The 240,762-nt window shown below is 40.7% G+C and overlaps 20 protein-coding genes across 33 annotated transcripts; 7 read left to right on the forward strand and 13 right to left on the reverse strand.

Moving 5' to 3' along the window:
• Positions 1-1,308: 1,308 nt before the first annotated feature.
• LOC111223515 (zinc finger protein 648-like) lies at positions 1,309-4,311 on the reverse strand. Its single transcript, XM_022747699.1, has 5 exons — positions 4,291-4,311; positions 3,684-3,818; positions 3,417-3,532; positions 2,631-2,774; positions 1,309-2,500 (listed from the first exon to the last, which is right to left on the reverse strand). Exons 2-5 carry the CDS (start codon positions 3,781-3,783, stop codon positions 1,814-1,816), a joined length of 1,047 nt encoding a protein of 348 aa, XP_022603420.1. The 5' UTR covers positions 3,784-3,818; positions 4,291-4,311; the 3' UTR covers positions 1,309-1,813.
• A 537-nt stretch (positions 4,312-4,848) lies between these two features.
• Positions 4,849-10,106, reverse strand: LOC111223237 (NADH dehydrogenase [ubiquinone] flavoprotein 1, mitochondrial). The gene is made up of 11 exons (XM_022747304.1): positions 10,007-10,106; positions 8,695-8,804; positions 8,517-8,599; positions 8,121-8,291; positions 7,623-7,806; positions 6,895-7,084; positions 6,538-6,750; positions 6,020-6,186; positions 5,847-5,928; positions 5,544-5,689; positions 4,849-5,101 (listed from the first exon to the last, which is right to left on the reverse strand). The coding sequence occupies exons 2-11, from the start codon at positions 8,797-8,799 to the stop codon at positions 5,024-5,026; spliced, it is 1,419 nt and encodes a 472-aa protein (XP_022603025.1). The 5' UTR covers positions 8,800-8,804; positions 10,007-10,106; the 3' UTR covers positions 4,849-5,023.
• A 964-nt stretch (positions 10,107-11,070) lies between these two features.
• Positions 11,071-19,914, reverse strand: LOC111223105 (potassium/sodium hyperpolarization-activated cyclic nucleotide-gated channel 2-like). Its single transcript, XM_022747134.1, has 7 exons — positions 18,987-19,914; positions 15,505-15,934; positions 15,241-15,402; positions 14,061-14,279; positions 13,363-13,509; positions 12,556-12,796; positions 11,071-12,037 (listed from the first exon to the last, which is right to left on the reverse strand). Exons 1-7 carry the CDS (start codon positions 19,442-19,444, stop codon positions 11,835-11,837), a joined length of 1,860 nt encoding a protein of 619 aa, XP_022602855.1. The 5' UTR covers positions 19,445-19,914; the 3' UTR covers positions 11,071-11,834.
• A 28,783-nt stretch (positions 19,915-48,697) lies between these two features.
• On the forward strand, positions 48,698-50,957 carry LOC111223408 (extracellular matrix protein 1-like). Its single transcript, XM_022747534.1, has 3 exons — positions 48,698-48,833; positions 48,937-49,193; positions 50,052-50,957. The coding sequence occupies exons 1-3, from the start codon at positions 48,761-48,763 to the stop codon at positions 50,253-50,255; spliced, it is 534 nt and encodes a 177-aa protein (XP_022603255.1). The 5' UTR covers positions 48,698-48,760; the 3' UTR covers positions 50,256-50,957.
• Positions 50,958-51,846: 889 nt separating this feature from the next.
• On the forward strand, positions 51,847-61,109 carry LOC111223078 (phosphatidylinositol 4-phosphate 5-kinase type-1 alpha-like). 3 transcript variants are annotated; one of them, XR_002665159.1, is made up of 17 exons: positions 51,847-51,977; positions 52,316-52,471; positions 53,855-53,889; positions 54,079-54,165; positions 54,747-54,877; positions 55,030-55,147; positions 55,426-55,578; positions 56,302-56,601; positions 56,785-56,993; positions 57,124-57,207; positions 57,770-57,818; positions 57,901-57,985; positions 58,081-58,248; positions 58,411-58,630; positions 59,444-59,531; positions 59,629-59,732; positions 59,883-61,109. XR_002665159.1 is itself a non-coding variant. In XM_022747097.1 (16 exons), the coding sequence occupies exons 2-16, from the start codon at positions 52,423-52,425 to the stop codon at positions 59,632-59,634; spliced, it is 1,782 nt and encodes a 593-aa protein (XP_022602818.1). In that variant the 5' UTR covers positions 51,847-51,977; positions 52,316-52,422; the 3' UTR covers positions 59,635-61,109. The 3 variants fall into 3 exon arrangements, 2 of the variants coding, with proteins under 2 accessions (XP_022602818.1, XP_022602819.1); XM_022747097.1 differs by having other exon boundaries at positions 59,629-61,109; XM_022747098.1 differs by lacking the exon at positions 51,847-51,977 and adding an exon at positions 52,142-52,226 and having other exon boundaries at positions 59,629-61,109.
• Positions 61,110-64,458: 3,349 nt separating this feature from the next.
• Positions 64,459-69,221, forward strand: LOC111223275 (26S proteasome non-ATPase regulatory subunit 4). The gene is made up of 10 exons (XM_022747363.1): positions 64,459-64,484; positions 65,082-65,222; positions 65,749-65,863; positions 65,983-66,069; positions 66,237-66,305; positions 66,483-66,698; positions 67,059-67,167; positions 67,284-67,415; positions 67,539-67,591; positions 68,612-69,221. Exons 1-10 carry the CDS (start codon positions 64,459-64,461, stop codon positions 68,780-68,782), a joined length of 1,119 nt encoding a protein of 372 aa, XP_022603084.1. The 3' UTR covers positions 68,783-69,221.
• Positions 69,222-69,533: 312 nt separating this feature from the next.
• Positions 69,534-77,936, forward strand: LOC111223542 (zinc finger protein 687b-like). 3 transcript variants are annotated; one of them, XM_022747733.1, is made up of 10 exons: positions 69,534-69,561; positions 70,271-72,625; positions 73,400-73,695; positions 73,791-73,975; positions 74,562-74,738; positions 74,891-75,053; positions 75,412-75,762; positions 76,069-76,169; positions 76,623-76,710; positions 77,180-77,936. In XM_022747733.1, the coding sequence occupies exons 2-10, from the start codon at positions 70,285-70,287 to the stop codon at positions 77,786-77,788; spliced, it is 4,311 nt and encodes a 1,436-aa protein (XP_022603454.1). In that variant the 5' UTR covers positions 69,534-69,561; positions 70,271-70,284; the 3' UTR covers positions 77,789-77,936. The 3 variants fall into 3 exon arrangements, with proteins under 3 accessions (XP_022603454.1, XP_022603456.1, XP_022603455.1); XM_022747735.1 differs by having other exon boundaries at positions 73,433-73,695; XM_022747734.1 differs by lacking the exon at positions 69,534-69,561 and adding an exon at positions 69,834-69,857.
• Positions 77,937-78,080: 144 nt separating this feature from the next.
• LOC111223544 (aquaporin-3-like) lies at positions 78,081-83,397 on the reverse strand. Its single transcript, XM_022747737.1, has 6 exons — positions 83,225-83,397; positions 82,223-82,349; positions 81,126-81,263; positions 80,486-80,604; positions 79,997-80,214; positions 78,081-79,888 (listed from the first exon to the last, which is right to left on the reverse strand). Exons 1-6 carry the CDS (start codon positions 83,309-83,311, stop codon positions 79,720-79,722), a joined length of 858 nt encoding a protein of 285 aa, XP_022603458.1. The 5' UTR covers positions 83,312-83,397; the 3' UTR covers positions 78,081-79,719.
• Positions 83,398-86,271: 2,874 nt separating this feature from the next.
• On the reverse strand, positions 86,272-89,327 carry hax1 (HCLS1 associated protein X-1). Its single transcript, XM_022747736.1, has 7 exons — positions 89,152-89,327; positions 88,597-88,847; positions 88,156-88,328; positions 88,000-88,063; positions 87,773-87,906; positions 86,927-87,047; positions 86,272-86,706 (listed from the first exon to the last, which is right to left on the reverse strand). The coding sequence occupies exons 1-7, from the start codon at positions 89,214-89,216 to the stop codon at positions 86,633-86,635; spliced, it is 882 nt and encodes a 293-aa protein (XP_022603457.1). The 5' UTR covers positions 89,217-89,327; the 3' UTR covers positions 86,272-86,632.
• Positions 89,328-91,260: 1,933 nt separating this feature from the next.
• On the reverse strand, positions 91,261-116,171 carry ubap2l (ubiquitin associated protein 2 like). Of its 6 annotated transcripts, none has more exons than XM_022747229.1 (30): positions 116,069-116,171; positions 114,712-114,849; positions 113,542-113,619; positions 113,170-113,280; positions 112,135-112,309; positions 110,096-110,197; positions 109,883-109,928; positions 107,023-107,067; positions 106,128-106,234; positions 105,719-105,778; positions 105,564-105,616; positions 105,277-105,362; positions 104,432-104,612; positions 103,976-104,174; positions 103,434-103,774; positions 102,891-103,063; positions 102,455-102,545; positions 101,954-102,029; positions 101,665-101,863; positions 101,454-101,520; positions 100,801-101,134; positions 99,364-99,452; positions 99,177-99,230; positions 99,004-99,085; positions 97,836-98,053; positions 97,281-97,386; positions 95,808-95,933; positions 93,691-93,758; positions 93,289-93,483; positions 91,261-92,480 (listed from the first exon to the last, which is right to left on the reverse strand). In XM_022747229.1, exons 2-30 carry the CDS (start codon positions 114,805-114,807, stop codon positions 92,385-92,387), a joined length of 3,654 nt encoding a protein of 1,217 aa, XP_022602950.1. In that variant the 5' UTR covers positions 114,808-114,849; positions 116,069-116,171; the 3' UTR covers positions 91,261-92,384. The 6 variants fall into 6 exon arrangements, with proteins under 6 accessions (XP_022602950.1, XP_022602951.1, XP_022602949.1 ...); XM_022747230.1 differs by having other exon boundaries at positions 101,954-101,993; positions 102,455-102,575; XM_022747228.1 differs by having other exon boundaries at positions 102,455-102,575.
• Positions 116,172-117,181: 1,010 nt separating this feature from the next.
• cunh1orf43 (chromosome unknown C1orf43 homolog) lies at positions 117,182-120,519 on the forward strand. The gene is made up of 7 exons (XM_022747313.1): positions 117,182-117,544; positions 117,646-117,747; positions 117,874-117,982; positions 118,100-118,153; positions 118,484-118,650; positions 119,096-119,154; positions 119,738-120,519. The coding sequence occupies exons 1-7, from the start codon at positions 117,482-117,484 to the stop codon at positions 119,943-119,945; spliced, it is 762 nt and encodes a 253-aa protein (XP_022603034.1). The 5' UTR covers positions 117,182-117,481; the 3' UTR covers positions 119,946-120,519.
• A 144-nt stretch (positions 120,520-120,663) lies between these two features.
• LOC111223168 (tuftelin-like) lies at positions 120,664-139,110 on the reverse strand. Of its 3 annotated transcripts, XM_022747205.1 has the most exons (13): positions 138,885-139,110; positions 138,008-138,064; positions 127,431-127,508; positions 127,223-127,321; positions 127,028-127,102; positions 126,773-126,838; positions 125,591-125,680; positions 124,636-124,746; positions 123,129-123,352; positions 122,672-122,777; positions 122,239-122,322; positions 121,967-122,061; positions 120,664-121,803 (listed from the first exon to the last, which is right to left on the reverse strand). In XM_022747205.1, exons 1-13 carry the CDS (start codon positions 138,993-138,995, stop codon positions 121,731-121,733), a joined length of 1,269 nt encoding a protein of 422 aa, XP_022602926.1. In that variant the 5' UTR covers positions 138,996-139,110; the 3' UTR covers positions 120,664-121,730. The 3 variants fall into 3 exon arrangements, with proteins under 3 accessions (XP_022602926.1, XP_022602927.1, XP_022602928.1); XM_022747206.1 differs by lacking the exon at positions 125,591-125,680; XM_022747207.1 differs by lacking the exons at positions 138,008-138,064; positions 138,885-139,110 and adding an exon at positions 134,543-134,622.
• Positions 139,111-142,376: 3,266 nt separating this feature from the next.
• On the reverse strand, positions 142,377-159,655 carry LOC111223167 (cingulin-like). Its single transcript, XM_022747204.1, has 20 exons — positions 158,519-159,655; positions 158,301-158,395; positions 158,128-158,194; positions 154,818-154,915; positions 154,442-154,574; positions 154,127-154,339; positions 151,923-152,071; positions 151,179-151,205; positions 150,454-150,568; positions 149,118-149,330; positions 148,795-148,884; positions 147,860-148,117; positions 147,512-147,682; positions 146,485-146,646; positions 146,175-146,264; positions 145,975-146,058; positions 145,716-145,834; positions 145,277-145,385; positions 144,098-144,261; positions 142,377-143,815 (listed from the first exon to the last, which is right to left on the reverse strand). Exons 1-20 carry the CDS (start codon positions 159,653-159,655, stop codon positions 143,683-143,685), a joined length of 3,627 nt encoding a protein of 1,208 aa, XP_022602925.1. The 3' UTR covers positions 142,377-143,682.
• A 5,009-nt stretch (positions 159,656-164,664) lies between these two features.
• pygo2 (pygopus family PHD finger 2) lies at positions 164,665-169,844 on the reverse strand. Its single transcript, XM_022747682.1, has 3 exons — positions 168,843-169,844; positions 168,174-168,226; positions 164,665-168,031 (listed from the first exon to the last, which is right to left on the reverse strand). The coding sequence occupies exons 1-3, from the start codon at positions 168,892-168,894 to the stop codon at positions 166,352-166,354; spliced, it is 1,785 nt and encodes a 594-aa protein (XP_022603403.1). The 5' UTR covers positions 168,895-169,844; the 3' UTR covers positions 164,665-166,351.
• Positions 169,845-170,538: 694 nt separating this feature from the next.
• she (Src homology 2 domain containing E) lies at positions 170,539-179,612 on the forward strand. Its single transcript, XM_022747307.1, has 6 exons — positions 170,539-171,637; positions 174,033-174,159; positions 175,641-175,877; positions 176,393-176,633; positions 177,015-177,134; positions 177,836-179,612. Exons 1-6 carry the CDS (start codon positions 171,125-171,127, stop codon positions 178,017-178,019), a joined length of 1,422 nt encoding a protein of 473 aa, XP_022603028.1. The 5' UTR covers positions 170,539-171,124; the 3' UTR covers positions 178,020-179,612.
• A 4,781-nt stretch (positions 179,613-184,393) lies between these two features.
• On the reverse strand, positions 184,394-185,468 carry LOC111223128 (protein S100-A1-like). Its single transcript, XM_022747155.1, has 3 exons — positions 185,455-185,468; positions 184,896-185,049; positions 184,394-184,591 (listed from the first exon to the last, which is right to left on the reverse strand). Exons 1-3 carry the CDS (start codon positions 185,466-185,468, stop codon positions 184,394-184,396), a joined length of 366 nt encoding a protein of 121 aa, XP_022602876.1.
• Positions 185,469-190,055: 4,587 nt separating this feature from the next.
• Positions 190,056-195,258, reverse strand: LOC111223287 (major latex allergen Hev b 5-like). The gene is made up of 3 exons (XM_022747376.1): positions 195,008-195,258; positions 192,189-192,319; positions 190,056-191,853 (listed from the first exon to the last, which is right to left on the reverse strand). Exons 2-3 carry the CDS (start codon positions 192,306-192,308, stop codon positions 191,299-191,301), a joined length of 675 nt encoding a protein of 224 aa, XP_022603097.1. The 5' UTR covers positions 192,309-192,319; positions 195,008-195,258; the 3' UTR covers positions 190,056-191,298.
• A 1,328-nt stretch (positions 195,259-196,586) lies between these two features.
• LOC111223229 (protein S100-A13-like) lies at positions 196,587-198,559 on the reverse strand. Its single transcript, XM_022747294.1, has 3 exons — positions 198,282-198,559; positions 198,037-198,177; positions 196,587-196,928 (listed from the first exon to the last, which is right to left on the reverse strand). The coding sequence occupies exons 1-3, from the start codon at positions 198,396-198,398 to the stop codon at positions 196,794-196,796; spliced, it is 393 nt and encodes a 130-aa protein (XP_022603015.1). The 5' UTR covers positions 198,399-198,559; the 3' UTR covers positions 196,587-196,793.
• An 836-nt stretch (positions 198,560-199,395) lies between these two features.
• On the reverse strand, positions 199,396-209,654 carry LOC111223231 (pre-B-cell leukemia transcription factor-interacting protein 1-like). 3 transcript variants are annotated; one of them, XM_022747295.1, is made up of 12 exons: positions 209,555-209,654; positions 208,634-208,761; positions 207,804-207,887; positions 207,634-207,718; positions 207,420-207,487; positions 206,029-206,650; positions 204,292-204,525; positions 203,880-203,903; positions 203,393-203,436; positions 203,106-203,201; positions 202,789-202,969; positions 199,396-202,639 (listed from the first exon to the last, which is right to left on the reverse strand). In XM_022747295.1, exons 2-12 carry the CDS (start codon positions 208,703-208,705, stop codon positions 201,591-201,593), a joined length of 2,559 nt encoding a protein of 852 aa, XP_022603016.1. In that variant the 5' UTR covers positions 208,706-208,761; positions 209,555-209,654; the 3' UTR covers positions 199,396-201,590. The 3 variants fall into 3 exon arrangements, with proteins under 3 accessions (XP_022603016.1, XP_022603018.1, XP_022603017.1); XM_022747297.1 differs by lacking the exon at positions 207,804-207,887; XM_022747296.1 differs by lacking the exon at positions 203,880-203,903.
• A 1,918-nt stretch (positions 209,655-211,572) lies between these two features.
• LOC111223192 (cyclin-dependent kinases regulatory subunit 1) lies at positions 211,573-215,612 on the forward strand. Its single transcript, XM_022747243.1, has 4 exons — positions 211,573-211,678; positions 211,920-211,987; positions 212,172-212,299; positions 213,513-215,612. Exons 2-4 carry the CDS (start codon positions 211,929-211,931, stop codon positions 213,560-213,562), a joined length of 237 nt encoding a protein of 78 aa, XP_022602964.1. The 5' UTR covers positions 211,573-211,678; positions 211,920-211,928; the 3' UTR covers positions 213,563-215,612.
• Positions 215,613-240,762: the final 25,150 nt, after the last annotated feature.

The following is a 240,762-nucleotide window of genomic DNA, read 5'->3' on the forward strand; positions in this document are numbered from 1 at the left end:
ACCTCCTCACTGTTGCTGGAGTCGAACCCCGCATCTTTCTGGCGCCTGTGCTTCTCCGCCACACCGAGAAGGCGCAGCAGGGACGGATCCTCGCTCAACGCGAGCCCGATGTTTACGGGCCTCGGCCCTCCGGCAGCCAGCTCCCCGTTGTCCGAGCCCAACCTTCCGCGTCTGGTACGTTTCTCCGACCGCAGCCTGCTGCGAGCCGTGCACGGCCGGCCCGGGAAGCGAGCCCGGGCCGGCGCTTGGGTGCTCAAGCCCGCGACGGTGGCGGGAGATGATAATCCGCCTCCCGATGCCGCCATTATTTACTACAACAACACGGACGGCGCGCTGGCGGAGGGAGACTGCAGCGATATGGGAGGCAAGATGGACCGCTCTGAGGCAAAGGCGCGAGATAGAAAGGAACCACAGAGGAATCATGGGAAAACGAACTTCGCCGGCCGAGGGCGACCCCAGTTCAACACACTGGGCGACTTCGCTTGTGTAGAGCAGCTTTCCAGACCTCCAGGAGCCCCAAAACCCTCATTTTTGATTAATTACTAATTTGTTAGAAACTTGCACCGTTACAATACAATGTCAGCAATGTCCTTTATTATCCATCTGTGGCTCATTTATAGTATATTTTGCTCATTTGTTGTTTTGTTGTTTTATCAAACTGATTTCTGTCTGTTAAGTGACACACAGAAATCCGATGAAGTTGCAACCAACAATAATTTTCATCAATATGGCCAATAATTATTTTTGCAATAAGTGACTGAATGATCAGTGTATAAAATGTTAGAAAATTGTGCAAAATGTCCATCATTGTTCCCTGAAGCCCAAGTTAACATATTCTGATTGCTTCTTTCTTTCTCTGAGCAGCAGCCAAAAATGTAAAAATAAGAGTTTACATTTAGTTTGGATAGTATAGGCAAAAATCATTGATAATCATTGCTGTGAATAATAATGAATAATAATAATGAAAATGTGTAGCTTAATACATAGTAGGTATTGAGATCAGTGACAGACAACTAGTTATGCCCTTTCTCAAATTAAAAGAGAATTTAAAAAAAATGAATTTTATAGTTTTAGTCAGATATTTTTCTTCTGAGTCATATGTATGACATGCTAAGTAGTACTCTAAATACAGTATATTCAGTGGTAGCAGTGTTAGTATATCTACAGTATACTGCTTTAAAAAATGACATAAGCATCTTATAACCCATTCACACACACGGACACTCACACAAAGTGACAGACAAAAACACCACAGAAATGTAAGTATTGTTTAATGCAACAATTATTTACTTTTCGGAAGAAAAATAAGACCCAGAGATTACATCAAGTCTCATAGTACAGAATCCTATACACTGGCCCATTTATCAGATTTTGGATTTCATTATGTTTAGGACTGACTGTACATTCTCCGTATAATTGTCACCTTAGACTTAAGACTTTTTCTGAAAATAAAATAATACAGTTAAATACAAAACACTCCCACACTTGAGGGAGAATTAGCTAGTTTCTCTACAGTGAATATAAAACATTTCAGGTACAACAGAGGTAATATGGGCAGCAAAAAGGGCCTTGTGATGACGATTTGACATAAATCCAAATTATGTACAGAGATTTATTTACAAGAGTAGGTTGTCCTTCTAACAGCAATTAAAAACAACACTCCAGAAACAACCTTCTTAATCCAACTGTGTTGCATAACCTTGTTTCAAAAGCTCTCACCCTAAAATATCTTCTTCCGACACTCAACAGAATATGGTAAGAAATACTCTGACAATCATTTGGGAGGGTGAAGTTGCAGTCTTTTCCCCATATATTATCTTTTTTCTGCTACATTCTCTCCCTCAGTGTGGGTGTTCTGGTGGACCTTTAGGACACTCTCTCGAGCAAAGCTCTTTCCACAGGTGGGGCAGGTGTATCCAGAGCGGTGAGCCCTGGCCATGTGTGCTCTGAGCTGATCAGGCCGAGCATAGCTCTCATTACAATCTGTGCAGGCATGAACCTTGCGAGGGGGAAGCCCATGTGCCTCCTTCTTGTGTGCCCGCAGGGCTGCAACAGAAGGGAATATGAGGTCACAATTTGCTTCGGGACAAGGGATCTTAAGCTCTGGTTGCAGCTCATTGGAGGGGCATCCCTCTGTCAGAGAGTCATCATATCCTTTGCATCCCCCTGCTTCCGCTTCATGTTTGATCTTCTTGCAGTCAACGATCCCTCCTTGAGCTTCATACTTGGGTTTTCTGCCGCGTTTTTTCCCTTGCAGCTTAATTTCACAGTTTATATCACTAGCGAATCTCTCCTGGTGCTGCAGGAGCTCTTCTTCTGTCTGGAAACCACTACCACATTTGCAGCATTGGTAGGTGTTGATGTCATCAGCCACTACAGGCCGCTGGGGGTGCACTGCAATGCGATGGCTGCGAAGTCGTGAAGGACTGGGGAACAAGGCGCCACAGTCCCTACAGGGACACCGTCGTTCTATGCATTCATGTCGTCTGTGTTTGTTCAGCTGCATTGAGACATTAAACACTCATCAAAGACAACAAACAATTGTTTTATCATTTTTAAAGCAAACTAAACTATAAACTATACAAGACAGCACAAAAAATAGGCTCACGTGTAGCCTGCTGTGCCCTCACCTCAGTGAAGGTAAAGAAGCTTTTCCGACAGTAAGGGCAGCGGAAGGGCTTCTCCTCTGTGCTGTGGGAGGCCTGGTGCTCGCTGAGGTCCTCAGAGGCAGAGAAGCACTTGTCACACTTGTAACAAGTAAAGACTGTATCAGTCTGCAAAATAATGAGCAGAAACTTTGTTCAAAATAGTGAAATACAGACTCAAGACATGATTCACTGTTTTGTGTGTGTTTTTTAAGAAGGACGAAAGGTAATTTTCTTTTTACTTTACATCTCCATTCTCATACAGAATGATGTTATGTACAAAAATCATTATCATCATCAACCATGGTTGGGCTCTAATCCTTATAGCATCACACTTCATAGTTAACTTGCAGTTCACCGAAAAGTCATCACAAGAGCTGAAACAATTAGTTGATTAACTGATCCGTAGTCCACAGAAAATGAACCAGTAACATTATGCATAATGGATAAATCACTCGTCATTTCTCAAGCAAAAATGTCTAACTTTTGTTTTCAGTGGTACTAAATTACATGTATTTGCGTTTTGGACTGTTGGATGGGACAAACTAATGAAAACATTAATTTACTCTATGAAAATTTGTGTTCCCCATGTTTTAAAAACCAAATGATTGATCAACAAAACATTCACATTCTTCACATTAATCTATAAAGAAAATAATCACCAATAGCAGCCCTAATAATCAGTATTATTATGAATTTCATTTCATATGAATTGCTGAGTTTGTTTACTAGCAGCCTGACCTGGCATTTTTTTTGTCTGCTTTGCCCTACCTGTTGCAGCTGCTTTTTGTACTGGTCTCTATGACTCTTCCTCATGTGTCTCTCCTTGGCTTTGGTGTCAGAGAAGGTGATGAAGCACTGAAAACATTGTAGACTCTCATGCTGATCTGGATGACAGGGAGATGACAAGTTGCTAAAAGATTCATTCAAACGAAACAGTGGGAATAGACTGCATAACTGCAGAGCATCAATGCATGCCTACTCTGAGCAGTCAGAATTCATAAATGAATCATGCATATACAGTAAATGTTAGCTTACAGGCCTGCAGAGGGGTGACCACAGGCTCAGACTTGATCTCCGCTGAGGTGGATCTCATCTCACTCCCAACAATGACTTGCTCTATCTTCAACATTTCCATGCTGATGCTTTCCCACACTACCCAGCCACATGGAGCTGTAACATAAGCACACATTGCTGTAGTATACACACTGCACATGCATCATAGGTGTATGCAAAGCTGAACCGACAAAAGCAGAGCACAGCAGTAACAGACCAGGCTAACGTCAAGTTAACCAGTTTACAAAGAAACTGGATGTTTGGGCTAAATAATTAAAGTTAAATAGAAGAGGGTGGTGTTTTATATACGTCAGGCAGACTAGCAATGAAATAAAAAAGAAAACAGCTGACGTTAGGCCTGAGGTCGCTGACAGAAGGATGGACGGAAGAGACGCTAGTCGACATGCACAGCTACAACTAGAAGCGAAATGATTGTGCTCATATATTTTTTTAATATTCTAGTTTGCATTTCCTTGTGCTTCCTTTGGTGTTACGCCTGTGTGTTTTAACGCTGCATCTGTGTGAGGAATTACGATTAAATTTGATTTAAGTTTTTGTAAACAATTCAAAGGAGGGAACCATTTCTTACCGTTCGACTCGTCCGCTAAACCGAAGCCGCCGAGAATGGCATGCCCACATCACGTGACGTGGGCAGGCGGCGGCGTTATCGCGAGATTATTAGAATAGCGCTTTGTCTGGAATGCGCCAGTGTTGGTTTACAATGAACCAAACAATCCTTCAGCTTCAGTCAAAACATTTTTGCAGAAATACAAGTTTTAAAAGGTGAAACCTTGATTTATATAATTTTGAAACAATAAAGACTTTTATGTTAAGAATATCTCCTCATGATAAAACAAGAGCATATTTTATAAACGTTTTATATGAATTTTATTTATGTCCATAATATGTGCTAATCCCTGACTGTTTTGAACTCTACCAATTAATGTTTACTACTTTTGTTATGCTGCTGAATGTTGAATGATAGTCTTTCACTGCATAAACCTTGGGAGCTCAAATGATTCAAATTAATTTTTAACAACTACCAGTTTCAAAACTGACAAAACAAAATATGAATGTTAGTTATGATTTTCCCCTTTTCTCTACACATAAAAACACAACAAAAAGACTACAAATAAAAAAAAGCTAATTTAAGGTTCATAGAACTTTATTGGTAAATCAGACAAGGCAGACACATCAATGTAAAACTTGATGATGAGGTGATAAGACGGCACATATCTTTTTAAATAATTTGTCAGTGACACAGGCATGAGGTTAAGGGCATATGAGGCAAAAGAAGGAGTTCAAGGAGTTCAAGGAGCCATTTAAGCCCTGGCCTGCTGCTGCTGCTGGTATTCAGCAATTCGGCTTTCCATCACAGGCCTGAAGTGCCTGATCAATCCCTGGGGACACAGAAAAGAGAACACAAAGGCAAATTAATCTAGATTTAATTAAAGCAGAATAACAACAGTTGTTTTTTTTCCCTAACAAAAAAAAAAAAATCAGTGAAAGCATTAATTCCTGAAGAGAATATTTAGGGTAAAAATGAATGACACAGGGCATAAAGGACCTCAAGTACATTTTTTGGAGGTTATGGTTTGCGGTTGTGTGTTTACTCTTCATAGTTACACTGAGCTAAATCTAATGCAGTCCAATACAACAACCCAGCAATAAACCTTTCCTTCATGAAGCTTATTATATTCAGTTTGTGTCACTTGGCTGGGGGTGTCAAATTCTGTGCTAATCTGTGCTAAAGGCGGTATCCTTTAGCACAGGCGGTTCCTTATTAATTCTTTAAATTATCCTAAAAATATGCAAATGCATTATGAGAGTATATGGGGTTACCTGCACTGGCCATGCCGCACCATCTCCCAGGGCACAGATAGTGTGTCCCTCAATTTGCTTACTGAGCTCCCAAATCATGTCGATCTCTGCTGGCCGTGCGTCACCACGCACAAAACGCCACATCATGTTGTTCATCCAGTCCACCCCTACAGAAAGAGAAGGACAAGAGAAAAAAAAAAAAAAAGAATTTTGAAATTTGTTAGAGACATTGCGAGACATTGAAAGACCCTGACTGAGACCCAGTGTGTGAAGCATTAAGGTTAGAATGATCTTTGCATAAAGTGATACTCAAGCAGCCTTTACCTTCTCTGCATGGTGTGCACTGGCCACAGCTCTCATGTTTGTAGAACTCAATCAGGCGTGCAATGGCTCTGATAATGTCAGTCTGCAAAAACAATACGTACACAAATGTGACCAATGATGTTTGCTATTTTCTTTATGCATGATAAATTACGCTGCAAGGGGGGCAAACTTACCGATTTGTCCATAACGATAAGAGCAGCTGTGCCCAGTCCAGTCTGAGCTTGAATGAGGCCGTCAAAGTCCATCAGCACCTCTTCACACACACTCTTAGGAATGAGGGGTGTTGAGGAGCCACCGGGGATTACAGCCAGCAGGTTGTCCCACCCACCACGAACTCCACCTACAGGACAGATGTTTGTTTCAATTAAGTAAAAAAAAAACAAAAAAAAACATTCACTTAGGCTGTGCATATGTTAAGCTATCTTAATTTTTTCAGTCCATGACCTCCCTCCTCCGCAGGGAAACACATGCAGACAGACAAATAATGTGTGTAGGTGTCCCTTTACCCCAGATTCACTTTGTTAATTCACAAGAAAATTTTTTGCAATCACAAAATCCCATAACATGATAAAAACATCACAAACATCTCACTCTATCCCCCAGTTTGAAACCCAAGTTGTTATTATTAACTCCAAAAGGTTGTCTCAATTAATGAGTCAAGTAGGCTCATTACAATATTGGTGTCATGTACCTGCATGCCTCTCGATGAGGTCTTTCAGAGGGATAGACATCTCCTCCTCCACAGTGCAGGGGTGGTTAACATGGCCAGAGATATTGAAGAGCTTTGTGCCAGAGTTCCTCTCTCTGCCAAATCCCAGAAACCATGAGCCTCCACGGCGACAGATGGTGGGTGCCACGGATACCGTCTCCACATTGGCAACAGTTGTCGGGCAACCAAACACACCTGTAAAATAGTAGGAAAAGTGGAATAGACTGTAATTACTGGTAGGTTGAAGAAAATGTTGCAAGTGTGAAAATGCAGTAGGGGATACAAGCAAAGGACGAATAAGATCAGTACTCCCCCCCCCAATCTCCTCTTTCCACTCACCAACGTCAGCAGGAAATGGGGGCTTCAGGCGGGGCTTCCCTTGCTTTCCCTCCAGGGACTCAATAAGAGCGGTCTCCTCTCCACAGATGTATGCTCCAGCTCCACGCATCACAAACACATCAAAGTCATAACCAGAGCCACAGGCGTCCTTTCCAATCAGGCCAGCAGCGTAGGCCTCATTGATAGCAACCTAAGGACAGATATTGAAAATATAACACTTCAACAGGATGAATTATATTTTACTGTGCAATCATACCTTGTGTTGGAAATAAACTGTCTTACGCCTGCACTGTGTTGAAATTAAGCCATTGCCATGATGTATATAGAATCTTTAGTTTATCTGAATCTGAATAAGGTCATAGTTATATTACGTGTAACAGAATTAAGGTATGCAGATTTGAGCATTGATGGTCCTTTGCATTATACGAAGAGGTGTGTCTGTTACTTAACCTAGCTTAACCTGTAAATGTAAAAAAGAATAAAGATCCAATATTGAATTATTATCTTCCAATTCTTGCCATTCTGGAAAAGACTGAGCCCTTAGACTTGTACTTACAAAATTCAATAGAGTGTATTTAGAAATATTGAATAGTGTAAAGCAAAATGGTATTTTTTTTATCTTCTTTCTCCAAAAGTTGATTTGGAATTTCCTTGAGAAATGTTCAGTAAAATTATTTAATCTCTGTAATTAAAAGGTTTTTAAATCTTAGGATTCACTCCATTTTTACCTGCAGGTTGGATGATTCATTGTAAAACTCTCCTCTGATATAGATATAAGCAGCACGCGCCCCCATGGCCTTCCCAGCCACCAGACAGCCCTCCACCAGCTTGTGAGGGTCGTTCCTCATGATCTCCCTGTCCTTACAGGTGCCAGGCTCACCCTCATCTGCATTCACCACCAGATACTTTGGCCTACAGTAAAGAAGAAAATTAGAAGTGAGTTAAATAGGGTCATTTTTTTCCAAAATCAGCCGCTGTATTTGATAAGTCCAAAGTCTAAACTTTTTATCTGTTTGGCCAAGATTTCACTGTTGGCTTGTTTTAAAGCTGCACTTGTAAATTTTCTTCTTTCATGCTCTTTCAAGAAATTGGGATTGTAAGATACAATTTGAATTAATGTAATAATAATTGCATACTCAGACCTCAGTGGTTCCTCAAATGACATGACAACATCAAGCAAAAAAAACGAAGGAAATGTGCGTGCATCTATCACTCTTCTCACTGACCTGCCATCGCTAGGCTTGTTCATGAAGCTCCACTTCATGCCAGTAGGGAAACCAGCTCCGCCCCTCCCACGCAGCCCAGATACCTTGATCTCATTGAGGATCCAGTCAACTCCCTTTAGAAGGATCTCCTTAGTTTTGTACCAGTCACCACGCTTCAAAGCCCCCTTCAGCCTGAAACACAAATATGTGTAGGTGAGGACAGTGTTCTGTGCTACAAACATTGTTGATAAAGTTTGAACCTTCAAAAGATTCTTGTCAGGTTAAGAACCTGCATAACTGGAATTATTCTTTTGCTTTTACTGCTCTGTTGCATTGTATAAGAGAATCAAAAAAATCCACGTGTACAATATGTTTTAGATTGTACAGAGGACATGAGAATAACATCAGTGGTGTTACCTCCAGTCGTGACGACCATAAAGGTTTGTGAAAATTCTGTCCTCATCTGCCAGCGGTCCATACGTTGTTTTCTTGGGAGCACTCTGGAAAAATGAAGCAAAGGCATCGGGTGTGAATGATAATTAAAGCTACCATGTAATTAATTTATTTTAGTTTCAAATGAATAAAGGCCAGGTACCTGCGCTGTGCTGTTAAATCGAGTAATAGCAGTCACTCCGCCTTGACTGACAGCAGCTGGGGCTCGTGCCACCCCGCACACTACAGCACGAGACAGGGACAGCATCTTTCCTGCAGAGAGGACAGACGGTATTGTCAAATGACAAAATGAGGCCCACGCAAGTTAGTTAAGGTTACATACAGTTTCCCCTTGTAATCCCTAAAGCTTAGGCAAGAAAGATTGCGGTTGCACACATACACAAAGCCATTATTTCTCAATTTAAGTCAAGATTTTGCCAGTTTTAGAATGCATTATGTTCAGGAAAAATGTTTTCTGTGGCTTCTTGTGTTAAGAAAACAAGTCTTGCACAATTTGAGAAAAAGGTTTTGTAGTAAAACATTCATATTTCCAAATTAGAGCTGAGGAGCTAAGAACTAAAACTTAGGTGTGGTATCAGCACTTTAATATCACCCAAATATTTAAGCAAGAAAATGAAAGTATTGGTCTGGTTTGCCAGTAGCCCAGTGGACTCAACGAGAGCAACAACCAATCAATTTGGTTGAGTGATATTCCATAACCACACATATGGATTAGTGTTATATGTATTTTAATGATTCTATCACTTGCCTACAGTACATATTAGTTTGATACGAGACTCGTGCTGTAATTTCATGTAATAACAACCATTATTCGTTAATCCCAAACAGCTTTTCATCATGTCATCTTATCAAACTTGATCAAAACAAAAACAGTAGGTTGAAAACTGATCGACACAGATTCAGTTTCAGCAGTTTCGCGTTTTTTTTTTTTTTTTTACAACACGACAAAACACAATAAAGGTAACTAACGCTATATTAACTGTCACTTTTTGGTGGCGACCCAAGATGGATAAAATCTGTCTTTTAGGAGTGGAAAAGATTCGACAGCGATCTTGTGTAACTACAGATGTGATGTTGTTATGTCAGAGGTTTTCAGTTAGCTAACAAAGTTGAGTGAATCAATCCCAGTACTCCAGCTGTGATGTTCTAGGTCAATACACTTATAAATAAACTGAGTAACTATGGCTATATTTGAGCTCCTTTGCCTCGCTTAAGTGTAATGAGAAGAGTACACACTGACCTCCATGCTCAGTTAGCTACTGCTAGCCTGGCTTAGCCGAGTTAGCTAACGGTTAACCTTGTAATGTCAAAATAAAAGCAGCGGATTCAAAGCGCAGCATGCAGATCTCACAGTGACAACATACAAATTAACTGGCGTATATCAGCTCTTGCATTCAAAGCAATGACACCGCAAAAGTTTTAATGTAAGTGAACAAACGATCGGTTCTCGTTACCTTTTCTACGTCCCGAGTTTATGAAATAGCGACAGGAAGTAGACGCGCACACGGCCCGGACACAGTCATCGACAACACCGCTGCCGCGACGTGGAGGATTATTTAAAAGATCTGGTTGCACAACATGACTGTGAACCGCCCTCTCCGCAAGAAACAATTCTTTCATAACTAAAGGTCAGTCTGTGTCTGTGTGTCCAGTACTATACTTAAGCGCTATTCTATTTAATGCCACTATATACTTCTACACTGCTGCTTTCTGAGGCAAATTTTGTACTTTTACTCCACTGCATTTATTTGACAACTGTGGTGACATGTTACTTAAAAAAATTAAGAGTTTACATACAAAACATATGAGATTAAAATATGATGCATTGTCATAAACTAAATTACCAAACAATAGGTAATTCGTTTTTAGTAAGGAAAAAAAAGATACAATTTTATGACAGTGAGAATTAATTTATGCTCAAGGCCTGTGTGCTCAAAAGCTTGAATAAATAACACCTGTGAAACCAGCTGCATAGGCAAAACTAACATTTTTTATATTTATGTTTAGAAACAGTTATATTAACATGACAGTATGAGGATCATTAATCATAAAGTTTAATTGATGAAAAGGGATATCAGCATTTGGTTAAAATTGGACAATTCACTTGTTAATTAGTTCTTACTGTAAATTACTGTAAACCACAGGCTTTTTTTTTTCCTCTGCATCAAATTTACCTATAAAAATACACTCAGTCAATATAGTTATAGCAGCACACATATAATACAATTATCAATCAATATTAATATCTGTTCTTACTGTTAAATGATTACAACCTCAGTCACCTGTATTTATCTTTCTGGGTTGTTTTCCAATAGTTAGCCAATAAACATTTCAAATGAATCATTCAATATTGCTTGCAGAAATCAGATTGTAGATTATAAATCAGCATTTGAAAAAAGTGTGTTTAAAAATGAACTCTTTGCAGAAATGAAAACAGATTAATCAGCATTTTAAAGGGAAAGTGAGTAACTTTAAATTTATGTGTGTGTGTGTGTGGGGGGGGGTGGGGGGGGGGAGGGGGGGTTTACATCTAACAATACTGGATACTTCAATATTATAAAATAAACAACTCCTAATGTGTGTACCCTGAAATGTAGTAATTTATACAGTGATGTATAACTGTCTCTGTACAGTTAGAGCTATTACATCACAGCAGCTTATCCACAGTGAACATTGACATTAACCCTCACTTGATGCAACCTGCAGACTCGTGGAATCATTTGAATCAGAGCTACATAAAGCTGTGTGATGTATTGCCCAGCTGGTGCTCCTGTGTGCTTCCAATATGCTGTATGACTGATGTGATGGATAATGAAACTGCAGTCTCAGAAAGCACACCGGAAACTAAAAAATGATTCTGAAAGCAGTATTTACATTCAGAAAAGCCAGTTGCTCTAGGTAAAAAGCACATGTATCACCAAAAAAATAGAGATTCTTTTCTTATCGATGTTCAAAGAGTTTGTAAATAATACAGATGATATAACATGAAAAGTGTAAAAATATCTAATGCAAAATTCTCATGTGGATTAAGTAGATTCCAGTAACAAAATTAAATTAACTGAAGGTACAATATGTTCAACCAAGTGTAGAAATAATGTGTTAATAAATAAAATTGAAGGTCTCCATCTGGTTGTCCTTCGCTGAGTATTAAAGTCAAGAGCAATCAGTAAAGATTTACACTGAAGGTTTCTTTGATTCTTTCTTTGTTGTTCTTTGTGGTCAAGTTCAGTCAAAGTGTGACAAATGTTCTCCACGCGTCTGTCTCTGTTGGTACTGAAGAAGTCACTCTGTTGGGGGAGGCTGATAACTGGGTCTGCGAGCAACCCGTCCCAGCCGGTCCACAGCTACGCTCTCAAACGCCCTCCTCATCAGAGGATGTTCCTCCAGGACCTCGTTGAAACTGTCCACACTCAGGGAGTAAAGACGACAGTAGGTGTCAGCCCTGACAGTGGCTGTGCGTCGGCCCTGGGTTAGCAGGCAGATCTCTGAAACCAGGCAGAGGGAGTCAGTTTCACCATGAAAGCGATAGTTTGATGTATATATCTCTCTCAGTAATCCAAAAGTAATCCTTAACTCTTTGGATGATTGTTTAATCGTTTAATTGTCATCTCTAAAGAAAAAATGTACTGGTTCCAGCTTATCAAATCTGAATATTTACTGTTTTTTTTAGTCTTCCAAGAACGTAGACTAAATATCTGTTTTTCAGTATTTTCTGACATTTCTAGGCCGTCAATTAACTGATTAACTGAAAAAAATTACAGTCAGATTAATTAGTAGTGGAAGTAATCAAAATTTACAGCCTTACATATAATGCAGAATGCATAATAAAATAAGTTGCAGATAAGTAATAAATTTGGGACACTAACAGCTGCAGTGAAGTGAAAAGGGGGTCAGTGGCAGCTTTAACAGGAGAGCGGCAACATAGAGGAAGCAGAACCACAGAGCCTCTTATAGATTTGATGGGGAACTGTCTGAAGGTTGAAGTCAGTGACATATGATTTACCCCCAAAATACGCTCCATCGCTGAGCTTAATCTCCTTACTGCCGCGTGGGATGACAGTGACGGTGCCGTGCTGGATGAAGTACATTTTCCGACCCAGAGTTCCTTCTCGGATGATCAAGTCTGCGGGTTGGAAGACTTCGAAACGCAGCTTGGTCAGGATCACTGTCACAAAATGAGGGTCAGTGTTGGCGAACAGTGGCATGTTGGCAACCAGCCCACGGCAGTTATAGCTGACTATCTCCTGCATGGTGGGGAGACAGAGAAGAGAGAAAACATTTAGTAATGGTCAAAGGGGCGATGAGATATCTACTGCTACTACTACTACTTTCCGACTACTGGGTTTTGATTATTTTTGTTATCATTTAATGTGCTGGTTATTTTTTCAATTTATCGTTTAGACTGTGAAGAAAATTGTGAAAAAATGGCAATCACAACTGCCCAGCGCCCAAGGTGACATTATGAAATGTCTAGTTTTGTTTGACCAGCAGTCCAAAACCCAAAGATTCAGCTTCTAATCGAATATGACCAAGAGAAGCAGCAAATCTTCACATTTGAGAAGCTGAAACTTATGAAAAATGTGGAATTTTTGCTTGAAAAATGGAAAAAAAATTATGAAGTGACTATAAAAATATTTGCAATTTTCTGTTAGTCAGCTTTAAAATATTGTTGTTTTTTTTTGCAAACCTGTATGTATTTTAACCTTATTGTCCAGACCTATATTTGCATCTGAGTAGGCATGAGTAAATAAAAGAAAGAAAGAGAGAAAGGAAGAAACACCAAGTGAAATCGAGGGTTCAAATAACACACCTCCTTGAGCGGATCACTGAGCTCTCCAAGGATGCTGTCCTCGTCAAACATCTTGCCTTGGAACCGCTGCTCGTAATAATCATGGATCCTCTGTCTTACATCTGCTGGCAGTTTATGGAACGACATGTACTGCTCCACTTGCTTATACTGAGAACATTTGTACAAAACACATGGTGATTTGACTTTCATAAGGATACAATTGAAATTAAACTACTTATGTCAGATGTAACATTTAGTCATATTTTCTACCATGTGTTTGCTGAATTACTCCTACGCACAATAATTATGCATTCATTCTATTTGTTTCGCCAGCTTTTTCCCAGTTTTAAGTGGATTACAAACTCATTTGTAATGGGCATTAGCAAACAGTGATCCAAAACAAAGGTGCCGCCACTGGTCTATCATCCGCTCTGCTTTATCTTGTGAAAATCCCCTGGAAAGGGTCAGACTAAGGCCACAAAATCCATTAGATAATACACATATTCTCTAGGCATTTGGCACGATTTCCACGAATAAAATACAAGCAAGTAAGCAAGCCTGTGATATAAAACATGGCTGTGATATTAAACCTTGAAGCCAGAATCACATTAGCATCCACGTGAGGATGCTGAGACATATTGCTCACAAAAGAATTGAATCTGTAGGTCAAAAGAATTTTAGTTTGTTAAACTTTTCAGAGGCAGATCAGCGCTCTTTACCTTCTCTTGATACTGGCGATGTGATGCATCCAAGGACTGCACCAGGTTAGTTGCATGGCCGAGGAACATGGCGTAGCAGGTCGCCCCCACAACCATACTGATCATGGTGAGCCAAACGTCGGTCAAGCCCTCTGGAGGGTGGGCACCGTATCCTATACACAACATGTGACTCATGGCCATAAACAGGGCGTATGAGTACTGTATGTGCCATGTAGCATTCTGAGAGGTAAAAGCGATGGGAGATGAGACAGGACAAGACAATGTTATCATGAGAGAACATATTTTACATGGCTTCAGATAATAATTTCCGTCAAGTGTGGAGTTTGGGATTCATATAATTTCTTATTTCTTATCAGAAAGAAAGTAAACAAAGTCTTAAGTTGGTGCAGTTGCAATTAATGGAGTGGTTTGACATTTTTGGAATTTAATTTAATTTTTTTGCTGAGAGTTAGATGAGAAGATTGATACCACTCTCATGTCACTATGGTAAATATACCATTAGCAACAGCCGTTTAGCTTAGCTCAAAGATAAGAAACATGGGGAAACAGCTAGCCTGGCTATGTCCAAAGAAGACTGCATGAAGTTACTGCACGTATGACATGTAACCCCCTGCAAAACCACAAAATGTCATTTTTACAATTCAGTTTTTTTACAAACTAACAAACGAGATATAATATTCCCATAAGTGAGCTTTACAGGTGCTGGTGGGTGGATTCCACTACTTTCCAGTATTTATGCTAAGCTGAGCTGTTACTTACAATATATTTACTGTAATGACATAGTATCATTATTCTCATTTACGTCTCAGCAAGAAAGCAAACAGGTGTATTTCCCTGTATGAATTGCCAAAGCCAGAGTCTTTTAGTCAGTGTGTATACAGAAAGCAGGTCATATGCTGGGCTATTTCTTTGGTCAGGAAGCGACTTACAGACTAAACAGACAAGCTACAACATGTTAACTAGTGATAGAAGTGTTTGTAGGCAGACTTCCTCTAAACAAACTGTTTCCTGCTTTTTCAAGTCTTTATGCTAAGCTGTTACTTGAAGCAGACAGATGTGAGAGTTGTATTTTCTCATTTAACTCTCTGCAAGAAACAAGCATACTTCCCAAAATATTGAACTACTCTTTTAATTATAACATGTTAGTATTTAACTTCATTTTTGATGAACCTGAACTCACCACCATATTATTTTTGGATACCCAGCAGTCTGGAGGAAAGTCCTGCAGCATCGGCACCATAAAGGTCAAGCAGCCATCCCAGTGACACAACAGCAGCATCATGCCAATCAAGTTGACTATACGCACCACTGCACTGGCCAGGTCATAGGTCATATGGAAAATCTGACAGCGAGAAAGTTGGGTGGAGGAAAAGAAAAACAACAACATATACGTTATATATGTTTCCAGGCACATGTTTCCGTGCTTTCCCTCCTTTTTCTTTACCTCTTCCCACTGATGAATGTAGCGGATGAGGCGAGACAGTCGGAGAAGACGCAGCAGACTGAGGATCTTTGTGAAGCGCACAATGCGGAGAGCACGGGCGGTGCGGTACACATCAGATGACTCGTGCCGGGACTCCAGGTCAGCAATGAGGAAAAAATAGTCAACAGGGATGGAGGAGATGAAGTCCACCGCGAACCACGTGCGGAGGTAATGCATGCGGATCTCTTTGGGGTCCAAGATGATGTGGCTGTCTTCCCCCAGGATGCCGGTGCGGAAGTTGAAAACCAGGTCCATGAGGAAGAGCGTGTCAGACAGGACGTTAAAGGTGATCCAGGGCATGGTGTTCTGGTCCTCAAAGAAGGTGATTCCCCAGGGTAAAATCACCAGATTACTCATCATCAACAGGAGCATCACGATGTCCCAGTAAAACCTGGACAGAACAGTGAAAGAGTGGTGGAAGGTTATGCAGATGTAAAGCTGAGCATTTCATTTTCAGCCAAATCTTTTCCACTAGTGCTACAACTGTATATTTGGATATCTAGTGTCCAGAATCTTTCGGTGCTCACTGGATAGGATATAACACATAGTTGATTAGCTGAGGTCTCCACTCCACAGATCACTTTTTTTTGTCACAGTAATGGTCCTGTTCACACATGACCTTACAAATTAAGGTTATTGCTCTGTATTTTAGTGCTTAAAGCAGTCAGTTCATACTGTGCTCTGGTCAAGTGTTCTCAACTTTGATGAAGAGTAATGGAAACATTTTCGCGTGTTGTGTAGCATGTTTGAATGAATGCTTCAACTCGTTCTGAAGCAAAAAACTACTCATTATCAAAAACCAAATGTGAGCTAGATCATCTACCAGATGTGGTCTGGTTAATCCGATCACATTCTGATCACAATCTGTTCTGTGTGGATTTATACCTGGCATTAACATGCATTTATTCCTTATCCACATACAGACTTCATGTTAATTCCATGGGATCTGACAGTTACAGAATTTTAACTTAGAGAAGTAAAGTCGAGTAAAGTCATCCAATCATGTGGACGGCGTGCCGTCCCCATTTCAGAGGTGACCCTTACTGTCATAACAGCTTCTGTCACAGGAGGAACCCCTCTCGTTAAAAATGCATGGTGTTTACCTCACCAGGCTCAGTGCGCTATCAAAAAGACAATGTAGAAAAGAAAAGGTCACTACCGCCGGACATGTCTGGCCTGTGATGTGTGGTTTGATGCTTCAGACATCAGAGTGTTGAAGCCCAGATGTCTGTGCCATACATCACTGCGCTCGTCATTCGTCTGCTTCAAGTCATGCAAGTCCCATTTTATTTAGGTCTCCAGTGTCTTGTTATACATCATGAGGACACGGTTTGGGTTTCCTTACAGCTTGTTTCCATTAAGTGTCAATCACTTTGCGTCTCTCCCTTGCTCTCAGTCTCTCTTTCATTACAAAGGCACAGTAACAGAATATGAACCAGACTATTTTTGATTACTGTCACAGCTCGGCGATCGTGCTATGAACCCTGTGAGAAAACAACCTCCGTCTTTAGCCAGTCAGAGGGGAGATACAGGAACCGATAGATTAGTTCCTCGTTCTCATTCACGTTTATCCCTCCATCAATCTCTTGTGTCCCTGTCCTCTGTGTCTCCACGCTGGTTTACATGACTACTTATCATCGCCTCTCATGTTGCAACAGATTAGTGGTTGCTTACTGCTAATAACTCCAGCAGAGACTCTGGACGACAGTACAGCTGTTTACTGGAAGTGAGTGCATACTGTATATGTGTGAGAGTGTGTGTGAGAGAAACAGAAGTAATCTGCTGTATCAAAAGCTTTTAGGAAGGCTATTATAACAGTGGGAGTGGAACAGGAATAGAATTATGGGTGTTTGATAGCGTTTTATGTTGAATCTGCTTATCAACTAAGTTTAGCTTTTACTTTATTAAAGCAGCAGAAGTTATGAATAACGAGGAACTAACATTCAAACAACTAAAATTTAAGCTTTGCCAGTTTTGTTACATATTAGCTGTTAAGATAAACGACTACCTGATGCCTTTCTGTCGTCAGCCAAGCTAGTGATGGGGCTCCTGCATGGCGCCACCACCACTTTGGTCTAGACTGAAATATCTCAACTACCATCGATTGTCATGGTAACGATTGTCATGAAGTTTTCGTACAGACGTTCATGGTCCTCAGAAGATCAATGCTAATGCTTTTGGTGATGCCCTTGTTTGTGGTTTTGAGCAAATGTCTCAACAACTATTGGATAGATTGATACACCATCGACAGCTCTGGAACAAACGAGTGAGAGGACTGTAGGTTATTTCTAATTATTACGTTGACAATCTGAATGTTTTGTACATTGATCATCGCTAAAAACAAAGGAGATAAAGATTTGACAAGAGGGGTGCTGTGGTTGCCCAGCAATTAAAACACACATCATATGCTGTCATTGCATATCATGCATGTTATTCCCCCTCTCTATCTCCACTTATTTGCTGTCACTTACATATTCTGTATATAAAGATTTGATAAGAAGATCATTAGCCTATCAGATTAAGAAATTTGGTTATTTTACCAACTTTAAACTGCATTCAAAATGCAAAAGGCAGCTAGATATCTGACCTTAACCTTTACACATGAAAGTTGAGCACCACAAACGTGCTGTTCCAACTCATTCATTTCAAAGGGGAAGTTGGAGCATAAGGTTTAAGGATAGCAGGCCTTCAGTAATCCCCCCTCAGATGTCTGTGTATTATTGCATAATAGAGCAAGATTGGAATTATAGGGATTCTTATGGGCAATAATCCCTCTGCATGGATTTATCCTCCCTGTCTGGCATAGGCCGGATGTTTAAGAATTGTTTAAATTACATGGCGGCTATTATCAGTGACCACATAGACGGACAGCTTGAGCGTCACTGCTAAGATGTTGTTCAGCCAAAACAAAAAAAAAACGTAATGATCCGACAAATCCTTCAAAAGTGAGACAAAACTAGAGCAAGAAATTATTGGCTGTTTTTCAAATTGGAACACTTAATTATTGGGATCAATGAATGTAGTTCTCCCTCCTGATAAACAGGAAGAAAGGGAGTCACAGGGGAGTGGTATCATTAATCCAGATGATCTTGTCCTATATACTGTATCACTAATCAAATCCCTTCATCGCCTTATCATGTGCTAGGAACCATGACATCAGCTGCTGTACTGCAGTCTGTCCTTGGAAAAATCGGATCGGAGAACTCTATCACAGACTTTTTAGTTGGATGAAGAAAACCGCCTTCAGTGGGGTAATTTATGGAGGATCAATGACAAATTGGGTATTCCTGTGTTGGGGAAAAGGTTACATGTGACATGTGGTGCCACCCATTCTGCATTTCTGTCTGTCTGCATTTTCTGAGGAAATAATGTTGGCAAAGTTTCCCACAAAAAAACGATTAAATTAAGAGGAAATCTTAAAGATAACCCAACCTCATCATTACCTGAAGTCACTGTAGGGGTGGATGATCCATACTCCAAAGCTCTTGACCCTGGCCTGCTCGGCAGCAACACCCTGATGACTGCCAAACATGCGCAGGGAGAACTTGTTGACCCCAGGCTGCAGCATGGAGCAAAACTGCTTCTGGAAGTAGGTGGAGTGGTCCTGTGGGGGGTCATCGTCACCACCTTCACCCTCCCCGTCGATGTCCAGCAGGCCGTCGGGGTCAGCTGTATAGTCATCATTGTGAGTCTTGACCAGGGAGAAGAGCGTCTTGTTTACGTCACTCCTCTTCTCTGTCTTCGGGGATGGGGTACCAGGGGGCGTTGCCCTCTGGGAAGAACTTTTCCACCTTGAGAAACGGAGGCTGCTCCAGCTGCGATACCTGGGTGTCTCCAGTTTGGGAGCCGGGCTCTCGCTGAGGCCTCTCTGGACGTCCATACTCCTGGAGGGACTGGTCATTTTTAAAGGCTACCTTGCACCTTAGACTGAGCAAAGCAAAAAGAGCTCTACTGTCCCTTAAGGGAGCCTGATTATGAAGTTCACTTTCTAACAAAGTTTACTGCAGATGCCATTTTCCATTTGATGCCTGCCTCTAATGTTAACTTCCTTTACAGAATAAAATACCAGATAAAAACAATTATCCAATTTAACAGCCAAGCTTTAAAATGCCATGCACTTACTATAGTTTAAAAATATAACAGAATATCTTCAGGTGACACTACAGCAAATTAAAATACCATGAAGTACCAGGAGGTCACTTTTATCTCTTTTAGAAAAAGTGTATTTTCCCACAGCACGTCTCACAATGTAAAGCCATGAAAAGTTGCAACGTCCATTTAAAAAAGTACTTTTCCTGAGATGTATGAAGTCCACTCCGAGGAATAATATCAAGTTCAGCCTGAGATGGTCTGTGTCCGCCTCCGGTTGGGCAATGAGAGGACGGACGCAAATTGTCAGCGGGGGTTCAGTAGCCTTCAATAATCGGCTTGTTGGCATAACTGCGTCCACTCATCACTCACCTCTCTCCGCCCCCTCCCTCGCGGCGGTAGGAGAGCCCTCCCACCCTCGGAGCTCTGGTGCAGTTGCAGGTCAGGTTGCTCGGTCAGCCTCCAGGTCAGCGACGCCCAAAATATAGTGAATGACTTACTATTGGTCGGCAGAGGGGAACCACCGCGGCTCCATACCTGCTACATTTCACTTGTTACACTCGATATGAATTTGATTAAAAGCGGCTGTAACGTGGACGTAACTCCTCCAGTTAAAAATGAGAAACTCGGTTGGCATTACTGCAGTTTAGCCTACTGAATTAATCCTTCTTTGAAAATGCCAGAACCCTCTAAAACCTTGCTTTGACCTTTTTTGTGTATTTTTATTTTTTACTATATTTACTGCTGACTATTTTCTAATACAAATGTGAAACTTTAATCATTTTAGTGTAGAAAAAGTGATAGAAAACATTTATGGTCACATTTAGTGCAATTAAGGCAGAAATGATAAACAATCCCTTAATGTTGTTTTTTTAGGATTGCAATAAGTGTACCAGTTATTTTTTTAACTGATACATTAATTATTTTGTTGATATAATATCAGAAAATTGTGAAAACTGAACAACACAGCCTCCCAGAGTCTGAGGTGACATTTTCAAACTCCTTAAGTCCAAACAACAATCCAAAACTCAAAGACATTTGATGTTTGTGTCAAATAAACTGGACTGTTGAACTATTATTGTTCATTTTTAAGTATTATTATTACTAAAGTTGAGTTGCTGGACAATTGAATTGAAAAAGCCTCAGTGAGCAGCTACAGCTGTGCACTCGCTGCCTTGCTCAAAGGCGTCTTAACAGTGGTGACTGCTCTTTCCCCAAACTGGGTGTTTTTTCTAGCTGCTCTGTGGATTTAGGGATTAAAATCACATGTCCACACATTTTTGGATGATTGACCTGATTTTTATATGTTGACACAAAAAAAATAGACAAACTTACTGTTTCATTTGGTAGCTATACTGTATCAGCCGCTCAATAGGAATTATTGCAATTACCAATGCACTTTAATTAGTCTGTTGCAAATCAAAAGCACATGTGGGAAATCTTGATGGAGTTAGATGAGCACTACAATTTTATATATTCAATAAAAAAAGAATATATAAAATATAATAAGGATTAAGAGTTAGGCTAACCTGTACAGGCCCTTCTAAGTTATGTGTTTGTTTAATTCCACCTGTGTATTCAGACATTCAGTCTCTCTCTAATTCCCTGTCTGTGACCAGGTCAGCCTCCAAATCATTACACCTACTCCTGTACTCGATCACATTTCACCATTGTCGGCCATGCGCTCCCTAAAGTGGCAGGTGTCGTGTTCCAGTTTACACCAGTGACTCAGACACTGGCACACTTGAGAAGCTACAGACACAATTACTGGGTCACACCTCGAGCTTGCCCCTTGCTAAAGTTTAATGTGTTGGATATTATGGCCAAAGTTCATCCGGGAATAGTTCTGAACTAAGCATGTTCTACACCGAGCCTTTTAAAACATTATATAGTGGGGGAATAAGTAGAGTCAAAACATCAACTGCAGTGTGGGTGCAAACAAGGTGTTTCTGTCATGTAGCCTAACCTCATTGATATACATGAGTATAGAAAGCATTAGAAACACCTGTCAGTATCATGCAACACAGATCAACAACTCCACAGACTGTCCTCCATGAGGTGATATAATATGATGATGTCAGAAGAAGTGACACCAAAGAGACAGAAAGAGAGAGAAAAAAAAAACTTGGTCAGCAGGTTTTTTTTAATACCTAGTGACAGTCATTGACCTCAGGCAGTGAGAAACTGGAGTCCTGTGAGAGAACAATGTGACATAGTTGCTCAAACAGCTGAACAACTGATTTCAGTCAAGACTTTTTCACGAGAAACCGATTGTGCTGTCTTGACTTTTTCAAATGACGAATCTCTGAGGTTTTCAGTCAGGAACAATTCATTACAATATTCAGTCATCTCCAAAGTTAGTTTCTCCAAATTTGGTGATTTTTACATTTTCAGAAAGGATTAAATGTTCATTTATAATCTGAGAAAATCTTCTTGTACTAAATAAATAAAACCCAATAAATGCATTGTCTGAAAGTGCTGCAAAGTATTTAAATACAAACTTGAAACCCAACTTTTTGGTTTGGCTTTTGATTAGAACATTTCATGACCATTATTTGAGTTGTATTTAATTACTATCATCTTCTTTTATTACTTTGGTTTCCACTCACATCATTTTTATTTTTCACGTACATCAGTCTCCATTTTTTTTCAGATTATATATATATATAAGCCCCACAAAAAGTATATATGGAGAAACATAGGTGGGGAACAAGTGCATGCCACACATTCCAGAAATGATAAATGATGTGACAGAAGAAAATGCCCCTGAGAGCATCAAACGCTTCAGTAAAAATTATTATCAGTGCTGGGACATAAACCTAAGCTCAAAAACATATCAATAACATTTCATACATCAGTAACAGGAATAACAGAAAGAATATCAAAACCAATCTGACACTTAGAACAAATTTGAGTTACTGAAATGGCGGACAAGTAGTGTCAGGTGGCTGATGAGATTTTTTTTTTTTAGTTTATCGACGTCAGAGCAGGGGATACGGTGGTGGTGATACCGCATAATTTCCTAGAAGACACAATCAGATCATTATTATTCCATTATTCCTGCTCCATATCTGCAAAGGTTTGATTTATTGTGATAAGAAACTTTTTCTTGTGACTTACGCAGCTAGTGTGCCGGTTTTAAGATGATCACATATCGGTCTGTGCCCCGTCAGTTGTGCTTTCAGAGTATCGATTTCTTGGTTCCAGGCATCGGACTCTGATTTTAAAGAAGCTTATGTGACAAAGAGAAGAGAGGGAACAATTCAGACCTAAACAGTAATTCTCACTTTTCTCCACATGGTGGCAGCATCATCTGAGTATAAAGTATCTGTGAAGTAGTTGCATGTTATACCTTCAGTCTCAGCGTGTTCCTTCTCACTGCCAGCAAGCTCATCAGTTTTTGTTTTCTGCAATATTGAAAGGGAAAGTGAACTGGAACGTACACAAAAATTGAACTTGCTTGTCAGTCTTACTCCCTCTCAGATAGACGTATAATGTGAAAAGAAATGGAAGCCAACTTAATTTAAGTACAAACACCTTAAAATTTTACTTCAGAACAGCATAACTTGAGTAAAGGTACTTCATTACTTCCCACCACTGCCCAACACTTTATGAACATACTGTGCTCACAAAGCCCTTTGGTATTAATATTCTCAAATGTTTTCTAAAAAGGGTGCATGGTTATTATTAAAAAATAATAATAATAATACAAATCCGCAAACTGGCTGAGACAGTTGTTTTCCAGAACTTACCCCTGGCCTTTCATTCATGTACTAAGGTCTCCTCTAGCATTTGCATAGTGAGTGTGGAGAGGAGGAAACAGTGCAAAAGTGAGCTGTCACACTGTCTGGTCGTGTTAGAATGACAGGCAAATACTGAGGCAAAAAAAAAAAAGAGGAATAAAAAAAACATCACCTTTTCTGCTTGACAGGCGTCATTTTCTGTTTCCTTCTTCTTCATCTCTGGCCCGAGTTTGGCTATAGCGTCCTCCAGATCCTCCAGTGCTTTGGTCCCCTGCACCACCAGCTTTTCCACCGCGATTTTAAAGACATCTTCATTTGAGAGTCGTTCATCAAGAGTCTTTAACCGCTCTTGTAGCCTTTCACACTCACTTTCAAGCATGGACCGCACTTGATTTTGGCCCATAATAATCATCACCAGTCCCATGGACACCAAGATAGTTAAAATGGACACGATCCCAAGACCCCGCATAGTTGCTGCTTGTTTCACTGTGATGCAGAAAAATGAAAACAAAGAGAGGGAGCGAGATAAACATATCTGAAGATGCAGGCAGCCTATGATAACGTGTTAAGCTATGCGACTTCCTCTTACCTGCTTCTACAATTGTAGTCTAATTTACTTCCTGATTTCTTCTGTTCACCAATGTGCCACTGATATATTGTCTCCTCAGACGGAAAACCACCAAGACTCAAAGAGTAGGATGTCACCTGCCCGGCTAGTGTCAATTCATGGCTCTTTTGCCTTCTCCCTCTTTTTCCGACAGGCTGGTAGTCTGATCAGGTTTCACAGTGAAAACAGGTTGAGCAACATAATAAACATTCAATGTGTAGCGATGTCGCTTTTATGAAGTAGTGATAAAGCAAAGAGACTGTCACAAAGTGACATTGCCGTCAGTATATAAATAAAGTAATTTTATGATTAGCAGAATAGCGTGCTTTGACAGGCTGATTGTAAATGAGCTCACCTGTGACTCTGGCCAGAGCCAAGTTTCTGGAGCTTTTTCCACGGAGCAGGTGTTATGATTCATTTACATATAGCCGAGTAAAACATCAAACAGACTTATTAGCATGGGTCACAGTGGGTCCCAGGTTTTTCTTAGCCACGCTAGATAGCGCCTGCCTCTTGCAAAGGTAACCTGTCCATCGGGTAACTGCCTAGATCATCGTTAATACAACTGTATTTGAAAACATACTAGCAGCAGAATTAATTATAGCCTACAGCAGTAATATGACAATGTAAATTATACAACAATAATATGTAGTATTATAATTTAGTCTGCGTTAATAGTTACGGCCTGAAATGTTAATCCCTCCAGAGTCAACGTGGAACTTTTGAGAGTTTCTGTAGCTCTACGTGCACTTCCGTGGGGTACTCACAACAAAAGTGGGGCACCCGCCTTAACCTCTCCTCTTTTTACTGTTGGACTCTATGGGATTGGTAAGCAACGACATTGTGATGGGACTAATTTCCACGTTTTACGTCTGTTAAATTACGTTCATGAGATGAATTGCTTGCTTAAATTTATTGTGTACACTAATATATTGTGTCATTTAAATTGTGTAAGGGCTGAGTTACATGATCACAATTGACTGGAGGATTTTACTATTTAACTCCTTTGGTCTTGGCTTCTTCATCCAAACACAACGCTAGACATTAACCATTAAAAAAAAAATATATATATATATATATATATATATACAGTATATGAGGGATGCATCCATGACACTGTGGTTGGTGGATGTAAAGGGCCAGAATTTTGGCAACACTTGGTGGTGCACGACTCGCACCACAAGAAAAGTTTACCAGTTTATTGTGAAGAGCAGGCAGAGGTATCCAAAGAACGTCAGGCAAAACTCAGAGTCAAGAAAACAGGCAGCTGGGTCAAGAAAACCAGGTCAAACACTCACAGAGAAACAGGAGGGGGATGGCTGGGCCGCTCACACGGGGGTAAAGAGGATCTGGCAAGGGAGTCAGGGAGAGGAAAGTACTTATACATAGGAGAACGAAGGGGCACTGGTGGAATTGGTTGGGTAATTAACTCAGGTGAGGCAGGGCAGGTAATCACAGAGACAGACAGACAAGAATCACATATCGGCCATTTATCCACCTATAATTATTACCTTCTACTATTCTGCAGTTCCCTCAGCTCTAAGGTGTGTTTTAGTGTCTTTCAGCTCTTTGTTTTTGTTTTGTCATCATAGCTTCACTGGTTTGGTTTAGTCTCATTGCTCTTAAACTCAGGTTTCTATTCATGTTGTGTAAATTGAACCAAATGTCCAGAAAATTTGCGAAAGAAAATCCAGTGTGTGTTTCCATCCGCTACCATTATGTGACTATTAGGAGCTGGTTTGTTGAGATACTGGTGATGCTAATTCTCCAGTCAAGTGCCATAAGAGAGAGATGTGACAGCAATATGTTTGTTTCATGAATTCATTTGAGGAATGCTACAGCCTCCTCATCTCTCCACACAGATCTGATGTTTTTGTCTGCTGCTATTTGTCATCCCCTCTGTGGAGCAGAAGCTTCAGTGATGATTGAGTCACATGCTTGTATGTCATGATTTATTCCACTCCAAACAAGCAGAAAAATGTTTTGTGACAAGCCAAAAATGTCTCCTTGAAAACCTCTCATGATAGGTTGCACAGTGACTACAAACTGTGAGCAATTCAACCAAACAACGTTCTCCTCCCAGATAGTCTTGTTTAATATTTAAAAGAGAAACTCTCCTGTATTTCACAAGAAAAAAAGCTCAGATTTTTATGACATTTTGCTAAGCAGACATGTTCTATCATCTTGTGTCCTCAGAGATTTACTTCATGATGTGACCTCCTGAGGGGAATCCCCGGGCAGGGAACCCCTGGTGTAGCTACAATATACTTCTCCATGTGAGGATTCCTATCCTGCTAGACTAGGGACTGTAGCTGTGGCAGCTGAAGCTGGAGCCCTGCCCTGATGCTTGAACAGACATTACAGTCCTAATCAACGCTGGTCCAACCAGCCTTACTGGTTTTACTGGGGTGGGGTGAAAAAATGTGGCTTTATTTGTACAGACACTATGTCATAGTGCAATGTCATCCCAGAGTTGTGTGGATTTTATTTAGTTAGTTAAAACAAGTTGGTTACTTGTTTAATAAACCCATGGTTGCATGTTGACATTGACAAATATTGATATACTGGCAGCTAAGAATCCAGGTTTATTAGTGCACAGTATCTGCTACATATGAACCTTTTTCTTTTTCTGTTTTTTTGATTAAATATATTTTTTCCTTATGTTGTTGTTGTGTAATACTTTACATTTTTCCAGTTGCCATTATCTCTTGCTCTAATATTCTCTCTTCTGCCACTCCCTGCAGATAGTTTTTTCATATTTCCAGCTGACTGATTTTAAAAGAAGAATCCTGTAAAGGAGTCTTAAATTTGCATATAATGAATAACAATAATTAACATTTTGTACAAACTTGAGTGCAAATATGCAAATATTTTTATCTAGACAAATCACCCAAGACTGACAAAGACTGGAGCAGTATATTTGGCTTTAATATGATGTTTAATTATCTGTCAAAGCTGTTAACCAGGGCTGTTTTTCTTAACTCATTCAAAGCCAACATTTTGGAGATACGTGGGTTTTCACAGGACAGCAATGTATGAGAAATCTCTATGCACTTTATATGATACAAACACTGCCATTTCCATATAAGTCACTTTTACCTGTATTGTGTTTCTGCAGATAAAAACAATTAGATAGAATCTTTATCTGTTTACCTTTACACACATAACAGTGACACAATAAATTTTTCTTTTTTTATTACGACACAATCGCAGCACGATGTGTCCACTCCTCCGTTTGATCCTTGTGAAAATAATAACGACAGCATTGAAGCTGCTCATAACAATGATGTATTTAAACAAGTCACACCCACCCATTATTCTTGTGGGTGGTGACCAAAGTTCCACAGTGTCAACAATCAAATCACAGCTGATGAATGTTTGACAGTTACTCTGTAAAGTCAAATCGATGGGCACAACGCCAGCAGAAAAATCACATGTAAGTTTGAAAAAGCAAATAAGAAAGGCCACACAGGTTTTATTTTCTTTGTTATCTTTTTAACCCTTTAGTGTTTCCATTCACACTGAAATAAACTCCTTTGTGACCTGGTAAATAATTGTGCACAATGGCATTTGATTTGATCTTTTTTCCAGTCACATCGGCAAAGACAAAAGAAAAACTGTTGTGATTACTCATTTCTGAGAAAAGCCACACAAGGCTACCTAGAAGCTAATTGGTCCATTAGTGGAGGTCAGAAAGTATTTAAGCATCTTTAAGTCCTGCATCTGAACCCCTGACTGCCTGTTCACCAGCTCAGGTAAGACATATTTAGATATCTTAAGTATTGGAGTTAATAATTTCCTAAGTCCTAAGTGTTCAGCTTTTTTCTTTAACAACACTTAAAGTACAGTGATACTAATGGGAATCTTCTCATGCAGTTAGAACTGGGTCAAATATTTATAAAGTTTTATGTTATTTCTTGTAAGAGGGCAAAGTAATTCTGTTTATGTTTAAAGGTGTATGATTTTCTTGACTGTCCATTTTTACCTCTTTAGGTCCTCTACTTTAACAAACATGGGGTTGTTTGTTGTAATCTTTTCAGCTCTTCTGCTGAGTGGTAAGTTATCAAGCAATACTCTTCAAGTGTGAGATATTACTGTAGAGCTGAAAAACAGCCAGTGATAATAATACTAATTATTATTATTATTATTATTATTATTATTATTATTATTATTATTATTATTATTATTATTATCATTACCTTCATTTAATCAGGTAGTCTCATTGAGATCAAGATCTCTTTTGCAATAGAAACCTGAGTAACAGTGATCAGTGATTTAGACATCTGTAAACATTAAAATATGTTTATTTGTTATTGACACAGACATGGAAGTAATGAGATGTTCAAATGTGGAATTGAATGCTGGTGCTGATATTTTTCAGAATTGTTTGATGTGAGCTGAATTCATTTATTTAATCCAATAGAAACATTGAGGAAAAGAGTTCAAGAAAAGAACAGTCACAATACAAATAGATTCACACAGTGGATCACTTCTCTCTTTTTTTTAAGGATTTTGCAGAGGAGGACCTGCCACTCTAACACCGAAGTCAGGCATATGCTGGGTCATGGGCAATCTCCACTACACCTTTGATAGCCATTACTACACCTTTATGGGAAACTGCACCTACACCATGGCTAAGAACTGTCATGTTGGTGCAAACCTCCCGGCCTTTGAGGTGGACATCAAGAACAGGAACAAGGGCAACGTACAGGTCCCGTCTGTGGGGATGGTCACTGTCAACGTTCACGGGATCAACATTGAAATAGAGCGTGGCGCATTTGATATTGTCCGGGTGAGTCAGTGAGTAGCGTGAAAGTGTTTCATGTTTCTTTTGATGGCATTTTGTGAATTCTGAATGTTGTGACCTTTACAAACTGTCAACAGGACTGGGTGTCTTTCAATACATTTTCAATATCGATACCAAAATACAATACCTTGACTTTGATACCGATTCTTAACAATACTTTTTTTCGATACCAACTATATCAAATACCTTTACACAAAAAGAAAATTACAATACATGGTACAAATTTTAGTTTTACTTTAGTTTTACTTTTAAGCTTGGTCTCTTTACACATTCAAACATGTTCAAGTAAATATAAACAGCCATTCACCACCATTTTTAGATCTTGGTCCAAAGTGCAGTGTTTAATGAGAAAAAAAGTGTGTAATCTCAAAATGCAATGCAGGTCATGACTTTGTTATTTTTGTGACAATTTGGGGATTTTAGAAACCTTGGGGGAGTTTACCTTTCTACAATAATAAAAAAAAAAGAATAAATATAAAATATGTACGTCTAAGGCCAACAAAATGTATTCCTGGCAGTGTGGAGGAAGCTTTTGAATGGACATTTTGATGTTGGGAAATGGGTTGTTTAAAAAATCCAAATAATTAAAACAAATTTTAAAGACCTTCGTTTTGGTTCCGTTTTTGTTATGTTTCTCTGCCTGATCTTACTTGTTCTTTGCCTGGAGTAAAACTGAAATTTGATTGATTTATGTCCAGGTTAACTATCAGCAATGGACTCTCCCAATGAATCTGAACAACGGCAAAGTGAAGCTTTTCCAGAGAGGTCTGTTTATCATCATCGAGACAGATTTCGGCCTGACCGTGCAGTATGACTGGAACGAGTACCTTGCCATCACAGTGCCAGCCAGTTTTGCCGGCAGTGTGTGCGGCCTGTGTGGCAACTTCAACGGCAAAAAGGAAGATGATGTCACGACTGCCAGTGGGTCAGTGACCAGCGGTGTGGCGGCGCTGGGAGAAAGCTGGAGGGTTCCCGGTGCCACAGATGATGCCTATTGCAAAGACGAATGTGGTGGCCAGTGTGAAAAGTGTCCTCTCAGTCAAGTTGAGAAGTTAGAGAAACAAATCTTCTGTAGAGCGCTTATACAGGATGTTGGAGTGGTAGGTTGTAAGCCTGACATTGACTCCAACATCCTTCAGAGCAACTGCATGCTTGACCTCTGTTGGGGTGAAGCTGTGAACACTTATCTTTGTAACACTCTACAAGGATATGCTGATCTCTGCCGGAGGTCTGGGGTCCAAGTCTCCAACTGGAGGAAGTCTACTCAATCCTGTGAGTAGTCCAGAGTTTAAGAAGCATAGCTAGGCTGTCAGTAAATACAATGCTGATTTAACTAAGTACATTTGAACTGAAGTTTGTACTGAAGTACAAATTTGAGGTCGGCTACTTGTATGTCACTCAAGTTTTTTCTTTTTCATGCCATTTTATACTTCTACTCCGCCAGATTTATTTGACGGCTTTAGTTACTTTACAAATGAAGAGTTTTGCATACAAAGCACATGAAGAACTTATTGCATATGATACATACTTTTAATAAAGTAACACTTTCGATGGATGTTTACCATGTGGTAGTTTGCTTGGGTAAAGGGTCTGAATACTTTCTCCATCACTGAATAAAAGTCATTAACTGATGATCTGTCTTCTCTTTGTCCACACAGCTACACCCAAGTGCAGAGAAAACAGCCACTACGAGTTCTGCGGGAGTGGCTGTCCCACTACATGTGCAAACCCAAACGCTGCCACAAACTGCACCGCCACCTGTGTGGAGGACTGTGTCTGTGATGACGGCTTCCTGCTCAGCGGCACCAAGTGTGTCCCCAAGGCCGAGTGTGGCTGCATGTACCAGGGCCACTATGTGGAAGCCGGAGAATCTTTTTGGGCCGATGAGAGCTGCACCGGACGCTACACATGCTTCGCTGGTGGACGTTTGTCCCTCAACATGACTAGCTGTCCTGCTGGGCAGCAGTGCCAGGTGGCGAAGGGGATCAGAGGTTGCTATCCTGTCAACTACGCCACATGCATGGTATCTGGAGACCCACACTTTGTGACCTTTGATGGGGAGCGCTACAACTTCCAGGGCACATGTGCATATGAGATGGCTGGAGTCTCATCCAATAAAACTGGCCTGGAAAGTTTTAGTGTGGTGTTGCAGATGAATGGCCAAGATAAGAAGATTGGGTCTGCTGTCAAGGTGGTAGAGGTCAAAGTGTATGGGTACACTTTTGTCATCAGCAAGGAATACGCTGGCACTGTTGTGGTAAATTATTTTCTCAAATAATCAAAACACTTGTAGCGCTGCATCTAATTATTGTTTTCATAATAATCTTTTTTTTTCTCCTCAATTAATCGATTAATCATTTGGTTTATAAGACATCAGAAAACATTGAAATATGTCCATCAAACTTTCCTCAATGCTTATGTGATGTCACTGAATGCTTTGTTTGTTCAATTAGCAGTCCAAAACCCAAAGATATCCAGTTTAAGAAAAATAACAAGCAGCAAATCCTCCATCAAGAGTTTAACACTCAAAAACACCTAAAGTGCTTTATCAGGACTGTGCGGATGTGGTTTGATCAGGTGTCATCAGATCCTGATTCAAATGTTACTGAATCGTCAAACAGACATAAAATAATTTTGATAATCTATCAGCTAACCGAATGATTATTGCAACTCCACATACATGTGCTTTCAAATTCTATGTACTCATCATTATTTGTGCAAATTACTTAAAGGCCCTTTTTGTATATGATTATTATCTTTTTAAGGTCAATGGTGAACTCTCCAACCTCCCAATGTCGCTGGGCAACAATAAACTGCATCTTTACAGCAATGGCAGGTTTGCTGTAATCGAGGCAGACTTTGGAGTGAAGGTGTACTACGACTGGAACAGCGTAGCTTTTGTCACCGTTCCCAGGACTTACATGGGCGTGATGCAAGGTCTTTGTGGCAATTACAACCTGAACCCCAAAGACGACATGCGGATGAGCGATGGGAAGCAAGCCTCCACCTCTGAGGCGCTCGGTCAGAGCTGGAAAGTCGCCACGATCCCCGGCTGTGTTGATAGCTGCAGCGGCCCCTGCCCCGGCTGTAACACCACTCAGAAAGCTCTGTACAACACCAGCAGCTACTGTGGCCTCATCATCGACCCTGCAGGCCCGTTCCGTGACTGCCACTCCAAGGTTGACCCCGCAGGCTTCCTTGCTGACTGCCTGTACGATGTCTGTCTCTACCAGGGTAGCAGGAATATGCAGTGCAAGGCTCTGACTGCATACACAGCTGCCTGCCAGCTGACAGATGCCAAAGTATACTCCTGGAGGTCGGCTCAGTTCTGTGGTAAGGACATTTACTTCAAATTCTCGTGAATTTTTCCAAACCATTTTACGACTGAACTAATCCTGACCCTACCTCGTTCCTAGATGCCCAGTGTCCATCAAATAGCCACTATGAGCTCTGTACCAGCAGCTGTATGGGATCATGTGAGAAAGACTCTACACTATCAAACTGTGGAGCTCAGTGCATGGAAGGATGTGCTTGCAATGAGGGTTACCTTCTGAGTGGAAATGAATGTGTGTCTGCCAACCAATGTGGCTGCACGTATGAAGGCAAATACTACCAGCAAGGACAGGTCTTCTACCCTGATGCCCTCTGCCAGAGGGAATGCACCTGCAACAGCACAGTAAGCATGAGGAGAGCTGAGAGAGATCACACGAAAGATCAGTCTATCTTTATTTTTCCATGATTTGTGTGGTGCAATGGGAAATGCATTCTAATCAGTCATCATTTACTCATACATATCTCACTTGGCATTATGTTCCATTACACTGTTTTTTATATTTTTTTAAAAGCTGATTTTGCAGATAGTTTCAGTTTCATGTGCGTTGAAGTCCCCCTATTTAGCATTGTCAACTTACTCATTAAATTAACAATAAAATAAACAGCTTTTAAAATCCTAAAAGGACAAAGCAGCTGAAACATGAAGCAGGTGAAGAGAAGATAAGCATAAAAAGGGTGTAAGTCAAGTCACAGGCGGAGTAGCAAATGTACAATGCAAGCAACTAATACAAAGCAAAAACATGTTAGACGTTCATTGCAAGTAGTTAAAACATTAAAACATATAATCACATTACAAAGGAGATTTCTTAGGTATTATTTATGTTGTGGACTATGGATTGTCTTGAGTAATGATTTGGGTGAATTTTTTAATCACTATCAAATAAATGACTGACAAAAATTTGTCCATTAACAATGATCAAGCTTGTGTCTCTTTCATGTTAGGTGCAGTGTAAGCAGTCCTCTTGCGGTCTATATGAGAAGTGTGAGACAAAGAATTACGTGCGATCATGTCAGCCTTTGGGAAAAGGAGTCTGCTCCATCTCTGGAGATCCACATTATAACACCTTTGACAACACCACCTATGACTTCCAAGGCACCTGCACCTACGTCGCTGCTGAAGGTTGCCACCTGAGCGGCACACGTCTCACAGACTTCTCAGTGGCGGTGGAGAATGAGAAGTGGTATATCATGTCGGACGACCCCAAGGTCTCAGTGGCCAAACTTGTGGCAGTAGAAGTTTATGGAACCGTCTTGATCCTTCGCAGGAATGAAGCTAAAATGGTTTGGGTATGTCACTAATGTCATCATTGCTTAAGGACTCAAACTGAGCTTGCCCTATGCAAATGAAAATAACAGCAATAAGAGTCATAACTTACTGTCAATTATTTTTTAAATACGCCTGACTGACAACAAATCAAATTCCAAATTATAAGAAAGAATTCATTGTTCTCTGCAGATAAACGGGGTCCTACATCATCTTCCACAAAACCTCTTCAATGGTGCAGTGAGGGTTTATCAGGAAGGGGCAAATGATATCATTTTGACTGATTTTGGCCTGAGGGTCACTTATGATCTGGTCTACCACATCACTGTCACTGTCCCTGGAAACTACCGGGGCAGAACCTGTGGTCTGTGTGGCAACTTTAACAATGACAAAGCAGATGATTTCCAGCTGCCAGATGGAAACCTGACCAAAGACTTACAGACCTTTGGAGCGGCGTGGAAAGTGCCTGTGCCTGGAGCGGTCTGTGAGGATGGTTGTAGTGGTGACATCTGCCCCAAATGTGACGAGCCTAAGAAAGCTGCATTAGAGGCAAAATGTGCAATTATCACCAATCCCGAGGGTCCCTTTGCCGCCTGCCATGATATTATTGATCCTGCATCCTACTTCAGAGACTGTGTCTATGATATTTGCATGGCTAAAAACATACAAAGTATGCTGTGTCACAGTATTGCTGCGTATATGTTAGACTGCCAAGACTTTGGTGCAAAGATTCAGAACTGGAGAGGTCCTTCTCTCTGTCGTGAGTCTGCGCATTTTCATTCTTCATTCTACATTATAAAATCCATCTCTAACATCTCCACATCTGTTCATTTAACATAAAAAAAAAATATTCCTAACTCTTGCTATTTGTGTGCAGCATATACGTGCCCTGCCAACAGCCATTATGAAACCTGTGTCCTGCCCTGTTCCTCTCCATGTCCCGGTCTCACTGACACCATCCTATGTACCACAACTTGTGTTGAGGGCTGTGCCTGTGATAAGGGCTACCACCACAATGGAACTGGCTGTGTGAACTTTGAACAGTGCAGCTGTTATTACAAAGGCCAGACACTCAAGGTAAAAAAAATAAATATTATTAATACATTATATATCTGATAAAATAAAGCTCAGGTTACTCCTTATTGATAAATTACAATTATCAATGCATTATAACAATGCCTATGTTGACTCATTTGAATTAGATAGCTTTTGAAAGGTAGGTGTATTAGCTGCATGAAAAGAAATATGTCAACAACTGTTAGATGTTTAGCCATAGAATTCGGTACAGACATTCATGGTTCACAGAGGATCAAACTAACTGACTGCGGTGATCCCCTGACTTTCCACCTGTCTTTTATTAGCCTTGTTGTTTCCTTAAGCATTCACCTCAAGAGTTGGAATATTGATGATTTTTAACATATACCCCTAATCACATTACACTCCACTAACTAGTTAAGCATGATATGGCCCCTCCAAGCACTAACATCACCATATATTTTCAGATTGGAGAGTCCATTATAACAGATGACTGTCATAAAATGCTCACCTGTGTGAACTCTGGAGTAATCCTGTCCAACAAAATGACATGTGACCCCAATGAGAGCTGCCAGGTCAAGAACGGCGTGATGGGCTGCACACATCAGCAGTGCTCTCTGGAGGCCAATGGGACCCTCACTGTGTTTAATGGTGAAGGAGGTACCGTGACAGTGCCAGGAACCTACGAGATTATCCAGATCTGTGACCAATCTCATACATCAAACTGGTTCAGGGTGGTGGTGAAGTTGGATACATGCACTCCTGGAGTCAACTCAATTTTGGCTCTTTATGTGTTCTTCAATGAAGTGTTGTTCACAGTCAACAGCAAACATGATATCTGGGTAAGTGTCTGGATGAAGCTATGACAGTAATCTTACCTATATAAAGTTTATTACTATAAATTATTCAATCTGTGTTCACAGATAAACGGAAGGGCTATTAATCAAACCACATTCTCCCAGAACAATGTAACACTGGTGGTTTCTGACAATACAGTGAGAATTAACGGCCCTTCCAGCCTTCAGCTGTTCTTCAGTTCGACTAATAAACTCACCATGAGTGTCAGTGACAAAGTAGCTGACACATTATGTGGGGCATGTGGGAAGCTCAAGCCTGTTCACACAGCACTTGGGCTGAGCAGTGTTTCTGCATCACTGGACATTAAGCGATGGGTGGCTCCTGATTTCCCCCAGTGGTGAGTCATGTAAACTACCTCCAAATAATAACTGATAAATAGGCAGCAATGCTCAGATTAGCATCAAAGCACTAGAATGTGTACATACAGTTTGTATAGTTTTTAAGATTGTAAACCTTTTTATAGTTCAACAACAACATATGCAATCTTAATAATTCAATGATATACAGTGACTGTCCCACAACCTTAACCACGTGTTTATTATTGTTACCGTGATGACAAAGGTCCAGTACCTTTACGGCTGGTACACTCCTGAGTCCTATCCAAGGGAAGGGACAAACAACACCTATGGTTGTTTAGGTTGGAGGACTTGTTGGGACTATTATATGCAGATGTTGCAATTATTATTCTTGTTACATTGTATTTCAGTGGAACTTCAAAACGTGACAATTTCTTTGTTTCTTTTTCAGCGGTTCGTAAACTCCAGGCCTGCCAGCTTTTTATCAACTGCATTGATCACCATCCTCCAGCACTACCAAACTGACAGCATCAATGATTCATGAAATTATTTTTGTTTAAATAAAGAATCCCACATCTGTGTAAATACCATTCCTTTTTTCTTGTTAAACATTTGTAATTAATGCAGTTAAAATACAAAACAAAATTACATTTCTTTGGGGAAATATTCTTATCGTAGCAGACTGGAGGACTGTGTTGATGACTGACAGCAGCTGACAGGCTGAGCTCCAGCTGGGGAATCAGAGAAAAAGGTGTTTTGTTAGTTGTGGTATTGAGGAGTAAAGGACAACACCGGCTTCTGACTGGGCTGAACTAAGTACATTTACATACTGTTTAAAGGAGCTACTTATATGTTTTGCTATTGCTACATAGCCAATGTTAGCATTAAGCTACCAGGCTAGAAGAAATGTTGTGAGTTCAGCACCAAACCTAAATTTATGTGTCACAAATGAGATTTGTCCAATTTATAATTTTATGAATAGTGTAAGTCACTTTTAATTCTCTTAATTGAATGTTTGTGTTGAGATCTATTGGCCATAGTCATAGAAGCAGCTATGCAGCTAATGTAATGCATGGCCAAAACTTTGGAGGAACAGAGATGTCACAGGAAAAGTAATAAACCATTTCCTTCATTTCACATTTTAATAGGCATTAAAAATAGGAATTCTAAAAAGAATTTATAAATTAACGATTAACATTCATTTTATTTAGCCAAACTCTCTGGGCCTTCAGTGATAGTAAAACCAGGTTAATCCCACTTGACAATGTGATATAATAAGCTCTCTGAGAGCTAACCAGTGGGGTTTACCAGTAATGAAGGCCCAGAGTGTCATGGAAAGGCTAAAAGGAGAAGCTAAATGATTAACCACATCGATTAGCTAACAGGAAAAGGAAAAGCAGCTGGAAGAAGGAAATGGAAGAGGGAATCCAGATATCCAGGTGCGTATTCCCATTTTTAAACTGCCTTTCCAAATTGTTTTTCAAATTCAATTTATTCATGAATTAATAAATGTATTTCTAAATGGTTTATTTAAGAGTCTTTTATGCTGTTTTTGTAAATCCATTTTTAAATCTTATGGATTAATCATTCATTTATAAATTCTTTTTAGAATTCCTATTTTAATGGCTATTAAAATATGAATTTATGGAAATGTTTTATTACTTTTCATGTGACACTCCTGGTCCATCATACAAAACTGGATATTTCTCAAAAACGTAGCCTGTCATCTTTGGGTTAGTCTTTCCTAATTGTGGCACCTGGAGTTGTCCAACACATCAACAGTCATCCTCACCTTCATCATTGGGGGAGGGGGTCAGTAAGTTTCATATGAGGAAATACTCTCATGAGAGGACATCCCACTCAAAAAAGTGATAATGAATGATGTGTAACTTAGGGCAGTGGTTCTAACCTTCACTCTTTCATTTCATATCAATACTAAATTTGGACAGAATTAGCAGCTCACGCCAGTGTCACTTTTTCATTAGGCCAAGTGTAACAGCTATTGCTTAAACGATTAATCAACTAACCGTTGCACCTCTAAATTTATTATATTGTGCATTTACATACAATGGAAACCTGTACAGAGTCTGAACCTTCCAGAAATAAATGAGGAGGCACAAATTGAATCACTGTAGAAGATGAAGTTTATTCTGTGATTATTTTACAAACCCATTTCATCATAAATTTGAGGACAAAAATTTTAATGAATATCATCCATAGAAATACAGTTTTCAGTGCTGATTTGTTGCTGAAGTTTCTGCAGACGATGATACTGATATGTTGATCCCTGGGAGGTGACAGGATATTTTCTTTCACTCCAACAGCAGTGAAAGAAACTCACTGCAACCTCACTGCAACTCACTGCAAAAAGATTACAAATGATTAAATTGCATTAAATTTGTTATAAATATTTCCAGTTCTTTATCACATGAATTCTTTACGGTCTAGGATTTGGACTACAGCAGTGTTCAGATTATTATTATTTCTTGTGTCTTTTCTACATGGTTTGAATAATGAATGTTAGGTGTTAATTGCATCATGATAACCCCAAAAAAGTTATGAGAAATATACTATTTAAAAAAGCAGTTTGAACATTCAGTCCACTGCCACCTCATTTCAGGTTCACAAAACTGAGGAAAGCTACTAAATCAAAGGCGTGTACTGCTTGGACCAGCGTGTATCCCACTCACCAGTTAGGGAAGTCTGGTGCAGAAAATGAGCCCATGTACTCCTGCATTACTTCCTGCGAGACGCTCATGGTGCCTCTGAGGGGATGGTGTTTGTCACATGCTCCACACAACTCGCCAGCCATGCTTTCACTCACGGTTACAATGATCTCCTGGGTGCTGCTGTAAGACAGCTGGAAGTGTGACGTCTTCTCGATGACTATGGTTTTCTCAATGAGTCTCACAGAGATATTATTTCTGTGCAGGCTGGGGAGAGTCACCTTTTTACCATTGACCTGTAAACAGCATCAGATACAATCATTTGATATGGTTATCAGCATCAAATACGGTCATTCGCTTTGTTGCAGAGAGTTTGATGAGAAGATCGATCCCCCTTTTTATCTGTGTGTTCAAGATATGTTATTTCTTTTACCTTTGGAAAGAGTCAGGCTATTTTTCTCCCTACTTCCATTTTTACACTAAGCTAAGTGAATAGTCTCCTGACTCCACCTTCATATTTGATGAAAAGATTTAGAAGTGGCATCATTCGTTCTTGTCTAATTATTGAAAAGAAAGCGAACAAGTGTGAATAAGTATTTCCCAAAATGTTGAACCACTCCTTCAAAAATACCCACCCAGGTCTCCTGTTTGTCAGTGACAGTGACTGCTAGTTCATTAAAGTAGATGTAAATAGCGACCACACTCTTCTCGCCAGACACACTGCATTCTTGGAGGTTGGCTACGACCCTGAACCAGTCAGCAGCTGATTGGTCACAGTGTGTGATGATCTCATAAGCCCCCATCACAGAGATAGTGCCGGTCATGCCAGTGAAGAGCGTAATAGATCCTCCGGTCTCCACCCGACACTGTGTGGGCTGACAGCTGAGGATACCGTTCTTGAGTTCTTGGCACTTCTCTGTAGCACTGCAAGAAAAGTCCTCACACTGCATTTCACCAGATGTTGTACAGTTGCAGCGCTGCTGGCAGCTGTCAGATAGCACAGACTCGCCAATCTAAAGAGGAGAGTAAACAATTAACATCCAGCAACATCCAACACTGAAAGAGAAATGAATGTTGGATTTTGTATGTGGTGACCAGGAACATGTCTTCCAAATGAATGCTAATGCTGCTCCGTGTCTGCTCGACTTGTATATGGAAAACTGTTGTGAAACGTGTAAGTGTTTGCCATTGCAACTTTGATATCATGTCGGCGTGTTTCCAGCTTGTTATTGTTATTAACACAGTCCTTGCTAGCAAATACATTAACATATGATGTAACAGACCACTGGCTGTCTGGAAAGCAGGTATCCAAACATTCAAAACTGAGGACTGAGGGCTACTCCACCTTATAGGTACGTCCATTGTAGTAACAACTGCAATCCTCCAGAGCCACACAGCCAGTCCCATTGAAGTAGTATCCTTCCTTACAGGCGCAGCCCTCCGCACAAGTGGTGGGGCAGGTGAAGGTGTCAGTGAGACCAGGGCATGGTGAGCCACAGGTTTCAGCACAGATCTGGTAGTGACTGTTTTCAGGACACTGAATAGCTACAAAGGAAAGCATATTAAGATGAATTGATAGTCTAACACTGATACAACTAAACGGTCTGTGTCTCTAAAAACTGGTGAAATTACAAACACACTGAATATATTTTAGATGAAGGTAAAGGTAAAGGTGCCTTGTGGAGTTTTCTTGTAAATGAACAAACAATATTTTTTTTACAACAAATGCTTTGTGTTATGTATTTTCATCCTCATGTAACATTTACAAAGACGATTCTTATTGTTTCCAATCGTGCATTGATTACATCCATGTGCACTAGCTTGCAATCTTCTTCCTCATTGCCTTTGTTGCCACGTTGTTTCATGGCATTACTGCCACCAGCTGTCAGGCAGTGGAATACCGTGAAACCACACTACTAAAAAAAATAGCCATCCACTCAAAAAGTTGCTGCTTCAAGTGCTACTAGTGGTAAAAAGAAAAAACTCCACACTGTTCCTTTAATGTTCTTGGGTCCCTAAAATAATAATGTGGGATAGAAAGTGCCGGATGAAGAAATAAAAATCATAACACTTAGCATCTGAGTTAGGTTCAGTAGAAGAACCATCAGTCATCACACAGACACAGAAATAGAAAAGCAATTAACAACACTTACGGCAGAAATCAGGCGTCCTCCAGTTGTTGACCTTTACTCCAGTGGTCTGACAGTCAGTCATGTACGCGGAGATGCTTTGACAGAGAACGTTGCGGTCTCCCTGAGACATACAGACGTCATAGACACAATCTCTGTAGTAATACTCAGGGCTTAGTTTGCTGTGGCATGCAGCAAAGGGACCATTAGGATTTTTGATTATTCCACAATCTTTCTCAAAGATTTCTTTTCGGGCGTTGGCACATTTGGGACACTGGTCACCTCTGCAGCCATCTTCGCATATCACCCCAGGAACAGCTACTTTCCAGGCTGCTCCAAAGATCTTTATGTCATTGGTCATTTTTCCATCAGGAAGCTCATACTCATCTGTCTTGTTATTAAAACTGCCACACAGACCACAGGTTCTGCCCATGTAGTTTCCAGGAACAGTGACTTCGACTTTGTAGACCATGTCATAAGTCACTTTCAGGCCAAAATCAGTTGTGATAGCATAGTGAAAGCCTTCTTGGAAGACTTCCACCTGTCCGTCATTGAGGTTAAATGGAATGGTTGTCAAGACGCCATTCAGCTGGGGAACACAAAGAAAAATATCAGCTCTATTAAGCTATTATCAATATAAAATCAGGATTAAGTTAAATGAACAGAGGAACAGTAAATTAATCAACCATCTCAAAACAACTACTAACCATGATCGATCCAAGTTGATGCCTTCGGAGAAGTAGGATGTAGCCGTACACCTCCACAGCAACAAGCTTGGCAACAGACAAATTTGGCGTATCTGTCCTTGTCCACTTCTCATTCTCCACCACCACAGAGAAGTTTTTCAGATGCGAGCCTCCCAGATGGCACGATGTAGCTACGGTGTAGGTACAGGTGCCTTGGAAGTCGTAGTGATGGTTGTCAAAGTTTTTGTAATGTGGATCACCTGCGATTGTGCAGGTTGCATTTTCCAGTGGTTGACATGACCGAACATTCTTGCTCAGCGTACACTTCTCAAATGGCCCACAGGAGTATGGCTCGCAGTTCATCTAAAGTCGGAGACATTTTTAGAACAACTAACAAGGTAGGGTAAAATTTGGTGAGGAAGTGAATTTCTTCTCTATATAAAACGTACCGTGCCATTGCAGGTGCAGTTCTGAAGACAGTCTGGAGACAGAAAACTCTGTCCCTTCCTAATGTATTTGTTTCCGTGCATGCATCCACACTGGTCAAAAGGCACACACTTGTGTCCACTGAGTAGGAAGCCGTCATTGCACACCCATGTTTCCTCACAGGGCCTCTTGCAGCCAGTGGGAGGTAACCCGTTTTCACAGGTTGCATGGCAAACATCTCCACAGTGTTCATAGTGACTGTTGTCAGGATGCCCCATCTTAGATATGGGACAGAAGTCCTCTCTCCTCCAGTGGGACACATTGACTCCTCTCTTTTGGCATTCTATAGTGTAACGGCGGAGATTGGCACACCAGGAGCCTTTCTTGCCATTATAAAGGCACACATCATACACACAATTCTTAAAAATGCTCTCAGGATTTATGATGGCATGGCATTCATGGAAGGGGCCTGTGGGGCTTCTTATCAAACCGCAGTACCTGTCAGTCTCATATTTCTCTTTTTGGGTGATGTCACAGCTGGGACATTGGCTCTCGTTCTTGCAGCCATCAACACAGCCCGGGATTTCAGCAACCCTCCAACTTTTTCCTAGTTCTTCTGCAGATGCCGTCTGCGTACCGTTTTTCAGCAGTAGGTCATCTTTGGGGTTGTGATTGTTATTGCCACACAGGCCACACATTGCACCATCATATGTACTGGGGACTTTGACTTGTACTGTTGAAAGCCAATCATAGGAGACTAGCAGCCCAAAGTCGGCCTTGATCTCAGCAAAGTCACCAACCTGGTGAACTGTTATATTGCCTTTGAGTTTGACAGGAAGGTTGGTGATTTCTCCATTTACCTGAAAAACAAGATTGTTTAATTCAAGGTGGGACTTATCAGAAAAGATGACTTTCTATACTGTGATAAATTTGCTGCATTGCATCTCACCAGGACTGAGCCTTTGTACTTCCTTGTGACAACAATGGAATTCCCATAAACTGTGACCTCCACCAACTTTGCACCAGAACCAACGTTTTTGGCATCATTTTGCACAAAAACTTCAAACTGTTGCAGGGAAGGATCTTTCGAGCAGACCCCAGCCAGCTGATACACACAGGTGCCGTGGAAGTTGTAATCGTGGCCATCAAAGGTCTCGAAGTGAGGGCCGGCAGTCATGCTGCACTCTGTGTACGCAAGAGGGTGACATCCGAGAAGATCATCAACCACCTTGCACTCATACCCCTGCTTACAACCTGGTTTCTGACAGTCAACCTTCTTGGTAATTTGGTTACATGTGCACTTCTCGGTACAGAGGTCATCGGTGAAGAAAGAGACTCCAGCCTCTATGTAGTGGCCTTTGTACAAGCAGCCACACTGGGCCTTGGGGACACATTTTGTGCCACTGAGCAGGAAGCCCTCATCACAGACACAGGTCTCCACACAGCTTTTGTTGCAAGTTCTTGCAGCATCTGGGTTTTCACAGGTGGCAGGGCAGGCATTCCCACAGAACTCATAATGGCTGTTCTCTGGGCATGAGGGTAGAGCTATTTCAGACAAAATTACAATATGTTACAATCACAGAATCAGGGTGAAACCCGAAAGTAACAGGTGATATCTCAAACTGGCGTTACTCACAGCAATGAGCGAGGTACCTCCAGTCATGAATTTTGATGCCGGCCCTTTGACAGGTATCAGCATACACCTGTAAGGTGTTACACAGGAAATTCTTCATCCCCTCGCCCATGCACACATCATACAAACAGATGTCATGAAAGACCTTGGGGTCAATGACAGCACTACAGTCACTCATTGGGCCATCCATGATGCGGGTAAGGACGCCACAGAAGATCCTGTCTGTTAGGCTGCCAAAAAAGCTGTCGCTATCACAGGTCTCACACTGGCCCGAGCATTCGTCTCGACACTGAGCATCCTCTGGTACATCAGGAACCCTCCAGCTCTTGCCAAGGGCCACTACATTGCTGGTCTGTGAGCCAGTAGGAGTCACCATGTCATCCTCCTTTTTGCTGTTGAAGTTGCCGCACATGCCACACACTTTGCCAGAAAAACTGCCCGGCACTGTGATGACAAGAAACTCCTTCCAGTCATACTGCACAGTCAGGCCAAAATCTGTCTCCACAATGATAGACAGGCCGCTTTGGTATAGCTTCACTTTGCCATTGCCCAGGTTGATAGGGAGATTCCATAATGTGTAGTTCATCTAAAAGAGATTCACAGGTGTTTTTGCGTTATTTGACTGAATAACATTTCTTCACAGACTCTATGAATAGTATAAGAAGTCGAATTTGTTAAAACAATGCACTCACCCTCAGAAGGCCAAACTCTGATCGCACTATGGCCATAGTGTACCCATAGACCTTAATGACCACCTTGCCGACAAATGTGACCTTTGAACCAGTACGCTTGTAATTCTGAGCGTCAACCTCAAAAGCTGGAAGGTCTTCCCCAACATGGCAGTTCTTGACCATCGTGTAGGTGCAGTTGCCCATGAAGTTGTAGTAGTTGCCATCGAATGTGCGATAGTGAGGATCGCCCATGGCCCAGCAGGTACCTGCTTTGATGACTGGTGGTTTTTTGACACATGTTGGGGAGTTTGCTTTCATCTGGCACACTTCATCTTTGGAACATTTTATGGTGCTGCAGTCATGTTTCTCTGACACAATGTAAGAGGAGGAGAGGACACATGAGCCATTTACTGTACAATACTATTATGCTATATTATGCTATGTTATGCTATGTTATGCTACTCTACGCTGTGTTGTGCTATTCTGTTCTGCTATGATATGCTATTAGTGTGCTCCTGTGGCGTTTTATACAATATAATGCATATATTATGTCTATGTTATGCTCTGCTATGCTGTGCCATATTACACTATGCTACCCTTTGCTATGCTGCAATATGGTGTGCTACACTATGCCGTTTTATACTATTGTTTACTATATTACAAAATATTATGCCATGCCAGGCTAGACTTTGCTACACTATGCTATGATGTACTGTACAATGCCATGTTATGCTCTACTGTACTGTGATATTTTATGCTATGCTACGCTACAACAGCCTCTATTGTGCCTTGCTATGCTATGCTGTCTTTAATTTAGTGTACAATTCTATACTATACTTTCTATACTATACTATGGTGTGCTATGCTATGCTATATTATACCGTTCTTTATAGCACTATACTATACTGTTATGCAATGCGAAGCTATGTCAAGCTGTGTTGCAATGCCACAATACACTATGTTATGCTGTTCTATGACATGCTATACTACGGTACGCTATGCTGTAATATGCTATGCTATGTTACATTGTGTCATGCTATGCTCTGCTTGATGATACACTATGCTGTTCTTTAATGTTGCGCACTATGCTGTCATGTGGTATATTTTGTGTGACACTATTTTGTGACTGATTCTTTTTACTTACCTGCTGAGTCAGCAGATGCAGGGGATCCATATCCATTAGCATAAGCAACACCAAAACTGTAGACGCCAAATGGGGAGTTGGGGTGAGATATCTGATAGAAGTTTTCTCCAGTGCTATAGTACATCTCAGCCCAGGAGAAATCAGTCCCATCTACTTTTTGCCACTTGAAGCTGTCAGACTGGGGCTTTGGATCAACTTTGATGCTATCCAAATCTTTGTTTCGAGCCACAACTATAACATTGTTATAGAAATCACCCTGTCCCTGCAGGGAGTAGGAAGTGCTAAAATGATTTGTGGGCAGGATAGTCATCAGGAAGGGATCAAAATATTCTGGTGTGTCCTCAGGACCCCCATTGAATTCAAACAGGACCTGGATACCCTTCTCAGATGTCAGATATATAGCATGTGGCCAATCAGAGTAGAACTCAAGAGTCTGTCCTGCAAACATGGAATAACTCTGAACCTTTCCATTAACATTAATGGTAATTTTGGTGGGCTGGGATGCTTGGATGAAAACGCTGTCATGTAAATAGGTAAAGATTTTATGATAAGGCAGGGGTGCAATGATGAACTCTTTCCCCCAGCTGTTTACAGGGAGAAGTTGTTCATATACGTGGTTGCAGGAGGTGTATTTCTGAACACAGCTATGTCCTGAGGAGACGGCAACAGGAAGGCGTGAGACCACTTTAGAGCCACTCAGGTTATCCTGACTCTGAATCTGAACAGTCTCAAATGCCTCGAGCTTTAAGGTCACCTTGCTTCCTCTCCTGTAAAATTTCCCCTGGAATTTTACTGAACCCTGCAGGAAAATCTCAACTGTGTTGGGCTCCTTGTGGTTAGTGATAGAAAATTCTTTAAAGGTGTCTGTCTGAGAGCTGGAAGGAGTGAATACGAGGTACTCAGTCCCCCAGTCCTTCACTGGGTAAACCACAGAGGTGTCTGCTGTGTATTGCTTGAAGTTGAGAGACATCACCGTGACATCTTGGCTAGCCTCAATCAGCACAGTCTGACGGGACTTCATACTGCCTTTCATCTCTATGCTGTTGGGCAGCTTGAAGGAAACACTTTTACCAGGATCAATTTCCTTCTCATAGACCTCACCCACAGCAGTCACCTTGACCTTGGTGCTGCCTTGTGAAGAGGGCAGAGCTGCAACCTCAACCAAGAACCGAGTTTCCCTACCATCACTCCCAAGGTTTTGCATGAAGGATGTGACAAACTCTCGTCCTGCTGGTGAAGCAGAGCTGAGCGCTGCAAAAGTCACAAGGATGTAGATTAAGATATGAAAAATCCAAAAGTCTAATATCATCATTTGGTCATTTGGATAGAAGAGGTAGTAATCACACCTTTTAGGTAAGTAATAGTAACAATGTAGCAAAAAAAGTAAAATCACTGAAATGTACCCTAAGAATCATAAGTAAAAAAAATATTCTATGCAGAATTGTAATATTACATATTAATTATACTATATAATTTCAAGAATAGTTCTTCATTTTCAAACATTTTAGGAATGTATAGTTCCTTCTTATGTCAACTTACCAGTCACCAGTAAACCCACAAGACAGTAGACCAGCCCTTTCATTCTTAAACCTAAAATAATGCACACATCACCAAAATTAACCATCCACCAGTATGATGACAACACATACACAGACATTTTGGAGACAAACATGCTGATTTTTTTTTTCTTTTTTGTCTTATCTTATATTTAATATTCTAAAAGATTAAATGCTAGATTTTGAAAAAAAAAATATGAAATGTGATCATTCAGAAAAAAAAATCACAGTTTAAGAAACGAGACATATTCAAAACATATTCAGGGAAACAGGCAGAACTCCAGTGGTAATAAACTGAGAGCATGACCTCCACCCCAAAATCATTTTAGTGAATTTCAGTTACAAGAAGCAGAGTAGTGATTCCTCGTACAACTTCATGGAGAAGGGAAAAGTGAGAAAACACCAGAAACACATGTATCATAAATACATTTATTCCTTATGCTACAAGTGTTGTTGGACTTTTGACCTCTTCAGACTTTTTTGTATCACTAATGGACTGACAAATCTGACTTTTTTTTCTGGCATGATGCCTTCATCAGAGCATCAAGTTTTAGAAATACTGCAACCACATTTTAGGATTGTGATAAAGTATCAAATTTGCCTATATTTACCATTCAAAGATTTTTTATACATTTTTTGCAGGTAATTAATCCTTCAGCCAACTTAAAAATTGTTGTTAAAAGTATAGTTATAATATTTGAAAATAAATCTTACCTGAACCAGAAAGCCAGGAATCTGGATGAATGGCATCTGGACTGATGCCCTTTTATTCATCTCGGTGATGGCGAGGGAGCCAATCAGGGAGAAGGTGTCACGCTGCCTTCATGGATGCCAAGTGACCAACTGACTAATCACGTGGCAAAATTTTCTCTTTGCATGTGTTCATCTATCACTTGTCAGGTGAAAGGAAATACCAACTTGTCAGGCCCTTGTTTAAGGCTTGATGGCAGCTGCATTTTTGATATTATCCAGGAGAATAGGAGATGTTTCTCATCCCGTGAAGAATGGATTCAAATTATGTGTTAGGTTCTAACCTGACAGTGATGTTTCATTGAATGCATATTAAATATGTAATACACTTCACTTAGGTTCAGACCACTCAGAAGTTTGACTTAAATTAAACTAATTGGCTTACATAATAGATGTTTATCATAGGTGTGTAATGAATATGAACACCAGGTGATTTTATTGAACCCTGTGCGGGGTTCGATTTTTCCAAATATTTAACATTTAAGTAAGTGTAAAATTTCAATCTAGTCTGAAGGCTAAATTAGAAAAATCTGGAGAAAAAGTGAGTCACGACCTGTCTCTATTGTCCAACGACCACACATACAAATTAAAACAAATAAAATAAAACGTGAGTTACAGTGGAGCAGTACTTATAAATCCAATGAATCACTATCTGACAGCTGCAAATTGCAGTTTGTGATAACACTGCATATGTTCAGGGTGGTGAATGGTCATATCTAAGGTCACACCCCTATAACCACTTGAAACACAAAGACACTCCCATCAAATACTGAGGGACACATGTTCTTAATGTCAAAATGAAATGATAAAATATCAATCAAAAAAAGCTGAGAAATGGTAGAGAATCAATCAATCAACACGTCTTTTAACAGCACAATGCAAACAGCAGAAATAATTGTGTGAGGATTGTTTGAATTCTGGGGAGTGAAAACAAGTGAAGTGATTCACTGATTTCGAGTGAATATATCCTCCTTTCCGCTCACATGCAGCAAGTCAAAACAGCATGAGATGTTCAGGATTTTTGCTGAGTGTAAACCATCCTTTGATAACGAGAGGCACACTCAGCCAATTTTTGAGAACGGGAATTGTTTTTACCGAAAGATCTGAAAGTTTTGGGAAAAAAACTGAAAGGTTTTGGTAAACATGTCAGTCTGTGACAGTCCATGATAAAATACTTCACCGGTGGTTTATTTCACCAGTGGCCAAAGACTTTAAGATTGACCTTGGGAAGTTGTAGCAATAGTTTTGCACATTGCACACGCCAGCAGATATCACGAAAGGTCAAAATCACTTTATGTTTATCTTATCCCTCCCTACACACATACACACACACACACACACAAACACACACACACACACACGCCATCATTTCCCCTCACCTCTTCCACCCCCACTTCCAAGCATTTCATACCCACTGACTCACTCCCCTCGCCCATATAAGCTGTTTGCAGATCCACTCATGACACATGTTGGAGAGAAATCTGCCATTTCAAAATTCAGTTCCCACCACACCACTGTACAGCTATGACTTCAACTGGAGGCCTCAGGGGATTTTGGATAGTTGCACTGCTGACTCTTCATGGTGCAAATCTAGGAGGTAATTTCTTCCTGATTCAGTGAGCATTTATATTCAATATACTGTTCCAATTCCAATTGCAATGCTGTTAAACTCTGTCTTGTTTTATGTTTGATTTCCACAGATACCCAAAGAAACTCTCTCAATGAGCCGGACGTCCCTTTCCCGCCCGCCTGTCCCACGGCTCTAAACCTCGCTGCCATTTGCCATCAGGGTGAGGGTCGACCCAGATACCCGGCCAGCTTCTTCCCAGGCTCCGGTGCCAGTCACTTCCGCCGTCGTGGAAACGCCATCAACCGTCTGGAGTCGTGGTACAGTTTGTGCTGCGGTGGACAAGTGGCACAGCAGAGCCACCAGATCCTCTGCTGCGCCCAGCAAGCTGTGAGTCACTCATTGTGTTTGTGTGTGTTTTGGGGGAGAAGTGGAGTCCTAAATGCAAAGACAATAACAGACTGACACAACTGTGACTGTGACAATAGACAGACAAGGTACCATTATGTTGCACATGTTGAGGGGAGATCCCTATTATTATTTATTATTTATTAATAATAAAATTAATCTTTAAGGTGAAGAAACTGTTCTGTCTAGATACATGAGTGTTTGGATAAAGTTTAATAGTATGCCAATACATAATCCACATATCCAAGTACACTGTATATTCCACTATAGATAATATTATAATCTCAGCACAAAGCACAAATACACATAGTGCTAGTATACACAGTGACATAGTTTTAAATTATTTTGTTATCTTTTGGCATTTAGTTTTTCTGTCCTCTCCATAAAATCACAAATCAAATGTATAATTTTTCCTCATGTACAAACAATATAATTTTTTAACAAATTTTATTGCCAAAAAACAAACAAAAAATATTCTCTGTTATCATTAGGTTAAGAAGGTGATTCAAGTCAGATTCGATTCAAGAACATTGTTTAGTGAATAAACAAATATAAGGATTTTAACATAACTATGATCACATTTAACAGAAGTTGTAATACAAAAACTGGTTGAATTTATGGCTTCATAGATAATTCGTGGCAAATAGGAAAAACCTGGTGCCTCAGATATTAAAGAAAAAAGATATAAGAGGAAATCCTGTGGTTTTTTTCCCACACAGAAAGACAAAGTAGTTTGCTATATTCATTAAGAAGTGAATATATTAAACCGAGTGAACAAAGGGTGAAATGTGCTTTTCTCCAGCTGAGGTTTAAACACAACTTTGTGACTTTTTCTTGCAGTGGAAACAAGCTCTGTCTCAGTTCTGTGTGGAAGAATACGCCACTATGACTGTACCATATGAGTGCTGTGAGAACAGAGGAGACGCACGGTGGAAGTGCTTCGACAGCGAGCTGCCAAACCCCAACTACAACCCAACACCAGGCTACACTGCACCACAAGTCCCTGCGGAGCTGGGATTCACCTTCAACGCAAATGCTTGCTAAAGGTGAAAATAGATGTCAGTGTAACATGAAAATACAGATGGTGTAAAACAAAAATGAACAAAGCAGTTTAGTAAATGTATCTGTCGGTGAGTAAATAAAGAGATGAATCTAATGTGTTCAGAAGAATTTGAACAAGAAGAGAAAATAAAAATTCATCAGTCATATATGGAAGATAATGCTGAGCTATTGCTTTGTATTTTTTCTGCAGTCTTTGTCTCAGATGCTCAGAGGAGGACAAGACATGCCGGTTTGGTTTCTGCTGTGTAAGAACAATAAATGCACAGTACAGTTTTTATTTTGTCAGCTCTATATTTTAACCCAGCTTTGTCACAACAACAGAAAAACCATTAAAAATTGGTAGTATTGTTTGTTACCACAATAAAGCCTAAAATGAAGATATACAAGTTCTCATGTGCTTTTTTTCTTCTGAACAATAGTGGACTTGACATAAATTTGGAGAGACACCATCTTGGCAGCTTCAGGAAAAGACAAAACTGTTGAGTTTTGAAACAAGTTATGAGATTTTTCCCATCCCTGCACTCATGTAATAAAAAAAAGAGTCCACCATGGGTCACTGTTGCGTGTGGTAGTTATGTGTGTGACATTAACAGATCAATAATCAATAAGAAAAGTTTAACTGACCTGCCTCCTGAATGGCAATGTGTGGTAAAAGTCACGAATAAAAACTTTGAAACATCTCAACACTGTTTGACTGATGTTTGAGTAATGGTCACATGTTTTGCTAAATATTTCTTTTTTCAGTCAAACTTTTTGTTCGAGCAGTCAAAATAAACATTTTACTGTATGAAAAGACATAAGTTTGAGATGAGTGTCAAGAGGTTGCATTTAAACACGTATTGTTCTGCAGTGGTGGAATGTAACCAAGCTAAGTATAATTTGTGTAATATAATTATTTGTTTTTTACATGAGTGCTTCCACACTTCATACATTTACTTAGCATTTAACTCCAATGTATTTACTTAACAGGTTCTAATTATTTTTTAAGTTTGAGATTTTAAATACATAACCTATGATAAACTTGATGAACTCTGCCCATATAAATCAACATCATGGAGTCAGTCTGTGATTACATCCTACTTGCCAAATACCCTGAAAAACTGTGTCACTGTACCATGGAGAATTGGCACAGTTCTAATCAATATTTGGGGGTCTCACCAAATATTGATTTAATTTAGTTTTTTTCTCTTTACTTCAATTTTCATGGCATCATTTTTGAAAGCATCCACTTTTTACTTTAAGTACCTACAACTTTTGCACAGCACTTTATATTTTATTGTTGAACCACACCATCAATGTCATTTCAAATGTGAAATAATCTTTACAAATGAATGTGATTATTTTCTTTTGTTTATGTTTTATTATGTTATAATATTTTAAATGTAATAAACAAATGATATATTTTTTACATATGTTTATGTATGATATGTTTTTATTTTGGGGTGGTGAACACAATAAAGTTCTTAGTTGTCCATTTTTGGGTGTTGATTTGAAAAAGTTGTTTTATTGTGATATTTTTTATTCTGAAAGAATATTTTACCGGAAGTGCTGTGCTTGCTCCTGCTAGCTTAGCAGAGCACAAAACTGCTGCTTCCGCACTGCTTCCTTGTTTATTAGTTTAAGGAAAAATAGTGCCTTTAAAAAAGAAAAGGTTCGCGTTTTCTTACACAGGATTCTGCGAGAACTCCTCCTCAAGATTTTCGAGTGAGTTTACTGTTTGTTCATGTTGTTTTCGGTCAGTTATTAGTGTGACTGGCTTGGTTTATGTTCAAAAGTTAAAGTTCGCAGCTAGTTCACTCGCCTCTATTTCGTTAAATGTCGCAATCCAGACATCCCAGTAGCTTTTACGGTAGCCTGTTACAACATGTACTGGTCTTACAATTCAGTACCACGTCCCTTAGTTACATTATTCAACACACGGTTTATATCAAGATCAGCTCCTCCATCAGCAGAGTAAGCCAACGTGGCTGATGTCAATATTTGTGGCATGAAGTCATCAGGAGTGTGTTTTTTTGTTAATGAGCAACTTTCTGTCTTCACAGGTCCCCACCTACTCTCTCTGAAAGTGCTCTTCCCGAGGAAGCTGACAAGGAGAGACTCAAGGTCTGAGCTTCACCACAAACAAGTCTGAATTCTGTTACTGCTCTGAATGGCCACAGCTGCAGAGGAGCCTCCGGGGCTGCAGGGCCACACTGGCAGTAAGTACTGTGTTATTATACACCACCTACTATTTGAAGGGATGGATCAATTTTTTTTCAATCAAAAGTTGGTTTTTATTTGCTGCTTTTCCTTGCGTTGAATTATAGTAAACTGAATAACGTTTGACTATTGCTCAAAACAAGAAATATGAAGGTTTTACTTTCAGCTGTGGACAACTGTGATGGGCATTTCTCACTATTTTCTGATTTTGTTTTTCAAACCATTCCATCAGTTGATCAATGGAGAAGACAGTCAGCCAAAAAGAAAATAATCAGTAGCTATAATCCTAAATAAAATACTTAGAAATTAGCTCCACCTCAACCAGCTACAATAGTAAAATGCTTTACACATTAATGTAATAATAATTTAATGTTAAAACACAGGGAACATTTTTCTGGATTGAGTACTTTTACTTCATACCACATGCTTACTATACTACATTATACGTACATGCTTTTACTTTACTAACACTTTCAATGCTGGAGTTTTACTTTTAATGGAGTATTTTTACCATCTCAACTTATTTCTCCTGTGGATGTGGTCAGTTTTTGTTAAACTTCAAGAGAAGTCTGACTGAACTTTAGGATAATTTTGGAAGATGTGGTTTACATAAATTTGGAGGACTCCTAACAATCAGATTAAAAACTAACTGTGTTCCTATGCATTTTCCTATTTTCACATAATCGAAATACCGTAAATTGTAGGGTCAGTTGGATTATTTTTTATGTAGAGACTGTTAACATTGAACCTACTGTATCTAAAAAGTTTTACATTCAATATTTTTGTTTGGATATAGAATCAGTATCTGATCTGTTCCTTTTAAGGTGAATTATTTTTAAGGCTCTAGCGATTTAGCACTACGCATTCATAAAATGGGACTCATCCCATAATCTGTGGTCAAAATCAAAGGAGCTAAAGAGAATATATTTTGACTTTATGTCCCGTCGAGCTCCAAACATGCCAAATCCCACACTTCCCATAATTAAACCAATAACATATATTTTTAGACAAGATGAAGAAAATGCCTGCTCTACAGTTAAATAGTCTTATTATTTAATATGGGGTAATAAAATAAAATTTACTGCTTTCTTATTTTAATAGTTATAGCATACTTATCTAATTCCTCCCATTGCACGCAAAGACCTGCAGAGTCAGTACTGGAGGAAACTGTCTTCTCTCAGAGGTAATGAATGAGGTGCGTCTGCATGCTTGTGTCAGAGCTCAGTGACACTCTCTGTTTACAGCATGAGGGAATTATGTAACCTGTGTTGTTTGATATTAATGCATACAGTATAAGAATTGCATTTTTTGATGAACATATTTCCTTTCCCCCCTGTGTATTTCTTGTATAACTTGTATGTTTTCTCTCTTTTTCACTCCAGATTCAACTGGGACTCGGAAAAATGCTTCCCCAGAGGTAATAAATGACTGATTCGTTGTGGAGGAAATGCATTGCACACATTGCATTCATCTTAAACAGTTGGAAATTTACCAATATTTAGCTGACACATCCTCTTTTGCTTCCTCTTTCAAACATATTGCTGCAAACTTGCAATGAATTATTTTCCACTTGTAATTCTCCTTTCTGCCATGTTTCTACTGACAGGGTCCAAGCACTAGCATGTCTCCGGCCATGAAAAAAACTATTGGCCATCGCGGAATTGATCCCACTGGAGAGACCACGTACAAGAAGGTGGGAGTTCAGCTCATCGTTGACTGACACAGATTTACATTCACTCACTTTGAGTGACAGTTATTTTCATTGTCTGTTGTTCTGCCAATTATTTTCTCGATTAATCGATTTATCTATAAAATGTCAGACAATAGTGAAAAATATCCATCATGATCAGCCAGAGGTGACATCTTCATATGTCTTGTTTTTTTCTCTGACCAACAGTCCCAACGATATTCACTTTGTAAAGTTGTTGCAGATCTACCCTCAACGTCAATGTTCAAAATATGGAAAAACTTTTTTATTTTTTACAATTTATTCTGTTTTTTGTCAGTCTTGTCTTATTGTGGGGATTACTTATGACTGGTTAACTTTTAGTTTAGTGCTTGTTCTGTTTTGTTTACAAGCCATTGTCTGTTGATTTAAAACATGCTCACAGACTTGAAGTATGTAATTCATGTTGAAGTGCAGCGCAATTCAGATTACACTTGAGGTCTTTAAAATGTGTCACTGTCAACATACACTCTCCAAAAGTTGCCACTGTGACTTGCTACCTGTAATCATTTGTCATTTGATACATGTTAGTTTTCTCTTTGTTCCAGACGACCTCGTCAGCCCTGAAAGGTGCTATCCAGTTAGGCATCACACACACGGTGGGCAGTTTAAGCCAAAAACCTGAGAGAGACGTGCTGCTGCAGGATTTTGAAGTGGTGGAAAGCATCTTCTTCCCCAAGTGAGTCTTTGAGATTATGATCATATATCAAATATGATATGCTGAAAGGATGTGCAAAGGCACGCTTTAATTCTTGTATCAGGATGTTGAGTGTGTCCTACATTAATACTCCTATACTTAATCTGTTATCCTGTTACTCTTCTGTCTTTTAGTGAGGGCAGCAACCTGACTCCAGCACACCACTATGGAGATTTCAGGTTCAAGACTTACGCCCCTATTGCCTTCCGCTACTTCAGGGAGATGTTTGGCATCCGGCCTGATGACTACATGGTATTCTTGTTTACTCAGCATCTCAGAAATGTGGAAAAAGCAAGCAGAACAGTAAAACTCTGAAGAAAGGGACAGAGCTGTGAACTGTAAGAATAAAGGAGTGATTGAGGAAGTGGAAAAAGTGAAACTAGTGAAGTGTTGACATGCTAGAGGTGGAGCTGCTCACGATGTGAGGACACAGCTAACCGTTGATTTTCCTGTAATAAACACTTAAAGTCTGTCTTGTAGTCTGGTTTAGATGTCACATGTCTTAACACTGTGCTCTGGTCTGGTTACAGTATTCTCTGTGTAATGGGCCGCTGATTGAGCTGTCAAACTCTGGGGCCAGTGGATCTCTTTTCTACCTCTCAAGTGATGACGAGTACATCATTAAGACAGTGCAGCACAAAGAGGCAGAATTTCTGCAGAAACTGCTTCCAGGATACTTTATGGTAAGATCTAATGAGAGGCTACAGGTGCAAGATGGTATCTGTGGGATAAATGTGCACGTGTAAAACTATGGACGGGCTCCTAATCATTATCCTCTTGTCCATTTATCCATCAAATGCAAAATCTTAGATACCACTGATGCTCTTACAAACTTAGAAAGTAGAGCGTCTGCAGCTGAAATGCTTGATTAGTGGATTAATGGATTCGTTTATCAACTGAAAATGAATCTGCAATTATTATGATAATAGATTGAAAGTTTCAGTCGTCTTCCAAGCCACGATGTCAAACAATTACTCATTCTAGCTTCTCAAATCACAGGATTTGATGCATTTCGTTGTCATATATGAAAGTAAACAAAATACCTTTTGGTTTATACTGAAGGTCGGGCAAAATAAGCAATTTGACCATATCACCTTGGGCTCTAGGAATTTAAAATAAATATACATAAATCAAGAAAATAACTAATGAATAAATTTTGTTGGCCATTTTTGAATTAACACTCTCAAGCCAACGATGGCGCTACATTATAACCTATATATTACCTAATGTTTAACAAGTTGATGTCGAAATAAGCCGACATATTTGTTACTGACGGCATCATTTGTATGGGACATGTTTACTTATGGCTTGGACTGTCTACTTATTTATTCCTTTCATTCATCATTTATTTATCCTTGTTTATTACTGTCTGTAATATTTTACCTTCCTTCTCTTTCTTTCTCTAGAACCTGAACCAGAACAAGCGAACCTTATTACCAAAGTTCTATGGACTGTACTGTGTCCAGGCAGGAGGTAAAAACATCCGTATTGTTGTCATGAACAATCTGCTCCCGAGTGCTGTACGAATGCACCTCAAGTATGATCTAAAGGGCTCCACCTATAAGCGACGGGCATCAGCTAAAGAGAGGGAAAAGGCTGTGCCCACATACAAGGACCTGGATTTTTTTCAGGACATGCCTGAGGGGCTGTTACTGGAGGGGGACAAGTACAGTGGTGTTTGCAAGACGATCCACAGAGACTGTCTGGTGAGAGCAATAGAAAAATGCTTTTCTAAACATGAAGCTACAAGCATGATACTGTCGAATCCATTTTAGATTAAAAAAAAAACCCAGTCTACTAATTAAAAATATCCACTCTTTTTCAGTTCAAGTTAATCCATGAGTCAATCTCCGGTCTTACAGTATTTCTGCTGCTTGATTTCCATACAGCTCTTGCAGAGTTTCAAGATTATGGACTACAGCCTTCTGATGGGAATCCACAATGTAGATCAGGCCTGTCGAGAGCAGGTAAGCGAAGAGGCTGTAGCAGGCGCCATGGACCAGAGGAGGCCACAAGGCCAGAAGTCCCTGTATAGCACTGCTATAGAGGCCATCCAGGCAGAGGCAGGGAGCATGCGATCACTGGACACGGAGGACAAGTGAGTGACAGGGTGTCTGTGGCCATAGAACAGTCATGTGCTTGCTTTTAACAATTTCTCTCACCGCAGCAAAGTGTTTACTGAAAGGAATGACAGAGCACAAGGTGATATTTCTTGTTTTATTTCACAGAACCGGAGGAATACCCGCACGAAACGCAAAAGGCGAGAGGCTGCTGGTGTACATTGGTATCATTGACATTCTGCAGTCCTATAGGTAAACAGTACTTACATGTTGTGTATCTACATACTACTGTTTTTGTCAGTGTCACTTTTACAGTGCCTACATAACCAAAACAGTAAAAACAGCATGATAGCAGTTCAGCAGCCACTTCAGTCCTTCATCTGTGTCTACACGGGATGCATTCAGACACAATATTGAGTGTAGGTTACCCACGTTTTGGCATCTATTCAACCATGCGCCCGGTGCAGCCACTGGTTTTTCCACCGTTAAAATAGGAAAAGCGATATGCACACGCCCAAAATGCATGTGCGCCCCGCATTTTTTGACCGTGCACTTTGGACTGCTGTTGTTAATAGTGGCTGCAGTGTACACCTGCATGAATATGATTCAATGTTGGTAGTCAGATGATGAACGAGCTAGTGATTGTGAAGCAGCGCAAATGCAACTTTAGTGCTCTGCCCGAACTAACAGCAAGCAGGAATGATCAAGTTTGAAGTGGATGTCAGTTTAATGTTTCTGCTTTCATTGTGTTATGTGAACATGTTTGATCATGTAACTTCCGTAAGTAATGTACTCTTCATGTGTGAATTTTCAGATTAGTAAAGAAGCTTGAACACTCATGGAAAGCTCTGGTTCATGATGGGGTAATGTACAGCTAATAGCTTCACTTATGTGTTTTACATTATAAAATACAAATATTAACTTGTAGTTCTTCATTTTTTTCAGGATACTGTATCAGTACACAGACCAAGTTTTTATGCAGAACGATTTCAGAAGTTCATGTGCAGTACAGTCTTCAGGAAGATCTCATGTACGTATAAACTGTATCCGTGGATGAGAATGAACACATAATGTCAGTCTCACTTCCTGGGCTCTTAAGTAGTACTTTTTCTCTCTTTTATCTAGTGAAGACCTCCCCATCCAAGAAGCGCCGTCCAATGGCCCATGGTCCTTTGAGAAAAGCAGCTGGCTCTGGGCCTCTTCTGTCGACCCAAACCAGCAGCAACAGCCAGCAGCTATTGCTCCAACGTCAAGTCAGCTCTGAGACCAGGGAAGACACTGAAGGAGACAACGGTAAGAACAGGGAAAAGGAGAATAGGGAGGGTTCGACTGTGGTATGGGAAAGAAATTATACGTACTGACAACCACAGAGATTTAGTCTAGCAGCATGTATAGGCATGTGAAGTGCCTCTTCCACAACATAGTATTGACAGTATTTCCAACCGTTTCACATAGTTATGCAGTCAGGTCGTCCTGACCTCCTCCCAAAGACCTTACCACCCGGCAACGCTGTTGGCAACGCTGCTGAAACTGCCGTCTCCTCTTCCACCCTGGGAAACCCTGGATTAACTCCCACAACTCAGCCTGTGATTCACGCTCAGGATGCCCTCAGGTCAGTGGGGGTGGATTTAAACAACACCTCGAGCAAAGACCAGGAGCACAGCACCCCCAAGAGGTAAGAGGGTAGATCACACATGAAGATCAGAATTTTAATGACAAGTCCTCTGCAATATATGGATTTAAAAAATTGTTGGATTCATTCAGATTCTACTGAATTTTCTTACAATATGCCGGTGTTACCAGACATGAGAATATACTGTCTAATAACAGACCTAAAACGACACTGCCAGGTCTAAGTGGGAACAGGGTTAGGTGCTTATTGAGATCTATTTATCTATCTACTGTCTATCTATATCATTTAAAAATCTAGGCATACTTTACTAAAATGCAGTCAAATACATCAGACCTCTGAGAAATACTTTGTAATACTCTTGAATTGTGTTATATTATACAAAGAGGTGTTTCTAATATTTTGTATAACATTTTGAGGTACTTTAATCATCTGGCAACACGTATTTAATGCAATTAAACTATTCAAGTGATTAGCACAAATTTTTAAGGACAATTTCCACATGGCACCAAAAATACTACGAAGACGTCTAAATCTAAATGAAAAAACAACTCATCGTGGTTAACAAGGAGCCAGTATTTCAACCTTCTAACACCACGCCTCAGGCAGACTTTCTTTTCAGGCTGTGTGCACGCTCCTATTGGCTGGAGTTAACCGGAACCATCTATAATCTAAGTTGAACTATTTTCCTGGTAAACCTGTTGTAGGTGGTACACAGATAGAGTGAAGGATGCCTGAGATTATAAGATAAAGGCAAAAATGTCTCTTAACCATTTCTTAACAAAATGTATATTCAATTGACCCAGCGTATCACACTGAATACAAGTTCAATTCCATTCCTCCTTTTTTTGTTTTCAGAGCCCTGTTTGGGACTCTTGAAGAAAGTATCGGTGCTGAAGATGTAATCTCACTCAGTGACATAGTTCCAAGCGCAAGCAAATGTTCTGTAAGTTGATTTTTCTCAAATTTCTCAGGTTTTTCTGTGACACATCTGACTTACACTGGGTGGTTCTCTAACCAGCTTCATTGCTTATGCTTTACAGGTGTAGATGGTGGAAAGAGAACAGGACTCAAATGAACCTGAAACAAACTTGGAGGATGATATCAACATGGATGAAATGTTACAACCCCTTTGCTGTGATTTGAGGTACCAGAATTGGAAAAGTTTATCAGTGAGATAAAGTGGGATAGTAAATGTTTTTTTTTTTGTTTTTTTTTTGTTATTATTTTTCCACTTGGATTTCCAAATCTCAACATGGCATGGGCATGTTACTGGATGGCTGTGTTCTGACACTAGTAAGTGCAGGTACATTAATGCTCTGGGTATTGAACACTATTATTCATCTCATATGAATGCTTGTATGCACAACCAAAGATTGTTCTTGGCACTGATGTGCTCAATTAAGCCAGTGTTCGGTGTAGGATGTAACATGAGGACTTTGCCTTATGTAAGAACAAAACTTCCCCATTCAAATTTTTCATTAAGAATTCATTGTTTAGTTTTTGGAAATAATTCCTCTTTTGTGTTCACCACTTGCCGGAGCACATCCTCGTGTGTACTTGGCTCTATATTATCTGGATTGGGAACACAGTTTTGAATAAAATGGTTTATTTTTTAAAGAAATGACTGTAGTCCCACATGTAGTCTTCAGTTTTTTAAGTTTACTCTAAATACAAATCATGCTGGAAAGAGAGGTGATCCTCAGCTTGCAGTTTCTATTTAACCAGCCGTTCTAATGGACCTGTACTTCCATATAGACTGTGAATCCTAACCGTCACCTTTTTTTGTGTTTGGGTCAAAGGGTTATTTTAAAACGATTTGTTGTGTTTTTTTAATACTTATACACTGGACGATCTGATATCAGGGTCAGGTTTAGTGTGTAGACCAATAGACTTATGACCAAATGTGACCAATGGACTGATCATCTAAGTACCACAGCAAACAGTGACCTGGGGCCTGTCTCATTAAATACTGAGTTAGTTGGCTGAGTTATGTTTGGAGTGAACCTATTCTTTTCAGAGCTCGCGTTCGAGTGGTTGTCATAGTAACTAATGCCACTGACCAAACCTACAAGGAGCAGTTTATAGGTGAAATATAATAATATAGGAACCTAAGTGCCAAAGAGCACAGTGTGACTTCATTACAAACTGGTACAATCACTTTGTTTTCCATTATAATTTATAGTATTGTAAATAGTATTAATAGTAAAAGTTTACAGTATAACTGGCGTCCCACCTCGGCAACAAATTCACAAAACAGAGCATAGCTAGTTAGCGGCAGTACTCAATGAAATAAATGTTAATGAAAGTTTGTTTTATTTCAAATTTTAATTTTTCTTTGGTCCAGTGCAGTCTTATGTACATATTTACTGCTCATCGCTGCAGCCCTAGAGAACACTGGGTGACTTTGTTCATATAAAGATACAACCCTGTCATATACACTCTGTTGCCTGTTTATTAGGTACACCAAAACTAATGCAGTTTCATGCAACAGTCCTGCAATAAATCCTACCTTCATAAAGGTTATAATGTTCAGTTTTTGTTGAAACCATTTTATAGGTGGTGATTCAACTGTATGATGCGGTTTGTGGTGCTGTTGTATTATGTTATCCTGGCTGATGTCTATTATTTTTGTCTACCCCATTTATATAAATTAGTTTAGACTAAATAACATAACATCTATTTGTATTTAGACTGCAGTAGTTTTAGCTAGGTGTACCTAATAAACTAACAACTGAGTGTATACAATAAGGAGACACGGTGTCGTTGATGCATAACACATGAAATTAGGCCGCACTAATATCCGATTGCAGAGCTGCACCAGAAGCTGTTTCAGACCTGCACACACGCTAATGTGCATCATGTGCAGGCTAAGAAAGTAACTGTAATTCAGACACAGGCCACCTTAAAGCCAATGAGTGCTAGAACTATTTTTTGTTATTGCTGTGTGTGTGCGTGTGTGTGTGCATGCGTGCGTGGTGCGTGCGTGCATGCGTGTGTGTGTACGCGCTGTGTTAGTTATATTTTACACCTTGTAAATGTCACAAAATGTAAATGAGAGCAGATATTGTAGGACACAGTATAAAGATAGATATAAAGATATAAAGACTTGAGCATTTTGTTTGTTCTCTTTCCTCCTAGTTACTGTGGAGAATGGAGTAGGTCGTCCTAAGATGATTTTTCTTTTGTTCAAAAAACTAGGGTGGGATGTGCAGTCCAAAAGAAAATTAGAAATGTAGATTGGTAAGACTTTTAACATTGCTGTTGAATATTTCAGCTATAAACTTGGGTGATACCACATTTTTGTATTGACACTTTTCCACTTTGCTATAAGTTGCTGCTAAAAGTAAAAAAAAAAGTTACGCATAAAGTAAATATAGTATGGATTACAGCAATTTTAGTGATCTGTTACTTTCCACTCCAGTAGAAAGCCTATATATTCTCACATTGATTTATTTTTAGCATTTGATTGTGACGTATTCCTATTCCTACTTTTTGTATTCATTTAGAATTTCCTAAACATTACGCACTAATTCGTGATATTAATTATAATGTTGATTTAACCTTTGTTGCTGCCTTTTACCCACAGGCATAAGCATTTTCAATCCATTTCTTATCATATTCACTGTTGACGATTTTTTTGTTGTTGCATGTGATTGGCTTGTAATTAAAAACTGTGCACTGTGTGTCATGTGCACAAGCTCATAGCTGTACCGGTAAGCCCATGGCTAACGGAACCAGTTGAGTGAATGTTGTGAGATGAGTTATCCAGACTCGCCAGTGTTGAGTGTAGTGACTGACAACTTAAAGAGAGATTTTTGAGACAGGCCCCAGCTATGGTACAGTTGTTTTTTTTTTACCAGGAAAATATGGTGATGGCTACCTGACATGTGAACATAAGTGAGACAAAACTAAAACTGTAGAAATAGAATTGGTGGTTCGTTACAAGTTGGTTTGAGCACTCAAAATGCAGTGTTTTAATTTGATGTGATGGTTAGGTAACTTTAAATTGAACTTACCATATGTATGCGTGAATGAATAGACTGTGCAATACATTAAGTGAATTGACAATTTTCCAACCGAGATAAGATGAACAAACATCATTTGGGCATTTTCATATATCCATTCTTTTGGCTGTTACATGACACTGTCAGACAATGCTCTGTCCCAACATTGAAAATTAAACTGTGCCTTATTGTCAAAACTCCAAAGCAGTTAAACATGCAGCCTATGAACCAAATATGTAAATAGTTATATTTATTATAGTATTTATTACTGTATGTATTTCTCTGGTTTCCACGTTTCCATGTTTGTTATGGTGATGATGGATTGAAAATGTTCCTTTCTTTAGCACAATAAACCTTTGGCATGCAACTGTTAAAGTGTGAAACTTTAACGATTTTGTTTATATCATAACTGTTTAATCATCCTGTATTTCATCTGTAAACTCTAATCTGTCTTAACTTGCCTTGAATATATAGTATTTCTTACTGTATGTTTTTCTCTGGTTTCCAAAATGTTTGTTAATGGTGATGATGGATTGAAAATGTTCCTTTCTTAAGCACAACAAACCTGTTTCTATGGCATGCAACTGTTAAAATATAAAAACTTTGTGATGATTTTGTTTATTATGATAACAATTGTTAAATCAGCCTGTATACTACTTTGTATACTTTAATTTGTCTTAATTTGCTTTTGAACTGTATACAATAAATGTGTGCACATCTGTATACAATGATCAGAACAATGCCTTTTCGCAGAATATGAATTTACAAGTTTCCTTTATCTTGCTCTTTTGGGGGTGTCATGTTTTTCTACACTTGTACCTTTAGTTATTAAAGAAAAAAATCCACATTGCTTTTCGTTGACCGTATTCCATTATACAGATTTTCAACTTTTTGTCTCTAGGAGTACTTGGTGATATGACAATACATATTGTGAGACAATATAATTATATTATAATATTTGTCAATCATCAGACATTTCTATCGTCAATAATGAGGTAGCTATCCCTTTTATATTTCTTGGTGTATTACACCGTTGCAATGTTGCAAATTAATAAACAATGATTGGTTTATGAAATTTTGGATTTTATTTTTGCATTGATAAAGTTAAGTATCTTAATTAGTAAGACTTTAAATTACTTAATTTGCCGTAAAAATACACACCTGAGCATACCTGATGTTTTATCCATCAACAGTGTCTCAGTTGATCTTAATTTTATTGTCTATATCAGTACAAAATTACATATATCACAATAGAGGCTTTTATCCATACTGCCAAATCCTAGTCTGTATTTGCAGTATAAATATAATTATATTCTATTCTGAGCTGTCTTGATGGCAACTTAAAATCTATCTGCTGATGAAGACAGTGAAATGCAGTGGAAAACAGCTAATAAGCGTATCTTGTTAGGAGTTTTTTTTCAGTCAAAATTCTATTCTATTCTTTTCTGAGCTGTCTCCATGACAAATCAGTAAACTTTTTAGTTTCTTTGTATGACACCTTTCAAAGACAAGCATCTCAATGTCCCAAACATAAGACAATAATAATACATAAACAACTGGCTTTAAAAAGACTAAAGCAGACAATAAGGGGCACTTGAAAGCTCCAGAAAAAAAGTCAGAATCTTATATTTTCTGTGATATCTTCACAACAGCTGAGAAGACTCCATCCACTTGAGCAGATACGGTTGAAAGTTCAACAAAAAGAAGTAGTAAGGAGACCCTCAGTTAAGGTCTATTGCTATCAGTTATTCGTTAATAAATTTCAGGTTACGAAACCTGGCCAATCATATTTCGCTTTGTTCAGTCTTCGTCCAATAGCCTGCGAGTTTGTATGACTACATCAGAGAGCAACAAGAACTTTCCAAGATGGTGCTTGAAAGTACTATGGTCTGGTAAGAACAGAATGAAGTGCCTTTTTATGTGGTTGTTGATCTATTAACTGTTCATACGAAGGCATGGTTCATGTTTACTCGATTAGGTTGTTCATAGACCTGAATTTGGAGGAAATGCCGCTGTAACCGGGCTGATATAACTGACCGTTGACGGTTAGCCAGCTAACGCACTATCGACCGGCTGAGTCATTGTAGCTAAAGTTAGCACAGATTTCCTGTTTTTGTATTGAAGTGTCCGCATTCATGAATGTCGTTCTTTACAATTTAGTGTTTTGTATAGAAGTTATGAACCTCGATGATTTGATTGTTTACACCAGCGACGAATGTGGTGTCACCAATTGCTAACATTAGCGAATCGTGCTAATGCTGTTTTTTATACTGTAACTACAACTAGTTCACTAACTTCCCGGTGAAGAAAGCAGACTTTTTCCACAGTTAGCTGATGGCGAAGAGGAACTAAGATGTCATATTAATGTAAACTAGCTACAATGCCTAACAAGGTCGAGGTTGATATGGTAATGACATATTAATTGATCATGTTATCTGGTTAGCTCAGTGATGTGTCAGAGCCTCGTTAAAGTGATGTTTTCTCCTCAGTGTGGACAACAGTGAATACATGAGAAATGGAGACTTCTTACCGACGAGGCTACAGGCTCAGCAAGATGCTGTCAACATTGTTTGCCACTCCAAAACACGCAGTAACCCAGAAAACAACGTGGGCCTCATCACTATGGCAAAGTATGTTTTTCTCTCTTTAAACATAGAACAAGTCATAACACTTTGCATATGTGCATCTGATAGGCACCGATAAGAGTTTTCTCTTTATCTGTATAACTACTGTACATCAACAAGTAATAATAAGAGTTAAGTGTTGAATAATAACACTTAAAGTTACTCCGGCCTATTGATGTACAATTAGGGCTGCATTATTTTCATTATTGATTTAATCAGCCAATTACTTCATCAATTTAAAATTTAAACTACAAAATGCCAATGAAATTGTGAAAAATGCCTGTTATAATTTTCCACAGACCAAAGTGATATCTTCAGACATCTTATTTAGTCTCACCAGCATTCCAAAATCCAAAGATATTTCACATTTTTATTTAAAAAAGGCCAAAAATGTATTAATGATTTTCTGTCTTTTAAATCAGCTAATCATTGCAGTTCTGAATACATTGTCAGTTTTGATGTACATGATTGCTGATAATGGATAACTGTAGCTGTCTGTGCTACTTTCTTGCTGTCTTATGTTTTCATGTAGTAACTGTGAGGTCCTGACCACACTGACACCAGATACTGGCCGCATCCTTTCCAAACTCCATGCTGTCCAGCCCATAGGAAAGATAACCTTCTGCACGGGCATCAGAGTGGCTCATGTGTGTAACATGTTTCTGATTTTACTAGACTAGACCTAGTAATTATGTTATTTGTAAATGAAAACCTTCTGCCACACTAGATTTTGATTGCCACATTTTTGAATTATTTTCCTGTGTAGCTGGCCCTGAAGCACAGACAAGGAAAAAACCACAAGATGAGGATCATTGCCTTTGTTGGGAGTCCTGTGGAGGATAATGAAAAAGATGTGAGTATGAAGTCTTGTATCAGACTTTCTTCAAGAGAGAAATGTTGATTTCCTACTGATTATACATCATAGGTTTAACAAACTTCCCCACTGTCTACATCACTGTTAATATGTGTCTCTTTTTCTTAATCTCTAACTGCTTCTGTCCCAACCTGCCAATTCTACAGCTTGTGAAGTTGGCAAAGCGCTTGAAAAAAGAGAAAGTGAATGTGGATATCATCAACTTCGGAGAAGAGGTGGGGAATTCTTGATTCATCTTCCATGGTATTGCTCTGAGGCAGAGTAAATTAAAGTATAATATATTTTTTTCTTGTATTGTATTTTCTTGAAATACCATATTTTACACCCCTTACACCTGTTTATAAACAGAATTTTCAGTTGTCCTTATCCTCTTTCTCCAACTGTTTATTTAGGAGGTGAATACAGAAAAGCTGACCGCCTTTATAAATACTCTAAATGGAAAGGAGGGAACAGGTTCCCACCTTGTCACAGTCCCTCCAGGGCCCAGTCTGGCTGATGCACTGCTCTCCTCTCCTATCCTGGCTGGTGAAGGAGGCTCTATGATGGGTCTTGGTGCCAGTGACTTTGAGTTTGGTGTGGATCCTAGTGCTGATCCAGAGCTGGCCCTGGTAAGCAACATAAGGATGGGTTTCAAGGGCCCTATTAACTTATCATATATTTTAAGAGAAATTCAAGGGTTCTTCAAGCAAACATTTCTATTTGTTATGATGGCACCAAAACGGAAAACATGGCACTTACCACCTGATGATAATCAATGATTGTACAAAGGGAAAACTCAAATGCCTGTCCAGTACCCCATTCAAGCTTCTGACTATACTTCCCATACTGCCACATTTTGGTAAAATTGATCAGTTCTCAAGTACTTAGTGGCTTTGTCAGAACTCTAAAAAAGTATCTTTTTAGAGTAAGAAGTGGTGATGCCTTTTTCCTTAATTTCCTCGCTGAGTTGTCCTTATGTATTCCTTTAGGCCCTGCGTGTATCAATGGAGGAGCAGCGACAGAGGCAGGAGGAAGAGGCCCGCAGAGCTGCTGCTGCTTCTGCAGCTGAGGCTGGCATGCCCACACCCAGTGCAGACGGTAATTGGAGGATTAAAAAAATTTACCTTAAGAGATAGCACTTATAATAATACTTATCAGGATTTGATAGAATGATACATTTTTGGTCCTTTACTTTTGATTTGTTTTCCTCACAGAATCAGAAGAGGCCTTATTGAAGATGTCAGTATCTCAGCCTGAGAGTGATGCAGCAGTGCTTCCTGACTTCAGCAGCATGACAGAGGAGGAGCAGATAGCCTATGCCATGCAGATGTCTCTTGCTGGAGGAGGTGAGTTCCATTTGATTATTATACACATTAGGCTGCTGATATCACTTTCAGTCACTCTTATATTTGCTGGTATGTCTGTTAAGATAATAAGTCATAAGTTCTTTTAATGTATACTGTGAACAGAGTATGGAGAAATGGACACAGGGGCTGCCATGGACACTACAGAATCAGCCAAGGTGAGTCATTATATGATCTCTTAGATTAAACTGAAGCAATGGTTAAATTGCTGTTAGCTGGTCCTTGTGTATTCCCACTAGAGTTGTGGGTGCAAAGTGGGTGGAGTTATTTCTGGCGTCCAGGGTTCTGGGAGTAAAAATGTAGTTCACTCTCTGCATAGATATTGGTAAGTGACTGGTATGTGGAGGACTTTAAGGCTTGGATAGAGATGAAAGTCCTGTTCAAATCATACAAAAGTATTCAAGTAAATTGCTACTTCCAAACTTGAGTTTGGTATGAAATGTCCAATCACTGATCTTAGAATTTTGTGTGTCACTAACATAGATTTGAAGCAAAGATTACATGTTGTAGAATCCTAATAACACATTCAGCAGTGGAAATTAGTTGACTTTAAGATTCTCAATTTTAGATGGATAAGCTTTAAAGTGTAGTGTTTTGTTCCCAGTTGCACCAACAAGGGTTTTGATTTTGTTACAGCACATTATTATATTCAGAGCCTCTCTTATATCAAACTTATATTTATAAAACTGATGACCATAATCAAGACCTACAGGATTATTAAATTATCCAGGAGAGGCCAGTGTTTGCTTAGAAAAATTGAGGATACAATGAAAACTTTGAAATGATAAGTTACAGTGGACAAAAATACTTCAGCAGCTCCTCCCACTTTGCAGAACTTAGCATACAAGATAAGCAGACATAGTTTTAGGAGTCACACATGAAAATAAGTATGGATATCATATATATATACACACACACACACACACACAGACACACACACACACACACAGACACACACACACACACACAGACACACACACACACACACAGACACACACACACACACACAGACACACACACACACACACAGACACACACACACACACACACAGACACACACACATACATTTACCTTCACATGAAGCATGACTGAACATTGGATTCTTGGGATCTTAAAATATGTTAAATTAAGACTGGATCCATCCTAATTGATTGTATCCTATATTGTAATTGAATAGGAAGAAGATGACTATGATGTGATGCAAGACCCAGATTTCCTTCAGAGTGTCTTGGAGAACCTCCCTGGCGTTGACCCAAACAATGAGGCCATCCGCAACGCCATGGGCTCCCTGGCTTCCCAGACAGGAAACAAGCCAGATGGCAAAAAGGATGAAGAGAAGAAGAAATGAGGAACAGAAGAGAGGGGCAAAGACTTCAGACATTGACCAGAAAAAACAAACAATTGCAGACTAATGCAGGATTTCTTTAATATACAAAAAGATTGTTGATGCATTGTACTGCATGACAGCACTCTGACATTTAATACCATTCTTTTCTGTCAAGACACTCAAAAGCACCAACATACAAGAAATAAGACGCCTACAGCCCTGAATGAGTGTAAAATCTGACTTCCCAGCAACATGTATTTGATCTTATTGATATAATATGGGCCTATTCTCAAACTGCCTTGTGCAGTCTTTACCCTACATTTTCCCTCCATGGTATAATTACTGATTGATCCACCAGAAGGGAAGAAAAAATTGTGATGACAGGCTCTTAAACTAAACATCTAGCCACACTCCTGTCATGTTTTTGTGTTTTTTGCAATAAAATCTATATGTAAAAACATTGCCTTTTTGGTGTTTATGTTGCCCCCTGAGCCTCATATTGTTGACAGTGCTGTATGTAGACTGGGATAAGAAAAAAGGTGTGATCGATCAGTTCTATGCAGAGACGACGGTCCCGGTTTCAAGTGGTTTCACGCGATGTTTAAAAATAGTGTGTTGAGGACACTGATGAATGTTTTATGTCATTCCCAGTAGAAAATAAATATACGTGTCGTTTGCAGCATCCTCCGTGCATTTTTCCAGCGCTATCACAACCTGATAGGATGTTTCGGATCATGTGACGGGAAGCGCAGCATTTTCAGCTGAAAACGAGCTAGGATAGTCGGGAATCGCATATCCAGGTAAACAATCAAAATACATGCAATATTAAACGAAAATCCCCATCCCAGTCATTCTCTTCTGAGACATCGTCGACCCTACGATCACCGGGTTATTACCGCTGTGAAACCACACCTCAGCAAACCGCTCCGGTTGCTTTTTGATGGCGAGCGCTAGCTAGTTAGCTAAATGACCCCTCTGTCTTGGCTGGAGCTCAGCGGCCAGCTAGCCAGCCTCAGTCGGGGAGGAATATCGTTAGCTCAAAATAACCGAGGTCGCTGCTACGAAACGCCGTCCCGGTTCAGCTGTCTATTAAATGGTCACTACTTCAAGGCTTCTGCATGCACTAAAAGCTTTATTGTAGCAGCGTTTCCCATTCATAGCAAATTAGTGCTGAACCTGTTACCAGAGAAGGGTTTGGTTGCAGAACCGCCGACGCTAAAATGCTAGCTGGCTAATGTAAATGCTAGTGCAGGATCCGTGAAGCTTAGCCTGCTTCACCAATAACAAGTTAACCTGCTGCAGCTTGTCAGTTTGTGTCAAACGAAGGTGCACGCAAGAGTTTACATCGAAAATAGAAATGTTTTAACGACCATTTACGATTTTAACGTTTTGCATGTTGAGCTTTTGTAGTAGGTATTATGCTGGGTAATGGACAACAACCCAGGCATGTTCATGCTAGTGCATTTTGTTGCCTTGTGCTATTATGTCTCTGAATTTATGTTTTTGCAGGAGTTAATCCCGGTATGGGGGACATGAAGACCCCAGATTTTGATGACCTGTTGGCAGCATTTGACATTCCTGACATTGATGCCAAAGAGGCCATCCAGTCTGCCCCAGACGAGGCAGAGGGACCTCATGGAGCTGCAGGCGCACCCCTGGGAAAGTCGGACAGCGTGGTGGGTGTTGGGTCATCCTTGAGGCCGCCGAGCCCCTCAGACCCCCAGGCGGACACCTCAATTGTTAGTGTGATTGTAAAGAATAAAGTCCGCCTGGAGACCGTAGATGGAGGGGAGGGGGAGACAGACCAGGACCCTATTGATGTGATCACAGGGGTAGATGTGGGTCCTAGACTAGGTGCCTGTGCCCCTGGAATGGCTGAATCTGAAGCTCTCAACCACAACGGTTTTGGGGCATCTGGTGTCTCTACGCCCCTTCCCCTCAGCCAGGCCCAGTCTAATGGAGCGTCGTGGTCGATGAACACCCCTAAAGTGTCTTCAGAAGCAGCGGGTGCCGGTGCAAACAAGCCTCACAAGCAGGGTGGTAACATTTTCAACAGACTTAAACCGCTTGTGGCACAGGGGTCTGGAGATCCGGTGGGCCGGGCCAGGAAGATGCAGCTTCTACAGCAGCAACACCAGCAGCAGCAGGATACAGGCCAAGAGAGGGCAGATGGGGTAAAAGCATCATTACCTTCATCCTCCTCTCTATCAGCGGGGTCATCTCCTCTGGCTGCAGGTGGGCCCGTTGGACTAGCCGCGCCTTTCTTTCCACCTTCCAAGCCTCTGCTTCCAACTCCACCTTCTGCCCTCTCATCACACACACTGCACTCATCTCAGCCTTTTAACGGAGCTCCCAAAAGTGGCCCTGCTGGGTTTCAGCACCAGCAGATAGAGGAAGATGATTCTGACCCTGATTTGGGGAGTCCGCTGGTCATCCAGGAGAACCCAGACTCCCCGACTTGCACTCAACTGAGCCGACGTTACAAGTCTGACTCGGTCTCAACTCAGCCCACATCCTCTACTGCATCTCACCCTAAACCTGGGGACACTCCTTCAGGGGCATCTCTAACTTCCTCAACCCCCCAGTCTGGCTCAACAGAGAGTCCCCAGCTGGAGGACAGGCACCCAGAACATGTCATAGAAGAGAGAGACTCACCAGAGAGTCCTGAACCAGAGATGCCAAAATCAACTGCTCAAGTCGCCACTAAGAGATGCTCCAGCCCTGCTGTGGCCTCCACTCCACCTCCATCTGAACTGCGGGAGCCTAAAGAGGAGGAGGAGGAGATGGAGGTAGGGAATGGGATAGATAGGGTGGTTGATGGCAAAGCTGACAAGGGAGAAAATGTGAGAACAGGTGAGGAAAAGATGGAGGTGGATGATGGCAAGCCTAAACCTCCGTCCACTGATGGAGGAGAAACAGGCGTTGCTGCACCTGCTGCTTCTGGAGCTCCATCCCGACCCCTCAAAGTCAGAATAAAAACAATTAAAACCTCCACAGGTGGAATCACCAGAACTGTCACAAGGGTAGCGCCTAAAGGTGGTGCTGCAGGGAAAGGTTTGGACCCTAAAGCTCAAACTGGGGAGCGTAAGGTGTTAGGAAACAAGGCCCAAAAACTTGAAGCTTCCCCAGGACACATGACAACAACATCCCAGAAAGTAAGTGCTCTCAATGCTCTGCCCGTGTCTACACTTGCAGCCAGCAGTGTCATGCTAGCTGCCGCCACAAAGGTCCAAAACAAAATGGCTGCATCTGACAAGGCCAAGGTTTCCGCCACTGCTGTTAGCATCACTAAATCTGCTGCCCTGCCTGTAACTCCAGCTGTGGCCTCCTCTCCCAAGTTCTCAGTTGCTGCTGGTGGGATCAGTGTACGTACAGCCACTAATAAGACGGCTAACGGAGGCAGTGGCACCATCATCGGCGGCACTCTCCAGTCAAACAAACCTGCCTCCATCGTCAACAGCACAGGTGCCGTCATCTCCCGCAGTCAGTCGAGCCTGGTGGAGGCTTTTAACAAAATTCTGAACAGTAAGAACCTTTTGCCGAGCTACAAGCCCGACCTCTCAGCTCCTCCACCACCTGAGTGGGGTCTCCCGCTCCCTGCCACAGGGTACCGCTGCCTGGAGTGCGGAGATGCTTTTGCCCTGGAGCGCAGCTTGGCCCGACACTATGACCGACGATCACTCCGCATCGAGGTGACCTGCAACCATTGCGCTAAGAGACTGGCCTTCTTCAATAAGTGCAGCCTGCTGCTGCATGCCAGGGAGCATAAGGAGCGTGGGCTGGTCATGCAGTGCTCGCACCTGGTCATGAGGCCAGTCACCGTGGAGCAGATGATTGGCCAGCAGGACATAACACCCATTGGTGGTAAGTAGGGCTGCAACTAACGATTGTTTTAATTATTAGTTAATTTGTTGTTTACTTTTACGATTAATTGTTCAGTCATAAAGTGCCCATCACAATCTCCCATAGCCCAATGTGACGTCATCAAAGTCTCTTGTTTTGTCCAAATCAAAGTCCAAAACGCCAAAGAAATTCAATTTACAATTATATAAAACAGAAAAAAAGCATAAAACTTTCACATTTCGAGAAGTAGGAAACAGCAGATATGGAAGGAATTGATCATCAAAATTGTTGATGATTAATTTTCCGTCCATTAACTAATCCTTCTGTATGAAGAGTGTTTGATGCTTTTGGAGTCAACATTCAGTTATGTTGTTGACATGCTAGGACTGCAATCTCTCTGTTATTTTCTTGGAACAGTTGATTTATTGGTTGATCTATAAAATGTCAGAAAACAGTGAAAAGATTCCAGATTGCTTGTTTCGGCCAATCATCAATCAAAAACCCAAAGATATTCAATATATTAATTAAATTCAATTTATTATTATAGAATAGGCAAATATTAAAAAATGAGAAGCAGGAATCAGTTTTTGGCATTTATGCTTAAAAAAATGACACGATGAATAAGTTATCAAAATCTACGTCATAAATTTTTATTTTCCTAGAGAGTCAAGAAAGAACCACAAAAATACGTCATTCTGATTATATTCATGAAAAAAAACAAAAAAACATTCGTGATTCATCTCCATTGACCATTTCCCATTTGTCTCTTCTGATTTCCACCTTTTGGCTGACCAGGCCTGCTCTCCTCTTCGTCCTCCTCTCCTCCAGTCTCCTCTCCTTCTACCACACCTGGAGGCCCCGCCCTCTCCGCCAACTCCAGCCCATTGAAGGATGCTACATCTCCAGCAGCATCTCAGCCTCGGCCGGTCCGCCGTGCACCTCAGGGCCCCCAAGCACTGATGCCTCTGCCCTGCAAGAAGGCCGAGGGGTTGCAGTACAACAACTTCAAATGTCCGGAGTGCCAAACACAATTCTCTGGCAAGGCTGAGCTGGTCACGCACTTCCAGCAGATCAGAGCTGCTCCCAACTCTGTGAGTCTTGGTGGTGAGAGCACAATATATTTCATGCTGGTTTCCATCGGTGGTCACTGATTGTTGCGTTTTATTTTCCTTTCTTTCTGCCTCAGACATGTACGCAGTGCTCACCTCCCATGATGCTGCCAAACTCGTGTGCTGTGTCCGCCCACCAGAGGATCCATAAACACAGAGCGCCCCATGTCTGTCCCGAGTGTGGTGGGATCGCACGGCAGGCCAGCTTCCAGACCCACCTGGAGGAGGCCTGTCTGCACTTTGCCAGGCGCATTGGCTACAGGTGTGTAGACACTTTTCAAAACCGTTGTTATCATTTCACATGACGACTACAGTATCCAGTTGCTAAAAGGTCCCATAACTTGGCCTCCGCTTATGTCTAAACTTCAGTTTCATACCTGATTGACTTATTGTCTAGGTGTATAATGTACAATGACGCCACCACTAGTACCACAACCAGTGATTGTTTTCATGATTGATTGATTAGCTGATTATTTGTTTGGTCTGTAGAACATCAGAAAATGTTGAAAACAGCCCGTCACAATTTTCAAAAGCCCAAGTTGATGATGTATTCCAATTGTTTGTTTTGTCCAGCAAACAGTGGAGAACCTAGTAATATTACATTTACTCTCATAGACAGTTAATAAAACCAGCAAATATTCACATTTGAGAAGCTGAAACCCTTTGATTACTTTTGTGTCTGTCTATTTTGTACTTTTGTGTCAATATATTACATTATATGCATCTACGTATATGTGATTATGTGGTCTGCATTGGAGGTTTTAAGGTGAACACGTATCTGAACATGAATTCAATTTCAGTTCAAGAAAATAATGGAGGTTTAACACATCACATTCTGCTTTATCAAGGTGCTCGAGTTGCCAGGTCGTGTTCGGAGGTTTGAACTCCATCAAGTCCCACATTCAGACTGCTCACTGCGAGGTCTTCCACAAGTGCCCCAGCTGCCCTATGGCCTTCAAGTCCTCCCCCAGCGCCCAGAGTCACATCAGCACCCAGCACCCAACGCTCACTGGAGGACAGGCCAAGTACGTGTGCTGCTTCTATCAAAACATACTTGGGACATTTTCGACCCACGTGCAGACAAATATTCTCAGACGATGTTGGAAAATTACAGTCACGTTTTGGAAACAGATCCCTGAGATATAAATCCCTGGTCTGTATTTTTCTTCTTTTGCAGAATGATCTACAAGTGTGTGATGTGTGATACGGTTTTTACCCAAAAACCCTTGCTGTACATGCACTTCGACACTCATTTAGCCAAGCAAAAAGTGCATGTGTTCAAGTGTCCTGACTGCACTAAGCTCTACGCCCAGAAAGGTTCAATGATGGAGCATATTAAGGTGTGTTTTTTGCAGAGTAAATAATCAGATATTAAATATTTTAGTTATGAAAATATGATACAAGATGATATCTTGTCATTCATAAATGAGCCTTTTGCCTTTATGTGTTGCCCATTCATTGCTTTCTACAGTGACTGTGGTGTCAACTAAGGCATATAGCAATTCTTGGATCGGCCTTAGCAGGGTTCCTCTCTGGTGACCTTGTCTTAAGTTCTATACCAAGTACAGCAGTTATTTTAGAAATGGATATGAGTTTTTGTGAACCAGTTGTTGTAATTGGTATTTTTTAGAGGTTAATGAATTCACTTGCTCTGTATGCCTTTCTGTTCTCTCACACTTTTCCTGCCGCCCACCTCAGACCGCTCACAGAGGCCCATCAGCCAAACAGGAGTCTCAGTCCGATGCCTCTAACCCTGCCTCATCTCCGGCCAACACATCCGGTCCCTCCGGCCTCAAATCAAAGTCCTCTGGAAAACCTGACAACTCCGACGGAGAGGACTGGGGGCGGGAACAGGAGGAGGAAGAGGAGGAGGAAGAGGACGACGATGACGACGGAGATGAGGACTACGAGGCTCCAGGGGGTCACTCGACCTCTGCAGGGGGCAGCAGTCATCCCAGCGCTCCGACTGAGTGGACCTGCCCCCAGTGTCAGACCACCTTCACTGACAACGAAGACTATCTGAGTCATGTGAAGATGGAGCACGGCAAGGTGGGACATTACTATTATTTATTTTAATCTTACTGTATTGAGTCCAGTGATTACAGTTCGGGAGGGCACTGAGGTTTTTAACATTTCAGCGCACAAAATTTGAACTGTTTAACCAGCTACTTGTATTCTGTGGATGGAAAGTGACCTCTGATAGTTCATTGTAAAACAGGAAAAGAACTATCCATATGTGGAGGTGGTGGTTGTTAATTTCCTCTCTGTACTGTAGCGCATTTGACTGAGATTGAATGTCTTTTTATCTTATCTCCGTCTGTCTCCCTGTGTGTGTTTGTGTTACCCACTATAAAGTTCCCTTGTCGTATTTGTGGAGGCACGTTCAGCACGTCTTCCAGCCTGAGACGTCATGAGCGCGTCATTCATGAGGGCAACAAAAGAGTCTTCCATTGCCAGTGAGTCACTTAAGCTTTCATCAAATACATGTTTTGTCAGACACAAATTGACCCAACACTATTATGTTATGGATTCATTATTTGCTAAAAGGTGGTTTTCAATGGTTGATTTACTATTTAGGTATATTAATTACTATTTTAATCCTAATTCTAGAGTTAGACAGATAAATCAACCCCGCCGATATATCATATATTAGCCTATTGCAGATATATCGATATCATGTACATATCAGTCTGTAAGTAATGAGAAATTGCAGTACAGAAATACTAAAGTAATCTAAGGGATCTGTATCGTATGTTTAAAAAAAAATACTATTGGCCTAAATATCAATATCAGGAACTCAAAAAAAAAAGTATCAGTCAGGCTGTATTAATTAGGCCTAGAATTTGTTCAGTCTGGCTTAATCTCAGTGCTGGATGAAGTAATTCAACTCTGCGTAATTTATTTTTCAGATACTGCACAGAAGGCAAACGCACCTTTGGCAGCCGGTTCTTATTGGACAAGCATATTCGGCTTCATCACAGAACCACGGATGGACAGGTGAGTCGAGACAGCGTTACGGACTTCTCCCTGTTCCTGGGCATAAACAGGCTCTTGTCTCAGTTGTAGTCTGAAGCTGTGTCACATTTCCTCACTAAACGCTAATTATAAACAAGTTTTCTTCATGTAGTGTTAACAATGGAAAAGCTGTCAAATGCTTGTCACTGCACGTATTGCATCATTTCCTGTTAATATTGAAGAGCAAAAACAGCATACTATAATGCATATGTAAGGTCGTACATACTATATACATTTAGTATGTGAAAATGATGCAGTTTGTTTGTTTGTATGTTGTTGGATGTGTAAATTATGCAAGTTGTATATTGTCTTTGTTATTAATTATGTACAGGAGGGAATTGAGACACAGCAGTAGTGATTGGCAAGATGTAAATTTCTCTTCTGCCTTTTGCTTGCCTTGTATGTCAATACCGCAGATGTTAATTCTGTTTCTCCTTTCTTGTGTCCTCAGGGACCACCCATGACTAGGAAGCGTGCAGCCACAGGGGGAGAAGGTCCAGGTAGCTCCTCAGAACAAGACGGTGAGGGTGCGCCTCCTGGAGCCAGGGCAGGAGATGAAGAAGAAAACGCCACAGAGGACGGCGAGGACGGCGGTGGGCCCGCAAAGAGAACCAGGGCGTGCGTGGCATCAACATCGCTGACACCCAGCGAGTTAGAGGAGGAAGACAACATTTTCCGTTGCGTCCCCTGTGGCTTCTCCACCGAGGACGGGGCGGAGTTTCAGCGCCACATCCCCCAACATCGGGCCGACACAGCCTCCTTCCAGTGCCTGCAGTGTGGCGTCTGCTTCGCATCAGCCGGCTCTCTCAGCAGGCACCGCTTCATCACTCACCGCGTGCGGGACACCCAGAGTGACGCGGAACGGGGCACCCCGCGCGCTCACGGCTCTCCGGACGGCTCTCCCGCTGCCTCCCCTCAGGCGCTGGGTGAGGACGGAGACGGGAATCTGAGCTGCAAGGTGTGTGGCCGACGTTTCGACAAGGCCACGGACCTCAACACCCACTTCAGGACCCACGGCATGGCCTTCCTCACCGCACACAAGACAGACAAGCCCCAGTAGAGGCGGGGCGGGGTGCTCTGAAACTGACAGATCTTCTACAACGAGGAGGCGAGGGTCATGCCCGAGGTGGTAGAATATGAATGTTGATCCTGAGATAAAAATAGAGCTGCTTCCTGTGCAGTCTTTTTTTTAAGCTACCGTAAACAGTTTTAATCTACGGCACCTCTTCTGTGCGATTGTAACTGCATGTTTGATCATGTTACTGGTCACTTATCTGAACGCACCTGTGATCGTGGAACGGCTCTCAACCCCCCCCCCCCCAGTAAAACAGTTCTATATCAGCCATACTGTATCTAATTACGTCTTGTCCTTCCATTTCCATCACTCTCACTCTGAGTGTAGCCACCTGCCTGTTTCCTCATGTAACACATACTTTAGTACATACACCTCCCACTGTACTCCTGATAGCTGTAGTGCCCATATTTTTGTACTTCATATTGTTCATGATATTCATTTTTGTTTGCTTCAAGTCCACACCCGTTTTTCTGGCATTAGGCCACTTTCAACAGCTCCAGAGGCTGGTGCACAACCGATCTGAAGCAAAGATCTGACGACATCTGAAACATGACAGGAGCGTTTGGAGAATTTGACACTGATTTTTATGTTGCTATAATATTTATTTATATGAAACACATTATGACTCTTGGTATTTGTGTGAGTCGGTCGCGTCAAATCTTGCTAGACATAGTGCGATTTACGTGCAACAGAAACATGAGATGCAAATCTTGGAAAGCATCTCATTAGGAGACGAGGTTACCAGAGGTCTGTAACCTGTGTAGTGTGAATAATGTGTGATGTTAATTGTAATGCTAGAAGAAGAGAGGTCAGGCTTCCTGCCAGTAGTATATGTGTACGAGTTTTGCCATGTAAATACATATAATTACACTAAAAGAAAGCGTTCTGGTTTTAGTAACTTGTTATGATAATGTGAATACGTATAGTATTTGTACTTGTACTGTTCCCTTTTTTTTCCAAAACAATTTGAAGTTTAAAAGAAAAAAAAAGAATCCCCCCCACCCCCAGAGGTAGCTATACATTGTAATTACAAAGCAGAGGGAGAGTGTGGGGGTCGTGTTGTCTTAATGTGTATGAATACAAATGTTTATCTCTTTGAGATGGTTCTTTTTTATCTACAGAATCAGTGCTTGCTGTACTCACATTTCTTTTGTATGTTTCAAAAACCGCCTTCATGGTCACGTGATGGAGGCCTACGAGTGGATTTTTTTTGTTTGTATCTTTTATATGTCATGCTATCATATTTATATAGCTCAATAGTGGAAATTTCATGTCATTTTCTTTTTCCATGGTTGTGGTCTGCTTGCTGAAATGCCATACACTTTTGTGCTGTTTCGAAATAAATGTGTAAAAGAGAGGATTGACTCGGTTTCTCTGCAGAGCTGAGGGTCACATTCAGAGCGATGTCTGCAGCTTCTTTCTGTTAACAAATAGGACAGTTTTCAGGTCTGTTCATATGACATTCACTTGTAATTCATATTATTGACAAGACTAAGCCACAAAGTACAGCTGAGGCTGATTTTTTTTTTTTGCAGGTCATAAACCGTATTGGACAATTAAAAGTTTGACCTGATGGTGGGGCTAGAGGAAAAGTTAATGGACCACCAAAGTTATGATGATTCATATCTGGTGCCAATCCAGGTTGTAGCTGTTGAGATATTTGTTTTTCTGGGTAAGATATAAACTTTGACCTGCTGGTGGCGCTGGAGGAAAAGCATTCATCCTCTGGGGACCATTAATGTCTGTACTAACTTTCATAGCAGTCCATCCAAGGGTTGTTGACCAATGTAGTGGATTTTTCTGCAGAATAAATCTACATGCTCCAAAAACATGAGTCACATCCGTTTACACAGTTTACTCTGTATGACAGTTCTTTCCTCTTTAACATGGATTCATTTTACCACTAAGTGGGTTTTTCACAGCTCCAGCCCAGTCTTGCCCTCAGTGGCCTCCTGACATGAGATCTGGAGCTCAGACGGAGTGGGAGGATGGTGGACTTCAATCATCAGCTCGTAGATCAGTGTTCCCAGCAGCGCTCCGACACAGGGAGCCACTATAGGAACCCACCACCAGCCTCCTCCAGCCCTGCAGACAGTAGGGTAACGTTCAACCTGGGTTTTCCCATTGTAGTCATTAATGCGGAGCAACACTTTTTACTAAGTGGACATAAGTAAAAAGGCTGAAACTACTAACTTGAAAACATCCGCTCCCCAGCCGGCGATGTACGTAAACAAGCGAGGCCCAAAATCCCTGGCTGGGTTGAGGGCGTAGCCACTGTTTGAGCCCATCGAGATGCCAATAACCAGCACAACTGCTCCCACCAGGACAGGCTGAAGACCATCAGGGAGGGAGCTGTTCCTCTGGTCCCCGAGAGCCAGGACACACAGCAGCAATGCGGCTGTTCCTATCACCTGGTGTAACATGGGAATATGTTGTATGTTATCACCATGGTTGTTCCCAGACGAGAGGCCAACAGATAAATCCAAGTTAAAAGAAGTACCTTTAACTGTTTCAGCAGCTGTAGAGATTTCATACAAGTGGAACATGAATTATGAAAAAGCAGTAGCGTCTCTGTATAAGTTCAAGAGACTATTGAGAAATGTAGAACACGCTTATGTTTCACCCTCGTGTGAGTAACAGGCCTTTAAACTCACAAAAAAAAAGGGAGTGACAGTATCTGACCTGGTCTACGACACCGCCCCACACACTGAGGTAGTCGGCTGGGTAGGTGGAGAATATGCCTGCTGTAGCGGTGGGACCCGACACCGTCAGCTCACCTCCACTGTATGCGTGGATGGCATCTGTAGACATCAAAAAAAAAAAAAGAAAAACATGCGAACCACATCATTCCACTGTCTGACGTGTTGCTTCATTATGATGAAGATGGGCACTGTTGTTTATTTCAATCTCACATACACAGTCCTCCTGCCAGAAATACCAGCTGGAGCACCAAATGTGTAATAATTCACAGATGAAAATAGTCCCCAAACAAATGCATCAATGAATCCAATTTAAGTAACATTTGCTAATAATATACAGAGCCAGCTATTTTGGAAATTATTTAACCTTTTTTTCCTTTTGAAACATAAAACTACATCTACGGTGTTTTTCTTCAGTAGGAATGAATATGTTTGGACTGAATGCCACAGACAGGGTTATTGAGAGGCTGTTGGTTTTGGTCTTCTCAGTCATTTGTTGACAATTAGAGAAATAGCACAAGTCTTGTCCTTGAATACAAATAGTCTCCTTGTACCCATAGAAAATGTTTTGTGTTTCTAGTGTCCTATGGTGTGATTGTGATTGCAGTGAAGAAAAAACTCACCGTAGTACTGCAGACCAACAGTTGCTGCAGCCAAAAAGGCTCCAAGCACTTGGAAGAAGATGTAGAAAGGCAGCTTCAGCCATGGATGTCTGCCCAAAACACACAAGCTCAGAGAAACAGCAGGGTTCAGATGGGCACCTTGTTGAAAAGGAAATAATCAAGAGTTCAGGTCTGACATGAAACATAACTTAAAAATATTTTTTTTTGTCTCATGAAATAAACATATTATTATTTTACAAGAATTTCTCATGTTGTGCACAAGCAGCTGAATTTCTCCATTTGGTGCGTCACTTTACAACATAGGGGCTGTAGAAAAAATATTAGGGGTGGAGAAGGATTCAGAAAACGGGTGCGAGTTTGGTCATTTTCCTTTTGGCTGAAAGTAGGGTGGTCTTGACTTTTTAGTGAGAGCAGGAGTAGGTCGTATTTTTTTTCCATGTCCTAAATCTATATTTTTAAGTCTTCCTTTGCAATATAGTTTATAGTTGCACATTACTTGCACCATGTACCATGGTTCACAAATGTGGACTTTGCCATATGCAGAGGACAGCAGTTCTGCCTCTGTATCAGTTCTTCTTTCTTTTTCTTTGTACATTGTTGGCGCACATTAGAAGTTCCTTTAAAACAGTTCTCCACTGGTTTAGCATTGCACTCCTGAACAGCTAAAAGATCAAAATTGATGCAGCTTTCATTCCAAGGATACCTTTTCTTTGAAAAACCTACATTACCCACAATGCAACTCAGCCACTGATCTTCAATTTAAGATTCAGGTGTGTGATGTTAGTAGCAGCTAATGTAGCCTTGAGCTGCTAGCCTCAAGCTGAGAGGAGAAGAGGTCTGCTAAGCTCACTTCTTTCAAACTCTGCACCCCCAGATTTTTTTTTTTACAGGTTTCAAACTTGTAGTCTTCAAACCAAAATAACATTTATCACATTTCACTCAGCTCCCTTTTTTTTTAAAATATATATGCAGCAGGACTCTACACCTGTAAATAAATCAGTGGAGTTCCCCTTTTAAGATATTATGGTTTACATTGGGATTCAAAGAAAACATTAAAACCCTGGGGAGGGAAACAGAACTGTTCTACAGTCCCTTACCTGAGACTCCACGAGACACAAAGACCCCAAATGTTACTCCCAGAGCAAAACCCAGATTGATTGACAGGTACTGTCCCTTCTTATCCCGAGTTGTGGTCACCTGGGCAACGGAGCCACATCCAAACAGCTGCAATTGCATGAGATGATGAGTTGTCTTAACAGAATATAATACTGTATACTGTGTGCAATAACCATACTGATCCAGATATCTGAATCCACAGGACTCTACGGTGCATTTAAAAACTGATAATACCTGTGAGATTTACTGATTTAGTCACTGAAATAATAATGAAAAAAAGATGTTTATATCTTCACTATACAGTTAACACAGAATCTTGTGACACAGGTAAACAACAACACAGTGCTGCCCTGGTGTCATCTCCATTTTTATGAACTTAAATTCTAAGGAAACTGCTTTATGATTTCTGTTGTAAATGTTGATTGCCCTGGTGAAACAGTCATTACATAGACACCAACGATTAAACAAAACCACCCAAACCTCACCAGCAGAGACAAACAAACATCACTGTCCATCCTGAAATCAACGATGAGGGTTTTCTGCATCGCCCTCGCTCTTTTATCTTCCCCCTTTACCTCACCCATCCTCCCCCTCACTTACTGTCACACTCTCTTTCATTCTGTTTTCCTTTAAGGCCAAAGTCCTTGGTTATCTATTGTGAAGACTCACTAGCTGCTTCAAAGCAAGAGTAAGCATGTGATAGTTTTAGGAAACTGTTATATACATGATGTCGAGTTTACTGATAAAGTGAGACTTTGGATGAATTGGCAAAGTTCAAGTTAAATTTTACAGCTTATTAAATGAAATGAAATGCAAAAGCCTGCATTTGCTGGAAAAGACAAAGATGAAAAGGAATCGTCTTTTCTAAATTGACTTTAGAGGGTGAATTCTTTGCTGTACTCTGGCAAATTTACACATTTAGTTAACCTCTCTTACCTTAACCTCGTGCAACTAAAAAACTTAAAAAAAAACAAAACACTCACAATCAGGATGTAGACTCCAAGGCATTCAGCCATGCACTCCCTGATCAGCTGGTTTCTGATCTGACACTTCTTCAGCAGCCTCTCCATCCCTGAGGTTTCCTCTGCACCGTCCGGCCACAGGTGAGCTTTCAGAGCTGGGACTCTGTCATCAGGTGGATCCGAACCGCACAACACTGCAGCCACTGCCTCACTGAGCAGAGTTTGCCCTTTCATACTGGAGCCGTGGTCTACGTCACACACTTTATGGCACGGCTGAGGCGGTGGTGTGTGTGCAGGTAAGAGAGGAGAGTATTTCACTCTGTTGGACATCTTTTTATTTTATTTTTTAAATCTAAATCACAGCAAGCATGATTACAAAATACTTCATCACACACAAACTGGACTCTAGCAAAGAGGCTTGATAACACTCACTTGGTAGTTTAGCTCTCATCCCACCTGGTTGGAATTGGCTCTGATTGCTCCTCTCATTTGATTGGTCACCACATCACTTCTTCTCTAAATGCAAACAGGATCTGATGCCACTCTTCAGGTCAGCATTCTTCATTTAAATCTAAAAAAGTGTGTCCCAAAAATTAAGCAGAATATTTCTTGTTTCACAGCACCGCAAATTATTTCAGTATATTTATAACGACTTGTCCTTTGTGTCATATTGTGTCTGTTTAATTGACCACAACACAATAAAGATGATAAAAAACAGCAATAAGCACATAAGAGCGCTTTTGCTGTAGATTTCAGGTTTATTGTATGATGTATTTAAATGTGCTGGCCTGGTCTGGTGCAGTGGTGCATTTTACTGCCAATTCAGTTCAGATTATACGAGTCCAAAAAAACTGTTACCACATTACAAATCACTGTAAGAGATAAAAATAAATGCCAGGAGATTATCATACTGTAATATTAATAAAATGAATGCATTGGATTGTGTAATAATGGAAAAGCAAAGTGTAGTGTAATAAAGTAAATTTACAACAGGTATTTCATCTCTATTCTATTGTCTTAAATCATTTCCAGTGTAAAATAAGTTTAGAAAATGTTACAAAACCCTCCTGACTTCAAAAGGGGATAAATATATTAGAAGTGCTGACATAATTTTTACGTGGTCTGTAAGCTGGAAGCACTTTTTTTAAATTCCTGGTGCAGAGAAATCAACAAAAGTGTACACCAAAACACAGACCAATATTACTGGCTGTGATATCTAATGCAGATCGTGGGTGAGTAGCAGAGTGTTGTGCCAAGTGAGGGTTGGCAAAAGTCAGCTGAGAGCTGGACTTGAATCCAGGTATCCGTGTGCTAAAAAAAATTCAAACGGTTCAGAGAAAAATTTTGGAAGTAATTTGCTTCTAAGAATTAATGCTTTTTAATCTGAATTTTTCTGTATGTTGAACAACAGTCACTCATGTTCACATTTACCTTTCTGCACATCATAGACTTGAAATGAAGGAAGGTGCTGAAATGTTCTTTATCTTATTTCTCATTGGACCTTTTGGAAACAGCTCCCCCACCCATTCAGACAGAGAAAGGGGATGATGTTTAAACGGCAGAGAATATTAATTGAAACCTTTTAAAAATGAATACTCACATTAAAGGGAATTCATGATTATAAGAGCTTTATGTCTCAGAGAGGAACACAAACTTGTAAGTAGCTGAGGGAGAACACCAGAGTTAGCACCATGCCATTTCATTTCTCCATGTTTATTAAAATGGTTTGCAAGGATGGTGCTCTCTAGAATGTCAGGGATGAAGCCGGTTTTTAGAGGAAAAATCAGGGCGGTGATATCTCCACTCCCCTCTTTCTCATATTTCACACATGAAAGAGCTCCTTGAATTTTTACATTTTAATTGAACATGAATTATCATACTTTGTCTATCAGAGACATCTCTGTTTAAACACAAGGAAACCACTATCCTGACCAATGTCACAGTAAAATATTCATTACATAGGAGCCTTTTATTTAATGGACATTCTTTAGAGGAGGAAATGAAAAAGGAGTTAGGACAGTGGAGAAGAGGAAAGTGGGTTAATGTCAAACAAGCTAAATAAGCTAGAGAGATAAGAATAAGTGGATTGCAGTCATGCATACCCCGCCTTGATAAATGAGCCACGCTGATGAGGACATGATAAGCTTGATTCCAGATTAGAGTGATCAAGAATGTTATAAGCTTGGTAGAAACAAGTCGGCACGCGAAGACATGACAAGAACAGAACAAGCTGCATTCGTCTTAGAGACGGTGCTGTTTATGTTTCACTGGCATCTTATGTTGGAAATTCCCCCAAGTAAAACAATATTATAGTTATTATATACACTGTGAGAAATCAGGTTAAGGGGGGGTTGGATTTAAAATTCATACGTTCCTTCACCAAACGGTTCAGTTGTTCCAGTTCCTGTTTATTCTGTACACACTTTGCAGCAGCTCCGTCCAAACCATTTTGTTGCAGTTCTCTCACGCTGTCAAAGATCACTTCGTTTACTATCCACAAGTCATTCACTGCAACAGCATCCGTTTCTGAGTATACATACTTTGTTTCCCCTTATACTACTTTATTTGATGCAAGTGACCTTTAATATCCAAGAGGTTATTAAAGAATAAGAGTCTGATGTGAGTGAGAAAGATAAACCCCAACATGACAACCAGATAATGCTGTTAGAACAGTCAATTGTTTATATAGAAAGATCTAGTGTGCAAAAACACCATGAGTATAAAGTAAACTGGAGGAAGGTCTGCGATGTAAGGATGAACATTTACACAAGACACAAAGATCTGCGAGTATTTCTAAAGAAATGCCAGAGTTCACTCGAGAGTTAAAATCTCTTGTTTAGACTGCAGTGTTCGCTAGTGTCTGAAACCAGAGGATTAACTTAAAGTTGGCAAAAAAGTGTCTGACACATGAGCATTTTATTAACTGTAGAAATAATGCTAAAATGTGACTATGTAACTTTTGCTTAACATTGGCCATTTAAGCAAAAACTCCTAAATAAGGTGAACTGAGTAACAATGTGTTTTGTCTCTTTCACTTATACAAAAATAACATGGAAAAAAACACTAGGTAAATATATTAAGACTTTATTAGATGCATCACACACTCACATCCATACAGGCCTGTCTACAGGACAATACAAAAATAAAATATGTAATTGTGACTTGTCCAGGTGTTGATGTATGTCTTTGGGATTGGCCGCCTCTAGTCTACGTGTTCAGTTGAAAACCCAGTGCTATCAACAGGCCAGTGACCCTAATCCAAAACAGTAATTTTGGCAACTGAAGGTCATGTATGTGTTCTGTCCATATATAGACATATCTTATAAATATGCCAACTCACAGGTCTACAGAAACACTCACATACTGAAATATTTTCAGTGTACAAAAGCTACGGTCAATAAGTCCAGAGAGTATACTTCACTTTACATGTTATTTAAACCCTCCAAAGAATTTGGAGAATAATGAGTCATAATCCCGCATGTCTGAAAAGGGGTGTTGACCACCTGGAATAAAAATAAGAATAAGAATAAGTGAAAAAAAATACCCTGAAAACATGTATAGTGAATCAGCTGAGAGTTTAAATACACCCAGTGCCCCCCACCCCACCCCAATGCTGTACTACTTTTAAACTTGTTTTTTTTTTTTTATCATTAATTTTTTTGTGTTCGTACTCAATTTTATCTCTATTATTATTATTATTATTATTTGAGGGGATAAACTCACCTGGTAAAACAGAGCCAGTCCGATGGTCTGGTCCCTCCAGGCCCGCAGGACCTCCAGAGCGCGTCACTGTGGTCTCCTCATTGCCTTGGCCGTCTCTAACTGTTCGCCTCTCCTCGACCGTCTGACACACAGGCACAAAACCAGAAAACTAGAATTACCACCTTGTGGTTGTTTGCCTCCACCAGCCAGTCAATTTGTAGTTTATATCTGTCTGTCTGGATAATATATGAAGTGAAGATTTTTCATTTTATTGAAATTAAAATTGATTAAATCAAATTAAATGTAATCAAATTAAATTTCAATCAATCTAAATTTCAATTAAGTCAATGTGTTTAATTAAATTTAGTTGAGTACATTAATTTAATTAAATGTAATTAAACTAAATTAAATTAAGTGAAATTAATACCCTTGGCATAAATGCTCAGAAAATTTAAGTTAAATTTACACGATCAAATTTGACTCAATTGACTTGATTGAATTCAATTGTGTGGAACTAATTAAATGTCCTTTATGTCCTTTAATTAAGTTTTAAATTAAAGAACATGAGTTAATGGCATAAAAAATCATAACTCACAAGTGGTAATATAAATAAAAAGCCATTTTGTGCACTGCTACTGTGTCAAAATATTATAAATGGCCTTGCAGTACTAAGAGTGCTAATGTTTTTATGGTGTGTGGCCCTTGCAACAATCATTTCACAGTCCCTGGCCCTCCCTATCACTATCATGGTTTTCCCACTGGGATAAAATGGGCAAATTTGTTTCTCCGTGTAACACTTGAAAATCTGCTGTGAAAGAATATTAACATATGATTGACAATACAACTCAGATAAACAGTTTCTCTCACCCCATCAGGTTTCACCACCTTGGTGATACTGACTGACTGGAAGAATGATCGGATTCTGGGCTGGTTCGGTGCCTGACCAGCAGGTGGTGTCAAAATCTGGTCAAGGCCCCCAGAGGACACTGCAGAGTCCAGATCTGGAGAGAATGGCTAATTAGTTGGATACAAGGCGAAATCACACAGTACATTTACTCCATCTCTTTTTCTAAAGGATTGAAAATATCCCCTACCTCTGTCTCCTTTGTGCTCCTCCTCTGGAGCTTTCTGTGGCCCCCGTCTCCAAATATCATTGAACTTAAAAGACATCCAAGAGTAGTTTATACATAACAGTTAACAAAGTTAAAGTTGCCCCCGAAACAAAATCATGATGAATAAGTCTCATTTACCTTGGAAAAAGGGTGGCCATCAATTCTGGGCTCTCTAGAAGTCCCTGGTTGAGGCCCTCGTAGGCCACTGTCAGGGGTTTTCAACATAAAGTCTCTCAGGGGATTCCCACTGGATCCCCCTCCTCCTATCTCTGCTTTGTCCTGAGATGGTGGTCGCATGATACTGGGAACACCTAGAACATAAAGGAAACAGAGACTACAGCTGAGAAAATGAGAAAATAAGAGAACAAAATTAGATGACACAGGTCTTCACTTTAAAACTGGATGGTATCTTCCCCCCACAACTGAAATCATATTTTGATTCAAGGGTTGTCAAATCCAGATCAGTGCACAGACGCATGTGGCATCACCTTTTTCCAACTAAACCAGAGAGAAGGGCACAAACAACAACACATAATAATGGATAATAATCTTGAATACATCATGGCTCAGTGTTTGTACCAAACTGTCCAGATTCTGGCTGTCCATCCCAGCGGCCCATCTGGGAAAAGATCTCCTCCATCTCCCTGAGGACGTGGCCGAACACTGGGGGCTCCTGGATCCTCATCCCGTCTGGACCAAAGCTGAAGCCAAACCTCCAGGCACTGTCAAAAGGGTCCTGCTGGTCCCCCCGGTACCCATCATAGTAGAATCCATCCTCATCGTCTTCCTCATCATCATCATCATGAGTCATAGCATCGAAGAAGGGGTCCCTGACACATTACAGTAAGCAACATGGATGAATGTTCATGTCAATAATGTGTATTGACTGATTAATGGATCCCAAAGCCCTCAATCTTATTAGACCCCAGGTCACTCTCGGTCTAAATAAAACAGCTACCATGTGAGCTGAGGCACCCCTGTGGTTATCTTGGCAGAGAAGCACTAATCTTGACCTTTCTGATAGAGCTGAGGGTGTCTAAAGCTGTTTCATTACCTAACTACCCCAGCACAACACGGACCGAGCTAACGTTAGCGAACTTCTGTTAGCTTGTGTTCTCCTCTCCATAAACTTACCTTCTGCCACGATGATGGCCTCCAGGTACTCCGAAGAACCCACGAAATAAATCAAAAACACTCATTTAGTGACAACTGCTTTGTACAAACCTAAATCATAACTAAACAAACTATATATCTTCACCATCTGGTACCAACGGCAGACGGTCACAGTTGTCAACAATGTCGTAAAGTGTTCTGGATACTTCCCGAATGACGTAAGCAGACGTAATTCTACGTTACCGTAAATCCATCTCAAAGACGAAATGCGAGCATCTAAAAAAAAAAGTGAGATGTTGGGAGGTTATGACAGTTCAAATGGGCGCAGATTATTACCCGTCGTCACTGGTACATTGTACATTTACTCAAGTACTGGAGAAGTACAGTTTTGCGTCTAATTTACTTTGTGTACTTCTAGTGTTACTTACACTTCGACCTGCCAGCATATAAAATGTCAGTGGTGGAATATTACCAAGTACATTTACCCAAGCACTGTACAGTTTGGACGTACTTGTACTTTAGTTGATTATTATCTTCTGTTACTTGATACTTCTTCACTATATTTGGCTAAAAACTGGTTAAATTTTAGCTCTACCTTGAATACAGATCCCTCTTACACGTTAATGTATTACACATAATAAAATTATTAAATTAAATAATTTATTTTAAATTTTACATATTAAAATTTTAATCTTAAAGCAAATTTTGATGCTAATACCTGTACTTGGATAAAAGTTGTAATGCAGGGCCTTTACTTGTATGGGGTATGTTTATACTGTATATATTATTTGTAAATTATACTTATATTCCGATCTCATTACTTCTTCCACCACCATAAAGTATGATGTACTGTTATAGAATACATCAACATACCGCTAACACGTCAAGCAGGATGGACAATATTATATCAAGTGGTTAAAATTTGCTCCATCTTGACCAAAGACAACATCAAAGTGCTGCTTACATACTAATGCAATACAAAAAAAAAAAAAATCTGAGGGGCTATTCTGCTGGATAATGAGCACTTTACTCAGGTGAAAGGACATTCACTTTCAGAAATACCAACATGTGAAAGTCCTTCGTTCAAAATGTTACGTCTATAAACTAATACTGGTTAATTACATGTCCTGGGTTTAAAAAGTATAATTTTCCTTCAGAAATATGGTGGTGTATAAATATACAGTAGAAAAAACCAAACACTCAAGTACATGCAACTCAGAATTGTAAATAGGTACAGTACACCCGCTCGAGTACATGTACTATACTTTCCAACACTGCTTTTTACTTCACGTCTGATAATTTAATGCCCTAACTATAACATCCCATGAGGAAAACAGGACACATGTCATGACATTCTCCTGTCAGGACCAGAATCAGAATGTAAAAGGTAGAAATTTAACAAGAGAATATTCATCTATTTAGGAAAGGTAACTGGCAGCAAAACTGCCATGTAATTGGCATCCTCCGTACATGGCAGGTATGTTCAGCAGATAGCTGTCAAAATCACATAGACCAGGTTCATTTAGATGTAAAAAAGTGCATCCAAATCTTGTAAACAACAAAGAAGAAACAAATCTCTGGAGATGTGCTGTGTTTGGAGTTTAATTTGGTACTGCTGATCCCCTGGAGTCTGTTAGATAACTCAGGCCTATAACAGAAACCAACCCCAAAGCCTCTGAGTCAGATGGTTTCAGTTGTGTTAAACACTTGATGGCACAAGCTTCTTTTTACAGTGTTTGTCAATTCACCAGCCTTGGGCAGCGTTCAGCAACACACACAAACACTGAGCATCACTGTCAAACCACTGGAAGATGCTGCTGCTGTATTTACAAGCCACATGAGAAACAAATATAGTTTCTTAAAAGACATTCACATCCAAAATGATGAAAATGTCTTTTTCTCGTTTATTTACTTAATATTTATATATTTTTACAAAATAAAAAAAATATATGAAACAAAAAGCTAACAAGTCTGCAAGGATTTGAGAAAGAAAAGGAGAAAGCCATCGAACAAACAGGGACTACAGTACTTGTGTTTTTTTTTATATATGTACAAGACAAGTTTATCCATTTAAATTTTTTTTAAAACGCACAGTACAAAAAGAAAAAAATAAATCACTGACAAAAAAAAAAAAGAAAAAAAAAAAAAAAAAACCCATAGTACAATTCTGTCCATCAGTATTCAATGCTGCAGTTTTCCTTACAATGTCAGGGGACAGGCGGTGGAGCAGGGAGGAGGTGGGGGGGCCTCAGAAACAAACAAAATAACACACACTGGAAGGCAGACTGGGTGTGTATTGGCCTTGGAAATCATTCTAAACATCTCTTGCAGAATAGGTGCGATCTTTATGCAACATATTTATAATTCATGGGAACAGTTACTGTACAGGTGTTGGATAATGAAAAACCCTGTGCTAGGCAAAAAACAAAGCACAGTACACAACCACGGCCCCTGTGTGTACAAACATGCACGCAGTCACATGACAAACACACTTTCCTCACAGTCCAAGCCAGTGAGCTCGCTTATATGTCTTTATATATAATATATCTATATTTGGTAAAAAATAAACTTCACAACTCTACCAATTTAGAGAATTGTTTCTTCAAACTTAAAATGACATAAAAATGAGGAAAAAAAAAAGAAGAAGAAAAAAAAAAAAACATTTAACAGCAATTAATCAAACTACTGTGTTTGGATATTTTATGTGGGAGGGAAGTTTCCACCAAAATTAAGGAGTGGGGAGTTGAGGGTGAGAAATACAAAACCAGCCTGTCCCCCCACCTTCAGATATTACATCATTCCTCCCCATCAGCAAGAAAAAAAGGGGGGGAAAAAGACCAAAAAAAAAAAAAGCACAGGAAATGTTCATTCTTTTAGAAAACAGTTCTATGTTACATACAAGTGAAAGAAAAAGGGGTGGGGCAGGGGGATTAACATGATACAAATTCCCAACACTCAATATTTCACCTCTTGACGGTGTATTTCTATAACCATTTAGCTCCGATCTCCCCTCTTTTCTAAGCCCCTCCTGTCCCTCCCACCCATCCATGCATCATTACAGTGCTCGTTCTCTCGGCACAGCACCTCCTCTGACCGCAGTCAGAGCTGCAGGAGTGCTGGGCCAAGAGACTGGGGAGGGAAATCTTTGCAGGAGGAAGAGGGAGTTTATATGTGGAGACTGTTTGCGGAAGGAGTGATGAGCCCCCTCCTAGCTTCTGTCAACAGTTGGGGGTGGGGGGGCCCAACAGCGGATGTTAGTTTGCCCCCCAGTTGTAGCTGTTGTATGCCGACTTGTTGATCTGAGACTTCTGCTGAATGGAGGCGTTCTGGCTACGCTGCCCAGTGCCGCTCTGCAGAAGGAGGAGAGAGTTCAGTGAGCCGTCACATCATGCCATGTGTTTACTCAAATACTGTGCAGCTTAATGACAAGACAAACCTCTATACACTTTATGATTCACCCACCAAGGACAATTTTAAATGGCACTGTATGAGTTTTTAATGGATCTACCCATCAAATAAATGTACAACATATGCTAACACTTGTGTATCAGTGGCTACACAGGCATGTATAAGGCATTCACATGCAACATATTAATCTGAACTGAAAAGCGTAACCAGCTTGATACCCTGTATACATAACATCGGTTGCATTAGTTCGTCCTATGTAACGATGTTTCTGTGTTTTATGTTCATCTTCCTGTAGTACTTAATGAATATTCATCTTTAAAATAAAACCAATAATGGCATGTAACACTAGGTGTTATACATTTGGACCCTTTATGAAAATCATCTAGGCTTCCACACCAACAAATATGTTTTGTGGTACTAGATGTGATGTGAGGATGACTTCAATAGCTATACTAATTTTAAATCTGTCTGCTGATTGTGAACTGCCAAAAAAGCTCAAAATCTCATCTGTGTAAATGATGGATATATTTATGCAAGATCATTTTGCCACTCAGGTTGTGTCCTACTTTTTATATTTTGGCAGTTCCTCATTAAAAAAAGGAGTGAAACATAGAACCCACACTGCATTGTAACTTTCTCCCTTGTAATATCAGGGTACATGAGACCTCTTTTTCTGACCAGCTGCGCTGAACTACAGGTGTGAAAGGTGCACCGACAGATGGAAGCAAACAAAACAAGCATGTACATTACCTGTCCGTCCTGCTGCAGGTGGTGGTGCAGAATTTGAGAATGGGGTTGTTGGTGCGGTGCCAGGATGTGCATGAATGGGGCTGGGGCGTAGCCAGCGGCAGCCGGGGGGTTGATGGGTCCCCCACTCCCTAAAGCCGAGGGCAGGCTGAACGAAGCTGCCGGCGTGCCAGCGTGGAAACCCTGCTTCTCAAACGACTGCAGGGAGGAAGAGAGAAAGAACAAACATGACATTTTTTGCTTGATTCAAACTGTATTTGGCCAGTCTCTGTGACAACCTAAAACACAAAGTAATAATTTAAACGCAGTTTTATCATATGCCATTACCATATGGAGAGAATAAGGGTCCATTCCTGTGAGAAAGGGTTTAGAATATTTATCGAAACATTCATGTTCTGTAATTACCTGCGTCTTTGTGTAAACAGACCCTGAAATATCTGGTACCCCCGTGTTGCTTGATGTCACAGAGACTCCTGCAGAGACAGGGGAAACAGGACATAAACTTAGTCCAAAAACTGGTCAACTAAACATGTAAATGGGACTTTGTCACTTAGCAAACCATGACCAGCCACATGGTTATGAGATTTTAATCTGCATAATTAGTAAATGGTGTATTAACAACAGGGAACCTAATATCTGTAATTCTATAAACACTTTATATATGTGTATGAACACTTTCTCCAAGTGTCTGAGTAAAAAATGCTTTCGTTTCAAAACAAAAGAGAATCCTGGGAAATTTCAGGTATAGTATCTATGTCATCATAAGTTCATAGATAATAATAGTAGAATTTCCCTTTAATGACGACAGAGACAGGGTGAGGGGATGAAGAGGGATGAGATGAATTGGAGGAGGGATGAGGAAGGTGATGTAGCAGTGTATCAGTTCCAGTCAGCCACAGTGGTTTAAGCCTGACTGTATCTGGTGGTTACTGCTCAGGTTGTTCTGGCACACACTGACCCTCTGTATCGCCATGGAGACGCAGAACAGAGTCAACTGGTGTGCAGAAAGGAGGAAAAAAAAAAAAAAAAAAAAAACTCACTTTCTCACTTTCTAGTGCCGTTTTCATGACAAAATGTAAGTGGGTTTTTTTTGTGCTTAGAGCAAAGATTTAAAAATGTGTTATGATTTTTCCACGTGTTCAGTCCTAACTGCAATTCTCCTACTTCTATTGAGTGTACAACGCCTGAAGGAATGAGCAGTGTATTCTTTATTAGGACTTCAATTAATTATTATTCTCATTAATTTAGTTATAGATTAATATGATGGTTCTTTTCCCAAAATAACCACCAACCTATAAAATAAAGAAATATCACAAAAAAAAAAAAAAAAAAAAACCCATTGCAATTTCCCTGGCATATCTAAATCGCTTGCTTTGATTGAACAATAGTCCAAAACCCCGCAGGTATTCAGTATGCCATCAGACAAAGAAAACCAAGGAATATTCTTATTTGAAAAGTTGGTACCAGTAAATTATAAAATTGTTATTAATTTTCTGTCAATCTACGACATGATTAACTCTTAACACTGCATACAAGTCTATGCATTTCACAACTATATCTTTTGGCACTCATGTTTTCATAGGTTTTGACAGCCTTTGTCTACAACTCGTGATCAGAAAAATCAATGTAAATGAAGAACCATTTGACGGAAGAGCAGCACAGTTGTTCTGTCATGTTCAAATCTATGGACACTAACAGGACGTAATGAAGACACTGTGCCTTAAGACAAAGAAATAATTTGCTCTTGTGCAAGATTTGCAGAAATACTCAAGGTTGGTGCCATTTTCTTCCATCATCTTGGTTGGGTACACAATCCCTAATTCTCATCAAATTTGTCATGGAAATGCCACAATATAAGACTCACAATATCAGCAGAAATACCCTCAGGCACATCTTAACAAGGCAAATTTGTTTTCATTCCCGTACCCGATGTGAGTGGTTGAGTGCAGCCGCTTTTGATGAAGCTCTTCAAACTGAATATTCACACCCTGCTGTTATTTAAATCACAGCTTTATTATGATCAAGAATCGCAGACATTTTGTTGTCCTCTCCTGGGTTGTAATCTACTTCACCCACAGGACAGCGAGCTCGTTACTCTGGAGACGGACATACCAGCAATGACGACATGAGTGAAGAGCAAGCAACACAGAGGGAAAATGAGACAGCATCAACCAGAGCAACTCATCATCAGTTTATGGCAGCCAAAGCCCTTGTGAGCTGCCACATTTTGTCCATAAACCTGATAATTAATCAACATAAAACCAGATTGCATTGATGATGAGTTATCCTGGAAGACGACAGACAGAATGGCAGACAAGGCTTGTAAGAGAGGCAGGCTGCGTTGGACTGTCTAAAAGCGTATGTAGTGACGGGTCTTCCCACAGGCACAGCTCATCAGCGATGAGGCAAAGGAACGAGAGCAAAGAGGGGGAGAAGGATGGTTGGTGACACAAGGAGGAAGACGGGAGGGACAGGGTTTTTTTTTTTCTTTTTGTTTTAATTTGGCATGTGGCGGCACTCACCGACTCCAGGCCCGGTGACAGAGCTGGCTGGCTTGTTTTGTGCAGAAGCGGCAGCGGCCACGGCAGTGCCGTATCCGCCCTTACAGAAATCCCCACTCCCTGAAGCCTGGCCCACATCCTCATAGCCTGCAACAGTCAGACACACAGCCGCAGCCCACAGCGTTAGACACACCAGGCAGGGGGACGCAGACCTGCCTCAAATAGCATTTGCAAATAATTCATAGCGTTTGTTTGAAACTGTGTACCACATGGACAGGTTTTACCAAATTATGACAATACAGATAGTGTCAAGTCTGGTCGGAAACAATCCCAACATTTGAATACTTTGCTTTAATGATCTGAACTTTGACACCAACTGCATTGTCCTGTGTGGCAAAGCCTACCCATCCAGTACAACAAGCAGGTCAGATTCAACGCGAACCATCATTTGCAAGTACTATTTGACCCAAGTCTGAGGGGAGGAGGTGGGGGAAGTGAGGGGGCAGGCAGGGTGTGTGTGTGGGAGGGGAGGGGAGGGTGGGGAGGTGGAGAGTGAGCTTGAGTTGGGTGATGGCAGAAAGCAGCAGATGATGCAGCTTAGAACAAATAGGTGTTTGCACATGTGACCAAAGGCTGGGTATTGAGTGACGATTTAAAGCATGAAAATAAAATACAGCATCTCTGAAAAGGAAAAAAGAATATAAAGTGATGGAGTGGATACCAGAAGGCCACTAGGAAATTATGAAACTGCTGAAAGAATATGGGCTCGAAGAGGAGTCATTAAGGAATATTGGAAGATGATGGGCGCTCCATTTGTAGATGTGTTTATGACGAACGTGTGTGCAGGAGATGGGGTGGATGGTGAAGCCCTTGGGCGAACTCCACTTTCTGAAATGAGCAAAGCAAGCCACGGAAGACAGCAGGAGACCGATAATCTAACCCCTCTGTTATTTAAACTGGTATAGCCGGGCACTTCTGATCAAGCCCCTCTCCTCTTTTCCATTTAGGCTGAATGGTAGTCCCATATATTTTATCATGAGAAGCGATTTAATAACAGTGGCAGACGTCATTATGAAACAGCTGCATTATTGAGTCATGTTCCTTGTGTGTGCAGGCAATGGAAATTGTGTACAAGATGCAGATGCATTTCCAATAGACACATCTAAACCTGAACAATATGCTCATGGTTGAAAACCCTCTGGTTAACTTTGACGCCAACAGTTCAAGTGAGAATCAACAGACAAGAATGTTTTATGATCCATTTACAACCATCCTGACAGAAGCAAAACAAATGCCTTTACACAAGCATCATGTTTATGCTTGCAGATGCTGCAGAGCTCAAATGAAATATGCACTCCACACCAATGACAAACCAATGGGCTCATTGTGAGAAACAGCACAGAGTTATTGGTATGCAAGTATGTATAGAGCAGGACCTTCATGACCTGCATGACCTCTTTAAACATGGCGTTTCGATATGGTTTAGTGTCTCACCAGTGCTGTATCCATGGGAACCATAGCCACTAGCCTGCTGGAAAGGTGTGGCTGATGCATTCACGCCGACATTCACACCGTGTTGCTTTGACGAGGTAGGAGCCACCTGGATGAAAACAAAACATGGTATGTAATTTCATCATGTAAGCTAGGGAAAAAAAAAAAACAAAAAAAAAAAAACAGAAACTGAAGAGTTGTGACCAAAGCTGCAAAAGGAGAAAGGTCATGGAAGCCATCAAAATCTTTTTTTTTTTCCCTCTCATTTGGAATGTTTTTATAGCTGAAGAATAAGGAAATACTCGTTTAAATTTCAAAATACAGCCCGATACTTGCACTAGAGAAAAGGTCACATGGACATCAAAATCATCTACCCTTCTGTGGAACATTAATAGACGCTGTTAAAATCCTGCCACCTGTTTTCGTTTTGATTTCATAATATGTCTATTCCTAAATGAGAAAATATTAAAAACACAAGGGCCAACTCAGGGTGGGAGCACAGACAGTACAGGAATCCAATAAGGTGGCAAACCTGTGAAAAGTCTAAAGTATTCTCACCGGAAACACAGCAGGTCCGTACTGGAAGGTATTGGGCAGGCCTGGCATGCCAGTGTAGTATGGGAGGCTTGTGTAGCTGTAGCCAGGCGGCAGCGCTGGGTTAAGGAAGGTCTGCTGTGTGGTGTGATGTGTCTGGGTCTGGTTCTGTTGTGTTTGAGCTAATGTTGTGGCTGGAGCCGGAGATGATGCATCACCTCGACCAAACTTTGATAAGTCTCCTGCAAAGGAAAGGACAGAGTGTGAAATTACTAAAAAGGTATGAAAGAATTAAGACTGCAGGTAAGAGCAAGACTAGAATCACCGCCTTGCGGTTGCATGTCTCCGCCAACCAGCCAAGTTGCAGAAAACGTTGAATAATGGCCAGAAGTGTTTTTGCAGAACACCATCATGTCACAGTGAAGTTTGACCATTTGGATATAAAATGTCATCACTTCATCATTTTATCCTATTAGATATTTTTGAAAAATTTTGTCATAATAAGTGTATGAATTTGTGAGGTCACAGTGACCTTTGGCCACCATATTCTAATCAGTTCATCCTTTAGTCCAAGTGAATGCTTGTGCCAAATTTGAAAAAAATTCACTCAAAGCGTTACTGACTTATTGCGTTCACGAGAACGGACAGACTGACTGATGGACAACCCGAAGCCATGGCTGCCCTGGCTGTCACCGGCATGGAGGCATAAAAATGGTTACATCTGAGATAAAGGACATGATGAAGAATGATAAAGAAAGGTGTTTTGGCTTATTGTGAGTCAGTAGGCAGAATGTTGAACCATTTATAAGCTGGATAGAATATTATTAGTTAATCACACAAAATGATTTATATTTATCCAACTGCCTTTTATCTTTGTAATAGAGCATTCATTCATATCATATTGCCAACAGCAATAAACACTTAATACTGGAACCATATTTATAAGGCCATGTGACCAATATTATCCTGATAAAGTCAATGTGTGACCACAGGTAGATTCACCGTCATCATGGTTTCGTTCAATGACCACAAAACTAGGATTTTTTTTTTTTTTTTTTTTAATTACATTTTTGTCAGGATTATTGTATAAAACTAGGTATTCATCAGCTTATTCTTCAATGTGCAGCTAACTATTGAACAGACACAGTGAGCTACACTTATCAGAAAGTGCAATTGTTAGAGGATGGCTCACCAGAATAAGGGTTGCTCGTCAGGCTGCCCTCTCTGCCAGTCAGTGCTGTTGTGGGAGTTGCAAAGGGGATGCTGTAATAATCCTGAAAAGATAAGAAAAAAAACACATGTAAAATAAAAACCCTGATGCATGACTTGTGCATTATGTTTTTATTGCAGAAGTTGAACACTCACCAGCGGTATTCTTGTCTGCAGCATCTGTAGGTCATCATAGCCGTACACCTGAGGCTGAGATGAAGCAAGAAATGCCCCAGAAAATGGTGTTACTAACTATACCAATAAAGCAACATAAACAATCTGGTAAACATGGGTAAAAATTTGAGATAGCTTGGAGAATGTCCTGAGTTGATCATGAACTTACAGGGTAGGCGTGCAGTAGTCCTGGTGCCATGATGTACGGGTTGGGCAGTAGAGGGGGCACTCCAGGTGGCAGATTTGGAGGCGCTTTCCCTGTATGCACAAGATGATACAAAATGTGCAGAATGTATTGATTTTCTCTTCAAGCCAATGCTAGTCAATGCAAAAGTAGTTTGTACACTGTGAAAATGTATCCACTTATTTTCCAGAGTAAACTCAGGACATCAACTTCAGGAACAAAGAAGCTGTTCAATCAATCATTAAAATCTCAGTTTCAGTTGATACCTAACACAGTCTCAGGTATACATGCGGATTCTGCCACATATCACTTTTTACTGCATCAAATCAAGTGGTAATAATTCAGTGTTTCGGCTTGCTGCTGCAAAATCATTGCCTTTGCTTCTTCAGAACAAGAGGGAGAGAGGAGAAACGAGAGGTAGATTTTGGAGTGTTTAGCCACTGAACTTTGCTGTGGTGGAGAGGGGGGGTATAAGCCTGCCCCTGCAGTTGAGAAAAAACCCTAGTGAAAACCGTAATTTCTCCCTAAGCTGCATCAATACATGACAAGACTGGATAACACCACACAAGTGTACTGGCACAGGGAGCAGAGAAGAAAACAACTAACATGTGTGAAAAAGAGAGAGAAAAAAAGGACAAAAAGCTTCAGAGAACAAGCAAATCAAGACCAAGATGAGTCAGAATTATGGAAACCCTGCCAGTGATGCTGAGGAAATGGAAACCAATTCATCTAACCCCAGACAAATACATTGGGCTCTTATCAAATAAAGGGTCACAGTGTGTTTGCTTGTTTTTCTATTCAGAGACAATGGTCACAGTCAAAAACACTTTTTAAGCAATCTTTTGGTATAGCTGCAGCACAATTGTATACAATCATCTCAAACAACCCCACAAAGTACAATAAGATGAAGCTATCCAGACAAGAGAAACTTTCCAAAACTCTGCCACTTGATCACACAATCAACAATAACAGTTATATAGTTATATATCACTATAATTCTAATAAGAAAATTAGAGAGCTATTGATTACATGTATAGCAACACAAAACAAATAGCTTTAAATAGTTATAAAAATCACAGAAAAGCTCTACTCTATGCATGGAGCACAGAACAACTTTTGAGCAGCAATTTATAGTGAAGCAGAGTATGGAATCATGAGCCTGGCAGTCCACCTTATTGGCAAGTTATCCAGAATTCTGTGGTCCTAACACAAATAAACAAAGCTACAACCCACTTAACTCACTACTGCTACCTGTATATTGTCATGGAAAAAATAAGGTATGCGAAACAGACAATGTGAAGGAGAAAAACTTCCACACTTTTAATTCTTGTTCAGAAGTTTCATAGCGCATAATTAAGATGAAAAATTGTCTGAAGGGGGAGGTGGATATTTTCCACTGATGTATTTATGTTTATGTCTAACCTGAGGATGCTGCAGAACTGCGTGTGGATGATGAAGTAGCTGAAGAGGGAATGGCTGAAGCCGTCGTGGAGACTGAAACTGTAGTGGCTGCTGCAGCTGGGGCACCCATGGAGGCAGTGTTGAGGCCCATGGTCAGACTGCTGACGGGGCCAAGGCCAGAAGGGGCTGAAACTGTGGCAGAGCCGACCGAGGAGGCCTGAGGGGCCCCTAGGGAGACTTGTGCAGCAGCAGCAACCGAGGACGAGGAGGAGGGGACCGATGAAGATGGCACGGCTGAGACGGAGGAAGGGAAGGAGGAGGAGTGCAGGCTTGAGTCACCATCTACGCTGGGATGCTTTGAGATAGAAAGGATAAGAGAGAAAGATGCAGTCAGGACTGATGAAATTACATTTCCATTAGAGTGAATGGACATCTAATGTGTTCATCTGCCATCACAGGAAATGAAGCTTTTAAAAATGCTCATAGAGATGGAGGGAGATACACTCCCCTGCACAAGCATGTAACACAACCATGCTTTCTGTTTGGTTTAAAAAAAAACAAAAAAAAAAACATCTAATGCCATTTTAATGTTTACAAAAGCAAAACAAAAGACACAAAATCCACATGATGATATATTCTGGTATTAATATGGACATAAAATGTGAAAGACTAACCAGTAAGCTTGAGTTGGATGTCCGGACTGAAGATGGAGCAAGGCTGTTCTGTTGTGGTGGGTGAGAGCTGAGGAGGGAGAGGAAGGTTCAGAGCGTTTCACTCATCACCAAATTACATCACATCTACTGATAATTGTGTTCACCAAGAGGTCATAACTTAAAACATTTTATTTCCTACTATATCATGCGTATTCATTTAGTTTCAACTCACTTGTTGTGCTGAGGAGGGGGAATGGTGCTTGGAGGCAGGTCTTCACTGTGCCCTAGAGCACTAAGGGATGTCTGATTGGATGTAGTCAACAAGGAGGCAGGACCTGAGCCGCTGTCCGTCAAAGTGCCCATGCTGGAAACTGATGCCGGCGTGACTGAATCAGAGGCTGGCTTGACTGATACTGCAGAGCCTGCTGCAGCTGGGGAGAGAGTGATCAGGAAAAATGTGTGAGACACATATGTGTCAGACAATGCTTGTAATAAAAAGAGCTTTGTAAATAGACGCTTACCTTCCACAGATTGCGTTGCTTGTATTGAACTGAAGCCATTCTGTAAAACCAACAATGAAGGTGAGCTCACAGGTTTCTATGGAAACAGGCCATTGATAAGAAGTTGAAGAGTGTTGGGCTCTTGGAAACAGTCACCAAAAAGCTTGTTTGATATGCAGAGCATTTTAACTACAGGTCAGGTTTGAAACCAGCAGAGCATTACAATGAGCACAACCTAATAAAACAAAAGAGCTGGAAAAATGAGGGGATGGAATAACACCATCTGCACTGAGTGTGCAGTTTATTAAGAACACCTGCTCCCTTTGGCATTTTAACACGCGAGTTCAAGTAATGATCTCTAAAAGAGTTTAGTGATGAAGACAGAATAAAGGGGTTGACCCAAACTTTAAAAAAAGAACCTTGGGGCCACTATAACATAACATCTATTCAGTGCACATTGTACTACAACATGCATGCAACTAGGGTACTGTCACTTTTTTCTTGTGGGAACTTTGGCCTTACCTTGGGTTGCATATCCTTCTGAGGGGAGGAGGAGACTGAAGGAGGGTAGCGCCGTGTCTGAGGTGCTCTCTGATCGTACAGGTCCATCTGGCTGGAGTTGGAGAGAGCTGGAGTCGACTCACTACAGATTGTAACGGTATTGACAAGACCGAGTTTGACTATGTTCTTAGAGAACAATTAGTGGAAATTGGTGAACATCACAAAACTTTTAAAGCCAAATTTCAAGACTAGTACATGCATCATTACTTTTAATAGATACTGTATAAGACAACAGAGAAACTTCAATTGCTTAATGCCCAGTCATTTTAAAAGTGGTATAGAGATATAGACACATTACAATAACATCTTATTGTCAAATGTTACTTTGATCCGGAAGCTGGTTAGGATATTTTAGGTTTTTCTTCCTCCAAAATATTCAAATTACATTTGTACCAACCTGCTGGGGCTCGTGTAGAGACTGTTCTGAACCTGGTTGGCTGGTGTCGTGGTGGTAGGGGTGGACTCGTACTCTGATAGAACTGGTTCTGACCCAAACTGTAGCGCTCCAAACTGAAGGTTGAGGCCTGAGATGTCTGTTGAACCAGGCATCTCCACTGCCATTGCTGGAATCTGAGGAAGAATCGGGGCATTAAAAACTCAGTCTGTCCTCATAATTCTTTCTTCAAACTTCAGTTCGAAGATCAAAGGCTTGCTTTCACACCCAAGACATCAGATCCATGAAACATGACACATTACTTTGGTCCCAACACAACCCAAGAGCAAAACCAGTTATGACAGGATAAGTGGCATATCAATACAACAAGGTTTTTTTTTTTTTTTTTTTTTTTTTTAAAAACTTGAGGAGGTTCAAAAGTCACTTTCATCAGATTTGCTTAATGTGGGTCTTTTGAGCATTTTGAGCATCATTTTTGAGCAGCATCTGAAGAAAAAGCCTGTCCATCCACAACCTATCCAAATGTAACTGTAATTTGAAGCATACCTTTGTTGTAATGGAGGTCCTCTTCTTCTGTTGTTTGAGTTTGTGTTGCTGCAAAGGCAGTGGACTTGAGCCCTGGGCATCTGAAGAACTTGGAGAAACTTGCTGACCTAGAGAAGGGACTGCTGCCATTTTGGGAAGGGAGGAAGCAGGTGGAGGCACCACATGGGGTGAGGATGTTGTTTGTTGGGGTAAGGAAGAAGATGAGGAGACAGAGGAAGAAGGAGGCAGGCCTTTGTCCTGCAGGAAAACATCCAACATGGACGAGGTTGAGGTGGCGGCCTGGTAGGGCTGCCGCTTTGTAAAGGGCGTATGGACCGCAGACTCCGGTTGAGTCTTCAAGTCTGGACAATGAATGAGGGCAAAAGAAAGTTAGGATGGAAAACCCCAAAACCAGTTCAGATTGTCCGACAGTGTAAAAGCTAAATATTGAATATAATATATACAGTACACATTATCCTTACTATGCTCAAGGGGATTGAACAAGTGTCTCAACAGATGTATTTAGTTTCATTGACAGTAATCACAGTAGGGTGTCATCTCACCATATTGTCCCAGTGAGGTGGCACTGGTGTCCCAGGATGAAGGGGTTGTGTTGGGAGGTCCCGCCTGGGAGTGCTGGGCTGCCAGCTGGGCCAGTGCCTGGGCTGTTTTATACTGCTCCAAGAACTGAGAGCCAGTGGTCCCTGTGCTACCTCCTTTAGGGTCCCCAACATCCCCGAAACCCTTGCTCAGCATGCTGACCTGCAATGTTGGTAGATTGTTAATAGAGATACTTATCTCAAAAATGCAAATATTGCTGCTACATTAGTGTAATTACAACATGATGTCAATGGTCCTTTGCTTTTCCTGTGTGGTTAGGATGTGGTTGAGATATAAGAGGTAAGAGATAATTTTGCATCAGTAAGTAAACTCGAGAGCCAGCGTGTATATAGCTGCATAATTAACAAATACCTCAATGTTTTTTTTTTAGTTTATTTTTTTTAAATGATGAGTCTCACCATGCTATGCTGGGTGTAAGGGGTGCTGGAGGATGTTTGGGAGAGTGGCACCCCTTGCTTGGAATTGCTGAAAACCAGTGACTGGGACAAGGAGGGAGGCTGGGTGGCTTCCATGGGGGGGTTTTCTGTCTCTGAGGAGGAGGATGGGGGAGTCTTCCCAAGGAGCACCGCAAGGTCAATCCTAGAGCAATGGAGGAAAATTTATTGGACATTTAGGTGGTGATCGTGTCAACTGAACCTTTATTTTCACTACATATCACTACTATTTACTATCTTAGGGTTGTAAAATCTGGTCATTTTCAATTAATCGTCATCTTCTTTTCGTAATTATTTGGTCTATAAAACATCAGAAAATAGTGGAGAAAAAAAAGAAAGAAAAACATATTCATTATAATTTTCCAAGCGGACATATTCAAGCTCAGGTGACATCTTCAGTCCAAAACAGCAATAACCAGTTTACTATGCTGCAAGACAAGATAAAGGAGCAGATCTCTTTAACTGAGAAGCTTGATTCATTGTTGACTCACTAGAACAATTGATTTTCAAAAGATTAAATAGCTTCAGCTGGAAGCTATTTTTAAACAATCAATCAACTATTTTTGATAAAACATGAAAAATGCCAATTGTTGTTCTGGAAACACAACAAAAACAAATAAAAAATTCTTCATCAATCAAATTAAAGGCCCCCTTGACATGATATGATAAGGCAATTAAAAGTGACTTGACAAAGCTCCAGTTGAACAAATAAAAAGTAACACCAAGCAAATGTAATTTTTCTCTCAACCAGTTCCTTAAAAAGAAATTTGCTGGAAAGCGAGGGTCAATAAGGTGCATAAATGACCCACCTCTGTCCTTTGGTGATGGTAACATTCTCTTGAGGCAGAGGCATGGATGCCACACTGGAAGCTGTGAATATCTTGGTCTCTGAAAGCTGCAGAGGAAGATGGAAGAAGTCCAAATTGAGAGGGCAAAAGTACACATCCAGAATTAAAAAGAGAACCAGTCCTCTATTAGTGAAACTGTGCTAAAATCTATAACCTCAGATTTTTTTTTTTTTTTTTTTTTAAAAAGAAGTGCTCACATAATCTTATATTTAGAGCACTTGCATGAGGTTAAGCCCACAAACACTCACATCCTCATTCCAGTCCTCAGTGCCCCACTCCTCTGTAGCTGTCCTCCAGGCACCTATGAGTCAAAGACAAACCATTCAATATTATTGTGATAGTCAAAGTGAGCTTCAAGCAGAGTAAGGAATGCATAAAACAAGAGAAGTGAAGACATGTTTACCAGGAGCAGAGTCAAACTTAGGTGGGTAATTTGTTCCCTCTCCTGCAGAGTATTCCAACCCTAAAGACGAAGACAGAGGCAAGGAGATCAAAGTTGAATGTCATGAAAAGAGATGATTATCTTTTATTCACCTGGGCACACAGACATCTGGACATAAAGATCTGTGAGGAATACAGATCATCTGGGATCTAGGCATTTGTAAACAGTTTGCATGGTTGATGAAGAAGGCTTCTACGTCCAGCATCAAAAGGCAAGTGTCCTCTGAACGTAAGTGAACCTTCCTTTCATCTTTGACGGAGCTTCTTTGGAATGCCAAACATGATTTTAAAATTGTTTGGATGGTAAACAGAGGCTTCATTGATAAGATTAACTTCTCTTACTGGAGGGCAACCTTTCTAAATTAACTTACTAGCTCCCTCCTCCAGTTCCATGTTTCCCGTGTTGTTCCAGGTGCTGCCCCCTCCATAGTTTTCTTCTGTCTGGGCTGGCTCCGCATAGTCAGCAGGGTTGAATGTTCTGGGAAAGACAGTGATAAAAAAAAAAAAAAAAAAAAGAGTTGAGCTGAGAATCAAGTAACTAACCATTTCCAAAAACATCAGCCACAGGTGGGAGCTCACACACAAAAATCTGGCGTCCATTTTTTAATCCTACCTACTACAGGTCAATGTTTTGAAAAGGCTGAGCAGAAGCAAATCTGCTTAGTGGTTTAAACCACTAGTGATTTAGTTGGTTTTCAGTGCATCGGTACTGTTTAAAGTAAGTCTCCAGCATTATTATTATCATTATGATTTTTTATGTAATAGAGAGGTTGTAGTAGGAAGACAAAAAGAGGAAACGGTACGAGACTCAAGTGAAACCAGTGCCATCTTTGAGAGTTTGTACGATGGAGACATGCAAATGAGGAGGAGTAGGCATCTAAATACTATTTTGTTGTTCCTCAACAACTCCTTTCTGATACTGCATGTCTTTCTTTAATTTGAAACATCCGTGTATGCTGAAAAAAATAAGTCTGATGCAACCTAGGTAATGTGATGAAGAACAACACTTTTTGTTTGAGTCAAGCCAAGCAGCTTTCTTTATTTCTCTAGGATTCTTCAGGTTCAAATCTGAGGGCATTTATGGCTTGCATGAACAGATTTAACATCAGTTTTCAGACTGGTCATATCTATTTCATATCCTATTAATAGAATGATAATACTTTCTGTTTTGATCATGTCTTGTATTACATCATCCTGTTTTATGGCACTCAAAAGTCTCCCTAAGGAAAGCAAGAATAACAGACACACTAGAGGCAATGCACTCACCTCTCACCTCCTGCAATATCATATCTGGGCCCCTTATCAATCTGGCTTTAGAGGAAAAATAATGGCAACAATTACAGGAAGCACAACAAAGTAATAGTAGAAGATAAAGCTTTTGTTTTTCAGACCACAATCCAGAGCATAAGCGTAAGCAAAATGCCTTTGATCTACCTGTGCCAGTACTGTAACAAACACTCTACATGTCTGTCAGTCACTCTACTATGCAAGGCAAGCCAGTGTGCTTTTAGTGACATTTCAAGAAAACCAACTCACCAGAAGTATACACAATGCAACCACAAATACAAACTGTTTCTTGCTAGATGATAGCAGTTATACATGAGTACATTCAGAAATCCTTTTCAATGATCCAGTGTATCTGCAATCTTTTATTTGGTCTTGCTATGCCACCATACTTGTTACAGGCATTTAAAACTTGCTTTATCTTTACACAATGATGCATATACTCTGTGATTAACCATGACCAACTTAATAGTGAACTGTCTCAAAAATAAATCCTCTTTCCATGAGAGTACAACTACACTTTGTTCAGTTTTTGTAGCTGTGTCATAATATATTAAAATTTCTGGCTTGTATATGCAAACTAGGAGAGACCTATAAGGATACAACAAACTTCGACTGCCGTTTCTTCCCACAGTTTCTTCTCTGCAAATTCAAGCAGAGACCTCAAATACAAAGGCTGCTAACAGTTACCCCAAAGAAACAGCACTGTAAATGAGCCAACAAATGCTGTGGTACAACTGAAAACAACTGGCTACATAATGAATGGAGCTGTGTTCTCTCGTTCTTAGCAATATCTAGTCTCCTTTTACACCAGGAAACATCAGGAATGGATGAGGTTGATATATGCAGCCACATTACATGCTGCAGTTTCATCCAACACCACTCTGGTTGCGACATCCACATTACAGTGTGTCACAATCTGAAGGACAGTTAAACTGGATCAGATTAATACAAATCTTTAAATTATTTGATTCACTGATAACACTGTCAAACACTATCAAATACACAAGCAGACTGTATGCATGTTCCTAAAAGTGGAATATAGACAGAAGATTTAAGTTTTAAGCTCCATTCTAAAATAAGAGAAACTAAAATTTCTTTTAGCCTATTACTTCAATAGCTATTATGGTCCAATACTAAACGCTTAAGACTTGATTAAACAGTGTTGACACTCTAGGGAACACCTTTAAACATCAAAATATTGATCCACTATATTGCAATAAATAATGAAAATTATTGAGCAATGTAGCATTAGTGAGGTAGTAATGACTTAGCTACAAGCGGCTCTGCTTCATGACAGAGGTATGGTGTAACTTTGATTTTCTAGTAAGTGTGCCTATCTGGCCAAGTTGTCCAGCTAGCATTACCCATATGTGTAGTTCTGAATACTTACTTCATCTCATATCGGCCACTGAGTGAATGAGTGTCAGTGAATTTGTGATATTTCCAACAAATATCTTTGATCAGCCTCATCATCAGTAATGAATTGTGGTGCTCCTTTCCCTTGTGAGCTCACAGTATTAATTTACAAGCTGCCTCGGCATCATGTCCAAAGCACTAGCACAAGATACCAATTGCAACACACATGATGCCTGCTCCCCCACCTCCCCACCCCCCAGTACACACAGTACACAGTAAAAATCTGATCAAACACCTTATCTGTTTAAAGGCTGCTTCTTTTATTATACTAAGTATACTAAGTATACTTCTTAAGTCACTGTGTTTAAATGACACTGAAGCCAAGCTGGTAAACCATGTCTGTTAGCAACAAGAAGCAAAAGTCATCACAGAATAGTTGTGGCGTGGGGTGGACGCTCTCAACATACAAAAAACAAGCTTACTTAGAACCAGCATAAAACAAAACAAATATTCCTTTGAGACATGCAGGTCAATATCTGAGTCCACACTCTACAAATATGCTGAAAATTGCATTTCCACAGGATCAGAGAAAAACAGACCATAAATATCCCTTAAAGACGTATGATGTTTTGTAACCTTATAGTTATATTGTCTGCAGCACCACCTCAACAAACCTGTTTTGTCAGCAAAGCACCTCCACCTTCTGAGCCTCTGTGTACAAATATATATATATATATTTATGGCATTCTTATAGTGGCATTGAAGTACACATTCAATACTTGCTTTAGTAAGAAAGAAAATAACATTCAGCCTTTTCTTGGGTGGAAGCCACTCAGCCCTTGACCTCCCTAGAGAAAGCCACATTATGTCACATGCACTACTTCAGCAAACCCTAAGGGGATTTAAAAATCTATAAATGTAGAATAATATAACACTACATCTGACTGCTTATCATCAAAGGCAGGATATTTGTTATGACAACTGAAGCCCTACTGCAATGTTGCCCATTAAATGACAATGAAATGAATCAAGAATGCCACCACAGTTAAGAGAAGAAGTACTTGGTTATGACACCTACAAGTCAAGCTGCCAGTATAAGATGCCAGCTAATCAACTGACATGTTATTGACTGTGCACACACAAACACACAGAAATTGATACACAGAACAGGCAAAACACAAACTGAATAATACTACAGCACAGGGCCAGAGAGCAGAGACTGTGAAGTTAGCCAATTGGGTCCCAGATACCCCTCTTAGTAGGTCTATCCAAATTTCACTCTAAAGAAAATGTTTAGACACGATACAGTCTCTGAAGAGAGACATTGGGCCAATGCTGTTCCATCCCATTGGCTGATGTATGTTCTCCTTCCTTTGGATTAAGACTAAACAATAAGCTGGGGTCCTGCTCTCTGGTGACCATGGCAACAGGTAAAAGAGGAACAAAAGCCCTCTGGTTTTAGGCAACGCAGGTGTTCCCTTACCCCATGCCCTGCGCTGAAAATCTGCCTCCTCGCCGTCCAGATACTCCTGGGGAGACAACAAGAGCTTACTTCAATTTTCTAGTTTGAGAACTATTGTCACAAGAAAGAATGGCAGCATTTTACGTAAAAATAACACCCAGGAGCCCATCTCATTTTAATTGTATACAATACCTTCACCAAGGAGTTTTAATAAAGACGATTACAGCAACTTACCAACAGTCCCTCTTCCTCTGCCTCGTCCCCTTCGGCCTCGCTCTGCACCTCTTCCAGCTACTCCAGCCTTGCCGCCATCCAAACCATTCTCCTGACCACGAACTTGAGTTAAGAAGAGAGAAAATGGCATCAAATTTAGACACTACACAGCAGATGCAGAAGTCAAAATAATAATGTTAAGTAGTAAAATGTTTTATAGTTTACAGAGAAACTATGTCAAAAAATGTTATATTGTACTTCAAACCAAGATGTGTTGTGATGCTCCACTGAATAGTTTAAATTATATTCATGCAGGTGATATCATCCATTTTTTATTTAATTATTATTATTATTTTTTTTTAATAAAAGGCTCCTGGTTTTATTCTTTGGAACCTGTGCAACTTTTCTATTCTCAACGTCAAACAGATAGCAGCCAAACTGTTCCCACGAGTTTAAAAGCTACTGTTCATGCAACCCAAACATTTTCTGCTGCTTCTTTGCTTTAGAAATCTTCCACTGATGAACCATTACAGGACTTTCATTTTGAAGGCACTACAAGTAATGCAGCCTTGTTTGACAAATGACTCATCCAAATTTGCAGATAAATTCAGGAATCCTAAGCTCTTGTTGCTTATGCATGGGTCAAAGTATACCGTTTCTTTAGTTGAGTGAGATCTGACAAAATTCACAGGAGAGGAGATTATATTTTGTAAATCGTAGACATGTATGTTGCAAATTTGAACATGGAGCCCTACCAGAGGTTGCGTTAGACTTTCTCGTTGTCCGTCATTTTGACAGTCAAATAAAAATTTTTTGATAATCTATTATTACCAATCATTTTAATTTAAATTTTTAATGATAATGAAACACAGCATATAATAGCATTTAATTTTCAAAAGGAAGTTGGATTATGCATCTATAAGGACATGGAGAGAAAAGATGACCAGAGACACACACTGTGCGGTCACTTTTCATGTCAACACCACATGAAGCATGTGAATTTTTTTTCCTGCTGTGACAGAGGAGGGCACTAAAACACTGCAGCCATTGTGCCTAAACAGGCAAATATGAATGCTACAATTTACAGAATTAGACAATTACAATTAAATAAACTTGAAATTAAACCATTAACGTGAAATTAAATTGAACTCAATTAACCTGAACTCAATTAACCTGTTGAGGTCTTGCTTGACCTCAAACCTTCCTCCATGGATTTAAACTGGGTTCCCACTTGAGCGCAGTCAACCACACTGGGAGATTGCTGCAGAAGCAACTGTGAGTTGGTTTAACTTCTTTGCCTTGGACAGAAGGCTTCTCATGGCCATAATTTAGTTCTGAAGGCTGAACTTGTGCTCTGCTACCACACCTGAGACGGGAATTACCAACACGACTTCAGCCTGAGGTTTGAAGTTGGAGAACATTTCTCTCAGAGAAGTGATCAGAATATGACAAGAGTCTTGTAACGTGGGATTTCCACAGAACCTGTCGTCTAACTCTACTCTAATCTGTCAAAATGACGGACGGTGTTCAGATTTTTCTTTCACTGTTGAAAAAAATTTGTTAATGAAAATATCAAAATGTTTTTGTATACCTTGTTAATAGATAAATTATAAATATTGCATTGGAGGAATGGTAAACAATGGTGCAGCTATAGTGAGCTGGTTAAATTTTAAGTGTCATATTAGAGCAATGTGGCCAACCTTGAACTTGTCGTCAAGATAACATAAGACAATGTGCAATTTCTGTTGTATAGCAAAGCATACTCTGCCTGCATCCAAAGCTCTGGTCAAATTTACTTATTATGCAGGTATCCCACCCATATGAGCATCTGGAATTTATATTCTTGAGTGTCAAGTGCATGGAGCGCTCTCACAGATAAATTTGGTGAGACCACAAAGTCAAAAGCAGTCAAAGTAAAAATAGAAGCACAGCAGAATCAAAATAAATAACTCTAAAATACCGCACAGAGGAATTTGTGTGGGGAAACGGGCGTTTAGATTTAGAAGCACAACTAAGTAATAAACAAGTAAACCCACAATAAAGGCGTGGTAAACACTTACACTCTCGTCCCCTGCTGGCTCCGCGGCCCTTGCGTGGAGCTCCACCCCGACGACGTGCTACATCTTTCTCTCCTCCTTTCTCCCGGTTCTCTTTTCCTTCCTCTCCAGTCTCTGCTTGGTTAGTCTCCTTCTGGCCTGACACCCCTTTCTTCTTCCCCACCATTTCCCAAGAGTCCTTAGAAAGAAGTAAAGACAATAAGACAGTGTTGTTAAGTCAGTGTACTGCTGGACTTATTAACTTTGTACTGATTCACCAAGATAGAGAACGCTCACTGAAAAAAAGTGAGGGCCAATTCAAGTGCATCTTAACATCCCTGCCATTATCACAGGACAATGTGCTAAGGTTAAAACATTATCAAATCTAAAAGAAATGTATATATTAACAAATTTTTCACCAGGTGATAACTCTACGGGGCAGCAGCATCTTTAAATTACAAAGTGAAAACAAAAACAAATTTGGTTCCTCTTGTCAGTAATTTCCCACCAAGTCATATTAAACCAGCCCATTTCTTTTTCCAAGTCTTTCTCCCTGGATCTTGACAATCTAAGTGGCTGACAACCCCTCATCATGTCTGTTTAATTTGCTGTGCATTTCCACTCTTTTCTGGACTCAATCCACCCCCCATGTTCTACTGGTTACATTTATATCACAACTTGTATATACAGAACTATGAAGGCTCGTTTAGATGGTCTTTGGTCCTGCACTTGCAAGGTAAATTCATACACTGCAATCTTTAAGAATTGATCATATGTTAACTTAATGAGTTGATCACTGTGTTCACCTCTTGTTAAATAATTTAGTTGATAAGGTGTGACAGTAATAAATTTGAGAAAGGACTTTCTTAATCAACTGTCTAAACGAAGAAAACACTATCTCTGCCCACATACATCCCATGCTTAAAACTGTCACAGGAGCAGCACTCATACAACATAAACTGTTAGTTCATTACCATAGTTATCTAACCCAGTGTAGCCCTGATTTCTCCAGAACCTGGCCCTCACAGCGCTAAGCCCTCACACAAAGCTAATACTCACAGTGTCTGGGCTACCCTCCAGCAACACGTTAATGGCTCTGTTGACATCCCCGTTGCAATCGTGCAGTGCAATCATAGACTCATCCTGGTCCTTGCCTGTGATGTCAATCAGCTGGAAAAGAAAGAGTGGCATGATGAGACACAGACATGACCCCTGGGTGACACTCCTGGCATTTCATTTATAGAAAGGATGTTCTGCAGACTTATGTTGTGTTTAAAAAAAAAACAAATAAAAACAAATCACAGTTAAGGAAACATGTAAAAAAAACAAAAAAACAAACAAAAAAAGCAATTCTGTAATAATTCTCATTTCAGCGGAAGGTCAGAACAGAGGGTTAGCTACAGAACAGTGCAGAACAGTCCATCTGCTCACCTGTTTGACCTTCTCTTCAAAGTCCGCATCATTGTGGTCTGAAATCATCTGCGCGAGTCGGATCTGCTCTGCGGTAGCCTGTTTCAAGAGGAGTGAAACATCCAACATGCGTGTGAACAAACAGAGGCACAAGTTTTGCTTTTTGTAGAGACAGAAATTACAAACTCATATTTAGGCATTTACAAAATTTCTAAGTCTAGCTTTAAAGTAATTATTAACCAACAAAATAATAAAACAAATAATACATACTTTGGTTACAGTGACCTTACACTGAAAAAACACTTTTCCTTGCTACTCTGTAATGGCATCACAAACAGATTCTGTGTCCACTTCTACCCCTATATACTTAGTATTGCATATGGAAAATAAATTTCACTTTGAACATTGAACCCATTAGAGTTGATTATCTCACAGACATGAAACTCAAATGGCCACCATCTCATGGGAACTTGTAGGATCTCATGCAAACTAGTATTGCATAGTATGCCAGTTATCTATCTAAATGGTATGTAATTTAAAAAAAAAAAAAAAAAAATCCGGCAAGACTTATGTTTTGTATGCTTTTGTCAGGGAGCAGGAAAAGTAGGCTTTTTCAGAAAAAAGCAAACAGACATTCTAATATTGATACAACACTTTTATCAAAAATTATCCTAAAAACAACATTTTCATGCAACCGTGTCTCATCCAACATAAGCACTGCCATCAGTGGCTACAAAAGTGACTCTACAGTCATCACACATGCTTCAAGACTTGCCCAAACACTACATTATAAGTGTTAAAACCTGTGTGATGTTAGCTGGTCAACTTAGAAACTGAGTTGATCAGTGTAGTTAAGACTGTAACTGTAATCCCAAAGCCTACAATCAGGGATCCCCCTACTGATTGTCAAAATATGGTGTCAACAGTTCTGAAACTTCTCAAAATGGCTGTAACTGGAATCTTTTTTTCACAGTCCCTTAGAGAGCATATTATGCTGAGCTATACATATAACATTTGAAGTTATATTGACAATTCCAATTGTTGGTGTGTGCACCATTTAGCTTTGTAGCCAGAAACTTTGCATCTAACAAAAACAAGTAACATTTAGCAATACTTGATGTGACTGCATTCAACCCTGGTGCAAGTCATTTTGCATCTGGGCAGTGTGACAGGTGGTGAGAGTGAGGGTACCTGAGGCCTTTGCTTGTGCTGTGTCTGGCTCTGTGTCTGGCCCTGTGTCTGCTCCCAGCTGCCCCGGGCTCGGTTCCCGCCCATGGACGTCATCATTTACAGTATATACAAATAACAGTATTTACAAAGGAATAACACCTAAGGAGAGAAAGATGAGAGAGATATTACAGACCTGTGACTATGACCTACTTATGTCATATGCATGTCTGGTTAACTTGAATACTACTTCCTCAAACTGCTTGGTAGCTTATTGCCTAGTGGGGGGGAAGCTCAGCAGTATCAAGAGGACACCATCAGCTTTGTTTCCGACACGTCTGGAAAACGTTGACAAAGGATGTTTTTCAGCCCCTTTCTAGGACAATGTCTCAAACCAAAGCTAGTCGCGGGTTTGACCCGGGAAGCTAGAGTGCCATGGTACACTGGGTGTTGTTGCATACCAGGCTTACTAGTGCACAACATAGGTTAACTTACTCTGCTTCTCGGGACATGATGCAACACTTTACATATCAAAATAGCCATGGTAGTGTTCAGTTAACCTACATTGTGAAACGACATCATATGATCACAGAGCCAATGACAGATGGATCTACACTGAATATAGCATCAAATGAGAGAGAGAAGATACAAACACACAGTTCAGTCAGCCAACTACACCTCTGTTCAACAGCAAACTGTTAACCTTGTTATCGACAGCTACTCCTTAATCTTGCATACGTTACGTAAAACCCTGTGTGGACTAGCCCACAAACAAGCCTAAAGCCAGGCCCCGTCGAAGATATCCAATTCCACTAGCCAGCCACATGGCCAAAACGCTAGCCAACTGGCTAATACTCGAGGGGAAAGCAACCAGCTTTCAAGTCTTGGTGGGCTTCCGCTTCTCACGGCTTCACCTCATGGCGACTACGAGGCTAACTTTAACAGCCGCTGGCTAACCAGCTAACTAAGTGCCGATAACTGGATGTACAACGTTGAATTGATAGCGTTAGCTGACTAATCTTGATGGTCAACAAATTAATAAGCTAATCAACGACTAGCGAGCAATGAAGCTTTCATGTTCGACTGGTCAAACCAATAACGCCCATGCCACTCCGTTGCCACTAGTTGTCTGCTAACGACTGTTAGCCATGCTAACTCCACGAACTAACGACGTTTCACATAGCTACATAGCCAGGAAACGTTGGCTAGTTAGCTACGTTAGCAAAGCAGCGGCTTCATAAACTACACCACCACTCTGCTACATTCTCAATCAGTCTGGCCCAGGTGTAATCTGACGGCCGGGCTCTCGACATGGAAATACCGAGGCTAATGGCAGGCCTGCAGGCCCCTAAAATGAAAATAAATAACAGGCGATACTGACCAGAAACCCGGCTCAATATTAGAGACTGCTACACAACCGACCGACAAGTGGTCTCGTTGTCGACCTTCTAGTCGGATTTAGGACAGGATATAATTCCTGAACCCCAAGTTGATACAACTAAATTGAGAAAATATAACGAACCGACTCGCTCACACAATAAGCGAGAGACTGAATTTACCTGTTTCTTTTCCACTCTGACACCACGGAGAGCTGCGTCACGTGGTTTACACAGCGCTTCGAGGAAACCGGACCCACAACATGTGATCACTCACTAATATAGTTTTATATCAGCAACAGAGTCATTATATGTCAGCGGTGGGGATGCAAAGCACAGATAATAAACTCACGACAAAAAGTGAGGGATAGTAAAAAATATCTGGTTAATATTTAGTGAATAAGAGACTCGAGTTTCCCATGTTACAACTGTACAAGAGACAGGTTGACGGGCAAGAAAATAACATCTTGAATGAAAAATTATTATATATACTTTACAATAAATTTGTACAAGAATGTGTAAATGAATGCAAATACTTGTGTACAAAACTATGTAATCGAGTCCACTTCCGCAACTCTGAAATCCTTATTGAGATAGATACTTGTTAAGGGTCTTAATGGTGTAAAATATGTGCTTTATGTAATTTTCATAATTTAAACATATTTGTGCATGTACAAGTAGGAATAATGAAAAGAAAAACATAACCAATATATAAAGGTATGTAGGGGTCTATATACTGTATATGTATGTAATAGTATAATTTAATATAGTATAGTTTTACTAAATATGTTACTACTACTACCACTACTAATGTTGATATAATAATAATGTAATATATATAATCCAGTACAATGTGCAGTTATATTGTTGTAAAGTACTTGTTTAAATGCACAGCCGGTCAATTAATGATGAAAAATGATTATCCAAAATTTTATGTATATCCACTTTTGTACAAGGAGAAAGATCATTTTATAAAAAAAAATTGCATGGTACAAAACAGCAGTAGCATTACTGGGACTAAAGAAATATTTTATACATACAAATTATGAATTAAACTACAGGTACGTTGTTAGACGTGACTGGTCCCTCTTATACAGTTATTACGGTATTTGGAGCGTCGCAAATCAGCGGTCACTGTCGCTCTCTCGGCGCATAGCTAGCACAAGCTGAACTGCGTAATTTCATGTGTGATGTCGCTGAATACGAAGAGGAGTATCAATGCGGTCTCTACATAGTTTACTTTCTAGAAACACCCTTTAAAAGCTGCAGAGTGATAAAAAGGTTGTGCTGCAGTGGGTACTCATTTCAAAATGAACACCCGGCTGTTAGCTAACAAGCTTATGTAGCAACAAAACGTTTAGATTCATTGCTAGCGAGCTAATCGACCTGTAGATAAATTGTACACACTAATTGATAACATGGCAGAATCATCGCCACTATCAGGGGTTAATGTTGTTTTGGTCATGGCCTATGGAAGTTTGGTAAGGAGCTACGCTACAGTTTTGGTTACTAGCTGTTTAGCACACATTTAATGATGCTGGATTTAAGATCCTGTCCTGTTGTGTTTTGTTTTTGTGTGCAGGTTTTTGTGCTGCTGTTTATCTTCGTCAAAAGGCAAATCATGCGTTTTGCAATGAGATCCCGTCGGGGACCCCATGCACCCATTGGCCACAATGCGCCTAAGGTAAAATTGATCATTTTACATGCCTGGTTTCCCCTCGTGTTGTCAGACAGAAGCTGAATATGCAGCAGCTGATGTTGGTGCAAGAGTTCACGAGTCTATGTATTTTCTATATATATGAATTTACAGGGTTTGAGGGAAGAGATTGACTCCAGGCTGTCCAAAGTCCAAGAGATCTGTTTCGAACCTCGTCTCCTATCAGAAGAAGACGACAGGCTGAAGCAGGGATTGCAGATTAGTCAGTCAATTTTTCAGCTCAACTTGTTGCCACCTGAATGTATTATCACTGCATATTGTCCTTTATTATGTGATCTGAAAACAAAACCCTATTTGTGTTTTGCTCTCTGTACTGTAGGTTGCTACAACTACCTGTACAGAATGAAAGCTCTGGATGCCATCCGTGACTCAGGTGAAACATTAGAATTGCGGGTTAAACTTATTGATTCTGCAGGTACATGCATAATTCTCCTCATCATCACATCACATAACTGATTACATTATTCTCACACTCATTGCCATCGTCATCTAACAAATCCTCTTGTGGAAAAACAGCAGTATACCCTTTCATCAAAAACAATCTTAAATCTGTTCTCCTTTAAACTTTGTGTTTGAAATGATACATTTTTCTCAATGAGTTTACCAAGTCGTGAGTTTGCAGAGTGACAGTTTCCGCGTTGGTAGTATTGAAATGTCATGTTTTCTAACCTTCACTTCTTGTTCCTTCCTGTTTGGTTCTCAGGAATTCCTCTGCAGGAGATAAGCCGCAGTCCTAGTGCGTTTACAGGACGCAACTTCAGGAACTGGCTGCTAGAGTTGCGCAACTCCCACTCTCTGATAAAGAGCAGCCACAGCGCGCTCATTGACCGATTGCTTGAGGGCTACGACAGCGCTCGCCATGGGACTGGGGTGTGTACTCGTGTTTTTGTTGCTGTGTCCGAAATCACCCCCTTGTTCATTCATTTACTACTCCCTATAAATAGACACTCAATATTAAACTCCATAGTGAGCAATAGATTGATCTTTCTCTGACACTTTCCGATCATCATTTTTTGTCATCGCTAACAGCTGTTGAGTCAAACAATGGTGATCTTTACTAATCTGATCTATAAAATACAGTTTTGCATTGTGTGCTTGTTAGCAGAAAGTAATGTACATACAATAGTAACTACTTTTTTTTGTTTCATTGTGGAATTTTTGAGGGCCCAATAAGTGAATACATTTACTTTTATGTTGGACTCAGTGTGTGTGACAATGGTAAGGGATGAAAGGAAAATATAATGGGTTTAACATACAGTATATGCCATTAGCTGTTGTAACATGCTACTGATTTGATTTTAACTCTTCGTTTCAGGTGTTTGGGGAGGCAGAGTTTCTTGAATACCAGCAGGCTCTCAACGAACTAGCTGATGTGTAAGTACTGTCATACTGGTCCAGACTTGACATTGTTAGTCTTGTAAAATTGTTGGTCTGCATTGCTCAAACCAACAGGGTGAGGCGTGGTGCATGCTTTAGCAAGTGATCACCTCAGCAGTTTTAAGTTCTAAAAATAAAGTGTTCACATTGCCAGTCTGCTTTTCATTGATGAACAAAATGGATGATTGACAGTCAGGTTGTACTCATTTTAAATATGTATATTCAAGTGGACGCCATCATCTGTATATATAAATATATAATATGTAATATATTCTGTGCTGTAAAAACATTTACAGCTGAGCAGGCTGGCAGCAAGCTTCATGATGTATTATGCCTTTATCAGTGCAATCACATATAATAAAGGGAAGATCTTCCCTACCTATCTTCTACCTATGTGCACTCATCTTTTCAGCTCGTGACAATCTATTTTTAAACAACTTTCTTCCCACTTCTGTTCAGTGTTACTGCTGCTACTTCACTGCCATTTTATCCATGAATATGATTATTTTACTAGTATTAATCATACATTGTATTTGTCCACTGCCAACCATTTACATCTGTTTTCTGTCTCCTCCCACAGGGTGAAGGCCTATTCCAGCACCACCAGTCTGGACCAGTATCACCAGTCAGCAGCCAAGGACTTGACAGGATCTCCGGTCCGCAGCACTCCTTCCACCATCCAGGTCACCTACCTGCCCTCTACTGGCCAGCGCAGCAAGAGGCCCAAACACTTTCTGGAGCTCAAAAGTTTCAAAGACAACTACAACACACTGGAGAGCACGCTGTGAAACACTGCTGTTACAGACTGTCAGAAAATGTTGGTATGGTGTGTGTGACCATGTCTGCACAATGGTTACACAGCCTACTGAGAAACAATAAATTGTAAGAGGCTGTAACTTTGTTTTCCAACTGAGCTGTAAAACTGTGATCCAAAATTAAGTTTGGGAAAACTTCTATTTTCTATAAGTTAAGTAATTTAAAAGACTTTTTTTTATAACGGCTGTTAAAATCTTGTTGTCACAAGATTTATTTCCTTTCATTATGATGAAGCCCTTATGTGGACGTGTTACACCAATGGCTTTGATTTCATTTTGGACCTAATGAGTGTGTTCAGAGGACAAATGATTGTAGCCAACCTGGCAAGGTTTTCATTGTCATTTTTGTAATAACAGCAAAGTTAATGACAAATCACCTGGATTCATTTTTATTTTTTTCTCAAAAGTCCAAATGTAAATATGGATGTACTTTTTGATTGATTGATTGTGTTTGTAGGGATGTAAGATATTTATATGGACGATTATAACTTATTCAATTGATAATGTGTGATTTTTGTATTTATGTGAGGTTGTATACTTTTGTTGTATGAGATAAAAACCTCACAAACAACAAACATATTCAGTGTCCTCAATATCTCCACTAGGTGGCAGCACAAGGTTGTGGAGTAAAGATGCAAGAACAGAGACGATACAGTAAAGTCTGTGAAACTTCACAAGCACAACAAATGAGTCTGATAAACCGGGCCATTTATTATAATTAAATAAGATTTAACAAAGTTTACAATAAAAGTACACAGTCTGAACTTCGGGGTATCTAACTACAAGGTTCACAGTTAAAGGTAATTCAGTTTATAAAAACGTTCATCCTGGATTGAAACAAAGTATTTTACAGAAAGAAACAGTAAGGTCCATACAAACTGCATAATTATACCAACAAGAAAGTTTATCAGTTAAATCAGAGTTATTGTTATTAAATATGCCACCTTTTAGCACAAAACAGTTTATTATAGTGAGTGTGTTGAGGCAGCACTTGGCAGCGTAGATAAGAATAAAAATTGTAACATCATCCAGCCACTGTCTCTACATGTAGCCTCCATTAAGTATTTTCCAGCATAAGTAAAACAAAGAAGGTCAAAATTCTAATATGTAAAATAACATTCTAATGTCAGAGAAATATATGAAGTTAAACATAAATCATACTGCTGACATAGCTAACTACATGCCTGCCATTGGCAATGTGGTGCAAAGCACTGAGGAATTTGACCCCGAACCCTGATGCTTAGGATTGTGGTTGAGCAGGCTGTGGCATGAAGAAGTGCTGAAAACACCCAACACAACATGATTATTTGTACATTTATCCAAGTGTATGTGACATAGAGACATCAACAATAATAACTGTTAATAATCTCAAACTGCTTATTTTATATTGTTAATGGAAGAGAAGTGGAGGTGGATAACTTAACAACATTGGGAACTTTACTGAGCTCTTGCTACTGCCACTAGAACTTTGAGACTTGCTGACACAGGACATAGTCTACTGCTCAGTAAACTGTACAGTAATTCATCTAAAAAGGTTCAGTAAAATTCTTTGCATTGCACAGCTCCTTCTTTGTTTCCTTTTTAGGATTTCTCCTATGTTTGTATCCTAGATTCAATTCTCTCTTACTTTACCTGTTTTGATTCTGTATGGCTGAGAAATTTTCTGCAGACCTACGTTTTATATACCGGTAGCTGGTTAAATATATATTTACAGTTTTTTTGTTTTACTTCTGATCATTCCTTTGGTTGACACTCCATTCAGGACTTGATCTCAATGACTTTGATGAACGGGAGGACCTTGTTGGTCTGTGTTGTCGGTGTGAGTGGTTTACTGTACAGAGGGGGATAAAAAAAATGAAAAATTAATGTTATGAAGTTTACGTGGACATTTAACTATAGCACAAGCAGTAGACAGATACTCCCAATAGGATGAAATTAGCTGTGGCAAAGAAAATGAGCAGAAATGGAAATGGGGAAAAAAAGTAATTGGTCACCTGTAAACGACCTCTGGCTTATTCTCATTGGACGTCAGGGGTGGAGGATTCTGGCCTGCCAGGAAGTACTCCATGTGGTCATGCATTTCTCTGTTCTGCAAAGCAAAAGGTGTAATAAACATTAATGTGTGTGTCCTTTAGGATTCTTTTTCTAGGCTAAAGCACAGATTCACACAAAAAAAATATTCTCAATAACATGTCTAAGTAGGAACAAGCCTTTAGTGGATTCATTTATATATTTTTAATGAATGCAGGGATATGCAGCTCCTGACCTCAGCTTCCAGGAAAGCCACCTTCTCCTCCAGATCCCTGATGACTCGATCTCTCTCTTGCATGATAGTCCGGGAGTTCTGCAGCTGTTTTACAGACAAAGCAAACAAACACAAACAAACAATGTCAGACGCTCAGGAGAAACAGAACTCATTTTTTCCTCAACAAGAGCAGATGCAGCATCACTTATTCATGACAAGTGAGTTTTGTTTCACCACACGTTTCCTCTCAGCTCCACTCCCTCATATCAATAACACTTTATGTGTCCGCCTCCTCAAAATCTAATTTCCTTATTAATGGCTTCCTGTGTGCTTGTGGCCAGAAGAGGCATAATTTGCATTGTGTGTGTGTGTGTGTGTGTGTGTGTGTGTGTGTGTGTGTGTGTGTCTGTGTGCACCTTGCACCACTAGGCAACCTGCTTGTGTATATAAATACCTGTTCGATCATGTGGCGGACCTTCCTCTGCTGACTCTTTAACATGTCGTCAAGGTGATGAATCTTTTCTCTCAGCATGGCTACCTCCTTCTCCAGCTCTACAACCCTGCAAATGCACATGTGAGGACACTCAGTTATACTAATAGCCAGTTGACACATATGAAGTATAAAGCCATACACTAAGAAAGCTACTGGACAAAATATTTTTGTAATTCTGACTAGAGGGGCATCATGTTAATTGTATGATTTGTATTTTGGGAAGTTGTTAATAGATAATCAACCTATCAAACTCATATTTAGGGATATGTTCTCTGATAGTGGATAAATTTGACTATATTTGCATTGGTATCTATTAAAACTAACCGTGAAACAAAGTTTTTCCACCTTTTTGGCTTGTTAACAACAACAAAAACTTTTAGGTTTTATTCAAACCAATGATTGTACTTTACTATCTCACCTCTGCTCCTTCTCCCCCCCCTCCTCACTGCCTGCTTTAAGCTGCAGCAGCTCTGCCTCCCCTGCCGCCATCTTGTCTTTGAGGATGCCACTCTCGATCTCCATGTTTCCCAGCAGCCTCTGCAGCTCCTCCACCTGCTGACCTCTCTCCTTTGACTGCTCCTCCGCCTTCTGCAGCCTATTTGACTGCTCAACCAGGCGAGATTGATGCTCACTGGACTCCGCCTGTGAGGGAAGGCACAGAGTGAGAACTGCTTTGGGATTTCCTACATTAGGTAATGATAGATACACTTGGTTTATTACAACTTGGCTCTCATCTTAATAGTTCTGGTTATTTTTTCTGTTGGTTATGTTAACATGTTGCACACTTAACTAGTGAGATTTGACAACACAGCTTCATGACTAACAAAATCCAGTGGAGACACGAGTGGTCTGGTGATTTGACTTGTTTTAAAACAAGATGACAGTGTAGCCAGATTATCTGAACCCCTTTATTTGGAGGTAAAAACTAAAGCGAGTGCACCTGAAATACTGCATAGTTTGGCTGATAATTTTTCTGTTTGCCTTCAGATTATGTCTGTCTTTCCTGGAGGTTTTTTTGATTGTGGTTTTTTTGCCCAATCAGACACCTTTTTTAGCAGATTTGAGGCTTTCCCAGATCTTCCTGATTATCTTGGTTAGAATATTACTGAAGCCATTAGGAATAATGGATAAAACCACAAAAAACTGAGCTTGAATAACATGTCCCTCTTTCCGTTTTTTTCACCTATTAATGCAAGATAACTTATTATTACATGAGCTGTGTCCCAAATCCTTTCTAGATACCAAATGTATGTAGGTTTTAAGTATATAGGTGTATATAGATGTTCATATTGGAAAATATTTGATTTTTTTGTGTGCTGTTGATGTACACTACACCCCCACAATGCAATGTAAAAGCTGCTGACCACCTGACCAGTGTTCTAATCAGCCAGGATAATTGAAAGCACCTGTGCAGGTAGGCAGGCCCTTTAAGAGGTCCATTCATTTTTCTTGTCAGTGTGAGCTGTTCAGCACATGTTAGAGAGCGCAATGTTGGTGTTGTAATATTCGCCCTGCCCCTTTTTTATGCTGTCTAAATCATGACATGTTGATGAGTGGAAATTAAGATTAACAAAATAATTTGATATGAGTAAATGTTCTACCTAAATGGTTTGACGTGTCTGTCTGTTGCATCAATGTAATTGTGTTTCTGCCTCTAAAACAATAAAGAGGGCAAAGACGATAGGGAAAGCACATGAAAGATCAGCCTGTGATGACATCAGCGGGCAGTGTCCCTACATGACCTGACAGATGAATGTATTGTAGAGCAAAGACGCAACCAGTGGAGGATCACAGGATGAAAGATGAAATCCAAAGATAACACTGAGAGATAATGAGGATGATTAAAGGAACGAGAGAGCAGCAGCAGGGTGAGTCATAGCTGCAGACAGGAAATCGTGTCATGTTACTCATCTCGTGAGACAAACCTGCAGTCTCTCTCTCTCCTCTTGATGCTTCCTCTCCATGTCCTTCAGCTGCGCATACAGACGCTTGGTCACCTCCCTGAGCTTTACACTCTCCTCCTGAGTATCTGCAACCTGAGAGCGCAGGCAGACAGAAAGTGACAAGCTCAATTAGGTTTAATCTGGCAAACTACTTGAACCTGAGGGCAAGACAGGAGCTAACAAACAGATAAGAGAGGCTGCTGACGGGCCATTTTCTACATGTTTCAAAGGTTGTTTGGTCTAGCCTGTGGTCACAAAAGCATTTAGACAAGAAGCTGGGCGTCTGTTAAATTGCGCCGAGGTAATCTTTTATCTTGGAGCTGTCCGTTAGGTGGACAAAATCTCCCTCCTAGACAAACCGGATACTTTCCAATGCTGTGTAATCTGACACTACTTAGAAAGGAGGGCAGCGTAAATTGACCCTAGCTTACCTACATACAACACAAACAGGTCACTGTGTATGGATAGCCACAATGCACACATATTCCCTCCCTGCTCTCACACTACTTCCTTGGTAGATGATGGTGTTGTGTTACAGGAAATGTTATGATGTACTGAGTATCGAATAATGCATGTGAAATACAATATTGTGCGTGTGTGAGCGCCATTAGTCACAATGTAAGTGATCCCTTTAGCTGTGTGTGTCATGAGCTTTGTTATCAGCTTCACAGAGTCTGGCACCATTTTCTGTAGAACAGCAGGCATTTGGCTGGCATGTGCAGGAAACAGCTGGAGGGCCAGACATTTTTTCCATTATGAATGTTATGCCTGTCATTTGAATGCAAATTTGAATGTATTCAAGTTAGTTCTACCTGAAATTGGTTCCTGACACTTCCCATGGTTCATTCATATGAAACCGATGAATAAACAAGTCATAAAAACCACAGTAAATACTCTTCTGAAGATGTTAGAGAAGGCTAATTTGTGATTAGCTTACATGAACATCTGACTCAATGAGAACAGTGTTGTCATTGGAGACAGCTGGTTGGTTGCTGGGCATGATGACTCTGAAGCCATTGGCTGGATACTGAAGGAGAGAGCGGCTGGTTAGTAGGTTTAATGATGTATTTCTCATTTCACTCATAAAATGTGCAAATGTGCTACTGTGGCTAAAAGACATCAAAGCTCTACAACTTGAAAAACATATTCACCACTTTTTTTTTTTTTTTTATTGAAAATCAAAAACTGAAATCTCTCAGGGCAATTTTATCCTTTAAAAAATGTAATCAATTAAATCTTAAAGGGGTCTGAATACTTTAAGTACATCTCATACAGAAAAAATGCAAATAAATAAAACACAAGAAAATGAAAACACATTCATCAATTCACCAACAAAGAACACATACGCAACATAAAGCAACACACTGCCAATAGAGAAACATGTCAAGTCATACGCAACAGTTAGTTGTGTTAGGCTAATGCTAGGTGTACAGCCATTATCTGCAATGATACAGGAATTATGAAATCAAAACAGACATTGTTAGCTCATGTTCCTCAATTCAGAGTCACCTGAAACGTCTGTTATGTTGTGTGTAACTTGTAGCATTTCTGCATTTTCAGTGTGTCTTCATGTATGTATATGTGCCCAATTAATGATTGTGTTTCTTTATTTGGTTTTGTTTTATTTATTATTCTCTAAATGTCATGTATGTACATATTGTCTTAATTTTCTGGAGATTTTTTGTCTATTTGCTTTGTTGTTTCCTAAAGCAGCATTGTGTTGAGTTCTCTAATCCATCGTTAAGTACACTCCATTAGGCCTGCAACTAAGTAACTAAAGATTATTTTAATTATTGATTAAGCCATCAAGTATTCTTAGCATCAATTCCTTGGTCTACGGAATTCAAGAAGATACTCCTCACAACTCCTTTTCAATTTGCTGGTTTTGTCCAACCAACGACCCAAAACCTAAATATAATCAATTTACAGTGATTACACACCAGAGGAAAGCAGAAAATCCTCACATGGAGAAGATACAAATAGCAAATAAAAGATAAATCAAGTAATTATAATAATATAATAATTGCTGTCAATTAATGTTCTAGTTATTTACAAAAACCATCTGTTGCAGCACTGCACTCAGAAATCCATTTTTAAGGTGAATGCAGAGGGTGTGTACCTTGTTGTTGTTATTATTCTGCCTGGCCGCCATCTGCTCTCTCAGAGTCTTCAGACAGTACCTCACCTAGGAGCGAAAACACATCACGTATTGAAAAAATGTGTTTTGCAGAAACACCACTATACCCCTCACCTCATTCAACCCAGCTATTTGAGTCCAACATCCTAAAAAACACACACACACACACACACACACACACACACAAGTGTTCTCCACTATTCTATGGGAAGTTGCTCAGCTCCGTTTGTCACACACCTCCTGAATCTGTGACACCTCGTCTGTTAGCATCCTGACACTCTGTGCTGTCTCTGGACGGGCTTCGAGGTAAACCTAGGTAACACAGTGGTACGAGTGTATTAGATAATACAAGTGAATGTAGTTCAGATAAGCATGAAGGGTCAGCTGGCTGAATACAACTCTTCACCATTACAGAAAAACAAGCTCAAATACCTTGATGACTTCGACTTCTACGTCTGTTGGGGTGACGAGTTCAAGTGTTTCTTCCTGCTCTTCTGGTTTTTGTGGCAGCACTACTGCTATGCTGTTCTCCTTCATTCAGTTAAAAAAAAAAGAAGTTTAGTAAACATCCCACAATGTGCTATTTTCTTTCATTTCAGTAAAAGAAATGATAAAATTATTTCCCCCTTTCATGTTGTACCTTGTTGTTGAGTCGCTCTGAGGTACAGCCTGACTGGTCCTGATCTTGTAGATTGAGTCTAAGCCGCCTGCATTGGCCCTGAAATGAAAGATGAGAGGATAAGAGAAACTAGATGAATAAATGGAGCGGGAGGGGGATTATGAGAAAGGCAACCAATGAAGAGAAAGAAGAGGTGCTCAAAATGAAAGTCACCAGTGAAATAGAGGGTGGAGCATGGAAAAAGGGGGGGGGGGGCTTTTTGCCATAAACCTTCCCCATACTGAAGTTCCTCTGTGGATGCCACACAGTTAGACTGTAAAACCTAGCAACAGACACTGAGGAAATATTTCCACTGAATCCTCAGGGCTCAGTCTGATGACTGTGACCAAACACTCCACTACACTCACTGTAGAAAATGAAACCAGTCCAGTCCAGAAGAGGCCAAAAATATCAACACTCAAAGCATCCGTGACTACTGAGTCACTCTCAACTGAACTTTGTTGCCTTGGCAACAAAAACAAATTGAAAGAATTGTGTTGTGCTTTGACAATGTCACTGTAAAACAGAGTATTTATAGAAAATAGTTTTGTTAACAACACATAAAGACTGGTAATTCTATTTTATGATCTACTTTTATAGGTATGTGTATTCAATTCAATTCTCTATGTATGTATTGTATTCTATCTCCATGTATTGTTTTATATTTGTTATGTATGTATTCTATCGCTATTCTCTAGGTATGTGTCTTCTATTCGATCGATTCTGTCGGTATGTGTAATCTATTCTCGTCTCTTTTGTGGTTGTCCACATTCTATTATAATGGGTTCTGTATTAATGGGAATTCTAATCTATTCTATTCTGTACGTACATGTCGGTGAATGAGTGACATAAGGAGGACATGGTGTTTCCAGCTTTCTTTTGTAGATGACGTGCTCCTCTTTCAACTTTAGCTTTAATACTGTGGATCATTTCTTCACAACAATGACTCATTCATAGCTTGTGATCTTGGTTTGGATTCTAACTTCTTTATGGCTCCTTTATTTTGTTGATTCTAAGATGTTTATCGCTCAGTTAAGCATAAACATTTCCTGATAACATGGAGTCACCCCTGTTATTGACTGCAGGCTTTCCCTGGAAGTCCACACTGTTCTTATCATAGCTGTTGAAGTTCACATCCTAATTCAGTGTTACTGATTGCTTAATGTTGTATAACTATCTATCCAGAACTATCAGATCACTCACTGAGAATGGCCTAATGTTGGCACAAACAAAGTACAAAACTCTGTAAACTGTAAAACATATTTAATTGTCAGACAAACTTTCTTGACCTGTGGTTATTCAGACTTTAAATAGATAATATTGCAACAGTGTAATGGGAAGATAAAAAAATGTCTGGGTCTAGATGAGAAATGTATAGTTTAATACACAACATACAGCAGTTGAAAACCTAAATTTAATTTCCCTAAATATTCCCTGGTATGATCACAGTTTTTACATAACAAAGAACAAAAATAATAATAATAATAATAAAAAAGTATTCTCTCCAAAGCAAACAAAAACGTTCTTAATCCTCCTGGACAACACCCATTTAAGTAAGTGCAGGTAAAACTCTACACTAGTTGTTTTGCTTTTTCTCTGAATGTGCAAAGAAAACTAACCATTTCGCTCTTTGACAAATCCACTTCAGTTGGAGGATAAAAGTCCAGGTGCAGGGGAGTTATGTAACATGGCTGATCTTTATCTGATCACCAACCTGAACCATCCTTAATCCTTAACTCCACAGGGGTGTTGTGTTTATATATTTGTATGCATGTGTCTGCGTATGTGCTTTTATATGACGCACTGTAGCTGTATGCAGTGTGGCTCCAGCCTACAGTACATGAGGTAAAGACTGAATTGCTGTTATCTGTCATGATTTGAGGCAGATTTACAGAGTAAATGATCTATTATCTTAACTTCTTTGTTGATTTAATTTATAGTATTGTTAGAATATACCAATAATACTCAATTAGTTTTCCTCTAAGTGACTACAATGTTGCACGTTGGTTTGTTTTTCTTCTATAGAATATATAGCTTTGGAAAACACCAGGTGTTTACAGTTGCTACTGCTCAGTGGTGTCACACTGGTGGTAGCTGAAACTTTGCTCATAAAAGTGTGTTTTCCAGAACTAGCTTTTTATTTTCTGTCAGGAAGGTATTTTTACAAGTTTCACAGGTAGGTGTGACTCTTGCATGTTGCATAAAATGCAAGAGAACCAGATGTTGTTCCCCTGTCCTAAATCACGCTAACAGACATCATGAGTCTTCTCTGTGTCAGGCCTTTCACCTGCATGATGTTTTACATTCACACACTTTATGCCGTATAACATCATGTTTTGATGAAACCTTGTTTGGTCAATGTCACCTGGTAAACTGCAGAAACATTTTGACATAAAGCACACTGATGCTGCTCACACATTGTTCCATCTGTACACTTAATGAAGCCACTTTACACACCTTTAATGACACCTGTGGTTACAGTGCAGGAATGATAAAGAGGCAATGACACATTCTCCACATGCCACAGTCTGTTGTCAGCTTTAAGTGTGAAGATAATGCCACAATAACAACTTCAACAGTACACATGTTGGTGACATTATGTGGCACCACATGTGAACTTGTAACTTGGAGTTTATACCTCAGAAGTACTTTTGATCAAGACAATTATCAATAAAACACAATCATACACAAGAAGAAATAAAAAGGTATATCTGAATGTAGAAAGTATTCCAATCAGAATAAGACATTTTGCAGTTGCTCCTTTTGTTTCACGCTTGTGAAATAGAACACCAGACAACAAACTTGTTGAATTCAACCCCTCTTCCTTTCCTGAGAAAAGCCGCTTGATAAATCCAGCTTCCAAGTAACAACGTCACAGAGCAAATATGTCAACACATATTAAGTGTCGGCTTATTTGTATTCTGTCATCAGGTCACATCAAACTGAGAAAAGCCCTCATTAACTCAACAGTAGTGTAGCTGAATGTTACAGCTTTATGTGGCAACTTTGTCCAACCGACAGAAACACCTTAGACAAAGACTCAAAAAATACTTCTGCATTTTAATGACATTTAACAGTTGACTTGTTGGCTGGATCAAGAAAGAGGCTGAGGACAGAAGTAACAACACTGTTATCCTCATTTAATATTAACAAAACATGCATCGATTCCTGTGCAGCACTACAGTTTCACATCAGTGTACTACAGATCTGAAACACACAAGGATGAAGAGTCTGTTACAACACTGGCTAAAAAAAAAGAAAGAAACTGAGCACGTGAAAGTGATCACAAAACTGTGCTCGTGTTAATGAGACAGTGAGTTACCTAAGCTGGGAGAGATGTCTCTGGCCACTGTTGTGTGTCAGATTCATATCAAATATCAAGAAAATAACTGAAAAAAGATACATGCTGTAGATCAAAGAACATGTGCTTTTAATTGTTTTGTACTTTGCGTGCGTTTGTGTGTGTGTGTGTGTGTGTGTGTGTGTGTGTGTGTGTGTGCGCGCACCACTGTGACACATAAATAAACCTGCGTGTGAATGGGTGGAAACAGTTTTAGAGCGCGTGTGAACATGCCTACCATAAGTCATGTAAACACACAATATGACAAAAGAACGAAGAGTGGCAACCCAGAACATCACATGGGAGTAGCACATTTGGTTACTTACGTAAGCAACCAGTTCTCTGCTTTACAAGTCAAACACAGGGCAAATGGTTTAGTTTGAATGGCAGTTCTTTGTGCGTAATTGCAGTCTGAAAACCATCAAAGCCGAGGCAGTGACAGGCTGGCCAAAATTTCACTCTGTGATCTGAGGGAGCAACAGCTCCAGCGCTCCTTTGTCCCAGAGACACAGAGAGGAACATGGTGCAGACACACCCTGGGAGGTGGATACCATATACAAAAACACAATGTTCTGCTCCTCACCACACGCTGTTCTTCACTGTTTGTTTGGCAACAGCTCCATAGACACATTTACATTTCAGTCATGTAGTTGACACAGAGCTTCAAAATAAATAGATCAGCAATAAGTTACCAGTCTGCTACTTCTTCCTAAAAAATAAAGTTTAAAAGTTTAAAGTTTTAAACGAATGATAGGTATGTTGTGGTAGTCAAATCAATTCATACTACTATCTCTGACTCAATCTATGTTAAGTCCATTAAACCTTTTTAAGTGCTGGTTAAAATGCCTTTAAGGTGCTGCATCTTCCCTGTGGAATTGCTATTCCACACAACAAATGGCAAATAGAAATGTAAAAAACTGCAGACTACAATATAACCATTAGATCAAAATGGGCTGGTACAAACACTGAATGCTAAACAGCAAAACAATCACTGCTTATCATCAAATTGTCACCAAATTTCAGAAAACCAAAAGTTTGATGCATCATTACTTCAAAATCTTTGACTCACCTACAGTGGCCAGGTCAACCTCACAGCACCATGAAAACATTCCCAACTAATGATTATGATTGAAAGCAGGATTGAATAACAACCACTCCCATGAAAGGTGCTTATTAGGTGTCATTACAGGCCAAATAGCATGTGCTTGAAATAAAACATTGAATCACTGCATATTTTCGAAGTTCTGACCTGTCCGTTTTTTTATAAGCTCTGATGTAACAACTCTCACTCTTAATCATGTGCTGACAGGGAAAATACAACAGACAGAAAATGAGTACAATAACGAATATGAGGGTATCTTTTAAGTAAACAGGTTGTACTGCATGTAACAGTAAAGTGCATTATCACCTCAACTAAATGCCTCTTTGTCCTAATCCACATTTGCTCTCTGCAGCCCGGGTGTGTGCAAAATCATACTTTTCTGATGTACAGTATATAATGGAATCAGCCCTTTTATCTGCTCAATACACTCACATGGCAATAGATATCTGTCTCCAGTGTCAAGGCAAATAGGTAGAAACTTCTGAGAGCTGTTCCTCCAGGCTTGTCTGTGCAGTTCATGGAACACTTAATTTCCATTTCTACTGCATTTACAATTCATTTTAAAACAGTGAAAACACAGACTGCAAGGTTAATTGGTATCCCCTGGGTTTTCCATATCTTATATAACATGAGTATTATATTTGCAATTAACACATTTAATATTAATTTTGTTAGAATCAACCTGCAGCATAATGAGATAATATGATCACCAGTCATTGAGGTGTTCAGTTGTGGTTCCATTACAGTTGACTGATTCTCCCTCTGAGGTATGAATCCATATTAAATTAGATTTCCATGAGTTTGATAGATCAAAACACAAACTCCACACATCAACTGGTCATTTAGTCAACTTCATGCTAAATGTTTACATGCAGACACTGCAAATAATCTATAATACTCCATGTTTAATCTAGGTAATCAATGATTTATGAAAAAAAAACTGCATTTGACCAAACAATTTACTAATATTTAGTCAGTCTTCACATGCTATGCTATGTGCAATCAATGTGATCAAAGAATGGCAGTCGAAGCAGCTTCCACAGATGATTGTAAGCCTACATACCTTGCTCACACGTCATGAGAGTGTCTCTGAATAAGTGCGCTGCAAAACAATGACCTCAAATCGATTCGATGTGTACTGTTATTATTCACCAGAGGCAAAATGAAGCGTTAAAATAAACATTCTGGATAATAATCCACCACTGGAGGCACCTATTTAGTGCCACAGGTCAGCTGTTTATCTTAGCAGCAGTAGTGAACCATGAGGGAGGGTCTGGTTTCTGTCTCTGGTGTGCTGTTTTCACTGTATTAGACAGTGCGGGAGGACAGAGCACTGTTATACAGTAGCAGTATTTTTACTGCAACTCCTGCTTACAGAATCTGAGGCAGAAGTACCACTAAGGAATTCAGAGTAGAGTACAAATCACTAAAGTAGAACTGCATGGAGGAGATAACAGATGAATGGTGTAGTTAAGAGTAAGAAGAACTGTTTAGAGCATAGCAGAGAAAAATAGAGCACAGTAGAGGAGATACTATAGTATTTGACAGTCAGGTTATCAGGGAATATAATCAACAGTACTGCAGATCAGACCACTCATACTGGATTAGAAAATGTAAAAAAAAAAAAAAAACAGTTACAAACAAAGCTGTCCAACCCGACTCATGTTTACAGATTTGGAGGTGACATCACTACTTTACCTCAACGTTTGGGCTACAGGAGCCTCCTCATTAATACAGCGACCTCCCACAACCAATACAGGACCAGCCAATTCCAGTTACTGAGCAACAAACTGATTAGAGATGATATCACCGCTGTGAACAGCTAAATGATTCTAAAGAACAACAAATGCGAATGCAAAAGTGAAAATGAATAAAAGATCAACCAAACATAGCTGTAAATCTGTGCACTGAATCATTCCAACAAGCTCAAAGGAGAAAATTGAAGGACAATAAAATGATTTGTGAAGATTCAGAGATAGCAGATCACTGTTTGCAGCAATACAGCAGTATCTGAAGTAATGTCCCAAGTACCAGAGTTCACAGCCAAGTGTGAAATCCATCCATCTCTGACTTCAGTCAAAACAAAATAGTTTTATTACTAAGCAACACAACTGCACAACTGAATGATAAGGAACATCATAAAACACTTAAAATAACATGGTAACTTGCTGATATCAGCAGAAGTCCTGCTCCACACCACCACGCATGTTAACTATAGACTCTTCCTTTCTCATTAATACCAACACTATGCGTCATCATTACGAGAGAAACTGAATCACTTATCCATGGCATAACTGACAAATCAAATAGGAGGTAGCTCTACAAAGGTTTAAACTTTCTATTTGCCTGATAAACTCAGTGGTAATGTTTTCATTCAGGTGCTCTGTGTCAAATAATATATAATGAGGATGAATTCAGATTCACACAAACTCAGATTGAACAAAATGATGATGTCTTTAGTGTCTCTTTTTGGCCTTGCTTAAATGGTGTGTGGGAAACTAAGCCTTGGTTTTAAGTGTGACAAGATAAAACACGTCACTTTAATTCATCAAGCAGACAAAACTCCAACCACTCCAAGTACCATCGTGCACGTCACACTCTACAACCCCAAATGCAAATCCTTTATCTCACAAAAAGCACTCTGATATCTACCTGGGCAGACGAAGTTGTCTGGGACTCTTCCCAATGATGTTCACACAGCTGCGATCCAGACCTGTCTGTGTCTGTGTGACTAAGTGTGCGGGAAGCCACTGCTGTCTTGCCTTACATGGCTGGGTGAGGCTCCACCAGCTGCCCAACCCTTTTTTCCTCCCTTTTCTCCCCAGTCACAGAGCTACAGTGCCAGTCCAAGGAGGCATGTAGTTGTTTGCCTCCCCTGCAGGGCTGCAATGCCACATACACAATGGAAAGAACTAGAAGGAACATTTCCACTTGTTATATAATACACAGCCCCGGATAAAGAAGTTTGTTGATGGTGAATCTACACTACACAGTCATGTTTGACGGTCACATATTAACTCTACAGCCTGATAATTTGACTGAATTTCCGATTCAAAGTAAATGACTGACTAGGTTAAACCTCAATACTTAGCCTAAATGTATGGAATCGATACAGAACTTATTTATTTAGGACAACATGTGACAAACAGATAAAACTGTGGAATTTATCTGGCACATTGTGACAGTGATAGGTAGCAGGACTCTGAGGAATGTTTGGTGCGAGTTACATAATAGAGATTAATGAGGCGCCTTTATATAACTGTCTCTGGCGTGGTGAGTGTGTGCAGTATAAACAAAACTCTGCAAACAAAAGTCAAATGCCACACTCCAAATATGTTCATGTCTGTGTGTGTCTCTAACCATCTGAAACATCAGAAGTTAAACTTCCATCAATGGAACTTATCATAGGTGTTGTTCAAGTCCTTTGTTGCTTCCCTTGAGCCAGGGTTGTAATAATGTTAAGGATAATCATTAGTAGCAACCCTAGCTATGTCTATAAATAGTCCAAAACAAACATTTCACAGAGTTCCAGATGATGCCTTTAAATTCACAACCAAAGACATTCAATTTATAATTATACAAAACCAATAAAAGTCAAGCACTGTCACACTTTAAAAGCTGTTGATTAGGTTTCTGTCAGATGACTAATAGTTTCATCATTTCTATATTATATTCTACATGTAGGACTTGTCTGAATTTTTTTTAAACCAGTTTTGTGTTTTGTATGTTTACATATATATATATATATATATATATATATATTTAATTGCTTATCCTTTTATCGACATGTGAGCAGTGCAAACATGTCATTTTGCCCATGTTGGTTTCATACACAAGAGGCTTAGAGTGCATCTCTCTTATGTAGCCATGTAGGTATACTGTAGAGTTGACAAAACACCCATTACAATCCAGCTAAGCTGTTTTAATAATATCTTTCCCTGAAATATTCTTGCTCTTCCCAGCGGGTTCTCACGCTATGACACAACACACATTAACGAAAATGTAATTTGTCAAGATCAGGAAGAAAACAATTAAACTCCTAAGTGGAATGAAATAGGTTTTCCTTATGAAAGCAACAAGCGGTGGGGTTTGCAGAACAGGATGCAAGAGAGGTCAAAGCTCATGTTGACAGTGCAATCACAGGACTGACTGTAAAACACATTCCTCTGCAATCAGTGACTAGTGAAAATGCGTTTTCACATCTTAAAGAGAAATTGAAGTGATGAATTCATAGTAACAACCTGAACAAGCCCTTATTCAGTCTTAAAGGGCCTCACAACAATCTACATCAGAGATGAGCTCTAAAAATCCAACAGGATCCTCAACTTAATCGTTTGTTTGAGCTAATCAAATCTGTCAGAGCCAAAAATGTTTTTGTACCATGTGTGTATTTGTCTGGACATGAACATGTATTTCTCCTCTTCCTGCCAGATGTCTATATAAATAAATGATCTGTTCATTCATGCCACCATCCTGGTGCACAGGATGCCATTGTGACAATACATAACACTTACTAACTCAATGGTTTAAGCCAACAGATTCTTTTAATTTACTATTTCAATGATTGCAAGTTATGTATTGCTTAATCTGTCATCTAACAAATTCTGGTTCATGCCACTTTTTAAATAGTCATCATACTTTGATAGTTACAGGGAAGTCTTAACGACAGCAATGCGCATCAAACCGTGAAAGAGCAGGTTATGCACAGACTGGATAAAAAACATGATTTGACTGCCAATGAAAGGATGACATTTCTATTCAACTACACACCCAGCACATCTCGGTACAATGGCTTCTTTGGAGGACTTGGCACAGAAATCTCTGCAAATTCTACATTCGAGAATGTCAGGTCAAATGTTTTCTCCACTGAGCCTTCACAACAGATTCACTTATTAAAGGTCTAGAATGACTTTAAATGTTTGAATTATTTATAAGCACTAAAACATGGCTGGAGGCAGTAATTATTTATTTTACTTCTAATGAAATTAGTAGTAGGGTGGCTCAGACTTCAAGTGCAAAAGAGCTTTAGACCCGCTTTCCTCTTCTGTAAACACATTTAAAATGATCTGATATGGGCTCCACATCAAAGGCATAGAGCAGGTTAAAGTTCAGTGAAAGTGCAATGTATACAGTGACACATACAGTATACTGCAGTCACTGTAGGAAAAGTTCATGACAGACAGTAAGTGATGTGATGATTATGTAATCCCGCAGTCACACCTGCTATTTGACCTGCATGAGTAAGTACTAAAGGGACAAAGGACGATTTGATATTATTTGATATAGCTCTTGCAGAAGATAAGGGGCATCAAGTAAGCTGAACTCACACACAAATCGCAGTCATTTGATTTAAATTTAGCCACATTTTAAATAAGAGCTAATACCATCAAACTGAAATACTACAGCCCAAAGCTCATACTGTATCAGGTGCATACTGTAAAAGATAATACAGTCACATGACACACACTGTGTGTTGCCTCTGCAATTGCATATAGGCTGTGTTGAAATGTAACGTGTATTATCAATGGTTGCGTTATCCAAACAGTAAACACTGGTTGTGTTGAATCTGGCGACTGTGATATAACTTTTCTGGAGGATTAAAAAAAAAAAAAAAAAAATCACGTGAAAAATTTACGTTGGATTAAAACGCACATGCAGGACTGTTCTCATAAATTTTGCTTTCATATATGAACACTTTGATTTTTCTACAGTGTATTCTGACGTTGGTGAAAGGCGAGTTTCTGCATTTTCTTGGCTTTGTTTCAAAAGTCACATGTAGGCCATATATATATATATATACACAGTATAGCTGCTAAATGTCATTTAAATGTCGAGTTCACTTTCATACGTTCATATGGGAAATATATTAAGTATTTGAACTTCAAACATACCGATCAGAATGTATTTAACAGGGGAGTCTGCGTAGAGGCCAATTAACGATATCTATCGCAGCTGTGAAACTCTCTTTCCATTGTGATACACAGGAGATGAAAAGCGGGAGTAAGTAGCTCTTAACAGTTTACTGAGCACCACAGATGCAGCTCTGTTACACCTGACAGGGATTCAACCCTGTCTCTTGGGATGAAAACAGTTAAACTGGTTTTAATCATTACTCACGTTAGCTTTGTTGTCCTTCGCTCCATTTTCCACAGGCTGCTTCACGCCACCGCTCATCTTCTCAGCGGAAAATGAAGCCAAGACATAAAAAGGAAAAAAAAAAAAAACGTTTCAGAGAAAGATGTTTTTTATTCCTATCTGTCCTTCGCCTCACCTCCTACTCCTACTCCTCGCAAAGAAGTGTTAAATACTTCAACAGGAACGCGGAGAGAAGTGAAAGGACACCTGGACCCTGCTCTGCCCTGCTCTGCTCTGCTCCCTCTCTCCCTCCCTCTTCACTTCTTCGCCTGGCCAGGTAGTAAAGTTGAACCCTGCAGCTCCTCTACATGCCTGCACCTAATTTAAATGGAATGTCCTGAATCATAAATCAGGATGGAGGAGGCAGAAATTACTGCACACAGTCTTCGTCATTTCAAACTTGGTCGCTCTATTTTTCTCTGTATTTCGCTTTTATTCTTGATGTCTTTTTTTTATTATTTTCACATCTTTTAACAGTTCTGTTTTGTATTACATTCGTTCATTTTTTTCCCTTCCTTTGATAATGACGGTGGTTATAAAGTGGCGACTGTGCATAGATTTAACTTAAAATTGAATCTACTTGTAAATTGTATATGTATTTTTATTTTATTTACTGTACATGTATCCTCTTTCTACCTACGTCCCTGGCCTTTTTCTTTTTCTGCTACAATGCTAAATTTCTTCTCGTCTTGTCTTGGTGGTAGTAAAAATGCTTCATAATACATCACAATTGGTTGTCAGTACATACTACAAATTCAAGGTAGATAACAGAATTAATTCAATCAAAATTTATCTCTGGGTTCTATAGGGGTGAGAATGACTGAAGAGCACATATGGCTGAAATAAAACTGTGTCTGACCTCAGAGAAGCTGATGACCCCTCCATCCGGCAGACACTTTGTGTGATTGCTGCTGAACCACAGCATTTTGCCCTCAGTCACCTGCCTGATCTTCTTCCAGATTGATCCCATATGCGTTCTCTCTTCATCTGTCTTGTTTCAACAAATTTTGTTCAACGTCTCCCTCATTTTCCAGTAATTTCTCTGTTAGTAACACCACAGCACCAGGAACCTTCCAGTGTCTGTGATCTGCTTCCTCTCTACTGCAGCTAATTCTGTGTCAAGCCTGCAAATAGGATATAACCCTGTTTGATAACAGTCCTGTCACATGTCAGGTGGCTCTGGTGCCACTTACACTCTTAATTGTTTTCCTGTTGGGCCTCTGAACTCATTTACCTTTGGCAGCATATGGCTTTAAACCTTTTGTGACATGCCTGGCACATGAGCCCAGAGAAAGTGTCCCACTTTCAGCTTTTGACAATGTAGCTGTGACAATGTGAGAGCATTGTGAACTTCGCTGAATTAATGGATCAAACCAGTGAGAAATAAGTGGTGTTACTTTCATTAACAGTTCAACATGTTTTAACATAAATTCACATAAAAAGCTGTTAAAACTCATTTGAAGGTTTAACCTTTGTGACGACACACTGTATTTTTCATTTCTTGTTATTACTTGCTTTCAGACGGGTGTGGCATAACATGAAAGTGGGGGCGATTACCACAGGAAGACCAGAGTCTAATTCCCAGGTAAGTTAAGTGTTTTTTCCGCTCTGGCTGAGATCATGCAATTATGTTTTACATCTTTGATTTTTAAGAGCTACTTGTTCTGTGACATCTAAATAAAAGTAGCGACTTTGTACACAACACTGAAATACAATTAGCTACTGTAAATACTGCTGTACTGCACTGCTTTGTGTGAGGCACCTATCAGGGTAAATAGACTACTGGTGAGAATGACAGAAACTCAAAAGGCAGCTCACTTTGAAAAGCACAGCCTTAAGTAAACATGCACTGGTTCTATAGATTAATGGCTTGGGCGTCGAATAGCAGGCACCTTTCTATTCTGTACATTGTAAAGTGTGACTGTTATTTTAAACCAAATTTTCCATTGACAGGGATGAATGTCATGAAGTTGGGGTAAATCTGTGTTTAGGTATATATTAGTGCAGTATATTCTCTATCTAATTTGTGTTATTGTAGTATTTGTGTACATTTTATGAATGACATTCTCATTCCTCCTGTCTTCCTCTGAGGTTTTAAAGGAGGATAACAGCATGGATCAGTGCTGGCGCAGAACAACATTTCTGCATTGTCATTGTAATTCACAACCAGCAACATGAATGCTGACCACTCAAGTTGTAAAGCTGCTGCTTACTTTCTCACACATCGCGACGGTACACTCATACCACTAATACTTTCAGTTCTGCAAATAATATGATGAGCTACAGTAAAATATAGAAAAGCTACATCATTCATTACAGGGACTGAACTCCAAATCCAGATCTAATTAGACACATGGTCATTTATTTTGGCTGATTGACACACTGAAATGCATATTCGGTATTTATAGTTGTCATTGGATACTTTACTATCTAGAATAATGAAAGACAACATAAAGTGTTCCTAAGGAGGAAGGAGGCATAGAGGTTAGACGAGGTGGAGTCATGATTACAGCTTGATGTCTTCCGTAATTACAGTAAACCAACTAAGGATTACAGACTCTGAGTCTCTAAGGGGGAAACTCAGCCAGAGCTAAAAGAACCACACTGCTCACTCGCTTCAGACAGGAAGCTCAGAAAAAGAATCTAGATTTTAAATAATGAAACGAGGTCGGGACATTTTATCTGAATATCAACGCAAAATATTCGTAAGACTCAGTCTTATTTTCAAGCCTCTTTTGAAACAAGTTCAGCTAATAATTTGGGGACAGTTTGAGCATAATCCAAAACAGTTACTGATGTAATAATAATGAAACCCTCAGGTTTCTGATATAATTGACATATTCCCTCTCTAAGATAGATTGTCTTTGTCTGACTTCTTCTTCTCTGAACACTTGGTGCCTTGCAAAGACTGCATGAGGCACATTTTAAGAAATTTGGATAGTCAAGAATTCAAACTGAGTTTATGATCAACTGACTGTAATGAGCCACCAAGAAGTCTAGGATAGAATAATGTGAAAAGTAAAGCTTTAAGTATTCACTGTCTGGGCTGCAGTTTCACACATTTAAACAATGTTCATCCAGTCACCGTTAACTCCTCTCAGTTCTGATGAAGTGAGAAGTCTGTCGGATGAGTGCTGAGGTGTTTTCATGTCTATAGAAGCCAGTCTAGGGGATTTGGTCTTAAAATCCTTTTGTCTACAGCTATTTGTCACCTCATTGTTAGTGACCCCATGACGCCATGCTGCCTGACAAAGTATGAAATTCTCTTTGACAGTAAACCATCAGGCCTGCGGAATTGTTTGGCAGTGATAAGCTGTGGAAGAGCTGCTGCACAGAACAGCAGGACAGCAGCAGGCCTTGATCTTGTATTCTCTGTATCCCTGTAAAGGTGTGAACTTGCCTCCAGTTTTTTTTTGATATTTTAAACTGGTCTCTGATACAAAGCAAAGCCCTTGCATATGTTAGGACTACTGTCATTCCCTGTGTCTTTGAAATCCAACATCCAGATGCAACATTTGAAGACATGCTGCTTGTACCTCTGAATGAATAAATGAATGAATGATTGAATGTGCCGAAAAAAATATCCCCTGCTGTGAGACAATACAGTACACTATACTGATTCCACTAATCATGAGCTGATGTTTCAATGATGTATCGATCTGTTTTATTTCTTATTGGACTGTGGGACCATTCCCAGTCTTACATTCTTAGGTGTAAAGGCTCTAGTTTTTTTTTTTATCTTGTGACTTCATTGTAATGAGGAAAACTATATTTGTGTAGGAGATTGTGTGTAAACTGAAGTGAAGTGAGGGTTAGGCTTCGAGTGAATTAATTGGTACTAAGTTCAGGCCTGCCTCTAACTGGCACTTCTCCCACTGAGCACACAAAGCAGGCGGTTACGACGTCATGGGCGCACCCCTGGGATACGATGGTTCATAGACTAACCATTTTATCCCAGCGGCACAACTGTGGCTTTCATAGACAAATAGAGTATAGAGTACTCCTATCCAAAAAAGTTCTACAGTCTAAGTCAGGCAACAAACGGAGAGCTCCCAGCAAATTTAACATGGTTAGATCTACCAGAGATCTTCATCAGACATTGTCAATGAAGTGATGATGAGATTTTGTACCAACTGTAAACAAAGTATAACGTGTATATTGAAGTACCCCCGACGCAGGGGTTAGGGTTAAGATGGCGACCATATACCACAATCTCCCTGGTTCACATCTGGACAACCTATTTTGCTTCTCTTTCTCCCTCATTTCCTACAGAAGTATTGCACAGTTTAAATATTAAGATAAAAAGATAAAATAAGTAAGAAAATCAGGAAAAATTACAATATATCTCCTTTTATTGAACACATGGTCGAAAATGTACTTAAAATATCTGTCAACAATTTTGGGAAGCTTATAAAGCTCTTCACCGAATATTACCAGCAGCTTAATAAACAAACTTTAAATTATAGCATCCTTGCTTGTAATTGCCCCAATACAAATTTTCAAAGTGACAGGTTGAAAATATAATAACACCATCATCACAGGCAGTTGCAACAAAGAGAAATGTGGAACGCTTCCAAAGCTAAGGTGACGATACTTCCATTAGGAATGCAGAGGAGATGCAAGCCGAGGCAAGCATACACACATACAGCAGGACATACTATTTAAATCATTACAGCAGCAGCATACAAACACAACACATGCAATGACGACATGATATGAAACTAATTTTTAAGGCATTTGAGTGAAACATGCACATGGACCAAGCTAAATACGCAGCGATAAACTGAACCACATTCAGAAATATGGCCATTAAAGTAGAAAAATCTATAGGGAGAAAATGAATCTATGAGGATACACAGTGTTACTTTATGTATATTTGATTGTCTTGAGTAACAGGTATGCACAGCTAATACAGTGTAAAAATATAGGCTCAGTTTAAATGGCCCATTACTGTCACATTCAAAGGTTAAAAAAAAAATGACATCACTTCCAATACACAAAGAAACACTTGGAGCCACTAACAACACTGACAGATGTAACTTATCATGCGTAAGCAAACACAGATAAAACCAACAACTGGAACAGTTAAAAAAAAAAAAGAGGAAATATTTTATTTTTTGGTTTAAAACAAATTTGAATTTGCAATTCTGACGTCACTGAAACAAAATGGGCAAAATCACTTGCTACCATATGACCTCTGAACATCAACCATGCCACAGTAATGTGCTACCGCAGTAGTATACAGTTTATATGGTCAATACAAAAAAGAAACAGCAAAGAGCCTTTTTGAAAATATAATTCAAGAAGTAAAACCTTAATTCTAACTGTAATTGTAATTCTTCTCTTCAGCAAGACACGAAACAGATCTCAAGACAGATAAAACATGACAGCAAATAAGCAATCATAATCACAGCTGAAGGCTCAAAAACTGCAATCTAATTATCCTGACAACCTGTCTCTGTTGGACTGTTGCACTAAAAATAAACCCAAGAACAACTGCAAGGCAAGTCTGTAGTGCATGGCAACAGAGTTCTTCACACAAGCGAGTCCTTCATGCCCTGAGTACCTTTCTCTGACAAAATCTCTGATAAAATTTCTGACAAAATCTTACAAGTACTGGAAAAAAAACAACCTCTTCTTCTTGTAGTAATTTTATTCTAGGAGCTGGTGGTCTGCAGGTGGCTTTCATTCAGGATGGAGGTGATGTTGGTGTCATAGAAACCGTCCTCATCCTCAGAACTTAAAGTGGAGGAGCCCAGAGCTGCACGATGTGTTTGCTGTGACTTCCGCCTGAGAGAAAGCAAACAACAGAAAATCCAACAGCATGACTCAGTTCTTCTACTTTCATGCAGCTCAATCAACAGAGGCCATGTGTAATGCTAGTTACTATAGAGTGCCACCTAGTGTAAAGAAGATAGAGTGATGGGGTTACTTGTCAAATACCAAAAGTTAAGGAAGTCATCCTACATTGTATGGAACAGTAAAGTTATCAAATATAAACCGACTTAACATATTTTTTTTGTGATTGAACAACATCTATGCTCAACATTATTTCTCAGACTTAAGTCCTACTTTAGTTCTGCCTCCAGTGCTGTGACTTTGGCCTGCAGTGCCTCCTGGAGCTCCTGCTGCTCCTCCAAGTCCCTGAGGACCTTGCGGCGCACTCCCTCCAGGCGCTCCACCTCCCCTTCGCTCTCGTCCACCTGCCGTTTCAAGGCCTTCACACGCAGAGACAGCTGGGGACGGAAAGAGGGAGAGGCAGGGGGTTAGAGGGGAACAGAGGAGGTCACAGGTGAAGACGTGGGAGCGGAGGGGAAGAAGCCAGACAGGCAGGCAGGGGTTAAAGCCAGGGGTCTGATGGGGGTATGTGGGGTTGTAAGGGGGTCAACTACGGCCACTGAAAAAAAGGCGGAGGCAGCAGAAAGATGATCGGGGAAGGGAGGTCAGGGAGGGTTCTGGTGACCGAGTCAGGGTGGGTGTGGGTCAGGAGGAGTACAGATGAGATTAGTCTTATGTAAAAGAAGCAATAAACACTGTTTGAACTGCGTTAATGATTAAACAGCAGGTGTAGGTCAAACAGGATCTATAGATAATTCTTACTACATTATTAAAACTGTTGAGTAGGTAAATTAGTACAAACAAAGAGTCAGGAAACTTGAGACAACCACAGGAGCATATTTGATACTGAGTAAATTTCACTGACTTTGAAAGAACAGCGAGACAGTTAGGAAAATACTTATTTCACTTGTTGTAAGGAGTTAGATTGATACCACTTTTGTGTCTGTATGGTAAATATGTAGCTAGAGCCAGCAGCCAATTAGCTTAGCTTAGCTCAAGAAAATGGAGGCAGGGGGAAACAGCTAGCTTTTACAAAATCAACACCTACCTATACCTCTAAACTCAGCTCACCAATTAACATTATATTATTATTATTATTATATAATAAGATATCTATCTATCTATCTATCTATCTATCTATCTATCTATCTATCTATCTATCTATCTATCTATCTATCTATCTGTCTATCTGTCTATCTGTCTATCTGTCTATCACCCAGTTTCCAGTCTTTGTGCTATGCTGTGAATCATCTAACTCCCGGCAACAAAGCGCCTTTAATAAGCATATATTCTAAAATGTCTAACTGCTCCTCTAATTGGTTAGATCCAGTTTGAGTTTTAGCTTTTTGTATTTAACCAGCAAACACTAGAACAAAGAGCAAAGATTATTTGCATGCAAATCTTGATATTTACCTGGTCTCTCTGCTCAACGTGTTGGCTTCTCTCCTGGTCTAACGTGGCGTTTAGCTCCTTTAGCTTTCTCTCCATTCGTCTCTGAGAGGCCTGGATACCGGCCTTCTCTCTGTGGGGAGAATTTCAAAATTCATACAATACTACAACGATACTTTGACACAATTACATCTTTAATGGGTATGTTGTGACATATTTTCCCTCATTCCATTCCAGGTGTTGTCTTTTTTTTATGGATGGTTGATTTCTGGGTCCTGAAGATTTGTTATTATTCCTTATATTATATAATATATATGTTTGAAGTTTGTTGTCATTTGACATATGAAAAGCCTGATGAGGGTTGTTTTTCCAAAACAGCTTCTCAGTAAATTTTCATGAGTGTCGACAGTGTGCAGGAGCTGACTGACTGATAGAGATTGTTTCTTTTTGTCTTCAGTCGTACCTTTCTTCACTGTGAAGTCTCTCCTCTAGCTCTTGAATTTTGTTTTCCAGCAGGTTGATTCCAGCTGAGGGCCGAGTCTGTCCCTCCATGTCTGCCACACGAGACCTCAGCTCCTTCAACTGGGAGGGGAGCCGCACGGTGAGGTGATTAAACGAGTGATTTCCGCAAAAAGCTGTGCTAACCAAGTTTGTGTGTGTGTGTGTGTGTGAGAGAGTGAGAGTTTGTGTGCATGTCCAGACACTGAATGAATGAACAGTACCTGTCTCTCAAGTGCACTCTTGTCCATCTCCAGGTCATGTCTTGCCGAACGCTCCTGCATCAGCTCTGAGCGAAGCTGATCCACCTGAGAGGAGAATGAGGAGACAGTGTAAGTAAACCTGTCATCCTTTCTGCTATTGCATACAAAAAGGCCTCCTGCTTATTTGCATGTGTATTCAAATATTTGTATTTGTGTGGCACCTGATCTCTGCTTCGTGTGATACGGTCGTTTAGAAGCTCTACACTGCTCCTCTCCTCATCCAGCTCGATCTCCAGTGTCTTAATTTTATCCTGCGAGAACACACACACACACACACACACACACACACACACACACACACACACACACACACACACAGGTAGATACGGAGATTAATACATACTGAAACATATTTCCTTTTTGGGGCTTATCTCCCTATACTCAAAGCTATTTGATATCACAATTTCACACGGTTCACTCCCACCCATCTTTAGATTCCCCAGTTCATGACCTTTGACCTTGAGGGCTCACCTCCAGGCCCCTGATCTCCCTGGTGCGATCGGTGTGGGTGCTCTTTTCGGTCTCTAGCTCGCTCTCCAAGTGTTTGAGACGGTTGCTGAGGAGATCTCTCTCCAACTGGGCGCTGTCTCTCTCCTCACTGCACACCAGCAGATCCCTCTTCAGACGGGAAACCTGGGGGAAAAAACGGTGTAATGTAGTTTTATAGGAATTCCACCCATTCTCATGCAATTTCTGCTTTCATAACTACTTTAGGGTTTGCCAGACATACATGCTCTTTTTAGATCCCTGCTACACTTTCTCAGAGTAAATGTCAAATGTATATTTCCACATTTCTATGTAAGTCTTAACCACTTCTGGATAATAAGCTGCAGGCAGTGCTATGAGCTATGTGCTAACATCAGTATGTAAACATGTCCTCAATTACAATGTTATCATTATGTTAAGTAGGTATAATATTTACCATGTTGGTTACCACTGTTTTAGTTTAATTAGCACTAAACGAAAAGAACAACTGAGGCTGATTAGTTTTGCAGTTATTTATTGATAGAAAACTTGAATTTTGAGCTGATGATGGTGCAAAGACAAGGAATCAATTACATTTCATGGTGAGGGGGGCATGAATGTGTGTGTGCCAAATTTTATGGTAATCTCTCCAGTAGCTGATGAGAGATTTCACTTAAAAACCACAAATGTCAACCTCCAGGTGGCGCTAGAGGGAAAGTCAGCTCATCACCAAAGTCTTTAGGATTCATACTCTGGGAACCCTGAATGAAATGAAAGTGATGGATCAACAGACCAGCACTGGCATCCCTAAAACCACACTTTTAAAAGGCTTTGAAACAATAGAGGATAATAGGCTAATGGGCTAAAATGGGATAACAGTTAAGTTTCCATTGTTTGAGGGATCTTGTTTTGTACATAACACTTGACTCATGTAATGCTGAAATAATGTAAAAAATGGGTTTTGCTGCACAAGCAGATTTACTTTCCCCCTCCTTCTCGTCTCCTCTTTTTTTTTGTAACACCTCTTCCTCACCTCATCTTGCTGGGCCTTCAGGTTGCTCTGGGCTCTCTGCAGCTCAGCCAGCCTGTCTTTGCTGTTGCGCTGCGCCTCCAGCAGGTCCTTCCTCGAGCGCTCCCTGTAGTCATCGAGCTGTGTTTGCAGTGACGCCACCGACTGACGGGAATCTCCCATCATCATCTCCATCTGACAGTGGAGGAAGCGCAGACGAGAAAAATGGGGATGAATTTCAATATCTCCATATATATGAGCAAACCATGCTGTTGCTCTAACCCTAAAACACACACACACATACACACACACACACACACACACACACACACACACACACACACACACACACACACACACACACACACACACCTCTTTGTTAATCTTCTCCAGGGCTCGGTCCAGCAGCCTCTTCTGTTCCTCCAGGTCGCTCTTGCCCCTCCGCAGGGCGTCCCTCTCCAGGTCTCTCTCCTCCAGCCGCCGGGTCAGCTCATCCCTCTCCTTGCTCAGGCGGGTGGCTCCTCTCTTGGCCTCCTCCAGCTGAGACTTCAGGGAGCGGTTCTCATCCTCCAGGGCTTCCACCGCCTCCTCAGCCTCCGAGCTCCGGTTCATGCTGGAGTGAAGCCGCGTCTGGAGAACGATAAAATGACCACTGATGAACATGGGATTTGTAGCTTGTGGACTGATTTGTGTTTTTATTACTATCAAGTTGTAGGTAAAAGGTATTTCATGTGCGTGATGTTAAGAAGAGAATAATATTCACCACATAGCAACCCATTTGTATTTGTCCAGTATTTCATAATTGGCCTTTGTACGCTGCATTGTTACATCTGTGATGTAAAATAGGAGGAATGGCAAATAATAAAGTCCCTCCATATTCAAAATACAGTTCGAAAATAGACTCTATACTTTAAACTTGATTGTCCTGACCACCGTATCCAAACAAAGTCTTACTCCATATCCTTGACATGCGGATTTGTACGAGCTTTGCACCTATGCTGATTTGTGTACGACTACGCTCTTCACATGATCAGTAAGTAATACGATTAAAGCTCCTAAAACAGCTGTGATACGCTGGTGTTCCGGCGCACACGGAGCACAATGCACATCTTATGCAAATTTATCTCAGAGGGATTATTTTCCACGCTTGCATGTTTGAGTTTTTCTTTGGATCTAATTTACTTCACATCTCTCAGTTGAAAATAGCGTCTGTGTGGGAGACCATTTCTTTTATTCTTGTACTGTATGTGTGTTGAAATCATTTTGCATGCATGTGTGTTTTTTTTTTTTTTTTTTTTGTGCAGTACCATGCGTGCCAGCCTCTCTCTGAGGCGAGTGTTTGCTTCCTGGAGCTCCAGGTTGGCGCCATGGTCCACCACAGTTCTTCCAGCTGATGACTGTAGAGAGATGTAGGTCAAAACAGAGAGAGGAAGGGGGGAAGGTGAAAAAAAGAAAGCTGATATTACATGTAGAATTTACTGACTTTGATATTTACACAAAAACTATAATCTCTTATTTATGTTGTACATTAAATCCATTTCTCTGATGCAGGAGGTGTTCCTTTAATCTTTAAAATATATTTCTATGATCAGATTCACTTCTTTTCCACACAATCTAGACGCTGCTTCACCTCCTTTGCCTTCTCGAGCGCCTTTTCCAGCTCGGCCTTGTCTTTCTGCGACTGCTCCTTCAACCTGCTGATTTCAGACTGAAGCTCGGCCTCTTTCTCTCCACCCGCTTTCTTCAGGGCTTGAAGTGCCTTGCTCTTCTCGTCTAACTCGCCCTTTTGTTTGTCCAGATCGGCGCGAGCCCGCTTCAGGTCGTCATGGCAACGCTGAAGCTCCTTGGGATAAGTAATCAGAGATGAATAATGCGTGTGTGAGCAAGAGGAATGTGCCAGGGCGATTTTGTGTGTGTGTGTGTGTGTGTGTGCAGAAAAAATGAATGAAAATGAGAGAGAAATGATCTAAACTTCACCCAAAGGAAATCCCACAGTTGCATTACTGCTCTAACAGATATATATATATATATATATATATATATACATATATATATAAAAAACTAAACATACCGTAAAACAAAAAAGATGAGCCCCTGCATGTCACCCACACAGCGAGCAGAATCTGTGTTCTGCCTCGTGACTAATGTGAACGTGAATTACCTCTGCTAAAGACCGGTCATCATCAGGCATTTGTTTCTTCACGGAGAGAAGTGAATTCTGAAGATCCTTCAGCTCGCCCTCAAATTCTTTCTTCTCCAAACGGGATTTCAGCAGCCTGCGGAAAGACAGTAGATCTTAGAGAACACACAGTGGTGAAAGTAGCTGCCATGTACTACAGACGTACACACACACACACACACACACACACACTGCAAGGCCGTAAGCACGAACACGCGCGACAAACGACAAACAAAGCGCAAAGGGAGCGAAACTACTGTTATAACCATAAGAATATCACCACATCCAGAATCTGCCTTTTGTTTAGGGAGGAACACTTTCATTAAAGAGAAATGCACCACTTACTTATTTATTCAAAGTTATGTCCATTAGCAATTCAATCAGGAAATGTGTTGTTTTGATTGGATGATTGAAAAAANTCCAGATCGGCGCGAGCCCGCTTCAGGTCGTCATGGCAACGCTGAAGCTCCTTGGGATAAGTAATCAGAGATGAATAATGCGTGTGTGAGCAAGAGGAATGTGCCAGGGCGATTTTGTGTGTGTGTGTGTGTGTGTGTGCAGAAAAAATGAATGAAAATGAGAGAGAAATGATCTAAACTTCACCCAAAGGAAATCCCACAGTTGCATTACTGCTCTAACAGATATATATATATATATATATATATATATACATATATATATAAAAAACTAAACATACCGTAAAACAAAAAAGATGAGCCCCTGCATGTCACCCACACAGCGAGCAGAATCTGTGTTCTGCCTCGTGACTAATGTGAACATGAATTACCTCTGCTAAAGACCGGTCATCATCAGGCATTTGTTTCTTCACGGAGAGAAGTGAATTCTGAAGATCCTTCAGCTCGCCCTCAAATTCTTTCTTCTCCAAACGGGATTTCAGCAGCCTGCGGAAAGACAGTAGATCTTAGAGAACACACAGTGGTGAAAGTAGCTGCCATGTACTACAGACGTACACACACACACACACACACACACACACTGCAAGGCCGTAAGCACGAACACGCGCGACAAACGACAAACAAAGCGCAAAGGGAGCGAAACTACTGTTATAACCATAAGAATATCACCACATCCAGAATCTGCCTTTTGTTTAGGGAGGAACACTTTCATTAAAGAGAAATGCACCACTTACTTATTTATTCAAAGTTATGTCCATTAGCAATTCAATCAGGAAATGTGTTGTTTTGATTGGATGATTGAAAAAAAAAATTATGATTGATCAATATAACTTCATTAAGACACAATCAATGAAGTAAATAAGTACATTTCTGAATGATGATTGGCTTGAACGATTGACATGATTGGGTTTGTCATCACCAGATCACTGTTAGTCAGGGTTCACCAATCTAATGATCAAAACACGTCATCAGACACAAACTCCACTGTGATCTATGAGCTTCTCGGGTGAATCTCAGGGAGCACATCTCAAGTTCTGATTGAAACTTGTCTAAATCTACTCGAACCAAACACAGTGACACTGATTTCCTCTCTCACATTCGACGGCTGACGTGCTTCCCGCTCCTGCCGAATGAAAAGTCAAGCGAAAGAGTGCATGCATTAAAAATAACTCCAGAGAAATGTTATCTTGCAGGAGTGAATAAAAAAAACACATTTTTTTTTTTTTTTTTAAAGCAAGGTTTTCAGTCAACAGATTCTTTGAACTAATTCTCCTGATTGTAAAAACATCAAATACGACAGAGTGTGTTTGATGCTTGACCGAGGCTGGAACATGTTACGACTGCCAGTTCAAAGCTGTCAACACAAGCCTGTTTTGAATGTGTATGATTTAACCAAGTAATGGCATGGCTCCATAATCAATTTGCAATCTTAGACATATAATCTTCTATCCTGGGTCCTTAAAATTCAACATTGATTTATCCACATATTTGTGGTCTTTGAACGCTACTTCATGCTTGTCTGGTGTTTTTTTTTAAACACATATTTAGATACTGAAAGAGATACAGTAGGTGCACTCCAACCTCACAAATGATTCATACAATTTAGAGAGGCCTCTGATGTGAGTTACCTCCATACACAAACACACAAAATACAGAAGCAAATGGTGCCATATCTGCACAAAGTGCGAAATACATCTGTTTTTGGTGACAGCTATTTTATGCTTGTGGTTGATATTGATGTTTTTTTTTTTTTTAAAGGGTCATCTGCCATTAATTTCTATGTGTATGCAATAGAGAAGATATTTATGTAAATACACTTATAGACTTATAGACTACTTACTCTTCTCTGGTGTTGTGCAGGTCCTGTGTGGTGACATCCAGCTGCGTCTTCCACTGCTCTCCCTGATCCCTGCAGCTCTCCAGCTCTTCTTCCAGCGTCAACATGGAGGCGTTCACCCTCTCCCTCTCCTCCTCGATCTGCTCCTGGGACTGATACGTAACCAACAAACATACACACAAAAAAAAAAGGAAAAAAGATATTTTGAGTTATCGGAGTCAGTGTATAACACGGGTTCATTCCCGCTGTTCAATCACCCTTCTCATTATCATGAGATACTGTATAAGAGCAGTGATTCAAAGGGAACTCACACACCCAAATCTGTCACATTTTCTTTTCATTCAGTTTCTTTTCAAGCAAATGCTCGACACAAAGGAACAGAGAACAGAGAACGTTCAGCTTATTCCTTCATCAGCGTCTCTTCAACTTCTAAAAAATACTTCTAGATAAGAAATAACACCATTAAACTTCATACAAGATAGAGAACGGTACAGTCGACACAAACAGCGATCCAGCTGCTTTAATCCTCCTCTCGCTAAATAAATCAACTCATCAAAAGCAGCTGACAACCTGTCTGCTTATTTCCTGCTCTCGGGCTGTGTATTACGTTTTGCCTGACACTGCTGTTACTGTTTCCAAAATCTGCATAACGATCTATTCCTGTATATCCATAACTTCTTCTACAGCACGTCCTACAGTACTCCAAAAATAGTCCACTGATAGAAAAAGAAACTCTACGATAGAAATTCACCCGGAAAACTTTTACATTGCAATCACAAGTAGCGAAATTCTCTTTTCTAACTGAGCTAACTAGGCTTAGCCTGACCTCATGGTACACCCGTGAATATATATATAGAACAGAAGAGCAAGACAAAGCCTGGTTGTATAATAGGCTGTAAAATCAAGTCACAATTTAATCACCTTAATAACACCTGCAGGACACACAAACTGCCTGACAGGTATAACCTGACTACTCTCCCATTACCTCTGTACGAAGAGCTCCTCTGAAAAGAAACAGTCTCTGTCTTAGGAGTGTTTTGCCAGACTGTGATGTAACAGATTAAAAAAGAAATCATTTCAGTTGTTGGAAACATTCAGAAATATTCATTGTGATTGCTGCATTGCAGGTTTTACTGTGACCGTCAGAGAGGTTAAAAAATCCTTCCTGGTTAACTTCACTGTAATCTGCAGGTTACTGACTTTGACACTGAAACAACATCAAAGAAGATAATCACATGAATAAAAGGGAAACATATATGGAAATATATTAGTTTACGTGGATCCCAAACACAAATAGCAAAAGCTCAAAACAAAATAGACGTCAACTCACTTTTTTGACCGAAACTGCAAAGAAAGAAAGAAACAAATCCCTCACACTACTCACTGAGTGATGTTTATGATCTGAAAACTACAAGACTTTCTGAAGTGCAAGAACTTTACTTTGTAGTAAAAATAAAAGAAATGCCAAATGGACTTGAAGCTGTCCTATTCTATTAAAGTGGTATTTACTATACGTTTCTTTAAGCACCAGTATATTCAGTTCTGTCTGTGTAAACAGTGCCTTGCTTGTTCTCTCCTCAGTTCACTGACTTGGTTTGTGTTCAGTGACGTCGGAGGCACGAAACCAACATTTTTAGTTTTATTGAGCCAAATAAAATCTTCTTTCTTTGTCAGGGTCCATCAGGTCAAAAACACAGCGGGACACGCCCATCCTACATCAAAGTAACTGCACAAAAACGCAACTGAAATCAACTCAGGAGCGTTTATAAAGCAGCTGACGATCACGCAGAGACCGCACTCACATCAAACAACCTCAGCTTTTTTATGGTGTATTACTGGTGTTTAAGTGACAAATCTGTCTTTTAATTTTACGAATCAAAATTCTTGTTGCGCAACATTAGTTGCCTACTGGCGAGTCAGTTCAAAAAGTCTCTTAGGATTCATCACATATCATCAGCACAGATTTTATTACTTTGATCCCTGTTTTGAGTGTTTTTTTTTTTTACATCATTTTGCCTTATATCTCAACTACTGACAACTAATGAAGAATAAATTTCAATAATTGTATTTTCTGTTAAATGTTCAATGAACTACTGCTGCACCACAGTTCAAACCCCAGGGGTTTCTGTTCTAACTTCTGAGCTGCAACAAAGTGAAGTTCTGTGTGACTGACTGATGCACAAAATGTAAGAATCAGTGCCATCCACCTGTGTGACCTGTTCCATGGTTTTCCTCAGTTGGGCCATGTCCTGGCTGTACTGCTCCCTCAGAGCCTCCATCTCTCTGTCATGACACTCAACCTCCTCCTTCAGCACTCCCTTCAGGGCCGTCAGCTCCCGCTCCCTCTGATGGAGCGTATCCTCCTGCCGATGACGTAACATGGCAGCCTCAGCCAGATCGGCCTGCAGAGTCATCACATCCTACGGGGGGAGGGAGGGGGGGAATGTAGAGATAAGTAGACAGTAAGTTAAAAGACAGATAAAAGTGTTGCGTGTGTGTGCAGCCGTGCAGTGTGTCAGTACCGTCTGCAGTGAGTCTGAGTGAGATGAGTTTTCTGAAACCCTCCTCAGCTCCTCCTGAAGCTCGGCCAGCTGGTCTTCCTGTAGGCGCAGACGAGACTCTGCACCCTCTCTCGCCATACGCTCCTCAGCCAGTCTGCACACACACACACACACACACACACACACACACACACACACACACACGCATTATTAATACTGCAACACCAGAGTCATTAGCAAGCCAATCAATCAGGCTATAGGGAAACGATCCTTTGACAAAAAAAAGCCACAGCAGCAATAACTGGAAGCTTATTGTTGGCTGCTAAGTGTACACACTGTACATGCAAAACCACACCCACACCCACACACACACACACACACACACACACATCCTTACTCATCATGGGCCTGCAGCAGTTCTTTCTTGCAGCGAATGAGTTGATCCTGAAGTTCCTCAAAATTCCCCTTTTGGAGACTTCCATCATATCCTCCCTTCTGTACACAAACACACACACACACACACGCACACACACACACACACGCACGCACACACACACACACACGCACGCACACACACACACACACGCACGCACACACACACACACACGCACGCACACACACACACACACACACACACACACGTGCAGAGGAGATTGAGGGTGAGGCTTTAGAGGAAAAAGAACAAAGAGAGCACAAAGACAGAGAACAGGACTGGAAACATTGCAACAGAGTGTCAGTGTCAACCTTGCACATACATTATGTGCTCTGTATTATCTTAAACATAAAAAAACAAACAAAAAAAAAAACATGTCTTTGATTTCTTGCCCTAGTTTCTGACAGGGAGAACAGACCCTGCCACTGTGCTCAGACATCGTCAAAAAAAAATTAAAATAAAAAAAAAGCCGATCTCCCCACATAAACAACAGTTTCTGACAGGCTGCAGGGGAGCAGAGCCGGAGCAGCATCTCGTTTGTCGCCCACACCACTCCGCCGCTCGTCAACGGCTCGCGCTCACTGAGAAGGAGGTGTAAGCGCAGCCTGCCCATGAAACCTCTCTTATCCTCCTACACACTCATTACAGGAACGCACACACGGAGACAGAGAAAGAGAGACAAAGTGAGGATCACAGACGATTTTGCTCCTCAGGGGACCTCACATTTCTGTTACTTATCAGCGATGGATTATGAAGATATACTTTGTACAGATTTGTTTCATTTTCTTCTCGTCCCCCGCAGGACAGTGTGTAGATAATCCCGTTCTGGGACGTTTCAGTTTCTCTCTGTCCTCACAAAGAGATAATTAACAGAAGATAACATAAGTGAGAATATGTATAAATTCTTTTGAGCATTTGGATTGAATTACATCAGCTGTATCCTTAAAAGAGACTCTCCTCCCATGCTTTATGTACATTAGTCATGGCTGAAATACTTGAACACAATGTGATCACATAATGGAAATGAGACTCAATATAAGCCTGGTCTAAAATAATAGCTGATTTGAGCTTGCCTCTAGTCCGGGTCGCTAGATAACTCTGAGAGGTCGTGAACAGTAAGGAAGAGAAATGAAATGATTCCTCTGTCATTTTGTTCGCAACAAACGGCTTCATAGTGGCTGAATTAATCCAGGATTTACCCAAAAGTAAATTGATTAAAGATTCCATACAAAATCAGTGGTGGATGTAACATAATTTATCATTATCATTATTATAATTTCATAATTTTAACATCAGTGATTGGATGTCTTTTGCTGTAATGAACCTTGGGAGTCCTCGTTAAGAATTTTTTTATGTATTTTTTTACTTGCGACTTTTTATCGAAGAACCGGATATTATTTAACACAGTTGTTGATCTCTTGTAATGATAACTCACCCGGGAGGAGTCCTCACTGTGAATGATTTCACATTGTCTGTGGCAAACGGATGAAAGTTTTACTTCCACAACCAGAAATGCAAGAAATAGCTGTTTGGTTCAAATGGCTGATGAGGGACCAAAAAATAACTATCTTTGTTTTTTGTCACAAACCAGAGAGGCTATGAACCAATCCTCATTTTGAACAAGCAACAGCCATCAGTGTTCACTCTCTACACAAACAAACATACAGCACGTCAGCTGTCTTGGACCCAGGTAATCCAACACATCCAACATCTGATCCTCAATTAACCGGGGGAGCAAACAGGGTCTTGGTGCATTAAGTAGTCACTCTCCCACTGACACACATTAACTGGTAACACCAGCATTAAACCAGTCAAAACACACCACAAGCTCTTAAGAGTGAGCCACATATACATTAGTGGTACACAGTGAATGTGAACCCTGCTTCACATTACACTGTGAAATGCAAGTAAGCCTCTGAAGTGAAAGGCTGAGCTTGTGTCAGTATACGAATCAGGACTTTGGCTGTATCACAAAGGCCCCATAACAGTCTCTGGATGAGCCCTTTAATGTACAACAACACGCGTCATCTGATCCTGCTCTGATCCCATGTTTTGGTTTATCACAGACAAAAGCAATGTTTTGGTTTACAAGCAGAGCAGGAGAAGAAATCGCCTCGGGCAAAAAACACAGTTCAAACCCCCTTCATCCTACACTTGGATGCTTGGTTGAGAAATCAGCCGCTAAATCCACTGAAGTGGACAGCGTGGTTAACATCATGAAAGGCAATGAGGTTTTGTACAACAAGACCCCTCTGAGAAGGATCTGTCCCATCCGGCAAGCCAACCCCCAGCTGGTGCAGGGTTCCAGTCCAACTCAATTATTGATGGCTCTCAATGACTGCGCTCTCAACACACACTGAGCCCTCAACAGCTTCCCTCTGCAGGTGCATCGTTGCCAAGAGACAAGACGGGCAAATAATTCACAAGCAGCCATGGCCACAACCATGCTGAGAAGTACATAACAAGGGATCATACATAATCAAGTGCATGTGATATGAGAAGGTAAGGACACAAAGGAGTTACTTCTGTATGTAGATTTATGCAAAAGGATGCAAATTTAAAGGAAGTAGCGTGTGCGTCCTCATAAAAACCATGGCGCAGTCTATTTTAATAAGGTGTCAGAGGAGCACGGAGGAGCAGGCACCAAAATTGACAGAGAAATACTCAGCAAGCCCCTTAATTTTCCTACGTTTGGCCTGCCAGAAGAGGATCCTGGGAGACAAAGTTGAATAAAATAGAAACTTCATATCCTCAGAATAGAGGACTGGCTGCCAACCATCTGTTAACCTTATTATGAAAACTGCTCTGCTGAGAAGAAACCCCCCCCCCGCCCCATTCCTGACGCCATCACTTTCCAACTTTTTGTTTGACCAATATGCACAACAAAAGAGAAATTCAAACATGTGCCATTCAAAATGTATGCAATGTCTTAATTGTTATCATAGTGCATTCAGTAGTATTGGTTTTGCTGTTTTAGGTTAGATGGCTGCAATATAAAATAAAAATATATATTTTTATATACAGTATATTGTATAATTATTAGATTATACTGCTGGTACTATCAATGCAGCTGCAGCTACTAATAGTACAACTATGGTCATATCAACAATAAGAGATGATGTCTCAAAGTTGCCTTTGTTGGTGTCTTTTGACCACATCTCATGGTCTTCTTCAGTGAATGGAACTGGCTCAGTTGAAATCCTGTGATTTAAACATGGAGCACCGGAGCTAGTTTCATTTGTTCATGATAATGGGATTTAATGTCTTGCCGTACCTTAAAACTGCCGGTTGTCTCGTAACCAAAGTTGGCCTTTTTTGTGAGGGATCCCTCACTGTCGCTGCTGTGGATGAGAAAACATTGGACAGAGGATTAGACTGGAAAACTCAGTGTATCCATATACTGTAGCAGTGACTCTAGCTATTCAGTACATCTTGTTTGTAGTTTACCTGTCTTTGAGAGTGTTGAAAATAGACTGCTTGACCTGAGGCTCCTCCCCTCTGATGGCCTTGGTGCTTTGACTCAGGCTCCTCGGGGGTATCTCCTTCAAATAGAAAGTAAGCAAAGTAAAAAAAAATAAAAAAACATTAAAAAACACAAGACACAAAACAAAGAGACAATTTAATACCTGAAAATAGCTACTAAGCTCCTCATAGCTGGCACTTACAGGCTTTTTAGGTAGAGCTGGAGGGAAATCCTTGGCAACAAACTTCCCTGGTGACTTAAAGCTGGGCTTGGGGGCCTCGAGTGCTGTCACCTTGGCAACAGATGCAGGGCTCCTTCCCAGGCTACCGCTCGCTGGGGCAGACGACATCAACAAATTGGAGGACGTAGACGGAGGAACAGCGTAAGGGTTCATAAGAATGGGAGAGGTAGAGGAGGGGAGGGAAACTTCTGGTTGAACTTCTCCTCTAGCGTCAAGACTTCTGGACCTCCTGCGCTCGTCAAACCTGAGCCGCTGCCTCGCTCCAGAGCGGCCTCTGGTCTGTGGGGCGCTGCCTGGTGTCGAACTGTTAAATTTACTGATGAGCTTGTTGATGGGAGCCAGGGAGTTGGTGTCGATCGCCGGGGCAGGCTCCTCATCAGTTGATGCTGGAAGTTCTGGGAACGACTCTGAAGGGGAATCTTTTCTCTGTTTTTTCCCACTGTACCTCCCCAAAGAGCCAGTTAAACCGGAGCCAGCTTGCTTGACCCCTCTGGGTCCCACGCCGTTTAATTTGACAGGTTTCAGCCCTGCTTCATTATACTCCTCCGTATCGGTCGAGTCTTTGTTTTTCTCTGCTTCACTGCCTGTTGCTTTGAGTTGGGGTTCAGCTTTTGGCCTTTCCACCTGTCCTTCTCTTCCAGCTCCACCTTCCTCGTCCCCTTGTGTTCCTGCTTGACCGTCTCCTGGAGGTCGCTTAAGCGGGCTCCCGAAAATCTCCCCATCCTCATCTTCTGCTGGAGAAACAGGGGAGTGTCCTGTGTTTGCAGCCAGTATGTAGGGGTTTGCGAATTCTGCTGGTTCTTTATTGGTTTTGGGGAGGCTGTTGCAGGGCGACGTCGACCCTGAGCTGGGAGTGGGAGTGTTTAGCTGAACTCCATATGAGTCACCTTTCTCGCCATCTTTCAGGACCACATAAGGCTGTCCAGAGATTCCCTGAACCCGCACTGCCACCCCATATTTATTGGAAGGAGGCGTTGCACTATTGTTTGCTCTGGATTTATCAGGATGGCCTCCGCCTGTGTCATGGAGGTCCTTGATGAAGCGTATCTGAACGCCATAATCAACGAGCGGCTTCCTGTCAGTGGAGAGAGAGCTCATTCTCACTTCCTGGTGTCTGTGCAAGCAGCCTGGTCGGACAGGGAGGGGAAAAGAGCAGAGATGCAAATCAGGGTTACATAAGCAACAAGGACATTTAGCATGAAAGTTTAGGTGCTGAGATCCTTTTTTATAAAAGAAAATCTATTCCACAGTACAAACCTGCAGAGGATTCAACTCTCACTGACCCCAGCCACTGCACTGCTTAAGATGTGCCCTAGTCCTTTTTGCTGTTTCAACAAAAGTGATAACTCCCTAACTCAGATGCCTCCTTTTAACCCGTCACTCCTTCTTCATGACCTCCTCGTCTTTTGTGTGAATTGCCTGCTTCTGCCCAGGTGGAGTCAGTGATGCTCAGCTAAAATATCAGATTGCTGGTATATCTTGATGAAGCTGTCATCTTCTCTTGCTGCTCTACAGGTTAAATTCCATTCTCGAACCAGAATATATCATTCATGTCATGCCAAATATGCCACCGGGCACCCAGACTCTCTTTGTACAGGTCCAGGCCGACTTTTTTTTCTCTCTTTTTTTTTCCAGAGGGTGTGTTGAGACGGCAGGGAGAACACGGTGGAGTAGTAGTAGTAGTTTGAATGTATGAGATGCCTCACACCAAAAAGATGAATATGTTGCATCTAATTTACAAAAGCAAGTTGAAATACCACTTTATGTTTTTATTCAATCATTATTATAGATAGGACACACAAAAAAAGACAATTGGGTGAATCATCCACTGAGTTTTTGGTATTTTTTATGTATGATGATGATGATGTCACCAGGGTTATCTTAGCTTGGGTTTGGAACATAAAAACGTACGGCATTTTTGCCAAAAAAAAAAAAAAATCATTTCCACCTTATACACTCTGAAAATTAGCTTAGTGATGAACACTATGAGAAGGTGAATACTCCTCCTTTTGTCCAGGCTCTGTGGAGCATTAAACACTAGGGGCTATATCAGGAATGGGCCTCCTCTCTTTCTCTCTGCCTCTGCCTTTGCCAGAGTCTCCCCAGTCACCAGACTTCAGAGTAGAGTCACTCAGGCGTAGACTGTTTACTTTGAGCTGTGCAGGCACAGACATCAGCTCAAGCATATGCACATACACACTCATATATGAATGGGTGTGCGCAGACATATGCACAAACCCGCTGTGCATTCCTCATCTGGTGGCAGGCAGTTGATCTAATAAGCGTCACTCCTTTCAAGCATGTACGGAGTAATGTGCAGCATCCTAATCCATCTTTAGTTTTATACTCTGCTAATGTTGAATTTCAGTAACACACTGACCCCAGCCTGTTTCATTGGTCCGTACCTGCAGCACTGACTCTCACAGGGCTTAAAGTGTAACCGACTCTAACTGACCGCTGGTTACAGTGTAACAGGCAGCACCTCGACTAGCAATGAGGTTAGATTAGCGAATCAAAGTCAGCCTTTGTCTTTCCCAAAAACATTCTTAAGATTCCAGGCGTCCCCCTTTACACTTGGCATTGCGCGTGGTTTGCATTTGTATAATAAGGACAGATTAAGAGGAAACTGAGAACTGGGGCAGCATCAACTGTAAAGCCTACACATGCGGAAAAGTGTCCACATAGGCAGTAAATGAAAAGTGAAGAGACTAATTAATGGATGAAAAACTGGAGACTAAAAATACACTGCAAAAACAAATGAATTCTGCTGTCCTGACATGACAACAAGCAGCCGGGTTTTGCAGACCATGTTGGACATCAAAACAATGATCTGAAGTTTCAAAACATGTATGTTTCTCTTCCTCTATTTTAACTGTTGACAAGGTGCTCTGCCCTCAGCTGCTGGTCACTGGTCACACTGGATGCTCCCAGGTGTAAACATGCTCCTTGGGTAAATAAAGATCTCAACAAAGGCTCAGTTGTTGCACACGTTCAGCAACCGGTAGCTGAGCACTGGTTGGTGACAACTGGTGCCACTCCTCTCATGCTCTGTCTCTCTGTCTCTGTCTCTCTCTCTCTCTCTCGCGCTTGTCACAAGGAAAGGCTGTGTCAACAGAGACAGGAATGTCACTAAACGGGCCGGTCTGCCATCACGCTTCCCTTCCTCCTCACCCAGCGTTCACTCCTCATTGTCCTCTGGCTCTGTATCTGCACCCTCCTCTGCTTCTTACCTCATATTCGCTTTCTCCCACAGTTTCTCTTGCCCCCGGGTATCTTGAGGAAGTTACTTTGACATTATAGGGCTGCGTGATTTGGCTGTAATCAATGTCAGTAGGCCTATATTATAAGAATAAACAATCAGTGGTAATATGCAACAATTTTGATAATTTGTAGGGTAAATATCTGCCTGTTCAAGCTTCTCCAATGGGCATTTCTCTATTTTATTTTATTTGTAAACTGAATATCATTGGGTTTTGGACAGACAAATAAAAGGAATTGAAGATATCACCAGCAAAATTGTGACATTTCACTTGATAAACTGAGAAAAAAAGATAGCTAATGAAAGTAATCATTGGTTACAGCACTAAAGACTTTTTGACTTTTTGTGTCAGATATAGACACAATTACAGAACAAACTGATGTTCCACATATGTAAAACATTATTTACCTTATTTAACTTGTTTTGTTAGTTTCATTTAGATTACTGAATTTTTGTAAAACAATAACACAAAATGGACGCATCACCATGCAATTACAGAAGAAGAACCCTATAAATGATAACCCTGAATTAACATCCAGCCCTATTTGATACCTGAAAACATATAATTCAAATACCTGGAATACTTGTTTTGGGTGAGTATAGTTAATGTTCTACAACAGAAAAGCCACAGGCAAACTGTCGTGGGCTGTGTTGGTGAGGTAGGGGCAGGTTCTCTTGTGTAAAATAACAACAGCTGTTGATGTTGAAAGTGAGCTTGTAGTGTGGCCCTGAGCAACAGAAACACATGTCAGCAGCAGCTGAGTTATCAGTTGTAAACTCTAATGTTGGCAAAGAGGTGAGGGACTTTCATAAGGTTTCCCTTTTTTTCAACCACGTACCTACAGTTTTTTTAAGACAGCTCAACTCATTCATTAAATAATATCGCTGTCAAATTCATGTAAGTATGTCAACTGAGGATACTTCACACGGGGGGAAACCATTAGAGCACCTGTCTGCTCCTGGGCTCATTGCGTCACACCCACCTATCCGGTCAGTCAGTTTCGGTGCGCGTCGAAACCACAGGGTTGTTTACACGAGCCGACCACGAGCGACCGGATAAACAACCGATTCACCTGCCTCCCAACGAGACGCCGTCGCAACCGAGTAGTAGTATTTACCTGCTATAATAACCTCTCATATCCTCTTTACGCAGCGCAGTCAGATCCAATTATAGACAGCGGAGCGGTGCACACACAGAGCTGCATCCAGACCTCTGGAAAAAGCGGACAAACAAAAAGGCTTGTTGTCGGTCAGTATCGTGAGCAGGAAAAGCTGAGCACGAGAAGACGGCGGCCAGAAGCCAAACACAAAGCCACAGGTGTCCATCTCTGCTTATCCAAATGTTAGAGAAATGCCCGCTCAGCAAAACGGGGCTTAGAGTATTAGACACCCAATACATCCACACACTTGTACACCAAATCCCACAAAAGTAAACGTACAGTAAACAGACAGCAGCTGTGTAAATACCCAGACTGAGATAGTTGTTCTGCTGTACCTGCAAAGATAACCCGCGAAATATTCCTCCGTCCTCAGTCAGGGGTCCTGTGTGTCAGTCCTTACAGTAGCAGCAGCAGCGGCGGCAGCAGCAGCAGCAGTCCTGTACAGTGCTGATGGGATGAGAAGATGTTACTCAAGCAACTGAGGACATGGGGGATATTCACCCCGCTACCAGCGCAACCTGTTGCCAGCACATCGGACAGTCATCGTCCCGCCTCAGGACCGACTTCATTGGTGGGAGGCTCCCCGAAGAGGCGGCGCCTGCTGCGAACTCAGTTTCATCTCTGCACACACGGGTTATTAATACAGTCAATGGTGCGACCGGTTTGCACAGAGGTGTTATGGGAAATTATCTCTCAATCAAATTTTAAATGTCTCAATGGTAGTTTTGGGTTCTTATTATATCCAATACCAAGACAGGCTGCTGAGGCAAAACTAATGAAGTATTGACAGAAAACGGCGATTATAGCTAGTTAACATGGTTATTTACTTCCGTTGGCTACACTACAGCCTATATAATCATTAAACTGAAATTGTAAGTGTAAAAATGGGGCACTTGCATTTTTTTTTGCTTTTTGCCTAGTGACCTAAAATAAATCTTAACCCTTCTCTATACATCAATAGGCCAACCATAATATCTATATTAAAATAAACTGTGGTATCACTCATGTTTGTCTTTGTAAAGACTCTCAATTATCTTAAACATCAAAACACTCTCCTAATAATTTACTGTTTCCTGGGGAAAACTATGTAATTCAGTAATTATGGTCAGAAGGGAGATTTGAAGTTTTGAGCTGTGTTGAGTGCACATGCGGATTTCCTTGAACAGCTCCATTTAAACCCAAGTAAATAATAATGACTAATTTATTGTCGGAAACTTTAATATGCATATTTGTTGAAGGGTTTGTTTGCCTATAGCAATGATTCAAATTCTCTTGGTTATTCTATCACAACATTTCTTTGGAATTAATTTGGACTTTTGAACATTTCTCCGTTTTAGTTACTGTCAAATTGCTTTTTTTTTCCTGGAAACTTATTAGGAAATTATTAGGATATAGGAAACATAGTCAACTATTATTCCATTAATAAAAGCCTCACAAAAGAACTGTTGCAAAATGTCCAATTATTTTTTTGAATAAATTTCATAATAAACTGAGAAGAAAACCTTGCAAATCACTGGTGATGACTTAACACGATGATCTGGGAAAGTTAATAACAGTACTGTAACTAAAACTGAGTGTTATGACAGAGGAATTCCATTGTTATCTGTTTCAATGGGTTCTCCAACCCTCATTTTAATATGACAATAAGCAAAGAAATAAAGATGGGAATAAAAACAGACATGGACAAGTACAAAAAAATCTGTCTTTACTTCAGAGTTCAGTACCTTTCCCTTCCCCACCTGATGTGGGACTCACTGGTTCCTCCAGGTTCCACCAGGAGGCGCCAGAGCAGAGCAAAAGCACAGCACAAATACCAGTACAAAATAAAAAGGAACAGCTGAGAGAGCAAGAAAAGAAAGGCAACTTGGACATTGAATAAAGAAAAATTAAGGAAAGAGAGAAGGAAGAATAGTTATAAACACCTTATACCGTGACAGAAATGTGAAAAATGGGTATTTTTCGCTCTTTAGTTATTTGGTCTACTTCAAGGCCTCTTGCAGCACAGAGGCCAGAATATAAACATAAACAGATCAGACAGTTACTGCATTGGTTCACATGCACCCCCCTCCCCTCATATTTTTTTTTCTTTCTTTTTTTTTTTTTTTAAAAAAAGGACTATGCACATCTGATATGACATGATGTCACTACTTGCTATGCCAACACCATCCAAAAAGCACTGATTTCACAATTCATGTGTACTGCAGAGATAAAAAGAAATGGTTGACTCAATTGTACTGTATAAAAACCAAGACGCCATATTGTATACAACCAAGACACATAGGTTCAACTCATTATTTTGTTCATTGGTCAACTCTTCGGCATGTTCACAACTGATGGGAGTTCCAGACAAATGTTTTGTCCTAATATTTACAACTATTTCTGTGGTAAAAACTTTCTCTGTGAAGTGTTGATGAAATCTCAGCCCAGGTGTCCTTTGGATTAATTAGCACTGGGTACAAAATGAAACATTTAAGAAGTACAGGGTCAAAGTGTGTGTGTGTGTGTGTGTGTGTGTGTATGTGTGTGTGTATGCATTTGTGCAGGTGCAGGAATTATGAACAAAATTTAAAAATGGATTTTTTTTTCCTCACTTGACATTTATGTTTCACAATACTCCTGATACTGACAGTTTACATTGCAAGACACTGATGTATTTTTCCATTTTCCTTTCACTTGCTTGCAGAAAAAAAAGGCTAACTGTGATTGGGCAGTGCTAGAATGAAGCATTTTGACGGCAAATAAAGCTGTGAATCAATTAATGAATGAAACCCCAGTCCCTTTTAAATTTCAGTTTTTAAGAATTTATATATTGCGTTTTAATTTAAAGCCATGAAGATAAAAAGAATAATGTTGATATTTTTGAGTCATTGTGTCAAAACACGGTGGGGTGTATTTCGAATATTTCAACATTTCTTCCCCCGCCTAATGTGGGTTTGTGTGTATATGTGTTTGAAATATCATCGCACTCATGTGGTGCATGAGTGTGGCGAGTCAATCACAGTCAGTCAGTGCGGGAGCTTCCGTGCAAGTCAGTCACAAAGTGTGTGAGGTAGTGTGTTGGTGTCAGTGCTTTGCTGGTTGGCAGGCTAGATGTCTGAAGGACTGTGTAGTTTAACATTCATCATGATTTGACTCCTATAGGGGGTGGGGGAGAAAAATCATTTGCCTAGAGTCACTCAAAGTGCTATATATATATATATATATATAAGCATGAACGTCAATGAGTGTGTTTCTCTGTGTAGTGAACAAGTAAAGGGCTCGTCAAGAAAAAAATTCCGGCAAGTAGCTGACATGACACACTGGTCATTCACTTAGATCAGAACCAAGATGTCTCCATGTGTCCTTACGTGTCGCTGCTCCATTGTCATCCACTCCTCAACTCTCATTAGCTGCCACCAGCTGGCCTAATCCCTGGCGCACAAACACGGCCTGGATGTCCTTGGTCTTGATGCAGAAGTCACAGGCCCAAACAGCAGCACTCTCTCGAGTCAGCAGCCCATACGCTGGCTCTGTCAGGCCTGTGCAGTCCCGGTGGAACCAGCGCTGGCACGATGCCTCGCACAGGATGGCATCCTGGTCGTCATGCACCTCCGCCATACAAAGGCCGCAAGGGAAGACCATTCCAGGGCCACCGAGTTTTCCGGGGCCAGAACCGGGCCCGGTTGATGGGGCAGCAGGGCCAGGGGGCAGGGGAGACTGGGTGTTTGGGGTGGATGTGGAGTTAGAGGGGGGATTAGGGTTGCTGCCAGGTGTGTTGCCGCCATTGTTGTTGGTCATGTTGTTCTGACCTGAATTGGGGGCAGCGTTTGGCATTGGACCGCCAGCAACAGGAGTGTTGTTCTGCTGGTTGTAAGGCGTGGAGCCAGGGGCAGAGTTAGGTGGAGTAGACTGTTGCTGCTGCTGCTGGTTTGAGTTATTAGAGTTTGGGGTGTTTGTGTTGCTGGGGGGCTGTAGCTGACTGGGTGCCGGATGCTGGGGCTGGCCTGATCCATTCAGGGGACCGGTAGGAGAAGAGTTGGGGTTAGGCTGTGGCGGTGCTGATGGAGGCTGACCAGGTGTATTGGCGTTGGGCTGCTGGACGTCAGGGTGACCAGGGAAACCGCCCCCAGGCTGTGGTGGGCCAGAGTTAGGAGGAGGGCCAGGAGTGGTATTATTAGGAGGGGGGCCGTTGGGATTTAGGTTAAGCTGCTGCTGCTGCTGTTGTTGCTGCTGCTGCGGAGGCCCAGGCGGTGCCCCTCCTCCACCAAAGTTCTTTCCATCCTCGTTGCCTGGCCCTGGTGGACTGGGGCCAGGGTAGGGGCCATCCTGTGATGGAGGGAACTGTCCTTGAGGGGGCATACCTGGCAACCCTCCCACCATGTTGCCTCCGGGACCACCACCCATGCCACCCATCATGTTCATCCCAGGACCCATGCCGCCTCCCATGGGAGGCAGGGGACCATGTGGGGGCCCTCTCGGGCCTCCACCACCAGGTAATGGTGGGCTGTTGAATGGGTGTCCTCCCTGTCCATGCTGCTGCTGTGGGGGTATGCCAAACCGAGGATGGGGTGGTCCCCCTCCTCCAGGACCTCCCATACCGCCCGGAGACAACATGGGGTTGAATCCTGGCCCAGGGTGCATGGGTGGACTGAAGTTTGGTGGCATATTAAACTGAGAAGGGCCACCAGGGGGGAATCCACCACCTCCTCCTCCTCCTCCCCCACTGCCTCCCCCACCGCCACCTCCAAAGCCAGGCATTCCTCCAAATCCTAGCTGGTGGTGAGGTCCAGCGTTGGATGGAGGGCCGAACGGGGGCCTCCGTCCAGGCTGGCCGCCGCCTGGTCCACCTGGGCCTCCCATGAAGCCCATGCCTGCGCTCATTCTGCCTCCACCTCCATACCCACCTCCTCCGCCTGCGCCTGGGCTGGGAAGAAACGGAGCGCCACCTGGTCCACCTGCCCCACTTGGTCGAGATGGGGGCCCAAAGTCATCGTCAAACGGGTTGGAGGCGACCAGGTGGTCCACCATGGGGGTAGGGGGGGGTGCAAACTCAGTGAGGTGGGAGAACCCCGCCGCCTACAACAACAGAGAAGAAAATACAGAGCAAATGTTTGTTTGTTTATTGCTTTTTGAAACCAGGTAACTTAAATTCTCATTGCATCAACCTTCAGGGTCTTCTATGTAGCGAAATAATCATATTTGCAAACACAACTATTACCTGAGTGGTTGATTTTCTTGCCTTCTTCTTCTCCGGGCTCTTCATCTGTGAAGCTGAAATAGTAAAATATGGAGGGAAGGGGCGGAAAGGGGGAAATATAATATTAGCCACAACAAAAATAGGCCTCAGTGTCTCATGCCATTGGTCCACCACCAATCAAGTGCAGCATCACATTTGGATTGGCCAATACCCCTTAGTGACAGAGTGGAGCAGCTTTAGACCTAGGGCCTCTTTTTCAAGTCCAACAGTTGAGATGGATTCAATGATGGGACATAGACTGGCATGAGGACAAGATGCTGAACATCCAGGCGTTATCATCACCAAGGTTATGAAGCCTTGAATCGCAAATGACCCAGGCAGACCAAATGACCCAGGCGAGAGGGAGAGAGGCCGCAAACAGAGGCAGAAGAGGTAAGGTCAATGAGGGAGACAGGAAAAGACGAAGACATGAGAACGAGGAAACGAAGTTGAAGGTACATTGATAGCAAGATAGACATCAACCCCGTTCACAGGTCCACTCTGTGAGAAACAGCCACCACCGGAGACAGTCGTGAAGTTTACATATGGGGGAGGCGAGAAGGGATTTGCTAACAGCACCAGTGCAGCCCATTGCAGCGCAGTAATGGATGATTCCGATCTGATTGGGAGATGGGTGAAATTAATTCCTACCTTTGCTTCGTTTTCCTTGTCCCGCCAGTAGTCTCCCCGATTCGGCAGCCATTAGCTAATATGACTGTCGGTGAAGTGGCATATCACCGTTCATATGCAAGAAAAAAAAAGTTAAAAATGACGACGTCTTGAAGGCAATGAGCCGAGTAGGTGGAATCTGCCTTCAGGTCATGTCAGTAACGATAAAATGGTTATCATCACAGCAGTAACTAACACGTATTGGTAACTAAATTGTATTATAACGCCGGCCCAGGTCTGCAAACTCCTTTCCAGCTGCAAATCTTTCGCCACGGTGTCTGTCACGCCGGGATTTGGTCACCAAATAAACGTCAGGTAAACCTGAGCTGGTTCACGGTATTTAGCAGAAGTTCGTCTTGTTGCAAGCCAGTTTCTGCTAGCTGAGTGAAACTAGTTGCTTGCTACCTGGCTCGTCTGCCAGTACAAGCAAGTTACAGGGCACCCCCCACCCCTTTCTCGCTCTCTGTCTAAAATGATCACTTACAGATGTGTAGCTAAAAACTCGACCAGCTAGCTAACGCAAGCTAGTTACTGCCTTGGCTAACTAGCTAGCCACGTTACTCAATGTGGCTAGCTAGCAGCGTTGAGTAGCCGCAACACTGGCACATTAATCCGAAACTGTGGTTTATATTTCTACATTCACTTGTGAAAATGTGCACTTAATTTCACTTAATACAGCATGTATGAGATAAAGCAATCGATCACGTTTTGAAAACTGTTGTTTACTATGCTAACATTAGCTTGCTAGCTAACGTTAGCATGCCACTGAAGATAGCTAGCCATCTTGCAGACTGTCTTGGAAGCAAACTGTACCCTTTCTCCGTTGCTTGCTCTGCTGTCCTTTAAATTGAAACTCTCTGGTGTGTCATTGCCAGCAAACCAGTCCTCACACGGTGTATGCTTGATGATCCACCATTCAACTATAATTCATTCAAAAACGCAAATTTTGCCATAATTATCATGGCCTTCTGTCGCCACCGGACAAAGAGGGACAAGCAGGAGTATCGCGCACCATGGAAGGTTTCATCTCGTCACAAAAATGGGGGTGTCGATAGGTATAATTCATAACTAGCAAAGGTATTTTTGAAAGAATTTATAAAAATACAGAATTTATTGCCTAGAATATAACGTTATACATTTTTATTTTGAAAATCTACCAACCCCACTGTCGTTCACAGTACATATTTTTTAATTTATGGATAGTATCTACCTTTCGCTGGTACATATGGAGCAGCTCAGAACGGACCATTTCCCAACAATACCCTGTACAATTAAACTAGGGGTGAACATTAATTAGACAGCCAATTAAGTACATTATCAAATGACATCATGATTAATATTGAATTAATACGTAACATCAAAATATTAGCATAACTGTCAACTTTGGTTTTAGTCGCTATCTGAAAAAACTTTGGCATGAAAGGAGGTGGGAGCCTATTATTAGTGCATCAGAGCAGAATCAATAATATTTATTGAAAAAGCAGCATTTCAGGAGGCCTGTGTACTGATTTCTGTTCGCAAAAACCACATTGAGACGTGTAGAATTATTTTACAGTGCTGCATTACTTATAGGATAAATCCCTGGAATAATAGGCTACCGATGTGACTATCTTTGGTGGGTTACCTGGTTATAGGTCTGATTTCCTCAAATGGCTATTCCACCATGGTCTCTACAATTAATCACCGCCCACCCGGTCCTGCCTCCCCCCTCACAACTTCAGTAACCCCCCTCCCCTCCATAAACCAGGCGCAGTCAGGAGCCTCGTTGCGACAGTGGACGGTTGTTAAAGATCAGATAAGCCACTCTGGGAATGGGACCACAAATCAGAAGCAAGAAAAACTTTGCCTTCTTTCGGGTCTTCCCACTCAGAAGACACCTCTTCATCCAAAGGGAATAAACTTTTCCTCTGAGCAGAAGAAGGAACAGGTGTAAGAAAACCACAAATGGGATAAAATAGGGGTATTGTTTCGTTTTATTCCCTTGCCAAACAGGCATGAAGGTTGCAAGTCTTTTACTTACATCCATTTTAAAAGTTGGAGGTGTAAGAATAGAGCCACTGACTTTTTAAAGGTATTTATGATATGCTTTAAACTGAGGTGTGGAGATCCTGTAGTCTACACAGGCTCTGTCCTAGAATAAAGCAACGGAAGTCTTTTGTTAGAAAGGCTGTGATTTCTAAAGGTGCGTCTCTGGGGCCCTGGTGTATGGCGCTAAAAGGTGTCGGAGAAGGCAGAGAGGTTTATTGGTTTCCATCTGAGTTGCAATGGCAAAGTGGTTCAAGGAGTTCCCCATCAATCTGAAGAATGGTACCGACAGGATCCGCTCAGCCTCCGAGTCCGGCTCACAACCAAGAGCCAATAAAGGCGGTCTAGTGGCCAGCATTGGTACCAAAACAACAGGCTCCAAAACGGGCCACCGCAAAAACTCCTCTGCTGACAGCACAGGCGGAGGTGGTGGTGGAGGAGTTGGGTCTCTCCTGTCCGGAAGAAACCGAAAGAACTCAGCCATAGAGCTGAATAGAAACGGTGTCACCTCCCCGAAAGATGGAAAAGTTTGGGACACGCTCCTGTCTGGCAAGAGTCGCAAGAACTCCAAAGCGGAGCCGGTGTTTGAGGAGCAGCAAAGACCCCCGAAAAGCTCCCCGTCTGCCAATGCCTACATCAACCGGCTGATCAGAGTGGACAAACAGGACAAAAGCCCCAACTTCAACAGCGGTACCATCAGCAGCCAAGTGGTACCGGAAGCAGAGAAACCAGCCCAGTGCAAGACAGAGACAGTGAGTTACAATCTCAGCCCTGAGTTTTTGCTATCATATCCTGATGATGTAGTTGCGTCTCGTAAATGTACGTTTCTTCTTGTTTTCCCCCTGTAAGGTGTTAAACGTCATTCAAATACCATTCCTTTAAGACCTATGGTATCTATGGCATGAAAAACTTAATTTGTTGTCGCCACATTTTTGCTGTGATATTTGAGTGTTAACATTTTGAAATCAAACAGAATCTATTTTTTGATATTTTAAAAATGATTAGAATGAGAGAGTATATCTGCTCTGAAGTCAGTGTCACTGTTAAATATCCTACAGCTGTTGACTGATTTAGGTGGTAATGTTTCCCTATGGACTCCTGTGGAGAATAAGTGGGCTACGTTTATCCAGGTGTTGTTCAATTTTAATACTTCTTTTACTTTATTTGAATATTTCCATTATATGCTACTTTACATTCCTACATTTCAGAAGAAATGAAAGTAGATAAAAAAAATCTTCATCTAGTTGCTATGGTTACTAGTTAGGCTACTTTTCAGATTAAGAAAATCAATGATGGGTTAAAAAAACATATGATGAAACTACAAAACAGTAGACTATATAGCCAAACATGACTATCTCTAACTTGACCAATTAATACATCAGTGATCAACAATAATCTAAGATATTATATATAGCACAGACAGTCTTCTGCCTGACAAATACTTTTACTTTTGATACTTGAAGTACATTTTATTGTTTGTCTGTACTTTTACTTATCCTAAGTAAAGTTACTGTAACTGAGTATTTTTACAGTGTGGTATTGCTGCTTTTACATACGTAAAAGATGCAAATGCTTCTCCCACCACTGCTGAATGATTTCCGGGTGTCTAGCTGAATCTGAGGCACCTTTCTGTAATCCTAGCAGCGGAGCAACAAATTCTACGCCAGCAAAAATAACATGTGGTGTCATCAATACTAGTGACAATGAAGCAGCCAGGATCCAGTCCAAGCTCTGAAAATTGATATTATTGTTTCTGTTTCTCCCTCCCCTTTGTCTCCGTGACACCCATTGTGTCCACTCCTCCCAGTCTGTCTTTCTATCTCTCTTTCTCTTCCTCTCCACCCCTCGCCCTTACACCCACACCTTCCTTGCCTTGAATACAAAGCTGTGGTCAGACATGAGGCCTTTACCTTCCTCTTCTCCTCTCTCTGGCTCAGTATTCCCCTTTTTCCCTCCACCCACCCTCCCTCTGCCCCATCCCTCTCTTTCACTAGATTGAGGCCCCCTGGTGAAGGCTATCATGTTATAAAAAGCATAGTGTCATTTGACACTCACGCGCTAACTCAAGTCCCCTCCAGCTTGGCTTTGAAAATAAAAAAAAGAAGAGAAGTCAGGGAGGTGACAGTGGAAAGATGGTGAGAAAAAAAGACTGATAACAGAGTGGAAGAATAAAGTGGGAGTTTTATGTTGCAGAAAGGGAGTAAACCTTCTTGATCTCATATTCATAAGTCAGCCTCTAGTTCTGATCGGCCGAGTTCTAGATAATGTGTGTTGTATTTCTACCTTTGAGTTCCTCAGTCAATCCACAGGAGGTGAAGGTGATTTAAGGCAAATTTGTCCCACTAAACCTCTCCCAACTAGTTTCACGCTGTCAAACATCTGCTACTTTATTCAAACACAGACAAATGGCAGCATTTCTTTGGAAAGGGAGCACCACTGGAGGTGATTAGAGAGACAGCTTTATTTTACGGCCTATTATTGTCTCTTGGCCAGTGGCCTGTAAAATAAACAAGAAATTATATGGTGGTGATAAGATGCCAGGACAGTCAAGCATGACTGGTGTGGCAGAAAACAGTGCACAGAGAGATATGAGTGTGAAGAGAGTGGGCTTTACGACTAGAGTGCCTCTTCAGACAAAATGTAAACGAGGCGCCAGTTATTCTTCTAACTAGCTGAAGCCTGCCTTGTAGTTTATTGAGGTTCACCTGACCTAACCTTTTAGCCCTATCAAATGAAATCCAGTACCTCTTCATTGACTCCACATGTCATGTTTTAAATGCAGCTACTTTGATATTCGATTAATTTGTTTTTGTCATTTTTCAAGCAAAAATGCCAAAGATTCGCTGGTTCCAGCTTTTCAAAATGTGAGAATTTACTGTATTTCTTTGCCATATATGATAGTAAATTGAATATATTTGGGTTTTGGACTGTTGTTCCAACAAACAAGATATCTGAAGATGTCACTTTGGGCTCTGGCCAAATATAATCAGCATTTTCTGACATTTTATAGGCAAAATATAATCAAGAAAACAATCAGCAGATCAGACAATAAACTAATCGTTACTTGCAGCCCTATTTTAAACTGGGTGATATTTAACACTATAATTTATATTATATATCTATATTTCCATGTATTTTGTGATGCAGGTGATAATTCTTGAGGATTACGCAGACCCATTTGATGCTCAGAAGACCAGAGAGCAAAGGGAGGCGGAGAGGGTCGGGGAGAATGACGGTTACATGGAGCCTTACGACGCCCAGCAGATGATTACTGGTAAGACTTTGATTAATATGCTCTCGCTGCCTTCTCTTGTAGCTGTCAGCTGTTACAGTAAGATTTGTCATTTCATTCAGTCCCTGATCACTGAGTCTGTACAGCTGTGTTTGACTGACCAGCCTCTCTGTGAATGACAGGATTCTCATTTCCAGTCTCTCTGGGCCGAGGAGTGAGAACATGAACTCATTCCCCTAGTGCTCTCTGTACCCCATGGGGTTGCCACGGCAACTCTGTTGCGTTCGGACAATGGGTGCAGTTTCCTGCCCCTGCTTCCTCTTTCCTGTCTCTGTTTCCTGGTACTATTCTCTAAAAAGGAAGCCGGCCCTCAGCGCGCCCCCCCTCCCTCCTCTCGGATGCAGATCTGTGTAAACCCCTATATGGACCTGTCTGACCATTTATCAAAACTTCCCAGCATCCAGGATGACTGGTGATCCGTCGTCCAATCACATGCCCCCCTGACCTTTCCTTCCATCACTCCATTGTTTTAACTAAACAGGGTTACACAATAGCCTGCTGTGAATGTGAAAATGTTTTATTGCACTGCTCTCTAGTAGATTTTACTTCAATCAGTGCCTGCACTACTTCCAGGCCTCCTCAAAGAAGTCTACAGAGGATGTGATGATGTGACTGAGTCAATTTATGAGGCTTAAATCATACTGAGGAAGTAAGCAAGTTTCTGAGTCACTGAGATTCATCAAGCAAAGCAAGGAGAGTAGGGCAGCATAATTATGAACACTCTGGATACCAGAAACAAATCCTATGTTTTAGTGGGACTAACATGTAATTAATTTCATAGTTTTAGTTCATAATTCCATGTCTAATTCCGACTATTAATTGAAATTTATTTTTCCCAGCCGGAAAAAAGCACAGAATAGATTTAAATTGATTTAAACTCTATTTGTCTGGCAATCAGCAGTTTTAGGAAAACATAAAACCAAAAAATCCAAACACAAACACATGTTGATGGCAGCAACCAATACTAAACAATATGATTTATTTGATAAAGCCATCACTATTCCTGATGTAACGCTTTATCATAATCTGCATTGAGAATAAGATGCATTTGATGAGGATGAAATTCAGTTTGCTTTTCTCTACGAACTGTAAAAAAAAATTGTTAAATAAAGAGCTACAACTGGAGAATGTATGGATCAATAAAGAGGTGATCAGTGTTTAAAAATGAGTAGAACAAAGTACAAAACTGTACAATGAGTGTGTGAGATGCTACAGTTGTAACTCTTAATGTTTTTCTTGCATTTTCTTGCACTGGGGTAGAGTTGTGTTGAAGTGCCATCAGCCCTTTAACCCATTAAAACATGTTCATGGGAGTCCAGGTGGCAGCAGAGGTGTGGCACTAGAAATAGATTAGAGACTGTTCTGCTGCTCACTCACTGACATACATCACTCATACTGTACGCCGCTTTAGTGTTCATTAGCAGAGCTCTTAATCTTTGATCTCACGTCTTTCTACCTGCAAGAGATCAGACGTCGGGGGTCCAAGGACCTGCTGAAGGTGTGTGTGGTGATGGAGGGGAGCGAGGGCGTGGTGGAGGAAGGTCAGTCTGCGCCCCTGCAGATCTATGATGTCCCATATGAGGGAAGCGGTGACGGCGACAAGACAGCGGTCACGCGGCCGGAGCTGGACCCTCGTCCCTCCACTGAGTACGAGCTGCCCTGGGAGTGGAAGAAGGAGCACATTGTCAAAACTCTGTCAGGTACAGCAGAACTTGATGATATCTGAGCTCCAATTCTAGGAATATTTTTTAATGTGAAAGTGAACCGAGCCTCCTGCACTTTCAAATTGTTAATCTTATTCTTACCTTTACACCCCAAACAGCAAAACTTTCAACAGTAACTAAAAGAAATAAAAGTTGGTGCTGACTTTAGACTGTCCCTTTTTTGAGTTGTGACACTGGTTACACTTTTGCTGAACTAGTAACCAGTAACATTTATGTAACACACAGTGCCGACCCTGCTTCTCCACTGCCTTAGATCCCTATGAAAAATATTTGTTCAAAAAACAAGTCAGGCCTGCTCTCACATTTATATTTTATACGCTGGATAGACCAACAGCATACGGAATAATATCTTGCATGAAACATCAAAGCGGTGTCTTCTTATTCTATATTTACTGGAGGCTTCAGCATCCAGTTCAAACTCAAGGCGTAGAGTCAGTTGTGTCTTTTTACATAAGAATTCACATCTTCTCTCATCACTCTCCTTCCCCCAGCACAGTTTGACAGCCCTGAACGCCCAGCCAAAGATGAGACACCTCACCCCACGCTCACCAGGCAGCCCCAACATCCACCAGCCCAGCCGCTGTCACAGCATCAGCATCTGAGGCAGAAGAGCTGGACCCAGAAGATCCTGCGATCCTCACCCCCGACCCTGTCGCCTCCCTCCACCCCGGGCAGCAGCCCTGACACCGAGGCCTGCTGCGTGGACCCCTCCCTGCCCCTGGAAAAACAGAGGTACCAGAACTAGTATGATGGATATAGAATAATTCAGCCAAACCCTGGACATAATTTCTGACAAAAAAAATAATGAGCAAAAGACAATGATTTTACCTCAGTGTTGGCTTTTCCCTGTAGATACATTCAACGTATATTTAAACTTTTATACTCAAACTTTATCACAACAAATTCAAATGCCATCCGCATGAAATATATTCAAGTGCGTGCCCATGTGTTTTCCATTCTTGCAAAAAAAAAACAAAAAAAAACCTCACGCCAGAATGTTAATACATAGTTACATTAAGGTTCATTTCCAGGGATTTTGTATAAAATGAAGTTCCACACTTGATCAATAGCAGATGAAATGTAATCCTCCCTCACTCCCACCATCTGTCTCAGCTGGTACCATGGCTGTGTGACTCGCCAGGAGGCGGAGTTTCAGCTGCAGTCCTGCAAAGAGGCCAGCTTCCTGGTCAGGAACAGTGAGTCGGACAACAGCAAGTACTCCATCGCCCTCAAGTGAGTGTAACCGGAAAGTGCATCAGTGGTGTCTACAGGGCTGAAATATTACTCACACTGGTCACAAACTGCAGTATATGAATAGGATTCAAATGTAATACGCCCAGTTGTAAACGGAACAGTTGAAAGTCAAAGTTCATGTCATAAGTGACTTTTTTTCACATTTACATTTTGACGTAAAAGTTAATATTCAGTACTTTTATACTTATACTTATTGCTGACAAACCCCTTCAACAAACCAAAACCAACAATAAATGTGCGCTAGTAAGTATTACCTATGTATCCAAAGCCTGATGTAGCTTGTTCCTCTGTATCATATCACTGGCTAACATGTTTCTGTCATTGCATTAAATATGTAGTTCATTCTAGAGCATTTAAATGTGGATTAATTCACACTATTTACTGCTGTTTGAGTAATGTTTCCAAAAAAACTACGGTTTTAGGAAAAATGTTGCCATTGATAAAAAGGAAACTGTGAAGTATTCTTATCTTCAGTAATGAATGTGTTTGGAGTATCACAGACAGGGCACGGATGCCAGAGGGTATTACGAAAACATTATATAATGAAAATATCAAAACGAATCCATGTTTTATTTTGACTAAGAAATTCTGTTTTCATCTCTCAGGCTCATAACACACACCAGGATATATGAATTTATAATATTTTTGGTTAATTCCCCTTTCTCTTTTCCTCTCCTCAGGACGAGCCAAGGCTGTGTTCATATCATTGTCGCCCAGACCAAAGAAAACGGCTACACCCTGGACCAGAGCAGCTGCGTGTTCCCCAGCATCCCAGAGGTGGTGCACCATTACTGCACTCAGCGCCTGCCTTTCAACGGCGCCGAGCACATGACCCTGCTGCACCCAGTGCCTCGCATCCACTGACTCCACCCCAGCCCGCGTTAGGTAGAGCCTACAAAACAAACACACCTCTGGGCCTGCATTGACAAAAATGTTTCCAAACATCAGTCACAACCTCATTTCTGATCAATGAAGCTCAACGTGTACTTCAAGTCTCTTATTTGTATGTCACTACCTTATGTGTGTGGTTTTTTTTATTTTTATTTTTTAATTTGATCATCAGGAAATGTTTGCAGCTCACCCCGTGTCTTGAAACTCTTGATGGCTTCTTCTTTCTTTATTCTACCTTGATGATCAGCTGATGAAAAACACCCAGGCTGCTGTTTTGCATGTGAACGAGGGGGAAGCACGAGGCACTTTTATTGATTAAATGTGACCTGGAGTTGGATTTGAACGGGACTCAAACATAGATGTGATGTTTTAAAAGATACATATGCTATTTTTTATTATTTTTACAAAGTGAATTTATTATGAAGCTGAAAATACTTTAGACATGGACACATGTTTGTGGCTCTCTTTCTCCCTCTGGTGGATGTGCTGGTACACTGCACCGACTTGCCAACATAAAGAATTTTCTTCCTTCCTTGAAGTTTATAGTTGGTAAAAATCCATGCACATTAGCGTATCATTCCACTTATCAAGATATGAACAAATATCAGCTGTTTTATCTTCATGCTCGCAGCAGATTTCTAATTTATGCTCTTGTACTTGTTAGTTTTCTGTAACCACTGTCCCCTGAGGTTTTCCTCTGTTGTACTGTGAATGAGGGAGTTGTTTCTACTGTATTATCTGCACTGTGAAGAGTGAGTGATTCACCCTGATGCAATGTGCTTGAAGGAGGAATGACTCTACAATAGTTAGAGCTATTTAGGACAAGAACTGAGACCACGTTTCATTTTCAGTTGTTAATTCTGGGGAATATCTGTAAAATAATCCTGAAAGTTATCGTGATCTGCGTTAAGGAAACATCGTAAAAATGATGTCAAACTTATTTTTGGTGTACAAATGTGGACAAGAAATGAATGACACATATTCAAATAATGAAAGCAAGAAAAAAAAAATTAAATACAGTATCAGCATAAAAGAAATTCCAGTCTTGTCATCGCCCCACTCTTTTCTAATATTGTTTATTCAGACCCCTGTTGCTAAAAAATAATGCTGTTCTCAGTGTAATGCCCCCTGGTGCTAAGAGGCAGAGCAGCAAATTGAGAAGTGATAGCTATATTATTTTCACTCTCTTATTTCTCTTTGTGTATTCTTAATGTAACTCAGACTTTTTGGGGGGGGGGGGCTGACATTGGGTGTATGCTGAAAATCATTCGGGCAACTCTGACCTGCAACGCAGCCTGATGTTAGCCAGCAGACTGACAACAAAATATGGTAAAACTGAGGTCACTTTTTCTTTTTTCTTTTTTTTTTTTTTGGCGGTCTGCCACTCCTGAGTCTTTTCAAGGATTTAAAGGGAAGTCAGTTTGTGGTTTTTGGCAGAGTGTTCAAGCAGAGGTAATCCAAGGAGACACACCTGCTATACATTTTTCACCGATGTCTTTTGATATGTGGAGACCTGCTGTTAGAAACGTTGTAAAACAGATTACAATAAAAGGTCCTGAATCTCAATGCTGGAGATCCCCTGTGAGCGTCTCTCTGATCCCAATAAATCAACAACATCAACAGCTAAATGTGAGGGTGTTTGTGTCAATGTCGGGGCGCTGAAAGAGAATGATCAAAGCATCAGACCCTCCCATCGTCCCCGAGGAACCGGCCTCTTCACACACGCTGGAATGACTTAATGAGGGCATTTTTGAGCATAATGAATCTTTTAACTATGAGAGCCTGACTGTGGTTTCAGCGGTTTGGAAATTTGTCTGCAAGTTTAGCTCTCCATTTTGCTAAAAGGAGATCAATGATTATGCAGGGTTAGACTGAAAAGGTCTGGGGGGAGGTGTAGCGGGGAGATTAAGTTTAGCCAAGGATCATGTTGAGGACAAACGGCTTACGTAGCTGCAGTGAGCACCCAGGCCTGTGCCGTGTGTGTAGATCTAAGGTAAACGCGGCTCTAAAAACAGACAAAGAGTAAGAGTAGTATCATTACACCCATGTCAAGGAGCGCTTAATGTGAAGGGAAAAAAAAAGAAGAGCAATCGACACCATCCCTCTCTCCTTCCCTCCTTTTCTTACGTATCGTTGGCCCCCTCTCCTTTACCTTCCTCGCCCTGTCTGTGTTATCCGAGGCTGATATCTGTCTGTCACCTGTTTCTCCTTGACTCACAGGGAGGACACGATCACTGTTTACCTCTGTTTGGAGCCAAGAGTTTGTGCTTTAGTTTATGAAGGCCGCTCGCCTTACCTCATGGACTGCTGTTTCCTTTTGAAGCGGTTGAATGGTGGCAGGTGACTTAGGAGACACTTTTACTCACTTTGCTACAGTAAAATACACCTGTTGTTGGTGGTTGAAGATCATTTAAAGAAGTAAAAGTACCAATATAACAGTGTGATGATACTCCACTCCAGGTAAAAGCTCCGCATTCAAAGTTTGAATACAGAATCAAATACACTGACATCATCAGGCCTGCTGGTTTAAACTTTACCAATGTGTTGTATTTTTTTAAGATTATTTCATGCTTTTTTAAATGTAAAATCTTAATCTGAAAAGTAACTCAAAGCTACAGCTGTCAGATAAATGTAATGGAGTAAAAGGTGCAATATTTGCATCTGAAATGTGGTGCAGTATAACTAATATAAAATGGAAATACCCAAGTAAAGTCCAAGTGCCTCTAAACTGTACTTAAGTGCAGTGCTTTAGTTACTTCCCACCGCTGCCTGTTACATCAAAGCATGTTCTTTATGAATTAGTCGTGCCAGAGCCTTGTAATTCATATGTCTCCTGACTCCTCCTTGGCAGTGAGTTGCGGCCATAAGGTCTCCCTGCGGGCTCCTATCAAGATGGATTTCATGAACCTGAGGAAAGCAGGCCTTCTCAAATTCTACCCAAGACAGAGCAAGCTACACCTGGAAAGGACTTAATCATCAAATGATATAGACCTGGATTCACCCATGCTACTGTATACTTGAATGAATAATTTCATTTTGTTCTCACGTGTATGCCATCCTACTCTCACGCAATCGCTGCCCCCTTCTCCGGCTTGCATGACAGCTTGACGTGATCGCCGCCTGGCTGTGTCTGACGGACGAGATGACTTGACCTGCTCCGTTGGTAACCGAAGTGTCCCTGCCATCCTTATCAGATGCTTCAGACTCGTCGCCAGTGACGGGGCCCGGCTTTGTGCTGCTCATCTCCTTTTCTCACGCAGGCGGCACCTGCCGTGTGGGTGATCCATCAGCAGAGACTCTTGCCTTTTAGTTTGAATCGGTTCCCCTGCTAAGGTCAGGCCTGTTTTTAGATACTGTTTGCAGGATGTCCTCAAGCCATTGTATGTCCCTGGGTGGTTGAAAAGACCATGTGACTGAGAATTAAGTAACTGCTCTGGAGTGTAACTCGTGCAGGGTGTCTGTCTCATTGTGCTTCACGACTGATACACCTCAGTTACAAGCACTTAACTCACTGAAGAAGCATCGGCCTCCTCTCTTTGACTACATACGGATTCACATTGGGATTTACTCGCGTTTAACAACCACTAAATTTGATACAACAATAAATGTATAGTGTAAAAATATTCATCAATAACACATGATTTTACTCACCAGTTCAAACACTGCTGCTGCTTTTCAATGACAAACCAGTTAGCACTACTTGTAATCCTTCAGTAGTGGAATATAACTGACTCCAGTACTGTACTTAAGTACAATTTGTTGGTAGATGTAGCCTACTTAAGAATTTCAATTTGATGCCACTTTATTCTTCTACTCCACTACATTTCAGGGGGAAATTTTGTACTTTTTTTTTTACTGCACTACATTTATTAGACAGCTGCTGTTACGAGCTACCTTTCCTATTAATGTTTTACATTAAAATTATAAGCTAATAAAACACAATTCATTGTTAAAGATTAAACCAGTGGTTCTGAACTTTTTTGGCTGGTGACCCCTCACACAACAGCAGAGTGTGGCTGGGGCCTGTTGCCCCATTAAAAATGACATGAATCTTTTGCAGAAAATGAATTTAATTTTCTTTTTTCTTCTTCCCTAGCCCCCTCAGATTTATCCTGTGACCTTCGGGAGGGCCCCAACCCCTTGGCTGGAACCACTGTTATGTTTATCTCCAATGTGACCAGCTACCAAATTGAAATGGTACCTGTGCATTGATGCACCAGTATTAACAATCTAAAATTGTAATTTATAATAATATAGCATTCACAGCGACAATTGTTTCGCAGAAAAACAAATGCTTTTGCTACATAAAGTATATATTGCTGATAATGCTTCTGAACTTTAACTTAAGTAGTAGATTGAATGTAGGATTTTTACTTGTACCGCTGCATAGGATCTGGATACATCCTCAGCTGCCGCAGGTATACTGCATGCTGAAACTCTTCCTCTTGGCATGTTAAATAATTCTCCTTTTTTCCCACGTGCACCTGCAGTTAGGGATCAGAGGATTTGACTTCTGCTTCCATTATTTTTTCTACTCTTTTTTTTTTTTCTCCCACATGAAAACAGGTGATTTATCGCTCCTTTGGAATGACACAGCAGGTAACCAAGACTGTTAGCACTCGTAACAGGTTGTTTGTTTGCCCTCAGGTTACAACAGGGTTAACAGTCACCGCTCTGTTTCAAATTGTTTACCTATCTGCATGCTGTGCATGTCGAACTCAAATATTCAAACCCTCCAATCAGAGGACGCCTTTAGAGAGAACAGCGGCTGGAGGAATGATAGCAGATGAATGCAGGGTGAACCCCCCTGCCCATAGACACCGACTGACTGACTGGGAATAAGTTTCTTACTCTTGCTGACAGTAAGAAGAGGAGGTGTTTAAGCTCATCAGTGTTCAAGCACAATTACACCCAGAAGTGAAGAGATCCTTCTGTGATTCAGCGCCTCGGCATTTCTTCCTCTGACATATTTTAAAAGTGACGAGCAGCTGTAAAAGCCAATGAGGTGGAAGAAGACGTGTTGATTTACTAATCTGTGGTGTGTGTGTGTGTGTGTGTGTGAGAGAGAGAGAGAGAGAGAGAGAGAGAGAGACACTGAGGGACAATGTGTACTAACAGTCACAGCAACTTGAACATTCCTCTGTGATTATACCACTGCTTTCCAAGTTACATACTTCACTGATGTACTCCATAAATTGCATTCACTCCCCGCCTATGCTGTCCTTCCTTCATTCACAAACACACACATGCACACACACACACACGCACACACACACATAGACACTTATAGACATACAAACACGCTCTCTTTATCTTCTCTCACACCCTCACCCCTTCCCTCTCTTTTCTCTCTCTGTCTCTCCTCTCTCCCTCCCTCTCTCCCTCTCTCTGTCGCCCTCTTTTGAAGAAGTTTTCCGAGCAGATCCAAGTCAAACATCTGGGTCAGCTTATATCTAGTGGAACAAGACTTGCAGGATATTGTTGGCAGGATGTATGAGCTGGAGCAGTTTACTCTGTGGGAATCCCCAATACACACACACACACACACACACACACACACACACACACACGCACTGTTTGCTGACATTGTTTCTTTCTACACCATTCAACTTGATTTCCAGGTGCACCGATTCATCCCCGTCATGTCCATGAATACTTGTGCAGCATAAGGGATTTTTGTGAAGTATGTGTAAACAAACACACCACTCCTAATGGTTGGTTAAATGCCATGTTTAATATTTTGAAGAATGCATTGGTTATTACCAAAAAAAAAAAAAAAGGATTACAAAATAGGCGCAAGAAAGGGGATAAATCATATCCTATTGTTCAACACTGAGTACATACAATAATATGATAATCTGTAACTTAATATATGTTCACAAGTCATTTATGTGCAACAAATGCTTAAACATCCTGGTGTGCCTTCTGCAAAAAATCTAACCAGCACCTCTCTCTCACAGGATACTGTCAAAACGGCTGAACTTGAGTTGTAAGGAGTTGGAGTTTACCCTGTTCTGTATGTAAAGTCACTCACTGCTCTGAGAACAGTGCAGCAAGCTCCGGATATGCTGTGGTATGAAAAACAGTTGCAGAGGGAAAACACTACTCCTGCTGAATGCCCCATGCTCTGTGAACCCACAAACTCTCTGCTGGACCCTTCCCGTATGAGTAGCTGGGGTGTTTACAAATTGCATAAGACAAAATTCCGTAGCAACTCGCTCCTCTATCTCTTATGATTTACAGTTCTTCCCCCTCTTCCTCCTCCTCCTCCTTCTCTTCTCCCTCTTTCCACCTCTCAGCTCCCACTCTCCCCCCCCACCCCCCCCAGCCCCCATTCTTGCACTGATTCAATCTTTCTTCTCCGCCGACTCGCCTTTGCTTCCGTCTTTTGGTTTGTCATCTGTTTTGTACTCCAGGAAGAAGTCGTTGCAGGCGACCGTGAGGGCGCCCATCAGGATGATGAACTCGGTGAAGTCCACCTCCCCGTCATTGTTGGCGTCCAAGTCGTTCATCACCTTCTCAACTGCTTCATTATCTTTGGAGCTCTGTCAGTGGGGAACAGAGCGAGAGAGAGAGAGAGAGAGAGAGAGAAAGAGTTAAGAATGTGTTCTCTGCTATGTGTGTGTGTGTGTGTGTGGTTGCGTGGTGTGTGTGTGTGTGTGTGTGTGTGTGTGTGTGTGTGTGTGTGTGCGTGTGTGTGTGGGGCTACATCACTGCACAGGCTTGTTCCAGCTTGTGTGTCAGAGTATGTGTGCACATACCTTCACTCATGTGTCGCATATTTCCAAACTACATTAGTGTGTTAGAGCACAACCGCATATTTGCCTCTTCACACACTTCTTCTCTTACCCCTAAGTAACTGCCCAGCTCCTCTAGTAGCAGCTCCTTCAGCTCACCCCTGCTCAGCGTGTACTTGTCGCCCTCCTTCCCTGAGTATTTGTGGAAGGTCTTTATGAGCATCTGCATGGCACTCTCCAGGTTGGAACTGGGCTCCTTGGACATGCTGGAAAAGGAATCAGGTCAAAAGGTCAGACTCTGCCACCCAATGCCCGCTCCAGCCCCGGCTGCATGCGCGGCCACATAGCAGTCAAGGGTGAAGCCACCTCCAAGACAAAGTGATAGTTTGAAAGGCAGATGAATGGATGGAAGGAAACCAAAGTAGAGAGGTTTTCCCATTTCTAGAGAACGGGTCGAATAACACTCTGCATGTAGTGCAGAGGCTATTACCGGCCCTAATTTAAGTAGTCTGGTCACTGTGTGTGTGTGTGTGTGTGTGTGTGTGTGTGTGTGTGTGTGAGTGTGCATGTGTGTGTGTGAGTGAGTGACCTTACTGGGTTTTACATTTCAGAGGTTTGGATAGAAAGGTGGAGGATTGCTTTGGAAAGGCTTTTCGAACAATCTTACACACATTGTGTCCGGCATGGTGGAGCTTCTCGTGCTGGACTCGTGGAGAGACTGTGCACACACAGACACAGATAAGTCACTGTCAATGATGTACAGTTTGAGTGTGAATACTTACTATAAGGCACATTCATGTCACTTCCTGTACTTTTAAGAAGGGCTGAGCTGATTTTAAGAGTCCCCAGGTTATCGCTCTTGTAAGCCGAATTGATAATGCATGTAACAATTAACGCTGTGGCATCAGAGAAAAGTGGTCTCGGTGTAGAACATGTTGATCGTGTAACAGCCTTATCATTTAAAATGTAAACCTGAAGTGAAACGCAAAACTCATCTGGTAATCACAGTCAAACTAAGGAGCTGAGTAACCTGAGGTGTCAGTGTATACACTAACGTGTGGATACAAGTGAGGGCACTCATTCACTTCCATTCTCGTTCAGTCACATTCAACTTTCAAGTTGAATTTGGAAAGTTCAGGGACCTTCCTACGCGGAGAATAAAGGGGTACAGTGTTATTTTGAGGCTGATCCATAAACACACAAAACACTAAGGGAAACAATCAATCTGTCAATCAATCTCCCTGTGCATGATTTATTAACTAATCACCTATTACAAAATGTCAGTCACCGGTTACTGCCGCTCATCACGCTGCAGAGCGTTGTGCCGGAGAGGTCAGAGTTGTAGGCCGTGGAGACAAAGGAGGAGGTGAGCGGACACCAAAGCTGGCTAACTGGAAAATCTATAGGGGTCATCTGTCTCGCTGACTGACACAATACAATAGGAAACCATGGAGACAAAAATGCCATCAGTAACACAATATTGAGTATGGTAATAATGCATACGCACTATGTAATCTTAATGACGGGTCAATATCCACGTCGAGAGACTGGAGAGAAGGCTACAACCATTTTATAGAGCAGGAAACAATGATGCACTAATTGTCTTCTGTTTCCATGTCATGCTTATATTTGTCATTCATACATCTCACATAGTTTATTCCATATTATTCCCATTATATTGTTATTTCTTAACACTGCTTTGCCACAAATCCCTATTGGCTTCACTTGTTTCCATGTGTCATAGATGTACACATTTCCTGTCACGCTCCTCTCGAAGCTCACGCATCAGCAGAAAGCAAACGGTAACTTTTCAAGTCAGAAAGACTTCAAATGAATCCCACACTTTTGTTTTTTCCAGGTCTTGTGATGAGTGCCCACTCTCCGGTGGATTACTGCTCTAAAAGTTTTTTTTTTTTCTTTCATGTGACCACTATTTGCTGCAGTTGCACAGTTGATAAAATACTTTACAAGGAAACCTACATCAGATGCAGAGGAGAAAGTAAGGTGAAGCAATCCCTCCAAGCTGTCTGTCTTACCTGAGTGCTGATGGAGGGCCTCCTTTGTCTTTGAAGAGGTGCAGGAGACAGAGCCAAGGCAGAGATGGATGGGGAGAGAGTTTGCCGGTGGCTTAAATATCACCTGCTCCCCCCACCCCTCAGCCCCCACCCCTCCCCAAACTACTTCACCTACTTACGTATATACACTCTGCTTCTGTTTCTCTGTCCTCCCTCTCTCTTTTTGCAGGTGCCTTTCTCTCCCTTCCTCTCTCCATCACACACACAGACACACATGCGCACGTGCACACACACACACACACACACACACACACACACACACACACACACACACACACACACACACACACACACACAATGATGTCCATACAATGATAACTAGATTCCCGCAAGTAACAAGGATATAAGATAAACACAAATAAAAATATGTTATTGTCACAGTTTTATTCCATATTAGCCATTACACGTTACATAGAATAAGCAGAAATGATACAGCATTATATGAAGTTGAAATACTAGCATAGTGGAGTTTACGTGACTTGATAGTGGAATCTGAAATGAGTCCAGCTGCTAGACACACACACCCTCTAGTACTTGGCAGGAGATAAACAAGAATACATCAACGTACAGTGATGAAAGCCTGCACAATATCCTGGGAATGGTCCCATAATCACAAACATTTTGACCCAATGAGCCCTAAAAGCACATCCACATACTTGTATGTACACTTATCATATCCTCTGGGAGGACTCTTAACACAGGCTTTTATCTTCATCTACTGTGATTCAATGAATGAGACTTATTGTGTGGCAATGAAAATCTGTCTGCAAACACTCCCTGCTGCTAATCTGCTGTGTGTGGTTCCAGCATGTTTTAATCTACATGGAGTAAAGGTTGGGTGCGGTTTACACTATGGGACACTAACAAAAACCGCCAGTGCAGACAGTTCAACCTCTCTGAAAGAAAACGTAGCGTTCACAGCTCACTCCGTCCATCTGCTATTCCAAATAGATTAAAAGAAAGCATTAGCTGATATAAAATAATTTCCAGATGATGTTTAACCCAGGTCGGTTCACTCTAAGTCCAGGAATCTATTGGTGTAGTGCGAGTAAGGTAATTTTAATATAAAAAAAAATCAGTAAAGTGAATTTTGCTTGATCCAGTTTCGTCTGACCATATTTTGGCTTATGGTGATTGAGAGAAAAAAAAAACACAAAAGACCACGATTTTAATGAATTAGCCGAACAAAGGGAAAACTGTAGAGTGTTTAAACATGCCGGGCCTATGCGAAGTAGCAAATAGGGTATGCAGCTTGCCAATGTACACATTTGCACACACACACACCCACACACACACACACACACACACACACACACACACACACACACACACACACACACACACACACACAAACACACACACATACACACAAATACATCCATATCTCCAACAGTTTAATTGGAGAGAGTTCAATTGGATTGAGATCTGGTGATTGTGAAGGCCATAGTACAGGATTCACATCATTTTCATACTCGTGCCCTGTGGCTGGAGGCAGTGTCATCCAGTTTCTCCACTCATCATTTTTCAGGTTTTTCCTTTAAAAAAAAGATGCCTGAGGCCTATGTACATGTTGAACAGGAGACTGGCTGTAGATGGTGCAAGAGAGTGATATGTTTCCATCATTCACAGGAAGTACCTTAATTTGAATTTTTTTTTTTTATATAAAAAGAATATAGGTTTTAATAAAAGAAATAATAATAATAAAGCCTAAATAGCCCAAAATATCTCAATAATTTTGTTAGTAATAGATCATGCAGGAAACATAGCGTACTTGTGTATGAGTATAAAGGCTGAGCAGAGTGAGTGTAAATGAGAGAGTATTTACAATGGGAGTGTCGCAGTGAGGCAGGGTGACCACATGACTCGGCTTATTTGTCTTTTCCTATTTCGCTGCCGAGCGGTTCAAAGCGCCTGGTGCTGTTACAGTGCACATTTGGTAGTGTGCCCAAAACGTGTGTGCCTTAAGCACGACCGGGCCGGTCAGGTCAGACCTATAATACAGCAATCCTGCAACACGAGCCTTTTTCTCATGGCTGCATTATTGATGATGAGACAATTTACAAATCATTAAATTGTAATTAACAAATTGCATGTAATGTGACAAAGAACTACGCTTTCAAGTGATCTCCATAGTGGTCCAAACAAGAAAGAATTAGGTTAAAAAGTTAAATATAAAGAGGCCATGTAGAACTTAAATAATGGCTACAATAATGGTAATACAATGATAATATGTAGCAAATAAGTTTCTGATAGCATGCAACATCTTATTATTAGCCTGTTGTAAAAGATCACACCACATAGATTCATATTGTTGGCTCAGTATTCCTTTTTACTTAAAAAAAAAAAAAAAAAAAAAAGCACAACCTCTGACAATGATCCCTCTGACACTAGCACCTGGTCTGACGGGCAGGATCAGTGGAGCCCAGGATTACTTTCATGTAATTGTTTGTGTCCCAACCCTCAAATGCCAAATCCAGTAGTTTCCCAGTGTCTGGGACTCAGGGATCCAGTTGCACGTCAAACAGGGTCTGAATGAGGGTGTGACCAACAAACAAACACGCAAGCCTGAACAACTGGTGCAAAACCAGTGGAAAACAACAAGCAACAACCAGCAATTTTAAACAGAGCCCCCCCCCCCCCCAAAAAAAAAGAGCTAAAGTTTCTGTCACTCCAATTCAGTGCTACACCAGATACTCTAGAGCCCAGCACCTTTATGGATCAATAAGTAGAATAGGACCATTGTAATAGTGCAGTTTGGAGAACACAATATCGTATTGTAAAGTACTTTAGATAAAAACTGCCACCAGGTGACACCTGTTATGGCTTTCTTTACTTCTTGGTGTTTGTTATCTTGCTCTTCTCCACCAGTTCTAATCCAGGCGGATTAGGTTGCATGTACACCTTCCCTGACTTGCTCCTCCAGTGACCAGCCCACTCCCATGGGACTATTTTTGGCTCACCTTTTGACCATAAGGGTCCTTTGGTGTGGTTTCCATCCTTGAACCTTAATAATTTAACCAAGGGCCACGCCTGATCTTCCAGTTAATAATCCATGGCTGACTACGAGTGAGGAGAATATACTGTAGACTCCAGATGACGTTAACCTCTCTGAGAATTACAGAAAAAACAACAAGAAAGAGACAGAGAGCCCATGAAATAGAGTGAGAAGAGGGTGTGATGGGGCATTGAGTACACAATTAAGATGAGCTGAATGCAAAGCTTCAGCAAAACAATTTGTTTATTGTCATGCCAAATCAGCTCCATAGCACTGTGGGTTAAAAGATGAGGATGTGAAAAAAACAGATACGGTGTTACTGAATGATTTTTGTGCAACCATTGCAGGAATAGTTTGAGATTTTGGGATTTACACTTATTTGCTTTCTGCCAAGAGTTAGATGAGAAGGTTGATATCAGTCTAATGCCTGTTTGGTAAGCATAAAGCTTTCATTCAGTAGCCAGTTATCTTAGCTTAGCATAAAGACTGAAAAATGGAGGGAAACAGCGAGCGTGGCTGTCTGGAGGAAACAAAATCTGCCTCCCAGCACATCTCGAGCTCACTAATTAACAAATTATATCTTAGTTTCTTTAATCCGTACAAAAAGTGAAGTATAAACAAGACATAACATATTAGCCAGTGAGCTTTAAATGTGCTGGTGGGTGTTTTTTGTTCCCTAGAGAGCCAGCGTTGCTGTTTCCCTCTGTTTCCAGTCTTTATTCTAGGCTGAGCTAACCGCCTGTGGCTCCATCTCAACGGACACACAAGAATGCTGTCAATTGTCTCATTGGTGTTCTTGAAAGGAAAGCTAATGAGCATGTTCCCCAAAGTGTCAAACTATTCCTTTAAGCCATTAGTACCTTGCAAGATGTACACCAGTGATATTTCACTAAACAGTAAGTGATGCGGGGCTGCGTGACACAACTGTGGAGGAAGAGACCCAGACAGAGTCAAAAGTGAGGAGAGGACAGGATTTTAAACCAAACCTCTTGTCTGCAGTGGTGTGTGAACATGCGGTGACACTTTGGTCTCGTGTGCAGGGAAATCAGACTTTGGCAGTGAGGTTTTCACAGGGACATGGCATGCACATGATAGTGTACGTCTGCATGCAATCATAGTATATTATCATGATGAGGTAAATGTGCTATATAGTGGGATGCACATGCTGTACATATGAACATAGTGGTAACTAGCAGTACAAAGCAATGAGTGTACGCTCATATACATGTGTTATTTATCATATATAAGGAATGGGGTTTCTTCAGAGCTGGGTTTGTAGTGTTTGAACTTTTACCTATATTTTGTATTTCAAAGTTGTGTGTATTTTAAAAACAAAAACTGTTTAGTGGCTTACAAACATATTTTGGCAATGTTAATGCTATGATATGTGTAGTGTTTCATGTAAGTGTGTAGTGTGATTTTCTTGTGAAGGAATGGATTGTCCCCTATGAGGTCGCCTCCTCTGTCTTCTTCTCCACTTCTTCCACCACAGCCGCAGCCACCTTCTCTGCAGCTTCCTCCACCTTGTCTGTTTCCTCCCCCTTCTCCTCTTCTTTCACCACCACTTCCACCACCGCCGCCGCCGCCTCTGCCGCTGCTGTCACCGCTGCCGCTGTCGGCTCCTCCTTGGCGACCTCGGGCTGCGTCTCTCCCTCCGCCTTTACTTCTACCTTTACTTCCACCTCTCCTTCTGCATTTGCTTCTACCTTTACTTCAGCAGTTGCGTCTGCTTTCGGCTCTTCGCTCGCTTCTGGCTTTGCTTCCTCCTTTGCCTCTAGGTTTACCTCTGGTTTCTCCTCCTCTTTGTCAGGGGTACTTTGTGCCACCTGTCCAGATGCAGCATTCTGGGCAGGCTCCTCTTTGGCGAGGCTACGTTGCTCGCTGAGCGAGACCGCCAGGTAGCCGACCAGCTTCATGTACTCCTCGAAGCCAACCTTGCCATCCTGGTTCTCATCCAGCCCCTGACCCATGTTGCTGACCGCCTCCTTGCTGTCTGTGTCCTGGGTAGTAGGCACACACACAAACCAGACAATCAAGCATGATGACGAGTAACTCTACCTGGACTCTCACTGCCGAAATCACCAAACACTATTAGTAAATGAACCTCTATCAGTGGCTCTTTTTACATTATAATGCTGATGGCTGTCATTCTATCATATCGGATCACTTCTCCCATTCACTTACTGCATATTACACCGCCATTTGGTCGCAGTGCTCTGGACAGGTTAAGACTAGCCAGTGCCAACAGCAAGACTACTGGCTGCTTTTCTGTGAGGTAGTTACATAATTGAAGTATTGGTAACATTTCAGAGAGGTTCAATGAAGGTTTCCTAACCGACAGGATGTTGCTGAGCTGGGACTTGACGAGGCCCTGGAATTCTTTCTTTCCTAGACTCTCCTTTCCCTTGGTCGACTTCAGGAAGACCTTCACCAGGGTCTGAATGGCAGCCTCCATGACTCCTCTCTCTGGGGAAAGGGAGAGGTCAAGACAATTGTGTGAGATAGATAGATAGATAGATAGATAGATAGATAGATAGATAGATAGATAGATAGATAGATAGATAGATAGACAGATAGATGTGGTTGAACTGCTGTTGCATCGTAATGGGCACATCCAGTGGAAAATGAAACAGAGGATCTGCTTGCGTCCCTACGAAACCTTTTCGTTTCAGGTGTTGAGTCTAAAGCCGCAATAAGGGAGGGATGGTGACGTGAGATAAGCGGTGAGGGTGAGAAGGAGTCTGATTGAGAGACAAGCACTGATGCACAATGGAAGTTCTGATCTTTGATAGGTCATCTGATCTAGTGAAGCTACCAAGGGGACTGGGCTTCAGATTACCTAAGGGATTACCTCGTCCCTGTCTGCTCCTCTCTCTCTCTCTCTCTATCTCTCTCTCTCTCTTTGTCTCTCACTCTCGTCAGCTGTACCAGCCTCTCTCTTTCAGTGCCACTCTCTCTTCCTTTGCCTGTCAGTGTTTCATCCTTGTTTTCACTCTGCTGCCCTTTCTTCTTCTCAGGCCACTGCCTTCACACGGTTGTACACAAGTACACGCACATCCTAGTGTATTTGACGATGAGGCCCGACACAGATCACACATAAGCAGCTAATTCATTCGTGTTAAACACAAGCACAAATATGTAAAAGTCTACCGAGACGCTACCTGACTTAGCTTGAGGCCCACTCATAAATCTAGCTCTCGACAGATGTAATCTACAGACGTTGCCGTAAACGTAGAACATGCCAGTAGGTGACACATCTTAGCAGAAATTCCATTCATTGCTGTCTGTGGAGATCACTTAGACAGGAATTTACAGGCCACCGCCGAGCTAGTTTGCCCCCAAAACAGTGAGAGGATATGCTAAAAGCTGACCGTACTCGTCTGTCAGCTTCAGTGTCCAAACGCTGCAGAGCAAACAACAGTTTACACTGGTGAGAAAACACACCGTGTAGACTCCTTGTTTCAACAATCAGCCGAGTGGCCGTTTGTAAACAGCAAATTAATATCTCAATTACTTAAGTGCATGCCACACTCAAGCACCCTGGAGCTGAGCAGTTTCTCTGCAAGCAGCTCATACCGGCCAAGAGCATGAGCCTGAAAGTCTCATTACACCAGGAGACGCAGAGAGCCCTGATACTGTGGCGTAGAGCCATTAAAATCTAACATTTCACTCGATCCCTTTCAGATTTTGCATGATGACCGACTGAACTGTAACTGTCTGACCCAGTCTGCCATAATACAACCACCAGAGTGCATGTAGCAGAGTGAGCATATGTCATCTCTGATTGTCACTGAACAACAGAAATAAAGTTATGAGAAAACAGATTAATCCAGCACGTTTTCTTTTTTCTTTTTTTTTAAATTATTGTCAGTTTTTGTGATTCACACACTCTGTCCGTGTTTTGTAGGAACTTTAGAGGACTTCTTCCTGGACCGGTGACACACCCTCTTAAAGCCTGAGTACACAAGGGCCTCAACGGCTCTCACCGCGTCCTCTCCATAAAAAAATACCCAGCAAAGACATTTCCCCCTACTCTCTGGACTGACATCTCTGTCCATTCTCACATTCATTATTTACTCCGTCAGCCGTGTTGAGGTGGTATTGCCAGCCTGGACAGTTTCCCAACATGTGCCCTAATTTCGACAAATCAACTCTCGACTTGCATCACCCGTCCCACGTCAGAGCTTCGTCTTGTCCCACTCAGGGGACAAACTAATCCGCGTTACTTGTCTTTAAAAGGCCCCAAAACAACTGCGCAAATAATTAAACATACAGGCCTACAACCAGAGGTTTCCCGTTTCCCTCCACAGCCCCGAAAGAAGATTGAGTGTTGCGTTTCCAAATGGGCGAATGTGATACGGTATGTGCGCAGAGTAATGACAATACTACCGCTCGTGTGTCATGAAATATTAACAGAGGAACAAGTTAGGTTGTGACTGTAATTTGCCGTGAGCAGACGTACAGTGGCTGCGCTTCACCCAGTTCCTCGGCAAGTTTTGAAAAATACAGACAATTGAGCCTTGAGACGCGTGCGCAACACTAACAACAAGCACCAGGTTTTTGCCGGGACTCATCATCATTAACGCCACAAGCAATTTGAAACATTGAAGACTGAGTTGAAAGAAGCGACACGGCTCCACAGAAATCCACTCAGCTGTCACTCGTGTTGGGCCTCTTAATACATAAAAAAAAAGCATACTGTGCGCAAAATGTTGATTTTGCGCAAAAATAGGGCTTTTACGCGCGACCCGGATGCCGACTGGAAATACTGTGTGTAAGATCAATATCCTGTCACCTAAAGTCACTTCAATTTTTGATAAGCTGTTTGCAATTGATCGGCAACTTGTCAGCTGATCTACATCAAAATATCAAATATCTCTTCGGGAGAAAGAGAGAAAAAAAAGTAGATCTAGCAATGAAAGCTAAACAGCAACAAACTATTGTCATTTACTCTTTTATAAAAGAGCAACATGAGCCGAAAAACTTGTGTCATTGGAACCGTCCTGCTGTCTGACCGCGGCCAAGTTTCATGGGATGGCTCTCGCAAGAGAGTAGCCTACCGAAACGTGGCAAAAAAAACCATGAGCAAATACAATGCCTACACGGGTGGAGAAACTTTAAAAGACTCCAAAAAAAAAACCGCGTTCAACTCACCGTATACCGTCTGTGGGACAGGAGAAGTGTATAAATGTGCACAGATGCGAGTTTCTCTCCTCTTCTCCGCCTTTCTACGCCGCTTTGAGCCCAGAGAACTTGCCAAACTAGTAGGACTGCAGAATCTCTTCCGTGATTTAGGTTTTTTTCTTTCCTTAAAAACTTTTTCCCCCTGACAAGTCAAAGGGCGTGTACCTGGAAGAGTGAGAGGGAGAGCTGGGAATGTGGAAGAGCGCGGGTCTAACACTCAGGGAAAAGGGGAGTGAAAGTGAATCAAAACACTTATACTGGGGTTTTTATTGGAATTATCTTTGGCTCATGTTCCAGCTGCTTCACGTCATGTGTGATTTGCACAGTTTCACGCCAGTTCGCCAGGCTTGTGGCTTGGAGCGTCTTCATCTGGTGGGACGAGGAGACAAGGGCGGGTGGGATTACTTCATCTGCACAAGTCCCAGTCGCTTTCAAAAGTATTTACACACAGCCAAAACAAAAAAAACCAAAAACCAAAAAAAAAAAAACCTTTGAAACTGAAAGTGTAGTTATCACGCACTCTCTTAAAATCTATCATTGACTGTTTTGCGCCAAAAGTCGCAAATATGAACAAAATAATATTTTTCAACCACAAAAGGCAGTTCAGATTTAAACATGGCAGCAATCTTTTTTCGGAACGGACACATTTGAAATTTGAGAGTAGAGGCATCTTTATTGAAAGTACAGGAAAGCCAGTGTGGGAGGCAAAAGTGGTGCAAGAGGTAAAGCGGTCTTGCCAAATTCTTGAGAGGGCTTTCAAGTATTTGCATTTAAAAAAAAAAAAAAATCCCTCTACATATGAAATCTCTTGCCTGTGCTTCTTTCTGTGGATATGTGAAATACAAGTCTCCACACTTTGGGAGAGCTCCTGCGAGGCCTTCCCTATACAGACAATGAGCTCCCAGCCCACACTAGAGGGGCGCCCTGCTCATTTAGTCTCTCACTTTGTTGCCACTGACTCATTTGCCCGTCATCACGCCTCCCACACTGGCACCTAAGCATGTGTAATTTGGATACAAAGGTCACATTGACTTATCTGTTGAAAGATCCACGCTCACCGAATCAGTGAGCGGCACCTTTTCTCTTTTGCAAAACTAAAACAGGCCTATAGGCTATAAAACAGCTGGGGAGCATGCCGGCACACATAACTCTGTCTAGACATCAGAATTAATGCAGAGTGACTGTAACACCAAGAATTAGCAGCTAAACAAGCAAAAATACAACCCAAAATGTTGCAAAAACAATAAGCCCACCCAAACATAATGGGATGTATTTGGTCCACGTATCCCCATGACACAGTGTCCTGAGGCCTCAGTGACAAGACAGTGAAGACCAGGCTACGCTTTTGCATCACTGCTGCTAAACGCTTGGGCAGGCAGCTTTGTACAAGCATTATGAAGCTCTATGGAACAAGATATGGTCTGCATAGGGTAGTTGCAACGCATATAGGATTACAGGCCCCTAAATCAAGGCTGTAATACACTCTCGCTCAAATGTGTGTGGCTGGACATCATATAATGTGGTGAATGAATGACAGGAGACAGAGTGATGGTGGCTCAGGGTTCATGACAATGAAGCCTTTAATTCAAAGTTCCCTGCATTCAACAAATGGTTAACTAAAGAGTTACACATGTGGCACTGGTGGAGTGATAAAAGAATTCAAATGCCTTTGAGTTTTATAGTTGGACATCTTAAACTGAGTCGATTGGCGTTGCACAATCTGCTCAAAGCCACAATTGACACAGGATGGCGAGCTCTACTGACTGAAGCCGCCCTGTTTGCTCGCAAGTTTTCCAATCAGCTGCCAGAACTCGGAGAACGTCAGCTCCCCGTCGTTGTTCTCATCCAGTGAACCCATGAGCTGGTCAATCGCCTCAGCGTCGCCGGAGTTCTGTGGGTAATCACAGAGCAGAGACCCTGATCAATACAAGATCACTCTGAGATGCAGTGTCAGCTGCTCTGAAAGACGGTCCTGCCACCTAATGGCTGAGTGTGGTCATTAATACAACTGAGGTAAAACTTAATTCACGGCCACACAAAGATCCCTTCTGATAAAATCCTTCATATTTAATCTGTGTATTTGTGTTGTATTTCATCTGTGTTTGTATAGTGGTCAGCAGACAACAGTGGGAAATTGACTCAAACCCAATAACTTACAATGACCATTATAAAACATGTATTCAATTAATATATGTTATAATATGTGAAGGTGCAATATTTTGTATATAAATAGACAGAGTCTGACATAGGCTATGCGACATACATGATTATTTCCATTCCACTTTCAAACAGATGCAATCCAACATTACACTCACAAAATCTGAATTAACTCGTCACAAATCGGATAATTGATTATTTATCCAAGTAATTATCAAGGAATTATCCAGTAAAACTATTATTAACAGCATTTAGTGGTTACAGCTGTTTTCCTTCATCTCGTGCCACTGTAAATCGAATACTTTCATTCTGTTAGCATGATAACGTGAGCATTTGTATCATATGTATCATGTATCACTGCAAACTGACATCAGTGGAAAAAAATAACAATTCAAGCTCTCTCTGCACACCTAGTATAATATTTTGTACATGGAAGCAAAGCAGAGTCCCTCATATAGTATATCACACCTCATGCACGCATCTATATATTTATACAGTGTTATATCATTACTGTATGGATGAATGAATGAATGAATGAATGAATTCTGTCAATTTTACAGCATATACTTGTAGAGTTTTGACATAATGATGATACATATGATTTTTTGCTCAACTTAAAGAAAGCAATCTGTAAATCTAAGTGGCAACGAGAATGGATTTCTCATGAAGACAGATAACAGTAGAGTTATGTGCAAAAGCAATTAGCCACAGTGACAAGACTGAATAACAGCACAGTGAGGCTGCAGACAACTTAACGTTGCATAATAAACCACAGCTTCTCAGGATGCAAAGTCAATAGAGATCAGCAGGCAAATGGTCTTGGAACAACTTCAGAGATGTACCTTGACATAGTTGGGTAGCTGAGAGGTCACCAGGTTTTGGAATTCGTCTTTGCTCAGGGTGCTGGCAGAACCATCTTTCCCAGCATAGGCCTTGAACTGGCTGACAAGGGTGGAGATGGCAGTTTCCATGATGCTTTGTTGCTAAGAACCGAAAAGTAAAAATGAATAGAGAAACAAAAGCCTCAACAAAGCTGCAAACCTCGTCCACAATAAAATAAGTCAAAGAGAGAAATCTGCGATCTTACCGGTTGTGGTGAGACGCTGTTTGGTGCGTTGCAGCTAGTGCCAAGAACCTTGTCCCTCCACTCTGGCATCACCTCTCTGAATATATATGCTTCATCGCTGTTGACCGATGCACACATCAGCGGAAAACACTTAACCTGCCCCCTTCTCCCCCATCCAGTAGGCTGCCCTTATCTCTGCCTGATTTCTACCACTCTGGGGATACACATCACAAAACTGCACACATCCACAGCTACACAAACACAGACACAAAAAAAACGCCATTCTGTCCTACGAAGGGCAAATTTGTACTGATGATAGCACAAAACCCATTTTAGTCTGTTTGCAGAGCAAGGGATTTACTGACGGCATCCTTGTCAGGCCATTCTAATCAAGTGACCGAATCACGCACACCTAAGCAGTAATAAGTTTATACAAAACATGACTCAAATAATGTGGCATTCAGGTGAAACAAACACTGGCTCATGTGTAAATCTTTCTGGTTACAGGGGTAAATGTGCGTGGATTACCTGCAGAGAGATGGCAACTTTAATGTTGTTGAATTTTAAGGACAACAAGAAGGTTTTTTTTTTTTTTTCCTTTCTTTCACTTTTTTTTCTCAAGATTGTCTGTTTGATATTTTGTAGTTGGGGATTAACGTTGTTAAGAGGGCCCTCTCTTGAAATGTTTGCATGGTGACTTGTTTGTAGAATTCAAAGAATGACAAGCGCTCTCTGGGGTTTCACAGCGACTGACTTCTTCTCAATCATTGCTTACATTCTTGTTCAGCAGCATATCAGGTCAATGACCAACTCCCACACTGGCTGCTTCACGTACGAGGCCCGGCTGGAAGTGAGTTTGTGCCTGTGAATGTGTAAGCTCCTGTTCAGAGTATTTAATCTGAGTGTAAATATTTTAGTTGGGCATCATAGCTGTGATAATGGATACTTGTCATACCAACAACTTCGCAAAAGAGAGTGAGTAAGGTGCCACGAGTCTGGGTATCATTGTAAATTTTTCAGTAGGATAATAGTTCCATTAACACAGCTCATTGTGATTCTTAACGCTGACTCAGGGGATATTCTGCAATATCTCTTTCCGAATATGTTTAAATAATGACACTATTTACAGTTTCTTAATGGTGAAAAATTTATTCAACTTAACACTGAATTCCTAAAAGAGGACATAACTGATGCTGGGAAAACTAGAAATGATCCAATTTTATCAGTACATCTGTCCAGGGATCAATTACATGCACATCTTGGCAACATTATCAATAAGCACAGATCCCTACTGTTGTCCCACAAAGACAAAAACATGTCTCAGATACTGATTAAACTTTCTTAAATGTGTTTCATTAAAGGATCCATCTGTTCTGGTTAATCTTTCTTTTGATCCCTTTGGTCTAAAAACTGAAAGAAAATTCCTCTGTAGAAACAACAGAGAAGATGTTTAACAAGAATCTGTTCAACACAAGTAAACCTCTGACATTCATTCTCTGCCCTATAAACAGTGAAACTGCAAGCAGTGTAAACTTATTTTCTTTTTAAACTAGCAGAAGCAAATTGAGTCAAAGACCTCTTGTCCAATCTAACATTTAAAGGCACGTACGCAATAGCTGGCAAACTAAATTTCTGAAAACCAAAGTAACTGAAAAAAACATTTCCACATTTAATATGAAAAAGTCTGTGGTTCTTCTAGCTTAAAATAAGGAAAAGAATTGCAGTGTAGTGACAGAATAAATAAATATTTAACACTTCAAAGCTTCTTTCAATCACTGAAAAATGAGAACTAACAATCACAATCTGTCGATTTTAACTTCGCATCCACCTAAAGAGGGAAACCTTCATGATCAAATATGACTAAGATCGAAAACTGAAAAAAACTACAAAGTAATGCTGCAATACTTTATAGACACTGTTTTGTCCCATTCTTGTTTTACCTTTGCCTGACTTATTCAACAAAATGAAATGTAGCAGCTTCCTAAGTTTTCTTTTTTTTCTATGATCAAACAGCTACGACTACGTTACTTCTGTGCATGTCAATTTACAGCAACCTGCTAATAAAATATGAGGAATATGAAAAAAAACTAACTGGTTTAGTTGCCAATCTCATTTAGACAAATGAACAAATTCATTAAATGAAATACTTTGGGGATTACTAAAGATCACTAAACTCTATATGTTTTACTCGGCGTGCTCTGGGATACCCAGTATATGTAGATCATGTGTTGGAGGTCCCCATGGCCACATTCCACTAAAAGAATGTAGGATTCAGACTGGTGGTCTAAAAAAAAAAGAAGAAGTAAATAGTAAGAAAAACCCTTTTGCTGTAAAAGTGAATGTTTGGGAAAAGTGCTAAAGTGGTTTAGCAGTCATCAATCCAACTATGGCTGTATATATATATATATCAGTTTATCCTGTTGCTTTTTTTTTAGCAGCACTGACGTGAATGTTTCATAAACTGGTTCCTGGTTGTTCCACACATCTGCTGTCAACTGACAGTTGGGAGTCGGAGAATGAAAAGTCCTTCAAATATAGAAACCAAACGCTTTAGGGCTCTGAAACAGCACTGCGTGTGTGTGTGTGTGTGTGTGTGTGTGTGTGTGTGTGTGTGTTTGCCTAAATCTACTAAAGAGCTGCTGACACAAAACTGGTCTGACCTGATCTTATTCTTATCACTGAAAGAAGTGGGAGCTCATCCTCTGGGATCAGACAGTTTCACCTGACTTGAGGCAAATGGTATCTGCAAAGATTTCTTAGCATTTGTTTTAACCTGTTCGGAGTAGAGACAGGTTGTATTCCCAGACAAGGGAGAACGTCAAATGACAGAAAAGTATTTAACAGTCAATTTAACATGTCTTTGTGTAACGGACAACTTATCTGACACTATTTGTATGAATAGATTTAACTCAATTGCACTGGTGCTCTACAGAATTATTCGCAAATACCATCTCCTTAAAACCCTGTTTTTAGTGTGATCTGAATATTATCAGTTGGAATTTACATTATGAACTGCAACATGCACTAGGTACTGAAAAAACACTATATAGCAGAGGAAAATACACACACATTACTGAAGGACTTTGCATTAGGAGGCATGACCTGACAGAGGTAGGTAACAACAACTAAGTCTGAAATGACAAGTACAAGTCTAGCTTATAATTATAGACTCAGAGGGACACATTTATGAGAGGCACAACCACTCTGTACCAGAAGCTACTACAATTACAGCTCTGAAGAGGACAAGGTAGGCAAGAAATGTCCTATAAAACCACCGCTTCTGCTGTATCTAAACGTTGGATTTTACTCCTCTCCCCTAAGTGTCTCTACTTAAGCTGTGGCAGCAAACTTCCAGAGGGCTTCTCGTTCAAACTCCTCCATCTCCTCCTCCAGGGAGTCGTCATCCTTCTCCCCGTCATCCTCTAAAACATCCGCCATGTCCTCCAGAATGTCCGCTATGTCCTCAGCAAAGTCGCTGAAAAGAACCCTGTCGTGGATAAACACGCCGTCCTCAAAGAACTCTGCAGTCAGTTTTCGGATCTTGTCCTTGCTCTCGGATGAAGACCCTTCCAGCTTGCTCAGGTAGCCCTCCAGCAGCTCCTCAAATTCGGACAGCTCCACTGCGTAGAGCCCCTCCTTGCTGGCGCAGTCGTCCACAGAGCTGCAGCCCAGCTGGGGGCGGACGTTGCGTCGGAGCTTCTGCTCCTGGTCTCTCCAGAAATCGTTGTGGTTGTACTGAGGAGGCTGGCGGGGCTGCTGATGGCGCTGCTGGTCCTGATGATGATGGTTGTGGTGGTGAGAGTTTTTACTAGGCCGGCTGTGCCACGGCTTCTCCTTCCTCCTCTCCTCTCTGTCCACTCTGCGCTCGTCCTTCTTCCTCTCCCACTCGTCCTGGTGTTTCCTCCATGCCTCTTTGTGAGAGTTTTGCTTCTGAGACTTCCACTCTTTCTCCTTCTTCTCTTCTTTGTCTTTCCATCCTCCTTCTTTGCTGTGCTTCCACTCCTTCTCTCCTCTCCACTCTTTCTTTTCTTCTTTCTTCCTGTGGTCCCGCTCAGTGTTTTTGCCTTTGTTCCCTTTCCATTTGGACTCCTGTGGCTTCTTCTTCCCCCACCTCTCAACTTGTTCAGAAAGCTTCTTCTGGATCTCCTCCAAATTATCTCTGACGTTTTTCCTGCCACCTCCATTTTTTTTCATCCCCTCCAGTCTCTTTCGGCTCTCCTCCAAAAGAACCTTCTGTCTCTGGAGTTCCTCCTTCAGCCTGCCTCCTTCATTCGTGTCCTTTGTCCTCTCAGGTCCAGCTGCTTTTTGGTTACTCTGACCAGCTTTGTCACCAGGCTGAGGGGCTGAACTGGGAGTAGCCGGTGGCATTTTTTGATCAGCTGTGAAGGAAGCAAGATATCAAAGTTAAATTGATCATAAAGGTCAAAAGATTTTATTGCTCGGCACCCTTCTATTTGCATTATCATTTAAATAAATATTAAATGAGTGCAAAATACCGCGGCAAAGACTATTAAATGCCACATCATACCTGTGAGCTGGTTGAGTTCAGTCACCCTGGCCCTCAGACTCTCCAGTTCTTTCTTCAGTTCAGGCAGAGATGACAACTCCTCCTTCAATTTTGTGTTTTCTTTTTCCAGATCTGCTTTACCTTTTTCATCACCACTTGCTGCTACTGTCTTCAGTGCTGAGTCGAGTTCTTCTTTCTGAGACTGAAAGATAAGGAAAGATATAGATGGTTAATCAAATCCAGGTTCTGGACAACTTGGACGATATTCAGAAATATTTATTGAAACATCATGACGGTGTAAGACAACATCATTAGCATTAATAAGACTGTATACTGACCTGTAGTTGAGCCTCTAGCAGAGCGATTTGTTGGTTTTCCTGTGTCAGTTTATCCAATAACTCTTTCATATCCTGTGGATCACTGCTAAGCCAGTCCTGGATTGAAAATCATTGGCAAATGAATAATACAAATATTTTTGAATAATCCAGTCTTTTTTTATCCGTTCATATTTTGTCTCTAAAGTTTTAAGACTCAAGTTTTCTTTAGTTAGTTCTGTATAGACACATACTGGGCAGCATATCACACTGAGATTGAGTAAGTGAAGTGAGAGACGGCAGGAACAGACCTGGCTTTGTTCTCCATCACTCAGTTCAGAGGCATCAAAGTCACCTGTCAGATAAGAAAATACATCTTTCACACAAGTCTTACCGCAGACACTCTTATTGACACACAGCTGCCAGGCGGTCTTACAACAACAGAAGATGCTTTTGTTGTGAAGTGCATTTTATGAGCCCAGGCCACTACTTGTGCACTACACAGAAACTGTTTATTTAAAATTACAAGTAAAAAATTATATGATATATTTGCCTTGCCAAGCAAACTGCCTACAACAGATCATCTTCGCCTCAACTTAAGCACCTTTTATCATCCAGTGAGTCCTCCAAAACAGTGATAAAGAGTGTTATTGTACAATTCAAAATGCGTGTTATTCGCCATTTTCTGCTGCCAGTGCATGAAGTGTCAGGCCAGATAAGTGTTTGGAAAAGCCTCTGAGTGTTAGCCAGCTAGTGCAGAAGCTTACACTGCTGTTTTATCTTTAGTACTGGACCTACCATAATCCAGGTCAGAGAGGAAACCTGTTGACACAGTTCAGCTTAGTCAACAAGATCTAAAAGCAGACACTGAACTATCGCTGAAAGCTGCAAATAAATGTGCTTATGCAATTTGTTAATACTGGCATTGTCTAATAAGCAACTGCGTAATGATGTCATTTTCTGACAATATTTACAGTAAACACTACAGCTCTCAAATCTCTGATGCAACAGGTGTATACAGGTGCAACTATTCTGATCATTTTTAACATGAGCATCTTCAAGTATTAGGCAATAAATATCATAAACATGGCTTCAATCTCACTGTTAATATATAGCTTAAAGCAACTATGAGCAAAAGTCGTCCCTCTTACTGTATCTGACTCGAAAAAACAGAAGCAAGCAGGCAGGCTTAGGCATGAGAGGAACTCACCTGAGAGGAAGAGGGAACCTAAAAAGAGGAGGATCAGAGCGCCCACAATGCATTTGTTCAAGGAGAACCATGGCTTTTCCTCCTTTTTCTCAGCCAGCTTGAACTCCACTTCCTCATCCTCATCTTCTTCATCTGATGTTCTTGGTCTCGGTGCGTCGAAAGAGGGCACATTCCTCCTCCTCAGTCCATCATCAAAGCTGCTTGTGTCGCCCAAATCAAAACTAGTTGATGGCTCTGAGGTAGAAAGGCAGCAAGAGGAAACAGATTTTCAAAATGAAAAAAAGAACTGGCAAGACAGCAGAGTTGTCACATTTTATAACGTATTTTTGTGAGAGAAGATATTGCCCCTAAACCTAAACCACATGTGGCCCTGAGTCACTTCAACAAATCATCTCGACATCTTCAGCTACAGAAAGATCAGAACTTTCCAAAATCAGAATTATCTACTGGCAGAATGCCTCACAGAAAATACTCGAATCTAAGTGAATACATGAACTGCAAAACTCAACAGTGTGTAAACAGTGTGCAAAAAAAAAAAAAAAAAAAAAAAAAAGGCTGACAAAAAGTCAGTGATGCTTGTGGAAATGGATGACATTTTCTCACTAAATTACAACAACAGTAATTTCATGCATGGGGGTTTCTCATTTTCTCAGCGGGGTGTACGCTTCCCTGTCATGCTGATAAATCTCTTTCCAGCTGCTAGCGTGACACAGATAAGAAACATGTTAACCAATTCTTCTGCAAGAGGACTCTCATTTTCTGCTTCTATTGACTAGTGCTAATTACAAAGAGCCATAAACCACTTACTTCCCGCAAGACTGTGCTACCAAATTGGCAAAGCTGTTAACTGCTGTGGGGCCGCAGACCCCCCCAGGAGCACACAAAATGTTGCCCAATGTTCACTGTGTGGCAGTTGCTTTATGGTAATATGATCAATTATAACTTTACTTGGTATAATGCCCTGGTATGTTAAATGTGTCAAAATGTAGATATGTACATATTTCTACATTAACCTGTATTTATGATTACCACACAGCAAAACTGTGAGAGAGAGAGAGAGAGAGAGAGAGAGAGAGAGAGAGAGAGAGAGAGAGAGAGAGAGAGGGGAAAGGGGGGTCAGTAGGAGCCCTGAGGCCCCATAGCAGGTTATTCTAGTCATGACTTCACTTCAGAAAGGACTCTGCTCTTCTGCAGAACAATTTCAGTGCTCGAGTCTTTTATATAAGTATATATTTTTGGGGGTGTAAATTGGCTGGAGAATGTCACCAAGACTACAAAGGGTTGGAAAATAGTGAATACACACCCTGATGCGAAGACACACAATATATATGTTAGTATGTGGATATGCTATATTGCCTTGCTGCACCTATACACTGTGTGTGACCAGTGTGATTGTATAGTGTCATCTATTACACCAGTGGTTCCCAGTGCTTCTGGCTTGTGAACCCACGAAAGGAAGCAATGCCTTCTTGCAATTATTGTCATAGATTATAGCCTCAGGGTTGACAGGAGTTATGAACAGTGGTTTTTCTATCTCTTGTTGTATTTGAAGGGTTATTGAAGGTTTGGAGAGTTGGAAGCATCTAATATTTCACAAGAAAAAAGATAAAAAAATGAAGAATCCCTAATTTAGGAACCAGTGTTTTAGAAAAAAAGACTGACTATTTCTCTGAATTAAATAAAAATCACTCTAGTGCCATGTGCTGACATAGCTTGCATGCATTATCTGTCCCATACCTTGTTCTTCTTCTCTCTCATCTTGGGTCACTGTCTCTGATGGCTCTGCTGCCTCCTCTTCTGCTTCTACTGAACCAACAGTCTCTGGCGCAGGGCTTTCATCAATGGGGTCTTCTGTCACCAGCCTCTCTGTGACTGGACTTGGCTGCTCTGTACTTTCTGGAACAAAGCTGATATCTGCGTCAACATGAGAGGGAGGATCAGTGGCTGTGATGGTCTCTGTGGGGATGTTAACCTCAAGTTCAGCAGTGAAGACAAGACTCTCCCCAGCAGGACTCGCAGGAATTGGCCCCATATCTGCAGGCGTGTCAAGTACTGGTTCTGTAGAGACAGGGATCTCAGTCATGGGAGGAGCAGAGCAGGACTCCTCAAGCTCAGATGGGGGGAGTTCAGCAGCAGGAATATCGAGTGGAGCCCCCAAATCAATGTTGGTGACAAAGGGTATGGCTCCTAGGTGCTCATTGTCACTGGGGGAGCTGGTATCAATTTCATGTATAACTGGAGGCTGACTCTCCAGGTCGAGATCTGCAGGGTCAAGGGGGTTGTGTGGAAGAGGACTCATCCGGGTTGGACTAGAAGGTATGGGACCCTCACTGGACTCTGGAGAGGTCTCTTGACACACCTAGAAATAAGGGCCAGAGAGAAAAAACGATATCTGTGAATACTTTTATACTTTGATATCACTTCTTGTGATCTTCATTGCAATTAAGGTCTTATTTAGTAATAAATTTCTATGATTTTGTTTTTCAGTGCATCCATTTCCCTTGCACTATATTGCCTACAATGTGTCTCTTCCATTTAATGACTTCCTATACCGCCCTAAGTGATTTTTTAATAATCTCAGGAGAACAGGTCTCAACTGTCTAATTTATATTTAGCATGGGCAGACAGAAGCAGTTGTAATCTGTAATCTGTAATCTATTGCAAAAGGGATTCCATTCTATTGAGGCTCATTTCAGTGTAAAAACTGGTATTCCTTACTCCATCTGCGAAATATTTCAATCTGTAAAATTCTTCAACATGACTGAAAATTTGTTAAATAGAAATTAGTGCTGCTTATTGATTTTGGGGGGGGGGGGGGGGTCAAGCCAACAAAGTGAAGAACATAATATGTATACCTTTTTTATGTTTATAAATCTGACTGCAGCTATAGTGTGCTGGACAGTAAGTATGTACATGTGGTCAAGATAAATATACACCATCAAACAAGACATTAGACCTAAGAATACATCACCAGCATCTGGTTATAACTGTGTAAGGTAAGGATTTGTCCTCTTAATAATGACTTGATTCCGGGTTTTCTAGTGGCACGATATTCAAAAACACGGACAGACATTAGTATCTTTGCTTAAACCTTGATAGGATTATTACATTGTTTATTGTGTACTAACCTGATGGCCTTCCTCAGACAGGACAGTTTCTATTGGAATGTCACTTGGTTTGAACTCCACAGCAGCTCCTGAAATGACATCAACACAGGGTCAACACTACAATTTGAAACTGCAGAGGTTTTTAAAAGCAATGTCTTCAATGTCTAAAATGAGCCATGCCACAACCCATGACCACTGATCCTGTAAATGCTCCACCCCTCTTGACTTTCAGTACCTGCCACCTCCTCAGAGAGACTAGGGACGTCGCCCAGGCTCTCAGTGCCGTCGTCCACAGGTCCCACATTCTCAACAGCAGCTTCCTGTGGAGTAAGAAGATACAATAAGATCAGGCTTCCTACAAGCATTCACATTAACACCTAAAGTATGCTTATTGGTAATGCTGACCTTGACATTCACAGCACAACCAATACAGGCTTGTATGCTCGCCCCTAGACGCAAATCCCTGGGCCGAGGGAGATGTTGATTTTCCTTGTCGGTCATCGTAATGAAATCACAGTGTTTTATTTTAATTTGTGTTGTACCGTTTTGTTAACAGAGTAGAATCTGATATACCAAAGTCCTTATAGCATCTCTGTATATACTCAGCTGTCATAATTAGTCTTCTACCATCATTGATATAGATAGATAGAGGTAAACAAAATATTACCTCTCAGTATAAAATTCAACAGCACCACATTCTATGGCCTCCAATCAACACTGCTCTAAAACAGTTTTGACAAAATCTAAACACTATAACCATCATGAAAGAGGATTTAATGCAGGGATGTTGTATTCGATTGCATTAGTTTTACTTAGGTGTACTTGATAAACTGGCAATTGAATATATATCTATATAGATCTTTTGATTATGACAACAGAAATATTTTTGTCCTCAATGCTCTGCCTTAACACAGTCACAAAATCATACACAACTGCTAGCACATAGAGTTGACATATAAAACAAACAAAATAACACAACAACAGCTATGGAAGAAAAAAATAAAAGCCTTACACATTCAAACTGGACAGTATCTGACTAATGGGTCATAATTTGGTAACATTCACAATGACTTTATCATTATGGGCGGCGTAGGGTTGCAAGTTCAGACATTTCATATTTTACATGGGCCTGTATTCATGAGACAGGATGAGACAGGATAATAACCATGCTCCAAATTGTATCCAGGCATACAAGTCTCCAAGGAAAGTTTCTTGAGCTGGTTTTAAAGTCTTACCTCGGGGGAGAGGAGGGTCCAGCTGTTGGTTGAGGACGCACTACTGCCTGTGCTATTGCTGTTGTCAGACATCGCCCTCTTCAGGCTCAACTTGGCACAGCACGGTGCAGATTCTGCTGAATTGTATTCTGCAGACGAAAACAGAAATAACGTGCCTTCATTGAACATGCCTGGTACATACACCATATGCCTTGTGGGATTTAGAAGCATTATCTTGACATAATAATCCGACTGTAACTTAATTACTAGTATTGCATTAAAATTATAAGTATGCACACTCTTAAACATGAAAGTACACACGAATTATAAACTATGTCTAATTTCCTGCAGTAACTAGATGGTTATTATGTAAATGCCAGCCTAAGAGGACACAATAACGTCACAGTTTGGGACCTAATTCACCGCACATACGGGATAAAGCACAGATTGTCGTTGATACAAGTTATGTAACGGTATGGTGGCATCCATAATATACTGCTGCGCAGTTAAACAAAGGGTTCAGTCAGAAGAAACAGGAATCTCATGATTACATTAATCGCCGCTGCTATTTCCAGCCAACCATTCATTCAGACCCATCCATCCTCTCAATCTGTGTGGCAGTTAAATTACCAAAAATGGTCAAACCACAGGCACGAGTAGCTCATTGATGCAGAAACGAGCAAACAAAGGATAATACTCACTTGTCGACAACACTACCTGCGCTACAGTTCTGTTTTGCACATATGATAGACAAAATTTAGGGGCCGTGGTTGTTGTAGCAACCAAAATCAAGGTTCACTCATGATGGTAAACAAAGGATGGTAGGCTGAATATTCCCACTCCCACTCTTCCGCGTTCTCACTCAGGCCCTGCTGTTGGCGAGCGCTTCACCCACCTGTTCGACTCTTATCAAGTTAAACACAAATAAGACGTTTTATTTACCCCACTTGCTTACAGCTCAGTCGTCGGCTGTTTTTTCCCCTTCAAAACGTTTTGTTTTTTAGTAAGAACAACGCTCCTCTCTTCCCCTGAACTTGGGAACTTTGGGAATTCCAAGCTGCGTCACGTCGACCAAGGCGCTTCTCGTCCAATGGGATTTCAGCAAAGCCTCCGGAGCGCCCGCCCCTGAAGCAAGACTTGACCAATCAGTTAGAACTGTCGTGTCAGGAAAGCGACGCACAGCGCAGCATGATTGACGCTCGCAGGTGAAAGTGGCAGGTGATGGACACAGATCCCGCCCCAGTCCTTTAATAATACAACTTCACGTGTGAACCTAACCCTCAAGATGCATGCGTGCACCTATATATACAGAAGGCACAGCTGCCAGGACCAGCCGCACACTGACACGTCTGCAGAGTTATATTTGAACTACGGGACTTACCACAGTGGACAACCCCTCCACTCCTATTGCTCCAGTGTGGCCATCCATTTCATCATCTGACTTCTTCTCCTCTATTATTAGTCTGTCAACTGTTTTGTCTGTGAAAGGCACATTTACTTTTACACCTCAGCAAAAGGTTGGATTAGCCTATCAATCAGGCAAAGTGGGCAACTGCTCAGGTGCCCCAAAAGCCCCAGCTTTATATGTAATCACAATTTCTTTGTTGTTGTTTTGTTTTTTGTCGCTTTGTTTTTTTTTTTTTTTTTTTTTTTTTTTTGAAATTTGCATATATTGAGCTCATTTGTTGTAAAGCTGTAGTTTATTTTATCAATCAGCTTTGATTTTTTTCTTTGGCCAAGATAGTAGGCCATTATTCCATTGTATGAATACAGTAAAGCTGCAACCAACATTTATTTTCATTATAAGTACACCTTAGAATTATTGTCATTAATAACTGATTGATTGTTTAGTCTATAAAATATCAGAAAACATTGAAAATTCCCACCCCAGGCTCAAGTTCACGTTTAAATTGCTCTTACTGTCTGACCAACAGTTTTCAATCCCCCAAATGTTAAGTTCAATATCATATAGAAGTAGGGAAACTAGCAAATATTCACATTTGAGATGCTGGTAGTGAAGATTTTGGATTTTTGCCTAAAAATTAATTATTGACAATTATTTTCTGTCAATTGACCAATTGATTACTCATCTTAATCATTTCAGCTTTAAACTGTTAGTTGGTTTCTGGGCACCTGAGAGAGTACTGTAACTTTTATATATAGTGGGCATCAATGGGGCCTAACAGCAAATTTTTGCCTCAGGGTCCCCTAGGATGTTAATCCAGCCATGCCTCTGCATATATGAAATATGAACCCACAAAACAGTGCCACTTAAGTGACCTATATGGCCACATCTATGTTTATTTGGTTCCAATAAATATGTAGAGACTGCTATTATTTTATTTTGTCACTGACCATTTGTAAGGTACTTTCTAGTTATTCTTGGGTGGTAAAATTTACTCATGCCAACTCAGCTCAGATACCCAGCCTCTCAACTTGAGGAACACTTTTTTAACATGTGTACAGACATATAGAGTATCATGGAAATTTATTCAGAAATGTGGCATTTTAATGGAACATGGTAATGGGCATAAAAATGATAATTATCTAAAGTTGTTGTCAGTTTGGATTGAAGGTCAGTACCCTTGTGGTCTCAATGCAACTGCTCTTAGAGCATCACGTCACTTCTCTCTCTCTCTCTTTATTACATCTGTTACAGTTGTCGAGACTTGAAATTTACACAGGATAGTACCGTGAAAACTAATCTGGGTCACTGGTTATGCAATAACGTTAAAGTGTGTCATGTTTGAATTGCGGCAGACTTCTTGTAGCCTCCACAATGCAAAGGAATGGATCTGGATGTTTTCGCCACCGTGCTGACCAATTGGGAGGCGATATAGCGTTTGCGTCAATTTTCTGCGACGGACAGAACGGACCAATGGCAAGAGAGCTCTTCGGATCGATTGGCCAATGGGATGAGTCGAGGTCTATTTGAACAGTGAAAAGCGGGCTTGCAAACATTCGAGAGGGAAACAAAGAAGGAGAAAACATCTCGCTGCTGTTGGACGCAAAAACTGGAATAATTTACTCTTTTTTAAACCCCGGAATACTCCCGAAATTAATAAGGTAACTTTGAGATCTCATTGATTGTTCGCAAAGCGACATAAACGTCTAGTTGGACGTTTACATCGACCTAAGTTGAAGGAGATAAGTCTTGTTCTCAGCTAACTTGAGCGACGTTAGCATAGCTACACTCGCTTAGCTATACGAACTAAAAGTTGCTGCCACTGTAGCCACTAAACTATCTAGCTAATATGCTTTATTTGTGATTCTGAATGTTGACTAATGTTAAAAACCTCTCCACCAGATTTCCGTCATGTCTCACAAACAGATCTACTACTCTGACAAATATGACGATGACAAATACGAGTACAGGTGGGTATGGTTTCTGTTTGTACAACATGCACTTTAACTTTGTCAGTGTGTCAACGTTATTATATAATATATTTAATAATCTCACCATGGTAACATTCGACTAAAACCGTCGTTCGTTATGTAACACTATACGCCATACTAATATTTAACTGGTGCACCCATTTTCTATGAATATTTTCTACAGGCATGTAATGTTACCCAAAGACATTGCAAAGCGTGTACCTAAGACCCATCTGATGTCGGAGACCGAGTGGAGGAACCTGGGTGTCCAACAGAGCCAAGGATGGGTGCATTACATGATCCACCAGCCAGGTATCTTAATCTTAATGTTAAACCATAGATAATGTATTCTGATTCTAATGTAACTGAGCTGAAATGATCCCATCTTGATATATTTCTGATGTTTATTTGGCCCCATTCTGATGCTGGGGCTAGTAGCAGGCCATTGTGAAAAATGTAACAAAACGCAGTTTTGGCTGATTGAGTGACAAGGCAACTCTTGACAGATTAACTTTAGCACGCATGTTAAATCATACATGTCAGGACAAGAGTGTATGTGTGGTGTTTCTGCAAGTAAATATCATTCATAGATGGATTGATCTTGAGATTTTTTTTGTACAAATAACAAGGTGTAACTTACAACTAAGGCCTGATGAGTTTTCCCTGGAATCTGTAGCAATAGATTTTCAAGTCTTTATTTAATAATTTGCAAAAAAGTGCATGAGATGATGATGATAATAATAATAATAATAATAATAATAATGAGAACTCACTAGGTATTTTTAGGGTTAAGGGTAAAACTAGGAGTCTAATCAGGATGACGGTGCTGAAAGTTAATACTAGATTACTAGTTAATACTAAAGTTATTATGTTTATATTATACATATGTTACAGCTTAATATCTACGGTTTATCTTTTATCTCAGCCATTTCTTTGACTGCAGCGCACACTAATGCAATCATAAACTGAAACAAAGCACAGAACACAACAAAGGACTAGGGTTATTTCATTTTGTATTTTTTTTTTTTTTTCTTTTAATCTACTGATCATTAAGTGATAAAGTCAGAAAATTGTGAAAATTTACACAAGCCCAGGGTGGCCACTTTATATTGTTAAATTGGTTGCAGACTCATTTTCTTATAATCCACTAAATAATTAATTGACTAATAGTTTCAGCTCTTTAGAGCACAGATATGTTGCTACTTTGCATGTTTCTTGTTTAGCTGATAGAAAGTTGGAGCCCTTTTGTCCCCTTTTGTTTTATGAAGATGAAAGACAACAGGTCCCTTAATTACACTAAAACAGGTACAGTTACACCTTTCGAAGAGTTGGTCCAGGTTAGTGGTCAACATTTCAATAGATTTGGTGGCCACAAGCATATGGACAACATCCTAGTTACACCTTCTATTCAAAATATGTGTAATAGGAGTAACAAGGGTCAAGTTTCCCCTCAAAGAATCAAAGCATCACAACTGTTAAGTTTGATCATTCTGCTTACATATTGTGTGTCTTTCTTTTCTTCTAGAGCCACACATCTTGCTGTTCCGGCGTCCTCTGCCCAACCCAAAATCCTAAGTGACAGATGCTCTGGGTCCTTGGAAGATCAGTCCCACTTATGTGCCACAGATCAACGCATCAAAATAGAGATCATGCTGTCTGATTCCCAATGTGTGGTCGATGACTTGTAATTTGGGCTGATCGTGTCGGACCTGGAGAAGGACTATCACACTTATGAACAGTGGTTGTGGATGGATTATGTGTTGAAGGAACAAAATCATCACCCTTCTCTCGAGGAAAAGACTTGTGCACGTGTTAACAGCAACACACCGTCTGCCAGAAACATTCAGATCAGCTAACACCGTCTTTTTGACTTAATCTTTCTGTCCAACTTGCTGAACCTGCTTGGATATTCCAGCTTTTTAGAACAATTGTAATAAGATGTGGGGAGTGAAACTTGTTCAAACATTTGAGTTATTCTAACAGAGTGCGCTCTGGGTCGAGCTCAGGTCACAACACAAGCCAGATAGAATAGTTGGATCCTAAATTAAGTTCAACTCTGAAACAAACTGCGGTTTTAAGTTACATGTTGCTGCTCAGTTTAAATGACACTGTAAATTGGCATTTAACAATCTGTCATGTGCATGAAAAGCCGCATCTATAATAGTCTCCTAACTAGTCTTGATCACTTTTTTTCAATAAGAGCATATATTAGTCTGGGGCCTACTTTAAAAGAAATCTTGTTGATGGGTCTGATTGTATCAGTGAGCTGCTCAGTATTTATGAATGTGTTGCCCTTTCTGAAATAAATGTAAACTTTTTAAAATCTTATTAGTGTGGACTTGTGTTTTGACAGTATTTGGTGTATACAACTACTGTACGATTACACAGAGCCACTTTACACATGAAAGGTGTGTTAAAAAAACAAACAAAAAAAAAACAAAAGGTGGTTGATGGCTTTAATGGCAGACAATACCCTAAGATGCTCTTATAGAATTAACCCAAATCATTGAATCAGATATTGGAAAGGCAATTGCATTCATTTTGGTTTGGTATTATCTGATATTGCTTTGAGGCACTTGTGTGTGGATTTTTTTTTTTATTTTTTTTTTTATTCTGAATACTTGCACCCACCCACTCTGTCATGTGCCAGTTTGCGGTCTGTCCCGCTACCATGTTCTAGCTTCTCTGCTTTAACGTAAGATTTTACGTTAAAGTTGTTCTGTGAAATTGTGCCTTTTTGTAAAGTTTGCTTTTCACTTTTTTCTGACGGAATTAGTTTGTATAATTACACGTGTTGGTGTCAAGATGTTCTCCATTTCAGAATTAAATCAGTATGAGGAGAGTCACAATGCATTTACTCTTTGGAATAAGTGTGCGGTGGGGGATCGACCTTGTTTATTAATCCTGACAATAATGCTAAAATAATGGATTATTACAGATGACGTTTGGAGCAACGTGTTGCAGCCGCATCAAAGTGGAAAAACTACTCATCTGTTTGCCAATTTTTTCATCTTTTTGAACACTAAGTGCTGGAAAAATCAACAAAAAACTTCACTTTAAAATCTTTAGTTTTTATCCCATCATTTAGTGCTCGGTAAAAAAGAAAATTCACCAGACAGCAGCATGAAATTCTTCTGAATACACCCTCACCTCTCGCTGTTTCCTCTCTGTCAACTGTAAAATGAGGGCAGTATGGGATGATTCCCATGTCCTTCCCAACAGCCTGTTTTCAAAGGCAACCAGATCTCGGAACAAAACAAAATTCTGTTAACTCATGAACTGCACGTACTGATGCACCCACACCAGACAAAATAACCATTTGATAATCGTAAAGAAATTGACGTGCACCTGCTGTACAAGTTGAAACACATCACATAATTATATGACGTGCAAACATAATGTGAAGTGTCATTTTCACTGCAAATGTATTTACAATATAACAGATTGAATTTAAGCACAGTGAAAGAGGCTCACTCACATCAGGCCTGTTACAACAATGCTTTAAACTGTTTGACATTTAACATTAGCACTGCTTTATTCCTGCTGTAGGGAACTTTCCCTTTCAACGCCTGTGATGTTTCTGTATGCTCCGTTTCTTTTATTACCAATCACTAATGCTGCCGTTCGGAAAATAAAACTATTGTTTCACAATGCTGAATATTTTATGTTCATACAGCTTTTTAAAAAAATATTCTGACATGAACTGCTTTCCTGTATGACCCCCAGGAACGACTAGCAGCTTTTTCTACTAAACCTGTGTGTTAATGGAATATGTGTGAGCCACAACTGTGCTGTGAACTTGCCATATGTATGATAATCAGGTGTTGAGCCACATCACCTTACCTGTTGTAGTACAACGTGATGAAGCCCTGCTGGTATGAAGGTGTGTATGCCAGACAGCTCACTTTGTGAACGTGTGATATTATGGTGCACAGTTGGTGTTCATCCAGTGGCACAGTGATACTGCATCTGTTGTCTGGCACTGTGACCAGACTCTTGTTTTACTTATTTGTGGCCTGTAATCCAATTCCAATTTCTCCCTTCTCATGTGTAATATGGATCTCATCTACTGGTAAATGTCTCTGTGAGCGTAATGGACAAAATGTTTTACTGAATGGGCAGGTCGTTACAATGGTGTACGTGCATAAAGGGAGAGGCAGACACAGCATCTGCTACACATTTAGCAGTGATACGTGGTGTAAACAACTAGTGGATTATTGCTGCATGAAAAGGCAGTGACAAAACTTAAAAGGCTGGATCATTCAGAGGATATGTTTTGTTGCTTTGGGTGTCTGTTTTAAACAGGATTCAGCTCTCCATGAATTAAGTTTTGTTCTTTAAAGACCCTCTTTAAAGGCTCTTTAAATTACATGACACCACTGATATATAATAATACACGTGACTAAGAATTTAGGTTGGAAATCGCTGTCAGGGCTACAACAACCATTTTCATATTCATCATCGATGAATCTGCTGTTTACTTTCTGAATCATTTGGTCTATAAGATGACAGAAAAGATTTAAAAATGTCCAATTTCTTTAGTTGTAGTTCTTCAAATGTCTCATTTTACCTACTGGAATACACTGGTGTCCTTTTTGTTATGCAATATATGTAATACTCAAACAGATCCCTCCCTATTAACCTTTCACTCCACATCTTTCTGCCTGCGGTGTGTTAGCAATAAGTGGACCTTTGAAAATTTATGTGAATATCAGCAATACACAACTAAAACCTCAAAATTATGATGTCTCCTCATCTTCAAAACAGTCTTGCAGTTGAATAATGCAATAAATCCTTGAAGACTTTGTTAGACGAGGGCATAGCAACCAAAAGTAATCAATTCATTCCAGTCCAGTCCCAAAATGAGGTTGTTTGCTAAAGAATTAAAGGGAAACATACTTAGTAATTTTGCCATATTTTTCCTTTTCTTTTTGTTTTCATAGACTATTTCAATCAAAGAAAAATGTTTGCCAGCCTGTCCAGTTGCCTTAGACTGAATTCTTCTAGACAGTATATGATAATCAAATTATGACCAAATATAATACATTCACAAGTTCAGTTCAATGCAGATACGAAATTCCCCATTAAGGGATACAGTGAGATATGAAAAATCTAGAGTCCATGACAATGTCTCTGCTGTGACACACAGCTGTTCTCTAAGTTTCACATGTTGGACTGTGGAGGGCAGTACAACACAACGACCAAAAAAGGGAGAGACTACATTAATTCAACTGGCTTTTTGCATATATGCGGCATTGAACACAAAATGTAAACAAAAGTGCCTCTGACTCAGGGATATATTTAGACTGAATCTACACCTTCTATTTGTCTACATCACATTTGTAAAAACCCTTTCTGTAATGCGGTGCCGCTCTGATCTAAAAAAAGAAATCTGTTGGTCTGTGTGTCCCAGATGCATACAGACTAAGACTCGGAGCAAACAGAGCTCGTGGCGACAGTCAGACACTGTGGGCTATAACTATAGAACTTTGGAAGTCACGGGTAATGGAGGAAAGAAAATGTTTTGTGAATTTCTGACAATTTGTGGAAAATGTTGCTGAGGTAATCACTAGGCTGTGATGGTCAGCAATCTGAGCCTCCTACTGAGATCCAGAGATGTGTGGAGGGCAGAATAAGATGTTTGACGCCTTAAGGTGGAAAAAAAAGCTTGAGCGCCTGCCAGAGGTATCTATGAATCATGCTGAAAATTGGTTCCCATTGGAAGCTTAAAGGTAAATGATAACCTAAATCTGGAGCCGTATTTACAGAATAGCTGGGTGCAGCAAGATGGTGAACCAGTTTATCAGGCCAGTGACCTTTTTTTGAAAATTTACCAGTCAGCATTCTTCACTTATAATGTTATTAATAATCTTACTGTGTTCATTTTCAAAGGTGAGCTTTCATGGTGTTCAGAGGATGTTTCACCCTGACAGAATATCTAGGCGGCTAGCATTGAGTGGTTGAATATAGGGCTGCAACTAACAATTATTTCCATTATCAATTTAGGTTCAGATTGTCGTCCAAAATAACTGATTAATTGTTTGGCCAATAAAATGTCACAAAATAGTGAAAATACCAGTTGCCATTTCCTGAATCCAAGGTATTGTATTTGAATTGCTTGTTTTTGCCTAATCAAATCAGACAAGTAAAAGCAGCATATAATTGAATTAGAGAAGCTGGACCTAGGGAATGTTTGGCATTTCTGCTTGGAAAATGACTTAAACCGATTAACTGAGAAACCATTTTAGCCTAAGTTTAGAAGGTTGAGTTGGTTGTCATTTTGGCTCAAAAATAGGCATAAGATGACAGATTCACATGTGTACCATTGTAAACCATTCACACTACTGAGGAAACTGACAAAAAGTGTTAAGTTAAGCTTTGGAGGTGACGGTATTGAAGGGTTGCAAAATGATCAACAAGAAATGAATGAAATGTTATATTTCCATATTTTTCTCTTTCTCCAATCCTTGACTTGTTATGAAATACTTGTACCACTTCAGGTCTCTAAAACCATTATATTTAACAATCTGAGAGGGTAACCTCACTTCCAAGCAGGTGACCATACAACCTGTGTTTAGGGGTCACAACCAGTCATTGCTTAATCTTAGGGTCAAAAGCTAGACCATGGACTGCATTTTTCTTTTCATGTATGTTTCTCATTACATTCTCTTGTGCAGATAAGAAATGCAGTGTTTATTGGTCACTATTTGCTCCTGGGTCTGAATAATGTGTGTATACTTTGCAGTTTTTAATATCATATGCACATAGTTTATTATTTTTATTTTTATAATTAACAATAAATGAGTGACAGTTTTAAGGTAAAATTTGAGCGTGTTGGTTTAACACTGACTAAAAATAACAATATTTTAGTTTGGGTACTGTACAATTACTTCCGCATTGAGATATTCTGGACCAGGCCTCGTGCCACGCCCACCACCGCTGCTTGCGCTAGATTTACAGGTGTAAGATAAGTGCGTTTAAAGATGGTTAGCAGAAGAAACGTCAGAGAGAGTCAGCCACTTGTTTGAGCCTCAGTCGGACTCAGATGAGAAGTTTGTTGTCCACCAAAATCGGCGATTAGAAGACGTATCAGAAAGGTAAGTGTAGTCATTTGTTTATGTTGTTTGTTAGCTTGTACGTGGCTGTGACTGACTGAGTGTTATTGGCTGTGCTAATGCAAACTCGCTCTCTGTGCTAACAACTTTTCGGTGACTGGTGAAGTAGCAGTGTGTTTCAAGATGGTTAGTGTTAGAAGAAACTTCAGAGTGACTCAGCCACATGTTTGAGCCTCAGTCAGACTCAGGAGGAGTCAGTTGTGCACCAAAATCGGCAACTAGCAGACATATCAGAATGGTTAGCGTGGTTAGCATCTTTCACCTGTTTATGTTTTTTGTTAGCTTGTAACTGGCAGTGGCTGACACAGAGTTAGTGGTTGTGCTAATGCTAACTCTTGCTCTCTGTACTGACAAGGTTTTGGCTTTATTTTACCTTCCCCCCTCTCCCATCCCCGCAAGTTGACAGGATTGGTTGCTGATGGTTTGTGATGTATGAATCTCTGGCTGTCTGAATCTGTTTTTATGATTTACTGCGGTTCCAAAGTTGAAATATGCAGTCATGGCATTGACTGCTTATTTCACTCATGAAATGTATTGTACTATATGAAAAACATCATATGGACATGTTAACAAGGTTAAAAACTTTATTTTCATCATTGCTGCGGTGATACACAGGTGTACTCCATGACTTTTTGACATCATTGTTGTGTGTGGATGTGCAACCGAGCACAAATCTGTGTTCAAAAGGCTTTTCGACCAGAGAGACATAACAACTGACAACCAATTTTATTGTTATCTCTGTGATTGGACACAGAACTTATTGAAAGTACATTATGAACATTTATACGAAATGACCATGACCAGCAGTCTAACCATGGTTTGGTTTTGTATCACTGTTCTTGGTTTTGGGAATTGATATTTTACCTCCATTCAATAAAGAAACCTTCCAAAAGACCTCTCAAGTGTTATTAAGTTTAGCCAGGTATCAATGAATAATTTAAACTCAAATGAAAAGCAGCGAGAGGAAAGTGTGATGGAGGATAACGAGGTGTGAAGATGTGCTCAGTCAAGGACCAGAGGAGAGAAATGGGAGGGAACTTTTACACTGAAAAAAAAAAGAGGTGAGACACAAAGAGACAGAGCAGGCAGGGCAAAAGAGTCTTTACAGGAGCAGGTATAGGAGAGAGATGTGAATGGAAGAGAAATACAAAAAGGGAGAGTCAGAGAGAGAGACACTGGGAGAAAGAGGTGAGAGAAAGAAGGTCAGACTGAGAGATGGAAAGTGCTCTGGCGAGAGAGGGGGTATTTATGTCTGGTGTCGCTGGCACAGCAGGACGCCTCCTAAAAGGAAGCCAAGTTTGATACAGAGTGCGAGAGAAGAGAGCGCTGCAGTGTGAAAGACAGCTGATGGAACAAAGGGCTCAAAATTGCTCCATTAGACTGTCCAGAGAATCATGTTCTAAAAATGAATTTTAGAACAGCACAAAATAATTTATAGGAGTAATCTTTCAAAGTATACAAAGAAAAAAAACCTGGCAATTCATTCTAAGGTTAATATTCTGTGAAACAACAAACTGTCTGTGATAAATTAATCTTTGAATAATACATTTCACAAAATGTATAATTCAGTTAATGTGATTTGCCGATTTGCCTCAGACTGATACTATCAGGGAAAATGAAAATATGAAATGATCTGTCGCCCCCGAAGACACATGACATGAGACCATAGGGCCAGAAGGACAATTCTGGCAAAAATGAGTGTCATATATTAAATTAAAGCTCCGGGTGAGATCTGTTCAAAGGCAAAGATTATAGAGGACAAAAAGAAATGCCAAAAAAGTTTTGATTCAACATATGAAAACTCTCCACTGTGAGTTTCTTACATGGCATGATTTTTTTTCTGCAAAATGAAAGAAAAGTGATTGTCATTCACTGTGACAACTTGTTGGCTTCCCTGCAAAGTTTTATGTCACTCTGCTTTAACTTTTTCAATGGGCCTTAAATACTGTGTAAGTCTGATACACTACAATATGTTAGGGTATTGAAAATGACTTATATGCAGTATCTGTCAATATATTATGAAGCTATATTATATTTACAAAGTGTCCAGATGCCACATAGACAAAGTAACAACAAAGTACAAAGTTAAGTCAATTATCCAGGCAACTGTCTCACATGAATATAATAAGTCCACTTGGCACCTGATTAAAGTAACCTGATTGAGAATTTTTTGGCTAAAATTGCATGTAACACTCACATTTTTGTTATAACAGTCACACTTTTTGTCATAGCAGTTTTCTCAGACATAATTTAAAATAATCATAGATTCATTCTAGTGTTTAACAGTTCCAATTTTGCAGATAATTAGTTCTGCAAGACTAAATGAGGACATAAATTAAACTTCCAAGGAGCCGTATTTAACAGCACATTAATGTTGGTGAACCGTGGCAGTGTCATAAAATGGAGAGAAAGGGATAACCACAAAAACAGAGACCTCTGAGGAAAGTCAATGACACTTTGTACAGTCAAACATTTTCCTCAATTCTGTGCTTTTACACTTTCTACATTTTGTCTGAAACAACAGAGAATCATTGTATGTCATAATTTAGTTTTAGTTTTTAGGACCAGATCTTACCTGTGAACACAGTGTTGACATAATATCTTAAATGGTAAATGTGTTAGCAAACAGTTGCCTCTTTACACATCCAGCAGACACAAAGCAACATTAGTATTCAGTGAGAGTCGAGTTTCTGGCGAATGTACCTGGCAAATCTAAGTCCAAAATTCGCTCTCCTTTGACTCAGAGTCAGTTTACCAGGGCGTCGTTAACTGAGAGCAGCTGCTGCCACAGACGAAAACAAGGTTGATGTATGTGCTGAAAGTGAACTGAAACAGTACAGTGGAGGTCCATAAATCCAAAACAATGAGCTGAAAGAGGCTAAAACTCCATGGAGTCTCCATAGAGCTGGGGGAACGTGCAGAATTTTCTGTGTCACAGTGAACAACACCTTTCACATTAAACATAGTAACTTGATCCATTGTTATATAAAAAGGTTGATTAGAGTAGCATTAACAAAGGATTAGTACTTTCTGGTATGTAAAGATGAGCAGAGACCGTACATTTTTATTAATGTTGTACATTATGTTATTTCACGCTACAATTCCAATAAAGTTTATTCAAATGAGACAATTGCATCCTCAAAAATGTTGACAAAACAAGAGAACGGCAGTATTACTTTGTGTAATTACACCATGAACGGAAAGAAAAATGGAAAAATAAAAAAGAGTGTCAGATGGCTGGATATACCGACAATACAGACAGTCTTGTATCACAGCGAAGTCTCAGTCAATACTACAATTAACCACAGCATGTAAAGTACCGCTATTATGATTTAAAAACAAGCTCACTACAGTTTATAATGGATCTTTTGGCAGCAACCATGTGGGAAATCAGACCATGAAGCTGCTCAAGCTGCAAGACTGCCAGAAGTCCATCCGAGCGTCCAACAGCCAGAATGTTGATTGTTCAGGCAGTGAATCAAGCGCTGTGACCCTGCCTCAAACTACAGGTCAAACAACAACTGATCTGGCAGAAAAGCAAACAATTTGTGGTTGAAATTAGTCCGGCTTAATTTAACATTTTGAATACACTGCATCCTTACCATATCCTTATCTCGTGCTTGTTTTCACTGAGCAATGGTCAAAGCTTAGTCAGTAAACAAGCAGGAGTTGCACCAAGAACTCTGAATGAGTTCATCTGCTTAAGTGCAACTGAAATCTTCTGCGAGAGGTTAAAGGCTGAGCGAGCGCCTGGGCCAGCACTAACTCATCCACCTCTACCAAGCACTTCTGTTGATAAAAAGGTCCTCTAATGGAGTCAGCCGGTCAGGCATTGATCTGGTCCGCGGAGTGACTCTGGCACCTCTGGTGATACCGATTTTAAGATGTTTGGTCCAGGGCACGTTGCCGTTAGCTGTATTGATCTAACCTGCAGACTCTGTTCATTGGACTTTATGGCATGATTGTGTAAGAGTTGTTCTATGAGTGGTCCTATTGAAAAGGACATTGCGACTGGCAGTTCTTTCATGAGCTGGCCTGTTGGGATTGCTAGCGGCACACTCAGTCCTACAGCAGAAAAAAAAAATCAGTAGTGGCTGTCGATATGAGCAGCAGGGGTCAAGCCGCCTGTCCTTATAATTCTGCACTGTAAACCCACGACGCAGCGTTTTAGTGTCTCTTAGTTTCCTCTCCATCATTTCCGGGGACTAGCTTTAAGGCTGACAGAAATATTCTACAGCCATATTTTTGGACCATGTCCTGAGACTCTATTCAACAGGAATATGGCTCAAAATGAAATCAGCCTTAAACACCGTGGCACTGGTTCATGTATTTTCAAGCACTCTTTGTGAGGGTAAGGTTATAAATCAATTTTAGGATCGACTGAGCGCTTTATCTTGATTTTCAACCTTGGCAGATCTTTTACGGGTCTTTTAAACATTAGTATATTTCTTGCACTGGCGAGGCGGTCGAAGCGTCTGACTGCTCTCTTTATGTAGAACAAGGCTATTCAATCTGGTCTGATTCAGTGACTCATTCTTTTAAATGAGGCATATTAAACTGCACCTGTTGATGGGAGGTTGGGAGCAAATGGAGTGCGTGTGATTGTGCGTATGCATGTTGTATTGATCCAGCTGGAGGAGAGCTGGGGAGGACTTCCACATGGCCTTGATGTGTGAGATGCCGTCTGGACCTGGAGACTGCACTATTGATCACCATGTCGAGCCTTAAGTAGCCTCTCCATTCAGGGCCCTTGACGGCAACACACTTCCAAAACGACAGTAATCAATGGAAATGGTTAAATGACCCCACACATCTCGAACATTATGAATTGCCCTGGCACAGTGGATTTATCTTTGTGGATTATGGAGCACTGTCTGACTTATTGACCACTCGTGAGACTACTTATCCTCCCTGAGGATAGACATTGTGTCAAACTAAAGCTTAGTGTTTATGAACTATACCCCCAGTGAGTCAGTGAATGTTTACTTCTCTTTCCTTGCTGCTGCAAAAGACCCTCTTTGCATGATAGATAGGCAATATATGAGCCATTTTCCTCTTTTCGCTCCTCACTGCTTGTAATCCAAACACATTTGAGTGTGATAGTTGTCAAATGGTAGCGGGTAATCAGACACAGACAAAAATGAATAATGCATCACAATATGTCTGACTTTCATTGTGTTGATTATTGTCAGAATGAGCCAGAGCGCTGTTGTCGAAACGAAAAGACATTCAGCACAGCTCGACATCCAACAGCAAAATATACATTGTCAGTGTCTTTCTGTCATACAGTAAAATATACTGTGGCATAACACCAGAAAGTTATAACAAGTCAGAACTGCAACTGTCACTTCCTTCCCCATATATTGTAAGCTCAAGAGGCGAGGAGGTAGTCAAGTCGTCTATCACTTCACTTTGCCCCTGCAGTGTAGACACATTGACAAACAGTATAACGCAGACAATTGAGATTGATACAACCGCAGAGACACACAGAAAGCTCTGGACATAACAAAGCAGACCACAGCACCAACACTATCTTCTCCCAGACTACATTTATGGACAACTGGGCTGAAATGATCAAACAAAGAGAGGAAATGTCAGAGTATGTGACTGAAGAAGTCAAATACTGATTTTTTCTTTTTTTTAATTTTTTTAATTTATTTTTTAAGCTACAAATTATCACATCTGTCATTAAACATAGCAAAAACGGCAGATGGGTGTGAAAAATGCGCCCATTTGCAACGATTTCTCTGTTTGAGTCATAAGTGTACTGTGTATGTGGTGTGGTGATTTGTGAGGATCATTACAGCGAGAGGCCAGTGTTTAGGGGGAGGACTTCTCACATCAGTGAGAGTGACAAAGACACAGAGTGAAAGTGTGAGAAACTAATTGTAAAAATGAGAGCCACATTTAGCTACTGTTAAACAACAGAACTAAAAGGTGGCATGCTGCAGAAGGGGTGTTTTATTGAGTTGTTAGCCATTAGAGAGAAAAAAAAATGTCCTCACTCAATTGCCCAGTGTTGTAATATTAGTGGCATATCTTTGAATTAGAAGAGCTGTAGTGTTATGGAAACCACAGCGATGAATGGACATGTATGATAAAGTGGCATGAATGTCCTTAGTATGCATATAAAAACTGTAATCTTTTCTGACAAGAGTTTGACATTTCAGCTCTGCTATTGCAATTTTTCAGAGTGTTAGGTGATGACAAGCCCCTTCTATTTTTATCTGAGCCTTAATGCCTTTAGCCCCACTTTCTGAATTAGCTGTCAGCCACTGTGGTCTCCTTCTCAATGCTTCTTTGGAGCTCAAATGACTGAATTAGGCTCTACCTTTAAAGATAATTGCTTAATTGGGGTCTTTTCATATGCTGTCTCTAGCTGAGGACCTGAGAAAGGCTCTGATAACTCTGTAATTATTCGGCTACAGCAGATATACGCATTTCAGGCCGAGCTGTGAAGAATGAGCTGACAGCCTCATGTTCTCTCTGTGTCCACTCTCCCTCCGTGGACTTTTGAGATATAGCTAAAATTGCAGGGCCTCTTTCAATACAAATCCATGAGTATTTGTGCGTGTGGCTATCTTAGGGAGTGTGTGTGTGTGTGTGTGTGTGTGTGTGTGTGTGTGTGTATATGTCAGGACTCATAAGTGTATCTCAGTATATGAATGAGATGTCAGAGGATGTCTGAATCCAGCTAGGCTGCACGTATGTCTGGGGAAAGTCTTTGCCTCTGCTTTTATTCCTGCTACACTGCCACTGTCTCCTATTTGAAAGGTGGAAGAACACTATTACACGGTACATCTTCTTCCTTCTAGTACTGCTCTTGGATACAAAGTGTCAGATGAAGTCTATTTGTGTAAGATGTTTTGGGGAGGAACATCACGTACATGGCGGCAGCTTTCACCTGAACCTTTTTTTCCAAAGGCTCGGCTGTCAATATAACTTTGCCCGTAGAGAGTAGCAGAGATGTACCATGCTGGCTAGGGAGAGAAGTAAATACAGTTATGGTCTGAGGTGGATAACAGTGGGGTGTCAGGACGAAGAAGAAGGAGCCAAAGTAGGGAAGAGGGAAGAGGGGGCAAGGAGGGTTGGAGCCATGGTGGGAAGAGAAGGAGGGGGGAGGGAGATTAGTTTTGCTCCGGTAACGACAGATCATAAAAACACAAAAGGGAGGAAAGAGGAGATGAAAAAGAGAGAAGGGGGGGGGGATTAGTGCCAATTCAGGAATGACAGAACATGGGGGAGTGAGAGGAAGAGGAGTGGGATGGGAGACGGGAGGAATCTTGGGAGTTTAGTTAGGATTAGTTTTGCTTCAGGGACTGGGGATTGAATGAGGGAGAGGGAGTTGGGTGATCTGGGTGGCGTCATGAAAACAAAACCTCTTATCAGTCAGTTGTTGACAAAGTGAGACCCAGAGCAATCTCTCTCTTCCTCACCCTGCACTCTCGGCCCTCTGGGATGTGTATATTTACTGGATGTCACTGGAAGCACACTTTTATAACTAATGATGCAGTGGTAAATACAAATATTGAGCTGCAGTCAGTGATCATTGTAAGAAGACGAGCATAAAATCTAATCTCCCAAAAATATGACTCATTTTGCACCTGGTTTATAAATAATTCATTTTCTGGGAATCTCATACATCGATGATTCCCAACGTTTTTATCTTGCGGTGTGGCTGCGTCGGTCTGTCCAGACTGAAGTACCTCAGTAGCCTTTTTTTCGATGGATTGTCATGAAATTTCTTACATTCATTGTCCCAAGAGGATGAATAATACTGACTGAGTGATGCCCTGACTTTTGCTCTGGCACCACCATGAGGTGAGGACATTTTTAGCTTTTAGCGAAATATCTTGAGAACTCCTGGATGGATTGCCCTGAAATTTGGCAAAGCCGTTCATGGCAGTCAGAGGATGAATCATAATGACTTTGACCCAGATGATGGTGGTAGAATGACGATCAGAGTATCACCAATCATTTTAATTTGTCCAGTACTTTGGTTTTACAGCTAACCCTAATGACATTCCCATTAGCCTTGGTTGTAATTTGTGCACGCTAACACACTAAACAAAGATGGCGATCATGGTAAACACTACAACGTCTTAGTATCATTGTGAGCATGTTAGCATGCTGATGTTTGCATTTGGCCCAACTACTGTTCCTTAGCACGGCCTCACAGAGCTGCTAGCATGACTGTAGACACGTCAGCTGCCAGCGCACTCCATCGAAAGTGCTTGTCGCCACGTTACATAACAGATATAACTTAATCTTTAATTTTGTGTCTGCTTATAAAATAGTGGGTAAACAAAATTTGACTGACCAGATGATGTATCACATTACCTCATCAGTGTATTCAAATTACCCCTGTTTTCTGGAGGTAGCCCATCCCCAAAAATTACGACTAATTACCTCCATCAGCCCAAAACAAGAGACTAGTTTGCAGCACATGAATCAGAATGAGCGTCTACAGCTGTTCCTCTTTGAGTTGGCAGGGATCTCTTGTTGCTCCTATTTTGCCTTGGAAATGAAAGATTTGCTTGTGAGGTATTTTTTCTTTTTACCGAGTCCATCCAGGGAGCCTTTAACATAGAAATAGTGCTCAACTGGGTGTTCTTTCCTGTGATACAGGGTACAAAAATGATGCAATAACAAAACATTTGAGGTTTCTGAAGTTTTCTTCAAAGTTGTATAGATATAAGAGGAAAAAAGGAGACAACAAGAAAGACTGCTAACTAGCTCCCTGGTTATTACATGAATCCTGTACGACAGCCAAAAAAAGAACAAATAGAAGTGTCTAATGGGAGTAAACACCACGGCTGGATAATATCTTTGACTAATCAAGTTTCTTGGACGAAACCCAGCATATGAAAATATGGTCATGACAGATGTCTTTTGTTTTTCTTTGCCAAAATTGACATGCAGTGAAGAACTGATTGACATGTTGCCAAGCCAGGTGAATGTTTCTATGACGCTGCATATATTTTCTTCATGCTGTGCCCTGACAGGAAGTGAAGGGTAGAGAAGAAAAAAGGAGACTGAGAGCGAAAGCAGGAGTACAGTGAGTTACTATGACTAGCCCCATTAACAGGGCTGGTTGTCAGTGTCAGCGGGCTCAGCTGCGGACAGTGGGCAACAGTAGTTGCGGAGGAACATTGTTAAAAAGCAGCAGCACTGTCAGATCTGGACATTCTCCTAAAGTGTACATGGCTGAGGTCACAGGGCGCATGGTTAACACTAGCAGAAGAGAATAACAAGTCCGCCGCTTTGCACAGATTGACTCTGAAGACTGTCCCAATGTGAATATCAAACCTCTACCGTGACAAATAGGCAAAGAGGGTGAGGGATGAAGGGCCAGGCGAGAGTTGTGAAAGGAGGGAAGCATGAGCGAATTGATGGAAAGAGGTTGCTGGGAGGAAGGGAGGGTGGGAGAGAGAGCAAGGGGGATGTGAGGCAGATGGAGAGAGGTGACAGTGCAGGGAGAGAGAGAGAGAAAGAGAAAGAAAGAGACAGAAAGGGGGAAGGTTTGTGCTTAATTAGCGGCCCTGGAGAGTGTCTTGGTTGAGCCAAGAAGGAACATGGGATGCTCTCTAATTGGCCCTGGTCTGCGGAGTAGGAGGGAAGGAGGAAAAGGGAGAAAGAGAGGAGACAGACACAAGAGGGAGGAGAAGAAAAGGAGGAGGAATGACTGGACTTTTGTCTGCTTGGCTTCACGTGTATGGGAGTAAGCTGTGGACTGTGGATGCATTTGTCCACAGAGACATGTGGTCTTAGTCAATGTACTCATTACAGCTTATTTCAGTTTACCTCTATGTTTTGCAGCTGAGCTTTAAGATATACCGTGCACTCAATACGTCCACTTATTTTGGGCAGCATTATTTCATGGTTTACAGTTCTGTAACCATTATAACTGTTCATGTATAACATTGAAGTGGTTAAAGGTTTTACTTTTTCAGAAATATGATTATTTGCTTAGATGCTTATACCACTCTCAAAACTGTCTATTAAATACACAGCTGGAACCAGTAGACAGTTAGCTTAGCTTTGCTCAAGAGGAACTGGAAGCAGTCTGAGGGATAATCCAGTCTGTAACTCCCTGTGCAACTGCAACTTTTCTTTTTTCGTTAGCGATTAAATAAGTGAGATGATTAGTGAGCTGTAGAGGTGCTGGAAGGCTAGCTGTTTCCCTGTATCCCTCTTCTTCCAGTCTAAGCTATAGTAGCTTCATATTTACCATACAAGCGCATTGATCCTCTAATCTAACTCTCTGCAAGACAGAAAATGAGTGTATTTCCCAAAATGTCAGACTATTGCTTTAAGTTGCTCATTCAAGTCCCCATGCCTCAGGATAATTATAGTTCCTACCTGCTGTTATTTGATCTGAACAAAGAGTAACGTTAGGTGTTTACTGACTTGCCGTGATGGAACTGACTGAAACGCTGCCAATGAAAAATCCAGGTTAAAAGATAAGGAAATACACTACATGTTTTTGTGGACTTTTAATCTGGTTCTGTCTTTACCAGAATGGGTTTGGCCTTTAGGCTCCAATTAGGGGAAATATCAAAAGAGTAGTAAAGAGTGGTGTTCCTCCAAAATTGTTTCATCATGACAGTAAAGTGAGGTAGATAAAGAAATTTTTTTTTTTCCCAGTCTGATGTGCAAGAATTTGACTGGCTTGCACAGAGACCAGACCTCAGGCCCATCCAGTGCCATTGGGATGAACTGGAACACCGACTGAGTGTCAGATCTTATTACCCAACATCAGCGGCCGACCTCACTAATGCTCTTGTGAATGAATGGGAGCAATTCCCAGTTCCAAAGAAAGCGTTCCCAGAAATATCAATGGAATGAGATCAGCAGTAACATATGGGTGTAATGTCTGAGTTTTATCCATGTATTATAGACAGGTAGATACAAAGATAGAGTATATAGATAGATGTAGGTAGCATACTCTATTGACATGTTTTACAGTAATGTTTGTGTGCTTTCGCTGCACAGGGTCAAGGAGAAAACTTGGTTGCCATGATCCCGCAACCAAGAGGAGAGGCGAGAAAGCTCAGAGGATATGAATAAGGGAGCAGGAGAGATGGATGAGGGGAGTGGGGAGAGGCAGGAGAGAGACAGAGATGGATGGAGTGAAGAGTCTGGCTGTACAGGGGCACAGCTACAGAGAGACACAATTCACAGATGCACAGAGGAGATCTCGGAGAGGCTTTGGAAAAATGACAAGTCAAGAAGTTGGGGAAGGAGGGATAATGAGCAAAGAAGAGAGGTAGGAGTATCTGTGTGTTTGTGTGCAAAAGGGAGAGACCGAGGCCAAGGGGGAGAAAAAGGGAAGTCTGTCGGAGAGAATTTGGAGGGGAGAGGGAGAGATGTGTGCCTAGAAATTCCAGAAAGAAATAAGGAGATCCTAGCGGGAGAAGGGGCCGTCCAGGAAACAAATCGGGCCAGCTCAGCACGTTCTTCTTCATCCACCCCATTTAAGATGGTGGCATTATTCTAACCATGGCCCCAATCAATACTTGTGACAGCATATTGGTGATCAATCAAAGTGCCAGGACAGAATTGATCATGCTCAGTCAAATGTGACATAAACAAGGCCTTGCAATCGATATGATGTTAGTGTATTCAGTCCAAGACAAACACTCTGTATCTCAATTAACTGCTCATTTTGCCAGTGTATACTTTGATAAAGAGAGTCATTTATGCACACCTAAAAGCAGCGGGCTGAGAGATGTTGGAGCAACCACAGGACAAAAAAAATTTAAATAGTAAATGGTATCTTGTTGTTAACATCATTGAATTGTGTCTGCCTTTATACTTTTACCTTACCTTTACTCAGACAAGAAAGATTGCATATGGAGCTATCACTTTTACACACTTAGTGTCTCCTTTCATGTGCACAGAGGGGAAAAAAAGAATAAATTACCATAAACAAGTATGATAAAGAATTGCAAAACATTCAGCAGGAGCATTTAAGTTTAAGTGAGCACCTTACTGAAGAGACAATCAGTAACATGAGCTGGGGAGGTTTTTTTTTTTTTTTTTCTTCCCCCCTGCAAAGTTAATAACACAGCACACCACAGCAAAACAATCAGATAGTGAAGAGCCGCGAGAGGTGTCTTAATTATAGGTAGGAGCTAATTATGCAAGATTGAAGTTATGCTTGCCGTACAAATGTCACCACATAATGAGACGGAGTGGAACAAGGGTCAGGAAGAAGGTGCACAAGGCAATGGACCACACCAATTGATGCTGAGGTCACGCCAGATCCAGACGCAGATTTAAAATCTTCATTAAGGCTTTGATAATAGCTCAGCTTATTGCATGCAAATGAGGCTTGAAGATCGATACCCCGACACTTGGTTCAGTCTAATGGAGAAAAGAGTGACGGTGATACATGGTTATAACCACGCTGCTTCGCATTACGGATAACCCTTGCTAACCCCGTGTACCCGCTATACCTGCAATTAAACGATAATGCCTATGGGAGAGAGAGCAAGCGAGAGGGCCGCCGCTCAAAGCACAGATGCTTCTATCAGAGCTAAATGATACTCTGTCTGACCTCGGGTGTAGCTCGCTGTGGCGCGTTGGGAGCTTTCGGAGCTGTAATGCACCATTATGATATCGAACGGCCTATAGCTTCCCCTTTCTACTCCTACCACCACCCCCACCCAACTCTACATAAACCCCTCTGCTCCTCCTCCTTCCACCCCATTCAGTGCTCCCATCGAATGGCAGAGCGTTAGTGTGATTTCCAGAGGCTGAAAACCCCGAGGAGGAAGCAGGATGGCTAAATTGACCAGATTACTGAGACTAATTGGTCCGATCCTGAAGAACTGGCTCATTAAAATGTGTGAGGAGATAATGAAGCATGCTACAGAGTGCAGAGGAAACGTGCGAATAATACACATGCAAACACCAGGCAAAGTGTACAGGTGGAGTAAACACACACATTCAATGTGCACTCACTTTTGCATACACACGCTTTCCCCTGCACTTTGTGCCCTGGCAGTCACACACACTTGCACCACCAGGTTTTAGATAAATGAGACAGTTATTTACAGTATGGCACAGCATGTATTAATAAGATCGTACTTAAAGGTTCAGTTCACCCAAATTACAAAAACATTTCCTCACTAGCCTCTTGTATTATCTTGCATTGCAGAATTTCTTCCAAAGCAATAATCGCATAAGCAACCTTTTGTCCTTGAATTTATGTTTATACACAGCTAATTCTGTTTTGTCAGACACGTAATGCTGCATGGATTCCATTTTCTTTTACTCAACATAATTTGAAAATGTTAATTAAGGTATCTGGCAAGCCATAAAATGTTGATATTGAACATAACAGTAAAAATATCCTCTTGACATCAAATATTAATTTTTTTCCCCTCTAATATTCACTGTTCAAATACAACATCATCTCCTAGCAACTAAAGCATTTTTATGGATATGTTTAGAAACTCACACATTTGGTAAAAGTTAGGGGAAAATTATTCTTATATATAAGAAACAATGTCAAGAAAACAAGAATTCAGTTTCCCTCAGTCCTAATATTAGTAGTTATTTAAGACAACTGTTCACAGCAATGTTCCCAGCCATTGTTTTTGTTCAATGCTGTGACTATCACAAATAAAATTCCATTAAACTCCATAGAGGCAGAAATCTCAACACAAATCCAGACAAATACATAGTAATAAAAATAATGATAATAATAAAAATCCATGGCTAGATACCATCAGTAAGAGAGACAATAGGTCCTTTTGTAATTTTGGTGGACTGACCCTTTTAATAGAACAAGCACATCAACTATGATGTTCTGAAGGTTGTCATACAGACAATAAATGATTAATTGGGTCGATGTTCAGGGTCAACAAAAGAGGGAAAGGGGTGTGTTTTCCTACGTTGAAGGTCTCCATCGCTTCATCGCCCCCTTCACTCCACAGGCCATCCCTCCATCACAGAGTGAGAGAGGGGAACAGACAGCATTGCCTGAAGCCAACAGAGCAGTAGAGCGAGCAGCAGAGAGAGAGTGAAGGAGAGGAAAGTGAGAACACACGGAGTATGGGGGTAGAGGGAAAGAAGACCCAGGTGTGGAAGAGAGAAATACACAAAGACGGAGCAAGAGAGCATGAGAGAGACGCAAACGCTGCCCAGAGAAGTTGTCCTCTCTTCTGGTTATCCTCCATCACCCTGCCTGTGTTTTCTCCATCCCTGTGACTCTCTTCATGGCCCTTTGGCTCTGTGACCCCTGTGTCGGCTGCCATTTCTCAGCCTGGCCCTGTCACTCTCCTCCTGGCTCACATGCAGCCCACACTGGAAGGTCGAGTGTCGTCAGCCGAGCTTGAACCTCACACCATTTTTGTAAGACAGAGCAGATGCTGTGACGGACTAAATGTGACAGTTGAGCTGCTGACCTTTGGTCCGGAGACGACAGACAGAAACCTGCAGCCGGAGCAGCAGCGCCCATGCACACATGGGTGCTCCGTACATACAGAAACACAACCAAAGGAACACACAACCTCACAGAATTATCAGTGTACGAAAGTGTGCACAATTCTCTCATTCATACAGGCAATACAAAAATGCATCAATATCATATGTTTTTGTAATAGATGGGTTAGAAAAGTGCACAAAGTGTAACAATGTAGTGTGAAATAAATGTGTTTATAGGCATATGATGTATTTAAATAGTAACATTTCAAATTCAGTGTTAAAAACCTGTTCCCTTTGGGCTAGTTAGTGTTGTAAAAATAATAAACATAAAAATATATGACGCACAAATATGTGAGGGCCTTCTCAGTGAGGAAATTGGTATATCAATAAGATATGAGAATAATCAGAATCATAAAGTGCTGCAAGAACTATTCTTAACAAGTCAAGTTACCACACAAAATAACTTATCAGTAATAGTTTTACTGTTAGTATTCTACCATTGTTATTTTTCTAAATTACATTTCCATCTAACGCACTCTACTGAGCAGTAAAGGTGATATTTTGTTATAACAAGAAAACCTTGTTAAAATGGCAAAGCATGGTAATAATAAAAAAATAAACATATATCATGAATTTTTGTCATTGTAATATAAGAAAATAAGTATATGTTTTCCTTCAAATGGCAGCAGAAATACTCTGCTATAGTTATATAAATACAATATATTAAAAAAGTAATTAAAAAGCATATCTTTTTTCCCCTTCTAACAAGTGCAAAAAAGTATATTCTGGCCATAATGAACAAACTTTAAAGGCATTGTATAACATTCACTTTCTCTCCGAGAGTTAGATGAAAGACTGATGCAACGTGCATAAAGTATGAAGCTAAAGAGAGGAGGAGATTAACTCAGTTTAGCATAAAGACTTGAAGCAGGAGAAACACTCGAAGTGAACAAAATCCACCCATCAACACCTCTAAAGCTCAATAATGAACTTTTTATATGTCATGTGTTTAATCCAAAACATTAACAGAATAATAAAAACAGTTATTATACTATTTCTTGACAAATAACAGTTAATTCACTTGCTCCAGCACTTCTCTGCTGGTTGCCTGGCAACCGCGCAATTATGACAAGACTTTGAGACATCTCTGCTCCTGGCTGTTGTTCGCCAAGAAATAGTTACAGCACGAAACTTTCTGTGAAACTGGTAATTGTTTATTTTTTACATTTCTGTGTGTGTACAGACTAAACAAACAAGATATAACATGTTGATAGTGACCTTTTAGCTGTATTGTTGCATAAAAACTTTCGACAGAATCAGACTAGCTGTTTTCCTGTACTAAGCTAAGCTAAAATAAGCAAAGCTAATCACCTTCTGGTTCCAGCTCCATACTTTACACACAGAGTGATGTTGATCTTTTTTCTCTTAGCAGGAAAGCGAGTTAATGTAGTTGTTGAGTTTTGACTTTGAAATAAAATGTGGTAGAAACTAGCCCATCATGGAGTATGATATATTATGACTTGTATGAGCAACATAAAAATTGTATGACAGATAATGATCCTGTTGAAAAGGGTCACCCTGCATCTGTATCTTATCTTTGGGATTTGGACTTTTAAAATTCTCTGCAATTTGCATCAACTAGAATAACTTACTTCATACATTCTGTAATATTATATAATGTAAATTAATAATCCATGAAATGCATACCCTATACTACTATATGCATCTAGAGATGCTTGTGCAGAAACTAATTATCTCTGCATTAAAATCTCTACAGCATAAAGGGAACACACTCAATATTAGTGAGAGAAGAACCGGTAGATGAAAAGCTCATATCTTTACTACAGCACTTTCTGTTAAACTACCATTTGTTTTTGCAAATGTCAGTTGGTTTTAATAGGTTGTGTAATCCCTGCGGAGCCATGACACTGGCTCCTCACGTAACAGACCGAGCCAATATTGGCTGAAGTGAATATGGAAATTACCGGGATTGGAGGTAAAAGGTTTTTCTGTCACAGGAGCGTTATGTGAGTTAAGGCTGGAGCGGTCCCTGAGGCATTTTTCCCCTTTGGCAGTCATCGCTTCTGTTTCCATCGATTCACTCTCCTCAGTCACTCGCTATCTTCCCCTCTACTTTACCACCTTTTATACTAACGGCATTTCACCTTCATTGCCTCCATCTTTTAAAATGCTCCACCTCTTAGTCCAATTCTACAGTCTGGTTCGTAATCGAGCTTTTCATCTCAGTTTTTTTTTTTTTTTTCTGTTGGTGACTCACACCATCTACCTCACTTTTTTTTACCCCTGTGTATCTTCCCTTAATGCCTCTCTTCTTCCTTGTGTAAAAAATAGCCTGCGTCCACTCTCTTTCCTTTATTCTTTAGCTTTTTCTCCCTCGGAGGGGCCCAATCGCTCACTCTCCCCTACTCCCTCCACCCCTCCTGCTCTCTTGCAGTGTTTATTTAAGCAGTTTCACAGTCACTGCACCCTGCTCCGACTGTGTCGAACGACCAACCCCCCCCCCTCCATCTCTCATGGACATACTTTGTATTTGTGTCTCTGTATCTCTGTACTCCTCTCAATTTTTTTTTTCATTCTTGTACACTCCTCTTTTACTTTATCCCTTTCTCCTTTCACTCTTCCCCCTGGTGCTCCCTTCTCCTTTAGACATTCTGAGATTCAGAGTTGCTTTAAAGACTTCACAGCCCCCCTCTGTCGTTGGAGTTTTTTAGATCTGAGAGGAGCAGGCAGCAGAAAACTGGGCCAGATAGAACTAGGCATAGGCAGGAGAAAATATATCTTTACACTTAGACTGTCTCAGAGACATGTAATTGTTAAATAAAAGGAAGATCGTCCCAGGCAGCTCGTAATTATCAAAAGAGATGGATGCCCTCAATGGGCTATTTAATAACCTGAAGAGGGCAGGGACTGTCGGATCTAGCTAATGTTTGAAAAGAGCAGCGTTAAGACACTAATCCCATTCATCTCAAGTTCTATATTCATTTTTCTTGTGTTAATAATAGCTGCACAAGGACATGTGAGCGCTTCAGTAGCCCCATCTCTTTCATCTTTTTAGTTTTAAAATGAGTTTGTAATGAAATTATGTATATCACATCTCAAATACCTGCTGAGAGGAATAACAATTGAGAGCATACTCTCCTAGAAAGTGTTGGCTGCAGCCAGTCACTTTCATCAGTAGGTTAAAGTGAAGCTGGAATGTTCAACAGTTCAACAGTACACTGTAGTGTCCCAACATGTACATTTCAACAACTCCCTGCCAAATTAGCACTAATGTGACACTCGTAGCTGCTACTAGCATCATACACCTGAAACTCCAGCCAAACTGTCAGTGGCTGAGTAGCATTGCGGGTAATGTGGTAATGTAGGTGCTACATTTGACAAGGATTAGGATTATGTGTGGAATAAAAAAGACAATATCGCTGGTCCTGTTGCATTGATTTGTATCCTCTTTTCCTTAAACTATCCAAAGTGAGCCAGACAATGTTGTTGGAGTGTTGCAGAGGAAACAGGGTAATGGCATCGACCTGCCAGCACCTCAAATGCTCACTAATTAACACATTGCATCTTGTTTGTTTTAATCTATTTAATTATAGTGTGAAAACAATATTGCTTGTAAAGTGCTGTCTTGCCCAGCAGCAGTAGCTTTGTTAAGTCTTGTCACCACCACGAGTTTGCCGGACAAACAACGGAGACTTAAGGAAGTTAACCAAGAAATAGTCAGGCACAAATAATTCTTTTTTTTTTTTTTCCAGATTGAACAAATGTGAGGCTAGTGTTTCCCCCTGTTTACAGTCTTTGTACCAAGCTAGGCTAACTGGCGGCTGGTTGTAGCCTTATATTTAACGACACGATATGTATTTAACAGATATGAGAGTGGTATTGATCCAATCCCAAAATAGCCTAAAAGCACAATCAAAGCTTGTATGGATTTGAAATTTTACTCAAGGACTTGAAGATGTTTGGTTCTGTTCAGTTCTGTCTCTATGTCACACTCTTGCTTATCAGTGTTTGGAATCAGTATTTCTACTTTACATGCTTTAGAAATGAGGCAGACACTCTTGAATGAAAACGATTCAAGTATTCACCCATTCATTCGTCAATGGGATCACTTTGTTATTGTAATGCATTACTACAAGCCTCTAGTATTTGCCTCTACATCACCACAACTACACGCACACATTCACACATGAATACACTTCCGAAGCCCATCCCCTACATCACTCACAGCCACACTGACAGCTAGAACACTTTGTAGTTCTATAGAATCAGTTGTGTTCTGCGTTCCCCTCGCTCTCAATGCTACTTTCTAGCTCCGTGAGTCTGGGGAGCTGCACCAGCGATGACAGTAATGTATTCTGGCCCTCCCCGCAGGCCTCCATGGACCTGGCTCCCTTCCTCTTCTTTTCCTCCTGGGACTTCCTTGATGTTGTGGGAGCTGAGGCCTGTTGACTACCTCCCCACCCATCCTTTTATAATGCGTTTCCTCCCCTGTTGATTCCATCTTCCTGCCTTTATTACGGGTTAATGTCTTCTTTCCTAGACCCGGTAAACAGGATTGGAGAAACTGTAAGAGAGAGAGAGGCAGTGAGAGAGAGAGAGGATATAGTGCAATATGGTCTCATAAAACTGAAATGCAGATTATGTACTGTGGACCTGAATAATGCCAAGATTACATTACTGCTCCAAAAATTGGATTATTTGACAATAGCATGATTTGGATTATGCAAAAGTGGCACAAATTGGATAAGCCTTTTTTCATCAGTGTGTCCCACGGAAAGCTGGATAAATGTTACTTTTATACAAGAAAAACAACTTTGATTAGTGTCAAGTTTAGGAGACTAAGACATAGATATTAAAATTTCACTCCGTAAAAATTCTTTACATCCATTAATCTCTGCACCCTTTCTTTTCATATTTCAGTGTCAAGCTGCTGTCTTATCTTCAATCATCAAAACCTGCTTTCTTTCACTTTTTCAATGCGAAAAACAAATTTACATTTAAACAGTACAACAACACCTCAGCTAAGTACACTTGTCACTCCTAGGCATTGTGCTAAACCCAGTTCGCACACAGTTTTCACTTTGGTAAGAGTGACAACTCCATTCTGCCTGAAATTTTCAGGTACTTCCCATCAAATCTGATTGAAGACTTGACACCTGCAAAGTGCTTTAGATTTTTTTACTGGACAGCCAGTAGTTGCAGATGCTGGTAACTTGGAGATAAGACAGATGTGACATTCTCATATTTCATACCAATTTGTTGTGGCTCCACCAGATTTGCTGCCACCAGTTTTGTGGCTTCTACACATGAAATTGTTCAATTCATTCTAAGAAAAAGCTCACAATTTCTTTTAATTTTTTTTTTTTTTATTGGTGTCACATAACCTGACACACCGCTCAGGTGAAGTATAAATATTCTCCAAAGCTGCTGAAGTCACCATCTTTTGTCTGTACTAAACGTTGCCGTGGTTACGGACCTTAATCACTGCTAAGGCGTTATTCATTGGCTGAGGGAGCTGACTGCGTTTACGTGTTCACACATATACACTCACGCACACACTCACTCTCACACACACACTCACACACACACACACACACTCACACACACACACTCACACACACACACAGTACTCATTTCATTCTGCTCACCACAAACTGAAATTCACTCTCATTAGTGAATAACTTGTCAATCTCAGACGCTAACGGTACAAAAGTATCCACAGATGCACAGTGGTGTGAGCCTGAGAGGAAAAACAAAACAGAGAACAAACATAGTAACGTGGTAGGGACTTTAAAGCAAGCCTGTTTCATCTTTTTGTCAGCCAGTCATGATGTTCGGCATGTCTGCTGTGACATGATTAGCTGCCACTGCCAACAATCTGTAATACTAGCATGCAGAAAGAGAAAGGGGTCGCCTTTGTAGCTGCTAGTTCTACTGCGCGAGCACCCAGATGGCCTGTGTGTATCTATGTTAAACAAAGAATAAATGTTTGCACAGAAGAAGAGGCATCAGAAGAGTAATGGTGGTGTCTTTTTCCCCTTCTTTATTTTCTTCATATCTCTGTTTGTGTTCTCTTGCTGTCTGCTGTGTCCCTGTGTTCGCCCTCTAAATTAAATTATCACATTGACACACCGATAAGTAACTGTACCTCCGACCCCCCCCCCCCCCCCCCCCCACACACTCACACACACACACACACACACACACACACATGCACACACACACATATGTACACGAGGGCTACGCAGACACATGGGCACGCACACAGTCGTTCTGTACATCATGACATTTGCAGAAGAGTGCGCTCACACACACACACACACACACACACACGGATACAGTCACACACACACACACCTACAGGGAAACTTTACTCAGCTTTTGGTATCTTGGGTAAATCTGTTTGGCAGAAGTTGAATTTGGCAGAGCAGCTTCTCCACGGTGAATAACACTGAAACTAATGAGTTCATCTCTTCCACTCCTCTTTTCTCTTCATCCACCTCTTCTCCTTTGCTCGCATTTGCACTCTTGTTCTCTCTGCTAGTCCTACTGTTTCGCTTTCCTTCCTCCTCTCCATCGCCCCTCTTGGACCTCCTCTCTTTACCTGCACAGATGGTTTCAGTGGCTCCTCTGAGTCTTAATTATTCCGTCAATTACTGTGGGAAAATGTGCAATTAAAGTGGACAGTCATTCTGCGCTGTGTGGCTCCATATTTATTAGGGTTGCACCTGATTTCTGGGGCTCAGGAGTTTTTCGATGCTCCATGCCATCTTTTCCGTCGCCTTTAGGTATGTGTGAGGGACATCATGGGGGAATTAACACATTTTATTTCCCTATTCTATTTCTCTGTCGGGATTCCCACTAATGGATGAAATAGTATTGTGAGCATATGGCCTAAACAATTAGATGACACGCTGCAGTATGTCAGATATTTTTTATGAATTGCTTGGTGCTATAAAGTCAAGTTTGGCATTAAAATAAGAACCCACATCAACATATATTCAATCAAACGTTGAATAAATCAAATATTTTTATTGATTTTTGCACATAATGTACAATCACAGTGGCACTTAATACTCCATAATGAGATAAACATAGAAATACAAAAACAGATTATTGCAGCATTGCAAATTAAAATACCAGTTTAATACAGTGAATTGGCAATGAATACATTAAATAGGAATAAAATAGAAACAGGACAAA

The sequence above is a fragment of the Seriola dumerili genome, unplaced genomic scaffold (assembly GCF_002260705.1).
Source record: "Seriola dumerili isolate Sdu_G_001 unplaced genomic scaffold, Sdu_1.0 BDQW01000110.1, whole genome shotgun sequence".
NCBI classification, from domain to species: Eukaryota; Metazoa; Chordata; class Actinopteri; order Carangiformes; family Carangidae; genus Seriola; species Seriola dumerili.

Bases quoted from the DNA above. Each gene is read 5' to 3' on its own strand.
- ubap2l (XM_022747228.1), bottom strand. From the start codon at position 114,807: ATGATGACGTCCATGGGCGGGAACCGAGCCCGGGGCAGCTGGGAGCAG. The intron at 113,620-114,711 runs GTACCCTCACTC...CTCTTGAAACAG, and splicing joins AGCACAAGCAAAGGCCTCAG to GCTACCGCAGAGCAGATCCG. The intron at 99,231-99,363 runs GTAAGTTCATGA...GCTTCATCTCAG, and splicing joins GACTACTGCACGCCTACCCT to CCTCAGGTGTACGGCTATGA.
- LOC111223105 (XM_022747134.1), bottom strand. From the start codon at position 19,444: ATGACCAGTCCCTCCAGGAGTATGGACGTCCAGAGAGGCCTCAGCGAG. The intron at 15,935-18,986 runs GTAATGATGAGG...TGTTCTGTCCAG, and splicing joins CACCCCTACAGTGACTTCAG to GTTTTACTGGGACATCGTGA. The intron at 13,510-14,060 runs GTAAAGAGCGCT...AAATGTTCTCAG, and splicing joins ATCGCCAGTATCAAGAGAAG to TATAAGCAAGTGGAGCAGTA.
- LOC111223544 (XM_022747737.1), bottom strand. From the start codon at position 83,311: ATGGAGAGGCTGCTGAAGAAGTGTCAGATCAGAAACCAGCTGATCAGG. The intron at 80,605-81,125 runs GTGAGTTTTTTC...TGATGTCTACAG, and splicing joins TGTTGGTCTGCAGTACTACG to ATGCCATCCACGCATACAGT. The intron at 80,215-80,485 runs GTCAGATACTGT...ATGTTACACCAG, and splicing joins GGGGCGGTGTCGTAGACCAG to GTGATAGGAACAGCCGCATT.
- LOC111223128 (XM_022747155.1), bottom strand. The intron at 184,592-184,895 runs GTAAGAGAAGAA...CCCCACTGACAG, and splicing joins AGCTGGGCAGTTACTTAGGG to AGCTCCAAAGATAATGAAGC.
- hax1 (XM_022747736.1), bottom strand. From the start codon at position 89,216: ATGAGTGTTTTTGATTTATTTCGTGGGTTCTTCGGAGTACCTGGAGGC. The intron at 88,064-88,155 runs GTAAATGAGACT...ATGTCTTTTAAG, and splicing joins ATGGCCACCCTTTTTCCAAG to TTCAATGATATTTGGAGACG. The intron at 87,048-87,772 runs GTGAGAGAAACT...CCTGTGTGTCAG, and splicing joins AGGTGGTGAAACCTGATGGG to ACGGTCGAGGAGAGGCGAAC.
- LOC111223515 (XM_022747699.1), bottom strand. From the start codon at position 3,783: ATGGAAATGTTGAAGATAGAGCAAGTCATTGTTGGGAGTGAGATGAGA. The intron at 2,775-3,416 runs GTAGGGCAAAGC...ATTATTTTGCAG, and splicing joins ACAAAAAGCAGCTGCAACAG to ACTGATACAGTCTTTACTTG. The intron at 2,501-2,630 runs GTGAGGGCACAG...GTCTCAATGCAG, and splicing joins GCTTCTTTACCTTCACTGAG to CTGAACAAACACAGACGACA.
- LOC111223287 (XM_022747376.1), bottom strand. From the start codon at position 192,308: ATGGAGGCTGCCATTCAGACCCTGGTGAAGGTCTTCCTGAAGTCGACC. The intron at 191,854-192,188 runs GTTAGGAAACCT...CCTACTACCCAG, and splicing joins AGCTCAGCAACATCCTGTCG to GACACAGACAGCAAGGAGGC.
- LOC111223192 (XM_022747243.1), top strand. From the start codon at position 211,929: ATGTCTCACAAACAGATCTACTACTCTGACAAATATGACGATGACAAA. The intron at 211,988-212,171 runs GTGGGTATGGTT...TATTTTCTACAG, and splicing joins GATGACAAATACGAGTACAG to GCATGTAATGTTACCCAAAG. The intron at 212,300-213,512 runs GTATCTTAATCT...CTTTTCTTCTAG, and splicing joins TTACATGATCCACCAGCCAG to AGCCACACATCTTGCTGTTC.
- cunh1orf43 (XM_022747313.1), top strand. From the start codon at position 117,482: ATGGCAGAATCATCGCCACTATCAGGGGTTAATGTTGTTTTGGTCATG. The intron at 117,983-118,099 runs GTCAGTCAATTT...TCTGTACTGTAG, and splicing joins GAAGCAGGGATTGCAGATTA to GTTGCTACAACTACCTGTAC. The intron at 119,155-119,737 runs GTAAGTACTGTC...CTCCTCCCACAG, and splicing joins CTCAACGAACTAGCTGATGT to GGTGAAGGCCTATTCCAGCA.
- LOC111223168 (XM_022747205.1), bottom strand. From the start codon at position 138,995: ATGGGATCAATCTGGAAGAAGATCAGGCAGGTGACTGAGGGCAAAATG. The intron at 138,065-138,884 runs GTCAGACACAGT...TCCGCTGAGAAG, and splicing joins GGGTCATCAGCTTCTCTGAG to ATGAGCGGTGGCGTGAAGCA. The intron at 127,103-127,222 runs GTATTTGAGCTT...TGTGTTACCTAG, and splicing joins TAGAAGTCGAAGTCATCAAG to GTTTACCTCGAAGCCCGTCC.
- LOC111223275 (XM_022747363.1), top strand. From the start codon at position 64,459: ATGGTGCTTGAAAGTACTATGGTCTG. The intron at 67,416-67,538 runs GTGAGTTCCATT...TACTGTGAACAG, and splicing joins GATGTCTCTTGCTGGAGGAG to AGTATGGAGAAATGGACACA. The intron at 67,592-68,611 runs GTGAGTCATTAT...GTAATTGAATAG, and splicing joins ACACTACAGAATCAGCCAAG to GAAGAAGATGACTATGATGT.
- pygo2 (XM_022747682.1), bottom strand. From the start codon at position 168,894: ATGGCTGCCGAATCGGGGAGACTACTGGCGGGACAAGGAAAACGAAGC. The intron at 168,227-168,842 runs GTAGGAATTAAT...TTACTATTTCAG, and splicing joins ACAAGGAAAACGAAGCAAAG to CTTCACAGATGAAGAGCCCG. The intron at 168,032-168,173 runs GTAATAGTTGTG...CTGTTGTTGTAG, and splicing joins CAAGAAAATCAACCACTCAG to GCGGCGGGGTTCTCCCACCT.
- LOC111223542 (XM_022747733.1), top strand. From the start codon at position 70,285: ATGGGGGACATGAAGACCCCAGATTTTGATGACCTGTTGGCAGCATTT. The intron at 74,739-74,890 runs GTACGTGTGCTG...CTTCTTTTGCAG, and splicing joins CTCACTGGAGGACAGGCCAA to AATGATCTACAAGTGTGTGA. The intron at 75,054-75,411 runs GTGTGTTTTTTG...CGCCCACCTCAG, and splicing joins CAATGATGGAGCATATTAAG to ACCGCTCACAGAGGCCCATC.
- LOC111223231 (XM_022747295.1), bottom strand. From the start codon at position 208,705: ATGTCTGACAACAGCAATAGCACAGGCAGTAGTGCGTCCTCAACCAAC. The intron at 207,719-207,803 runs GTCAGCATTACC...CTTACTCCACAG, and splicing joins GTTGTGCTGTGAATGTCAAG to GAAGCTGCTGTTGAGAATGT. The intron at 206,651-207,419 runs GTTAGTACACAA...CCTTATTTCTAG, and splicing joins TGTCTGAGGAAGGCCATCAG to GTGTGTCAAGAGACCTCTCC.
- LOC111223078 (XM_022747097.1), top strand. From the start codon at position 52,423: ATGGCCACAGCTGCAGAGGAGCCTCCGGGGCTGCAGGGCCACACTGGC. The intron at 57,208-57,769 runs GTAAACAGTACT...GTGAATTTTCAG, and splicing joins GACATTCTGCAGTCCTATAG to ATTAGTAAAGAAGCTTGAAC. The intron at 58,631-59,443 runs GTAAGAGGGTAG...TTTTGTTTTCAG, and splicing joins GAGCACAGCACCCCCAAGAG to AGCCCTGTTTGGGACTCTTG.
- LOC111223229 (XM_022747294.1), bottom strand. From the start codon at position 198,398: ATGTGTGCATCGGTCAACAGCGATGAAGCATATATATTCAGAGAGGTG. The intron at 198,178-198,281 runs GTAAGATCGCAG...TTCGGTTCTTAG, and splicing joins ACAGCGTCTCACCACAACCG to CAACAAAGCATCATGGAAAC. The intron at 196,929-198,036 runs GTACATCTCTGA...GATTACCCACAG, and splicing joins AGCTACCCAACTATGTCAAG to AACTCCGGCGACGCTGAGGC.
- LOC111223237 (XM_022747304.1), bottom strand. From the start codon at position 8,799: ATGCTGTCCCTGTCTCGTGCTGTAGTGTGCGGGGTGGCACGAGCCCCA. The intron at 5,690-5,846 runs GTAAAGGCTGCT...CTCTTTCTGTAG, and splicing joins GTGCACACCATGCAGAGAAG to GGGTGGACTGGATGAACAAC. The intron at 5,102-5,543 runs GTAACCCCATAT...CTGTGTCCCCAG, and splicing joins GTGCGGCATGGCCAGTGCAG to GGATTGATCAGGCACTTCAG.
- LOC111223167 (XM_022747204.1), bottom strand. From the start codon at position 159,655: ATGAGCTCTCTCTCCACTGACAGGAAGCCGCTCGTTGATTATGGCGTT. The intron at 154,916-158,127 runs GTACGGCAAGAC...GTTTGTGTACAG, and splicing joins AGACAACCGGCAGTTTTAAG to AAGGGAGGATATGATGGAAG. The intron at 145,835-145,974 runs GTACTGTTCATT...CTCCCCTCCCAG, and splicing joins AGAGTGCACTTGAGAGACAG to TTGAAGGAGCTGAGGTCTCG.
- she (XM_022747307.1), top strand. From the start codon at position 171,125: ATGGCAAAGTGGTTCAAGGAGTTCCCCATCAATCTGAAGAATGGTACC. The intron at 171,638-174,032 runs GTGAGTTACAAT...TTTGTGATGCAG, and splicing joins CCCAGTGCAAGACAGAGACA to GTGATAATTCTTGAGGATTA. The intron at 177,135-177,835 runs GTGAGTGTAACC...TCCTCTCCTCAG, and splicing joins AAGTACTCCATCGCCCTCAA to GACGAGCCAAGGCTGTGTTC.
- LOC111223408 (XM_022747534.1), top strand. From the start codon at position 48,761: ATGACTTCAACTGGAGGCCTCAGGGGATTTTGGATAGTTGCACTGCTG. The intron at 48,834-48,936 runs GTAATTTCTTCC...TGATTTCCACAG, and splicing joins TCATGGTGCAAATCTAGGAG to ATACCCAAAGAAACTCTCTC. The intron at 49,194-50,051 runs GTGAGTCACTCA...TTTTTCTTGCAG, and splicing joins TCTGCTGCGCCCAGCAAGCT to TGGAAACAAGCTCTGTCTCA.